The sequence below is a fragment of the Phyllostomus discolor genome, chromosome 3 (assembly GCF_004126475.2).
Source record: "Phyllostomus discolor isolate MPI-MPIP mPhyDis1 chromosome 3, mPhyDis1.pri.v3, whole genome shotgun sequence".
NCBI classification, from domain to species: Eukaryota; Metazoa; Chordata; class Mammalia; order Chiroptera; family Phyllostomidae; genus Phyllostomus; species Phyllostomus discolor.
In genome coordinates, this window is record NC_040905.2 from 205,302,379 (window position 1) to 205,590,736 (window position 288,358).

At 48.2% G+C, this 288,358-nt stretch overlaps 3 protein-coding genes and 1 long non-coding RNA gene across 14 annotated transcripts in view; 1 reads left to right on the top strand and 3 right to left on the bottom strand.

Annotated features, from left to right (window-relative positions):
- Nucleotides 1-299: 299 nt before the first annotated feature.
- On the bottom strand, nucleotides 300-127,513 carry LOC114492427 (spermatid perinuclear RNA binding protein). Of its 4 annotated transcripts, none has more exons than XM_028506722.2 (18): nucleotides 127,362-127,513; nucleotides 68,480-68,647; nucleotides 63,933-64,153; nucleotides 59,177-59,342; nucleotides 51,856-52,000; nucleotides 44,361-44,452; nucleotides 43,734-43,829; nucleotides 42,578-42,689; nucleotides 41,824-41,921; nucleotides 38,523-38,634; nucleotides 29,727-29,819; nucleotides 28,890-29,089; nucleotides 20,698-20,856; nucleotides 15,691-15,825; nucleotides 15,349-15,489; nucleotides 12,420-12,543; nucleotides 7,648-7,692; nucleotides 300-1,731 (listed from the first exon to the last, which is right to left on the bottom strand). In XM_028506722.2, the coding sequence occupies exons 2-18, from the start codon at nucleotides 68,480-68,482 to the stop codon at nucleotides 1,727-1,729; spliced, it is 1,947 nt and encodes a 648-aa protein (XP_028362523.1). In that variant the 5' UTR covers nucleotides 68,483-68,647; nucleotides 127,362-127,513; the 3' UTR covers nucleotides 300-1,726. The 4 variants fall into 4 exon arrangements, with proteins under 4 accessions (XP_028362523.1, XP_035878086.1, XP_035878084.1 ...); XM_036022191.1 differs by lacking the exon at nucleotides 300-1,731 and adding an exon at nucleotides 4,422-5,057; XM_036022192.1 differs by lacking the exon at nucleotides 300-1,731 and adding an exon at nucleotides 4,604-5,057 and having other exon boundaries at nucleotides 127,421-127,495.
- A 77,623-nt stretch (nucleotides 127,514-205,136) lies between these two features.
- On the top strand, nucleotides 205,137-226,803 carry CRB2 (crumbs cell polarity complex component 2). The gene is made up of 13 exons (XM_028517091.2): nucleotides 205,137-205,323; nucleotides 211,652-211,975; nucleotides 214,303-214,498; nucleotides 214,598-214,737; nucleotides 215,205-215,390; nucleotides 215,609-215,722; nucleotides 218,382-219,260; nucleotides 219,341-219,849; nucleotides 219,976-220,141; nucleotides 220,338-221,124; nucleotides 221,914-222,030; nucleotides 222,567-222,684; nucleotides 224,410-226,803. Exons 1-13 carry the CDS (start codon nucleotides 205,218-205,220, stop codon nucleotides 224,632-224,634), a joined length of 3,867 nt encoding a protein of 1,288 aa, XP_028372892.1. The 5' UTR covers nucleotides 205,137-205,217; the 3' UTR covers nucleotides 224,635-226,803.
- DENND1A (DENN domain containing 1A) overlaps nucleotides 226,721-288,358 on the bottom strand; it is a 490,983-nt gene continuing 429,345 nt past the window's right edge. For 5 of the 8 annotated variants that reach the window (XM_036022196.1, XM_028530073.2, XM_036022200.1 and 2 more), the window contains 9 exons: nucleotides 288,281-288,321; nucleotides 285,851-285,922; nucleotides 284,568-284,624; nucleotides 276,353-276,484; nucleotides 251,875-251,934; nucleotides 245,750-245,838; nucleotides 232,831-232,959; nucleotides 229,934-230,192; nucleotides 226,721-229,056 (listed from right to left, as the gene is read on the bottom strand). In XM_036022196.1, the coding sequence (XP_035878089.1) occupies nucleotides 227,887-229,056; nucleotides 229,934-230,192; nucleotides 232,831-232,959; nucleotides 245,750-245,838; nucleotides 251,875-251,934; nucleotides 276,353-276,484; nucleotides 284,568-284,624; nucleotides 285,851-285,922; nucleotides 288,281-288,321 (2,009 nt within the window). In that variant the 3' untranslated portion in view covers nucleotides 226,721-227,886. The remainder of the gene's footprint in view (nucleotides 229,057-229,933; nucleotides 230,193-232,830; nucleotides 232,960-245,749; nucleotides 245,839-251,874; nucleotides 251,935-276,352; nucleotides 276,485-284,567; nucleotides 284,625-285,850; nucleotides 285,923-288,280; nucleotides 288,322-288,358) is intronic. The other 3 variants (XM_036022195.1, XM_036022197.1, XM_036022199.1) reach the window with 3 other exon arrangements.
- On the bottom strand, nucleotides 264,556-270,101 carry LOC118499803. The gene is made up of 2 exons (XR_004902337.1): nucleotides 268,580-270,101; nucleotides 264,556-268,537 (listed from the first exon to the last, which is right to left on the bottom strand). It is a non-coding gene; the product is annotated as an uncharacterized LOC118499803 (long non-coding RNA).

Sequence of the window (288,358 nt, forward strand, 5' to 3'; positions counted from 1 at the left end):
TTCATTCCCCTAACTCACTACTGAAAATTTACCTCCACTGCAATTATTAATGAGACCTAGGAAACAGGGAAGTTATAATGAATGATTTATTAGAAGGGTAAACCCCCCTCATTTGTCATTAAAAAAATATGGTGAGTATTTGAATTAACCAGTTTGCTTTTTTCTGTCTTATAAAGCTGTTTCAGAAGGACTGGGGCATTCGTTGCTCATTTCATTCAGTTCACTTACACGTGGACAGAAGTCGATGAACATAAACCAGAGCTGGTTCTGAGCTGTCCAAACTGGCAGGGAAATATTTAAAGTGAGCGGCACATTTCCAAATGAGGCCCATTTCAGTGATGTCAGAGGGCCCGCATTTTAATGTACAGATAAACTATTAAATGAATGAATAACACATCTTTGATACTGCTAACGCATTATTTGCCCAATTCCACCAACAAGGAGACTCTCAGACGTCAAGTGCTCCCACCGGGCAGGCCTCTGTCTGACTGGTATTCAGAGAAGGACCCAGCGCGGCCTGGGCACTGGGCTGTCTGAGCAGAACTGCAATGTACCTGGGACTAGTCATCGAGGCCTCATACCACCTTTATGGATGCGAAAGCCACATTCAACGTACATAAAGATTCTGTATGGGAAAGAGTGTTGTTCCAGCAACCTTCAAGTTAGTGATAAAAAGAAAACTGCTACTTAGAGACAAATAGAAAACATAAAATTCATTTTAATCTCTCTATAAAATACAGCCTTAGCACAGAACATCTGACACATATGAAATGCATTTATGGGACGCGCTAAACGAAGCAAATCCTTATTAAAATATTTGGCCTAAACCTCACATCTTTTAAGTAAACTCCACGGTAGTGCAAAGGTGGGAAATAAGCATCTAGCTAGCTACCTAACTTAGAATAAGATAAGTGAGTTGCCTTAAGTCTATTTGGTCTCTGCAAACTAGGTATTAACCATTCTGAGTCTTGCCAAAGTTGGTTCTGCACACAGTCAGCTCACCTCAATCAATTATGTTCCCACAGTTACCTTAATGTTTTGGTTTTTTCATTTCTATTGCTTGTTTTTTTATGGCTTCTTGCTGCTGCTGTACTGGGGCATACAACACATATCAGAGATTTTCATTTCTCAGAGAAATTTCTCTCTGAGAAATTGGCACTTCGATCCTCAGCTTAATAGCTGCACACGAGTGGGTCCCACCAGCACGGTTACCAATCTTGCTGCTTGTGAAATTCCAGCATTTTGGCCAAAAGAGTGCCCTGACATTAAAATCTTCTTAGGTGAACTCTTTCCACCCTGAATTCTTTTATTTAACAGGTGTGTGTGTGTAATCAGGTATATGTCACATATGTTCTACACACACCCCCACACACTCAGCTCTGTAAAAGCGTCTCTCTTAAACAGAAGGTAATCACAAGGGTATTAAATGCTGAAAATAATTATTTGACATTTAGATCATACAAATTTCTAAAGGTAATGTGATGGCGTAACACCTAAGAGATCAAATACATCATATATGATTGTCATATATGCATGCATGCTGTGTTCATTGGTTTTCAATCACTTTTCTAGTGAATCAGAAAGTAAAAGGGCTTACCTTTGTACACTGAGAGCACAGCTTACAGTCACTATATCTCAGCCTATTTTATACAAGTGATATGGCTACGGAGGTCCGAGGAGAACGAGAATAAAGTGAGATAAACGTGCTGAAAACTGCTTAAAAGTATTAACCTGAAATACACAGAGGGTCCAACACCAGTTTTAAAAATACATTAACGAGGTATTCCCAGCTCTTCAATTAATAATGGTGACTGAATGATTCATGATTTCCAAACATCCACCCAGTTTTTTTAAAAAAGACAAGGTTAACACCAGCACAGCCCAGCAGTGTTTGGTTCCCGGCCAGCAACTGGAGAGGAGCGCTGCGGACGCCCTCGGGACCCTCGCCGCCCCTCGCCGTGCGCTGCATCGAGTCAGCATGAGGTATGTAGGGAAGCTACTCGACCGACCACCTTGCACAAGAGATGGGGTGCTCCCGGAGCCTGAAGGGACACAGGCTGCAGGCCACATCCCCGGCTGGGCGCCAACCCCCATGCAAAGAATATGGCTTCAAGGAGGACCCCTATCTCTGAGAAATTAAAATAGCACTAACTGACGCAGTCAGGAATGCAACAATCCAATTTACGTACTAAAAAAGTTTAAAAACTGTCAGAAGATAAAGCACAGCTCACACACTGACTCTGAGTTCTGCACTGGTCTGTAAAGTCCCTGACGAGAGACTGCACTAGGAGAGGTTGAGTACAGATATTGCTACGTTTCCAAAGGAAAAGTTTTAAAACAGACACCGTGGCTTTGAGTCAAGTATTGCTCTTCTTTAAAATGTTCGGTCACTGCTTTCCAAAAGGAGGTGTCAGAGTGGTGTATCTCAAAGCTGGAAAGCCTCAGGGGTCACATTGCTCTTAAGACCAAGACATAGAAATTGCCATTTCAAGCCAGACAACCTGATGGTTCTAGAAGTCAGAGAAGAGATCTTGAGGGCCCAAGTGAATAATAAATGGTGCGACGCTCAGAGGCTGGCAATAGGGGCTGTCAATGAAAAAACCACCTACAGTGGGGAAAAGAGCAGAGAAGCAAAGCTTGATGTTAATGTCACAGAATTTGGTGAAGCCAAGAGCTTCATTTATATTTCTCTGCTCTTTCGGCTGTAAGTGGAATTTTCATTACAAAATGGAGGGGTGGGAAGGGCACAGGAGGGGGAACACTTAATTCATTACAAAATGTAAACAGTTGAACTTGCAGTGGTTACCACTTCTAACAAAGGACTGACAGCTCAATTATTTTAAGTAAAGCAGAGAAATGTAAAAGTTTGCAGCAACTGGGCAGGTTTACAACATGGTTAGTAACTTCCAACAAACAACAAAATTAAAAAAAAAGGACTCGGTAGAACCGTCTGAAATGACTGCCATCATGTCGGAAAACAGCACAGCCCCTCTCACCGCTGCACGGGGTGAGCTATGAAGCTGAGTCGGCTACTTCCAAATAGTTTTCTAACGAGAATCTCCAGAGAGACTCCAACTTGGAATGCAAATTTGACGATCAATTTCAAATGACAATACAGCTATGGCTGCCAATTAATAGTATTCCAAAAACAAAGAGGACTATTGTAAATATTTAATTAATAAAAACTGGACACTACCAGCCATGCTTTTTCTTCTCAGTGATGGCTCTGTTTCATCCATGGGTCAGCAGAATGAATCAATGAAACACGTGGAAACTCCCAGCCGAAACAGGCCCCCCTGTTCACATCTCACCACTAATGCACAGGGTGCGGATGAAAAGGTCACAGCTATTTCTAGCGAGTGATGAGGTTTTATTAAAGTATCACCCACCACTAATAAAAACAAAAGGTCAAAGAGCAAAAGTAAAGAACCATTGTGTAATAAATATACATCTGAAAAAGGACACTACATTTGTTTTAAATTGCCCATTCCATTCTCATTTAGTGGTCCACAAGAAATCTGGCGCATAAATTTGCCATATTTTGTGAAGCCTATTTTCACTGATGGGCAGTGTTGTGCTCCAAAATACAGAATTTAAGAGTGAAGAGGAAAGCTAATTCTTACTAAAATCAGACATTTTTAAGACAGAGTAACTCATAAATATCAACATGGACATGGGACCACGCTGTGGCCGTCATGGGGGTGAGTACCTTAATGAAACCATTACCTTCTAGTGACATCATAGGCTTTCCAGACAAGGTGAGAATGCAAGTGCGAGACTTAGGTCTGCACCCTTCACAGAACAGCACGATGGTACCAACTGATCATTTGCCACCAGCTTACTCAAGTGTCTTCAAAATAAATGCTGACCCATGGCTGAAACCTGTCACTTTTCACAGCAGCACTCAACAAGAACTGGGACAATCGAAGAGCAAGTTTTTATGGGGACCCTGTTGCTGCTTTAGATTCTGATGTAATTGAAGAGGAAAAGAAGACCCTTCAATGAATCCCAGAAAAACTGCTAATCTTCTATCTGCATGAAAAAAGCCAGGGAGTGAACACAGTATCTTACAGAGTGAAGAAGGCCACAAGAACGAGAGGGTGATTGATTGGTTAATTTATTATTTTTTAAAACTTGGGAATTCGGGAACTAGAATAATCACACTCCTCCTTTCCATCTCCGGGTGGTGCCTCACTGGGACACGCAGCCCTCGCTCAGAGGGCGTGACCCCCGGCAGGAGGGGAGGCCCTTGCGCAGCGGGAGCAGGAAGGGCTCTAAGGAGGGAGACTGGCTCCCACTCGCCACCGCCTGGCTTTGTTGCAGCCGTGTGCTTGCAAGTGAATGGGTTTCTAGGGCTAAGTCATTGGTTTTCAGTTCCTTGTAATTTTATACCAAAACATATCAAAAATAATAAGCTAAAACAATATTCAAACCCATATTTTATTGGCTTTAATTACACACTTCAATATTTACAAAGTTAAAGTTAAATGAAAAGTCTCTATCGTATTAAAAAAAAATAACTACAGCCCGAATTAAAGTGCCCTGGGGCGAATGCGTGTCCATCAGCCAGGAATCAGTGACTGCGTCAGGAACCAGGCGGCACTCTGTGTCACAGCAAAGCAGTTTATTTGTGATCAGTGTTTGAGACTCTATACAGCCTTCACAAATTTAATTTTACATAATCTGATACTCCTCTTCAACTTTGAACTGCTAGACTTATTTCCCTACAACAGAAGGGCTGGTATAAGTTATTTTCCGGAAATGAGGTACCGTTTCACAGAACTAGTTTCTTTTTTTGTTTGTTTTCAAGTTTTAGAGAACTAAATTTGCATTTGTTAAAATCAAAAAGTAGGAAAGATGTTCTTTACAAATAATTTTGATCAAGTATGTGTTCGAAGAAAGCAGGATAAAAAGGCTTTTTCTCTAACATTCTGTATTGTACTGTACTGTTGTTCAATAGGAATGAGCTTCTGCCATTTGCTAAAAGAATGAGTAGTGGGGAACAGGATATGTTGGGAATTTCATAACGGGCAACAGAACCATTCTCTTGGGTAAACCTACAGAGAAAAGAAACGGAGAGGACTCCAAATGAGTTTGATAATCCAATAAAAATTTCAGGTAAAAAAAATCTTATAATAATTACCATTAACCTTTTCCAGATTAGTCAGTCAACATGCACCATTTTGGAAGAGGCCCACAACTCTCTCGCAGACCTCCAATTTTGAAATTGCTCTTAATATTTTGGTAGTATCTTCCACTCCAAATGAAGGCGCCACGTCACAGGAAGAATGACATTCAGAAAACGATTTTGTGTGAGCAAGCTGCCACGGACTCTCAAGATCAACAGCAATGCTGTTGATGGATATTCTAAAGTGACTCTGCAAATCAGACTGGCTCTCCATTTGGCAGATCACATTCTACAAGAGGACTAGGGATTGTAAAAATTCAAAGCACATCTTTCAGTGCCAGCCTGAGCTCCGCAGAAAGGCAGTTCCAGACAGAGCTGTGACCAGGTGCTTATCTGGTTAATGGCTATTGCCAATATTGGCGTGGCAAATCTGGAAAGATTAATAATCACTTTCTTAATTTTGTAATTAATGAGTTCTTGTGGCCTCACAAACTTCTGCATACTCAAGCATGGTTTGCAATCTGCTCCTGTTTCTACCCTGACCTACGGAGAAATCACAAAGCAGCAACAGCAGGTAGTCGAGCGCACCGGATGATCAGAGGGAAATCACCCCGCATGCAACAGCTTTACAAAGGCCAAAGACATATTTACCTTACAGCCAAAATAAAGCATCGTTTTAGTAGGTAGGCATCACAGTAACATTTAAAAACCAAATCTTTTATGTGAAAAATGGGGGCATCAAATTTCACCAGCTTTGGAAGTCAGTATATGGCACATGGAAGAGAGGGGCCCTCTGCAGTGGGGGCTCAGAGGCCGCAGGGTGGAAAGTCCAGTGTTAGAGAAAAGGGAGGGACAAGAGAGAAAAATTAAAAAGACTGAGGGGAAACATGAATGTAGCTTAGAGCCTAGATATGAAAGTGTTTTAAAGGGAAAAATAAAGCTCTAGCAAACCCATACTAAAGAACGTGAGACTGACTATGTCTGAGAGAAAGACACAGACTTAAGAACCTGCCCGAGGCGGCAGACGCTCAGGTGCTCACACAGGCGTGTTACGAGGAGCCGGGAGTCAACAACGTGCTCGGATACACTGACCAGACCTAATGCTCAGGAATGAGGCGGCAGTCAGGATACCCAGAAGCTGGCTGAATGGTAAAAGCAAATGGCCAAATCTAAAGGAGCCAGACAGTTTGAATGTAGAGGCAATTCTGGGTGACAGCATACTCTTGAATGAACCCCGCTTCCTAGTCACCCGTATCTGAGAACAAGGGGAATCAGGGGGACGCTGACCCAACCAGAATGTGCCAGAGGGGACATTCGGGTAAAGGACACAACTCCAGACTCTGTCTGCACTTTGCCTTAGAGAAAACTCACCCAAATATCTGACCCTTGCAGCTTCTCCACATCTTTCCAGGATATAAATTGTCTATCTTAATGGGAAAACTGGTCGAACTGTTCACGCCCTACTTATGTCTAGAGGCATGCAGCCAGGTGAAGTCTCAATTCAGCAGTGTCTAAGGACCCACAGTCTCCATCCACACAAAAATGGGACGCTGATGCATGGAGAGAAAGCACAATGAAAGGCCTGAGGCTCCTCGGAGGACTAGCCTCCCTGGTGGCCGTACACTCAGGGTCTCCCCTGTCTGGGCACACGCGTGTCCAGCCCGGCATTACACTGAGGCACGCACACTCACACACACTCGTCACATGCAAAAACACACACGTTCTCCCTTCTTCTCTCAGTGACAAACATCCTGCAGATGGCTGGTTCCAGAACATGTAGCACCTGAGTTAGGAGAAAGGTCTAAGCGAGCATATCACTGACTCCAAACCTATTGCCTCCATTGCCACATAAACCTCATTCAAAAGTTATCCAAAGGGCCACTGAGGTTCATTTCTGCATTTGCTTTTTTTTTTTTTTTTAATTTTTGGAGGAAGAAGAGACACGTCTGTGCTTTTCTAACGTGTACTGCTGACTTTCTGCAGTAAGCACTTAGGCGACACTGCTGGTGATACCCCTTATCGACTCTCCAGGGCCCGTTTACTCCACTTCTAAAGCAAAATTTCTGGAAAGGGATGATGGCTACAAATTTGCAGTGAACATTTTCTATCCCTAACTGAGATCACCCACAGCTCACACAGTTTCCAACCAGAAACTTAACTGTAGCTACATAACTGGCAGGCGGCCAAGCCAGAAACTGTGTATGGCCCTTCAGTAGCCTTTGAATGGAGTGTAAGTTGGCTGTAAGAAGAACTACTTAAGATACTTAATTTCAGTATGGTCAGAAACAGGCAATTAGAACAAGCAGTCCTTCAATCAGGCAAAGCGGAGAGAAGAGCAACTCCAACCAAACCAAGAACCACAAGGTTGTGGCATTTTCAAAGGGAATTTAAGTTGGGTCACTAGAATGAACAGGTCTGAGATCCTCCAATTCATTTAAAGAAACCCTAGATACAAACTGTGCTTGGGACTGCTGTGACAGAGTTGCTAATAGGAGAAACCAGTAAGACGGTGTACATACCATAGGCAGGGGCAGCTGTGCTGTAACCATATGGTGTTCCATAGCCTAGTGCAAAGAAGAAGAGAGCAGATCAGTCTACGACAATGAGCAGCTGGCACTGGCCCAATTCACAAGTAACACCAGGCCTGGCACCATGGGCCTGAGGACTTCTTCCAGATGCTGGAATGAGAACCATTCCCGGAATGGCTCTAACCTACCGATCCCTTCAGGCCTGCTAGAGTGAGGCCTTCTGCGCAGCCTCCAAGACTCCCCTGACCTACCAGAACATCCTGTCTCTGTCTCAACAGGCTTACCTCACTGCATGGTAACTATCGACTCCCGGTCTGTGTTTCCCATTGCCACCAGAGCAGCAGAGACACTTGCATCACCTGAATTCAGCAGAAGGCCTGGCAGATAGTAACCACTGGCGCAAAATATTTGTTGAGCAAAGGAATATTCAGAATGATGCAAATGACCCATTTCTCAAAGGCAGAAACCATAACTTCTCAAATCTCTTTTCAGAAAGCAGTGACAGAGCAGGCTGAAGTCTCAACTGCCACTGAAGAAGGCACAAGGATCAGGTTGTGGGCTTGGGGGCAAGGTCCGTGTCTTGTTGACACCTGAATTCCTGGCCTGAGCACAGGGTCTCTCAGGAAACACTGGTGAAACTGACATTAGTATCTGGGGCCTATGATGAAAAAGGCTCACATTGTAAATAAAAACAGACACAAAGAACACAGAAGGTTTGAACCAGTTAGTTCCGGCACAAGTTTCTCTTATGTCCTTAGACATATATAATTTCTGAGTTACCATTTTCTCATCTGCAGAATGGGAAACTCTCCAAGCAACTTGGTAGTGTTATAGGAATTAGAAATACTTTATTAATAGAAGCTACTGGATTGGCCAAACAGTTCCCTTATGCTTTTTCGGGACCAATGGCTCTAGTTGCGCTTAGTTGTCTTTAACTTCATTTGAAACAATTTTGTTAGATTGTATTGTGACAGCTATCATATCAGGGTGCATTTTTTGAAAAAAAAATCAAAATTGGTGAATTTTTGTGCAGCCATTTTAATATGGCAGATGAAAGAAAATATGGAACATCTTTGGCATATTATGCTTTATTATTTCAAGAAAGGTAAAAACACAACTGAAACGCAAAAAAAGATTTGTTCAGTGTATGAAGGTACTGTGACTGATCAAACATGTCAAAAGTGTTCACTAAGTTTATTGGTACTGTTGCTATTTTGACCAAATAATTCCTTGCTGTGGGCTGTCGTATGCATTGGAAGATGTTTAGCAGCACCCCTGGCCTCCACCCACTAGAAGCCAATAGCGGGTGAGAGCCGACATATTCAAAATATCCAAAGTAATAAAGTTATTGGTGAAAATGAAAAATGTGTCTTTTAGTTTACTAAAAAAATAAAATAACAGACTTCTTGGCCAACCAAAATCAGTATTTAATCTTTCAGAAAAACAACTTTAAAAATATAAATACTAAATCACTTGGGTAAATTTCTAGGAAAAAATTCAGTTCTAAAATAGAACAAGGATATGAAATCTATATGGGCCCCTTCAGACTGTACCCACATCAAAACAAGCTTTGTTACATTGCAACCCCTTTGTCTGTATCATTTCTCCTGCACTGATTTTTTTCCCCCTCCTCCTCTCACTGACCAACTGCAACTCATCATTTCTTTCAGTACTAAGTGTCGCCTCCTCTGTGAAGTCTCCCAAAAGCTTGCTGGTTCTTCCTCTGCCCACTCATGTTATAGCTCTCATCACATTGCACGCTGTTTACACAACTGTCTCTTCCAACCCACCTGACCCCAGGCATTCACTAGGGCAGATGCTAGGTCTTGGTCACCTATGAGTGCCCAGTTCCAAAACTCTTGTTAGAGACAAAACACTCAAATGACTAGTGAACTAATAAACTGCTTTTAGGGACCAACTGAAACACTTCTTGAGAGATAAAACTTTTTTCACTTTTTAGTCTATACTTAAAGTCATAAAAAACTGGGGATAGTACAACTTAGTCTCTCTCAATCTTATTCTTAGTCTTTGATTCTCAGGAATGTATCTCAAGAAGACATGATGCAGCTGAAATAGGCAGCAGGAACAGTGTCAGAGGCCAAAAGAGAAATTAAAGTTGAAAAAATAAGTTGTGCATCAACCCAGAAAAAGGTAACGGGCTGGCTACAGGCTCTTTACCAGAACCGCCTCAGAGATGAAACTAGATTACTCAGCAGCTGCAGAGCAGGCCACTGGGCTCTAACCCTGCCTTCACTTCTCAGCAGCAGGCTGACTTTGAACCGTACCTGTCACTTAACCTCTCTGAACCTCACTCTCTTCCACAGTAATTGAGTTGGCAGGGAAATGCGATTAAATAATATATGTAAAAAAATTAACTACAGTCCCTGCTACATGGAATAGACTCCACAAACGGCATATAACCTATTCATAATCTAAAACGGCCTCATCGGAATCTTCTCCAGGCTACAAAAGAACTTCATGTGCAAAGGCTTCCAGAGACAGGCCTTTCACGGAGGCCAGCGTGCAGCCGCAAGAGAGAAGCTAGCACAGAGCAGACAAGCCCAGCAGCGAGCAGACACTGGGTCCCTTCCACAGTCGCTGCCCCTAGACGGTGGCTGGCCACCACTCGGGCAGGACGTAAACGTTCCAAGATGAAGCAACCACAGACATGACCGGATGAAGCCCACGTAACCAGAGGCAAGAAAGCTCATCTCAGTAACTTGCCTGTTATTATTAAATGAAAGCTGCTTCCTTTAAATAATGCATTAATTAAAGCAAAACAATATTACAACTCAGTAAAAATAGTTGCACAGAAGAATGTCTTAATTTTGAACACAAACTGTATCAAACTATCTTTTCCCCCACCCGTAACACTCATCTCTCACTGTTCTTTGTCCCCTAAAATGGCACAGTCCCCCAATCAAATTCCTCTAGCTAAAAATCCTGGGAGATACCCTCGACACTTCACTCTTTTTCATGCTCCGTACTAAACCCATCGATTTGGCTTCCAAAGCACTCCTCCAATCTCCTCACTTCCCGCCACCCATCTACTTCCTTTTACCCAATGGGGCACTTCCACTGTTTCTTGCCTAGACTACTAGTTTACAAAACCTTCACTTGTCTTGTCACGCCCACTTCCGTTCCTACAATCTGTTCTTCACACTACAGAGCGATCTTGAAAAATAAAGTCAGATCTTGTCACTTCTCTCCTTAGAATCCTTCACAATAACCACTGAACTTAGGATTCTAAGACCAAAATCGAAACCACGGCCTCCAGGACTGGGACTGAGCATCCAGCTTTAACTCAGATCATTCCCTCCACCCCACCCCACCCCATCCCACCCCAGTGATTTGCACATTACATTCTGACCTTCTGAACATTCGGATGAGCCAGGTCCCTACCACCAGCACCACAGGTCTCTACACATGCTCCTCCCTCTGTGTTCAACTCTCTTCCACCCCCAGACTCTCCCCGCAGTTAACTCCAACTCAGTCTTAAAAGCTCAGTTCAAGCATTACTTCTTCAGGGAAACCTTTAGGGACCCAACAGACCAGATCAGGTTTCTCTGTTATAGCCTCTCCCAAGGTCACGTCCTTCTCCTTCATCGTAATCACCTCGGTCTACAGTGGTGATTATTGGATCAGTATGTCTCACCTTTAGAGCAAAATCCACGTCTGGTGTGTGCCAAAGTAGGCCCACAATATTTAAATAAATGAGTCTATTATTTGTATGAGCTATGCCCCTACTGGATCAAGTTCTAAAAGTGTAATTACAAAATCACATAGTCCAAAGAACGTCCCAAATAGTCGATTCAATTCTTCCTCTGGGAAAAACAAAACAAAACAAAACAAAAGCTACGTAACCTTTTTAAGAGTGTTACCTAAAAAAGTAACGACACTTTCACCTCCATCGACGACTACCAGCAGTGTGCTGGCACGGTAGAAGTTCTGTGCTCGCAGCACTGCGGGGACTGGACTGCAGCGAGCCGGCTGCGCACCCACTGCTACAACCACGTCAGGGTCGGAACAATGGGCAGAGAGGAGGCACCTTCCCCATCTCCCTCAGCCACGTGATGAAACGGAAAGGAGAGTCTTCAAAACTACAAACATCTATATTCAACTTTTTGCTTGGCCTTCTCTCCCTAAACCCGTAGTTTCCCCACCTTGAAAATGGAAACAATTTCTGTGAGGAAACACTGGGAAGATTACAACAATTCAGTGAACTCACTGATGTGGAAGAATCAGGTGCACAGTAAGCTCTGGATAAACAGGTTCCGCATTTTCTCTCTGTGCACTTCTCCAGTCTGTGACGGCTCCCAAACACGGGGTTAAGGGAACGCTGGTAAGGCCAGACGTCACCCCAACTAAGTCAACTCTCAGCAGCTCTCCCTCTGCCCTGCCACACCACAGCCTGCCCCCCGCGTCCCCATGAACGCACTCTGCGCCTCCACCCAGCCTCCTCCATTTGTGCGATACCTTTCCACCTCCTCATCGTCAAAACACGTCCCCTCAACCAAGAGTGACAACTGAGTGACAGATATTCCTCATCTGTCACTTCCCTCCAGGAAGCCTCTAGACACTAGGCAGATTCCATGGAAAACCTATGACATCCTGTAGATTCGCTTCGGTCCCTGGGCACACCTATCCTATACCCGTGTTATATTTCCAGAGATTGCGTGTGTGACCCTGGAAATTGAAGGAGGTGCTGTTCTTCACACTTTGGCCCAGAAAAGGAGGCAGATCTCTTACGCATTGTACTGTACCTGGAGCTATGTATCCAGGAGCAGCTGTGGCCCCAACAAAAGCTCCCCTTGTTAAAGTTCCTCTTCCTCTGCCCCGAACAGCTTGGACTGCTGCAGACACAGCTGTGTTCACAATACCCTTTGCCTGTTAAAAATAACACATTGTCGTTACTGAGAGAAATGAGAACGATCATCCTATTATTTCTGTAATGTACAACCTCTGTGAGGAACTTGAGCCTGTAGATGAGACAGCGAGAGTGTCTTCCATGACCTTAAACCTCCACTTCATCACCTGTAAAATGAACACGACACCTACCTCACAGAGCTGTTCTGCAGAATATGCTGAGCACATAGAAGTGTGCAAATAACTTTCTTTTTTAAATCCCCACCCAAGGACACGGTTATTGATTTTGGACAAGGAGAGAGGGAGGGTGACAGAGATGTCAGAAAGGAACATCGGTTGCCTCTCCTGTGCGCCCTGACTGGGGACCGAACCCACAACCCAGGTGTGTGCCCTGACTGGGAATCGAGCCTGCAGCCTTTCAGTTTGCAGGACAGAGCTCCAACCAACTGAGCCATACCAGCCAGCGTGCAAATAACTTCTTTCCCATTGAGGATTACTCAAAAAGTTCATTATCTACATACAAATTTCAGTATCAAATTACACTCTAAGTCAATTTAGGTCTGACTAAAGTAATTATAGACACTTGATATCCAGGTTCAAAATCTACTACATTCCCTGCCCACAGACAAAAAATGACGTAACAACAAACCACCCAGAACAGGCTGAGAACGTGAGTGGGTTTTTTATAAAAGGACTAAGACAAGAAGAACAAGGATGTGGGTGCCAGTTTCTGCTCACGGTCACTAAGACCCCAGGAAGGTTGTGTGGTCCCCCTGGGCCTGTTTCTTCTGGGTGTGTGTGTTGGCAATAAATAAACACCAACTCTCAAGTCACTTCCTGCTCAAAAGTGCCCCAGACTCTGGTAAAGTCCCCTGACCTCTCATTAACGGAGCCTCCCCAGTGACCGGAAAATGACAGCGATGCCCGCTGTGCTTTCCTTACTTCAGAGCACAGAGCACAGGTCAGAAAACAGATGTAAAACTCTGAAACATCAACCAAGTTAGTCAAGGAGTAACAGTCACAGGGCTGCTCAAACATCCATCTCCAAAACTAAAATTTTAAAATAAAGAATATCTATTTTAAATTAACTATTATACTTATTTTTAAATAAAAAGATGCAGCACAAACTCAAGCTAGAAACCACTAACACTGCCTACCATAACAAACAGGGAAGGGGCCGAGCCCCCAGGCTCACTGTGTGACCAAGTCAGCAGTGCCTCAGAGCACACGCACATTCACCTCCTGCGGCGACGCCACCGTCCTCTGCTTCTCCTGGTGGCCTTGACTGCGCATGTGACTGGGCAGAAGACAGTTCCAGGTGGAATGTATCTTGCACAGAGAACTGCCATTTTTCCTTTGGGCCGAAAAAAGTCCAACCCACACATCCAAAACAGACCGCTTCTTGGCTGTCAAGCACATTGAGTTTTATAGCTTCTAGTATGGAAAATTTCTAAAAATGAGTGAACTTCAAGCAGACACTTTCTTCTTAAGCTGTAACACAGCTTAAGTCAGAAGTAGGCAGCAACACTCTTGCAGTAACAGGGTGACTTCATACAGATCAAACTCATTCCCACTAGAACCAAACCTAACTCCCTGACAAGTCTCTGTACACAGGCTTTTTAAACACTAAAAAGAACTTACCCATTACAAGATGTGACCCATAGGGAAAACACACCAAAATAAATAAGGTAACAATTATGTCTTTCTAATAATTTAGAACATATCCTAGAAGATTTAGGAAAAGAAAATCAACTTTTGTCTCTACACATGTTCCTCTGCAATTTAAACACTTTATTTTTATTTCATCTCAGTAAGTTAGTTTTACTTGTTTATATTTTGAATCCTAAAATTTAAGCAGCGCTTATTCTAGTAAATAAAAGAAGTTGAATACAAAGCAAGTTTGTAACATGTCCTATAATAAGCAATAGTAGAATGTCCATGTATCTGGAAGAAGAACCCGGTTTTAAAGGGAACCCGCACCACTAATCAACTATGTTACTACATGCAGTATCTTAATTTCTTGGGGCCTTGTTCCCTCATCAATAAAATGAGATCAATTCTACCCTCCTATAATGGATTCAGCATATGTAAAAGAAATTGTTTCACACAAAATCTTAAATAATCTAAGCTTCCTTCATTTTTAATTGCTTCCTTTCTATTACATAATACATTCAGACATAATTATGCAAGCACTCTCCATGAAGAAGAGAATGCGCTTTTATTTACATATCTTTTATCCTCACAATCATGTACATGGTATACAGATATGTCCAGAAGACATTTTTTAATGCATAAAAATGTGGCTAGAAAAATCTGTTATCCCAAAGCATGGAATTTGGAGGTCATCTTTTCCAAATACCTTGCTACAGTCAAACATTCAGCAACACAGGGTCAAGTTCTGCTGTACCACTTCCAACAGAAAATCCAGACTAAATAGTGCAAAGTCAAACCTCAAAAGGAAATGGAAGAGGATCTGCAGACTCTGATGAAAGTGAGCCCAAGTCTTCTTGGCAGGTTCCCTAAACCAGATAAATGCTAACATCTCACTCAAGTCCAGATCCCCCAACACCCTACCTCATCAAGAGTGACCTGAAGCCCCCAAGCAATGCTAACAGTCTCTTTTTATTGTATCATTTCAATAGAACAACCACAGAACAGGGAACCGCTGACACATTTATATCACTGATGATCTAATCCAAATAAAAAGCTGCTAAATCCAAGAAAAGCAATAATTTGAGAGAAAGCTAAGTGGCACAAAACAGAAAAGGAAACAATTCTGGTAACATTTTTCAAAGGTATTACAAAGGTTTAATGCTCAACTCATACCTGAGGGATAATCTTCTTTTTCTTATTATTTGCTGCATTGGGTCCAGAAAACAGCTTCTCCAGGGCAGCTAATGCTGCACTTGCCTTTGCCACTTTCTTATTTGGACCTGCACCTCTGAATTTCTGTCCATCCACTTCTACCTAAAATCAAGAACAACACTCTGCAGTTACCCCACGCAATTCCTCTATGCAGCTTAATTCAAATGGATCGTAACACAGAAAGCACCAGAAGTCAAACAGCGCCGTGAGAAGTGCATCGGTCTATTCTGAGCTTACGTATGAGCTCAGGCTGCCCTGTGTCCTTGAGGACAAAGCAAGGCTGGCTCGCATCCAAGTACACACCTCCATCACGAAGCGTTTGTCGTGGCTCCCACCAGTCTCCGAGATGAGTTCGTACTTAAGACCTCTTCTTTTCTCATTGAGCTCCATTACAGGATTTTTGCCACTTGCTGTGAGGATAGGGCCCTGAGTTCTGACCTAAAAGAAGGTTCAGTCAAATAAGATTTCAGAGTATTAAATTTCTTATTAATACGATTATACTATGCCTCTGTTGAAAAAAGAGGCTCAAAAATTGTACTTTGAAGCATTTAGAGGCCAGGGTGCATGCTCACTCTCCACACACGAAACCTGTGGAAACTGCAAGGAGTAGGCTCCTGGCCAGGCTGCCTGTGAAGGGGGCCTGCCCCCAGAGAGGAGCAGCCAAGAGCAACGCTGCCTCGCCACCACAGGGCTGTCGGAGGTCTGATCTGGACAAAGTGGATGACACAGCTGAGACCCACATGACACCTGAGTGTTCACCATTTTTTCGTCGTCAGGGTTAGGAAAAACAATAACTCAATTTAGGAAGTGGGAAGAAAATGCCCCTTCACACCTCTCAGTCTCTCTAAAGACATTTAAGGGAACCTAAAGTAAAAACGGTGGGCTACAGACTACGGATCCTGAAATTTAAAAATAACAATAGAAGTAGTTGTTCCCTGTTCTCAAGGAGCCAGAGTGGGTGGGAGGGTCGGAAACAGCCACTGTGGAACAATGTGCACTACAGATCAGATGTAAGCTGTAGAAACACAACAGAAGGAATCACTTTCTTGGGCCATCAGGAGAGTTTTCCAGGAAGTGACAACACGAGTTCACCCATAAAAGGGAAGTGCCACACCGTCATAGGGAGGAAACAAAGGAGAAGGGAACTCTGGACAGAACAGATAGCAGGGTGAGGAGAGTAAGGAAGAGCCCCACTGGAAATGCCCTTGATGGAGCCAAATCATAGATAAAGGACTCTGCACCATGCACATGGGCTTTGACTTTACTGTGGACAGTGCGGAGCCACTGAGAAGACATTAACCTACAGGAGTTCATAATTAGATTCGTGCTGTAAAAATTACACTAAAAATAATAAAATCAAATACAATAATAAAATAATAAAAGAAAATTACTCTAAGAGTGGCAGAAAAAACTGACTTGCAGAAAAGTAAGAGTTGGAGGTAGAAAAGTAATTCATGTAAGAATATGAAAGCTCAAACAACTTCCGGCCACGATGGAGGCGTAGGTAGACACACTGTGCCTCCTTGCACAACCAAAGGAGGACAACAATCTAAAAACAAAAAACCAGAACTGCCAGAAAATCGAACTGCATGGAAGCCCGACAACCAATGAGTTAATAAAGAAACATTCATCCAGAACAATAGGAGGGGCTGAGATGGGCCACCAGGAGGAGAGGACTCACAGCAAGGTGGCACCTGGTGGACCCAGCAAGGCAGCAGATTGTGGAACAGGAGGTCCCAGATTCGAGTGTGGATAATCTGGGAGGAACAACTGAGGAGCGTGACTGAGTGTGCAACCCAGGGCTCCAGCACTGGGAAATAAAGCCTCAAACCTCTGATTGAAAACATCTGTGGGGGCTGAGGCAGCAGCAGCAGGAGAAACTCCCAGACTCACAGAAGAGTTAGTTGGAGAGACCCACAGGGTCCTAGAATGTACACAAACCCATGCACCCAAAAATCAGCACCAGAAAAGCCCAATTTGCCCATGGGTATCAGGGGAAGTGACTGAAATCCGGCAGAGAGCTCAGTAAGTGGCACTGCTCCCTTTCGGACCCCTCCCCACATACAGTATCCAACCCAGCAATGTGGGTTGCCCCGCCCTGGTGAACACCTAAGGCTCCACCCCTCACTATGTAAGAGGTGCATCGAGACAAAAAAAAAGTGCCCAAATGAAAGAACAGATCAAAGCTTCAGAAAAAAAATACAACTAAATGATAAAGAGATAGCCAACCTATCAGATGCATAGTGTTCAAAACACTGGTAATCAGGATGCTCACAGAAGTGGTTGAATTTGGTTGCAAATTAGATGAAAAAAATGAAGGCTATGCTAAGTGAAATAAAGGAAAATGTACAGGGAACCAACAGTGATGGGAAGGAAACTGGGATTCAAATCAATGGTGTGGACCAGAAGGAAGGAAGAAAAACATCCAACCAGAAAGAATGAAGAAACAAGAATTCAAAAAAATGAGGAGAGGCTTAGGAACCTCCAGGACATCTTGAAACGTTCCAACATCCGAATTATAGGGGTACCAGAGGGAGAAGAGGAAGAGCAACAAGTGGAAAAGTTATTTGAACAAACAATAAAGGAAATCCAGATTTCCCCAATCTGGCAAAGGAAAGAGACTTCCAGGAAGTCCAGAAAGCTCAGAGAGTCCCAAAGAAGTTGGACCCAAGAAGGAACACACCAAGGCACATCAGAATTACATTAACCAAGATTAAAAATAAGGAGAGAATCCTAGAAGCAGCAAGAGACAAGGAACAGTTACCTACAAAGGAGTTCCCACCAGACTGTCAGCTGATTTCTCAAAAGAGACCTTCCAGGGAAGAAGGGGCTGGAAAGAAGTATTCCAAGTCATGAAAGGCAAGGACCTACATCCAAGATTGCTCTACCCAGCAAAGCGTTCATTTAGAATGGAAGGGCAGATAAAGTGCTTCTCAGATAAGGTCAAGTTAAAGGAGTTCATCATCACCAAGCCCTTATTCTATGAAATGTTAAAGGGATTTATCTAAGAAAAAGAAGATAAAAAATATGAACAGTAAAATGACAGCAAACTCACAATCATTAACAACCACACTTAAAACAAAAACAAAAGTAAACTAAGCAAACAACTAGAACAGGAACAGAACCACAGAAATGGAGATCACATGGAGGGTTAGCAACAGGGGAGTGGGAGGGGGAGAGAGGGGGAAAAGGTACAGAGAATAAGTCGCATAGACAGTAGGGAGAAAACAGATAGGAGGAGGGTAAGAATAGTATAGGAAATGTAGAAGCCAAAGAACTTACATGTATAACCATGGACATGAACTAAAGGGGGAGAGTGTGGGTGGGGGGTGTGCAGGGTGGAGGGGAGTGAAGGAGGGAAAACGGGACAATTATAATAGCATAATCAATAAAATATATATTTTAAAAAAGAATATGGAGGCTCAAATGATGAGAGAAGTTAGCCCAAAAATAAACCACAAAAGCTACAACTATAATTTTGAGAAAGAAAAGACCCCAAAATTGAGTGCTTTTTGAGGTCAGAGATCATGCCTTTAATTCCACCACAGTAACTGCTCAAGAAATGCTGAAACAATGAATGCCCAAAGAATCACTGTATGTAAACCCAATGGACCACAAGCCTCTTAATGAATACTCTGTGTTGATTTGATAAGTGCGTGATGCTGTAGAAGTAAAACACTGGACTATTGTTAAAGACATATTTAATAAACATTTCTGAGTCTTCTGCAATAAATATCACTTCTTGAAGAGTTTTCATAATCTGTATTTTTAAAATTTCAAGGCAAATTTCCAATCTCCAGTTTTAAAAGATAAATATTTTAGGTCCATGGTAATCTCTCTCTGCTTTTCAAATCTGAAATCACTTTTATGAAAATGAGCCAAGACATAAAAATATTTGCCTTTCTGATCACTGCCACGTTACATGAAGAACAGGGATCTGTCCCCTCCCCGCCAATACTGCGTCACACCGAAACAAAGCACTGATGTGTTCACCACCAAAACGTCCACAGACTCATGGCTGCTGCTAGTGCAGCCCACACTGCTCTCCCTCCTAATTTCCTTTGAGATTTAACTGTCTGAGCCTCGTAAGTAATGGGCTCGTTCTCTTCTGAGTGTCAGTATTTCTAGCACTGCCAGCAAAACACCTTGCCCTGCCTGAGACGACCACCTGTGACTGACTGGTCCTCTGAAAAACCAGGTACGTCTCTGTCCTCCACACCACGCAAAGAGTCAGGCACGGTTTTTGCAAGTCTCAGGCCCCACCAGGACCCCCAAGCTGGCCCACCTGGCACGTCTAAACATTTTCTTTCACAACTCCTTTACACCTACAATGCCTCTGACCTAGAATGCCTTCTTTCCACCTCTTCCCTAAAAAATCTTACTCATCATCTAAAACCTAGCTCACATTTTACTTCCTTTGATTTGCATGTGTGTAAGTTTGACAATCACTTGCTCCTTGGAAATTTTACATTATACTCATTTTGCAATCAGAGAGCTTATCACACTACAGTATAATCAGTTACAAAATGTCCTTTGCCCTTCCAGCCTGGGGGCATCTTGGAGCTCTGGGGACACTTTCTGCAGCAGCTGGCAGTAAACAGGTACTAACGGGGGATTTATAAACTGACAAAATATATAGCCCTTAATAAACACTCATTCTTACAAATGACACATTTTTTAAAAATGTCAATGTAAGCCCCTGCTGTTACCTGAAAGCCAATTGTTCTTACATAGAATGCAACAAACAAAGGCCCCACGAGTTCCCAAACATTCTGTCACTGCTCAGTGCCCAGCCTGTGTCCCACCCTGCTGTCTCGGGCAACAAGCTCCCCATCAGGACCTCCCCAGAAGATGAGGGACGCCCAGGTCAAGCTACACCTTCCGCAGGGTCGGTCCACCTCAGTGAAGACCCACTCCCACCAGTTTAGCACAGACTCCAAATAATCCTGAATCTCTTCCACGAGATCTTTTGTTTTTTTGGTCTTCAGTTATTGTTAGTATACTTGTTAAATGCAGCAAAAGGGAAATGCTAGTTAAACATGTTGTGTAGTACATAGCACATTTACAGATATTTTTAGAAATGGAAAAAAAAACTAAGATGTAAAACTGCATAAAAATGACTGCCTTCGGAAAAAAAAAAAACCCACTTAACACAAAACAGCCTGGGTGGAAATAAACTAAAATATTAATAATGGCTGCCTCTGGAATATATATGTTTGAATACACTTTTGATTTTATTTGTATTTCTCCACATCTCTCAAATTCTCTACAATGGATATTGTTTTCTAAGGAAAAAGTACGTAAGTATACCTCTAAGGTACTGGAGGTTTCAGTTGTAGAATTTCCAGTATTATTGCTTGAGTTTGAAGACACGGTTTCATTTTTGCTTTCATTATCTGATTTTTCATCGGAACTCATACATTCAATGTCTGCATCAAAGCCTGTTGGGTATCCCATTGCCTGTAACACCTGTACAAGTGACATTAAGATTCAGTTGTATTAAAAAACCAAACACCACAGAGAAGAGATGAACTACTGAGAACAACAGTTTCAAATTCACAACATCTGAAGCCGTGAAACACCTTATAGGAAGAGAGGGATGGTACACAATCCTTGTTCTTACTGACCAGGGTATCCCCACTGAACAGCGATTTTTAAGCTTTGTCATCTCCTGGCACACATAGAGTAAATGCTAAAATTCTGTAGCACACCAAGAAATATATTTTTTTTGCCAATCTGACAAAACATAATAGGTATAATTTTGATTCATTCACAGCAGATGGCTATTGTTGTATTGGCTGTTGTCATTTTATTTGACAATCTAAGAGAAAAGAGGTCAGTGCCCCTGACTAAGTAGTCAGGAATTTCATGTTTTAAAAGTTCTGTGGCTCACCGGCTGAAAAATGCTGCCATAGAAAATGGGAAAAGCTCTCTCAGAGTAACTAAGTTTATATAAAGGATGATGGAAATGCAAACCCAAGGTTGCTCCTGGTTCATTTAACTTGGAGGTAAAAGGCAGAGAAAGTAAACAGCACAGCCAAGTTCAACCAATGGCGTGAGGGAAAAAGTAAAACAGTACATTGTAAACAAGTACCCTGGACTGGAAAGGAAAAGACAGGAGGGTCTAATCCTGTATTTCTCCACTGGTCCTCGATTTTCCAGTTTGCAAGAATGGACTTCTAGATTCTATGATTCAATCCATTAGGAGAAATTAGCACAGAAGGCAATCAAGAAGTTCTCTTTACCCTGGAACAAATCTGCTGGTCCACCACAAAACATCTAAAGCTTTCTACTACTGACCTCTTTGTTTTTAAGTTAAAGCACAACTGAGACCTGGAAGAGAAGATGCAGTCTCCAGGTGCACTCTCTATACCGAGTGCCCGGGAGCAGTTCCGGTTCTGTGTCTCCACCCCTGCCTCAGAGGGACCTCCACGGCTCTCTCCGGTGGTCGTTCTTCTTGCAGTTCCACTCAGTGCCCAGCCTTTTCAAAATATGCCTCTTTTAAAATAAGTTTTCAGAAATGTGTGTGTGTTTACACACAAGCAAGAGAATTTGTTCTCTGGCATTTTTATAAGTCTCTTTTAAACAGGTTGATACTGGACTGTCAGTAATCTAAAGGTTTATATCAGAAAATGTAGAGATAGGTTCCTAAAGGGTTCCTGTATTTGTTTTACTTTTCAACTGTTTTAAGTTGCTGGAATGTAAAAGCACATCATATTTCTTTACAATCCCAGCTATACCTAACAGGGGTCTCTCAAAAAACAACCCTGAAAACTGACACAGTGGTGTCCAATCTGTAGCCAGTGGGTCAAAATGTGGTCCAGGATGGCTGTGAATGCAGCCCAACACAAAATCATAAATTTATGTAAAACATTACGAGATTTTTTTGTGCTTGCATGTCACAATGTATTTAATGTGTGGCCCAAGACAACTCCTCTTCTTCCAGAGTGGCACAGAGATACAAAAAAGTTGGACACCCCTGGTAGAGAATGCCAGGGGTAGGGACTTGGGGAGGAGATTCTCCACAAAGGGACATGAGAAAACTCTTTGGGTGAGAGAAATATTTTATATATTGAGTGAGTTGGTGGTTACATGATTATAATCGTACAAAAACCATTTACCAGTTACATGTATAAGTTATATCTCAGTGAAGTTGGTTTTTATAAGGGAAAAAAAAAACACCTATTTTGATAATCACACAAATGACTAGCCAGGCAGGCCAGCCTTTATAAACAATGTCATCTTATCTAAATAAAATAGTTATTACTCTAAACAAAAAATAAGCACAAGTAGAACTCTGCACCAAGAGTACTTGAAATTAATTCATATGGAAAATGTGCCATTCTGTTGAACACTTCGAATCACAAATAAATTGCTTGTATTAAATGAGAATAAAGTCAGCTTCTAAAAGTAGTCAGGTAATACATCATTTGGTTTTATCCTTATTGATGTTTTAGAAAGAAAACACCTTTTCCAGTGAGTACTGCAAATATGCTTTCTGCGAAACCTCATCTCTGGGAGAATACTTATTAGTCTAACACCAGCTAACAAGCTGCAGGTCAAAAGCCGAGAGTCATAGGTAAATGTGATTTGTTAATTCCCAATTTAACACAGTTAAATTGTCACATAAATTACTTAATACCACTTCTATCTGCCCTTTTCTCAGATATCAACTTTCAAAAACATATGTTGGAAACTTTCTCAAATTCACCCAAAACCTGTAGTGTGGTATTTACTTGTTACTGTAGTAACTTATTTCAATACATTTGTAAATAATTTATATATGAAGGGGGACCCCCCAAAAACGGAATTATCTTCCAGAGGGCGGGCCCCTTGTAGTACAGGCTTCCCCGACTAGGTGAGTGTTCTAGGAACCCTCTGTATCAGTGCACCAGCTGGTGCTGTTCTGAGAGGCTGCATTCAGCTTCAGTGAATTTTTTTTTTAAGTCTTTTTTTTTTATTCCTGAATTTTTGTGACTTTTTTTTTTTTTTTTAGAGAGAGGGAAGGGAGGGAGATAGAGAGAGAGAGAGAGAGAGAGAAACATCGATGTGCGGTTGCTGGGGGTTATGGCCTGCAACCCAGGAATGTACCCTGGCTGGGAATCGAGCCTGGGATACTTTGGTTCCCAGCCTGTGCTCAATCCACTGAGCTATGCCAGCCAGGGCTGAATTTTTTTTGAAGACTCCATCAACACACTTGCCCCTTTCATGATGGGTGATTTAGGGGTACACCTGCCCACACTGCACTGAGTGTTCAGCAGTTTTTGACCAAACATGGCATGACCCCTGTGCCCCACACTCCCTAATTCTATCTCATCCCAAATGACTGTTTTTTTGTTTCCCCCATATGAAAAAAAATCCTCAAAGGAAAACGTTTTGTGGATGTGGAAGAGGTGAAACAAAAAACGGCAGAAGCACTAAAAGGCGTCAAAATCAATGAGCTCAAAAACTGCTTTGAGTGGTGGAAAAAGTCCCGATAGGTGTATTGCATCAAGTAAAAGAGGACTTTGAAGGGGACTGAAGTTTAAATATGTAACACAATTTTTTTTATAAATAATCCAGGGTTGTTTGGGGGGTTACCCTCATAGCTGATAATCTCAAGGGATACAGTATACTTGTAATGCAGCTCAACTGACAAAAATTTCAAATTCATTTTTTTTAAATATACTTTATTGATTATGCTATCACAGTTGTCCCATTTTCCCCTTCACTCCCCTCCACCCTGCACACCCCCACTCCCACCCACATTTTCCGCCTTTAGTTCATGTCCATGAGTCATACGTGTAAGTTCTTTAGCTTCTACATTTCCCATATTATTCTTACCCTCCCCTCTCTATTTTCTCCCTACCGTTTATGTGACTTATTCTCTATACCTTTTCCCCCTCTCTCCCCCTCCCACTCCCCTGTTGCTAACCCTCCATGTGATCTCCATTTCTGTGGTTCTGTTCCTGTTCTAGTTGTTTGCTTAGTTTCCTGTTTTTGTTTTAGGTGTGGTTGTTAATGATTGTGAGTTTGCTGTCATTTTACTGTTCATATTTTTATCTTCTTTTTCTTAGATAAATCCCTTTAACATTTCATAGAATAAGGGCTTGGTGATGATGAACTCCTTTAACTTGACCTTATCTGAGAAGCACTTTATCTGCCCTTCCATTCTAAATGAACACTTTGCTGGGTAGAGCAATCTTGGATGTAGGTCCTTACCTTTCATGACTTGGAATACTTCTTTCCAGCCCCTTCTTGCCTGTAAGGTCTCTTTTGAGAAATCAGCTGACAGTCTGGTTGGAACTCCTTTGTAGGTAACTGTCTCCTTTTCTCTTGCTGCTTCTAAGATTCTCTCTTTATTTTTAATCTTGGGTAATGTAATTCTGATGTGCCTTGGTGTGTTCCTTCTTGGGTCCAACTTCTTTGGGACTCTCTGAGCTTCCTGGACTTCCTGAAGTCTATTTCCTTTGCCAGACTGGGGAAGTTCTCCTTCATTATTTGTTCAAATAACTTTTCCACTTGTTGCTCTTCCTCTTCTCCTTCTGGTACCCCTATAATTCGGATGTTGGAACGTTTCAAGATGTCCTGGAGGTTCCTAAGCCTCTCCTCATTTTTTTGAATTCTTGTTTCTTCATTCTTTTCTGATTGGATGTTTCTTTCTTCCTTCTGGTCCACATCATTGATTTGAGTCCCAGTTTCCTTCCCATCACTATTGATTCCCTGTACATTTTCATTTATTTCACTTAGCATCACCTTCATTTTTTCATCTAATGTGTGACTAAATTCAACCACTTCTGTGAGCATCCTGATTACCAGTGTTTTGAACTGTGCATCTGATGGGTTGGCTCTCTCTTTGTCACTTAGTTGTATTTTCTCTGGAGTTTTGATCTGTTCTTTCATTTGGGCTTTTTTTTTTTTTTTCCTCTACATGCCTGTTACATAGTGAGGGGCGGAGCCTTAGGTATTCACTAGGGTGGGGCAACCCACCTTGCTGGGTTGTGATGCTGTATATGGGGGAGGGATCCAGAGGGAACAATGCCACTTACTGAGCTCTCTGCTGGATTTCAGTCACTTCCCCTGCTACCCACAAGCAAATTGGGCCCTTCTGGTGCTGATTTTTGGGTGGGTGGATGGGCTTGTGTACATTCTAGGACCCTGTGGGTCTCTCCCAACTAACTCTCCTGTGAAGCTGGGAGTTTCTCCTGCTGCTGCCTCAACCCCCACAGATGTTTTCAATCAGAGGTTTGAGGCTTTATTTCCAGTGCTGAGGCCCTGGGTTACGCACTCTGTTCTGCTCCCCAGGTGCTCCTCCTGCTTTATCTGAGCGAGAATGTGCGACTGCCTAGTCTACAATCTGCCCCCACCTCACCAGGTCTGCCCGCTGCTGCCTTGCGCGCCCCGCTCCACAATCTGCTGCCTCACTGGATCCACCAGCCGCCGCCTTGCCACGAGTCCTCTCTGCCCAGCTGCTTGTCTCCATCCCTCCTACTGGTCTGGATGAATGTCTTCTTTAACTCCTTGGTTGCTGGACTTACATACCATTTGATTTTCTGTCAGTTCTGTGTTTTTCTTTTTAAATTGTCCTTCTTTTGGTTGGGCAAGGAGGCACACTGTGTCTACCTATGCCTCCATCTTGGCTGGAAGTCCCGGTCATTTTCTATGAACACGTTCTAAGATTATTAACTACTATATGGTATAAAAGTAAAATTTTTAAAAAAGTAGAGTTTTCAGACCTGTGGAACCAAAGTTTGTTTGGAATGAAGATTAAGGCCCAAAACCTGCTATACCAAAGAAAAGTCAGTTTCAATGTCTAGCAAAACAAATTCAAAGGGGGTTGAGACTGAGAAAGATGACCCCCTCAAAGAACAGGGTCCAAGAATGAAAACACCTAAGAATACATTCTACCCCATGGCTCTCCACTCAAAACAAAGTCCCATTCATGACTCCTAACAGAAATTGAATGGCTTCCAAGGACCCCTCCAAGGAGCCTTCTCTCCTTGTCCTCTTCTAGCTGATCTTTTCCCCACAATGAATAAAATTCATTTCATGAAATATGGTTGATTTTGCCCCTAAAGGTGCTCTTTATGAAGGGCTCTAAGGAAAAAGAACTGGAAGAGGAAAGGGAAGACTGGCTACTTTAGGTTGCCTTTTGCTGAGCAGCCAGGCTCTTGTGGCAGAAGCCGATCTCTCTTCGTTTTGTTTTGATTCTGTGGTGTTATTTGTCTTAACAGATACAGACACCTACCAATCAACTGAGTAAGGAATGCAGGGACTTTTATCAACTGGGACCTACTTTCAAAGAAACATGTTGGATATGAAATTCTCTCAAACTTATATAGAACCTGTAATGTGGTAGAACCTTATGGATGGCAATTTGGAAATATATGCCTGACATTAATAGAAATCCCACTATATATTTAATGAATTAATGGATTATTAAAATCTGCTTTCTTCTTGACCTAGTAAGTCTAGAATATATTTAAGGAATAATCAGACCAGTTCAAAAAGATGTAAAGCAATCAACTGGAAGCATCTAAATCTGAAAGGATTAGTGACATTGTGATAGAAGGGTAATAATGATATATTAGGCCATTAGTAAAAAGGAGAAGAATTTTTGTGATAACTATAAAAAGCTTAATAATTTTTAGATGAACATAAAAAACACAACTGTATTTTAAGTATGTATTTTGTAGGTCCCGTCATTCCTTACCTGCAACCCTGGGGGCCAGATTGTTTTGAGAGTAACTTTTCAAAATTTAGAAAGCTACTACAATGTATTTACTACATATTTTCAGAATCTCCAGTGGTATCTCAGGTGCTACCCCATGTTTGGGCAAAGAAATATATAAAATATCCACAGTACTTAGAATACTAAAGACTAAAAATAGCCATATGTCAACATCAACAGTTCAGGTTTTCCCATCTAGTGAGCATGCATGAAACTTAGGAAAGTATTTTTCATTTTCAGTGCTTTTGGATTTTGAAATTTCAGGTTAAAAGTGGGAGGGGGGAGTACATACTAAAATGTTAATGCTTGTTATGGAAACAAACAGCATCTAAATTTTGTCACATTGCAAAATTTCCCACTCTACTAACCTGCCTGAACTTTACTGAATTGCAACTTGCTATGAAGCCACTATCTTATATTAAAGATTATTATAAAAACTCCACAAACTCTATCTCTGTATCACAGACACCTTTAAAGACTATCACTGCTATCCCTTTTTATGAAGACCTCCCCAAGGAGAATGACCACCTGACCTTCATACTGAAACAACTGTGACTCCCAACTGACTGTCCATTATGCCACAGACAGCGTGTTCGTATCTCACATGCGTTTTGTGTGAGATGCTAGAGAACTTAGGTCTGTATCTGTTACTTATCCGCAGCATCCATTATAGCTAAGTTATCAAACTGTATTTTTAGCCTTATTCCTGGATTCACTTTTCCCCCTCATTCTTGGTTTTCTTCTTCTGCTTCATAAGTTCATACTATTTCATCATATCTGAAATACCCCTTTTATAAACAAGACAGAACATTAAAAATATACTCTTATATTTTTAAAGGTTTGTTATTATTTTTCTGCATTGTTCTTATTATTACCTGGCATGTAATTTATTCATTTATGTTTACATATTTGTTGTCTGTCTCCCCATCCTATCACACTGGAATCCAAGCTCTAGGAGGGCAAAGACTTTGTTCACTGTTGTATCTTAAGATTCTAGAATGTTTGCATCTACACTAATAATATTTGCAAGATGGAATCATTGTGAAAACAGACCAATTATATCTTATGCCATGCTTTACATAACAGAATTGTTCTTAAGTGAAAATTGATCCTCATACTACATGATTTTTGAGATTTTCACATTTGTCAGCAAAAGGTCAAAGGTATCTTAGAGAGATTCTACTATTTAGGAATTTTCTACAAACCTACAAGAATGACTAAATGGTTCGGTCCTGGACCCTACTCCCTATGGAAATACTCTGAAATGCAGAAAAGGCACCACGCACAAAAATGATGATCAAAATTTACTTATGACAGAAAAAATCTGCAAAGAGCAAAATATGCAATGATGGAGAGATGTTTAAACATAACAGTACATCCATACCATGTTACTCATAGAATTATAATACTATTTATGAAGCATTTAATACATAGAGAAACACTCATGACATTTTAAATGAAGGACAGCAGAGGATAAAATTACATATACTCTATAAGCTCAACTTAAAAAAGAAACAAAACAAAAAACCCTATATGTGTGTGTGTGTGTGTGTGTGTGTACTAATCATCTGCCTCAGAGATATGCAGCTGACGTTTTTATCTCTTCATTTCTGAGTTTTCCAAATTTTGTATAATCAACATATATTTCACAGCCAAAATATTTTGTGGCCCAGAGACAACAAAACTACATTATTAAAGTCTTTAAGAATTCTGCTGATTTCCAGTAGGAAAATAACCTCCTTACTTACAACATAAAACAACAAAGCACTAGTAAGTAAAAGACATACAATACCTTCACTGCTACGTGAAGTTTTGCTGTTTTCTTGGATGGTCCTGAGGCTTCGTATGTTGTGCCATCCACATCTACAGACATTGTAAAGACAGGAGCATGGACGGGGCCAGACTGAGATAAGAGCTTGTACTGAAGCCCTGGCCTGATCTGATTTAGCCTCATTAGTGCATTCATAAGGTCTATTGCTTTACTATCCAGAACTGTTAAAGAAAGAAGAGATCAGAAATCAAAACATTTTGCTTTAATCTATGCATTTGTCGAGTTCTAATGACCACTATAAATTCATCAGATTTTTTAAAAGCAAGAATTTAAAAACACCTATAAAAATTAACTTCACTTCATAAATAGTTCTAAAATCACTTTTTAAATTATGATGCTAACATCACAGTAAAAGTAATATGCATTATTAAAGCTACACATTCATTTTAGTTTGCCAATATTAACATATCCTAAGCCAGCGATTTTCAACCAGTGTGCCAAAGTATTATTAAAACATGCAATACCTGACTATTTAGGCAGGTGCACTAACCTCTTAGATGGTCAAATTAAAAAAAAATGACAATAGCCAACACAGCAATAGCCGTCCAGTGTGAAAGAATCAAATTATACCTATTTTTCTGTCAGATCGGCATGAAATAAAAAAGGCTGAAAATCACTGTCCTAAGCAATGAAGCTTGGGAAGAAAAGAGGTTATGTTATTCAAACACTGATTTCTCAGTTAAGACCTATTCTAACTACCTCAATTCAAATCAATCAAATTCTTCACTCTGTAATTTTTATTTTCCTGAGACTAAATGTTTTCTAGTTAACATCTATAAGAATAAAGATTTTATATACTTTTCCTTAAATTTCGTTTCATCTTCTTATTTGGATCTTTATCATCCCCTAATCCATCTTCAAATGGCCTCTTCAGAGCTGAAGACCCAGCACCTAAAGAATTACAAGAGACTCATTAGCAGTCAAAACAATGATTTTACTTCTACCAAATGTACCCAATATGTTCAAGAAGGGAAACCCTAAGAATCACAAGGAACAGAGCACTCTCCACTGAACAATTAAATTACCATATTTATAATCTTGTAATAGCAAAAACTTCTGAAGTGAATCTTTATGAAACAATTTAATATTACTCATTTTTATAAATATTTATTTCTCCCATTCATTCACACAGCAAATACAAGTACCTATGCACATATTCACATCTGTATATGCATGAACAGAAAAAAGTCGGGAAAGATATCAAAATGTTGAAGGAAGCAATCTCTGGTACTAGAATTTATTTTTATGTCTTTTCAAATATTTCTATAATTTAATATTTTCTACTTGTATACATTTTTAAAGTTCACATATTCAATCTTAGGCCTTTGGAAATCTGATTATTTTTCACACTACAAATATTCTTCTGTCTGCCTATTTGAATCTTATTTAAAATTTTATTTACAGTTCATCTCTTCCATGAAGTTTTCTTCAACTTCTCTCTAATCTCAGCTTTCTAAATCAGTTTCTGTAGTATCAGAAATATAAAGTATCCTATGTGGTGGTATGTCATTGACTATTTCATACATAGAGGTCTTGTGCTTCCTCAGCACTCTATGAAGATCAAAAATATTCTGTCCCTGTCTTTTATCTTAAAAACTAATATAAGACTTGAACAGTATTAGAATCAAAAGAGAACCAACCATATAGGAAAACATGTTTGCAGGTACCTCGGACAAGGATCTAATCTCTAAAATACATATAAAGAAGTCACACAAGTCTACTCCAGGAAGACAAACAACCCAATTTAAAAATGGGCAAAGGACCTGAACAGACACTTCTGTAAGGAGGACATACAAAGAGGGCCCAGAGACATATGAATGGATGCTCAGCATCACTAGCCATCAGAGAGATGCACATTAAAACCACAGTGAGATACCACTTCGCACTGGTCAGAACGGCCATCATAAATGAACAAACAAGTATTGGAGAGGTTGTAGAGAAAAGGGAACCCTAGTGCACTGTTGGTGGGAATGCAGAGTGGTACAGCCACTGTGGAAAACAGTATGGAATTTCCTCAGAAAACTAAAAATGGAACTGCCTTTTGACCCAGCAAGACCACTGTTGGGATTATACCCTAAGGATCTTGAAACACCAATCCAAAAGAACCTATGCATCCCAATGTTCATAGCTGTACAATTCACAATAGCCAAGTGCTAGAAGCAACCTAAGTGCTCATCAGTAAATGAGTGGATAAAAAAAACTACAGTATGTTTACACAGTGGAACACTATGCAGCAGAAAGAAAGAAGGAGCTCCTACCCTTTCCAACAACATGGATGGAACTGGAAAGCATTATGCTAAGTGAAACAAGCCAGGTGGTAAAAGACAAATACCATATGATCTCACCTATAAATGAAACCTAATCAACAAAACAAGCAAGCAAGCAAAATACAACCAGAGACATTGAAATAAAGAACAATCTAACGGAGAGGAGGAGGGAGATGAATAATAGGGGATAATGGTGGGGGAGGAGGCCATCAAGGAACATGTATGAAGGACACATGGACAAAGCCAAAGGGGGTGGGTTTGAGGGCAGCAGGCAGGGACAGTGGGGCAGGGGGGTGTGGTGGGGTGAAAATGGAGACAAATGTTCTCCAACAACAATAAAAAAAATAGGTATTTTAATTAAAAAAAACTAATAGAAGACTTAGAAACAACATAATGGGTCTGAAACAAAACTAACTGATATTATGCAATTTCTTGGGTAAAGCAGCTATTCATACTGTTGTCAGGCATAAGCCTTTGCTGTCCAAGTTAAAGCCAATCAGAGAAAAGTTCATCAACCTGTCCAAGTATTTTAAAGAACTCTGTGCCTTCAACTTAAAAACTGGTTGTTGGGTTTTTCCTCAAGGAAAGTTATGTTCAAGAGATTCATGCCACAAGACTTCCAGATGCTCCTAGTGAAACCTTGTAATAATACCGACAATAACTACGGATTCTCTGATCATCAAGATTTATTGTCCCTTGAACATTTGACTTCAGCACTTGCTTGAGACAATGCTTATCACTCAGGTCAATAAATCTTGATGTTCTCTTCTACAGAAGGCACTATCTGTTTATATCTGCTTAGTATTGTATTTCACTCGCATTACATAAAACTGAGTGTGCCAGTCTCCCTGAATGCCATCTTTAAGAGATAAAAGTTCAAAGGGAACAAAGTATACTCAGTCATTCAATCACCCATTAAGTTACATTAAAAGCTGCTCCCTGATTGTGTGGAAATCACAAACTGGCTTAAAGGCACAGATCTATTCTCTAAATCCGCCAGGACAGAGTTCATGGATTAAGCTTCAGTCTCCCACCCAGCCATTGTAAAACAGCTGCAAAATCTGGAGGAGGGGAATGAGAAGTGATTATTTGAGAGGAAACAATTTTTTAAAATAATATGGGCGCTTACCATATGCCTGGCACTGTTCTTAACACCTTATATGTATTAACTTAATCATCACCCTTTGAAGCCTGTACTTTTATCATCCTCATTATAGTACCATTCATGAATTCATTCAGCAACAAATATTAATTGAGCATTTTCTATGTGCAGGATAATTTTAGGTGCTGGACAAAGAGAACAGATCAATGTTTCAAAGAGCTTATGCAAGGTGGCTGGAAACTATTACAACACGTCCCACAGTTCTGAATACAATGAAGAGAAATAAGAGGCTTAAGGGGAAGGAGGTGTTGCTATTTTATTTTTAGTGTTCATCAGAAAGGTCAAAAAGGTATTGCTGATCAGGTGACCTTTTGATGAAGACTTGAGAGAAAATAAGATTGAGCTATTCGCTATCTGAGGAATGAGCTCCAGGCAAAGATAACAGCCAAGTACAAGGGTCACAGACAGGAACTAGCTGGGAAATAGCACAAAGGCCTGTGTGATTGGAGTGACAGGAACCAGGAGGGGAGGGTAGCTAAAGAGGAGGAGAGGCAGTAGTTCTGAACCCCAGCTGCCACTAATTAATTCACTAGAGGAACTTTTACAAAATATCGAAGTTCCATTTCCAGTGTGACAAAATAAGTATATTGAAAAAGCCTTCCTGATGTGAGTAATGAGCAAAAATATAGAATAAATATATAGTCCTAGAAAAGAACGACTATAGAGTTAAGGTCTGAGAGATGAAAGAAACCCTGCTTTGCAGGCAACATTTCCTCTAGGGGCATCTTCCAATTCCAGAAACATCAGTAAGAAGGAGTACTTTTTAACAGGCACCAAGCTCTCACTCAAGGGGCCAGAAACTGAAGTTTGAGGACCACCAAAGAGCGGAGGCCTGATGAATCTGTCGCACTGTGCCTGGGCCTCCACAATGCCATACAATAGAAGTAAGATGAAGTAAGAATACACAGTCTGGATCTCCTAAGGACTGAAGCCCAGCTTCAGGTCACCTTAATCCCTGATGGCATTATAATGACCCAGGATTGCCAATTCCACTAGCCAGCTCCCAGAAACAAATATAAATCTGCCCAAGGGAAGGCATTACTACTTTAAGCTTTAAATTCTCTACACCTTTTGCATTTTAAGTCTCTAATATTCATAATAATCAGACATATAAGATATTATTATCAAAAATCAAGTGAAGGAGCAGACAACAGAAACAGAACCAAAAGAGATTCAGATGACGGAACTTTCAAAAACAAATTTTATTAAAAATAATAATTAGAATGCAAAAAAAAGTTAAAAAAACAAGAATTTCTGGATGAAAATCTGAACCTATAAAAGAAACAAAATTTTAGAAGTGAAAAATATAATATAAATTAAAACTAGCAGACCCGCAAGGGGAAAGAGACAATCCACTATAGAAGGAAATTGATATACCTCTTTTAGTAATTAAAAAAACAGTAAACAAATATATATATATAACAGGTATATATAAGATTTGAACAACACAATGAGCAAATGTAACCTGACATGTAAAGAACATTCTGACCACCAACTGTAGAATGTACATAATTTTCCAGACAGAATCACTTACAAAAACTAAGTACTGGGACATAAAACATGTCTCAAGAAATATCAGAGTAAAAATACACATCGAAAGACAGAAATCAAACAAAACATGTTCTTGGAGTAGAGAAGAGTAAGTGGGAACTCAAAAATAAAGATAACTAAAAAATCCTCACCTGTCTGGAAATTAAGCTATGACAACATTGAAATAGCTCCTGTGTCAAATAACTGATAATGAGGAAAAACAAAAACTGTTTTAACTAAGTAATGATAAAAATGCTAATGTTGAAAGAGTGTAAGACACGTAAGTCTGGGCTTAAAGGAAGACCTTGAGGTTAGAAAATTCAGTAACATATTCATCAATCTCAAAAAGTTAAAATAATAGCAAATGAAACCCAAAGAAGGTAATAAGGAGGAAAAAACAGAGGATAAGAGCAGAAGTCAATGAACAGATGCAAGCACATGCCAGAAGACAATCAACAAAGCCAAAGTAGGTTGATTTTTTTTTTTTAAAGACTAATAAAACCGATAAACCTCTAGTGAGAATGCTCAGGAAAAAAAGGAGGAGCAAAGTATAAAAGAGGACATCATTACAAATACTGCAGACAATAAAAAGATAAGAGGATCCATAAGTTTATGTATGTTTATAAAACTATCTTTAAGTTTTCATGAAATGGATAAATTCCTAGAAAAACACAATTTATCAAAATTTTCATAAGAGTATGCCTATTAAGTAAATTAGACCCATAATTTAAAACCTTTCCACAAAGCAAACCACGTGCTCAAATGTCTTCACTGATAAATTTTTCCAAACATTTAAGGAAGAAATAAGTAACATCAATTTTACACAAACTCTTACAAGGAACAAAAAAAGGGACACTTTCCAACTCACTTTACCAGGCCAACATAACCTTAGAGGCAAAACCTGACAAAACATTACACTAAAGAAAAATTGCTGGCCGATCTCACACACAAATATGTGTTTTTGTGAATTGCTTACAAAAGTCTATGCAAGGTTGTTCATGCCAGCTTTATTTGAGAGTCAAAAACTAGAAATAAACAAAATTCCCTATAAAGACATGCATGGTTAAATGAACTCTGGCTCATCCATGCCCTGTAACACTACTTAGCATAAAAAAGAACCAACTACTACTGACCCATGCAACAATGTGGACGGGCCACAGGGGAATTACACGGGGGATGGGAGGGAAGATCTCAAAAGATCACACCGTGTGTAACTCCTCAAAATGACGAAAGTCTATAAAGAGAGAAAAATCAGTGGTTTCCAGGGCTTAGGGGTGGTTAAGAGGCGAAAAGAGGGCACGACCATAAAGGGCAGCATGCGAAGATCTGACTGGTAACGGGACAGTTCCTGTTTGCGATGGTGGTTCACAAACTACACATGTAATAATGTTAAGAAACATATACACACACAAGGTACCAATGTCAAGTTCTTGCTTTTGATACTGTACTACAACATAAGATATAGCTATTCAGAGAAACTGACTGAAGGATGGATGGGGACTCTCTTCACTAATTAGGCAACTTCCTGTGAGTCTGTATTTTAAGACAAAATACAGTTAAGAAATAAGAAAAGAACTGCTGCTTGTTGAGGACAGACAACCAGGGCCAAGTTGGAAGTAGAAAGACCAGACAGAGAAGTTACTACAACAATCCAGGTGCGAGATGATGGCAGCTCAGGACAGGGTGTCCGCAGTAAAGAAGTTAAAAGAAATAGCTAAATTCTGGATACACTTTGAAAATAAAACAGGATTTGTTGATAATTTGGATATGGAGGAAGGAGACAGAAAATTCAAGGGTCAAAGTTTTTGCCTGAGTACACAGGGGGATGGAACCTCCAATGACTGGCATAGTGAACACCATGGAAAGAGTGGATCAGAGGTAGTGTAAGGACAGAAATTTGGATTTTAGACATCTTAAGTTTGAGATGGCTGTTAGATATCCATGTGGGGAACTGAGGAGGCATTTGGACAACTTGGTCTGAGGCCAAGGGCTGGCAGTCTGGAGGGGAAATATAAATATGGGAATCTTCAATAAACAGAAAGTATTTTAAGACAGAATGAGATCTCCTAAAGGGTTGATTTTTATATCATTAAATGATTAAAGAGGAGTGGTCTGAGGCCTGCACTTTAGGAGACTTTAGGACACTTTAATACTCAGAAGTCAGGAAGATGGGGAAGGGCAAAGACAGTTGAGGAAAGGACAGTAGGGCAAGAAGAACTAAGAGTCTGAACCTAGAAGTCAGATGAAAAGTAGTACTTTGTGTCAAAAAAGTGTCTTCCAACACCAAATGTTGTTGGGGATATATAGCAACAGAATCTTTTATACATTGCTGGTGGGTGTGTAAGTGATCACAGCAACACTGTGGGTGGTTGCCAAATAATGAGGAGAACCCAAATGTCCTTCAAAAGAAGAATGAATAAGTTATAGTATATTCATTATGGATACTATACAGCCATTAAAATGAACAAACTGTAGCAATATGCAGGAACGTGAGTGTATCCCAAACAATACTGGATAGAAAGAAGCCAGTCCCAAATGATTAAGCTAAGTACAATTCCTTTTCTATAAAATCCTTTTCTATAAAGTTGTAGGCAATATCAAATTAAATTGTTCAGGAAAGCATACACAGGTTAAGGAAATTATTATTAAAGAGTTCTCAGGGCCCTGGATGGTGTGGCTCAGTGGACTGAGCACGGGCTGTGAACTTAAAGGGTCAAGTTTGCAAGTGTTTTTAATTTTTTTTCACACTTCAGCACATACTAGTAACGTAAATATCTCCTGGACACATGTAACCTATGCTGTAATTTTTCTGACTAAGACCTCCATAAAAAAATATAAGCCACACAACAATAGATATACTTTTTACATCTAGTGAAAAAAAAAATACAAAACCAGAAGAGCTACTATGAATTCAGTGACTAGAACAAACTTTCCATTATTAATCTTAAGATTCTCTATACATTTGAATTTTTTATTCAACATTCATTCCACAGACAGTGCTTAATGTCAACTGGCCATGGGAATCCGTTTCAGAACTTCTTCACTGCTCTGTGAATACCCCCTTGAAGAAAATGGTGTTCATTCCACAAATATTTCTTGAGCACTGGCTTATAATAATGACCTGGAGGACTCCTTACCCCTAAGAAGTTTATAGTGTAATGCAGTGATTCTCAAACATTCTTTTCTTTTTTTTTAAGATTTTATTTATTTACTTTTAGAGAGAGGGGAAGGGAAGGAACATCAGTGTGTGGTTGCCTCTCACGTGCACCCTACTAGGACCTGGCCCATAATTCAGGCATGTGCCCTGGCTGGGAATTGAACCGGCAACCCTTTGATTCACAGAGGCACTCAATTCACTGAACCATACCAGCCAGGGCTGATTCTTAAACTTTTTAACTTCAGGACCATTTTACTCTCTTAAACACTGAGTTCCCAAAGAGCTTTATTTTGTGTATAATATCTATGAATAGTGAACATATTAGAAATTGAAGCAAAAAAATTTAATATAAGAATATACAAAAAAAATTTGCCACTACCCATCAGAGTGATGATGCCATCACATGTTAAATGCAGCCTCTCGAAAACTGTACACTCATGAAAGAAGGAGTGAAAAAGACCAAACAAATGACTCAGTATTACTATGAAACGGTTCTGATCTTGTGAACTGTGAAGTCTTCAGACCCACTGGCATGCTGTTGTCTAATAAATAGATTGGGCTAGTACACTTCTTTTATCATATAAAAGTTATTAGAGTATCAACTGTGGGAGGTGGGGTGGGTCCCAGATGAAGAGTAACTGGTGGTAAACATCCCACCTTCTAGTACAATACAAGATAAAGGCAGGTGGGAGGAGGTTTTTGTGGCCTGAAGAGGGTGAGTACATTCATGCTGGAGTCCACTGTATTCAAGGCAATGAGTCAAACATCTTAATCTGTCAACAGCCAATAAAGTGGGGGTAATTCTTATGACAGAGATAAATTAAGTACTCAAGGACTAAAGCTAGTGAATAGTGGAGCAGACAGGAACCCAGGTCATACTGACCCCAAAGCCTATGCTATGCTCCTTCTGCTGAAATATGAGTTCAAACAAACTAGCACAAAAGGAAAATAGTTCCAAATTTTCCAATATACTTTTCTCTTCCTTTATATTTCTGTTTTCTCTTTCTTGGTAACCCTTCTATGTAACACTTCCAAGCACAATGATAACATTTCCTCCCAGTTTATGGCTCATCTCTTCTCTTAGACCAGGGTTCTCAAAGTATGGTCCCTGCATCTATGCAACAGTGAAATCTGGCCAACACAGGCGAATGAATTCATCCCTAATAAGAATAAATAATAGCAAGTCATAGATGGGACAAAAAAGCAGAAAGCCAAGAGGTAAAGCAGTAAACTTCCTTATATGTGACTTCTATTAACAACTTTTTTAATTGGGGTATAACTGACAGACAATATTGTATTAAATTTAGGCATACAACATAATTCAGTATTTGTAAATACTGTGAAATGATCACCACAATAAGTGTAGTTAACATCAAATTAACAATTATTAAGTTCCCGCAGCTCTAACAAGAGATTCATTCCATGACCATCCTACATCATCATGTCCAACATCAATAAAAAAAAACTTTTACACTCACCTTCTTTATCAGTAACTGACCAGGAGTATTTCTGAAAAGGCTTGCTAGATGGAAGGGGGTCCATCTCCAGTACTTTATAAATTTGGCCAAAGGCTGACAGTCTTAGTGCATGCTGAAGAACAAAAGATTATATTTATTCAAATTTCAACAGCCATTTATAAAGCCCTTACAACATCTACGTAAAAAGACTATCCATTAAATGTTCATGTTATGATGGAAAAGTCCCTAACAACAGGCAAGAAAAAAGTATTTAAATGGAACAATTAAGAAAATAAAGTAACAATATCCCTCTAATACAGTGGTGTCCAACCTTTTGGCATTCTGGCTCACACTGGAAGAAGAGTTGTCTTGGGCCACACATTAAATACACAAACACTAAAAAAAAAACAACTGATGAGCAAAAAAGAAAAAAAACTGTGCATAATTTTCATATTTGCCATCACAGATAAGCAAAAAAAAAAAAAAAATCCTCACATAATAAACCTAATTATGCAGCAGTCCTCTCAATAATCTTTTAAAATTGTTGAGCAGGTCCCAAGTTTGTGATCACTAATACAGAAAATGTACATATCTAAGTAATAAAATGTCACTGATTTTTAAAATACTTTTTATTATAAAAGAAAAAGAGGGCAACATAAAACTAGTGGGATTGTATTTGAGAAACTAGTGCACCAATATCTCTTTTGACAGAAGTAGTTGCAATTCTCAGTGAATTCTCAAGGTACTCATCAGATATTTCAGTTATTTTACTCTTAATGTATTTTATTCTTGAAATTAATTGCTCACAAATGTAGGTGCTGCCGAACAGCAATGACAGGAATAAGGAGTGACTGTGAGGCAAGGGATATTTGTCTCTGGAAGACAGGACCTATAAAAGTCTAATAAAGAGAGATGATCAAATTTTAAGTTGAATGTCAGATTGCAGCTCTATACATTCCATTTGAAAACTAGCAGGTAACATATTTATGTCGACTGAAAATGGAGTCACAAATATAGCAAAATATTATTTTCCCAGAAATCTTAAAATCTGTTTTCAAATTCTTGTATCAAATTGAAAAGCAAGTCTGCATATTTTTTGCTGTTCACAGGACTGTGTTTAGCCAACATGTTGAAATGCATAAAATTGTTTGCCTTAATTTGAGCTTGCCATAATTTCAGTTTCATTTGGGGTGCTGCTATGGTTTGAAACATGATCATCGTAAGTTGGTTTTCACCTTAAAGATGCATTTTTACCTCATTTAAATGAGCAGTTAAATCCACTAAAAATGCTAAATCTGTAAGCCAGTTTTCATCATCAAGTTCTGGCAAAAATGTGTTTTTTGATACCATAAATGACTTGATAACACATCACAAATCATAAAATCTTTTTAACCTTTGGCCTTGACTTAGCCATCTTACTTCTGAAAAGTAAATGATGTTGCCATAGTCAGTGTCAGTACTTTTAAGGAATTCCTGGCATTGGCAATGATTCAGTCCCTTGGCTCTTATGAAATTCAGTCTTGATGATGAGTTGCATGATGTCATCCACTTTTAAAGTTTTTGTGCATAAATTTCCTTAATGTACTGTGCAATGATATTTCACCACACATGAGTTTTGGGCAGCAATTGCATCATCTCCTATTAGTTTTACAAGCCCTCTCTTTTCCCTACTATTTCCAGGTCACCATCAGTAACTATACCAGATATGTTGACAATGGACAAAGGAAATCACTTTAACATATTTTTTACTGCTTCATATAAAACTCCTGACTTAGTTGTGTTTTTTAATGGCACTAAAGGAGCCATTTCTTCAGTGACATTATGCTCTTCATCAATACCTCTAATAAAGATGGCAAGTTGAGAGCTGTACCTATAGCATCAGTGCTATCCTCCATCGCCAAAGCATAAAATTTAAAATTAGCAGCTTTATTCTCTAAACTTCTTTCAATAGATTTTCCAGTTTCTTCAATTTGCCTGGCTATAGTCTGGTGACACAAACTGATTTGAAAAATATCCCCCTTTTTACAGGGCAAATTACATCTGCTAAGCTGTAATTACATCTACACATTGCTTAATAAACCTTCCATCAGTGAATGGTTTTAATTTTTTTACTATTAAATATGCTTGCCCTGGCTGGTGTGGCTCAGTAGATTGAGTGCTGGCCTGCAAACCAAAGGGTCACTGGTTCAATTCCCAGTCAGGACACATGCCTGGGTTGTGGGCCAGGCCTCCAGTAGAGGGTGCACGAGAGGCAACCACACATTGATGTTTCTCTCCCTGTCTTTCTTCCTCCCTTCCCTTCTCTCTAAAAATAAATTAAAAAAAAAAAAATGCTACGACACAACTAGTTTTTACAATGGAATCTACCCAAGTTTAACTTCTGGAAAAAAAATTTTGTTGAGAAGAGACTTTGTTTCAGTTCTGCTATATTTTGTCCTTACAACACAATCCTTCATAGGTATTGAATGTGGCAGCATGTTTTTGCATAAAATGCCTTCTAAAATATAGTCTTTGAAAACTTGCACAAATTCCCTACAAATTAAGTAGAGTGCCTTACTATTTGTCTCGACAAAAAATTAGTCACCTGTCCACTTTTCATCAAACAATCTTCCTTCATCCATAATTTTTCTTTTGGGGGGTTCTTTTTTCTTTTGAGACATTGTAGAAGCCATGTTGGGATTTAAAAAATAACAATAGATAAAGGACTTTATTTACTTCTATTATGAAAATTAACTGACAGGAAGATAGAAAGCAAGGTTTGGGCCCATCCATAGCCCTCTCAGTTGCTGATATAAGGCAAGGTAGAAGGTCAGTCGTAAAGCATGGCAGGCAATGAGTGAGATGCTGCTGAGGTGTGGAAGTACCTTTAATAACCAAGTCAGAATGCTTACCTGACTTCTAAATAACATTAAATGCCTAACGTTGCAATGGCAGGTTGAAATATTATCGATAATCGCTGCCCCGCTACGTCACCACGAGCACATGTAATGTGTGATGGTGTCAAAGCCACTGTCTGCACTTAGAAGATAACACACTGGAAGCCGCACATCACCGTAAAATGGAAGGCACACGTGGGAACAAATAGCAAGAGCGTATGTACGTTTTTTTCATGACACTGAGACATGTAATCACCAAAAAAAAAAAAAACCAAAAAACAAAAAACAAAAAAAAGAAAAAAACCCCACCCTTCAAAATGTTTTAGGTAAATTTGTGATTTTGTGTTGGGCTGCATTTATAGCCTCTGTGGGCCATAAGCAGCCCACAAGCCAAGGGTTGGACACCCCTGCTCTAATAGATCACAGTGACATGCCTCATCCTCTACCTGGGCGCTGTGGGTAATATCTTCCTTTTGCTGGATGGTCATATAGCTCAGAGCATCTGTTGGGTCTCGCTCACATGGATCATGAAGACCAGGACCCCCTTTTGCAAAGGCAAAAGAAAAACACAAATGCCATTTAGAACTGAGTTTAAAAATTTAAAAAATCTAACATGAGAGAGAGGAAAGAAAGAACAAAGAGGGAAAAAACTGAGAAACTACATAGGCCTAATTAAATAGAGTAAAAAGAACAATCCTCATTTTCAATATGTTAGTACTTAAATGTTCTCATTTAACTGGAAGTCACTTCCATGTCTAAGGCCAAAATTGGGTCTTACTCTGAAAGTTTAGAAACAGCATGATAAATCATCCCAAATCTTTAAAGGGATTACATATGGAAAATAAGACCAAATTTAATTTTTCAAAATTAAACACCAGACTACAAATAGAGTGAATATTACATTTTAACCAAATATCTGCATTTTCAAATTCAGAGCTCTAGATAAAGCAAATTCATAAGCAGACATAATACCTTATTAGTACCACTTATGTTAGTATATATAAAATATAAATTACATTTACTGAAAGAGTTTTATAGCATTATTCCAACATTCAAACATCCTCTTTCCTAAAATTTTAAGCACAACAACTTGCACACATCACTTTCCTGTGCAAAGGACAAATTTAACACATATTTAGAAAAATAAACCAAAATGAGATTTTTTCTGATTCTTCTGCCTCCAGAGTTTGAAACCCTTACCAGGAAGTAGTATTCCAGATGCCAAACACTCCATTACTCGTCTCAAGGCCTCCCCAGCGCCCAAAGGTCTATTACAAGTACCTATAGACTTTTCACATATAAGCTCTAGTGGCTAGAAGATATTAAATTACAAATTAGTACATGCATCAAGTGTTAAAAGGATTCCAGTTAAAAGTGAGCTGACATTTCTATCTACAATGAAGGCCAAAAAGGTGAAAGTCAATTTATCATTTAAGGCTCAATTAACTGTTTCCTCTAATGATCAACTTTTACCCCAACTACTGTTTTAAAATCAACTATTTTTGACAAAATATATTCAGAGGACATTTTGTTACAAAACCCTTAAGAACCCTGAAAATGTCACTTAAGAAATTATGGTCATCTAACTGATATAACAAAGATATAACAAGCCTTCATATACACTAGTAATAGCTAATAACTAATCAATGTCCAAACCCAGCCCATCTACCGCCCACATGATGTAGGAAGCATGCACACAGCAGGAAGACTTCATTTCAGACAGCCTGCCCAAGCCCTAAAGACTGATATCATTTAAAAGTAATAACTGCTATATTAACTTAAAATTACCCTTTATAGCTTTGTTTGTTTTATAATGTTCTTAATTTTGGTCTTGAGTAGGTCAGGCACAATGATTTCCAAATTAAGTTTTGAAATACATATTTATAAGCTATGCCCATAGGTAAAATGTACTGTTCATCTGACTTTAATTCCTAACGAATTTATTTTTAAGTGTCTGTACTTAAAGAAAAAGAAAAAGAAGGTGTGGGAGCCTTATACCAACATATCATGTCATTTTTGTCTTCAATGGAAGCAGCATGGGAAGAGAAATGTGCCAGTCAGGGAGGCTTTCCTGGGCAGTAGTGACTAGTGCAGAGCAAAGTGCCGAAGACATTCACTTGTAATAGGTATAGAAATTTTTTGTAAGAAAAAAAAATATCTGAGCCTCTGTGAGATGTATTATAAGGTAAAAGGGACAAGTTATATGCATAAAAAAGAATTCATATAAAAAGATGCATAATTCTTCCAGAACAATAGGCCATGCACATCTCAGCTAACTCAGAATATAGCCACTTCACAGTTGTAATTTCTACAGTATAGCTTCAGAATTTGCTTTTAACTAAATTTAAGTACTTACCCATCCTTTCAATGGTGCCCATGTGGGGACTCTGTTGCACAAATCACGCAGAATGCGAAGGACAATTACACATGATTTTAATCCATTTGCCCTTGCCTACAACAAACAAAATGATTCCAGTATCCCTGTTGAAATCCATTCCGCCCTAAAGCAACTGATCATGGACAGGCTCTTTAGAGTAAATACTAATTAGCCAGTCATTCATCAGTTGTCAAAAAAATATTTTAATCAAGTTATTAGAAATCATAAAATTATAGTTAAGAAAGGCAGGTTTTAAAGTAAAGGAAGCATATGAATAAAATTGCTTTTAGAGCCTCATGGCAACCTCATTCCAGGCAACTATCTAACCTTAACATTTAACTTTTCTCATACATGTCTGCACTTTATAAGCCACCATTTGAAATTCAGAGTACTAGGCCAAAAAGGGTTACATGATAATTAAACATCAACTATAACAGAAGTTATACTGGGCATTTTGCCTAAATTAACTCATTTATTCCTTCATTGACCCTAAAGGTAGAGAGTACCCACATTTCATACTTTACACAGAAACCATTAAGTGGAAGGTCTTCCAAATGAAACCTATGCAAAGCTACAGTAACAGGAAGATAATAGCAAAGAGCTAACCTGAAACCATTTGGCATGCCGGAGAGATGCCAAGGCGTTCAGACACTTCTGCCTGTCCAGTAAGTCTGGAGGGTCCTTCATCGCAACCTTTTCTAATGGGGAAATGGAACAGAGAGAGAGAGAGTCATAAAATTTGACCAACGGGTTCCTGTCATATTACCAAGCAATAAAAATTTTAAAAGAGCAGCATTTGAGTGAACCAATAAAACTCCCAGAAGATTTCATGATCTGGTTTTGTTGTTTTTTAAACAAAACTACATGCACTGTGATTACTTAGGTAAGAAGTCCTTAGAGCCATCCCGAGCACGAGTCCCACAGGAGCCCGAAGGCAGTCCTCGCTCAGTGAACAAAGCAACGGCCACTGCTACGCACGACCTGGGATCTCATCAAGCATGTGCAGAACATCAGGGGCCACAAAACAGGCACACGGCGCTTTTTCCTTTGGCAGGATGCGAAGAGTAGAAAGCTGGGACCAATGCAATAGTAACTCTTCTTTATAGAAGGAATCTTAATCACTAATCAAGTCTTAAGGAAAACTGGGGCTGTTTTATGCAATTAATTTGAGATCTACTAAGATTATACTGCACATGGAAATTTTATTTTTTTACAACTAAATAAACTCATCCAACAAAATAACCATTAATAGAAACTTTACCCCACTGATGAAAACTGTTCAAGTGTCATCTTTGAGCTCCCTCATTATTTCTTTTCTAAACCACAATTACCAAACCTACAAAAGGGAAACACACTGAAGTACATTTTGAGTTTTATATTATATACCTTTTTTAAAGGCTGCAAAGAATATTACTTAATTACAGCTATTTGACTTGCTTAACATTTTAAAGATGAATTAGATGGCCCAAGATAGAAAAATCAAACATGTGATTATTGAAAAACATCCATAACTGAGAAAAATGTCACATGATACTAAATCCAAGTTTAGTAAGCCAAATATATTCCCTCTAAGCTATTACAAAGTGGGTTTTTCAACATTTTGAAGACTTGTTGCATTATTTAAATGCACAAGACATATACAAATGTTTCTTAGGGAGTACTTCTTTGTTTAATCCAACTAAGTCAGATTCACCATTCTCTTTTAAGAACTGTTAGAATCAGGAAAGCCCACCAACACTTCTCACTAGTATAATACTAATTCAGACTTGGCCGTATGTTTGTATGGCCAACTGATGCAATGTAAATATTTTAAAATAAGAGACAGATGATACTTTTTGGTTTCCTGATTTACTACAAGATTCTATTATGACAAATTTACTATATATTACACTTGGTAGCCTGCCATTAACTAAAACTGAAGGCATAATGCCCAACAGAGAACAAATCTATTAGAGGAAAAATTGGGGTTCTCTTTGTAGGCTGCAACACTCTAAAGGCTGAAATGCTACACACTTATTTTCTGACCAGGCAAGCTCTACACCAGACATTCGAATTGTTTCACATTAACCTCTGCCAAAAATTCCCAACACAGGGTCTCACTTCACTACCCCTTTTTACTGACAATATGGGAAGCCTCAAAAAGGATTAATGTGGGTTTTCTTGTAATCATAAAGAAATATACTATAGATATTCACTTCATAGGTGTTCTTGTTCCTGGATTTGCTCAATTCTGTCTTTATATGACAAAAAAACATACAACTCACTCACTTTAATGCTGTTATATCAGAATGTGTAACTGTGATCAATGCAAGCGCCTGTGTAAAGCTCACATAGCAGATCAAACTGCTATAAATTATTAGAATCTCTTAAAAGTTAGACATGACAAAGGTTGACTGACTACTAAGTGATGTAAATCCCAAGAAAAGGTATGAACTGTACTTCGTTTTCAAGATCTCAGTCTTTAAGTTAAGAATAAGGCAAGCTTACTTTCATTCTATCATCTTACCAAGTAATGTTGGGAAGGGGGGCAGTGGAAGAGAGGAGTGGACAGAAGTTTGAAGAGGAAAAGACAGGGCAAACCAAAATTCTCTTTGAGATTTCTGGTACTTTCGTCCAATGGTCAAAACTTACAACAATAACATCTTATGCTCACTGCAACACAGATATTTTTACAGGGGGACAATGACAAAAATATTCACATAAGTCCTTTCATCCCCAAAGTCAGATGATAACCACAAACTCTTATTTTAAAAACAACAAAGATATCAGCTTGCTACAGACAGTCAACATGTGGAGGCAGTAGCTTCTCCTAAAAACAGATGGGGGACAGGCAGCGAACAGGACCTGCACCAGATTCTCTATCATATATCACCATGTCTCTTCATGCTCTGACAGTCAAAAGCCAGAAGAGCCAAAATGTTTCCATAGTTACAAGATGGGACACAGTAGAGAAAATGTAATAATTCATTTTATCTTCCTCAAGGTTTCTTATTTTAAAACAATGTAAAAAAAGTTTCATATGGTACCATACAGTACTACTTTGTAAGTCCTGCTTCCCTATTTCCTTTATATATTAATAATACAGAGTTTTATATATTTTCTCTTCTTTTAAGATTTTGTTTATTTTAGACAGAGGAGGAGGGAGGAAGAGAGGGAGAGAAACATCAATGCATGCATGGTTGCCGCTTGCACACTCCCTAATGGGGACCTGACCTGGCCCGCAACCCAGGCATGTGCCCTGACTAGGAATCGAACCGGCGACCCTTTTGTTCACAGGTCAGCACTCAACCCACTGAGCTGCACCAGCCAGGGTCAGTTTCAAATATTTTCATTAAGAAAAATTACTCAATGTGGCAATCACAGAAATGCTGCTGTAAAAAACACTACTACTTCCCATAGCGGAACCTCAAGTTTAACATTTTTGTATGAACTTCAATGTAGGTGTTTCAATTTTGTGGGGAAGCAAAGCTTTTCTGATAAAAGGCATCTTGGAGTCTTTAAATTAGAAACAATGGAACTGTGGGACATTTCATTTTTTTCCTTCAGTGACCAGTAATTCAGGTAAGAAATAGTATAGGGGATGGGCTTGAGGAGTGACAAAAAAGCCAAAAAGCAAAGAAAAACAGGTTTTAAAAATTTATTTCTCAGTAACTGGCATCAGGGCATGAAGGTACATAAAACATTCTGAACAAGAGAAGCACTGGAAAACAAGCATATTATGCCTAACTTTATTTGGTCAGAGGTTAGATCAGTGACCAGAAACACACTGTACTACAGGAAATGGTCAGTTTCTCTCAATTTATTACATGAACGCTAACTGTCTTCCCATTAACAAAAACAGCCTGGACATGGGGCGGAGAAAAGCCAGAACATGACTATTAAACAGGAGTTATATGTCTGGAACCTGGGCTCTTCAAAGGTAAAATAATGAGCTGGGTTATCACGAAGGCCTCCTTGAAAATATGGATGAAACTGAGCTACTGAGTACATGCTGATAGAACTTTCTAATTAGCCTGAAGATATCCTAGCAGCCCCTTCTTTCAATTCCTTGAGGCTTTGTGGAGAGCAGACATTATTCTCCAAGCCACGGCGCATGCAAAACACCAGGCCACAATAATGTGTACAGGTAAATAATGCAGTACTAAAGTAGATCAGAAAGAGCTCTGTTCTCCTAACTTACAGCAGAAACGTCCCTCAGTACGACTTTTTTCAATGCCTCAGAGTAGAGAGTTGGCCACCGAAAAGATAATGACTAAAGGTTTTGCACTGGATAACACAGGTCTAGCAGCTGGGGAAGGCAGGAAATAAAGCCTGCAGCATTGTTATAATCCCAGTTGTGAGACTCCACCTAGCAGGACTCACACCAGCGAACTTCTGTCCAGATGCATCAGAAGTGTGCACTGGTACCGACACGTGAAAAGGGACTCTTGGGCAGTTTCTCTGGGAGCCCCCCAAGGTCTCCCCCAATACTCCCCCCTCCAAGGACAGAGGTTTGTCTTAGCCTCAGCCATGAGAGTGTCTGTAGTTTCCCTATCCACCTGGTTTCAAACTGCACTGTAAACATAACAAACGGATTTATCACCCTCACAGCAAACATACTTCTGGTTTAAAATCACGAGCACCAAAAGCAGCTAAGATTGTGTGATGCTCAGAAGAACCAAAGCAGCAAAGGCATTCCTAACACTCATCCTAGGCACTAATAGGAGAGTGGGCAGCACTCCGAACTTATAGGAGCTATAAGTGTACAATGTGATACATTCCTCATTCATAAAACAGGACAACTGCCTACCTCAGATGGCTGTCGTGAGGGTTAAAGTAAGTCATGTAGGAAAAACTGCTTATAAAATAGTAAGTTATTTTATACCTTAACAGAGCTTGAATTCTGCAATGTCTATTGTTAATGCTTCTTACATACTGGACAGTCCTATTTAATCAAACAATATGCTAGCTACAATTTTTTTTTATTGCCTACTATGTATTAGGTAGCATTCCAGGTGCTAGAGGAAAAGGATAAGGTAGGGAATGATACCTGCCCCCAATGAATCATAGGCTACATAAACCAGCCCATTATTAGCACTGCAGCAAGTATAGAATACTGATTCCAATACTGCACTTCATGGGGTTCTAGGTTCAGGTCTTCAAACCTATCATGCACACACTACTATCACTATGAGCTCAAGGAAGGGTGAGTAGGCGAGTTTGCACTGTAAATCTTTTTTGTAAGCTAATGCTATTTACTGAGCAACTAGTTTGTGCTGGGTATTGTAACAGGTCACGTTACATAAACTCATTTAATTTAACCTCAAACAACTTTCTCAAGTATTTATTACTCACATTTTTAAATGAAGAAATTGTCCAAAGTCACACAGTAATAGCAACTAATGGAATTAAGATTCATACACCTGACTGCCAGGCACTAAGGTCTGTGCTTTGTCCCCCATGCCTTCTTTAGCAGGAAGCATGTAATTATGGGGAAGCATTATTCTACAGGACCTTCAGGAAGAGGGTTAGGATATGGAAATACAACTGACAGCACAGCGGGGATCTTACCTGTGAAATACTAAACAATACCAAAGAGATTCACTGTGTACTTTGGCCCCTGAAAATGTAACTAGTCTGCAGAGGCAGCCCTGAGAAGAGTGTGATAACCTCACCTGTCCCCATCCTCCAGTTCTCTCTGCTTTCAACCACACTTTTTTGTCCCTTTTTCAATTTTTACCCAAATGTGTGGCAAGTGAAAATGGGCAAGAGAAGGATGTGACAGACATACATAAAACAGTCCATTTTGTGGGACGATAGAAGTTGAGATTCTACAGAAAAATACTGTGAAAAAAGTTACAATGTATTTTTTTAACTTTGAGAAAGAACATGAGTGGAGATTTTTTTAAGGGGATACCTCTCAGTCTTAAAAATTCCTGGGACCCTAATAATCTTGTGTTTTCACCTCATGTAGCTGAGAACTGCATCAAGAGGGGGAGATCTGTCTGGTGTGTGGAATCACGTCCCACAGAATTATACAGCCCAGGTCTCAAATGTTCAGTTACGCTGGATCCTCAAATTTGAGGAGTACACAAAACTGCTAGCACATATGAAAAAGCAAAACAAAACTGTTTTTGACAAAGCCCAAATTAGACAAAATGAGCAACTCAGAGGAGATAACAAGTAAGTCAAAAGCGCTGGGAGATTAAGGAAAACAGTAAAGCAAATCTTCAGGCCATTTGAGAGAATAAGAAGTAACGTGTATAGAAGAGTAGAGCCACGACGACTCTTGCACCTTGCCTATGCCACGCAACAACGGTGACACCAGCCAGTGAGATTCAGCTCATAAAGAGGTCTTTGGGAGCTTGAATAACTTGACCGCAAATTCCATCCTATAACTAAAACTGGTCTTCTAGTAAGGATGCAATACACTAAGAATCTGTTTTCAGTTTCTCTAAACCAAATTAAAGTAACAAAAGCACCAGACTAAACTTAAGGGTTATCACTGAAAACAATGACAAAATCCCATGTAAGTACACAAAACCCTAAGAAAAAAGAAGCCTGACATTCTCTTAATTCTTTCAAAGACATAATAGAAGGGATGCCTACAGCTACAAGCAAACATATAATTAATATAATCTTTGGCAATTTCTGCCTTTTTCTCATCTCTCTATACTCAAATAATTTTTAACAATACCTATAATTATAACTCTACTTAGAAATTGTTAGTTTTACACTAGGTGGGTCAAGTAGAACACAGCTTACCAGAATTAAAAGAATTATCTTGATACTTCAGAAATCATTTATAGTTCTACAGTTAATGATGAACTGAAAAGCTGTTAAAGAAATTAAGCCATTTAAGATCGGTTCTGCAGAGATGTTAGAGATACTATATACAGCAAATAAAAAATAAAAAAAACACACACGCATAAACCCAATTATAGACTGGATGCACTTTAATTTTAAACTATAACTCACAAGTGTATCTAGTTTATTTTCTTAAGTTTGGTACAGCTAACTTGAGTTGCCTCAAAAGCTTTTTTAAAAGGAGTCTATCACATGTCTGCCAAAACTCAAAGTTCTTACGTTACTGATAAATGTCTTTTTCTACCTTTAACATCAACTTGAAATAAATTAAGAAACTGACCAATACTTCTTACTGCACTGGTATTTCAGGTAGGGGAGTAAGCAGGACTTATTAAATGTCTAGTGATGAAAAGTAGCAACAGGGAGTCCCCAGCGGCCCAGAGAGACCACCCTGCCCCTAAAGTGTTGTGACAGAGAGGGGCCAGCTGGTCAACGGTCTGACACAGGAGAAGTATCACGTGGCAAGTCTCTAAGGACAGAGCTGAAAGGCAGAACAAGCTAACACGGGAGGATAAAAACCTCAGAAAAAGAAGCTCAGCTGCATCATTACTTCTCAAAACTGAATAGGTTTCCCACTCTACTTTTACAAGGATGGCACTGCCATACAGGAATTCTTTTTAACTTCAGAAGAAGTTAATTTAAGGCATGATTCCCACATATACCATATTCAAAATGTTAACAGGATCCCAAAACTCCTGGGAAAATAATTTACTAAGGATTATTTATTTTAAAAATTCAATCCCCCAATTTTGATCTCTTATACTATAAAACATATTTACACATGGGCAATTAAGTTAAGAATAAATCTTGTAATGTTATATATAGTTATGAGTCAAGAGTAATGTACAAATGAGTAATTTGAATACTAACTGAATAAATCTGAAAATACTGTTTTGGTCCACATTTAATCCTAAAATCACACCTAATAGCCAAACCATATAGAATAGGTTGAATGACACCAATAGCAATGCAACACTAGACAATGTAAGACAGAACACCAAAATAGTATAAAAGTTAGATGTTAAGCCCGACATAAGCACAGATTTTTAAATTAGCATATTTTATATCTCAAATATATATTTTTGTAAAATACTGGGAGAATCATTTAAAATGCTGTAGTAACTTTTAAAATACATTTGTAAATGGCATAAGATAAACAAAGACAGTTCCTTCTTAAGTCTATAAAGCACAGTTAACACAGCATTCGAGAGGTTCTCCAGGAACAAAAACAAAACAAATATTCACATGTATGTACCTCCATCCTTCTTCTCCAATTCATCCCTAATGAGAGGGGACGTGAGGATCACCTTCAAAGTCAGCGTGGGCTCCTTGGTGTTCCGGATTATAATGGATGCCTCATCCACACACTGTTCCACTTCATATTTCTCTTCTGTGAGTTTCTGGAAGTCACCAAGATTTCAAAGACACCCAGTTAATTAGATTAAAATTTCAAAAAGTGAATGATTTCCCCTTAGTTTTCAAGTGTTATAATTAGAAATGCTGTGCCAAGAGAGTAAATAAAGTAATTGCTAGTCCTTTAGAGATAACATTTCTTTCTCCTCCCAGCTTACCAGCAGACTCTTTCTCCATGCCTCAAAAAGCAACCCAATGTCAACTCTCTATACAATTATAAACAGTATTTAAATTCATTCTTTCTAATATTTGAAAGGAAAATACCAACAGCAGCATTATGTGATAAAAAGTAAATTATTATTTGTTAGATTATTACAGAGGACTATTGTAGAAAAATAAATGGCTGGGAATGCTCTTTTAATCGATATCTTTGTTGACAAGACAGCCTAAAAAGGAACTCCTACATACTAAGGACTTGTAAATTTAAGTTAAGTAGATTTTTACATAGTATTATGTAAATGTCTAAAGAGAATCAAGTTAGGAATGAATAAAAAAGAATCTCTGCATAGTCACTCACCAGCAACAATTAGTATAAACAAGTAACTTCACTTCTCTCACGTGGCCTCAGAGGTCATTACAGTAGGCCTGTCACTGTGGGACACATCATCTGACACCCACAGGGACATGTACATTGCTTCCACATACAACTATACACAATTTAAGGGCAAAACTAGAATACAGAGAAAAAGCACAAATCTGCTCACATTCATCCCGCCGGTAGTAGAGCATTAAAGATATCCATCAGAGAATGAACCAAGCTAATTTTTTTTATCCTGACCAGTGGATATGTTTATTGATTAGAGAGAGAAAGGAAGGGAAAGGGGAGAGGAACAGTGGGGAAGAGAGGGAGGAGAGAGGCGGGGAGAGAGAAAAAGAGAGAGGGAGATATCAATGTGAGAGAGAAATTATCAGCGGCCTCCTGTTCAAGCCCCAACCAGGGATCAAACCAACAACCTAGGTATGGTACCCGGATTGGGGATGGATCTTGCAACCTTTTGGTGTATAAGACAATGCTCCAACCAACTAACCACTTAGCCAGGGCACTAAATTTTTCAATTATGCATGCAGATCACCGTAAGACACATCCAAAATAATAAACTCTTTGGTAAGAGTTTTGAACTAAAATAATTATAAGTGATTTCTAGTTTTAATCATCTTTCTCCATCCTTGCTCAAGGGAGTTCTAAAATTGCCCTAGAAAAGAATACGTAGAGAAGGCTTGGTACAACCTCAATAAATTAAGGTACGTAGATAACTGAAAAGTTTTGCTGTGGTAGATACTCAAAAAAATTTTTTTCTTTTTTTTTTTTTTAATCCTCACCCAAGGATATTTTCACTAATTTTTAGAGAGAGAAGAAGGGGGAGAGAGAGAGAGAAAGAAAGAGAGCAACATCAATGTGAAAGAGAAATATATACCAGGTGCCTCCTGTACATGCCCCAGCTGGACTGAAACCTGCAGCCTAGGTATGTGCCCTGACCGGGAATTGAACCCACAACCTTTTGGTATACAGGATGACGTTTCAACCAAATAGCCACCTGGCCAGGGCCCAAAAAATAAAAGATTTTTAAACTTATAGGAAAATAAGATCATATCAGAGATTGGTTTTCCACACAAACAGCAAGAAAACAAGGGGGAAGCAGAGAGTAAAAGTAGAAAATCATCCTTAAAATAATTTTCTGGAAAGTGATTAGTAGTAGTAGTAGTAGTAATAATAATAATGTATGCATGTGCTTGTATGTATATACTTGAGCATATGTGTGTGTACATGTATACAATTTAATGAGATGGATCTACAGTTAGAGCCCCATTTTATCTGGGCACCTTTTCCCACCTCCCTATAGTAATGGATCTAACAATCATACAAAGCAGCTGGTTTCACTGTTGGTAACTTCATCCGCTATATTTAACTGAAGCGTTTCTCATCATTTCCCTTATTGATCTTACGAGTTCAGGCCTCTTTTACTTTCTCCAAGAAGCCCTTCAAAGACCTAACGCTATTTGTGTCTCCTTTAGTCTTCTCTTGCCTAAAAAGGCCCACTGTCTTTAAATTTGAACTGGCTTACACAGCCGGCACTCTCTCCTGCACGCCTCCCTTGAACACTTGTTAGCTCGACAACAGCATTTCAAAACTGTGGTGCCCAGAAATAAAGACCCTCACTGAGGAAGGGGGAAAAGTGCATAGTTCTCACAGTTGTGGTCTGCACAGAGAAAGCTCTGTTTATGAAGACTGAAGCTCCCGTAGCTTCAATACTGGAGAAACGTGACAGACTTCTCGAATAAGAATTTAGATCTATTATAGCACTGGTTGTCAACCCCTTTTCACTGACACATGAGGAATATGACCAGTCTCATGAGAAAGAAGACTCACTTTTTGAACTTCTGGTCAAGATGGAGGCATAGGTAAACATACCTCACCTCCTCACACAACTACAACAAAAATTACAACAATAGCCTTGGCTGATGTGGCTCAGTGGATTGATTGCCGGCCTGCGAACCAAAAGATTGTCGGTTTGACTCCCAGTCAGGGCACATGCCTGGGTTGGGGGCCAGGACCCTGGCTGGGGGCATGTGAGAGGCAACAGATCAATGTGCCTCTCACATGCTAATGTTTCTCTCCCTCTCTTTGTCCCTCCCCCCTCTCTAAAAGTAATATATAAAACCTTAAAAAAAAAACAAAAACTACAGTATACTACAAAACAAATATAATCCAGAACTGGCAGAAAACTGAGCTCTATAAAAGTCCGACAACCAAGGATTTAAAGAAGTCACATTCATCTAGACAGGTAGGAGGGGTGAGGTGCAGAGACACTCAGAGAGGCATGGTGACAGAAGTGGTACAGAGAGGTGTGGAGACATGCGGAGATGTGGTATGAGTGACCCCACATCTACCTGTGGTGGATAAAAATCGGGAGGGATACCTCAGGAATGAGGAAGCCCAGCCCCAGACTACACCACCCAGCTCAGGGTTCCAGTACCCATAACTTCTGATTGTAAAAACCAGTGGAGATTGGGGTGAGGGAAGAAACACCTCTTAAAGGGCCCACAACAGACTTAGGACTTACACAGACTCACCCTCTAGAGGACTTACACACCACCCTCTAGAATTCAGGACTAGGGCAACAGTTGGAAGGGCACAAGTGGAATACAGGGAGAAATTGAAGTGACTGCCAACAGGGCAAGTCCAGGAGGCAGCTTCCTCCCAGGCAAAATTCTAGAGGCCAGGCAGCCGCAATGTCCCCTCTCTGAGCTCTCCCCGACGCAGAGCCAGAGAGTGGTGACATGGGTTGCCCCGCCCTGGAGGTCACCTAAGGCTCTGCCCCATACAACTTACAGGTGTGCTTTTCTACAATAGGCCATGCTACTAAGACAGTGTGTCAAAGCAGCTCTACCTAATACAGAGAAACAAACACAGGAAGGCTGCCAAATTGAAGAGGCAAAGAAACAGGCCCAAATGAAAGAACAGAACAAAACTCCAGAAAAAGAACAAAATGAAATGGAGATAAGCAACCTATCAGATGCAAAGTTCTAAACTGGTTATCAGGATACTCAAGGAACTCATTGGGTACTTCAACAGCATAAACATGACCCAAGCAAAAGTGAAGGTTTACAGAACATGAAATAAAGAAAAATCTATAGGGAACCAACAGTAAAGGGGATGAAGTTGAGAATCAAATCAATGACCTGGAATATAAGAAAGCAAAAACCACCACACACAGAAAAACAAGAAAAAAAGAATTAAAAAAAATGAGGATAGGCCAAGAAGCCTCTGAGATATCTTCAAATGTACCAACATCTGAATAATAAGGGTGCCAGAAAGAGAAGAGGAAGAGCAAGAAATTGAAAACTTATTTGAACAAATAATGAAAGAAAACTTCCCTAATTTGATGAATGACATAGACATACAAGTTCAGGAAGCACAGACAGTCCCAAACAAGATGAACCCAAAAAGAACCAGACCAAGACATATCATAATTAAAATGGCAAAAGTTAAAGATAAAGACAATCTTGAAAGCAACAAGAGAAAAGCAGATAGTTACCTATAAAGGAGTTCCCGTAAGACTACTAGCTGATTTCTCAAAATAAACTGTGAGGCCAAGAAGGGGCTGGCAAGAAGTATTCAAAGTGATGAAAAGCAAGGGCCTACAACCCAGATTACTCTGTCCAGCAAAGATATCACTTAGAATTGAAGGGCAGATAAAGTGCTTCCCCAACAAGGTAAAACTAAAGGAGTGCATCAACACCAAGCCAGTATTGTATGGCATGCTAAAGGGAATTATATCAGAAAAAGATTAAAATTATGAACATTAAAGTGGCAAGAAATTCACAATTATCAATAGTTGAATCTAAAAAACAAAATAAGCAAACAAGCAGAAGAGGAACAGAATCATAGACATAGAGATAATTTGGAGGGTTATTAGTTGGGTTAGGGTTAGGGGGAGAATAGAGAAAAGGTGCAGGGATTAAGAAGTATAATCAGTAAGTACAAAATAGACAGAGGGGTGTTAAGAACAGTATAGGAAATGGAGTAGCCAAAGAACTTACATGCATGAACCATGGACATGAATTAAGGGTGGTGGGGATTGCTGGAGGGCATGGGGTACTGGGTGGAGAGGGAGGCAAATGGGGAAAAGTTGGGACAGCTGTAACAGTGTAATCAATAAATTTTTTTACATGAAAAAAAAAAAAAGAAATAAGACTCACTAAAGGGAACAGAAAGGGGGATAAGATGGTTGAAAAAGCCTCTAATATCCAATCACTTGATTACTACTTTATGATAAATTTAAGAGTAACAATGTTCACTTTACCAAAAGCAGAAATACAGATTAAATTTTTAAGCATTAAAAAAGACCATGGAAACAAGATGGATTTTATTAACATCCTACTAACAAAAAGTACAGTTAGCCAGAACCCATTACTGAGCTTTCTGTTTCCTAAAACTTTATTGTACTCCATGTGGCTTACTGCTTTCCCTCTTCTAAATGATCACAAAGGGCTTAAAAAAATTTTTTTTAAGAAATAAATTTAACCCTTGCCCTGGATGAGGGGCTTAGTTGGTTGAAGCATCATCCTGTACACCAAAAGGTTGTGAGTTTTGATTCCTGATCAGGGTACATCCCTAGGTTCCAGGTTCAATCCCTGGTCAGGGCATGTACTGTAGGCAACCAATCAATGCTTCTCTCTCACATGGATGTATCTCTCTCTTTCACTTCCCCCTCTCTTCCTCTCTCTCTCGAAACAATAAAACATTTCCTTGGGTGAGGATTAAGAATAAGTACACAAACAAATAAATAAATAATAAAAAAGAAATTTAACCTTAAGAAAGACCAGAAACATTTCTTCATCAGAATCAAAAATGGAAAAGCCAAATGTTGTCAGTCAATTAAAAAACAGTATCTTGGCTGGTGTGGCTCAGCAGATTGAGTGCCAGCCTATAAACCAAAAGGACACTGGTTCGATTCCCAGTCAGGGCACATGCCTGGGTTGTAAGCCAGGTCTCCAGCGGGGGTTTGGCAAGAGGCAACCAACTGATGTTTCACTCACATATCATGTTTCTCTCTCTCCCTTTTTCCCTCCCTTCCCCTTTCTCTAAAAATAAATACATTACCAAAATCTTTTAAAAACTGTATCTTAAGATCTAAGGCAGAATGATAAAATAATAGCTCCAAAAATTAATATAGGGGAGGGTGTCAACAAGTAACACAATTGGCCAGGTGGTTCAGTTAGTTGAACTGTCGTCCCATACACTGAAAGGTTGCAGGTTCAATCCCTGGTCAGGCAGCATACAGCAGGCAGCCAATCAACATTTCTCTCTCACCTCAGTGTTTCTTCCTCTTTCTCTCTCTCCCCCTCCCCCTTCATCCTATCTCTGTAAACCAATAAAAATATCCTCAAGTAAGGATTTTTTTTTAATGCTAGATTCAAAAAACAGAAAAGATGGTTCTGGCATTCAGGTCGTAAAAATGAAAGAAAATGACCCACTAACAAAGCTAATAAAAACAACTTCAAAATTTCTATTACTTGAAAAAAAAAGGAACTGTTTCATAAAATACAAATTAAAACACCAACTAAGAAAAGAGAACTTTCAACAACTCAGAGTTTGGACCTTGTGCACTGATATCTATTTACTTCACATGGACATAAGGACTAACTGATATAAATCATCGAAAAGCTACAATCCAATGCAATCACAGATAACACATTTGAAACTGAAAGATGATCTTGGCTTCCCAGTGTGTGATGTAACTGGTCCTCAGGGGAGGCTGGCAGAGCAGGCTGGCAGAGCCAGTCCTAGCGTTGCCTCCAGCCCTGAGGAGCTTTCAGCCTCTACCTGCATCCTTCGAGAACCATGCTAACATTAAAATTTTCTACATGTATCACATGGTGTGAAAAAGGTTTGAAAACAAGGAATTAACAGTGACTTTCTATTAACAGATGAATGGATGACTGTTAAATCAACTGAGTGTTCAATACTGAAAGTTATCTCCCTGACTGGTGTGGCTCAGTGGATTGGGCATCACCCTGCAAACTGAAAGGCTGCTGGTTTGATTCCTGGTCAGGGCACATGCCTAAGTTGTGGGCCAGGTCCCTGGTTGTGGGCATGTGGGCATGTGAGGCAACCAATCAAAGTTTCTCTCCCTCTCTTTCTCCCTCCCTTCCCCTCTTTCTAAAGGTAAGTAAATAAAATCTGAAAAAAAAATATTATCATCTATGAAAAAAAAAGTTATCATCTATGCAGATCTCCAATTGTCTAGGCTTTTTTTTCCCCTTGCCTTTGGTAAAACTGGTTTCCTTATATATCATTTTTCTTAAAGTCCCAGTAGGCTCTTTTCGATCTTTTAATTCTTTTCTGCATTACACCAACCCTTCCAAGAGTTTCACAATGCTGAGAGACCTGGTCCAGAAAACAACAAGACTCTCAACAAGATACATCTGGAAAATTTAAGACTGTACCTTAACAGCCATCTTAATTTTGATGAATGTATCCAGAGAACTAGTCACCAGGAAGTTGCTTTAAATGAGATGGAAGAGTCACTGGCCCAGAGCAGCCGTATTCCTTTTGTCTACACTCTTCACCAACCAATTTCTTGTTGTTGAATTCAAAATCACTACCTATTTTCACCTTTTTACAAATTCTCCTAGAGATGTAATTAAACTGTACTCACCTGAATCTGAATGGGAAGATTATCTTTGACTGTATTTAACAGGGTCTCTGTGGGTTTGTCTTTGCACATTAAAACCAGCTCCAAGTCCATATCATCTTTAATCAGCAAGCCCTTTGCAACCAGGCCAATCCTCATTACACCACACAACGTCCGACCACCTTGATCCCTAAAAATAAAAGTCTGAATGATTACTTTCACAACCCATTTCCCAAGAAACTTAACGTAACTTGGCTTCCTGGACATCCACGTGAATTGGTAAGGGGGTACATAAATCCAGATATACAAAGTTCCAGAAAATTAAGTCTCTGATTTGAAGCTCATAAAATATCTTCCCCAAGGAACCAATGGGGAACATACTGCTGACTACAAATTTAAATTTTTTTTTCATTATTATTCAGGAAAATCCAAAAATACTACATCTCCTTAAACACTGTTTCAAAAAACCTATTATCTTTTAATTGGTAACTAAAGGATCTATGAGAAACATGATCACACCACATCATGGTGGACTAAGAAAGCATCAGGCTGAAAATCCAAACGCCCTGGACTCAACTCCCAGTGATGCCTGCTGGGGCAGCACCCACAAGTGGCTGTCGGCTAGATGAGCCTTCGCTCGTCCCTTCTAGTTGAATCATTCTCTGAATACACAAAGGTTTATGGGGAAAGCAGAATAATGGGATAAAAAGCAACAAGACGAGGAAAGAACAGACTAAAGATAATCTGCCAGGAATACATTTCGAACCCAGCAGCAGCTAAAAGAAAAAACACTCAAGAACATCAAGTCATGAGTGGTGCAAAGAACAAGGATAGCATCTCTCCTTGATTTTAAGTTTCTACTGATTCACTTTCCATAATCACAGTGAAACCCTAACTACGCTGAGCAGTCAATCAACAAGTAAGCAAATGTCTGAGTATAGAAACCATGCTAAAAGAGATCCAACCACTCCTGCGTCCGAGGCTTACACTGTGGTTAAGTACAAAAGCAGTAACCTGTTTAAAAGGGGAAGAGGAAAGTAACATCTGAGAACAAACTGCATGCCACAATTCTCATTTCAACTTAAACAAGCCTTCACCTGAAAGACAAGAAGTGTGAATCTCAGAGAAGCCAATTAATTGTTTGGGCTCACACAGAGAGAGCAAAATGGTAAAGCCTGGATTCATACTCAAGTTGGTCTGACCACTGCACTCAGGTTCTTTACATTATTATGGTTGAGTCTCAGGTATAAGGAGGGAGAAGTCTAAATTAGAAAGGTCAAACGAAGCAACCTGAAAATCTGACTTCGCCTAGTCTTGACTCGGTTAGATAGAAAAAAGGTCATTCCAGCTGGAGGCAAAGAATCAGCCGAGTTGGGCGAAAGTCAGCAGAGTGAATAATGAACTAGAGGAAGGAGAGAAAACAAATTGTGGAAATGGAAACAAGGCAGTCAATTATAAACAACCCAGTCACTGGTTCAGAGCCTGGCATACCTTACAGATTTAATAAATAGTAAATTAATAAAAAAAGTTTAAAAATGGTAATAAAAGTATACAAAAAATAAAAAGTATTTTAAAGCAAGTGACCCAAACATAGGGAATTATTTAATATTAAGAACAGAGTCAGTCATTTTTAATTTTTTCCCTAGGTATCCCTGTCCTCTCATACTCTCATTCTCCCAAATCTAGTAACAGTTTATAAATTCCCCTCCATAACCACCTCTGAACCACTGCTTTCAAATCAGTTTCTTTTCAGCTGTTACAGTACCTCAATTAACGTCCTTTTATTGGTCTTATTGACTAACCTCTGCCATCTCCAACCTACTGTATACAGTGTCCTGCAACCAGGATGATCTTCCAGAAACAATGCACAAATGGCACCTTCCTTGTTACTTTCTTGGCGTCCCACTGAACACTTAGACATTTGGCATATAGAGAGGCAGTTTAAAAGACAGTGTGACTTCCCAGTTTGAATCCTGGCTCTGCTACTTACTGTTTAACACTGGACAAATTACCAATTCCTTGGCTTTTTGAGCCTGCTTTCCCATTTGTAAAAAAGAAATAATACCTTACACTCAGACTAGTACTGAGAATATAATTTAATTTAATGTAAGTAATGAGCCTGGCATATATTAATAGCTCAACAAATAGTATCTGTTAACCCTTCAACAGTCCCTATACTTTCTCACACCTAGATCTCTGCTGACATTTTTTTCTTCTACTTTTACCATCTGTGCCAAAGCCCTACCCATCCTCTAAATCAACTGCAAATGCTACCTCCTTCATAATGTTTTTTCTGATCTCCAAAACCAGCATATAATCTCTCCCCGCTGTGTACTTTTACATTTTAGTCACAGGAAATCGAAGCAAAGATGCTAAGAAACTGCATCTGGAATTGACAGACTTAAATACGAATCCTGGCTCCACTGCACACACTCATTAGGTGACCTGAAGCATGTTAAAGTTTGTTAATGATTCTACATCACTTTTTTTGTAAGCAAATCTGAAGCAGTGGAAATTTCATAGGTAAAATAGGGGCAGAGTAGGGGGGTAACAATAACAGGGACCAGTAGATTTATTGTATAGTAATGTGGAAAATAATTGGCACTCAATATATAGTAGCTATTATTAACTAGCCATTATTAGATCACTTATTCTGTATCATAATTATGATATACTTGACCTTCTCATGTAGAAGACAGCATGACTAAGCAGGGAAACTAAGTCCTAATTCAGTCCTGAAGTTGAATAATGAATTTGAATATAGAAGGTATTGTAAAGCAAGCAACCCAAACATAGGAAATAAAATTAAGAAGAGAGCCCCGGCTGGTGTAGCTCAGTGGATTGAGCTCCAGACTTTGAAGCAAAGGGTTGCTGGTTCAATTGCCAGTCAGGGCACATGCCTGGGTTGTGGGCCAGGTCCCCAGTGAGGGGTGCACGAGGGGCAACCACACATTGATGTTTCTCTCCCTGTCTATCTTCCTCCCCTCCCCTCTCTCTAAAAATATAATCTTAAAAAAAATCAATTAAGAAGAGAATCCTAGTATTCCTCATAATACAAATAGTGGAACCCTGTGCAACTCAACTTTTGAGTCAGATTGTAAAAAGGTAAAATAAAAGCTGCCTGACAATAGAAGGTTCTTAATAACCAGCTAGCCCTCACCCATCTTGCGCCCTCTGCAGTACTCAGCACATACCAGGAGCACAGTGTGTGTCTATCATCAAACACAGCTTTGTTCCTGGGCGATATGCCTGCCTCTAGCGTGTACAAAACAGGGGCACAGTCACTCCGCACAACTCGAGTTTCACCAGGTGGGAAGAAACACAGACAAGTGCTCTCAACCTGTGACTACTCCACAAAATAGAAAGACTTTACAGACAGCCAAGAGCATCCACACAGAAAACTATATTTAAAAATCCAAACGAACGTGTGGAGCACATTATCTTTTAAAAACCTTTAAAACAGGGACCTGATCCAGTTAGGCAAAAGTCTACTGGAGCACTTTCCAAAGGTCTCCTGAACCATGAGAACAAACAGAAGATGCATTAAAAAGGCATGAATTCCACTAAAAAAGGAAACAACTTAAAAATGGTAAAAATGGTAACCCTTATGTTATATATTTTACAATTTTGAGAAAGTTTTAAAAGGCAACATTCCAAAGTACAATGTAAATATGGAGTGTATGAAGATTTAATTTACGCAGAGATGGGAAATGCAGAACTAGATCATTAGATAATATTACTAAGTAACATGAACCCCATAATTTGACAGTGTCTTTTTTAAAGCCATAATATGTGAGAAAGACTGAATTACTGTCAAGAACCTTGAGGCTGACAAGACTACAACTAGATACAATGTATATATTACCTGTAAACCATTAACAAAGTCAAGGAATTAATGTTCTTCAACTAAAAACTGATACAGATTATCTTTCATCTGAAAATGAAAAGGTTACACTATCTTCCTGTGAAGAAATCAATTTGTCAATACTTTCCTATTATTATCGACTAACATACTGATTTAGAATTAAAGCTGGGAAAAAATTCTATAACCTCTAGTCTCAACTTACAAATATTAGCCAAAATACTGTTTTTAAGTCTATTAACACAGTGCAAATGAGCTTCACCTCTCTCAGTCAGTCATACACTCACTCCAGGCAGAACGACACCGCTCCAAACAGTAACTCAAAGCCCAGCCCAGCACGAAAAATCCCATCGTCAGACTCCAGTTATCATCAGCGTCTTCTCACTTGTCTCTTACTATTATCACAGCACTGAGAACACTCCACTCTGACTGTTGAAGGGTCTGGCTCCCAGCAGGCATTCTTGCATCTACAAATATCCACTGAGCATTTATTATCTTGAACACACTGTTGGGTCCTGGGAATCAATTTCCCTGTACTCTTTCTTCTGCACCAGGATTTTGAAAAACCTGACAAAAATAACATTTTATGATTTCCCCAAGCAACCAAAAACACTACGATTCATGTCCAAATTTAAGAGGGTGAAGCAAAACATGAGCAACATGACATATCACAACCTCCAAAAAGAGGAGATTTCAAAGGGCTTGGTGCACTCTCAGAAAGCATCCTGACAAGTCCTTCTTTTTCCGGTCTTATCATTATTCCTTTCAAATTCCAAACTCAAGAAAATTTGCACACTTACTTCCTTGTTTACATGAGAAAACCCAAAGAACACCATGTACCAACTGTAACCCGGGGGAGGGGACCTGGGCTTTTCTGGGTGCTGCAGGGAAGCGCCACAAAGGTCAGGCCACACTCACTTGGAATAGGTGTCTATGGCCTCATCCTTTTTCACTTCTGTCTCGCCCTCTGTTTTTGTTCCTTTATTTGTTTCATCCAGCCAATCTGAGACATGTTTAAGAGCACATTCAACAGTAGACACCATATTCTGAACAGCTTCAAGTTCCTCAGGAGATGGGTAGATTGTTGAATGTTTCACCATCACATGGCGATCATCATTGGCAAAAGATCTAATAGATCTCTGTCAGAAGGAGAAAGAAAATAATTACTTCAATTTAGAAAAGAAAGTTACCTGAGGTCAAGTCATAGCATTAATTGTCAAACCACTGTGAAACAGTGAATGCTGAAATAGTAAAACATTCCTCAGGAATAAGAAGTAAAACCTCATTCTACTTAACACACCAGAAAATTAGAGACTTTTTCATTCCTTTTCGGTAAGGTTCACCCAGGTAACACTCAGTATTATGTTGATGCTACCTTTTATCTGAACCTATGTGTTCTGAACACCACTTCAAAAAAAGCCACCCACATCACATATCATCTGCAAGAAACAGATCCTTCTGAGCTTTGAGAGAGTGTCTGGAAATGCGTGATGGTGACTCATGACACCCAGTCTCTCCTTGCCAAACTGCTGGAAATTGTACACCTTGAAAAATTCAGATTTCATAATACAGTCAAAACATAAAATATATTACATATAAACACAAGAAAAACTACAGACACATTAGGATACTGTTTATAATTCAATCTTTACAACTTTAGTGCAGGGCTTTAATTTTTAAAAAAGATTAATAGGGAACATTTCAAATTCCAGGACGAAGAAAATATATACAGGATGGGGCAAAAGCAGGTTTACAGTAGTTCATATGGAAAATAATATAATAATTAATAAACAATAATACACAAATAAATTCCAAATGTAATGCAAAAGAATCAACTTCCCAAACTAATTTACAAATGTACTGCATTCTCAATCAAAATACCCTCAGGACAGATTTATTTAATACTTGAAAACAATTTTAAAGCTCATTTGAGGGGAAAAAAATCAATAAGAAATACTCTACAAAGATGGATGGGTGGTGCCATTATGCTAAAACAAAATATCAAAAATTTAAAAAGCAATAATTAAAATGACATGCTGGCCCAGAAATCAGTGATGCAGATTAAAGCCTAAAAATAGAATGAACTTCATGAAAATATAATAGGATAGATCCTTCACACTCATGAGTCATACATCAAAAAACTTTGAAAATTTCCAAGTTTACAATTGCCATGAAGACAGGTGTACCATACAAAGCAAAATGAACAAGGACAGCTTGCTGCGCTTTCATAAAGCCAAAGTATTTTATTTAAAGGGTAGCTACAGTGTCTTTATTTGAAATTATACACACTAGCAAATGGTAAATATTTGTTTTAAAGTCTTTACCACAAAACAAAATATTCAAAATTTTATCAGTATTTTTTGTTTGGTTTTGTTTGAATATAAAAATTTTAAAAATCATATGAGGGAACTAAATGGTAATGGAAAAAATAAAAAATAAATTTAAAAAAGGGAAAGAAATTTAAAAAATCATAGTAATCTGAACACTAGTAAATTAATACCATAGTATAACTGTTCTCTATAAAATGAAGCAAACTACAACTTGAAAGGTAATAATAATCCTTTGAAACCCTGAATTATTATATAAAGGACTAAAAGCAATAAAAAAATCTTTCTCTTCTGTAGGTAAAAATTATCTGTGTAGATTTCTTTCTTACTCAAAGTCCACACCTAGTTTTCCAACTGGAGTCTTTTGCCACAGAGAAACAAACTTTAAAATTACTTCATGAGATTTACTCATATATCCCAAAATAAGTAAAAAGAAAAAAAAAGAGCCATATAATGAATTAGAGCTGCTAGGTTGTTCTAGGGACTATAACTTCATTGACCTGCTCTTAAGAGAAGAAATTTTACTAATATATTTTAGTTCTGGATGATAGATAGGAAAGAAAATGTTAACTTGAGACTTTCTCTGTCATTCAGTTTTATGGTGAGTTACTAAATTACTTCGTTAAATTACTCAGTCCCGCACACTGACCTCACCATAGTAAAATTACGAATTGCTCTGTAACACAAATCCTTGGTGTCTTTCTCACAAGTAACACCGGCTGCCAATGTTAAGTCCAAGAGTCAGCTGAATGTGACAGGACAAGCATCGTGAAGCAATGGTGAAAGGAAGAGGTAAATAAACAGTGTAACAGAAATTGGAGGATGATCTTATTTACCCAACTACGCTCCAAATAGATTTTTTAAGTAATAAAAAATTAAATTGTAAGAACGATGCAGAAACAGGAAGTTCTTATTCAAATTTGAGATCTAACAACAGGAGAAATTGAGAAAATCTACCAACCAATTAAATTACATAAAAACACAAAATTCCTACATCAGAAAATCTAAGTTAAATTTAAAATAAATAAACTAGAAAAGAAATTTCCATCAACTACAACCAATAATATATATAAAGCATTTCTTTAAACTAAGGAGATGAGGAATATAATAGATAAAGGAGCTGCAGTGTTGAATAATTCACGAGAGGAAACACAGGTCAGTGTCATTTTTTTAACATCTCACCATAAAACCAGTGACAGAGAAAATCCCAAATTAACACTTTTCCCCGTCATCCAGAAGTAAAATATTGGAATTTCTTCTCTAAAGAGCAATTCAACTAAGTATAAGTACTAAAACACTGTTTTGAAAAATCAAGTAACACTTAAAGAAACACCATCAGACTTACTAAACAATGTATTTACACATATTGATGGTTAATATTTTTTTTTGCTTTTTCTCACATTTATCTTTTTTAAGCCTTTTTTCCCCCACCTATACTAAAAGAGAAAATTCATACAACATCCTCCGGAAACAAAATACTAGGGGAAAAAATTCAGCACATTTTACCAGTTAAAAAACTAAGCACCAGAAGTTATGACCTCATCTGCCATTTCAAATTCAAAAGTATGAACCTTCCATAAAAAGCAAGATTTCCCCCAATACACTTAACACATGATCCTATTCCCTTAAAAGCATGTGGGAGTGTTAGCAGCCGCCATTGCTCTCTAATGCCAGTGCCTCCTCCAGCTCTCCAAGCTCCAGCCAAAGGTTGGAAGGGGACAAGAAAAGAGGTCTCTATAGCATGGGTCCTACAAAGTAGACTGCCTGCAAATTGACCGCTGGTAACACAAATGAAGCAACCGGCTACCAAAGCTGCTCACAAGAGTGCGCCCTCTACTGGAAGGGTGAAGAAACCTCATTGTTATAGGCCTGGTACTGTGGCACTTCCTGAAATTAGACATTATTAAACGCCCACTGTACTTCTGATTCGCAAACTTTCCTTCCGGCATCTGATCCAAGAAATTGCTCAGCACTTCAAATAGATCTGCGCTTCCAGAGTGCAACTACTGGTGCTTTGCAGGAGGCAAGTGAAGCCTACCCTGGCTGGCCTTTTGGAAAACAACAACCTTTGTGTTATCTATGCCAAACGTGTAACAAATGTGCCAAAAGACATCCAGCTAGCACACCGCATACAAAGAAAATATGCTTAAGAATCCACTACGATGGAAAACATTTCATTCTTTAAAAAAAAATCCTGTTATTGGTAGTTCTGTACATTATTTTTTTCCCCATGGGGTCAAAAGGTACTAAGTATATGACTGACTACAAGTGGAAACTAGGGGACAGAAATCAGGTATTTGTGGTGTTTCCATTTTCATTTGTGTGTGAATTGTTTTAATATAAATGTGGGACATAGGGCATTAATGCAAGTCAAGATGCTTCAGTAAATAAGTTTCAGCAGTTCAACTTTATAACAATATAAATAACCCTGTTAAATTTTTACGGACAAGGCCAGCATTTGGATTTTTTTAAAACAGGTAAACTTCTTACTGATAGCAACTAAATGGTGTTTGTAGCATTTTTATCATACAGTAGATTCTATCCATTCACTATACTTTTCTAACTGAGTAGTCCTACATGCAAGTACGTTTTTAATGTTGTCTGTCTTCTATGCTATCCCTGTAAGTTTGCTATTAAAATACATTAAAATAAAAAACAAAAAAAAAATAAAAGCATGTGGGGAAAGGTGGCTTTTCGAGTTAAATACATACTTCATAAATTCCTATACCATTCATATCACTAGTTAAAAAACTGGTTCAAAATTTTTGGGAAAAACTGAACTTCAGGTAGAAAGCCAGAGAAAATAACACAATTTCAAGTTCAAGGTCGCATTAGCCATTTGTATCAGTCTGTTAATGCCAGTTTTATTAGAAAATAGTATTTATGAGCAATCCCTCATTTGTAGTTAATAATGTATGGCCTGTAGGCTCATGGGGCTCCATCTTGTGGTTTAAAGGGCTCATAATAAATCTGAACTCATCTACTTTACCTAAACAGCAGCGTGCCTTTTTTATCTGAGGCATTAGAGCCAAAAATTAACACCCTTGTTACTCACTTGGCTTCACTGTTAACACGTCTAATTTTAAACTTTTGGAATCTTTTGTAACTTTATTAAAGTTAACATAAGCAATAACCTACCATGGTTTTCTATAGTGTTTTAGCTTCTTTTTCCGATCCTTTCCCCTCTTTCTTGTCGTCTTCACTAGACACTGTTTTGTGTGACAGTACTTCCTCATAAGCCTGAGTCCCCTGACAGCTCAGAGTCAATACAGCAAAGATGCCTGAAGACTGCTCTCTGGACTACACCTGCAAGAGAAAAAGAAAAACAACTTTTCAAAAATGCTTCATATCTGAATGTGGAATCTATAAACATGTTATTAACAAAAAAGAAACAATCTTTACAACGAAAAACTAACCCATTTCAAACAAAAAGCTAACACACTGTTTGAGGACCTGGGCCCAAGAAAGAGTCTAAGTGATACGGCCAGAAAAGTTAGCCTTCCTGGTAGCTGCTAGCCCCTGGCTGACTGACTCTCAATGAGATACTTTACAAACACAGTGTCACCACCTGAAAAAGTAATACTTCTATTGTTAGCAACCATTTTGTGATTAACCTTGAGATTTTTCTATTGGAAATTGGCATTAACCAAACCTATCCAAAAAGTAGATAGGACTCCTGAAAATGTACCACCAGCATTGACTATAACCATGGGGCTTTTCAATTTGATATCACCACCAGACAATACATGTTGGCACAATGTTTTTTCTTTGATCATTTTTAGGCCTAAAGTTCAGAATGCTTTTTTGGCTCTGTTCCCCTAACTCCCGAGAGATCCTACTTCTCCCTCAATTGATTATTTCCTGTTATGTCAAACTCCTGAATATCCACTAGGTCCTGACTTCATTACCCATGGATGACTCTGGCCAGGATCCCACGGTATGTTTTTGGTCAGAGGTCTGAGCACCCCTCTGTTCCACCTATATGAGATTTCACTCCAGATAAACATAAACTCTTCTGAGCATTGATGAAATCCTTACACATCTTTTTTTTTAAAAAAAAGGTGGTGGCCAAAATAGGATGCATGCTTTAACTACATGGCTATCAGAAGTAATTTACACACCACAGACTTCCAGCCAAGATGGAGGTGTAGGTAGACATACTGTGCCACCTTGCACAACCAAGAGGAGGACAACAACAATTTAAAAACAAAACAAAAAAACAACCAGAATTGACAGAAAATTGAACTATATCCAAGTCCAACAACCAAGGAATTAAAGAAGACATTCTTCCAGGCCAGTAAGAGGGCTGGAGTTGGGCAGCTTGCAGCAAAGCAGCAGCTGGGGGACCCAGCGAGGTGGCAGGTTGTGGAACCAGGTTGTCTGGGGAGCCAGACAGACCACACAACCCATGGTCACAGCACAGGGAAATAAAGCCTCAAACCACTGATTGAAAACACCTGTGGGGGTTGAGATGGCAGCAGAAGGAACACCCAGCCTCACAGGAGAGTCTGTTGGAGAGACCCACAGGGTCCTAGAATATACACAAGCCCACCCACCTGGGAATCAGCACCAGAAGGGCCCAGTTTGCTTGTGGGAAGTGGGGGAAGTGACTGAAATCTGGCAGAGAGTAGAGCAAATGCCATTGTTCCCTCTCAGACCCCTTCCCCATGAACAACGCCACAACCCAGTGATGTGGGTTACCCTGCCCTGGTGAATACCTAAGGCTCCGCCCCTCACTATGTAACAGGCATGTCAAGACAAAAAAATGGCCCAAAAGAAAGAACAGATCAAAGCTCCAGAAAAAATACACTAAGTGACAAAGAGAGCCAACCTATCAGATGCACAGTTCAAAACACTGGTAATCAGGATGCTCACAGAAGTGGTTGAATTTAGTCATAAATTAGATGAAAAAATGAAGGCTATGCTAAGTGAAATAAATGAAAATGTACAGGGAATCAATAGTGATGAGAAGGAAACTGGGACTCAAATCAATGATGTGGACCAGAAGAAAGAAAGAAACATCCAATCAGAAAAGAAGAAACAAGAATTCAAAAAAATGAGGAGAGGCTTAGGAACCTCCAGGACATCTTTAAACATTCCATCCGAATTATAGGGGTACCAGAAGGAGAAGAGAAAGAGCAATAAGTGGAAAAGTTATTTGAACAAATAATGAAGGAGAACTTCACCTATTTGGCAAAGGAAATAGACTTCCAGGAAGTCCAGGAAGCTCAGAGTCCCAAAGAAGTTGGACCCAAGGAGGAACACACCAAGACACATCATAATTACATTAACCAAGATTAAAAATAAGGAGAGAATCCTAGAAGCAGCAAGAGACAAGGAGGCAGTTACCTACAAAGGAGTTCCCACCAGACTGTCAGCTGATTTCTCAAAAGAGATCTTACAGGCAAGAAGGGGCTAGAAAGGATTCCAAGTCATGAAGGGCAAGGACCTATATCCAAGATTGCTCTATCCATCAAAGCTTTCATTTAGAATGGAAGGGCAGATAAAGTGCTTCCCAGATAAGGTCAAGTTAAAGGAGTTCATCATCACCAAGCCCTTATTATATGAAATATTAAAGGGACTTATCTAAGAAAAAGAAGATAAAAAATATGTACAGTAAAATGACAGTAAACTCACAATTATTAACAACCACACCTAAAACAAAAACAAAAACAAACTAAGCAAACAACTAGAACAGGAACAGGACCACAGAAATGGAGATCACATGGAGGGGTATCAACAGGGGAGTGGGGGGAAGGGAAAAAGGTACAGAGAATAAGTAGCATAGATGGTGGGTAGAAAACAGAGCAGGGAAGGGTAAGAATAGTATAGGAAATGTAGAGGCCAAAGAACTTATATGTATGACCCATGGACATGAACTAAAGGGGGGGAACGTGGGTGGGAGGCAGGGTGTGCAGGGTGAAGGGGGGAATGGGACAACTGTAATAGCATAGTAAATAAATTTTTTTAAATGGGGAAAAAAGAAGTAATTTACACACCACAGAACACACAAACTCACAAAGAACAGCTTTCTCTTCATTTCAGTGTCTTTTCTTTAAATTAAACTTCCTTTAAAAAAATTCCTCTTATTCTTTTTTGTTGCTGTTGTTTGTTTGTAATAGTTTCCTAATACTTTCCAATTAGTCCCTTAAAGGAAAAAAACACATCCTTTTTTTATTTTGGGGACCAGGAAAGTTACAGGTGTGACATTTAACTCTCCCAAATACTGCAAATGAAAAAGCAGACCCATGATTATAATCAAGTGATACTCATCTGTGACCTACATGCAAAACTCTTCACATCCTGTAACCAGCTCCCCTACTCTGGTTTACAAAATCCACCAGAAACAAGCTCCTAAAGCTTGACTAAAACAAACAGAGTGGGAACTGACTGTTAGTTCAGTTATGTAACTGAACTAACAAGTGGAACTTTGATTATGTGCACATATCACATCAAGGTAAAGCGGGAACGTGTACATGCTACAACTCGCAGGGTCCTTTTATACAACAAAGAAATTAAAACTTGACCCCATGGTATGAGACATCTCAGATTCTTTTGTCACTGAAGTTATACATTCTGTAGAAAGATTATAGCACACAATTTAGAGTCTGGCATTTTCCTTTCCCAACTCTACTCCATTCTAGGGGATTCAACCATTTAACACTTAGCTGTGAATCCAGCAACCAAAAAAGATTACTATGTGTTCAGGTGAGAACTGAAAACAAAGTCCACAAGCTTCACTCTGAAAAAAGGTAAAGGCAATATATCAACATACTAAGAAAGCAGACTAAAAGCAGAAAAAGCAGCAAGAATGTTAAAAAAGAGCTGATACAGTGGATAAAGTGCGGATGGCCAAATAAAAGTACAGCACTCTTTCGTCACTTAGCACCCCCTACACATGTAACCACCCTACACATGCACGAAGGATCTCCGGGAACTTCCAGGTGTCATAACACAGTACAGTAAGTAATTCATGATAAAAGCAATGTACCTCAGGATCATGCTCTGTTGGTACTGGAAAAGGAACTTTGGAATCATCTGGCCCAATTCCACCTACCCTTCAGTTTACAAATGAACTACAATCAGAAATATTAAGGTCACACAACTAATCAGGGACAAGGCCTGGTCCAGACCCAAATCATAACCCAATGCTTCTCTCAATTATATCAATCTAAGAAGAAAAGTTAAATTATATACAGTAGACTGTAATCAAAAAGGAAGAAACTCCAACACATTTTTAAAGTTACTTTATTATTGTTTAATTACAGTTGTCTGCATTTTCTCCCCACCACTCCCTGCCCACCCCAGCCAAACCCACCTCTCTCCCATGCTTCCACCCTCCCCCTTGGTTTTGTCCAACACATTTTTTAAAAGGTTTCTATTTTTAAAAATGGACAAAATTCTGACCTTCAAATTAAAAACCTCAGCTTTGCCACTTTATAGCTATTGTGACCTTGGAAAATTATGACTCAAATTCACTTAATTTACTTGGGTCTCAGTTTCCTTTATCTATTCCATTACTAATAGGCAACACTTATGGAATTCATATTCTATACCAGACACTGTTCTAAGAGCTTTTCATACATTGCCTCATTTAATCCTTAAAACAGTGTCAATGACTGTTTCTAACACATCAAGGAAATTGGGAGCTTAAAGAGGTTATATAATGTAATTAAACACACAAAGCAAAAGTATATAGTAGAACCTGGATTCAAACAGACAATCTCTTTTGATATTTTTGCTCTAAAGGCAGTCACACTTTAAAATATAGTTATGTAATTACAAAGGTTGTATAGCAACACATCCAGGCTTTGGAGTCAGACATGCCTAGATTCAAGCAGTCATGCCTCATTTTATTGCACTGTCCTTTATTGTTCTTCACAGATATTGCCTTTTTTACAAACTGAAGGCAAGACAATCGACAAGCCAGCTGCACTGCCCTGACAATACCACAGGCTCCGCCCCTTACAACTTAACAGGTGCACTGACACGGAGAGTCAAAGCAGCTCTACCTAAAACACAAAAACACAGGGAGGCTGCCAAAAAGATTACAACTTGCTTTACTGCAATATCCACTTTACTGCAGTGGTCTGGAACTGAATTTGCAGTATCTGAGGTATGCATGTACCAGCTTTGTTGCTCTACTTTTCAGAGCTGGAGTTTTCTCATCTCGCAATGAGATGAATAGTATTTACTTCAAACTAAATAAGACAGATTATAAAAATACCTAAAATTACCTGCCAAATACTATATATTCAATAAATGGTTGCAGGGGGAAGGAAAACCCTAGAATATCAAATAAAATTATTTGTTTATACATCTGAAACAAAACAGCGGAAAAACAGCTTAGAAAAATATTAGCTGTGCTCTACCTTTTAAGTAAGAACCAGTGGAGGTTGGGGTGGTGGAAGAAACTGCCAGTCTCACAGGAGAATCTGTTTAAAGGTCCCACAGGGTCACAAAACATACACAAGCCTACCCACTCTGGGAATCAGCACCAGGGCAGGGGTCAGAAGGACATCAGCGGCTTAGGGAAAGTAAAGTAGAGAATGTGAATGGAAACAGGTCCAGAGCCAAGCAAGCAGCATTGTTCCCTCTCTGGCCCCTCCCCCACATCAAGCACCACAAAGCAGCAAAGCCAGCTGCACTGTCCTGGCAATACCACAGGCTCCACCCCTTACAACTTAACAGGTGCACTGACATGGAGAGTCAAAGCAGCTCTACCTAAAAGACAAAAACACAGGGAGGCTGCCAAATTGAGGAGACAAAGAAATATGGCACAAAAGAAAAATAGACCAAAACTTCAGAAAAAGAACTAAGCAACACAGGGATAGCCAACCCATCAGATACAGAGTTCAAAACACTGGTGATAAGGATTCACAGAGAAATGAATGAGTATCACCACAAAATAAAGGAAGAAGTAAAGGCTATGCAAAGTGAAATAAAGAAAAATATACAAGGGACCAACAGTGAAGGGAAGGAAGCTGGGATTAAAATCAAGGATTTGGAACAAAAGGAAGAAATAAGCATTCAGTTGGAACAGAAAGAAGAAACAAGAATTAAAAAAAACAAGGAGAGGCTTAGGAATCTCTGGAACAACTTTAAACATTCCAACATCTGAATCATAGGGATGCCAGAAGGAGAAGAGGAGGAACAAGAAATTGAAAACTTATTTAAAGAAATAATAAAAGAAAACCTCCCTGATCCAGTGAAGGAAACAGACATACAAGTCCAGGAAGCTCAGAGAATCCCAAACAAGTTGGATCCAAAGAGGGCCACACCAAGATGCATCAAAATTAAAATGTCACAGGTTAAAGACAGAGAATCTTAAAAGCAGCAAGAGAAAAGGAGACAGTTAACCTACAAAGGAGTTCCCATTAGACTATTATTAGCTGATTTCTTAAAAAAAAAAAAAAAAAGCAAAAACAACCTTGTAGGCAAGAAGGGACTGACAAGAAGTATTTAGAGTGATGAAAAGCAAGGACCTATACCCAAGATTATTCTATCCAGCAAAGCTATGATTTAGAATAGAAGGGCAGAAAAAGTGCTTCCCAGACAAGGTAAAGCTAAAGGAGTTTATCATCACCAAGTCCTAAATAAGATGATCAAAACTGTGAACAGTAAAATGACAACAAACTCACAATCTAAAAAAAAAAAAAGCAAAAACAAACTAAGCAAATAACTAGAACAGGAACAGAATCACATAGAGGGGTATCAGCAGAGAGGGGGAAGGGGGAGAATGGAGGAAAAGGTACGGGAATAAGAAGTATAATTGGAATACAAAATAGACAGGGGGATGTGAAGAATAGTATAAAAATGGAGAATCCAAAGAACTCGTATGTACGACCCATGGACATGAACTAGGGGAGAGAACTGCTGGAGGGAAATAGGGCTAATGGGCAAAGGGGGTCAAAGAGGAAAAAAATGGGACAACTGTAAAAGCATAATCAATAAAATATAGTTAAAAATTTATGGGCAATGAAATGTCAATTTCATACAATATTCATGTAACAAAGTATCAATTTTTAAAATTTTTAACCATTTAAAAACATATTTTAGCCTACAGGTCATACAAAAACAGGCAGTAGGCCAAATATGGTCCATGGGTCATAGTTTGTCAACTCCTAATATACAAGGTCACTTTAAGGAATGTGGCTTTTACTTTGGGTGAGATGGGGAGCCCTTAGGGAATTTTAAGAAGAGAAATAACAAAATTTGACTCATTTTTTCAATGTCACTATGATTTCTATGTTGAAATACATAGCACAGAGGGCAAGGGTGGAAGGAAAGAGGCCACTTAGGAAGCTTAATGATTAGATTCTGGATATAGTCTGAAGGTTAAGATGACAGGACATCCTAGCAGAATGGCTGTGCAGTGTGCGTGAACTGAAGGCATCAGGAGTGACTTCAATGTCTGTGGCCCGAACAACTGAGTTAGGGAAGGTACAAGGAGAGCAGGTTTGGGGATTAAAATCAGGCATTCTACTTTGGACATGCTGAATTTGAGATATCAGATATCCAAGTAGGTAACTAGGTATGAACCCATAGTTTAAAAAGGATTAGGATAAAATCTGGCACTTTTCAGGCTACAGGCAGCATGTAAAGCCACAAGGTCACCAGAGAAGTAGGTATGCCAATGAATGGGAAAAGCCAGAAGAGGCACAACTACAGTCACAGAAGGAGTGGCCTGAGAGGAGGAGAAAAACTAAGACTGGGCTGTTGTGAAAGCCAGATAAAGAAAATTTATCAGGCAAACTCTTTGAATTAAAAACAGGAAAAGGGATACAGCATGAGAATGGAAATCCTGAGTTTCAGTCCTCATTTTACTAAGGATGTTTATGATTCAAAGATACCTATATTTGGAATTTTTGCATACTACCATGTAAAGTAGTTTTGCCAAGTTTTACCATTTACAGGAATCTATCCTCTGCTATACTACCCTATCCCCACTTCAGGCTATCTTTGGAGAAAACTCTACCTTGAGAATATGAGGTAAAAACCTTCAATGACTATTCATTACCTAAGCAAATAGCATCCCATTCATATTCAGTGCAGTACCCAAATTCCCCATAATACAAAACTAATGTAATTTTTTCCCCCTGGCAGTGGTGCTCTGACCACTGTAGTTACAGCCAAAATGGGAATAATGACTCTTCCCCAAACACTCTGCAATGTGCTAAGCTTCAAGTTCAATCTTTTCCTTACTAAACAGACTACCATGACTTGTCATTACTCTAGCCATTAGATGTCCATCACAAATCTCCCCCTCCTTGAAAGCTTTACCTAATACTCGACCACTTCCTAAGTGGTCTCTTAATAAAATTTCTTCCTTCTGATCCATCCAGCAGTTTCAAGTTCCTTTACAACATTTTTATTACTCGGTTTTATTTATTTGCATTATAAGCTCCTTATGAAATGACTTAACCTTTACCCCACAGCACCTTGTACAATGCCTCACACTCAAGAGAGGTTCAAAAAAATCTGAATTCAACTCTAGATTTATCTTTCCTTAGACAGTTCCATTAACTGTAGAAATCTAAAAAGGTTCATCTGAAAGGCCACCATCTTCTCCCATATATTTCCAGGGCAGTCATCATCACAGCTGACTTATAGGGAATTTCTGACTTTTCCTCCGTAAGTAAAAATTCCAGTGCCATCTATCTGACTCATTTCACCCATCTTGGATTAACCCCTCAAACCACCTCTCATTCCTTCAGGACTTTACTACTTATACTTTGCTCACTGACACATGTTCCCTCATTTCTGGCATTATCTTAGTAATTTCGGTAACCATATAGATGACCCTTATAAAATTCCTGTCTTTCCATTACTTATAGTCCTTTCTTACAACATTCTCATCTTGTTTCCTACCTTGGACGCCACTCCTTACCAGGGTTCATAACCTGTTAACCCTACCACCTTTCACAGTCTCTCACCCTTTACATGCCTTCACTCCTGTCCTTAACCAACTGAACTTACACAATTCATCATTTGTCATTCACACCAGCAACTGCCTTTGTTACCCTCTCCTGGAAAAACCCCAACCAACCCACACCAGTAACCGTGGACAATAGAATAGGTCTGGAAGGGATCACACAACTGAGCTGATGGTTTTCCTAAAGTCATAATCTAACAATCAATAGTTTTCAAACAGCAGTGGTACTGCAACCCTGGGGGATTTGAAAATGTGAGGTGGGGTTTTCTGGTTGTCACATGGTTGGTAATCCTGGCATTTGGTACTGCAGGATGCTGAAGATCCTACAGTGTCCAAGAAGCCCCATTAGTACATATATTATATATAACATATACACCCATTCACTTCCCCGCTTCCCTAATGATTATTTCACATCTCCTCCCATATCCTCACATTCCCCTTGTCATCCTTTCTATTTCAATCAAAACACCAACCTTCCTGCATCTTTTCCCATATATTCTACATTTCGTACATTTATTATGAATAAATTGTCCCAATTTCTGTCTAATCCAAATCTCTCGACTCAAACCCTACTAGATCCTCATCCCCTTTGCTGCTCCAGGATATCACTCCAGTAGTCACCTCCTCTCCTTTCCTGAGTAACTTTTCTTGACCTCCTGCCTCCCTACAGCCTGATTCTCTGTCCCTTTTACGAAGCACATAATTGAGTTAACACTTCTGTTTCCATTTCCTCCCTTCCCATTCTCTCATAAATTTACCGCAATAGGCCTCTCACCCCCAAAGATCCACTGAAACAACTCTTGTCAAGGTCCTCTAGACTTCTACGGTGTTCAATGCTGTGACCAGTTCTCAGTACTCATCTCAGGGCCTCTCAGCAACAAGTGACACAGTCAACTGCACTCTCTTTGAACACTTTACTTCCCTTGGCTTCCAGCCAGTACACCACTCTCTCAGATCTCCTCCTACTTCATAAATTACTCTGCCATCTCCTTCCTTTTTTTTTTTTTAACCTCCACAACCTATAAGTGCTGGAGTGCCTCAGGACTCAGCGCTCACGCTTAATCTCTTCACTGTCTCACTGAGTTTCATCCACATTGGTATCCTTGATATTTCTCAAACAATTCACTCATGCTCCCATCTCAGAGGCTTGCTAGTTTACCCCAGATATCCATATAACTTCTTCTCTTCCTCAGGTGTCTGCTCAAATGTCACCAAACCCTGAGCCCATCATCACTGATCACTTAAAATAGCAACCCCTCTTCCAGCACACCTCTGACCCTGTTCTAGTTCTCTCAATAGGATTTGGCATATCTTTGCTCATTCTTTGTTTTGTACACCTAGAATAATGCCTGGCACAAGAGAGAAACTCAAACAAAGTTTCTCATACAACATCACATTCAATACTTACAGCAGCCCTAAAAAGTAGTGAAAAAGAAGAATAAGTGGTATAAGGTTATTTTATAATCTTTTAAAATATGAAAGCACAAATATAACAAAGATGTTAAGTGATCTGTCCATGATCACACACAGGCAGAGCTATCCCTAGCACTGGGGTTGGGTCTCCAGCATCAGTTCTATTCATAATTTACATCACTGTCTTTACAATCAAGTCAAAGAGCAGATGTATATTTAATTTTGCACAGTGATCTTTAAAAGCTCAACTTGAGATCTAGTCCTTTAAATCACAACCAGACATGAAGTAGCACCTAAACTGTACATGCTTCAACAGTATTTATTTTCTTCTCACTAAGAAGCTGTGATGGAGGGATCAGACTATCTTTAGAATTTACAGATCTTGTGACAATTCTGATAAAAAGAAAACTGGGGTGATGTGCCAAGAAACAGTTAAGTATTCAAACTATTCTCTGTCCTTCTGTGCCAACTGAAGCACACTTAACACCAAAGGGTAAACCAGCACCTTGGTAAACAAGCTTCAAACCGTGTCTCTGGTTCTCAAGATTTTTTGTTGCCATTCTACAGAACAGAGCATGCAAAGAAACCGTATCTGGACACGATAGACTGGACATGATTATTTCTCTTATTTAGGTTTCCAAAACAACCTCAGAAGCTACAATCTAGTTAATAAACAAGCAGTATTGTTTAAAAAATCATCAATTTTAAAACAAAAAGTCATTTTGTTTCCACCTTGACAAAATGAACAAGCTCTTACTGCAAATAAAATGCATAAATTCACCAAGTATGTCAATACAGAATTTTTTTAATATGTAACAGTGCTAAAAATTAGGAACTATATTAGATCCTTCAGTAATATCATAATTTAATTTCCAGACTCTTGCCAACACTCATTCTCCTCTTTCTGGCATCCTCTGCCACAGTTGGAAACTGTGTATCTAGGTCAGAAAAGACAAGTACCTTTTCAGAACAGCTCAATATCTTTGGCACAAGTGTTGATATTACAATTCAACCCCTTCACAAACTCCTCTTAAAATATACCCTGATGTAAATTACAAGATTAGTACTACAGATATTTATGAAAAGTCACTGGAAAAAAATACTTAAATGTTAGATTTAGAAAAGTGATAGAAATAATGAACTTAAGAAAAATATGAGATAGGCAATACAATGTAATTAGTATAAGAGCAATGGATTTAGGGTCAGAAGATTTGCTTTCTAATTCCAGTTCCACAACTACTGAGCTGGCCAATTTTAAACAAATTTAAACTCTGAGCCTCTATTCCTTCATTTAAAAAAAAAAAAAAAAAAAAAAGGAACCCTGGCCTCTAAAGCAGCAAAATACTTAAGTTCTGGTTTTAGCCTTTGGGGATTAGCAAATTTTTCAATGTATAATAAATACTGACATTGGATAAGATACAAGAAACTTCCCTCATCAAAAAAGACTGTATGGTTTTCATTTAAAAGGAATGAGACATATTCTTACATGGAGTTATTCATGGGTTATAACCAAAGAGCTTCAAAGTGTTAGAGTGCTGGATAAAGTCACTGTCACTGCAGGTGGTAACACTGCCCAGAAACATTCTAATTTTGTCAACTAATACTTATGTTAGGGAAGATCTATGGCAAGCTTTATTTCTCCAATCTCTCTAATCTGGCAGAACTCAATCTCCAAACTGTCTTCCCTGTAGATTTTGTCAATATTTGATTATAGGCTTTGTTATGGGAAGGAAGGTCTAGAGTAGGCATTACTCTAGGGAGAAGTCAGAAAACATTTACTTAAAGGGCCAAATAGTAAATATTGTAGGCTTACAGGCCCTAAGTCTCTGTGGCAACTCCTGAACTTTGCCACTATAAGGTGAAAGCAGCCAGACAATGTGTAAATAAATGGGTGTGGATGTGTTTTAATAAAACTTTGAAGACATAGTTTGCCAATCCTTCAGTCTTTCTAGTGTTTCACCCAAATACCAGGGGTCTCTCAATTCTGTCTGGACCATAACTTTAATATCCACCAGCCATACAACCCCTAGTATCTCTGTTCATACCCAACCCAGGGACAGCCACTGTGGTAAACCCTCCAGTCCTTCTCATTCATTGACAGCCCAGCCCTGCACCTTGAATTCACAAGGGGCCCACAGGCAAACATTTGGAAACCCCTCCTACACAACTTCCTCTTCTCCAGTGTCCTGCCCAGAAGATTCTAGCCACTTTAGCTGTCCTGCATTCTGAGCTGGGCACAGTGAGGCCACCATGGCCTTGGATTCCTGATCAGGAAATTGTTCTCAGGCAAAAAGCAGGGGCAATCAAGGGGCTCATTTCATAAATTTCAAGATCACAGGCCTCTTGCCCAAAGTCTGAAAGAACTGCCTCATAACAAGGTTTGCTATGAAGAAGGCTAATCCAGACTAGCTGCTCCTTGATAACCAGGAGCAAATGCCGTAGTCAATAAACATTCCAGTTTCCACTGTGTATCAAGACTTCTTCTGAGGTACAGCTCAATCTGAAGCTATGGGGCAATCCAAAGGGCACTATGGTAAGAATGAGTAGCCATTCATCCATCCATCCAACTAATACTTACTAAGCATCTTAATGTACCAAGAGAGTCCTGATTTCTGTCTTTAAGCCTCGGTAATAGCACAGCCTAAAGTAGGACTATAATCTGCCCTGAGAATCACACAGGTTTCAGGTAAAAACTGAAGTTGAGAAAATGCACATAAAAACACTTGATAAAGCACTACACAAATCAAAGTTATTTTTGTGATAGCAACAATCACCCCTTATCAACAGCACGAGTTCTCTGTGTACACTTTCCCTAGAGCAGAAACAAGATGTGAAAGGATGGCTGTGAAAGAGCATGGTGCGTGTGAGTGCATGCACCCTGGAGAGTCAGGGAACTATCATGCAGGAGACCAGTGACCCTACTCAGGTACCTGAGGTGAAAGCACAAATGTGAATCCAGCTTTTAACAAAGGCTTGTTTTCTACTGGGGCTTGGAGGCTAATGAGTATACACATCAGTATATTCTAACATATGTCTCGTTCTGCTTTCATTTTCTTGAACCACCTTCTTCCTTCTGTTTTCCTATCACTGCAATTTCAAGCCTTTAAATAAATGTCAGCTGTAATGTTAACAGATACTGGCATATAAGAAAAAGAAAGGCAAATGGTTCCTTAAGACACAAATATTGACTATAAAATATATTTGAGTATATTAAAATCAAGAACTTTCAGTCTTCAAAAAAGACCCTAAAGAAAGTAAAAAATAAGTTATAAACTGAAAAGATTTTTGGAATACATACATCCAACAAAAATATCAAAAATATATAAGGATAACTTAAAATCCAAAAGGAAAGCACAAACCACCCAGGAGAAGAAAAAAGAAAAAGGAAAAAAGTGAATGAGCATTTCACAAGGAAAAGAAAGAACAAAAAGAATGTGAGGGAACATTAACATCAAACGTTATCAGAGAAATGTAGTAAATATGAAATATCATTCCGTATGCATTCAAGCTGAAAAAATGTAAAGTCTGGCAATACCAAGTATAGGAAAGATATGGAGTCACAAGGTCCGTTATAGATTAAAGGCAGGTAAAATGTTTGGTGTTAATTTCCACAATGTGAATAATCCCATCTATTACCCAGGGATTTTACTCTTACATATACACAAAGAGAAACATACACAGGTATAGGACATGCATTATTAGAACGTCCATAGCAAATCTGTTCCCAGTAGCAAAACCCTGGAAAACATGCAAAATGACCCTTCTCAAGAAAATGGATGAATAAACTACACTATATTAGTGGAATGGGTTATTAATCAGCAATGACATGCAACAACCTGGATAAATCTTAGCAATACAATGTTAAGTAAAAATACTAAGTCCCAAATGATTGCATACAGAATATCTTTTTTGTAAAACTAAAACTAAAAGCTATACGTTCTAAGAATCCATAAAGATATGATACTGCTATACAAAAACAGAAAGCAAGGGAATCATGAACACAGAATTCAGGCTGTGAGTTCTATACAGAAGACATGGAATAGGATGGTCAGAGAAACCTGTAAAATCAGATGCTGGTTACTAAGGATCTACCTGTTGTTCTAGTAGTGGGTTCACAGGGGCTTATAACATTTTAATCACATTTTATTTTAAAAATAAAATAAAAACAATCTATACCTGGATCAATGAGATAATGCTATGAAGAAATATTCTGGCGGATCCATTATATAAATCTGTGCACATTATATCCAATTTTTAAAAAAGCTTCTTAGCCTATGTTAAATTTTTTCCTAAACTGAGTTTTGGTCTTCTTGGGGTATATTTTTTTATGTTAAATCTACTCAACTATAAATAGTTGTTAAATTATTTTTTCCTAATGTGGATTGGTTAAAAACTATGAATTTCTGACACAGCATGCTAGAGTACAAGTCACATACTGTGATTTGACTCATGGAGTATTCGATACAACAGTATTCATGAAACTGCAATTTAATAAGTACTCTTCACTTGCTACATACTGGGAAGGGAACAAAAACTTCCATGTTCCATAGAAAATATGCTTCCATTTTACTAGATGACTCGTTCCACACCTAACCCCTAAAATAGATGCCAACTCAAAATCTTCTTACTCATAAGTGACACTTTGAAGTCAATCTCAGTATTTTTTCCCAACCTTCTGTTGAGAAAAAGAACAAGGATACTGAAAAAAATATTTTCTTAATGCAGATTTTCTTAGTAATTAGAAAAGTTAAAATTAGGGTTCTCATAACAACTAACTCAGTCAGTTAATAAAGAAATGCTTAAGATATATATATAACACTTCATGAAAAAATGAAGACTATAAAAATAATTTGTTGTACTCACTTTCTGTATTTTATAATTTCCATTTAATATGGTATTTACAAAGCTATTCTATTCACCTACCTTTAGCAGTTTACAAGGAAAACAGTAAAGTATAAATAAAACACTCATAGAGAATGATCTTTGTATGTAAAAAGGGTCTAAATTTCCAGTGGGAAACACACTTCAAACTTCAAAAGTAATGTACTTATTAGCTGGAAAGTTTTAAACTGTTCAACCATCTGGGTAATACAAACCCTCCCCCAAACTAACCCCCCCCCGCCAAAAAAAAAAGAAAAAACGGGAAAGCCCAAGCAACACAGTAATGTGAAAAATGGATTCAGTTATTTTGTGAAGTGTTATTATTTATCTACCCAACACTCCCAGATCTCCTGTTTCCCCAAAATAGAGCTCTCACATCACTATTCAGGGTATTACCTTCAAATAAGCAGGATAAGAACATTAAAGGCAATATAAAATAGGGATATTTCCTACCTTTATTATCACAATGCAGATAAGACACCAATTAGTGCTTAATACACATATCCCTATATTATACAAAGCAGTTCTAATAAAGCACTACATGAAGTACCATGTTTTTCAGACTATAAAACGCAACCCCCAATTTGGGGGAAATGGGGGTGCATCTTATAGTCCAAATGCAGCTTACCTGGCTCACTGTGGGGGGCAGCAGCAGAGGAGCGGGGTCACAGGTTATTAAATATTTTACCATTTTTTGCTTCAAAATTTTTTTTCCTATTTTCCTCCTCTAAAACCTAGGTGAGTCTTATGGTCCAGTGTGTCTTATAGTCCTAAAAACACAGTAAATTCAGCATCATAAACAATCCTGTAAGTCTCATCATTTGACAGATGAAAAAACAGACTCGTATTAAGCAACTCTTATAAGATCACACAACTAGTAAACAGCAGCAATTAAATGCAAACTCAGGTCTGCTGATGGACTTCTAGTCACAGAAAATTAAAGAAAAAAACAGAAGTCAGGAGACCAGGGCTATAATTATGTTGGAATGGCCACTAACAGCCATAAAGGCCTTTCGGCTGGCCCTGTGGATTCTACTTCCTGAAAAATAATGCCTCTCACTCGATGTGCTTCACAAGGCTAGTGTGAGGATCAACTAACAGTCATGGAAGTATTTTGAAAAGTACACTGTTATATAAACAGGGGAGAGATTACTCTTCCAACCTTCAACCAATTACAGTGAGTCCTGAACTCAAGAAACAGCAATCCAATACCATGAGCTTGTGACTGGTGTTTTTTCAGACTGCAACAAATTCTGCAATTCAAGAAGAATCCTGACTAAATCTCAATTATTCAGTGTGTGACTCATAAATGGAAAAATACAACCACTAGGTTCACTTATCAAAACTTGATAGTTTACAAGATAGAAGAGAGTAGACTAAATTCTCTATGCCTGAAAAGGCCTCTCCACCAACACCTATCAGTAACAGTGATGATGCCACAGTAATAATAGCAAGTGCTTGTTGTTATGCTAAGCACTCACAGATAAAGCATTTTACATGCATAAATTCATTTAATTCTCAAAAACCCTCTGTAGGGGATACAAGTATATCAATTCAACAGGAAACAACAGTCTAAAGGAGTGAAGGAGCGTATCTGAGATCAAGCGGCTAGTCAGTGGGCGAAGCCAGGATTCAAACCAGACAACCTGTCTACAGAGCTGGAGCTATTTGTGACTCGCTGCATAAATCCTCTGCCAAAAAGCCCACCCCTCTCAGTGCCTCTCAGGAAGCCCTCCTTCATCCCAACCCAAGTGTAAAACTCATTCTCCCTTCAAAGCACCATTTCCTTTCCTTTCCAGTGATATTGCTACCTACTTATCATATATAATAAATGAACAAACAAAATCTATTAACGTTACTAACCCTGGCATACGCAAACAAGAGCAAGCATGTAACTGATCTGAGTCTGGCTCCTTATCCCTGAGGAGCCACCTATTTCAACAACACTTGTTTTAAACTAAACAAGAATGTCTTTAAAGTGCTTAAAGAGACATTAGTTATTTGTACAAAACCACAGGGTAAGTGACAGAGTCAAGATATAAATTCATTTTTATGTTTAATAACCCTTGTTACTAAGCCAGCCACCTGATTCCAAAGCCTCTCAGATGTTAATTCTAAAGGTTGGAGGTGGGGTGGAGACCAGAACCATGCCAATCCCATTTGCTAACTCAGTTAATAAATATTTATTGTAACGAAATTTAAAAAAAATTCAATCAATACACTGTGGCTCATATTGTAAACTTTCATGAAAGAGAATGCCCTCCGCTTCCAAGTGAGATTCCACTGTTATCTTTCCAGGGCACGTTAGGTGTACTCCCCATTTCCAATAACAGTGAGAAAGAAAGGATTTTTGAAATCTGAGTTCCCACTGTTTTGCTGGAAATTAGACTCAGGCCTGCTTACTCAGTCACCTCTACTCTCAGAAATAAAATACTTAACTCCTGAAATAAAATTTTCAAACTACTCTCCTTAACTCCTTAAGCACTCCACCCGACCATGCACTCAGCTTGGACAACACCTCTACCTGACCTCTACACCTTCACAACCCTTTGCCCAGCTTGCACTGAATTAGCCCTCCCATACGCTCCCATCCCACTGCACTAGTTCTGCCTTACGTCTTCATCACTTGCCAGTCTGTAACCACATGCGTTTTGAAGGCAGATACTGTGTGTTATTCTCTGCTGTATTACTACTACATATCACAGTACCTGGATAGTTAGCACTCAAACATTGGTGAAATGAATAAACAAATGAATAGATGACTGGTGATCCAATAAGGACTCGGTGTTCTTACTTCTGGTGGGACATATGAGCAGCTCCTCATCATTCCCCAGAGCTGCAGCACAGCCAGACTGGTAACAGACAGTCTTGCCATAGAGCTGTCTCTCTACCAGGCTGTAGGCAAGAAGGTGCTATGATCACAGCTACTGTGCACCATTAATTACCGAAAAGCAAATTCAAGCTCATGAAAGTATGCTTCAACTGAGATGCTGTGCATCATTCATTCTAAAAATACTTTATTACCAGATAATTCACTTCAGGAAACTGCTCATATAAATAACAAACACTGCTGCCATATCACACACAATTACATGACCAATCTTGTAAAATGATCACCTTTGTAGATAAGCCTCCATTTTTGATCCTCCATGTTCCACAGAGTATACACCAGACACTTTAATCCTCCAAGTCAGGATTTACATCAGCCCTACAGACTCAATAGTGTATGATCAGTCTCCATCTTAAGGATGGAAAACTGAGACTCAGATGGTTAAGTAACTTGTCCAAAGACACCACAAAGGCATATCTATAATTTGAACCTCAGTCTGCTCGGTGCCAAAACCTGTGGATCACTACCCTAGAGAGCCTTCGAGTAAAAGGTAGGTGCCCAATGGGCTTGACAAGGTAGTGTCAACCAACTAAAATCGAGTTAAGGGGTCAGGAAGATATAATCATTCAATAACTTAAAACGTAAGGTTAGGCTTTTCATTTAGTATTATATACAGATATAAACTCAACACAAAAAATTAGAAGAGCTTCAAGAATCAAAACTGGCAATGAAAAAGTTATACAATCTTAAATAACACTGTCATGAGAAAACTTAAGTCACAGTCAGAAGTTGCCTTTTTTGAAACAGTTATTCAAAATGATGGAGGAGAAGCACACTCCATCTCCAGCATAATGACCATCTGTCAACAGGGTAGTTAAAGGTTAGGAAAGCAGACCAGAAATAAAGAAAGAGAAAAGTCTCATATTCCAAGAAAAGAGACCATATGCAAAGTTACTTCCTTGCCAATTTATAAGAAATGCAAAGAATATGGGAAAAAGGAAAAATGTACCAGTATTTACAGGAATTCTTTTTAAGAAAAAGTTGCCAATTAAAACAAAAAGGTTCAAGTCATTAGTAATTAGACTACTGTATATCTGAAATATAATTTATTAGATTGGCCAGAAAGGTTTAGTTTTTGTCTATACAAAGGCTCAGTACTGTTGTCTTTAACTTCATTTGAAACCATTTTGTTAGATTGTATTGTGACAGCTGTCATTTCAGCACATTTTTTAATTTATCAAAATTGGTGAATTTTTGTACAGCCATTTTAATATTAAAGATGTAAGAAGATACACAACATTGTCGGCATATTATGCTTTATTATTTCAAGAAGGGTAAAAATGCAACTGAAATGCAAAAAAAGATCTGTGCAATGTATGGAGGAGGTGCTGAGACTGATCAAATGTGTCAAAAGTGGTTTGCAAAGTTTCTTGGTACTACTGACATTCTGGCCAAATAATTCTTTGCTGTGGGGCTGTCGCATGCACTGAAAGATGTTAAGCAGCACCCCTGGCCTCCACCCATTAGAAGCCAAAAGCAGAAGATAGCTGACATCCTCAAAATATCCAAATCAATAAAGTGAGTGGTGAAAATTTTTAAAATGTGTCATTTATTTTATGGAAGAAAGGTAACAGACTTTTTGGCCAACCCAATTTGAAAAAAAAGGACGATGTGTTTAGTGCCTCTAGATTTACATGTGCACTGAAAGGCAACTTCACTAGTGAAATCATTCCAGTTAGAGCAAATCTAATGACTTTTAATAGTCACTAAAGTTAAACCTTGCTTAAAGTTACAATTAGCTACTTGTTAAGGTTACTGTCACTAAGGCATCTAATTTAATGCTATTTTAACTTTGAAAGAAATATACTTTGTGTCCATTCTTAAATTATTTTCCATTCACCTTTATGACAATATTTAAAGACAATGGTATTTTAATATTGCAAATCCACACTGTTTCCCTGATACATGTTTGCTTTTCAGCTTCTTAAAGATTAATGAGACTTCACTTAAATGCATTTCTACCTGTCAGTCCAAATACTTCAATGACTTCATACAATTTCCATTGGAATAAAATTTTAACAGAGAAGGCAGTTTTTTATTCTTTGTAACTATGGCAGAAGCTGAACTAGCATCCTTCAGTAATACACAATTTCCTAAAGAGACCAAATTAAATAGAGCCCAGAGGTAATGTTTCTAAATTCAAAAAAAAGCAACCAGCCAATTCCTACATCTTCCCTGTGGCACCTGTATAGCTAGCCTCCATCTATGACACACTTTTTCATCACAGATTAGTAACATCCTTCCCTCTTTTCTGACTACACATGCTTAACATAAAGTGTTTTCTTCACTATTATTTTTATTGATAAAATTAATTAACTCAGGAGTAGATAGGAATAATGTAATCAGAAAACTGAGGCAATGGAGAAATAACCTATGGGAATTATATAGCTATGCATACATTAATAGAACTTTAAAGATTTTACATCTCCTATACCTAGGTACAGAAGTATGAAAACATAATTTATAATATTTATCCTATACACATTCTATTGGTGATTGTGATTAGCCATGTGCTAGGCATTGGTTACAACATGCATAATCTCATTTAATAATAACAATCAAATGATACCTAACACATTATGCTTACTGTGTTCCAGGCACTGTTCTAAGTGCATTGCACGTATTAATTTATTTAATCCTCACAGCAACTCTGTAAGGTAAGTACTATTATTTCAAATTCACAACTAAAGCTTTGAAATGTTAGTTTACCCACAGTGTAAGTGAGGAAGCAATAGGGCTATAACTGAAATGTAGGTTGGAATATGAAGACAAACCAAGCTCTTACCCTCTTAAGTAGTACTTTCGACTTTCATTGTGTCACCCCACCCCAAACAACTCTCCCTGAGACCTGAGAGAGAGAGAACAGGAATGTATGGTTCCTACTGAGGCATCACCTCACATACAATCCCATCTTCAACATTTATAAACTTCAGCTAGAGCTAAATCAACCTTGTTGCCATCTCCCAAATCTATCATTCAGCACTTCCTGCTGTTTTCATATGACTTATCCTTGCCTAAAACAGCCTCTACAATCTCCACACTCAACAAATTTTGCTCAGGTTCAAAGTTTTACCTCCTTCACAGGACATTTTCTGATTCAGCCAATATCGAAATTCCCTTGTATAAACTCTTTCAGTAATTAGTGTAGTTATCACCATTTTAGCTAGTAATCACATACTGCCTCATACTGCCACATGAATATTTTGGCATGCTCTTCCCCAAACTATAAGTTGAAGGTCAGAATTATGTCTCAAAATCTGGTATCCACTTCAGTCCGTACCATAGTGTTATACATATAACAGGAGCTTGATAAATACTGTTGAACAGATGAATATATACTTTTTATTTAGTGAGAGGCAGTAAAGCAAAGAAAGTGTTTCAACAAAGTACAGGCATTGGTGTCTGACAAATCATAATTTTAGTCTTAATTGCTAAAAGGAATGTAAATGCTGTCATTTTGGAAAACAGTTTGATAGTCCTTCAAAATGTTAAAACACAAGCTTACCATAGGACTCCTAGGTATGCACCCAAGAGAACTGAGAACCTACATTCACACAAAAATCTGAACATGAATGTTCATAGCAGCATATTTCATAATAGCCAACAAGAGACAACCCAAATGTGCATCAGCTGATGGATAAACAAAATGTAGTACACGTCCATATAATGGAATATTATTCAGCCATTAAAAGGAATGAAGATATAACACATGCTACAACATGGATGAGCCTTAAAAAAATACTAAGTAGAAGAAGTCAGACACACATTGTATGACCCCGCTGATATAAACTGTTCAGAATAGGTAGGTCCATAGAGACAGAGACAAAATTAGTGGGGTTCCCAGGAACTGAAGTACGAAAGGAACAATGAGCAACTGCTAAGGGGGGTGAGGTTTCTGAAGGATGATGAGAAAGTGCTGGATTTAGACAGGGGTGATGGATGCACAACTTTGTAAATACACTAAAAATAACTGAATTGTACACTTACAATGGTGAATTTTACAGTATATGAATTATGTCTCAATAAAACATAATAGAGAATAGGAGAAAAGAAATTAGAACAGCTGAATATAGACAACTGTTTTCAGAAGTTTTACTACAAAAAAAGGCAAATAAACGGGACAGTACCTGGCAGTGAAAGTGGGGTCAAAAGAAAGTACCTTTAAGGTTGAAAAAATAATATGTTTATAGGCTGATGAATGATCCAGCAGACAACAAAATTGTGACACATAAAAACTGGAGTGGGGAAATTCCTGAAGCAACACCCTTCAGTAGTTGAGAGGGGATGGTATCCAGCACACAAGTAAAGGACTGTCTTGGATACAGACAGATTGCGCATCCATGATAACAGGAAGGCAGAATACATGGGTACAGAGTGCTTCAGTTTTCTTAGTGAAGGAGGAAGCAAGGTCATCAGCTGAATGGGAGACAAGGTGTTACCTGGGTTTAAAAAGAAAAAGGGAGTGTAAAAAAGAGCTGTCTGGGAGAGTGACAAAGAGTGAATGGATGAGGTACTATGACTGCCTGGCAGCATTAAGGACCCACTTGAGGTTCAAGGTCCTGAATTTAAAAATAAGATCAGTTACCATGGGTGTGGGAGTGTGTGTACACATGCACATGTGCTTACCTGCTATGTTCAGAGGCACAGGTACAAGTGTAGAGTAGGAGTCAGACTTAACCAGGGTTATAAGTTTTGTCAAGTGAATATAATAAAGAAGGGCATGGAAGTTGAGAGTATATGCAGATAAGTTTGCATAATGATGGACTATGGAATTTAAGCAGGATGAGAAAGAAAGTGAGAACATCGAGATAAAAGGCAATGAAAAAATGGGAGGACGGAGGGACCTCAGGTCCATGGTCTGACCGAGGACCACGGAAAACAAGATCTCTAGAGAAGGAGGGTCCAAGTAACCAGAAGCCAGTGTGTTGGAATCAGCTATGTATAAATCATCCCTAAATGTTCAAGCTCAAGAAATCATCCCAGTTCCTGAACAGCAAATGGATCCTTATTATTATCAAATAATTTTTGCATTCAGCTGTCATTTTTATGTCCTCCCCAACTCAAGTATCGGCAGCTCCCATGCATTGTTATCTATTTTACCTATTTAGTTAGAAACTTACATAAATTTCCTAATATACTCTTCAGCAATTTCCAGGTGCTAATAAATATTTATTGATATATATAGAACCCTGGTGAATGATAAAGTCATGCAATAAATAAATTTTCATTTATTGATGAATGATAAAGTAATGAAAACAGACAAGTTGTCCTTTCCCTGTCACATGCATCAGAAAAAATGTCTCACCATTCACAGCTGTCTGCCTTTCAAACTACAACACACACACACACACACACAATTAATTTACCAATCACTGTCCTTTGTATTTACTATTCAAAGACACTGCAGCTGGTGAGGCAATCTTCTATGTTTGGCTGCAAGGACTATACACTATTAGTAAATGAAATTAGAGGAGACACAGCCATTTCATCAGAAGAAAGCTTCTGTTTTTAAATTGTTTTAACAGTTTGTATCTTCCACACATTTTTCTTAAAAAACACATGTACATCATTATTTTAACAAAAAGCATACTTTTTAAAATTTCAGGTATTAATAGGGAGGAAACACAAGGCAGAAGAATTATGTCCCCCCAAAAAGATAAAACTATATTGAGTTCTAAAGCAAATACAAAATCCTCCGCAAAACCTACTCAGTTACTGAATATAGGTAATAACTGACCTCCCTATATAACCCAGTAGTTAGATCTCTGTGTTCAGGGACCTTTTCAAGCTAGATGCTATGCCCTGCACCCCCAGAAACCAATTTAATTGGCCTGGTGTGGGATCTAGGTTATCAGTATTTTTCATTTTATTTTTCAACATATTTTATTGATTATGCTATTATAGTTGTCCCATTTTTTCTCTTTATTCCCCTCAGCCCTGCACCCCCCTCCCACCATCATTCCCCCATCTTTAGTTCATGCCCATGGGTTGTACATATAAGTTCTGTGGCTTCTGCATTTCCCATACTATTCTTAACTTCCCCTTGTCTATTTTGTACCTATCATTTATGCTTCTTATTCCCTGTAACTTTTCCCCCATTCTCCCCTCTCCCCCTCCCCACTGATAACTCTCCATGTGATCTCTATTTCTGTGAATCTGTCCCTGTTCTAGTTGTTTCCTCAGTTCATTTTTGTTTTGGGGGGTTCGGTTGATGATAGCTGTGAGTTTATTGTCATTTTACTGTTCATATTTTTTTATCTTCTTTTTCTTAGGTAAGTCCCTTTTACATTTCATATAATAAGGGCTTGATGATGATGAACTCCTTTAATTTGACCTTATTCTGGGAAGCACTTTTTCTGCCCTTCCACTCTAAATGATAGCTTTGCTGGATAGAGTAATCTTGGATATAGATCCTTGCTTTTCATCACTTTGAAAACTTCTTTCCAGCCCCTTCTTGTTTGTAAGGTTTCTTTTGAGAAATCAGCTGATAGTGTTATGGAAACTCCTTTGTAGGTAACTCTCCTCTTTATTCTTGCTGCTTTTAAGATTCTCTATCTTGAACCTTTGACATTTTAATTATGATGTGTCTTGGTGTGGCCAACTTTGGGTTCAACTTGTTTGGGACTGTCTGAGCTTCCTGACTTGCATGTCTGTTTCCTTTGCAAGACTGGGGAGGTTTTCTTTCATCACTTCTTCAAATAAGTTTTCAATTTCTTGCTCTTCCTCTTTTCCTAGCACCCCTATGATTTGGATATTGGAACATTTAAAGTTTTCCTGGAGGTTCCTAAGCCTCTCATTTTTTTTAATTCTTGTTTCTTCATTCTGTTCTGGTGGAATGTTTCTTTCTTCCTTCTGCTCCAAATCATTGATTTGAGTCCTAGTTTCCTTCCCTTCATTGTTAGTTCCCTATGCATTTCCATTTTCCTTTATTTCACTTTTCATACCCTTCACTTTTTCCTCTATTTTGCAACCATACTCAACCATTTCTGAGAGTATCCTGATTACCAGTGTTTTGAACAGTGCATCTGACAGGCTGGCTATCTCTTCATTGCTTAGTTTTATTTTTTCCTGGAGCTTTGATCTGTTCTTTCATTAGGGCCATATTTTTGGTCTTGGCCCACCTGTTCCATAGTAAGGGGCAGAGCCTTAGGTAGTTGTCAGGGCTAGGCAGCCCACTTTGCTGTGCTGTGGCGCTATACGTGGGGGTGGGGTCCAAGAGGAAAGAATGACACTTGCTCAGCTCTCTGTTAGCTTTCAGTCACTTCCCCCACTTCCCACAAGCAAATTGGGCCCTTCTGGTGCTGATTCCCAGGTGGGTGGGTTTTTGTATGTTCCGAGATGCCCATGGGTCTCCAATGAGCTCTCCTATGAGGCTGGGAATTTTTTCCACTGCTGCAACCCCTACAGGTTTTCTCAGTCAGAGGTTTTGAGGCTTTATTTCCCCATGCTGGAACCCTGGGTTGTATGGTCTGTCTTGCTCCCCAGTTGCTCCTCCCAGTTTATCCACATGCAAATGTGGGACTGCCTCCTCTGCCAACCACCACCTCGCCTGGTCTGCCAGCTGCCGCAATACCGGGAGTCCTCTCCCCACTGCCTACCTATCTGGATGGATGTTTCTTCTTTAACTCCTTGGTTGTCAGACTTCCATAGAGTTCGATTTTCTGGCAGTTCTGGTTATTTTTTATTTTTAAACTTGTTGTTGTCCTTCTTTTGGTTGTGTGAAGAGGCAAAGTGTGTAGGTTATCAGTTTTTAAAACTCTCCAAGATTCTAATATCCAGCCACGCTTGGGAACTACAGCTCGAATCTAATCCCTTCCTCTGTATCAGCAGCCTATAAGTCCTTCCTGTACTTCAGATTTCATATCCAACTGCCTTCTACACATTTCTATTTGAAGGGTCACATGGACACCCCTAATGCAAATGTCTAATCCTCAAGTCAGGATTTTTCCCAAATACATTTTATTCTGTGCTTTTGTCCTTTAACATTTTAGATTGTGAAATATAACTTACATAGAAAAAATGCATAAAACATATAAGCACAATTTAACAGTTCTGAAAAAGTACCCTTGTAATTTACATATCAGGCAGATCAAGAAATATACCACTAATAGCACCTCATTCTTCTTTATTTCTTATCTTGGCTAGTATCCCAAGTCACCTAGTCACCCAGGTCAGAAGATCAGAGGGCTTCATCTTAAGATTTCTTCTCCCACTACAGCCAGTAAATCCCAAGCAGAGAAGATTTTACTGCCTAAACATCTTCCCTTTTCTTTTTTGCTACTATTTTCTTGGTCCAGGATCTCAAAAGGATGAAAATGCTTCCAGTTCATCCAATGAAACGATTTCTTAAAAACACAAATCTGATTGCCACCTACTTTTCCTGGCTCCCCATACCTTAGCAAGGTAAGGTTCTCTATGAACTGGCCCTGAGCTATCTAATATCTCTACCTCTCTCTCCTTCTCTCCCCCACCATGGCTCTCTCTCTTCCCTCTACAAAACTTGCTTCATTTCAAAAGTTATACTACAAATCTACTAATGTGCTTACAATTACCTAAAAACTCTATGCCATTTCCTATCTTTCTACTGATGCTCTTCTGTAAAGCATATCCTCCCTTACTCTGCTGTACTAATCTTTTAAAACCCAACTCAGCCATCAATTTCTCCAGGAAGCTGTGCCTGACCCCCACTTCATCCCTAAATAGTGATTCATTCTCCCTCTATGCTATTCCTATTCTTGTCTATAGAATTATTTTGCACACTTGTAGTTAGAAACATTTCTCAATGTCAGCCTCACTTACAATAGCCCCATACTTGTTCTGGTAACTGTGTCTTCTATCCCTCTTACTTTGCTCTATCACAAAAGTAGGTTTCCAACAGGAGATATGTACTTCAAACCCTGCCCTCAAGCATAGCTGGATCAGGGCTGGGCCAATCAGATTCTACCTCCCAGGAACTTGGAATCAAAATTAGAAACTTAGTGTCTGTGTGGCTACGAACTGTTAGCTTTAAAAGAAAAGCTGAGGGTGGGAGGTATATTCCACCATATGTACTACAGAAATGAGAAAGAAGATCCTCAAAGAGAAAAGAATGAACAGATGGGCAGAGTGAAAGAGGTAAGAGGAGACAGTCCTGTGGGCTTCCAGTTCCTGGTTCCAGTCCTTCCTAAAGCCCCTCTGAATCCCTGTCCTTAAGTTCTGAAAGAAACACCTGTATCTTTAGAGACTACTAGTTTCTATTATTTGCAACTTAAAGGTCCAAGTACAATACAGAATTTACCTTCTTACACATGTCTATTTATCCCATCAGCACCATAAAGGCAGAGCTGTGTCTTCATCTATCTGCCAGACTAGCACACACCCTGGAAAATGTCAAGTGCTCAATTGGTAACTGCCAACCATGTCACACTTTTTAAAAAGTGTAAACAAGTACTGAACTCTAGCTAATTATTTGCATGTCAAAGTGTTTAGGAGTAAACTGCAAGGATGTCTGCAACTTATTTTGAAATACATCAAAATTAAGATAGATTGATAGACAGATTGTGGGATGAATAGATGGACAGATATATGATAAAGCAAATAAAAGAAAATGTTAATGGTTTAGACTACTTGGAGAATGTGTTCACTATACAACCTTTTTGCATGTTTAAACTTGTTAATAATAAAATGCTTAGAGAACATAATAGCAATTGAACTTATATGGATAAAGTCCATATACAATATACTCAGTAACTGATTTTATTGCCCTTTGTCTTAAAATGGAAATTCAAAGGACTTTAATAGGAAGATAGGTACCAAGGTGATTTCCTTTCTCTGATTAGGTTTTCAAAGTGTATTTGTCTATCTTCCCAGTTCACAAGCTTGTTTCACAGTAACATCAGTGAGATACAATTAAAATGTAAAACTAAATACTTCCATTTCATGCCTCCTTTAAAGCTAGTTTTAGAAAGTGTATTACAGTTAGATGGAATAATTCAATACATGTTTTCTAATATCAAGACCATTCATCAGGACAAAAGAAAAAATGCTGGAACAGCTATATAGTTAACTTTCTCTTGACAAGTCAGAAAAACACATCAGGAGAAAAAGAATGAGGAGATGAGAATCACAGACTCAGACTGCTAAAACTGGTCAAAAGATTAAACTACAGATACTTATTTTTCAAAGAGAAAACTAGGAATCAAAAAGCTGAAGTATCTCGCTCAACGTCACCAAAACATATTAGCATGGCTCAGACACAAACCCTGGACTCATGACTAAAAGTGCCTGGTGCTCTTTCCATTCTCTTTGCAGTCTTAGATACCCCACACCCCAGTTACTTAAGAGCAATACTACATGAAGTGCCTCATCTCAGCCTATATATTTGTATTTGCCCAATGAACTTAATTTTGGGGGTACTAGGCATTCAGATTTTAAATACAAGTGAACACAAGAATCATATTAAGATCAGGGTTTAAATTATATACCTCACTGTAAATGAACTTCATTAAAATTGCCTGAAAGTGCTGTCCTATTGTTTTAGGCAAATAAAGAGGCACAAACAGAATTTTAGCAGGACACCTGTCTGCATTTCTTGTCTGTGGTAGAAGGGCAAACTTTTATAAATATTCTTCCAAAAAGTGAACAACTCAAAGCTGCAGAAGTAGAAGAATAAACACTTTTTTAAAAAATTCAGTCTATATTTGTCTATTATTTAATTCAAAGTGCATATGCTAAAATAATGGATTACAGAAAACATACATAACTGCATTTATTCTTACAAAAGCGTTCAAAGAATGCTAGTCTGTGTTTTATAAAGACCTCAATTAGGCTTTAGTAAATTTCTTATGTAGACACTGTATTTCTATTGATATCTTGTCAAGACAACAGAAAATCTAAGAAATAACTGGATCACTTAAGGCACAACTTCAGCAAAATACAATGTTATCTCAGAGAGCCATACAGAAGTCACAAACCAGATGCAATGGAATGGTATTTCTTTGAACTTTGTCCCTTTCATGGCAAAACTAAAGTTGTAAGGGATGATGGAAGGATAGTTTGCTACATGGAAAATAAATTTAAACCATGCTACTTCTATCTACTAAAATTCCACCATACCAAAGTCATCTCTTCTGAAATTTAAAAATGGAGTACTCAACAAGATAGTTTCGAGAAAAAAATAAATAAATAAGTCAACCAGAAGGAGTTTGCTGCTTTTGTTACATTAAAATGGAAATGTGCAGAAGTGTCCACTTTACTTTCTGATTAATAATCCATCTGTACAAATATTTAACATTCTGCCAGTCCACAGCTTCCAATCCTAAATAAGATTTACCACAAAATCTGCTGCTAAAAATGCACTTTCACCAAGAACATTGATGAAATACCCAAAATATTAAAGAATGGCACCTTACCTCCTAGTGTATGAGCAAGGGCCTGAGATCACTAAATGCCTATATAAAAGTGAGCCATGTATTGATGTGGACAACTGCTCTGGACTACTAAGCACTGTCTTTTGGGGTTTTAGCCAATATATTATAGGGCTCTAATTCAACAGCTAGGGTTACATAACTAATACAATGCCAACCCCTCACACAAGGTGATGACTGCAACTATAAAATCCCTAACAGGAACTTAATAAGCTTCCAATGCCCTCACACAAGGTAACACATAAAAGATAAAATAAAACTCACAATATGGCAGTTCCCCAGAAACATATTATCTGAGAAGACTGTAAAACAAAGTGGATAAGAGAATATGCCCTAAAATCAGACCACCAGGGTTCATATCCCTGCTCCATTACTTTCCAAGTGTGTAAACCTGAGATAGGAAATTAATCTGTCTCACATGTAAAGTGGGAATAAAAGCAGTACTTACCTCGTTGAGTTACTGTGACATTTAAATGGAAAAATTCCATGTTTTAAAGCTGCTTAGCAGAGTGCATGGCATAAGAATATTCAGGAATTGCTAACTTTTACTATTAAAATTATAAAATTCATCATAATACTGCATGATTTCACTGAGCTGGTCATGTGTCAATAAAGATGACTACTGCAATGCTTTGAACCACATTAACTAGTGGCGCAAAGTATTCTAGTAGAGGCAATTAAACCGGATTCCTTTAAAGGAAACTGAAAAGCATCTCATTTCCAGTAACCAAAAAAGACAGCTGCAGAAAAGAGGCATGACCTAAGGTCCAGCTATTTACAAACCATTACAGTGACCAAAAGAGAACAGTGCATTGTATTAAGACAACCCAATTCCAGCACAGGCTGTACAGGAACTCTGATGGCACTGTTTTCCAAAACAAAAGGTCATCCTCGCATCCCACATATGCACATGAATTCATAAACAGATGAAATTCAAGTAATCTAAAGATGTGACAGGAGACTAACGAAGGAAATTTCAGAAAATCACCCTGCCTTTCTAACAATAATTCTTACAGAATAAAATAGAGGGAGCCTTGTTATTTATACACATAAAAGAGGAAACCCATAATGGACATTAAACCTAGGTATATCATGAAAGCAATTTCGTATCTTAAAAAATAATCCAAAATTAAATTCTACACTGTAATGCCAAATGGAGAATAGGCACAATTTCAACATATTGTATAAGGAGGAAGGTAAATTCAATTATAACATTACAAGGTTCAGAATGAGAATCTTTAAGTGTTACTAATGATTTCCTCAGCAGGGGCAATAACATCTATGCTTTGCTACCCCTAAAAATACATACATAAAATAAATAAAAAAAATAGAAGTTCTCTCTGTATGGAATGCCTATCCTGCCTTCCCTGCCTATCCAAATCCTACCTCTTCTTCCTGGGGCACACTTAGTTTCACTGCCACAGTGGGGTCCACAAAGACACCTATCCTGACTTCTCTAGTTGTATCTATACTACAAATTTAAGCACTAGGGCACAGAATACTTTGCATTCATTTGAGTAGGGCCAATCACTGAGAGCAAAACTCCTAAAGGGCAGAGATTGTCACCTCCTTCTGCTTATTCTTATAGCTGAAGCACAGTAATAATCTAACAGGGATGCCCAATTTTTTGGCGTCTCTGGGCCACACTAGAAGAAGAGTTGTCTTGGGTCACACATTAAATACACAAATACTAATGAAAACTGAGGAGCAAAAAAAGGTTTTAAGTAAATTTATGATTTTGTGTTGGGCCGAACTCATAGCCATCTTGGGCCCCATGTGGCCCATGAGCCGTGCATTGGACACCCCTGAACCAAATGCCTCATGCTGAGCTAGGCACTACAGTAAGATTTTATGAAGCAAGTTCAAAAATGAGTATCTGTGAATCAGCCACCCAACAGGACTAGTACATTACCATTAGAGATAAAGCAACTCAGAGTCTTCAACTTCACAGCAGCCCTGAGAGGCAAGCTAAGTATGCCCCGGGGTGGATGCAGGCTCACAGGGACTCAACCAAGGTCACAAAGCTAGTGAGTGATAAAGCCCACATTCAAACCAGTCCTTCTGACTGAAAAGCCACTTTTCTTTCCACCACACCTTATTCTATTGCCTGGACTTATTCTTCTTCACCTCTGCCTACTCAAGTCCTACCTATTCTTCGAGCCCCACCCCTCCATGAAATCCTCTCCAACTACCATAGCTTACATTTTGTTATTCCTTCTTACTTCTCTTTTCACCAAAGTTCAATGAAAACAAGGTCTATATTTTGTTATACTTTTGTTGGCTTCCCTAATTTCAGCATTATGCTAGACCCAAAGTACTTACTCAATTACTCTATATATGGTGAATTTTCTTAACGAAATTATTACACTGTTACACATATACAAATTCTAAGTATGGTTTGCCCAACACACCACACAAAATCTAGGGGTACTGCATTTTCTTTAATATTATCAAGTTTATGAATTCAAGGGGGGCAAACTAAAAACAGGCACCGATGGCTAAACCTTCTTAAGTCTCTAGGGGCTCTGCCTCCACTTCTTCCAGACCTCATACAACTCCAGTGGTCCGAGGCTCTCTCCTAGGTCCCCTTGTTTTTCATCACACTTTCTTCTAAGTGGCCTATCCCAGTTCCATCACTCTAAATAACGTCTATATATAGCTCACCATATTATACCTACAATCCTGTCCTCTACCTGGAGTCGAGACTTGCCTATCCAATTATAACTGCCATCAATGAAAACAAAGTGATCAAAACACAACTATGAATTTTCCCCCCGAAACCTACTCTGCTCCCAAGTCTTACCCATCTCAATGAATACCAGTAACCATCCACCCAAGCTCTAAAAGGAAAAAAAAATCATCCCTGAAACAGACTGTTGACATATTCTATTAATTCTACCTCTCAAATATATCCTGAATCCTTTCCTAGCATTGTGTTTCGCCTGTACTGAAACAGCCTCCTAATGCATATTCCTGGCCAATACACACACTCCTTTCTCCATACAACTGAGTCATCATTTAAAGCATCAAACCTTTCATTCTCCTACTCAAAATCTTCCAATGGCTACTTACATCATCCTCAGAATAAAAACCATACTCCTCACCCTGGCTTATAAAGTCCCAGCTGATCTGGTTCTCGCTTACTCACCTAACTCATCTGTACACCCTCCTCTCTATCTATCTATCTATCTATCTATCTATCTATCTATCTCTGTATTTATCTGTCTGTTCCTCCCTCCCTCCCTCCCTTCCCTTCCCTTCCTCTCATTAAACTCTAGGCACTGGGTCCTCCTTTTCCTTCCTTCCACATGCCAACTGTGTCCCTGCGCTGTACCTCTGACTGGAACAGTCTTCTCCCTTTTCTTTCTGAGACTGACTCTTAACATTCAGATCTAACCACAAATGAGATCTCAATCAAGCAGCCTCTCCCTCACTCTCCTATTTTAATTCTCTGCACACCACTTAACTCATTTATTTGATTATTTATCTTCTCCCCACAGGAACATAAGGTCAATGAGAGTAAGGACATTGCCTGTTATTCACCAATGTATTCCAGTGACTAAAACAGTACCTGGCCCACAACAGATACTCATAAGGATATTAAGTGAATACATTTATGAATAAATGAACTGCTTCCATTTCCAGTGCTCTATTAATGGTGTTTTTTTTAGCACCAGAAAGGTGGGGGAGGGTAAGTTGACATTTTGCTAATTATAAACAAATGTCTCTCTCCAATTTAAGTACAATACTTTGACTATTTCCTCTATAAAACTACTACTCTCTAATTTCATTCCAAGCTATTAAAATACAATGGTAGAGATACACCATGGTAAAGCTGTCAATTCTCCCCAAATTGGTCTATAGATTTAATGAAATTCTTATAGGATCTAGAACTGCTAAAACAATTTTGAGAAAAGAAAAGGGAGGAAATCACTCCACCCAATTTAAAGACTTCCTATATAGCTACAGTCATCAAGACTGTGTGGTCTTGGCAGAAGGATAGACACACAGATCAATGGAATAGAAGAGAATCCAGAAACAGATCCATACAATACGCCCAACTGAGTTTTGACAAAGGTGCAAAAGCAATTCAATGGAGGAAGGATAGCCTTTTCAACAAATAATAATGGAGGAACTGAACATCCACAGGCCAAAAAAGACAGAACTTCAATCCAAACCTCATAGCTTATACAAAAAACTATTTCAAAAGGAACAAAGACTTAAATATAAAACTGTAAAAACTTTAAGGAAAAAAAATAAAAGAAAATCTTCAGGACACATAGGTTAAGTCTACAATTGTTACACGACACCAAAAATGAGATCCAGAAAAAGAACATCTAATAAACTGGACCTCATCAAAATTAAAAACTCCTTGCCCTGGCCAGTGTGGCTCAGTTGGTTGAAGTGTTATCCTGTAACCAGAAGGTTGCAGGTTCAATTCCTGGTGAGGGCACATACCTATGTTGCAGGTTCAATCCCTGGTCCAGGCGAGTACAGGATGCAACCAATCGATGTTTCTCTCTCTCCCTTCCTCTCTTTCTAAAAGCAATGAAAAAATGTCCTTGGGTGAGGATAAAAAAAAATTTTAAACTTTTCTATGAAAGACCCAGTTAAGAAGATAAAAAGGCAAGCTAAATACTAGAAGAAAGGTTTGCAAACCAAATATCCAACAAAGGACTTCTATCTAGAAAATAAAGTACTCTCAAACCTTAACAGTAAAAAAAGCAAACAATCCAATTAGAAAATGAGCAAAAGACATGAACAAATATTTCACTGAAAAGGACATATAGATGGCAAATAAGCACATGAAAAGACGTTCAATGTCATTAGCCATCATAGAAATACAAATTAAAACCACAATGAAATATCATTACACATTTATCTGAATAGCTAAAATAAAAAAAGAATCCATTGTTCATGGGAATGCAAAATATCGTAAGCTGCCCTGGTCAAGTGGCTTAGTTGGCTGGAGCACCAACCCCATACACCAAAAAGGGTGCAGGTTTGATCCCTGGTCAGGGCATGTATGGGAGGCAATGATCAATGTTTCTCTTTCACGTCAAAATGTGTGTGTGTGTCTGTCTGTCTCTCTCGCTCACTTTTTCCCTTTCTCTCTAAAATCATTAAATATACCCTCAGGTAAGAATTAAAAAAAAACACAAAACAGTACAAGCCACTTAGGAAAACCACTTGAGTTTCTCATTAAGCTAAGCATACAGCCCTGAGCAGTGTGTCTCCACTGGCTGGGTTATCACCCCACAAAGTGAAAGGTCACCAGTTCAATTCCTGGTCTGGGCACATGCCTGGGTTGCAGGTTCAGTCCCCAGTGGGGGTGTGTACGAGAGGCAAAGGATTGATGTTTCTCTCCCACATCAATGTTCCTCTCCCTCCCCGCCACCTTCTCTCTAAAAAATGTTAAAACTAAATAAATAAGATCAAATCACCTTTAAAAAAAAAAGCTAAGCATACAACACAGGAATCACGCTCCCAGGTATTTATCCAAACGAGTACAAAATTTATGTCCACACAAATACCTGTACACAAATGTTTATAGCAGTTTTACTCATAATTTCCAAAAACTTGAAGACACCAAGATGTCTTTCAATAGAATAAACTGGGATATTTCATATAGTGAAATATTATTCTGCAATTTAAAAATGCACTATCAGGGGACTTCCGGCAAGATGGAGGCATAGGTGGACGCACCATACCTCCACACACAACCAAGATTAGAATAACAACAATTTGGAGGCACAATTAACACCCAGAACTGACAGAAAATTTATCTGAATGGAAGTTGGACAGCCAAGAAGTTGAAATAGACCTATTCATCCAGACTGGTAGGAGGGGCGGAGACAAGCAGCTGGGCTCAGGTTGCGGCGCAGAGAGCAGAGAGAATTGGGAGCCTAAGGCAACCAGGTGCGCATAAGGCATCTGGGGCACACAAGATCGCAGCGGGTGGACCCTGAGCACGCAAGCGGCAGCTGGCGGACCCAGTGAGGAGGCGATCGTGGAGCAGGGCAGAGCTCACACCCAAGGATACCAGAGAAGGGACTGAGGTCCAACAGAGAACGAAGCTACCGCCATTGTTCCCTCTCGACCCCGCCCTCACATACAACGTCACAATCTAGCAACTGGGGTGCCCAGCCCTGGTGAACACCTAAGGCTCCACCCCTCATATGTAACAGGAGCGACCAGATCAAAAAAAAAAAAAAAAAAAAGGGAGATGGCTCAAACAGAAGAACAAATCAGTGCCCCAGAACTCATTCTTTTGAGCTACTAAGAGATAGCTAACCTATCAGATACAAAGTTCAAAACACTGGTAATCAGGAAGCTCACAGAATTGGTTGATTTGGGTCACAAATTAGATGAACAAATGCAGGTTATCATAAAAGAAATGAAGGATACACAGGAAACCAACAGTGATGGGAAGGAAACTGGGACCCAAAACAGTAGAGGGGACCAGAAGGAAGAAAGAAACAACCAAACAGGAAAGAATGGAGAAATAACAATTAAAAAAAAAAACGAGAAGCTTAGGAACCTCCAGGACATCTTTAAACGTTCCAACATCTGAATTATAGGGGTACCAGAAGGGGAAGAGGAAAAGCAACAGATTGAACACATATTTGAACATATTTCCCCATTCTGGCAAAGGAAATAGACTTCCAGGAAGTCCAGAAAGCTCAGAGAGTCCCAAAGAGGTTGGACCCAAGAAGAAACACACCAAGGCACATTATAATTACATTAGCCAAGGTAAAAATGAAGGAGAGAATCCTAGAAGCAGCAAGAGATAAGGGGACAGTAACCTACAAAGGAGTTCCCATCAGACTGTCAGCTGATTTCTCAAAAGAGACCTTACAGGCAAGAAGGGGCTGGAAAGAAGTACTCCAAGTCATGAAAGACAAGGACCTATATCCCAGACTACTCTATCTAGCAAAGCTTTCATTTAGAATGGAAGGGCAGATAAAGTGCTTCTCAGATAAGGTCAAGTTAAAGGGGTTCATCATCACCAAGCCCTTATTTTATTAAATGTTAAAGGGACTTATCTAAGAAAAGAAGATTAAAAAAAAACATGTATAGTAAAAGGACAGCAAACTCACAATTACTAACAACCACACCTAAAGCAAAACCAAAAGAAACTAAGCAAACAACTAGAACAGGAACACAACCACAGAAATGGAGATCACATGGAGGGTTAGCAACAGAGGAGTGGGAGGAAGAGAGAGGGGGAAAAGGTGCAGAGAATAAGTAGCATAGATTGTAGGTAGGAAATAGGGGGAGGGTAAGAATAGTATGAGAAATGTAGAAGCTGAAGAACTTACAAGTATGACACATGGACATGAACTAAAGTGGGGGGGAGTGGGTGGGAAAGGGTGTACAGGGTGGAGAGGAGTGAAGGGGGGAAATGGGACAACTGTAATAGCATAATCAATAAAAGATATTTTTAAAAATGCACTATCAAATCACCGAAAGACATGGAGGAACTTTAAATGCATATGACTAAGTAAAAGAGGCCAACCTGAAAAGGCTACATATGACATTCTGGAAAAAGCAAAACTGTAGAGACAGGAAGAAGATCCATGGTTGCAAGGGGTTAGAGGTTGGGGAAGGATAAACAGGTGGAGCCAGGAGATTTTTTAGGGCAGTAAAACTACTTTGTATACCATAATGGTGGGTAACATTCACACTTGTCAAAACCCATAGAATACACAATACAAAGAGTGACCCTATGTAAACTATGGACTTTAGCTAACAATAATGTATGAATATTGGTCTATCAATTTTAACAAATGTACCATACTAACAGAAGATGCTAATAAAAGGGGGAACCAGCAAAGGAGGAAGGTATATTTGGGAACGCTCAGTATTACCTGGTCAATTTTCTGTAAATTTAAAGTACTCTAAATAACACAGTCTATTAATTTCTCTTGAAAAACCAATGGCACCAAATGCTGGAGAAGATGTGGAGACACTAGACCAGTCATACGTGGCTAGGAGAAATGTAGAATGCTACAGCCTTTCTGAAAAAGTACGGTAAAGTCTTACAAAACTAAACATGCATTTACCACCCAACCCACCAGTTGCCCTCTTGAGCATTAATCCCAGAGAGATGAAAACTTATGATCACACAAAAGCCTACATATGAAAATGTTTACATCAGCTTTATTCTTACTAGCCAAAAACTGGAAACAACCCAAGTTTCCTTCAATAGGTAATAATTAAACAAATGGTGACATACCTACATACCATGGAATACTACCCAGCTATAAAAAAGAACGAACTATTGATACATGGAACAACTTAGATGAATCTCAATGGAATTATGCTGTGCAAAAAAGCCAGTGTTAAAAGTTTCCATACTGTATGATTCTATTATGTAACATCCTTGAAATGATAAAATTACACAGATAAATTATTACTGAAGTTGAGTGCAAGGTTCATTTAAATCTGTAAAACTTCTGTAAGTATAAAAATAAGAATTATAAAAATAAAGCTATTAAACTGGCTTTTCCAAAATCTCAAGCAAAAAGACTACCATACTCCATTTAAGATTTAACCTAAAATCAAAAGGGTTTTAAATAATCTCATGATTTACACAAACTTAACTACCTACACACAAACCACAAGAACAAGGTACAGAACATGAAGCATTTCAAATGAAGCGCTCTTTTCCACCTGCCTGTGAAACAGCCACAGTGGCAGCGTCACAAGAAACTGATTTAAAACTAAATGTCATGTGGGAACACTAAACACACCCAAACAAACCCACATACCACATAATTCAACATATCCGGGCAGCAGTGGTTAAGGAATGGAATAGCAGGGATACGGCAAGGATTTGGCAGACTGACTGATGTAGAAAGATTCCCATTTCCTGTGCCTTTAGCTGTTCCTATTAAATTACCAAAATAGTTTTTGGGTTTAGACTTGTTTGGAGTTTATTTAGGGGAGAGGTGGAGCATCATACTGTACAAATTATTAATTTAAAACAGAGTCTCAATCCAGGAAAATGAAGTAAAAAAAACAAGAACACTATAACATAACAGAATTCGACATCTGTATGTTACTTAAAACATTACAGTGATAAGGTCATTTTTAAATATGTGTAATCTTTTTACAAGTCAGAAGAACCACAAATTATGGAGCTACAAACCACCAGCTATTCAAAAGAAAATTGTAGCTTATAAAATACTGGCTGGCTGCCAGTACAAATGAATTTTTTCCTTAAACAAGCTTTGCAAGCCATAATACTCTTTCAAAAGACTATACCCATATTATTCAATCAAAGAGCAACATATTAGACAGTAAAGGTAAGTCAACTCTTGGCCTAAAAGCAGCTGTAAAAACCCACAAACTGTTCCTTACCAATATAGTAAAACATCACCTTGGGAGGAAAACCCTGGAAATTTTTAATTCATTACTATTTACCATAATTTCATCAAGGAATTAAGTATATTAAATGTTTCAATAATATTATTAAGCTTTGGAATCAAAACACCAATAAATATATTTAAAAGTGGAGAATAGCCCTGGCCAGGTGGCTCAGTTGCTTGGAACACCACAGCATACAACAAAAGGTTGTGAGTTCAATTTCCAGTCAGGGCACATACCTAGGTTGCAGGTTCAATTGCCAGTAAGGGCACATATGGAGGCAACCAATCAATGTTTCTCTCTCACATCAATGTGTGTGTGTGTGTGTGTGTGCGTGTGACTACCCTTTGTCCCCCCCTTCTCTCTCGAAAATCAATAAATATATCCTAGAGTTAGGATTGAAAAAAGGGGGAAGATAGCCACCACCAAATTCCCCCCTCAAACATACACACAAAAAGCTATCTTTGAAGAATTGTAGATCTTCAGGTCAAGATAGCAGCATAGACAGGCATCGCTCACCTCTTCACACAACCACATCAAAATCACAACTAAAATATGGAACAACTATCACTCAGAACCATCAGAAACAGGACTGAATGGAATCTGACAACTACAGAATTAAAGAAACCACATCCATCCAGACTGGTAGGAGGGTTGCAGGCACAGAACAGGCTAGTCCCACACCCACGTGTGGTGGATAAAAATTCAGGAGGGATATCTGGGGAGTGAGGAGACCCAGCCACACACCAGGCCCTCCAGCCCAGGGTTCCAATGCCAGGAAAAGAAGTTCTCATAACTTCTGGCTGCAAAAACCAGCTGGGATTGACTCGGTGGAAAAAACCTCTGGAGCCCCAAGCAGTTCCTCTTAACCCACAAACATACTCACTCCCAACTCAGACTCACTGCCTCTGAGTTCCAGGACCACGGTAGCAACTTGAAAGGTACCAGTGGCATACAAGGAGAAACTGCAGTGTCTAGTATCAAGGCGAACAGAGGCCATAGTCCCTATTCTAAGCCCTGCCCCCACAAAGCCACAGAGCAGGCAAGCTGATGCCATATCTGAGACTCCATCAACCTGGCTAACACTGCTTGACCCACCTTGGAGATCCCAGAGACTCTAACCCACCCAACTTAAGGGCCCACCCAAGCTGCTTTTCCATATGAATGGCTGGTCTTGGCTCAAGTTTCACAACTTCTTAATTCTTCTCAAAGAAGCAATAGCCAGCCGCAGTGAACCCCAGGCCCAGCACTAGCAGGATCCAGATTAGAATCACAGCTTAGCTTTGTCTGGGAATCTCTGAGCCCAGCACACAGCAGCCATCTCAGACAGCTTTATAGCTTGGGCAGGGTGGCCCTGGGAAAAAGCCAGATTAGGGGCTGATCCTGGCCTGCACCATCCAGAAAACCCCAGGGCCAGCTCACCCAGTGGACAGCTATAGCCCGCTCCGGAGCACCATCACCCTACCCCTGCACAGCTGATCCTCCATGGAGAGTGGAGGCTGGTAGTAAGTGGTCACAGCCAATCCTTGCAGCTGACTGGCCTGGGTAATTCTCTCCCACTGATCTGCCAACAACAACCAAGGCTCACCTATAGGAGAAGAGTGTACTCAGCCCACACAAACGGTGCACCTTGAGTACCAGCTTGGGTTATAGGGGACACTGTGCCACTGGACTCTACAGGACACCTACTACATTAGGCCATACTGTCAAGGCACAGAGTCTAAGCAGCTCTGCCTAATACATAGAAACAAACACAGGGAGGATGCCAAATTGAAGAGACAAACATGACCTAAATGAAAGAACAGATCAAAACTCCAGAAAAGGAGCTAATCAAAAGGGCAACAGGCAATCTATCAAATGCAGAGTTCAAAACACTCGTTATAAGGATGCTCAGGGACCTTAGTGAGGACCTCAGCAGCATAAAAAAGAAATAGTCAGAAACAAAGGATACACTAATTGAAATAAAGAACAATTTACAGACAAATGACAGTAGAGTGAAGACAAGAATCAAATCAATGATTTGGAACATAAGGAACCAAAAACCAACCAATCAGAACAAGAAAAAAATTTTTAAAAAATGAGGACAGTATAAGCACCCTCAAGGACAACTTCAAGAGGGTCAACATTCACATCATAAGGGTGCCAGAAGGAGAAAAAAAAAGAGCAAGAAATTGGAAATCTATTTGAAAAAATAATGAAAGAAAACTTCCCTAATTTGGTGAAGGAAATAGACATGCAAGGCCAAGAAGCACAAAGAGTCCCAAACAAGATGGATGCAAAGAGGCCCACCCCAAAATACATCATAATTAAAATGCCAAAGGTTAAAGATAAAGAGAAAATCTTAAAAACAGCAAGAAAAAAGAAGTTAGTTAACTACAGGGGAGTTCCCATAAGACTGTCAGCTGCTTTCTCAAAAGAAACTTTGCAGGCTAGAAAAGATTGGCAAGAAATAGTTAAAGTCATGAAAAGCAGGGACCTACAGCCAAAATTGCTCTACCCAGCAAAGCTATCCTTTAGAATTGAAGAGCAGATAAAGAGCTTCCCAGGCAAGAAAAAAAAACAAAAGGAGTTCATCATCACAGGACCAGTATTGTATGAAATGTTAAAGGTATTTATCTAGGAAAAAGATCATCAAAACTATGAACAATAAAATAGCAAAAAATACAAATCAATCAACAACTGAATCTAAAAAACTAAGCCAACAAGAAGAACAGACACAGAATCATGGATACAGACAGCGTTTTGATGTTTCCCAGATGGGAGGATGGTGTGGAGGAACAGGTGAAGAGGTGAGGGGATTAAGAAGTACAAATAGGTAGTTACAGAATAGCCATGGGGATATAATGTACAGTACAGGAAATGGAGTAGCCAAAGAACTTATACACATGACCCATGGACACGAACGATGGGAGTAGGGAACTGTCTGAGGAGTGGGGAGGTGCAGGGTGGAGGGGGGACAAAAGGGGAAACATCATGACAACTGTAAAAGCATAATTAATAAAATATAATTTAAAATAATGTGATTATTGATAAGTGAAATAAAGCAATTATTAACATTAAAATAAACTCATTCCACTCAGCACAGTTCAGCACGTTTGTTAAAAAGAACACTGTCATTAGTTATCTTTTCAGGAAATTGTTTTGCCTCTCCAGCCAGTCTACAAACTACTGAAGGGAAGGAATCTTTTTTCACATAGCATAGCTTTAGTAACACCTTAATACAATGTCTCATATATAACAAGCACTCAGATAGTCGATGACCAATTTTCAAAATTGGGCCATTTTATTCAAAGAATAAGATGGTTTTCTAAGACTTAGACTTATACAACAATCCATTCCATTATAATTTCCAGGTTATCCACTATTAAGGCTGCAGTTTGCAAACCTGGTCACTACCTTTAGTTTACCCATTTGTCTAACTCCACCATTCTTTAACAATGGCCCAGGGACTCCTAGAGATCTTTTTCACAGTAGTGCTAAGACATTATATGCCTTTTGAATTCTCATTCTCTCCTAAGTGTAGCATTTTCCAGGGGCTACATAATATGCAGATTACGTAATGAAATGTGTCACACTAGGAAGTTCAACATAATTCCATGCAACATCTTCCAAATGACAAGTGCATGATGTTATAATATCACGTGTGGATAAAAGATCCATACACACTGTAACAGACCAATGGACTGCAATGTAACAGAATAGGAAAACTTTACTGATCTAGTTTCAGATTCCATTAAGAAATTACCATTTGTTAAGTTTTGGTATAGTATCAAAGAACAATACCCAAAATTATATTAAAAAGCTATTAAAATACGCTTTTCCAACTTCAAATCTGTGTGAAGCTGAATTTTCTTCATTATACTTGGACCAGAAAACACCCCACAACAAACTGAACGCAAATTAGCTATCAGAAACTTAGCTGTCTTCTATTAAGCTACACACTGAGATTTGCAAACATGTAAAGCAATGCCCAATCTTTTCAATGTTTTCATTTTGGAAAATAGCTATTTTTCATGAAAAATTCATCACGGTTGGAGAGTGAGGAAAATGGGTAGATGCTGGTCAAGGGTACAAAGCTGTAGTTACATAAGATGAGTAAGTCTAAAGATCTATTGTAAAGCATGATGACTAATAATACTCTACTAGATACTAGAAATTTGTTTAAAATCTTAAATACATATTTATACGTGCATAAAATCTGTTAACATACAATAGTTTTTAAAATAAATTAATATATAGTTTTATCAGAAATAATTTCTAATATAAATATCAATAGATATAACTCACATAAATAAGAGATCTTTGGGGCCTTCAATAATTTTTAAGAGGGTACAGGAGTCCTGAGTTTAAAAGTTTGAGAACTGCTAGCCTAACCAAATGTAGGTTGACTTTGGTGTTCCACATACTAGGTCCATTTCACTTGGGGAAATCAGAGGTCTCCCAGGAAGGAACTGGGACAATGCTTACAACCTGGAGCAGTATTCACTAAGCTCTTGACGAGTGTTTTGCACTCATTTTGCAGTAAGTAGTCCTCCTATAACAAACAACTATACTTAGGTTTTCAGTGAGAGAATTTGGCAAAAAATCAACCATTCTCATTGATTCCCATTTCATAAAGAATAATCACTCAGCCACATGACCTGTTTTAAGTAATCAGGAAAAACAGCACAACATAACAGACAGCACTCGCTGAGCCCATGGCACATGTCAGGCACTGTGCTTTCCCACATCATCTCATAATCCTCAAGACCCTGGAAACAAAGCACAACAGCAAGAATGAGATTCAGATGTACTTGCTGAAGGTCACACAGTCAACGGTGGAATCAACACCGAAAACCAGAACTGTGTGACTCCACAGTCCAGTGCTCTCTCCATTCTACCAGGTGCCTTCACAGCACCAGACTAGAAACCAGACCTGACACTTATTCTGTGTCCTTGAGCAAGTCACAACTTCTCACAGCCGGTTTTCTCATCTATAAGATAGGTGGGGTTAGTGGAGCTGATATCCAAAGTCCTATCCATAGCTGATATTCTTGGATTATGATTCATCACAAGCTCAACCCCACTGTTTTAGAGTAAAAGGCCTATTGTATACTTTGCTGATCAAAACAAGTGATATAAGTAGTGAGGAACTAATGAGTAAAACCAACAGATTAGGATATAGTTTTTCATGCTTTAATATCAACAATCATAAGACATACTATAAACTATAATAAACAGGCATTGCATACCTCCTTCATACCAGGCAACCAGAGCTTCCTTCTTTAAAGTAAGCTTGGGCATTCAGCAAGCAGACCTCTCAGAAGGGGGTAAGAACCTGTTAGCAAGCAACACAGAAACACCTCACGAAAAGATTGCTAAGGGGAGCAAATGCCTCTTCATTAGCTTGTATAGGAAGCACCACCTATTCCTTGAGATAAATTATACAATAATCAATGGAGATATTTGCCAAGCACTTCTGAGAAAAGGAGGGTAAGCTGCAGGACACGGTGAAAACTGACACATGGCAACTCCAGCATGCACATGCACACACACACACACACACACACACACACACACAATCTAAGAAGAAATGTATTGACTGTAGGACAGTATACATTATAAAACAAGGTTTTACTGTATTTGCATTGTTGATATTTGTCTAGACTACCAAGATTTAGTCTTCCTACAACAGCTACAATTTGAACACAATTTATAATTGCACGTGCCAGACACTGTTCTGAGCCCTTTAAAGACATCACATTCTGCAGAGCTGTGAGGTACTACATTCACTTGAAAAGGTGAAGAAAGTCTTCCAGCTAGCAAGCGGCAGAGAACGGATCTACAACTACCTCACCAACACCAAAGCCTGTATTCTTCATGACACATTTCTGCTGATTCTAGAGAGAATGACACCCCATCTCTAGGTCAGAACAGAAAAATAATGGGTAATATTTGAGCCAAGTTACAAGGACATGTTTTAAATTTTAAATAAAAGTTTTTAAAAACTTAAAATCTACTTATAGAAATATGTACTATTTAGACATTAGCAAAAGTCACAAGGTCACTGTCAAAAATCTATTATTTCTTTGGGTAACTATCAATACACTTAAACTCTGAACATATGAGATGGCTGCTACTGCTACACAAAACCTGGAAAGATCTCTCTTGTTGAAAGTAGCCAGGAAGCTGTTCTTTATGTGACACCATCTTCTTACCCTAACCCCTGCACACTGAAACAAGTTACTCCAGTGTCTGTTACTGAGAAGATAACGTGGTGTCAGTCAAAGCAGAGTAGGAAAATCACAAGGTTTATGAGGTGACTTCTAGCCACTTTCCAAGAAATACTGAAAATTGGCCTACTAAAAGTTCTCTCAAACTTTGAAAAAGCTAAAATGAGCTTTGCTTTTTAATAGGGGCAAAGTGTAATTACAAAATCCTTGAATTTGAGTTCTTCTTCATTGGAAGTGAGCCACCACTTTTTAAAAGTATCTCAACATGGGAATTCAACAAGTTCCAGTACTGTTAAGACTAATCATTGACTACTCAATCAAATGAATGTATGATTTTAAAATCAAATCAATAACAATTCACTAAAAATAAATGGGAAGAAAAAACAGAACTTTTAAGAGCAAATCTCAGAAGCTACATTGCAATTCCTTCTGTTTGTAATTATGTCCATTAGAAACTTCCAAAGGTTATTTCCTATTTTAGCTTTTCCCCTACAGAATACAGATCATAACTGGTCAGGAGAGAGTGGCTAATACTACAGATACTATCAGCACCAACAAACTCAACTCCCCTTTCAGAGGTGTCCAACCTTGTGGCAGCTCTGAGCTGGTTGAGCCACATGCTAAATACATTGCAGTACGTCATCAAAAAAAAAATCTCATGTTTTAAGTAAATTTACAATTTTGTACTGGGCTGCGTTCACAGCCATCCTGGGCTGCATGTGGCTCATGTGTCACAGGTTGGACACCTCCATTGATTATAGCTAGGACAGTAGCTATACTAAGTCCTCAGATTTAATGAAGAGAACACCTAACTTTTGGAACCAACCAGACATGGATTCAAACCCCAGGTGCACAATTTACCAGTGAAGTGATTCTAGACTTACTGAACTAGGTTTAGCTTTATTATCTGAAATATAGTAGCCATTCTGAAAGGCTAGTATGAAGATTAGAGATAATTTGCATAATGCATGCCTGTTTTTAGTACTCTTAATCATTGTGTACCTGACACTTTCTTTTGTAATGTTGCCAGTGTTTATAAGTAACACATTTGCTACTAAATAATAATGAGGATTCTCTCTTCATCTCACTGGGAATCAGAGACAGGGGGCAGACCACTAGAGGTGACCTATAATACAAACCTGCTATCACTGACCTTGTCATAAAGATTCTTATTTTAATTGCTTAAAAATTCTTTCAAACTGCTTAATGGATCAGGGGCTTTAATTGCTCAACATTGTGAGTATATTAAAAATGTCACTAAATTGTTCAGTTTAAAGTGGTTAATCTAAAAAATCAATTTTCAGATGGAATGAGGGCCGTCGCAGGTATGGCTCAGTCTGTTGGAGTGTCTCCCACAGACTGAAAGGTCATGGGTTTAATTCCCAGACAAGGCACATATGCAGGTTGTGAGTTCAACGCTGGGTCAGGGTGCATGCAAGGCCGCCACCAATCAAGGTTTCTCTCTCTTTCTCTCTTCCCTCTCTTCCCTCCCCCACCCTCTTCTCTCTCTAAAAGCAATGGAGAGATGCTCTCGGGTGAGGATAAAAAAATAAAAATAAAAGAAGGAATGAGGAAAAAATATCCTAATTGTTTCTACTGAACATCATTTGGTGCCAGCAATGTGACCAGTCAAACTGAGTTTATTCAAAGTTTTCAAAGTTTTAAGAAAACAGCCTGACATGGTGGAAGGCATCCAAGCCTGGAGGTCAAGATACCCACATTTCACATCCCAACTCTGCCACTAGTTAGGTGTGTTATTTTGGATAAATCCCTCAACTACTCTAGGTATTCCTTAAACTCTACAACTATCAAAGACCAAAGCAGGGCCAAAAGATTCTGACAGGTTCCTCACAAGTTTAAGATGTTATACTTTATATTCTTTGCAAACTAATTTATGTGGCAATAAAACTGCATAGATTAAAAAACATTTTTTACTACAGTATATGCTAAAGCTGACAAACGAAACACCACCACACCTCCAGTGAGCTGAAAATAAAAGTTATCCTAAAATGGAAAATTTTCTTGTTTCAAGGTAACTGCTCCTACTGCTGTTTACTGGAAACAAAAAACAGACCCTATAATGTCAGTGCAAAAATCATTCACTGACATTATGAGCTAAGTACAAAGAAAAAGACTTTGTCAGAGATAACTAATGTGGTTAAGTTCAAGGTCACTATTCTAAACCAAGCTGGTGAGAACTATAAAATTTTAACTAATAAACTAAGTGTCTTTTTATTCAACTATTTAAAAAGCATTAAATGTAAAAATAAATATAATGCATCATTAGATAGCCTATACATAAAAATTACATACATTAATCAACATAATTTTGCAAATAATCTTTAGGTTAAAAACTTCTGCTACAAGGCACTAAACAGTATATATGAATCCAAAACAACCTTAATCTATTCTTGAATTTGTCTGGAATAGAAGGTAAATCCTCTGATATCTTCTGGCACTTTGTTTAGTGCAAGTTGTTAAATGTTTTGGCAACAAACACCTTAACTACCATTAATTAGGGTAGAAGGTTTGTCTTCCTCCAATGTGCCTCTAAGTCCTAAGGGGCAAAAGAAAGTATGGCATGATTACAGTGACCTCAACCGTGATGAAGGTGACTAGATGGGACTCTGATCTATCAGTTTCAAGAAATAAGACAGACGGTGCTTAGCTATCCATAGCCAATGGGCAGCTCAAAGGATAACACTTAAGTTGTATCAAGCTGCTGAGAACACATGAAGGGCTTTACAATGCAGAGCAATTTATCTAACAAATTTAGTAAAACAAGTGGAACCACTTACAAACCAAAAGAAAAGTTTGGATGCCTTATCGGAAGTTTCCCAAATCAACTGTCTAGATTCAGACCTCGTTAATAGAGTTGGCAATTAAGTCTCACTTCTTCTGAGAGTCAGCTGTATGAAGGCATGAAGCCACAGATGCTCAACCTTTCCAAAAAATTCCTGATTTTCTCTTCATTAGAACAAGCATCACCTGGATGTCACCACCACACTTGCAAACTCAGTATCAAAACTAAACTAAACTTGCTCTGACTGGGATAGGTCAGGTTGGCTGGGCATTGTCCCACAAAGCGAAAGGTTGTTGGTTCAATTCCCAAGTCAGGGCACAGGCCTAGGTTACAGGCCAGTCCCCAGTCAGGGCATGTGCAAGAAGCAACCAATCGATATTTCTCTCCCTCTCTTTCTCCCTTTCTCCCTCCCTTCCCCTCTCTCTGAGAATAAATAAATAAAATCTATTTATCTGCCTCTCAACCCCAATTCTCTTGGGTTCCCCAGGTGCCTGATGGACTAGGCTTGAAACCTAGTAGATTTGTTGCTCACAATAAGTTACCAAGTTTCATTAGTTCCAAGGTATCCTTTCTATACCCATTTCTACTACCTTTATCACTTTTTTCTCAAACTATTCAACATAATCAGTGTATTCATTTCAGCTTCTCTTTTTACACAAAGTTGTAGAATTCATAGATAGCCCTAATAATGTCATCCCTACACTTTTGCTCAAAAACCTTTCACAGAAGCCTCACTGTTGACAGACCCAAGTTTGAATTCCTCATTCTGACATTCAAGGCCCTCCATCAGTGGTTCCAACATTCCTCTGCAAACTTACACTCTACCAAGGCCGTTCACGTTCCCTTCCTTTAACTAAGTGAACCACTTGTTCTTTCCCACAGCAATCTTGAGCATTCTTACTTTGCTAAGGCATTTCTATCCCCTCCATATGGAGTTCTCTTCCCCATTTTCTCAGCGTCTAATCCCACTTATTCTCTCTGGCTCAGGACAGATATCACAATCCACATTCTCTCTGAAGTCTCTTCCTTAGTATCCTTACCTGGAAATAATTTCTTGCTCTTCTGACTTCCTAGACCATTTTATCTCTTAAGTACTTGCATACATAATTTATAAATATAAGTATATTTATATATACACATATGTATATAAGTACTTACATCTACTTATAAATATGTAAATATCTATGTGTATATATGTAGGTAAATATATTACCTACATATATATGTAAGTAGCTAAGAGATTTTATACACACACACAACACCCCAAAAGCTGGAACTATCTTCTGGAGGGTGGGCCCCTAGTAGACCAGGCTTCCCCCACTAGGTGAGTGTCCTAGGAATGCATTCCTATCAACGCACCAGCTGACGATGCTGTGAGAGGCTGCACTGGGCTTGAGTGAATTTTTCCGTAAGACTCTTTCTACGTGTTTGCCCATTTCATGACAGGTGATTTATGAGTGCACCGGCCCACACTGAGCTGAGCGTTCGGCAGGTTTTGACCAAAAACGGCATGACCCCTGTTCCCCCACCCTCCCTATTCACCAGATCACACTCAAGCAACTTTTGTTTCCCCAGATGAAAGGAGTCCTCAAAGGGAAACATTTTGCCACTGAGGTGAAACAAAAAAACAGAAGCACTAAAAGGCATCAAAATCAGTGAGTTCAAACAATGTTGTGAGCAGGGGAAAAACATCTCGATAGGTATATTGCAGCAAATGGAGAATACTTTGAAGGTGCCTGAAGTTTAAACATATAAGAATAAATGCACAATTTTTTTATAAATAACTTCCTTTTTTGGGGGGGAGGTATGTGTATGTGTACCTCCATCCATCACTTCCCGACAGACTGTAAGCTCTTAAAGGCCAGGGTCTATGTATACTTTATCTGTATCCTTCAATGAAGCATAGATTATGCACAGTACATAAGGACTCAAACTCATGGTGAAAAATTAATAATAAAGCCTATCAGAAGTCTTAAGAAAAGATACTCATGAAGGGAAACAGGAACAAATACACCACAGACTTAAAGGTGCATAGTATTCTCTATCAAAACACTACAGCTATTGCATCCTTTACAGAGCAACAGACTACAACTAACAAAAGAACAACTCATTCAACAAATATGCAAGTGCCTACTTAGTATCAGGCACAGAATACAAAACCAACATTAATCCTTGCCTTAATGGAGCTTATACTCTAGTAAGGGGAAAAAGGCACTACACAAAATAAAACAGCAAAATATAAGACAAATGGTTTAGACGGTATGGAGAAGAGGAGGGTGGAAAAGGGAGCCCGGGGAAGGGCCGACAAAGGAGGAGCTGCCCTTTCAATAAGGTGGTGGGGGAAGGCCTCCCTGGAAAGAGGAGATATGCGCAAAGATCTAAAGAAGATGGAGCCACACAGATCTGAGACACAGCATCCTCAGGCGGGGCAAAGAGCAAATGCAAGAGACTTGAGACAGGAATATGCCTGACATGTTAAGAAACAGCAAGGCGGCCACTGTGGCCAGAATGGACTAAGCGAAAAGCTAAGAATAATGAGGTCAGAGAGGGAAAAAAGGGACCCAAGCACGTTAGGACTTTGACAGACTTGGCCTTTTACTCTAAGCAAGATGAGGTATCATTGGAGAGTTCTGACCATGGGGACAAAAACCTGACTTACCTTTTTAAAGGACCACTCCTGCTATAGTACTCAGAACAGATTGTGATTCTGTTCACAAAAGCAAAAAAGGTTACTTTAATAACTCAGAAGAGCTCGTGGAAACTTAAATCACTAAAGGTGATAAAAAGTGATCAGAGTCTGGTTATATTTTGATGACAGAACTGGCAAGACGTCCTGATGGCTCAGATGTGGTGTGTGAAAGAGAGTCAGGCATGATTCCAAGTTCTGGATGAGCAAGTGGAAAGATGGAGGAAGATGCTATTTACTGTTTACTAAGATGTGGAAGACTACAAGACAGGCAGAGGGAAGATGGGGCAGGGTAAAGATCAGAAGTTTGGTTTGGGGAGAAGTTCAGTTTGAGATGCCAATAAAATATATAATCTGAATATACAGTAGGACATATGAGCCTGGAGTCTCAGAGATAAAAATTTGGGAGTCATCAGCACATACATGGTATTGAAATCTGTGAGATGAGACAGGACCACCGAGAGAATGAGAATGAAGAGCAGAGATCCCATGGGATGGTCCAGGATTAAAAGGGAGGAGTAATGAGGAAGAACCAAAGGAGACTGAGGAGAAGACAAGGAAGTAGGAGGAAAAGCAGCAGAGTGTGGTGTCCTAGAAACCACAGCAGGAAAGTATTTCAAGGAAGGAGGCATCCACTGCCACAGATGCTGTCAATAGGTCAAGTAAGAATTAAACTTTGTGGTTCTGATGAGAGCACTCTTCGTAGAGGGATGGGGTTGAAAGTCTCATTAGAATAGGTTCAGAAGAGAAAGGGAGAACTGAAGATGACTAGAAACAGCTTTTTCAAGAAGGTGAAAAACTGGATTGTAGCTGGAAAAGACGGTGTGGTCAAGAAAGGGTTTAAAAAAAAAAACCAGACTCATGCTGATTGAAATGGGACAGTAGACAGCAGCATAACGTTGCAGGACAAGGGGGAGAATGGATATGATTTTAACTGTTATATTGTAGAACTTAGAAATCAACTGGCCTAATGAAGAGAAATTTCACTAGGTTAGTGGGCAATGATTCCAGAGTAATGTTACTCTTTATGATACTAAAGAAGGGAGGAGGGCAGCCCATAGTTCTTATTCACATGCCTTAGAAGGCTCAGAAGACAGGCTGGGTCATTTACTGAGAATCTTCATGTTAAGCATTTTATATATTATTTCATTTAAGCTCAAAATAAATTCATAAGGTATCATCTTTATGTTACAGATAAGAAACCAGAAGCTCAGCAAGAGCCAGTAATTTGATTAAGACACAAACCTGATGAGTTGTAGAGCTGTTTCAAACACAGCTCCTCTGAGGATTAGAAAAATTGTTCATTGTCGGGGGGTAAAAGTTATTTTTTAGGTTCTTATCTGTTAGAAATACATATTGAAGTATTTATGGATGAAAGTATATGATGCCCAAGATTTGCTGTTAATATTCCAGCAAAGACAAAAAGTAACTGTAAGCAAGGAACAGATAAAATAGCCAAGTGCTGGTAACTGCTGTGGAGTTGACAGGTATGTGAAAGTTTACTGTACCATTTCTGTTTTAAGCACATTTGAAAATGCAATGATAAAAAATAAAAACCCAGGTCCTTATAAGTTCAATTACTTCAAAGCCTACACTTAATTTCTGCTCAATCCTCCCTTTAAAAAAAATGTTATGTGCTTCACAATTTACAATTTTCTTATCTTCTTTAATCCTCCCTATAACTCTGTATATTAGAGGTTTTATTCCAATTTTACACGAGGAAGGAGAGATCTACAACTAGTAAACAGTAGAATCAGAGCTCCAAGAAGCCAGGTCTTCTAGTGTCAAAACATTCTTCTACTACGCAATACAGAGACCAAGGTTACACAGGGTCATCTCTGGGCATACCTATAAAGAGACTCTTTCCTCAGAATTTTTGCTATTGAGTAACCCTAGGACCAAATTTCATAGGAAGGACAGGCTTTTTTCCAGTCTGTCTTTGAAATGACTTGTACGTACTCAATAGCTCAACTCAAAGAGGCAGGTTTCAAATGTGCCCAGCCATCAACCTACCTTGCCACATTCAGGGACTAACGAGTACTTGAGATACAACTTCTGAAGGGGTGTTCTGAAAGCCTGCATAACTCTGGTCTGGAGTCAAGTCTTTGTGCCTCCATTTCTCCAAATGTAAAACTCTGTTATCCCCCTACATTACATAGCTGTCATAGTGACTGAAGTTCCGGTATGTGAACCCTGAGCTGTAGCAATAAAGAACACTACTAAACAATAATATCGACTAATTTCAAAAGCCAATTTTGTCTAGTTCCACATTACCACAAAGCTGGCATATCAGAAAGCATGAGTTAATACTTTTAAAGATACCATGTTTTTAAAAGCCTCATCACTAATATGTTTGAAATTTGTTCTTCCATGCCAACCTTGACATTAAAAGCTTATTTACAGCTTACTCCAAAAACTGAAAATACGCGTACTAAGGGCTCCAGATGTTTATACTCGCCAGCTGCTAACCTACATTATCAAAGTTGCAACACCTTTCTCCCCTACTTCACCAGCTTTCCTTGACTAAAACTAAGTTGTCTAAAGTCACTTAATTAAGAGCTACCCAGTCAGTATCTAATACTTCCTTAAGTTAAAATGCTCTTTGCCTAAGCTGTACAAAAGCCTACGATTACTTGCAATGTTTGAGGAATTTCAGACTTACTTGGAATTAGAAACATCGTAAGAATGAACTGCCTCCATCTTAACTTTTTTAAAAACAAACCACTTCTTTATCAGATCACCTTTCCAGCTGTCTTAAAATGTACTGCTTTTCATTTAGGCTGACTGAACACAGGTGATCAAAGTTATAGACTTCATTTTCACATTAAGGGCCTATCTACCTACAGAATGATCTATTCTTCACTCAATATATATATATACACACATATATATTGAGCCCTACTAAGAAATCTTAGGTCTGGCACATAACACACCTTTAAGCCTAAAGTCAGTGCATGTTTGCTGGATGAAACTGGCAAAACAGGTTAAAAAGCATACTTTAAAACACTTTCTTTTATGTCAATAGCATTAATATGGTTAAATTCAATTCATAAACAAAATGTTGATCTGCTCAATAGCATATTGTGAAAAGCTCTGGCACCTGGAAAACTGCAAAGAACAGGAGATTCTGCAGGTGCAGTAAGAAACTACAGCTTACCCATGACCCAGAAACACCTCAGGATTTGTTACACAACCTGCTGCAGAATTCTCACTTTTCAAATGGAAATGAACCATGAAGTCACACAATGCAATCCTGTGACTTTATCACTGATATAATCACCTGTGCCCTTTTGAAGTGTGCTAAAGTTAACAAAAGCAGACGTTCCACATAGTGTTAGTTATGTCAGAAGTTAAGAGAATTTGAATATGAAATAACTAAAATTTAGGACTGCTTCATTCATCAGCAACACATATATATACTGTCTTTTGTGAAAACGACACCATACTTCTCAAAAATGAAACACGTGACCCTCAGGACAAGAAAAACTCAAACCAGGCACGAGAGTGACCAATGAGGTCATCTGGTCACCTCACTGTTCAACACAAGACCTAAAAGTTAAAGATCTGCAGAGCTTTCTGGCTCGAACACTTAAATATTTTTATTAAATAAATATTTTAACACCATTAATCGGGGCTCATTATTCCTTTCTGTTTTGATTGACACAAATTTAACTTACATCTCTCAATAAACAGTTTTACAAAATTAGACTGTATTACAAAGCCTCTCATAACTACCTGTCAGAAAGTTTTTCCACAGCTAAACAAATTTTCAAAACAATCCAGTTTTCCAATAAGCAGAATGAAAAGCAGAAGAGCAGGGAGATGGGTAATGGTGTCCACAACGTGTTCTGTAGGAGTACGTAGATCAGCTGGCACAGAAAAACTATCAGGGCAGTGTGTTACCAAGCTCAAGCAAAATAGTATCTAATAGAGCAACTAACTGTTTACATTTTTGCAGTATCTATCGTCACCAGCATCTGGAGGCTCTTTACAACTAATAAACCAAACAACAACATTTAAAAAACATTTAAAATTCATTCCCCCTTAAATAGAGCACAGCCTGTCAATGGGCTTGCAAATATCAAATAGATGAGTAATATTTAACAACTAAAACTTAACAAGGGAAAAAAGCATTCAATATATCTGAAGAAGGGGGCTTAATGTCACTAGAAGGGATAGCGGTTTTTCTGTTCTAGTCATTCAGAATTAATCACTTTTCTGCAAAATACACAGAAAAATATATCGTGTTTATTATGCCTGACTTAACAACTGAATTCACTAAGTGATAGAAATACTTTGTCTCTGGAAATTCAGGCTTAGAAATAATCTTGGGCTACAGCTAGAACCCAGAATGTCTGTCACAAGCTTCTGCTCTACACAAGAACTGAAAGACAACAGTCGGCTGCAGAAATGAGCAAGGAAAGGTAAGCAGACAGTAGAGGAAAGAATGAACAAACTTCAATTCACAGGCATCTCTGATAGTCACACAAGTTCCACCTCTATCCAAGTTCCTCGCTACAAATTAACCTATTTAATGTCAAAATCTGAAGTACTAATTATTTGACCAGGTTTAAAGGAAAAAAAGAGACTAAAGAAGTAACATCTCTTCTCCATTTTTACATAGTTCTAATCTACCTGAAAGACTTAAACTTGTTTTATATAAACCATCTCAGTTCTCATGGGAGGTAGATAGAGAGTCAGGTTTCTGGAGGAGAAACAAGCACAAAGGGATTAAGTATCTTGTCCAGCAAGCATCAGTGAAAATAAAACCAGACCCAATTATTTAGCCTACAAAATCTAAATAACCTTCTTTCCTTGGTTCATAAACTTAGCATAGTATTTTGAAGTGCCTACAACTATCTCAAACCACAGAACTTCACAGAACAATACATATGATCAGAACATTATGCCAGAATTGAGTATTCTGAGGAAGAAAGTATTGCTTGCCCGAAATCATTAAAATGAACACAATGAACTTAAAACACACAAGAGAAAACAAAAGCCACACTGGACAGAATTTTCAAAGGTCACTCTATTCATCTCATATCCAACTACTCAAATTCTCTGCCAGGGAGCCAAAGGGGTCAGACCAGACGTGCTACTTGTAATTATATTTGTTACATATGTCAAATCGCAAAATACTGCTAAGAGTTTCAGACGAGACTGGGCGCATTCAGGGTGGTATGGCCCTAGACTACTGCTAAGAGTTTCAGTCAAAGGCATATTATACCCTAAAAGCTTTTCCCTCCAAAAATGAAATCTTACAGCAGTGCCTTCACAGTATTGTTTTGCTGCCTTCATAATACACTTCAAATTTGCATTTCAAAAATTATTAGCTTCCAGTTTATTTTGTATTTATATTTTCAAATTACTTAAAATGTGCTATTCTGCTCAGCCCTCATTAGGTTTAGACAAGATTCCCACTTACACTCAAACTTATTATTTGAACATACTTATAATGGCTGCATTAAAATACTTCCTAAATTAACAAAAGAAAGCTAATCAACCCAGAAAGCTTTCCAATGCACCAAAGCAGACCTTTTATTTGAAACGTACTAGGTACCACATTACACTACTTGAAGTTATTTCTACAACATGATAATTTTTTTTGCAAAATCTGACAAGACTGAATTTTCAACTGTCAAAGGGGAAATCATTTTCCAAGATTCTAAAAACCCCTAGAATCAAAGTCTCAAAGCAGCTCCTTAATCCTTCCAAACCTCAAAGAATCTAACACAAGCCACACAACACTGATTGAGATCTGCATTGAAAAGTCTGTGCTCAAACCCTTAAGGGTTATTTCCTATGTGTTTGGCAAGCTGATGGCCCTATGTCGACACAACCCCAGATGAGTCTTTCCTCAATAAAGCTAACACTACACTCCCAACTCAAATCAAAATACCAGAAAATCCAAAAGCCTCCAACTAAATTTTACTTGAACTATTTGGGGAAAAAAGCTGACATCCCAAGATCAGCTATTCACATCCTGAAGGAAAGTTCCTGCCACTTCTGGGTGCTGGATGTGTTGATTACCGGTGTCTGCCTCTAGAACAGGACTCAGATATTACATCACGCAATGTCTGAAAACTGCCCTGTTACCCAAAAAGCACCAGGATATCTGAGACACTGCACCAAGGTATCCACCCTTCCTCCCTAATACACAGCCCCTGAATGTTCCTGATGTGACAGGGGCCCTGCTCTGTTGCAGTATCGTCACAAAACCACCTGCCCCACACCTGGGGCAATCCTATTTCCATTCACACTCAGCGTACTCCTGCTGACCCTGCCTGCCTCTTCTATCTGCTCACTCATCAAGCCAATGTGCTAGTACAATACCCCACCACCCACCTCCTCCAAACTCAGGAATGCGTCCTCAGCCCTCCCTTATCCCTTCCTCATCCACTGGGTCCTGGAAGGGAAACCAGGCTTCATGATCTCCCTGATCCCAGAAGCATGAACTTTCAGATACCGTACAAAAATTAATGTCCTCCGTATTCCATTACCGTCATTCCACGATCCACACTCTCCAGTTTCTCTAAACCTACAATTTAATCCCCTCCCTTCAGATTTTTTCCCAACTTCTGCACTCTGCCCTTTATTATACTTCCAGCAACCTGAATGTTGGCCTCTTTAATCTCCAAGTTTTCCAATCTCTCCCCCACTTCAGCACCCTGCTCCTTCCCCACTTTAAGCAACCTGTTTTCCTAATTCTCTTCACCTGCACAGTCATTGCTGCCCTTCACCTGGGGATCCTACTTCCCCCACCCCCACCCCCCTACTCAACAGACAACCTATCCCGCTCTAGCCACAGACGGACCCACACACCTCTCTACCTCGCCCCTCCCTTAGCCCCTTACAGGTACCATGCATTCCTCTACATCCTGTGCCCCCACGTATCTCGTCTCCCTCCCTCCCTTCCCTCCGCTCCTGCCGGCCCGCTCGCCTCTACCAGACAAAATCCCGCACCCCAAACCACCCCAAACCGGCGCTTCGCTCCCTCCGCATGCCGTCCTCCAGACCCGTGCACCTTCCCCCGCAACCTGCCCCACTGCCGCCCTCCGCCGATTTCCTTACACACACACCACCCCGCTCTCCCTCCCCAACTCCCCCCACGCCTCCCGCTCAGAAACTCTTCCTTCCACCTGTCCCCACGGCTCACCTGCCGCTCCAAGAACATCACCCCGGCCCCTCTGCCCTCCATCTCACGCACGCTCCACCTGCCCCCGCCGACGACCCCAACTCCAAAGTCCCCCTCTTCTGCTCCCGGGACCCCCCTCCACCCTCCCTCCAGCGAGGACATCCTCCACGTCAGCCGCTCGTCCTGCTGCTGCGTGCCAGCGTCCTCCTCACCTTCGGCCCACACGCCGTCCTCCCTCCGCCCCATCACCTGCCCCACCGTCCCCACTTCCCTCCCAAACTCCTCAAACTCCGGCCGCTCCCCGTCCCCGTCCCCTCCCAGCACCTCCCCAGACGGGCACCTGCCCCGTCCCCCCACGGGGTGCCCGGTCCGTCCCCGGCCGCCCAGCGCCCCGCCGCCCTCCGGGCTCCCCGCACGCCTCCCCCCGGGGCTGCCGAAGCCTCCGGGCCTACCTCGCACACGCCTCCTCCCCAGCGCCCTCGGCGGCCGCACCACCGCGGGGCGACCCCTCGCACCCGCCCTCCCTCCTCCCCTTCCCCGCTGCCCCGGCCCCTGCGCGGACCCCTCCTCGGCACTCCCCGCGCGCCCGCCCGCCCGCCCGCCCGGTGGGCTCCGCCGCACCTGCCCCCACCCCTGCCCTTCACGCGCAGCCCGGGGCCGGGACGTCCGCGTCTCCCACTCCCGGGGCCGCGAATCCCCAGCCTCCCCTCCGCGTCACGCCCGCCCGGCCCAGCCCGACCCCCGGGCGCGGCCCCCGCCCGCCGGGACGCCCTCCGTCCCTCGCGCACACGCCCGGCCCCGCGGGCGCCCCGGCCCGGCCGAAGGCCCTCGCGCTCGCGGGACGCCCCGCACCCCGCGTCCCCCGCAGCCCCGACCGCGCCCCCGTGCGCCCCCGCCCGCCGCGCCCCGGGCCCCGTCCCCAACGCCCTCCAGCACCTGCCCCGCGCTCGCTCTCTCGCCCAGGCCCCCGCGCCGGCGCCCCGCACGGTCCACACCCTCCCCTCGCGGGGGCCGGCGCCCCGTCCCCACGAAGGTGAGGGAGGCTGCCCGCTGCCCTTGTGCGAGGCGGCCGGGGCGCCGCGGCGGCGGCGGCGGCCACAATGCCGGAGCCCCGGGGGCCGGGATCGCTCGGCTCCCCGGCCGCCGCCGCCGCTGCTAAGGACGCACAACAAACAATGCGGGGCCCGGGCCGGCTCCGCCAACCGCCTCAACCGCCGCCTTAACCGCCGCCCGCCCGCCCGGGACGGCCCGCCGCGCAGGCGCCTGCCCCGCCGCCGCAGCCTACCCGCGCCGCCGCGCTCTGCCCGAGCCCGGTCCCCGCTCCCGCTCCGCCGCCGCCGCCACCTCGTCAGCCCGCGTCTCCAGCTCCTCAACCCAGCGGCGGCGGCTGCGGCGACTGCTGCCCTGGTGGCGCTCGCGGCTCCGGTCTCCTCTTCGGCGGCAGCGGCGGCGGGCACGTGACGCCGCCGAGCGCGCCCATTGGCCGGGCCGGGGGGCGGGCCCCGCGGCTGCTGGGGAACGGAAAGCCCGCCCCCTCGCTCGCCGCGCGCCCCCTCCACGCGCACTCTGCCGCACCTGAGAGCACCGGCCAGCGCCCGCTGCCACGGTGCCGCGCCGCCGCCTGCGCCAACTGCGCACCTGGGGACGCGCAGGGAGCACACGCTGATGGCGGCTGCATGCACCTGTGAGTGGACGCTTACGTAAACTGCGTCCCCGCCTTCCTCCCTGCGCCAGGCCCCCGCCCGCTGCAGCACCTGAGCCCCGCTGCGCTAGCGGCGTAGCTGCTGCGGAGCGGTGACGAGCTGCGCAGGGAAGCGAGCGAAAAGCACGGAAACTTCGTAACTTCTGAATCTGGGAGCGGCTCCCGGCCGCCGCGGCGAACCGGTTCCAAGTCCCTACTTCCCAGAGCGGGATGCCCCCCCAACCCCAGCGGCTATGCAAACGGAGCAGGTGCCACAGTGCCTCCCCAGGTGGAGGAGGGGAGGCCAATGGCTTTTGACTTGTTGAAAGGTTGGATCCCAGCCTCCGCCCCTCTTACACTTACCAGCTGTGTGACCTTGACCAATTACAGAACCACTCTGATCCTCAGTTTCTTCGTCGGGGAAACTGAGACAATGATCCCAGTTTAAGAGCTGTTGAAGAGACGACAATAGGTATGAATTCTCCTAGCGCACAGCAGCCGCTGAAAAGAAGTTGCAGCTTACTCAGTAACCACCTCTCCTTCCTTCCCGAACGGAGCCCCCACCCCCCACCCCGCATTGAGTTTGGGACCAGGGCCTCTCTGACCTCTTTATAGTTGGATCAGACTTTGGCTGATCACTACCAGGCGGTTCTGAGGAAGATAGGAAGACTCGCTCTTTATTTACAGAGTCACTAGCCAGCACATTCTTGGCACCTAACATTCTGCCAGTTCAGCCTTTACTGAGTACCTGCTGTATGCCAGGTGCTGTGCTGGGTGCTAGGATACAAGAGTGGTTGAGACAAGTCCTTGCCCTAAAGGAATTCCCAGCCTGGGGCAGAAATGACCTGACCACACAGTGTTGGGAGAGCTGGGGGTCGGGGAGGGATCTCCAAGAACAACCCACTCCAGGCCCCTTCCTCTCTTTCTAACACACCAGATTCAAATATTTTAACACCTCTGCTCCATTCACAGAATAGAGTGTAAACACCCTAACTCAACTTACAAAGCTTTGGTGATCTGGCCTTAAGTTTAAAGGTGCCCACCTTTCCCTTTGCCCCTCCTTCAGGCCATTTTAAACCCTGCAGCTGCACAGAACTTCAGAACTGTAGTTGCTGGAGTGCCCAGGTCTGTAACATTTCTGAGCCTTCTGAGCCTCCTGAGCCCCAAATCCCTTTCTACACCCTCTCCTCACCTCCCACCACCCACACTTTTAACACTCCTAAAAAAGTCCTTGGGGTTCTTATCAGTCAACTCGGAACATTCTCAGGAGCTCCTTGACTGCCTCAGACACCGTCTGAAAACTCCCTTTGCTTTGCACATAGCCCATTAAACCATGTGCTCTGTGGTGCAACATTGTAATTGTTCAGCTGTCTGTCTCCTCCCTGAACTGTAAGCACCTTGAGGACAGGGTCATCTCTCACCTGAGTGGGTTAGGGGGCACTACACAAGTACATGAGATGAGATCATTAAAGTTGGGCTTTGTAGAAAGAACATGAATCTGCCAGAGGGAGGAGAGACGCCATGGAGTAAAGGTCTGGGTCCGGTGCACACCAGCTGTGGGACCTCAGAAAATCAGTCTAGGTCACAGGTTCTTCATTCATCCAGTGGGACCATAACACTGCATACCTCATAGAATTGTTACAAGCATTCAATGAGACGATATATCTCAGGCACTCAAAATTATATAAAAAAAATTTAAACAGGAAGACTGCACAGCATTAAGCATTCAATGCTATCTCTTATTCCAATATCTTTGTTGAGTTTATAACTCTAAACATCCCTGACAAAAACATGGAAATGATACAAAAGTAAAAAAAAATTAGAATTTCAAGTGCCTCTCCCTTCCTACCCAACTCCCCACTCAACTCCCTCTACCCCTAATCCCACCTCTCAGAGCATCTACTGTTAAGCTTTTCATGTCCTACAATGTATGTCCAGAGAAAGAAGAAGGTTGAAGAAAATTAGTATTTATAATGGGTATGTAATTCTTGGATTCTGCATAGAAAAAGGTTAGAAAGGAGTAATACCAATTACTACTGTTATGCCTGGAAAGTAGAATTGGGTGTGGGATTGGAGACTTTAAATATTTCTGTTTTATCTTTATTAAGACTACCTAAATGACAAAGTCTGTCCAGAAAAAGTCCAAGCATTGTTTTTGTTTTTCAAAGATTTTATTTATTTATTTTTTAGAGAGGAGAAGGGAGGTAGAAAGTGGGAGAGAAATATCAAGAGGGAGAAAGGCAATGTGGTTGTTTCTTGCACACCCCCTACAGGGGACCTGGCCTGCAACCCAGGCACGTGCCATAGACTGGGAATTGAACCAGCGACCCTTTGATTCGCAAGCCAGCACTCAACCACTGAGCCACATCAGCCAGGGCAAAAGTCCAACCGTTGTTGATACAATGAGAACGGTTTTTGCAACATTGATATAACCTGGCAGCCAAGGGAAATGGACTGAAATGCGCATGCATGAACAATGACAACTTCACTGTACTAGGTAGTGGGGATGGTGGAGACTGTTAAGTGAGCATGCATACTGTGTGGCCATCGTATTCAAAATGACTGAGTACAGCAACAAATCTGCATAAAATTTTGTGTTAAGCTTAAACATTCCTCCACAGACACTATTTGGATGATTCAGAAGGCCACAGCTATGGGCAGCTGGTGATTGGCAGTTTCATCATGACAACGCGTCCACTCATGTATCATGTCTCGTGCAGAGTTTTTGGTGAAACACCAAATCACCCAGGTGACTCAGCCTCCCTACAGCCCAGATTTGGCACCCTGTGACTTCTGGCTTTTCCCAAAACTACAATCACCTTTGAAAGGGAAGAGATTTCAGACCATCAATAAGATTCAGAAAAATATGAAGAGGCAGCTGATGGTGACTCCAACAAAGAATTCTGCAGAGTGTTTTGAACATTGGAAGAGACTCTGGGAGAACTGTGTGAGGCCCCAAGTTGCCTACTTTGAAGCGGACTGAGGCATCATTGTCCTGTGTACAATGTTTCTTGTATCTTCTTCAATAAATGTCTCTATTTTTAATATTACATGGCTAGATATTTTCTGGACAGATCTCATTGTATAATACATCTTTAAAATTTTTATTGAGGTATATTTATATATCATAAAATTCACACATTTCAAGTGTACAAGTCAAAGACTTAGTAACTTGACCAAGTAAAACATCAATATAAATCAGTTTTAGACATTTTACAAATTCCCCATAAAATCCCCCGTATCTATTTATTGTTAATCCCCATTCTCATCCCCAGCCATAGGCAACCACTAATCTACCCTCTGTCTCTCTATTTTTGCTTTTACTGGATGTATGAAATACATTTTTTTTTAAAAAATCAAATAGATGTTTTAGGGAAAAAATAATAAAAGTATCACCTCCTAATCCCACCCAGCAATAGTATCACTGTTAATATTTGTATCTATTGTTGCCAACTTTTCCTATGCAGATATATAACTTTTACAAAATGAGATTATAGTACAACTTCAGTTTTGATTTTTTTTTCACTTACAGTATAATGTAAACACACCTCTTTATGTCACCTAATACTCTTCTGCATAATGTTGTATCTTAAGAATCATTTAATCAAGCCAATCCCTTTTGTTAAATATGTGGCTCTTTTCCAGTAGTTACACCACTATAAACAGGGACATTTACAGGGAAAGGTAACAGATCCCGTAAAGCTCTGGAGCTCAGTGAGTGTTGAAATCACACCTAAACTCAAACACTGGCACTTCCTGTTCCATCCATTCATTGCACAAACATTTACAGAGAGCCTACTATGTACTAGTCCCTAGGGATCCAAAGGCAAGCAAACAGCTATGCAGCCCTACCCTCGTGGGGTGAGAGGTCAGTGGGCGAGATGTACATTAATCAAATAACCTTGAATAGCCTACAGAAAAGGGAGCAGCCAACAGCAGGAAAGGCAGGGCTGTCAAAGGTTGTCTGAGGAGTCAGAGCATGTCCTCAGCCCAGGGCTGTGTGGTTCTCACAAAAGGCACCTGGTAATAGGAGGTGAACTGGCCCCACTGCATGAGGAGCACAGTCTTTCACGCCCTTAGCTCATTTGACCCTCCCATCTCCCCACTAAAGAGAAGAACACAAGGGGCATTAAGGCCCAGAGGAGGAGGAGAATTGCCCAAAGTCACCACGCCCAGAAAGGGCCTAGCTGATATTGAACTCTGATCTGACTCCATAGTCCAGGGTTCTTGGCCCCAAATGACACCTTTGAAGAACCACATTGAGACAGAGGCAGAAAACACATCGAGTTCCACAGTCCAATGCAGTAGACACCAGCCACATGTGGCTACTTACATTTAAATCAATTAAAATGAAATAAAATTTAAAATTCTGTTCCTCGGTTGCACCAGGCATGTTTTGAGTGTGCCGTAGCTACACGTGGCTAGTGACTACCATGGTGACTGAAACTGATATAAAACATTTCCATCATTGCAGAAAGTCCTATTGGTCAGTGTTGACCTAGGAAACCAATCACAATAATTAGTAATACTAATAATGATGATAACTTACTTGTATATTATTTTCCAAAGCACTTACCCTGGGAGGTAGAGAGTTCGATATGGTCTCCCTGTTTTTCATTTTCCCACTCCTCGGCCGACCATAGGCCAATTTTATAGAAAGAAGCTGAAGGCAGAAAGGTGGCCTAGGCCTGCTGTGGGGGGGCGGGGGGGACAGAGGGGATGTGACATCCCTCGACGTACTGCCGTCATGTTTCTACATCTCCCTGCGCCTCCAGCCATTCTCTCCAGTCCTCTCAACGAAGGCCAGGTCCTTCGACTGTGCCTAGACGCCCTCCTTTCCTGCCCTGTCAGGAACTCTGCTCCTAATCTGCCCCCTCTGGTATGCTCAGCCTCTCCTTCCCTGCTGGATTCTTTCCATTATTACCCAGACAGACTCTTCCATTTTTTAGGAAAAAACAAAGGGAGGGAGGGAGGGAAAGTGAGAGGGAGGGACGACAGCCAGGTAATCACCCACATCTTACCGTTTGAGAAGCACTGACTCAAAACCAACAGCTACAGATGCCGACTGGAGACACGAATACCACGGCAGAATTGCTGTTGCTGACACAATTTTGTGAAATGGTAAATAACTCTCGGTCGAGTCTGAATACAACAAGGTATAATCTTTATTCACTTTGCAAAGGATTGCCTCCCTGGAATATTAAAATCATGTTAGAACATACTTTGTCTTTATATCAAAAATGAATGCAGTGATCAGGCGCAGATAACTGTATGCAGGACTTTAACCTACATAAATGTTCAGTGTGACATTCGAAAGTTGTGCAATACTGTGCACACATTTCAAGGCCTCTAGCAGTCCTGGCTTTCCCCCAGTGTCATTATGACTACCCAGACTCCCTTGCAAGCGTCTAAAAGCCCCAGGTGAGAACTACAGCTCTGGACTCCCATTCAACAGCCTATTCACAGGCTCTATTTGGATGATTCACGTGCCTCTCCACTGTCCATTAACTGCCAGCTCTCTCTTCTAAACCCCAAACCTATTCTCCCTACTGTGTTCCCAGTTCAGTTCTCTTATTGAGGTTATGATAGCTACTAACTAATACTGCATGATCGGTAGTCTGAAGGTTTCACATGGGCAGAATATGTGTTTTTTGTTTTCTTTGGATCCCATAGATTGGTGCCAGGCATACAGTAGTCACTTAACAAATATTTATTGAATGAATACCCAGCAAATTTTCCCATTCCTCTTCCTGGGGTAACAAGTCTTAAAGCAATTTGGATAAAGAGGAAAGGACAAGAAGAACAGGGATTTCTGGTCAGGAATTCCCCAATTGCTACAGAATTTCTTCTAATATCTAGTTTCATTTTTTATTGATTTGAGAAAGAGAGAGAGGAAAGGGATCAGAGAGAGGGGAAAAAAACATTGATTTGTTGTTCCACTTATGCATTCATTGGTTGATTCTTCCTTTTTTAATATTTTATTTATTTATTTATTTATTTATAGAGAGGGGAAGGGTGGGAGAAAAAGAGGGAGAGAAACATTAATGTGTGGTTGCCTCTCGCGTGCCGCCTACTGGGGACCTGGCCCAAAACCCAGGCATGTGCCCTGACTAGGAATCGAACTGGAAACCCTTTGATTTGCAGGTCAGTGCCCAATCCACTGAGCCACACCAGCCAGGGCCATTGGTTGATTCTTGGATGTGCCCTGACCAGGGCTCTAACCTGCAACCTTGGAGTATCTGGACAATGTGCTCTAACCAACTGAGCCACCTGGCCAGGGCCCTTCTAATACCTAATTTCTATTGTCAAATATCAAATTTCTATTAGTCCAAATACAAAATAGCCCAGAGCTGCTGGTGAAACTGTCCCTCCGAAGTCTTTCCATCAGAGGAGCCTGAGAGAGTCTCCCTGGAGTTCTGGGGATGAGGCCCAGATTCATCATCCTCAAGCATAAAATTTCTTTTGAAGTCTCACAATTTATCTTTAAAATCCATGCAAATTTCACCATTTATTTCCATGCTTGTTTTAACATGAAAATAATGTTTTCAATTACTTCCCTTTATGAGAAAAATTTAAAGGCTATTTTTCTAACTCTTCTTGTAATAAATTCACCCTCCATGAAGAAACACCTTATCTATCCTGATTCTCCAAGTATTTTCTGGCACACCACCACCTAGACCTGGTGGTGGTGATACTGACAGACAACATTTATTAAGCACTTATTACAAGCACAGTATAGTATGCACTTAACATGCATTATGTCTTTAATCCTTGAAACGATCCCATGAAGCAAGTACAATTTTCACCTTCACTGATAGTTGAGGGGACTGAGGCTCTGGGAAGGTGAGTACATTGTACTACATTGTAGCGCTGGTAAGTTGAAGACCTGGGATTCAGCTCGGTGCTCTCAATCACTGTGCTGTCCACCCCAGTTTGAAAACCCAGCTTCTAGACTTCTAGAATAAGAAAGGTTTCAGACAGCAGGAAGGATTTCCAAAATCACCCAGGCCTAGTATTCTGCAACACAGGGAAAGTGCTGAGGTGTCTGGGTCTCTAGGTGGACATATTTTCAAGGCCTACAAGTTCTCTAAGAGTACCTTCTAAATGTGTGTCTTGGTTTCAGTTACAATCTACAAATAATAATAATAATAGAAGCATATTCTGGATCCCTGGGACAACCACCTTGCAAATGAATCCTGACACCTAAAATTTAGTTCTCGAGTTGGTACACAGTGATTGCCTAAGATGACGAGTTTCACCTTAAATGCAGACATCTTAGACTGGGCATCAAATTGTCAAGCCAGTGAGAAATTGTTTCCCCCCTGGCTGGCGTGGCTCAGTGGATTGAGCATGGGTTACAAACCAAAGTGTCGCAGGTTCCATTCCCAGCCAGGGTACATGCCTGGGTTGCAGGCCATGGCCCCCAGCAACCGCACATTGATGTTTCTCTCTCTCTCTCTCTATCTCCCTCCCTTCCCTCTCTAAAAATAAATAAATTTAAAAATCCAAAGAAAAAAAAAGAAATTGTTTCCCTTAACACAGTGATTCTGATCTAGAAGTACTTTTGCGCCCCACCCCCTACCCAGGGCATTCAGTGATGTCTGGAGGAACTTTTAGTTGCAACTGGCACCCAGCGGGTAAGGACCAGAGATGCTGCTGAACATCCTACAATACACAGGAGCCACACACTCCCCCATAACAAGGTATCCTCTGGCCCAACATGCCAGTAGTGCTGGGGTTGAGAAACCAAGCTTTAAAAGGACTTTCCCGTGGCCCTGGCTGGTGTGGCTCGGTGGACTGAGCGCCGGGCCTGCAAACCTATAGGTTGCTGGTTGGATTCCCAGTCAGGGCACATGTTTGGGTCGTGGGTCCCCAGCTGGGGGTGTGTGAGAGGCAACCAACTGACGTTTCTCTCTTTCTCCCTCCCTTCTCCTTTCTCTAAAAATAAATAATTAAAATCTTTAAAAAAAATTTTTTAAAATAGGGCTTCTTTGGGGAAGAAAGAGAAGAGTAGAGGGAAAGGATTAGAAATACAGCTTCTCTGAATGAGCCTGGTTAGAGAGCTGTGGCTTTGGCGTCACATGATCCATGTAAATATTTAAATCGTTAAATCACGTAAGTTTTAAAATAATCCCTAAAATGAAAAATAAGCGAAAGCATGAATATGAAGTTGACAACATGACCACACCGGAAAAAAAAAACGAATTAATCCAACTAACCTTAAAACAAAGTGTTTTGGACCACACATCTTCCCTGAGACGTATTCTAAGGAGGGGGAGGGGAGACAACAAGGAAATCTTCAACTTCTCTCAGCAGTCTTACTCTTAGTAATAACTTTAGTACTGCTTTTAAAAAACGCATATCATGGGATAAAACATTTTAGTAATTACACCAATGTTGTTAGGATCTAAGATTTTCAAGACAAAAGAGTTACAAGTATAATATCAAACATGTTAAGTAAAAAACAATTTTAAATCTGAGTTGTAACTATCAACATTGCTATTTAATTCTCTCCTAGAAATTTCATAAGAATGGGAGAGTTTCCTTTAAAAAAAAACAGAATTAAGCATTTATTCTGTTTTCCATTATGCACTATATTTCAGGGGACCCAACCGGCCCTAGAGGCTAAGGAAAAGTTTCTTACACAGTAGAATTTCAGCGAATAAGTCGGAAGGAATTTTAAAATTGGATCGGTACCATTTTGCAAACCCTAAGAATACACCTGATTTAGACAACAATCATCAATGCGTCGTAAAACCTTGGAATGAAGGATCGACAGGAAAGTTTTCAAGAAGAAATAAGGGTGTCATCCCTTAAACCCTCTGACAAATGTGAGCTTCACTGAGAGTGAGATGAACACACATTCTGTGTCTCCTGATCAAATGCATTCTAAAATACACTGCATCTCTGTCCCAGCCAGAAAGCTTTAGCCTGAATCCAGTGAATCCTTTAATGAAACAGCATCCGCAGTAAGTACAGGGCCCAGGCAGGGGTGTCCAACCCGTGGCCTGTGGGTTGCGTGCAGTCCAGGTGGCTATGAATGTGGCCCAACACAAAATTGTAAACTTACTTAAAACGTTATGAGATATTTTTTTTGTTTGTTTTCATTAGTGTTGGTAGATTTAATACGTGGCTCAAAACAACTCTTCTTCTTCCAGCGTAGCCCAGAGACGCCAAAAGGTTGGGCACCCCTGGCCCTGCAGCTACAAGTAAATGACACCATAAGGAAGCAATCAGCCAAATTTAGAATGCGGACTCTGCTAGGGACAACTGACCCAGTTACTTCAATAAGAAAAAGGAAAGTGGGATTACAGGAGAAGGGACTCTGCATTAAAAGTGACTTCAACATACTGCTAGTAGCAAGACATTTTTCAGGCAACCATGGAAATTTGGATCCGAACTACGTACTAGACACTATTACGGAATTATTGTCGGTGATGTTAGCTGTCCTGATGGTCTGGTAGTTATGTAATAAAATCCTCCTTTATAAAACCGCACACTGAAGTATTTGGGGCGGGGATGCAAGACAAAATACAAAGTCGCACAGGACATCCTTACACTAACAAGTCGCTTATTGTTATCAGATTTAACCGACTATCCCGTATTTTCATTTGCTGAGTCTGGTAACCCTCATTTAGGGATGGGATGATATGATGTCATAGTCAGTAACAACAAAAAGATGGGGCCATCAGTTAAAGCCTGGCAAGATGGAAATGACCGCTGAAACTGGATGAAGAGCATGAAGTTTCACTGTACTCACTGCACCTCTGGGTCTCTTTGGAAATTTTCACCATGACAGTTTTTAAAAGGAACTAGTATGCTACTCAGGTCTGAGAAGCAGTGATCTAGCCCAATTCCCTTATTCTCAGAAAAGTAAACTAAAGCCCAGAGAGGGCAAGCGACTTGCCTAAAGTCAGACAGTGACTCAGCGGCTGAGCTGGGACTCAGCTCCACGTCTCCTGACTCTCAGGGTCTAGGCTGTTCTCATTCCCACCGAGTGGACAGACAAAGGCCGTAACGGGCATTTCAGGTTGCAAGCCTGGGCGGTGTGAGCCCACTCTCCGAGCACCAGTGCTCAAGGAGCGGGGCAAGGTTGGGAGGAAGGAAATGAGTTGCATGACAGCAACGCGTCCAGCTGTAGCCCCTTTGGGACACATGCTTGAGCTGTATGTGGTCAGCTCTGGAGCCTCTCTGAGCTTTGTTTCATCTTCCAAAAGGAAAATAATAATACTTATCTCTAAGTTGTCATGAGCATTAAAACGAGAAATACCTAGCCCAGTGCCTGGCGTTAGCAAAGACTGATGACAATAGAGGATATTCTGGTTAGTTACTGACGTGTAACAAATCACCCTAAAACCTGCTGTCTTAAAACAATATATTGTTATCTCTCATGGGCATGGAGGCAGACTGGCTATAGGTGGGTGATTCTCCCTTGGGGTCTCTCACACAATGGCAGACAGATGTCTGCTGGGGCCGGGTCCACCTGAAGGCTCAGCAGGGCTGAACAGCCAAGATGGTGCACTCGCGCTGGCTGCTGGCTGGGAGCTCAGCTGAACGCCCACTGGACTCCATGGATGTGCCTCTTCACATGTCTTGGACTCCTCACAGCGATTGGGGTTTTTTTAATCCTCACCCGAGGATATGTTTATTGATTCGAGAGAGAGAGAGAAAAAGAGAAAGGTCAATGTGAGAGAGAAACATCTCTTGCTTGCCTCCCATACACGCCCCACCTGGGGATTGAACCTGCAACCTAAGTATGTGCCCGGACTGGGGATCAAACCCGCAAGCTTTTGGTATTTAGGACGATGCTCCAACTAACTGAGCCACACCAGCCAGGGCAGCAATCGCTTTTAAAGACTCTTAGAGACTACTCCTAGGACTGGCCCAGAGTCATTTCCCCTGTTTTCAGTTGGTCAAAGGCCTGACAAGATCCGAGGGGTGGGGGGTGGAGGTACAGACTCCATGGAGGAATGCTGTGCATGCTCAGGGATGGAAGGAATTGGTGGCCCATACAGGGAGGAGGTAAGCTACGTAGATGGGTACAGTGACACTTCCAAAGCATGAGAAAGTGCCTTTTCCCCTTGTTCATTACACCAGGGGTCCCCAACCCCCAGACCATGGACCGGTATCTGTCCATGGCCTGTTAGAAACTAGGCCACATAGCAGGAGGTAAGTGGCCGGCAGGCAAGCAAGTGAAGTTTCATCTGTATTTACAGCTGCTCCCCATCACTGCCATTACCACCTGAGCTCCACCTCCTGTCGGATCAGCAGCGGAGGCATTAGATTCTCACAGGGGCGGGAGCCCTACTGTGAACCGCGCATGCGAGGGATCTAGGCTGTGGGCTCCTTATGAGATTCCAATGCCTGACGATCTGAGGCGGAGCTGAGGCGGTGATGCCAGCACTGGGGAGCGGCTGCAAATACAGACGATCATTAGCAGAGAGGTTTGACCTCACCGAGACTGTAATAAATCAATTGCTTTGCAGACTCACATCAACAACCTATCAGTGAGTGGCAGGTAACAACTAAGCTACATCTGGTGGCAGACTTCATAGTGGCAAGTGAGTCAATGTACTTCAATTGTACAGCTGCCTCCGGTGGCAGGCTGACACTTGTTTTAGTTCCCATGTGGCCCGTCCATTATTTCATTTACCGCTTCCATCTGTGCCGCTTTCCCACACCACGCACTTGTCGCAGTCCCAGTTCTGGTAAGCCCACAAGCCAACCCTGGACAAAATAAGTAAAACACAAATGTTGCTGAAGAGCTTCTTTGAAAACGGAGAAAGACCCAATGATCACCCAGCAAAAGACTCTAAGATGGCCAACAAAAAGAAAGCTGCATTTAAAATTGCAAATTATGGGTTCATTGCAACAGGTGATTCACATTCCCCAAGCCCATTTTGTGTAATAAGTGGCGATCACCTATCCAACAAAGCCATGAAACCTTCCAAACTGCTTCACCACGTGGAGACCAAGCACACTGCATTAGAAGACAAGCCTTTGGAGTTTTTCAAAAGAAAAATAACATGAACACAAAGAACAGAAGCAATTATTGAAGGCCACCTCTTTATCAAATGTGTCTGCACTGAGAGCATCACTCTTAGTGGCTGACCACATGGATAAAGCTGAGAAGCCCTTTACTATTGGTGAAGAGTTGATCCTGCCTGCTGCTAAGGCCACTTGTCATAAACTTTTAGGAGAGGCTGCAGTTCAAAGGTGGCACGTTTCCAGCTAGCACCATAACTAGACAAGTTGATGAACTAGCAGAGGATACTGAGGCACAATTGTTAGAGGATGAATGAGTCACAGTGGTTAAGAGATGTTGACAACAAGGTAACAATGCTTGTTTTGTGCGATACATTTTTCAGGAGGAGGTGCATTAGGATACGTTATGTGCAATTTTGTTGCCAACCAACACCACAGCTGCAGAACTATTGGAGGCTTTCAATGATACATATCAGGAAAATTGAATTGGTCATTTTGTGTCAGTATATGCACAGATGGCACAGCTGCCATGATGGGCCGGCTTTCTGGTTCCATTACTTGGGTCAAAGAGGTTGCTTCTGAATATGAGTCCACGCAAGTGTCATCCATTGAGAATGCTAGCTAGCCAAGAAATGCACCTGAATTTAACAATGCTTTGGAGGATGTGATTACACTGGTCAGCCACACTAAAGTGCATGCCCTTAACTCACGTCTGTCTGCACAGCTGTGTGAGGAGATGGACGCAGAGCACACACGTCCTCTCTTACACACAGAAGTGGGACGGCGTTCTAAAGGTGGATCACTGGCCAGAGTTTCTGAGTTATGAGAGCCGCTCCAGAGATTTCTTTCCGAAGAGGAGTCACCGCTGGCAGCCCATTTCAGGAACATGGAATGGGTCACAAAACCTGCTCACTTGTGCGACGTATTCAACCTGCTCAGCAAACTCAGTCTGTCACTCCAGGGGAGAACAACAACTGTGCTCAGTCGGAAGATAAAGTGGCTGCATTCAAAGCCCAACTGGAATGATTGAGGACAGGGGGGACGAGTGAACATTGGGATTTTTGATGTTTCAAACATTAGCAGAGATTTTGAAGGAGACTGAGCCAGGGCCTTCTCTCTCCCAGCTGGGGTGTGGGCACCTACCTCAGGTTTCAGAAGAGTTTCAGCATTACTTCCCAAACACTGAAGACCCCCGAACTGGGAAGGAGTGGATCTGCGACCCGTTTGAGAACAAGCCAGGTGAATCAACCCTCTTTGCACTAGAAGAGGATCAACTGCTTGAGATCGCAAATGACAGTGGCCTTAGAAGTATGTTTGAGATGACCTCAAATCTCCATACGTTTTGGGTTAAAGTCAAGGTGGGATACCCCCAGACTGCTACCAACGCACCGAAAAGCCTGCTTCCATTTCCAGCATCCCATCTTTGTGAAGCAGGGTGACAGCAACCAAAGCAAGATCACAGAGTAGACTAGACATAAGGAACGCTGTCTCCCATCCCCCCCCCCCCCCAGATGGGACTGTCTAGTTGCAGGAAAACAAGCTCAGGGCTCCCCCTGATTCTGCGTTACGGTGAGTTGTATAATTATTTCCCTATAAAGTACACAATAAACGTAATGCACTGGAATCATCCCGAAACCATCCTCCCTCCGCTGACACCAGCCCGTGGAAAAACTGTCTTCCACAAAACCCGTCCCTGGGGCCAAAAAGGCAGGGACTGCTGCATGACACCATCAAAACCCTCTCAAATCCATCCGCTTTGCTCCATCCTTTCTACCACTTTCTCAGTCCACCTCTGAGTGAGAGGATAACGTTGCCTGCTCCCTGAGGGTTTTCCTGAAGACCAGATAGCCGAGATCAAACGTGCAGCTCCGAAAGGTGAAACTACTCACTGGCTCACTGAAACATTTAAAGAAGAGACTTGCCGAGTCCTCTGATTCTGCCACCGCTGGTCACTATGTTCCTTTCCAAAGCTCGCTTCTCAAAAACAGGTCACAGAAATCAGCCTTGCTGAGTCCCAGTGAGTCTGGACTTCTTTAAAAATAGCTTGTTCTTCAAGTGCAAAAAATAACATCTGAGACGTTTAAGTGTGAAACACACCTTTGTCATGACTCGGTACAGGCTGAACGGAAGTTTATTAAACTTTCCAAAAAGACACATTTCCTCTTGAACTTAGAAAGCCTGAGAGACGACAGCCTGGGAGTGGGGAGGGGGGAGGGGGAGAAGAGACGAGACAGGTGGAGCCGTGAGAAAAGCAGTGAAGGGACCTTTCTCATCTCTGCGGCTTTCTCGGCCCTCCTTTCCACCTTGACTGACCTTCCTCCCCCAGCCTGCCTGATACTCATCCTCCTTGAAGCCTAATTTAAATTTCACCTCCGTGGAGCCTCCTCTGACCCCTGCAGGCAGAGTTCCTCACACGCTCGTTGTTCTCAAAACACTTTGTACGTGTCTTTATTATTAGCACATTGTACTGAAGCTGTCAGTTTATACAGGTCCGTGTCCCTTCTCAGACTGCGAACTTCTCATCGGCAGGGGCACTGGATGAGTCATCTGTGAGGCCCTGGGCCTGGCACCGGGCCTGGCACCCGGCCTGGCACCGGCGGGGTGTTGGGAGAGGTTGCAGATAAAAGATGGTCTCACTGGGAGATGCTTTAAATCCTTTCATTCCTCGTTCTACTTTCCAAATGCCTCCTGACTCTTTCCACACTCCCCTCATGCCAAATCTTTCAATCTACCTGCGTCTGAGCCCATATGCTCTGCCTTCCCCCCGGATACAATGGAAGGACTGTCCCCGCTGCCACCTGAGGCCACCTGGCCCTGGGTCCACCAGATCACGTGTCCTTCGTTCCTGCAGTTGTCCCCCTTTCTCCCGCATCATTGATAATTTTACCTTCCTAGCGAATTATTTCCACAAACACTCTGCACTTCCTCTCAGCGGCACACACACACACACAGCGTCACTGTCCTGCGATCATCCTGCTCTCTCCAGCCCACTCCACTCTGCTCCATTCAGCCTCAAGACCACCGGTGACTTCCATGCTGCCAAACCCAAGTGATTAGTTCCTTCTCTGCCTCGGTTTACCTCACTGCTCAGCAGCGTTCAACACTACCGACCCCACTCTTCTGGAAACACTCTCTTCCTGGGTTTCTGGGATTCTACACCCCCTCCTCATCATTCTACCTCGCTGGTCCCTCCTCAGTCTCCTTGGCTGGACCTTCCCCCTCAAGCTACACCTGCAGGTTGGAGTACCCCAGGGCTCAGTCAGTCTTCCTCAGATCTCCTCACGATCCAAGTCCCAGACTGACCCGCCCAGTCTCAGGCTTTGCTATTGCCCTTGATGACCCCCAGATTTCTGTCTGCAACCCCAACCTGGACTCCAGACTCAATGGCCTACTGCCTACTCTGCAGCTGTACTTTGGAGGTCAAAGAGGCATCTGAATACAACATCCAAAACCAAACCTGTGATTTCCTTAATTCATCTATTCCTTCCTCAGGGCCCCCCATGTAGCCATAAAAATCACCACAATTCACCCAGTCACTCAAGCCAAACACTGTGGACTTCTTTATCTCCCTTCCCACACCAATATCCAATATGTTAGTAAATTCAGTTGGCTCTGCCTTCAAAATATACCTAGGATCTGATGTTTATTCACCACTTTTCCTGCTGTAACTATCGCCTAAGCAATGACCTCTCTCTGTCTCTCTCTTTTACTTTTAACAGTCTTTTGTATTGATTTCAGGTGTCCAGTAGGCCATGGCCTCTTAATTGGTCTCCAGTCTTTGGTTTTCCCATCTTTTTCAACCCAGTAGCTAGAACAAGTCTTTTGAAACAAAGGATTATGCTTGACCCTGCACACGATCTGCCTGCCAATGACTTCTCCCTTGACCCTTGGAGTAGAACCCCAACTCTTCCTCACGCTCTACAAAGTCTCACCCACTCTGACCCTGGCCTGCCTCTCCCACCTCATCCTGCTTCACTCCCTTCTTCACCCACGTGGCCCAGCCACACTAGACTCCCCGCTGCCTCCCACACAGGAAGCATGGTCCTGCCTCAGGGCCTTTGCACTTGCTGCTCCCCAGTCTCCAGCATCTGCATGGTTCACTTCCTTCCGGTTTCTGCTCAGGTGTTCCTTAAAGGGGCCAAAAGTAACCCACTCTAATCCTTTATTGCACTTTATGTTTCTTTAAATTTCACATTATATAGGATGTTGATTTGCATTTTATTGTATATTTCCCCACCCCTAGATTGTAAGCTCCACGAGAGCAGTAGCACTCTGCCACTGTCAGCTACAGCTTTACCCCCAAGGCCTAGACAAGCGCCTGGTGTACAGGTGTTCAATAAATTACTGAATAAATGGCTGCCTCACTGACTGACTGACTGACTGAATTCACTTCTGTCCACTGCCCCTGCCTTAGGCCAGGCTTCAGAATCTTCCATCTGTGTGGCAAAATATGGCCACAAACTTCTCCTATCAAGTGCAGACTCCTTTCAAATGTGACTTTGTCACGCCTCCCATCAAGAGGTGTGTCTATTGCCCCACCCCTTGAACTGTGCTGGCCTTGTGAGTTGCTTTGGCCAATGGAATGAGGAAAAGGTAACATAGATGGCTTCTGGGGCTAGGCCTTAAGAGATCTTGCAGTTTCTGCCTCTCCTCTCTCGCTAAGAAGAACTCTTCTAATGCTAAGCAGAAATCAAGAGTGCGAGACCACGTGGAGAGAAGTCCAGTTACTCCAGCTAGCCCAGCCCCCAGCCGGCCCTCCAGTTGAATGCAGCTGCATGAAGGACCACAGGCAAGACATGCATAAACACTGCCCAGCCAATCCACAGAATCATGGGAAATAATAAATCACGGCTTTAAGCCACTAGATTTGGGGGCTGTTTTGTTACACAGCAAGAGATAACCGGATACAGCTTGGATGGTTGCAGGAGCTTCCCCACGAGGCTCTCTTCCTCCCATCTTACAAACTCCAGTTCTCCTCCACAGGTCCCCAGAGTGGTCATTCCAACTTGAACTCGCACTGGAGGAACAATTTTGTTAAAAGTCTCCAGTAGCTCCCCATCTTACAGGATAACCATCCACGGTCCAGCCTCTGCAGACCTCTCCAACCTCACCTCCAAACACAGACGGCACCCTTCGCGGGCGAGGCCCCTGCTAGCAGGAGAGCTCTCAAGACTCTGCGCATCAGTAGGATGTGGGAAACTTCAAAAAATTCCAGTGCTCAGGCTCCTCCCCCAGAGACTCAGCTTTAATTGGTCTAAAATGGGACCCAGGCAGCGGTATTTTTTTTTTTTTTCCAAAAGCTCCCAGGGGGAAGATGCTAATGTGTAGTCAGGGCTGAGAACCACTGAACCAGAGGATCTAAAAGTGTTTTTTAAAATTGCTGATCTTGCCTTCAAGGAAATTCAAGAGCTTCAAGGAAAGATGAAATTATTCTCTGTGCCCTTTTAGCATTAAGTAAGCAATATTGTGTTCTAAGTTTTGGGAAACTGGTAACAGACTCTATGAGAACATTCTTTAATTATTTGAAACATTAAATTAAACAATGCTCTATTTTCTCCCCATCCTAAGACATACACTTCTCATATGGAAACATTTCTGAGATCAGGCTTCATGTCATTATTACATGCTTACATTTGATGTCATGTTATTTCATGAAAAGACAGCTACTAGAGTAAAGGTGTGTCTTACTGCTAGCGGCGATCACAGTCAAGGAAGCACCTTTCCAGGACACAGCATTGTCACGTGCAAAATGTCACAACCTCTTTGATCCCACCTGACTCACCAGCAACTGGGTAAGGTGGAATTCTGTAAATTTATTTTGTGTACAATAACTACCAGGATTTAGTGAGCATTTGCCTTGGCCAGACACTGTTCTAAACAGATTCATTACAAATACTCTCCCATTCAAGCCCCACCAACCTGAAATGCGACCACATGCTACACGCAGGGCAGCGGACAGCCAGAGGTGTTAAGTCGGTTGCCCATGGGCACGTAGCTGGGAGGCTTAGGCAATGTGACTCAGTCCATGGGGACTCTGAGCACGCCATGGGGGTTTCAGGAGATGGCCTCCCGGGCTCATTTCTCAGAATAACATGCAGATGTCTGAACGTGGCATTCAAGGCCTCTCACAATCCACCCCAAACCTGTATGTGAAGCCATGGAAAACCACAGAGCCCCCAGGCAGAGAGAACACTTGTCGGCTAAGGAGAATCCAAGTAACGAAGGGCCCACTGTGTGCCAGGTACTTGGCACAAGTCATCTCCGATCCTTCCAACAACCCACATGAGGGCATTTGCAGGGCATGTGGGTTGGTTTCGCTGCTGTGCCCCTCCCTCTTTCTTCTGGATTCTCCTTTGGGTATCACCTCCTCCCCATAGCTTGAGGTCTCAGTGAGGGGGTCAGTCAAGAAGCCCCACTGTCCCCTGGCCAAGGAGTAGGTGAATGACCCAAGCTGGACCCATCATACTCTCTGTAGATCTAAACCTTGAACAGAGCCAGGCACAGTCAGAAAAACTGGGTAGAGCTGAATCACCCCAGCGTCAAGACCCTGTCAATAATAATAATAATAACAACAACACTATTTATTGAGTTTAGAGTGGAAGGCACTGTGATAAGTGTTGTACAGGCATTAGTTTACCGAATCCTCAGGAGAGTTCTATAAAGTAGGGCCTAACACATGCTCTACCTTCTCTAGCTAGCAGATGAGCAAACCGAGGAGACAACTCAAGGCCACACAGCCCCTATGGGGGGAGCGAGCTTCAAACCCAGACAAGCCCGAGTCTGTGGCCATGCGCTTCACCAGCAACTCCACAGTCTCTCGATTATATGCTTCCTTCGGTTCTGTTCCCTGGACCTTTTCTTTCTGAGCCTGGTTCAATGTCCTTCCCCTAAGTCAGCCATCTACACAGCAGCCTTCTAATAAACTCCGTTTTTACTCATGAACCAGAGTGTTATCTGCTGCCTGGGACTAAGAAACCCTAGCTAATTAAAGGATCACTATTCCTCCTTATAGCTCAGGAGTTCAAAGCTCTGGGGAGGTTCGGGAACTAAAACCACCAGCTAGTACAGTAGTGATGAAAACAGTAATAGTAGCTAGCATGTATTTGAAATTATTTACCATTTAATGAGTGTTCACTACAATGCTGGCACTGTGCTAGGGAATTTACATAAATTATTTTGTTAAACCTCACAGCAATGCTACGAGATCAAGCTGTTTTTATTGAGATATAATTCACATGCCATGAAATTCATTCTTTCCAAGTGTACCATTCAGTGGTTTTTAGTATACTCACAAATCTGTGTACCCATCACCCCTATCTAATTCCAGAATATTTTTATCATCCCCAAAAGAAATCCCATACCCACTCAATCATTCTCCATTCTTTTAAGAGTCTTATTTCAGAGAGGAAAAGGGAGGGAGAAAGAGAGGAAGAGAAACATCAGTGTGTGGTTGCCTCTCGAGTGCCCCCTACTGGGGGCCTGCCCCACAACCCAGGCATGTGCCCTGACTGGGAATCAACCAGCCAGCCACCCTTTGGTTCACAGGCCAGCGCTCAGTCCAGAGCCACACCAGCCAGGGCTCATTCTCCATTCTTTCCTCTCGCAACCACTAAGCTACTCTCTGCCTCTGTGGATTTGCGTATCCTGGAGTGGCATTTGCCTATAAATTTGCCTGTTCCAGAAATGGAATCATAGAATATGTCACCTTTCATGACTGGCTTCTTTCATTTAGCATAACGTCTTCAAGGTCCATCCAGGTTGTGGCACGGGTCCGTACTTTACTCCCTTTGAGTGTGACATAAAAGTTCACGGTATAGATTTCGTTTATCCACTCATCAGCTGATGGAGCTCTGGGCTGTGCCCACTTCTTAGCTCTTGCAAATAATGCTACTATGAACATTTGTGTACACGTTTTTGTGTGGACACCTGTTTTTATTTCTCGTGAGTAAACATCTAGGAGTGGAACTACGGGGTCACATGGCAACTCTCAGTTTAACCTTTTGAGGACCTGGGGAGGCTCTTACTGTCCTTACACAAGAGGGAAAGAAACGGTGCTGGGGAGGGCAGGTTGCTCAGAGTCACACAGCTCGACATTGCCTCTGAGTCTGCTCCGGCACGGGGGTTGTCCCTGGGGAAAGCAACCTTTGTTCTAAAAACGGTGTGGGATTTTTCCAGAAACTTTGACACCAGAGGAACAGCACTTCAACTCTCAGTGAAACACATTTTTGTCATCATTGTGGTCATTGTCACCATCATCATCATCATCATCATCTGCTACCATTTGTTGAGTGTCTACTATGTCCCTTATAAACTATTTGCTTTAGACTTTAAAACAGGGAAGCCTAACAGGGGGTTGGGGGTCAGACATCACCTGGGTGTGTATCCTGCTCTGCCGTTTGGATAAGAAGCATAACGTCTCTGAGCCGCCCGGTGCTCTCATCTGTAAAATGGGGCCGGTAAGAGTAACTCTCTTTCAGAATGACTGGGAGGTTGTGTGAGTTAGCACAGTGCGAGAGCAAATGCCAGTTTTAATGAGAGCTTGTAAAAGCCCTCTAAAACCAATCTCCCACTCACACTGAGCAGACAAGAACATGGAGAAATCTGATGTAGCCTGTCGGGGTTCTCCGATAGGGGTAGCAAGGATAATGCTTTTTATTTCATCTCTGTCGTTTGTGTTATGGGTCCACGCCTTGCTCCTCCCACTCACTCCGTGGACCACTCTGATACCTGGGATTTCTCTACCCTTGCCCCTCCTTATAAAACCTCAGTAAGTGCTATCCTTTGAGGGCCCTGCAGATTCTCTGCTCACACCCCCGTTCCCTAACCTCAGACTGTGTTACCCAGGACATCTCCCCGAGAACTCTGGCTGCAGCTTCCACTTCTCAGGGCCCGGCTGCTGTGCATGCTCCAGGAAGACAGCCTGGTTCAGTGAAAAGTGTAGGCTTCGCAGTCCTGAGCTCCAATTCCAGCTCCATCACTAGGACACATGGCTTAGCTCCCCTGGTGCTCAATTTGTTACACTTTGAGGGATTGCTAAGATTCGAGAGTATATGTAAAGCATCTGGTCCAGGGGCCTGGTGCACCATGGGTGTTCAATAAAGGCTCACTGCCCTTCTCTAGCCCGCTTCCCTTCCCCTCTTGGGGTGGCAAGGAGAGGTGGAGGCTTCTGGAAGACAAAGCTCAAAGATGGAGTCCACAGGGCTGGAGAAACAGCTTGCAGCTGGAGTGAGCGCAGAGGAGGATTCCGGACTGGCAGAGATCAAAAGCTAAACTATGCAGATTATTCCTTTGTTCCTTGGAGTCTGCACTTGCCTGGGTACCTCCTGGGGTGTGAGGAGAGGCAGACTCACACCACATGCACACAGGTACACAAAAGCACCACGTGCAAACAGGCACATAAACTTAGGTGTACCTGAAATAAACCCTACCACCTCCCCAACACACACGTGACCACGGGCATGGATGTGTGCTCACAAGTGCGTGTGTCTATATTCCAAACACATACTCATGTATGTGCTCGGGCAGTCATTCCGAGGCTCATATGCCCCTGAACATGTGTTAATGCACAAGCACGCAGGTTTGTGCAAACGCATATGTTCCACCAGGCACACGCATGTTCACAGCCACAAATCCACATCGCCATGCACACAAATGCTTATCCATGTGTGCACCCTCTCTCTTCAAATCCCCAACTCTAAATAGAAGCAAAAGCTGCAACATATGTTCCTCCCTGTTGTTAGGAGAGAGGAGCTTTGCAAAGCTTTAGAAAGACAGCTTTGCAAACTAAAGTAGAGAGACTGGCAGGGGTGCCAAGCCCTGCAGGGAAGGCTGACGGGATGGGGCTTGTCCAGCTGCCAGGGTGAAAGGGGACAGGAGATAAGACGGGTCTCTTAAAGTTCAAGACCTGTGTCTCGAGGAGGTGCGCACTCTCTCTCTCTCTCTCTCTCTCTCTTTTTTCTAGCTTTGTTGAAGTATAATTAATCTGTGCCACACTGCACATATATTAAAAGTGTATAGAGTCTGGTGCATTTTTGACATATATTATACCTATAAACCACCATCACAATCAAGATAATAAACACAACCATCGTCTCCAAAAGTAGGAAGCGACTCTTAAGATGAAACACGAAGCAGAAGCTGGCCCGGTGATGGGGGAGTAAAAAGTGAGAGTGTCTCGGGGAGAAGGGACCCCTCCAGCTGAGGCTCTATGGAAAGAAAAAGCAAGTTTCAGCTGAGGCCCTGAAAGAATCTCTGAGCTGCTGCACAGCAGGGTTGGGGGCTGAGGGGGAACAAAATAAAAATAAAAACGATGCCAATCAGACAACCAGGAGCCCGCCCCTGTGGTCTAGGCCTCTCCCAGCCTCCCCCTCCTGCCCCAGGTTGAGCTGGTCCCAGAGATGAAGGCAAATGCAAGCATTTTTTTTTCCCCGTGGACCAAGAGAGCAAGCAGGCTGTCACCTGTGCTGGGGGCTGCCGTGGCCGGTGTCCAGAGGCTAACCCTGCAGAACCCACGGTCGTCGAATCACTCAGGGCTGAGCCCTCAGCCAGCCAGGCAACGGGTGGGTTTTTACATTGTTAATCTGTATTTTAAAAGCTATAAATATTATCAAAGTTGGTTTCAAAATTACTTTTTGAAGATGTTTAAAAATAGCGATAACCCCACCTACTCAAATTCCAAGATGTTCTAAATTGAAAGTACAGCAGCCAGAAAGAGGAAGAGACAGAAGGGTTACTCTGTGCATAGCCGGGGCCAGCTCTGACAAAGGACTGCTCACACTTCTGGATGGCTGTCAGAATGTAGGATTAATTTCCAAGTGGCTATTTCCGAGATCATCTAAAACAGGGAAGAGCCAGGCTCTACAGAACCCCAGGAGCCTGCGCTTTTTATTTACACGTGAACTTTCCAATCTGCTGCCCATAGCAAACCCACAGGGGTGGACACTTCCTTCTCCGGCTACAGATCAGACTGGGGGCGGGGGTGGGGGTGCGGTGAGTGATACACTATTCCTGAATGGACCCACCCTTGTGCTATGGGGTCCCCCCAACCCATACTAGGTTCTCCTTGCCCACCGCCAGGGAAGGACATCTCTCAATGCCAGAGACTGGTGAAAAGGAAAGGGATTATTTATTTAAAGAGTTACACAAACTTAAGAGTGACTTACTGTCTTTACCGAGATCCCAAAGTCCTTTAGAATACCCACAAACGCTCAGTTCTTCCTTCCCCCTCTGCCCAGTCCGGGGTACTGAATCTCAGAAAAAGAAATAGAAGTCCGTGGTTCTTCTCTACTCAAGCCTCATGGTCCCAAAAAGACACGTGGCCCCAAAAAGACGCAGCGTGGCTGCCACGCCTGGGTTTAAATCCTAGCGCCACTTCTGACTCCTCCCACAACTGGCCGCAGCTGCCTGCATTCCTGTATTTTCCATCTTTTCTGGGCTGCCATAGTAAGTCCAGGCAGGTGTGGCCCTGTGGTGTGGAGCCAATCATCTCCCAGCTCTTACGCAGGCTCTGTAACCAGGGGGAGCTGCCTCCCAGTTACATCATGGGTTGAAATCAGTCCCATCCCCCTGGCTCAGAGCCTGGCCACAGCTGTTTAACATATCTACCCAACCAGTTAAACGTTACAGATATGTTAAATGACCATTCTAGAGATTTTCTGCAAAACTGTTGCTATTCGAAAGAACTCTCAACAGCCCTGCTCCATGTGTCCCATCCCCCAGTTCAGACTTGTTGTGGGGGGGGGGGGCGTGAAGATATCATATATATATTATATTTTCTAATATTTCCTGAACACCCTGAGTTCTGGACCCCATTACAAACCCCTACTTGGGTCTCCCCCAGCTGCACCCTGTTACACTTGGACTCTGCACCTGTCCCACAACTAGCCCTGTTCCACCTTCTCCCATCTCTTTAGCAGTGCTTCACCACTTTCTCCCCCTGCTCGGTGTATAAAAATGCTTGTGAAACTCCAGGGCCATGGGCACGCTGTTTTTCCTACCCAGCCGTTATGCTGATGGTTTAGACTCCAAGCCCTGGGACCAGTCTTTTTATTTTATTTATTTATTTATTTTTGCCTAATAAACCCTTTCTTTTAACATTTTTTTTAAAAAAAGATTTTATTTACTTATTTTTAGAGAGAGGGAAAGGGAGGGAGAAAAACACGGACGTGAGAAACATCCATCCATTGCCTCTCACATGTTCCTCTCCACACGGGACCAACCCTTGACCCAGGCAGGTGCCCCGACTGGGAATCGAACCAGCGGCCTTGGCATTTCGGGATGACACCCGACCAATGGAACCATACCGCTCAGGGCATAAACCCCTTCTTTCAAAAATACTTTTAAACCATGGGAATTAAAATATTTTGTTGAACAGGTGTATATATTTTCCAGACCCTTTCTTTTTCTTTTCTTTTTTTAAAGTGTATTTTATTGATTATATAATACAGTTGTCCCATTTTTTTCTCCTCTTTATTCCCTTCCTTCCTGCACCCCCCTCCCACTGGCATTTCCCCCCTTTAGTTCATGTCCGTGGGTTGTACATATAAGTTCCTTGGCTTCTCCATTTCCCATACTATTCTTACCCTCCCCCTGTCTATTTTGTACCTACCATTTACGCTTCTTATTCCCTGTATCTTTTCCCCCATTCTCACCCCTCCTCCTCCCCACTGATAACCCTCCATGTGATCTCCATTTCTGTGATTCCGTTCCCGTTCTATTTGTTTGCTTAGGTTTTTTTTTTTAGGTTCAGTTAATAGTTGTGAGTTTGTTGTCATTTTATTGTTCATAGTTTTTGATCTTCATTTTTTTTAGATAAGTCCCTTTAATATTTCATAGAATAAGGGCTTGGTGATGAACTCCTTTAACTTGACCTTATCTGGGATATACTTTTTCTGCCCTTCCACTCTAAATAATAGCTTTGCTGGATAGAGCAATCTTGGGCGCAGGTCCTCAACTTTCATCACTTGGAATACTTCTTTCCAGTCCCTTCTTGCCTGCAAGGTCTCTTTTGAGAAATCAACTGATAGTCTAATGGAAACTCCTCTGTAGGTAACTGTCTCCATTGCCCCTCCCACCAGTCCAGATGAATGCTTCTTCTTCAGCCCCTTGGTTGTCAGACCTCCAAACAGTTTGACCCTCTCACAGTTCTGGTTGCTCTTTGTTTTCAAATCCATTGTTGTCTTCCTTTGGCATGTCAGGAGGCAAAGTGTATCTACCTACACTTCCATCTTGGCCAGAAGTCCCCAGACCCTTTCTATACCTAATTATTACATATATATTTGTAAAGGGGTCACATCATATTTTAAAATTTAACAATATACTATACACCTTTTCCCATCCATAAATATAGTTCTGTAACATTATTTGGAACAACTCTTTACTACTGTATTTTAAAAAGTACCGTGACAGGCTTTCTTGCTTACACACCTGTGCACAATCCCTTAATTACTTCCTTAATATAGTCAAGGAATGCAGTTATACATCTTTAAAAATCAACATTATTGACAAATTCCACATTTTAGCCTTGGCAGGGTAGCTCAGTTGGTGAGAGCATCATCCAATATGCCAAGGTTGTGGATTTGATTCCTGGTCGGGGCACAAACAAGAATCAACCAATGAATGCGTAAATAAGTGGAACAACAACAAAAGAAATTATTCATCTTAAGGACTTTGATATTGCCAAATTCCTCTTTGGAAAGGCTGAGCCGAACTACATTCAGAGCCCCAGTATGCGAGTGTTTCTTGTCGCCACACTGTTGCCAGTCCACGTTGTGCACCAGCAGGTTTTTCTGCTAAAAGTTAGCCAGTTAAACACAGGATCACAATGTGGCTTTAATTTGCATTTTTAAAAATTAGCAGGTTGAGGCCCTGGCTGACGTAGCTCAGTGGATTGAGCACGGGCTGCAAACCAAAGCATCGCAGGTTTGATTCCCAGTCAGGGCACATGCCTGGGTTGCAGGCCACAGCCCCCAGCAACTGCACACTGATGTTTCTCTCTCTTTCTCTCTCCCTTCCCTCTCTAAAAATAAATACATAAAATCTTTAGAAAAAATCAGCAGGTTGAGAATTTTTCATGTTTATTAGTCATTTGTATCAGTTCTACATTCATGGATTTCCTTTGCCCTTTTTTTAATGTAAAAAATGATTTCATTGCTTTTCTAATTATTAAAACACTACATTCTCATTGCAGAAAATAGAAAGGGACCAAAACCCTGAAGCTGCCTTTGGGATATTGATTTTAAGCTGGTTATTAAGAAACAAAAGACTGGGGAAGAACCTTTGCCCCTCCTTTCCTGCCTGAGACATTCAGAGGAAAGACCTGCTCTGGAGGGAACTCTTGGCCTTAGCATGACTTGAGTTGAGGACGGTGGCCGGGAGGGCTCCAGCCAGGGCCTGGGAGGCTGGATCACTCTCTGCGTCCCACCAAAGCAAGAATTTCCCTGCCCTGTGTGTTCTGCTCTTCCTCGTGACCTGGAAATTGCTCGTGCTCACTGTTGAAATCTAAGATCCCATTTCCCCCTTTTCTCTTCTGTCCAAAAAGACACATCTACCCGATTTTGCCTCACTGTCTTTGGGATTTTTGTGCTCATGTGAATTCCCGTGTGCACGTATGAAAATTTGATTTTCACCAGTTAAGCTGTCCCTGTTAATTTGACTATTAGCTCAGCTTAGGAAAATTTAGAAAGTAGGAGTAAAGTTGTATCCACGTGTTTCTCTTGCCACACTGTTGCCATAACAGTACGTTTGTTGCCACTAGCAGGGCTCTCTTTTAAAGGCGGTCAGTGAGAAGGTGGTATCACAAGGCTGCTTTAAATTGCTTTTTTAATAAGTAGCAAGGTTGGGCACTATTCCATGTTTATCAGGCATTTGTATGACTTCTACTTTCATGGATTTCCTTTTTATAGTTATTAAAACACTACATCCTCATTGCAGAAAATTTAGAAAATAATAACTGTAAAGAAGAAAAAATTAGTCAGATACCCACAGTTAATAATACTGTGTATTTTTCCCAGATAGAGAGGATTAGAGACAGAATACATAATTAGAAAAACAAAATAAAATTATACTCTCTATAGCTTTATATACTGCTTTTAAATGTACTACAGAGCAGTAATTCTCCTGCACTATTAGGTATATACTGTTCTTGCAAACATGATTTTAATGTGTGCAAAAAATATAGTTATACCATCATTGACTTAATAATTGCCTTGATTTAGCCATTTAGGTCCTTCCCATTCTTTGCTTTTATAAATCACAAAGTAACGGACACCTGACGCCTTCCTACCTGCTGTTTCCCATTCAAATGTGGGGCCTTTACCTACACGGCTCCCCTTCTTCGCCAGGGAAAGTCCTGCTGAGCCTTGGAAATCAAGCTTAACGGCCACTTTCCTGATTCCCCCCGAGAGAGAGGGCTTTGGTCCCACCCTGGTACCCCATAACACCACGTTCACACCTCCTCATCATTCTCTGCACGTGTTTCCAGCTCCTCCAAGACTCCGTGTCCTTAGGGGCAGGAACTTCATGCTCACAGGCACCTCCCAGGGCCCAGACTGTGTCTGACAGAGAGTCTGGGCTTCACAGGGGCTTGCTGTCGGAGGCCTGTGTCTCTCGGATGATTTAGTATTTGATTACAGAGTGCACGCTCTGACACAAAAGCTGTCATGGAAGACATACAAGTTAAAACACAAAACCTCATCCAGAAGTCTCCCAGGAACAGCTGGGTCAGAGCAGTTGGCTAGCTGCTAAGGTGTTTAATAAAACCCCAGTTAATTAACAAGAAGAAGATTCCTCTGTGGTTTGCTTCACAGCAGAGGACAGCAAGAAGCGAGGCTGGAGACAGATCCCGCCTTCGCTTCTGGTTCAGTTCCGAACGGTTAGAGTTAACAGGTAAGGGGGGCCAGGAGCTGCCTCTGACCCAGATCAGACTGCTGGAGGGCCGCCCTAATTCCCCTCAGTCTGGCATTCCCAGCCCTCCACACACTCCCCTTGTGATGCCGAGAGAATAAATTAACGAGTACAATCTCTTTGGAGAGCAATTTGACAGTATGACAATGTCTATAACCACTCTGACCTCGCATCCTGCTATGAGGAGCACGCACTATCGCAGCACCCGCTCAAGTGGGTGAGGGTATGCACCTGAGGACGAGCTGTTACTGCGTTCATTGTAGGGGAAAGAACAAGCCCATCGTGCTTCCTCCGGCCTTGAACCTGAGCAGACGTTCCCAAGAATAAGGCAGATCTGCATGTTGTGGGATGGCAGTGAATTCCTATGCGGGATTGATTACGTGTTGCACGACAACAACAAGGAATCATATATGAGGATGTCCACACAGACACACACAGACAGTTTGTAAAGGTGGGAGAAAACATCTCGCAGGAGACACACCTGCTCTCTGGGGAGAGAGCTGTGGCGACAGTGAAGCAGCACTTTTACTTTCTACCATCACAGACAGTGTGGGGGGGGGCGGGGCGGGTAGTTTCAGTTTCCACAAGAGTATACTAATTCTGCAGTTGAAGGGAAGACAAAGCCCTTCACAAAGCTGGCTTCCAGGGATCTCTTCAACCTTGGCTCCCAGGGCTTCCTCAGTCCAGGGATAATCATCGCGTTAGAATCATCACTAACTGATGCAAATCGAGATTTCTTTTGAAGCGGAGCATGCCCACGATGTGTTTCGCTCGTCGCAACTAACCCACGACAGACACCATTATTACCGCCTCCAATTCGCACCTCAGAAAACTTGGATTCACAAGTTCAGGTCTAGAATTGATCAAATGGACAAAGAAAAAAAAAATCCGTACCCACTGTTAGGAGAAAAGCCGGAAGACGGGCACCCTCCACTCCGCTCACGGGGAGGGGAAATTTGTGCACAGCTTCTGGGGAGCAATTTGACAATGCGTATTAAAATTCTTTAAAATCTGCATCCCTTTACCCTAGCAATTCCTTTTTCTAGAAATGTCTCCCAAGGACATAATTAAGAACCTGCACAGACTCTCAGACACAGGATGTTCATTTAAAAGATGCTTATGATATTGAAAAATTGGAAACCACTTAAATATCCAAGAATAGAAAATTACTTAAATAAATTATGTTCCATTCATATGAGAGAAAACTCTAAAGGCACTAAATAGTGGTGAGGTAGAATATCTAATGACAGGGAACACAGTTCATGATGCATTTTTAAAAGTAGGTCACAGGCTGCATGTATTGTATGAGTTCATTTCTGCTGCGGTGGAAGGAGGAGCAGGGAACACGGGCGATGTGTGTGCACAGTCGAAGGGCGAGGGACGGCGCACCGAACACTAGTGCTCAGTCCTCTGGGTGGCGAGACCACTGCAGATTTTTTTCATGGCTTTCCATTTTTTCCCCCTTTTTTCAAAGATATTGTATATATTTTATTTTTCACAGCTCTAGTATAAACATTTTTAAAATTTTATGTTATTCTTATTTATTCTATTACAGTTGTCCCAATCTTTCCCCTTTGCTCTCCTCCGGCCTGCCCCATCCCCCGCTCCCACAGTCTATCCGTACCGTGTCGTCCTTGTCCATGGGTCATTCACACATGTTCTTTGACTACTCCCTTCCCCTTCTTCCCACCCTGCCCCCTTTCCCCAGGCACCCGTCAGTCTGTTCCCTGTGTCCAGGTCCCTGGTTCCGTTTTGCTCCTTAGTTTATTTTGTTCGTTAGATGCCTCTTGTAGGTGAGGTCACATGGTCTTTGTCTTTCAAGACTGGCTTATTTCACTTCGCATAATGCTCTCCAGCTCCATCCATGCTGTTGCAAAGGGTAGAGATTCCTCCTTCTTTCTTTCTTTCTGCTGCATAGTATTCCACTGTGTAGATGAACCACAGTTTTTTAATCCACTCATCTACGGATGGGCGCTTAGGCTGCTTCTAACACATGGCTATTGTAAAGAGCGCTGCTATAGACATTGGGGTTTGAATTGGTGTTTCAGGATTCTTAGGGTATATTCCCATCAGTGGAATTGCTCGCTGGGTCATAAGGCAGTTCCATTTTGAATATTTTGAGGAAGTTCCATACTGTTTTCCACAGTGGCTGCAACAGACTGCAGTCCCACCAACAGTGCACTAGGGTTCCCTTTTCTCCATGTCCTCGCCAGCACTTGTTTTGTTGTTTTGTTTTTAGATAGAGAACAAGGGAGAGAGATACATCAATTGGTTACCTCTCCCATGCCCCCAGCTGAGGACCTGGCCCACAACCCAGGCATGTGCCCTGACGGGGAACTGAACCAGTGACTTTTTGGTTTAAAGGCCAGTGCTCAATCCACTGAGATACACCAGCCAGGGCTTCACTGCTTTCCTTTCTTAATTGTATTTTCACAATTCCCCCTTGCTAAATGTCTTACAACTAAAGTGTATCACAAAATTGTATTACATTTTTAAAAGGAGATTCAGCTCCTTGCTCTTACCCCTGAAGCAACCTTTGTGGTCCTGCCTTTGTGCCTTCTTCCCTCTGATCTCTCGCCTCTCTACTCCCTGCAAACCCTGCCCATTCTGCAAGACCAGCTCCTCTAGGAAGCCTGCCATGATCTCTGCTGGCTTCTGGGCTCCCTAGCTCACACTCAGCTTTCTCTCCCACTTGCAAGGGACATAAGCGTCATGTGATATTGCCAAAGCATGCTGGGATGCAACTCATCAGCCCAGAGAGCATAAGACACCTCCAAAGGGGCAGCTCAGTCCCTGATCCTTTAAAGAGATCTGGCTACTTCCACAGCAGATATTTGGGTGCCTAGGAGCCCAGCTGGCTTCAAAGCCCCCGCCTCTGGCTTGCACGGGAGGCTCTCCTCCTTATCCGGTCTCGCTCTGCTCTTCATGCTTGGCTCACTAATGCCTGGGCTTTGCCCCAAAGCTCCTGGTACCCTGTGGGCTTGCCTGGTTCTGCCCCTTTGGAGTTCACCTCCTGTTTGCATCTATGTCTGGGTAATAGGCAAGGCCACCTTCCTTCCAGTCTTCCAGCCCTTCACCAACAACCTGCACAGAGTCAGGGATGGTGACAACCACAGATCCCATGTAGCAAACATCCGTCAGGTGCTTCACACGCCAACTTCCTTTAATTTATGTAATAATAACCATACCTGTCCTTTGCTGAGTCCTTGCTCAACATTTGACAAACATCCCCCCATTCTCCAGAGTACGAAAGAGAGGCTCAGAGAGGTCAGGTGAGGGGCCCAAGGTCACAGGACTAGTAAGGACCAATCCTTGTCTGAGTACCAACTTCGCCCCCTTAACCAGGACCTGATGCTCACACCTAAGGGACAGGTATGAGAAATGAGGAAACCGAGTTTCAGCAAGGTCAAGTCGTGGTTCAAGGGCATTTCAGCAGAGCATCAGAGAGGGGCCCAGGAGCTCAGACATGGGCAGATGCTGGTCTGGACAAGGTGCTCGAGTGGGAGGGCTGCAAAGGGGGAGGGTCCGGCGCGGGTGAGGAATGGGGCTAGGGCCCCCAGGCAGAGATCCAGGGCTGGCTCCAATCCCGGCAGGTAGGGAAGCTTTCTAGGGCTCCCCTCCACCTCAGAAACACACCTACCTGTCTAGCACAGCACAGCCACTCCTAGGTCATACCTGCCACTGTTCCCCGTGGCCTTGGCCTCAGGAACTAGGTGGGGCTCTGTCTGTTGAGAGGAGTGGAGGTAGGGATCTTGGGGTCTTCTGGTGTCTCAGGGTGCTCAGATAAGCTAGGACAGTCACTGTTCACCTGCTAGACGGTGAGCTGTCATGAGCAGGGGCCACACCTCATTCCGTTTCCCACCAACCAGGGGCACAATAAATTCCAGGCAGTTGATCCTGGGGGCCTAAGGTGACATGGGCCTGGGCCCCAAAGTTCTTGGCTGTGGTCCTGGCTCTGCCATCATCTTCCCCTGAGACTCTGGGCACATCCCTTTCCCTTCTCGGGGCTGTGCAATGGTGGCATGCAGGAAAGTGTTTTGAGAATGAGAATCAAGAACAGCTGGTGTAGCCCCTCTGGAAACCAGTCTGGCAGTTCCTCAAAAAGTTAAACATAGAGTTACCATACAACCCAGCCATTGCACTCCTAGGTAGCTACCCAAGAGTGATGCAAACAGACGTCCATGCAAAAACCGGTGCACGGACGTTCACAGCAGCACTGCTCACAACAGCCCCAAAGTGGAAATAACCCAAACGTCCATCACCTGGCGAATGAACAAACAAACGATCCCCGCGACAGCAGAATATTATTCAACCCTAAAGAAGAACCGAGCACTGCTCGCGCGCGCTGCAGTGGGAATGAACCTTGGGAACATTGTGCTGAGCGAAAGAGGCCGGCACAAAAGGCCACAGAGACGTATGATTCGCTTTATAGGAATCGTTTAGAACAGGCAAGGCCACAGAGACAGAAAGGCGATCAGTGGTTCCCTGGGGCAGGAGAAGTCGGGAGAGTGTTTGCTAATGGGTGCAGGGTTTCTTTGGGGGTGAAGGTGATATTCTGGAAATAGTGGTGAGGGGTGCGCAACCATGTGAACACACTAAAACCAAGTGAACTGTACCCACTGCGAATTTTAAAAAGAAAACAGAATAGCTAGCATCTACTTGGTGCTTCCTTCCAGCTCCATGCTAAGCTCTTCCTGCGCATTCCCTTAATAACCTGTAAACAACCCAAAGAGGAAGAGCTCTCATTATCCCGACTCTGCGAACGAGGAGGCTGAGGCAGAGGAAGGTGTGAAGTCGCGCCTGAGGTGGCACAGCGACGGTGCTGTGCACCCACAAGGTCAGTGAGGCCTGCAAGCGCCTGCTCGGAGACCCCAGGGTATTCTGCACCCCCTTTCCGTGCGACCCGCCTCCCTGTCCATCTCCCCTGCTCGGCTTGGCCGTGGGGGCCGGGGAGCAGCTGTCTCGCCCACTGACTCCCAGCTCCAGGCCTGGCTCATATTATTGAATGGACAGAGAATTGTGCTATCTGTGCCCTCTCGGCTGGTTTGCAGAGAAATCGACTTTTCACAAAAGCGCAGCATCCGCTGTGGAACGTTAAGGCTGCCAGATGCCACTTCACACACCCTGAGGTTGCTGAATAGAAAGGCAAAAACCACCTCAAATCGAGACAAAATGCATTTGTGGTTTTGAAGGAAAGTCCTTAGAAGACAAAGTCTGTCTCCCAAGGCCAAGGTTGCTACAATTCGTTTACTTAAAGTAGAGAGAAGACAAGCGCTGCCCCATGAGTCTGGGTGGCTTGCCGGAAGCAGTGATTTTGCAGAGCATCCCCTGCTAACGGCAGGAGAGAGAGGGCAGGCGATGGCCGATGGCCGGAGCCAAAGCAAACACTCTGAAGGCAGCGATAATGGGGGAAGGCAGGAGGAATGGGAATAGGTTTGGAGGCCGAACAGGAAACAGGTCTGAAAGGAAGGGTGGGAAGGCAGGAAGCTCTCTGAGATTTTACAAAAAGGCCCTCCCCATCTGGAGGAGGAGCCCCACTGGCGCAGACGGGACTGAGCTGGAGCTGGAACCTCAGCTGGTGGGGGGGGGGGCCCTACCTACTCCAATGGTCTCCTCCTGGGCCTCTCCGTCTCCAGCCTCGCCCCCACCCCCTTGTCATCCTGCAATTGAGCCAAGGGATCCTTCTGACACACAGATGGCCCTACCCTCCTCTGCTCAAAAGCCTTCCTCGGCTCCCCACAGTTTAGAGAACCGTGAAGATGAGGCATGCCAGGCCTTGGCACCCACACGCCGACCCCAGCCCTCCGTGCCATGCCAGCCTTCACCCCTACCCCGCTCGGTGGCACCGCCCTGGGACCCGACGCACCGAACCACTTGTTCGCCCCCCTAAATGGACTCTGCCTTTTCCAGTGTTTGTATTTCCTCTTTTTCACAGATATGTCTTGCCTCCTCAAATAGTTCTTTGAGGGACTATTTTCTCCACTTCCTTGACTCTCCCTCTGTGTCCAGCCTCATGCAGCCAGTGGACCGAGGCCTTGGCGATTGCCAGAAGAACTCACTGAGTAGCCAGAACTGTGGGCAACAGAGGACTCCAGACAATTAACCTTTCTGGTCGGCTCTCGGGTAGCTTGATGTCTGCGGCTAGGAGGTGAGTACCAGCGAGCAGGTGCCACATCAAGCACCTGGGGCTCCATCCCTCTGGGACTTCTGGGAAACGGCATGAAACCCCACTTAGAGTTGTTCCGCCTGAGGGTCAAGGCCGCGGGGATATTTGCCTGCCCTCTCCCACTGGCCTCAGCAAGGGCGGGTCCTGAGGTGTTTAACCCCGGGCACCTATGGTGGGCTCCCAGCTGCGCTGAGAGGAGCCTGCAGCCCGACAGTCACTGCCACTTGGGACAGGACCCGGAGGACAGGCTCCCGATGAGTGGGAGGTGGTGGCGTGGGGCAGCGATAGGGGCTGCTCAGCTTGTCCTCCTTGTCTCCAAACGTGTGCCCCACTGTCCCAGCCTCTGTGTCTTTGCTTGTGCTGTTCCCACCCCCGACTGCCGTCTTCCAAGCCTCTTCTCCACCCGCAGGGACCCTCTACGACCCCTTCAGGGCCCAGCCACATGGTCTCTCTCCGTGAGGCTTTCCTGGCCCCACCCCAGAGGGGTCCATGCCTCTCCCCTCCAGTCTCCCACCTTCTCTTAGCTCTCTGTGCGGCCACTCCCACGCGCCCACCCTGTCATCGCCGTGTACAGTCACGGTCTGTGGTCTCGTGTGCCTGCCCCCTGGGCTGGGAGCTCCGTGAGGGCGGGTCTCCCTCCGGTTCATCTGAGTCCCCGGCACCCAGCAGGGAGAAGGTGTCCAGTGAGGGAGTGAGTGAGTGACGGACTGACTGAGCAACAATAACATCAAATATTTATTGAGCATTCACTACGTGCCAGACGCTGATCTAAACGCTTTACACACGATGACTTATTTAACCTGCACAGCGGCTGACGAGGGGGCGCGGCCATCACCGCCAGCCCACACTGGAGGCCTCCGCAGAGCGGGGGAGGCAGCTGCCCAAGGCCTGACAGAGCGGACCCCCCTGGGTCCCTGGAGAGCGCCACACCCCCCACGAGCAAAGTGAGAACGAGACTGTCAGCTGGCCCAGGGCGCCCCCAAAGCTGCCTCGGCCCAGAAAAAGGTCTGCTGGGAGGACGGCGAGAAAGCACAGTGAATGGGGCTGCAGAGAGGACTGCCCGCCCGAGAGCTGGGGAGCCCGGCCGGGTCTCGGATAAGTGAGCTCCGGAGGAGCTACGTGGGGGGTCCTGTGAGGGGCAGCCTGGGCCGGGCGCGCTGGCTGTCGGGTCACGTGACCACAGGGAGGCCAATCGACGTGCCGGACTCTCCCAGACACACCGCCCCTTGGGGGTTTCTGAGCTGTTTCTCAGCCATGATCCCTGGCGCTCCTGGCTTTGCCCCAACCCTGCGGACCTGGGAAGGTGTGACTTAGATGGGTCTGCCCAAGGTCACAGCCAGAGCTGGGTCTCTCAGGCGGTGCGAGGGATCCCGAACAGAGTGTCCGTCCCGGGGTCTCTTAGTTCTCAGTCAGTTGAGATGGACTCTGCTGGTCAGACCCGGCTTTCCTTGAGGGCTGGAGCAAGGAGCAGGGGAGAGGCAAAGCCAACATTCAGTCAGGCTCTCAGTGTGCCAGAAAATCCCATTTCCATCCTCATCCCAGCCCGATGAGAAAAAGGTCATTACGCCCATTCAGAGTTGAAGAAACTGAGGCCCAGAGAGGTTAAGCAACTCAGCCAAAGACACCCAGCAAGCAACGAGAGAGCTAGGATGGGCACCCGGTTTGATCAGGCCCCAAAGCAGAAGCTCCAGCAGGGAGACCGGAGAAGGGGGCCCTGGAGGGGTTGCCAAGTTGGACTCAGCAACTGCACTGCTCACCTACAATCTATTGATCTATGTGCAGCTCCGACCCAGAGATCCCTCACACTGCAGAACAGAAGACAGGCAGCCTGAGCGACCTGAAACTCAGTTCCCTCCACCATCGGCGTGAGGCGCCCAGCCAAGGTCATGAGTAAGGGGAGGACGCTCACTGCTCCTGTGGCCAGAGGCAGCTGAATGGACTGGCCATGGACGTAGCCTCTGTCTCTAAGAACAGTGCTTAGGGGATGCAAAGGCTCCTGCTGCTCCCCCTGGGGGTGAGGGATGGGCCGAGATGCCGAGATGCTTTTGTGAGCCCCCGATATCCTGCCTGTTCCATGACAGTGTATTTAGCCTCCGGGGAAAGAATTAGCTGGGATCCAACAGGAGCAAAAGCACAGATGCAGGGAAAAAAAAAACAACAAAATTCATCTCTTAAAATAGGAAGGCTCTGAGGTGCTTTGTGGAGATTGCACTGAGATAAACTCAGTGGTAAAAGAGACATCTGTTCAGAAAGGATGAAAGTTTCATGGGAATCACAGGGCAGGTTTGGGGAAGATGCTTTTCTAAGTAACCTGAGAGTGAGCCTGCAGTGACTGTGCAGGTTAACTTTTAAGGAGGGCTCTTGAAGTCTCCTTATTACAGCAGAAGTGCTTGGAGTCAATAGGGAAGTCACCATGTTGTTAACATAGCATGCACATAATGACCAAAGGTACTTAAAGACCGAAGGTTACAATTTTGTTTTGTGATTGCAGAGTTCTCCAACACACTCACTTCCGTTAGATCCTATGATCTGCATAGCCCTGATATGGCAGAAGAGTGGTCAGTATTATACGTTTTGTTTTTCTTTAAATAGTTTAAATTTTTTTTTATTGACTTAAGATAGAGAGAGACACATTGCTTTGTTGTTCTGTTACGGGAGAAATGTGGTTCTTCTTGCGGACGCGGTAAAGAATTACAGACCAGCAAGTCTATCAGCGTGTAAGCAGGGTTGATTTGTGACATGTTCTCATGGAAGAGAATGGGCCTCACTGAGGTGGGGGCACAAGGCAAGACCAGGAGTGACAAGAGCAAGGGTGGCAAGAGCCCCAGGTCCTTTGCTCTGAGTAGAGTTGGCAGATGGGGGTGAAGTTACATATTGATTGACAGGTAAAGGTGGTGCCAGCTTTCCCAGGGGGGATGTGACTACCCAAACCTAGGTATGTATGGGGGTCTGTTAGACTGAATCCTTATCTTGCTCCAGACCCCATTTGTTCATTTGTTTACTTGTTGTAAAACAGATACATGCCAGGAGGCAGTTAATTAAAGTTGAGGCAGTTACCCAAAGTTATTTATGGGCTCCTTTTGTAAGCATTAGGGACTCTTTCATAAACCAGATAGTGACCAGAGGTGGACAGTTAACCAAAGTTGTTTTATGGGCTTTTTCTTTGGGCACCTCTTCTTCCCCCTTCTAGACCTGGGGATGATACACAGTTTCAAAGACTTTCTATCCAAGATAGTGGAAACGATATGTAGAATTTCAAGGACTTCCCTCCTTTCATGTTAGCTATCCTGGTGTTTCTTGTGATGTTGGAACACCTGGCAATCTTACTGGACCAGGCTGAGGGCTGCTGAGTTAGTGGGTGAGACATGTCTCCCTCCTCCTCCATTCCTTGGTTTACTAACTCTCCTACCTAGGTGCTAAAGGGCATTTCCTGGCAACCAGGATGCTAGACTGGCCAGCAACAGCAGTGCAGAGCTCTTCCTATGCTATCTCCTGCCTCAGTTCCACTTATTTATGCATTGATTGGTTGATTCTTGTATGTTCCCTGACCAGGGATTGAACCTGCAACCTTGGAGTATCAGGACAATGTTCTAACCAAGTGAGTTACCAACCTGGGCTGAAAACAGCTTTTTAAAGGGTGTAACTCACATACCATACAGTTTGCCCATCTAAGTGTACAATCCATTGGTTGTCAGTATAGTCACAGAGTTGTGCAACCTTCAACACCATCTGCTTTCAGAACATTTTAAAAAATTAGCCCCGTACCCAGTAGCCATTCCAAATTCCTTCTTTTCCCAGCCCCTGGCAACCACTAATCTACTTTCTGTCTCTGCAGACTCACCTAGTCTAGACATTTCATATCAACCGAGTCATAAAATACATGGTATTATGGGTTCAATTGTGCCCCCTCGGAATTTATATGTTGGAGCCCTAACCCCCAAGCACCTCAGAATGTGGCCTGATTTGGAAATAGAGTCACTGCAGATGACCTCATGGGAAGGGGGGTGCTAATCCAATGCGACTGGTGTCCTTACAGAAAGAGGAAATGTGGACACACGGAGACTGCCATGTGAAGATGAAGGCAGAGACCGAGGTGATGCTGCCACGGGCCAAAGAACACCCGAGACGGCCGGCAGCCTCCAGACGCTGGGGGAGAGTCACGGAGCACATTCTCCGCCCCAACCCCCAGCAGCAAGCAACACTGCTGACCCCTGGATCCTGCACCTCCAGCCTCCAGAGGCTGGGAGACAATGCATTTCTGTCATGGAAGTCACCCAGTTTGCAGTGCGTTGCTGTGGCAGCTCTGGCCAACTAATACACACAGTCTTTTGTGACGGGCTTCTTTCTCTTAAGACGTTTTCAAGGTTCATCCATGTGGTAGCATGGCTCAGAGCTTCATTCCTTTTCATGGCCAAATAATATTCTATTGTATGGACAGACCGCGTTTCATTTATGCACGCATCAGCTGGTGGACATGTGGGTGCCATTTGCTATTAGGAAAAACGATGCTATGAACATTCTTGTACAAACTTTTACATGTATGTATGTTTTCATTTCTCTTGGGTATGTACCTCCATTTCTTCTTCACAAGTGTGGGAACTGAGGCCCCAAATACAACGTGATTTGCCTTAGGTTACCAGTTAGAATGGAGAAGAACTGTCCCACTAACCTAGACCTGTTTGCTTTCAAATTCAGAGGTTTTTCAACTCTACCTGGCTGCACACGCACACACTCGTGCCAATTCATTAACACACGTGCGCACGCCAGCACCCACATAATCAATACTTCTCTGAGCCCCCTGCTTTGCCCAGAGCGCAGAAGTTCCGCCAAAGCAATCACGCAGAAGTGACAGGATGCTGAGGGACAGAAAGGAGACTTCCAGAGAATAAATAAGTCAGGACATCGATTTGAATATTTCTGAGGGATAGAACGAAAACATTTAAAAGGGTATCAGGAGGTGAGTGGAGAACAAACGGCTGAAACTTAGCCCTCAGTCGTGCGCGCACAACCTTTATTGATCCCGACGCGATTTCTGGAAGCGAGAGCACTTTACCAGAAGAGCACTGTGCAAGTCGAGGGCGCTCCCGTGGAGAGAGCCGCAGAGGAACCCGTCTGGGGTGCTGCCGCAGCCGCCGCCCCGTCGCTGGCGGAGGGCAGGACAGCTTACATAAGCAGGGCTGCTGCCGATTGGGGCGGGTGCAGGGAGATTTGATTTCACTGTGTCTGTGAGTGAGCAGGATCAGAAGCTATTCTGAGCAGCCGCAAAGGAAAAGTGCCAGAAATCATAAATAAAGAAGTCGAGCGCGTCCAGTGGCCGTATCGAATGTGATATTCCTGAGGAATGTGTGAACATGGTGTCTTTCAAGCTGCTGATTCATGTATGTATGATATATATATATCATATGTAATACAACCTTAGTTCCCAGCAACAATAGTATTCACTACAGTTAAAACCTAACATAAGACAAAGTAATTTGGGACACAAAGAAAAAAGTAGCATCTTTATAGAAGGGTGAGACTCGGCCATTCATTGAACAAATATTTATTTTAGACACTCTCTGTGCTTAACCTCTCTCCACCCTGCTCCATTTTTTTCTTACTTTCTTATTGCTCCCTGGACACACATTATAAGTATACCATTTCCTTGCTTATTGCCTGTGATGGTTGGTCTTCTGTGTGAACTTGACTGGGCCTCAGGATGCCCAGACATCTGGCCGAACATTCTGGGCGTGTCTGGGAGAGTGTTTGGGACGAGGGTGACATTTGAACGGATACATGGAGTAAAGCAGATTGCCCTCCCTCATGGGCCTCATCCGATCAGTTAGAGATGCAGTAAGTGGAGCAAAAAGACGGAGGAAGACGGAACTTGGCCGTCCTGACTGTGGAGCCAGGCCGCTGTTTTTCCCCCTGCCCTCGGGCTGGAACGTACACCATTGGCTCCCGGTTCTCAGGCCTTAGGCCTCAGGTGAGAACTGTATCACTGACTTTCCTGGGACCTCGGCTTGCCAAATGCAGACCTCGGAACTTCTTAGCTTCCGCAACCGCATGAGCCAGCCCCTTATGATAAATCTAGATATAGATGTAGGTATATCCTACTGGTTCTGTTTTCCGGAGAACCTCAGTGCACGGCCCGCCTCCCCCACTGGAGTGTAAGCTGTCGCACTCACCTCACTCCCAGACGATGGCTCCAGCCTCCTGATTCATCTCCCTGGTTCTCCGGCCTCTCCCCTGTCCACTTTCCACAAACCGAGTTTGTCGTTCTCCTCATCGAAGTCTTCAAGGTTTCCTGTGGGACAGGGAGGGCCATGCAGTGAGAGGAGCCCGGGCTCCCTGTTCCTGAGCACCTGACATCAGGGAACCACAGATGGAGACACTTTCGGGCCCCCTCTGAGCCCCTCGTGTCTCAGGGCTGCTCACTCCCCTGACTTCGGCATTGCTTCCTGGGTGAGAGAGCCCCTGGCCGATTCTGACGCACCTGTCAGCCATGCTGGGTGGGCCGCTCTCCCCCTTTCTTCCTTGCCTCCCTCCAAGAAGGCAGTAGTCACATGGGCTCGGGCTCACCAACAGATCAGCCCTGTCCCCAGAGCCTGGCAGTGTGCTGAAGCGTGTACTCGGCTCCCTTGCTGGCCCTCTGGAAGTGCTTATAGACTGGTAGTACCGCCCTGGCCAGGAAGCTCAGTTGGTTAGAGCATCATTCTGATACGCCAAGGTTGTGGGTTGCATCTCCGGCCAGGGCACATAGAAGAATCAACCAATAAATGCATCAATAAATGGAACAATAAATTGATGTTTCTCTGTCTCTCTCTCTCAAAAAAAAAGGACTGGTAGCACCAATCTTTTAGAGGATGAGCAGGGAAAGAAGACCAGAGACAGGAGGTAGAACAGGCAGCAGCTTCACCCCTCAGCTCTGCAGGAAGGGAAGCAGCCACGGGTAAGGCTCTCAGGAGCCCACCAGGCAGCCTGCCATGCAGGGGGGAGCTCCAGCTCTCAACGCTCTACAAAACGGTGGCTAGCCACTAACCTTGTCCGGACACCACTTCCTCATCTCTGTGTTGATGAATGCGAGCTAGAAAGCTCCAAAGGCCTTTCAGTGAGGTCGAATTGGTGGAGGCTTGAGACTTTAGCAAAGCAAGGGCAGTGACGCCACTTCAAGGTCATGCAGGCAGCCTGGTAGAGGAGAAAGCATAACGTGCCTGCAGTTAGATGGTCCTGGCTCTGCATCCAGCTGCACCCCTCGCTGGACACAATGTCTCGGGCAAGTGCCTTAACTCCTCCAGTGTAATTTCCCTCATTTACAAATAAGGTTATTAATGCTTCTCTCACAGAGCTATTGGGAGGGTTGAAATAGATAAGAAAATATATGCACTGTTTCTAGATCACTCAACATATGTTGATTTAAAAAAAAATGTTCGTTCCCGTGCCCTGATTTTTGTTCTCTCTGTCTAGTGCCCGCATTTTAGGCGTTAGTCTAAATCACGTGCCCTTCTCCTCCGAGAAGCTGCAGCACCAGGGCTGAGCCACAGCAGCCATATTAACACTACAAAACACTCCCTGTTCCCTTGGCCATCGGTGATTGGCCCAGAGGTGGTTACCTGACCCAAACTGGGCCAATCAGATTGAATTTCGAATTGGGACAGAGACACCAGTCAGACTCTGCTGGGTGCTTGAGTCAGCAAGTTATGTGTTTGAGAGTCAAGTTTGCTTGAGAAAACAAAGAAAGAAAGGGAGGGAGAGGAGAAAGGAGAACGGGAGGGAGAGAGGGAGGGAGGGAAAAATGGGAGGAAAAAAAGGAAGAATTCCTTCATTATTGACTTAATTTGGTCACCTCTCCTGAGACATATATGCCCGAACTGTCCAGGCTGAAGGCAGGTGACATCCTGACTAATGTGCCCACATCACAGCCCTTGCCAGGGACCCCTGTGGGGGACAGAGGGTTCAGGGGCAGACACAAGGAAGGACCCTGCTGAGAGTGCTGCCACAGGCCAGGAATCACCCCTTCCTGTCAGGTCCGGCGTGATGAGCACAACTCTCAGGGGTCAGCTCCAGATCACCGCAATAAAGCAGGTATCACAATAAAGGGAGTCATAACCTTTTTGCTGGTGGAGGAGGGTCTTGCCTTCCATTTGTAAAAAATACTCAACACCTGTGAAGCACAGCCAGGCGAGGCGCGATAAAATGAGGTGTGCCTGTAGGTGGGGGCGGGGTGGGGCTGCAGTGAGGAATAGACTCAGGTGGCTCCTGTGGATGGTTCCTATTGAGGACACCGTGACAACAAGGAAGGCAGGAATCTCAGCCACGTGACTACGTTCTGTGGAGACCAGCATGGTGTCCAGGGCTGGCTAGTGTCCGGGCTATAGGGTGCCATCTGCCAAAGCTGCTCTGTTCCGGGGCCCCTCCACTGCGACCCTCCTGCTCCTTCCCTGCCAACCAAAGTCTCTCTCCTACCTTCCTCGCACCTCCTGGATGCTGCTGCCACTTCTCATTTATTCTTGGCTTCTGCTTACTGCCGATTCTCTGTGTCTCTTGGCTTCTGCCCTTGCAAAAGCAGAGCTCTGCCTCTCTCTGGAGGCTCGCTCTCAGACCCCGAGAGAGAAGCTGAGCTGGCTCAGTCTGTCACTGTCACCCGTGCTGGGTACCTGTGTCCTGCTGTGCCGCCTCCGAGGCCACAGGCCCACTGAGGGGGTGTCTACCTTTGTGCCGGGTGCACACCTTAATCCAGGAGGCAAGGGGTGGGCCATACCGGCAGCTTTACTCTGTGTAGAAGGAGATAATGCATCTTTCTCCAGATAGATGGGGAGAGAGCAAGTCAAAGGGGATTGTGGAGGTGGATATGCTTTGAAAAGTGTAATGGGTTCCGCTGGCACAAAATATTAATTATTGATAAGATTGACAAGGCCATTATGTCGCTATTTGTGGACATTTTGCTCCCTAGAACTTGTTGGCCAAGGGCAGTGGTTCCCGACAGCCATGGTCTTTGCTCCCCAACCCTCTCCAGAGAAGTTGCTGGGACACCCAGCCTCCTTCTGCTCCTTCCCATCAGTGCTCTTCTTCTGGAAACCTCCGTGCCTGCCTCACCATGGCTGCTCTGGGCACTCCGGGCTCCCCCACCGGCTCGCTGAGCTCCTTGAGGCTCCTGGAGGGCCCCCAGGGCCTCTCACTTTACAGCTACTTCCACGGGGAACTGAGCACATTCCACGGGGCTGAGGAACCAGCTTCCTCTTATTTTTATCTCTGCCCACAGGGAGTGGGGGGGAGGGGCAGTGCGGCCGTCCACAGCCCCCAAGCCCACATGCCCCAGAGAAGGCCTCTTCCTCATTCAAGATCCAAATTCCAGAGGGGGGACCGAGACCGATTCAGCTTGGGTCTGAGGTGCACACCAGCACAGCCAGCTGTAGCCAAGGGCCACACTGCTCAGACACGGCTGCCAGGAGCCCACCTCTGTGGACAGGGAGTGGGGAAGGCTGCAAGGGGTCACCGAGAGCCAAGCAGACACAGGTCCCCCAGGCCGAGGACACTGGCGCACGTCACAGTGCTGAACTCTGCCCCCAAGCCTCCCCCCACACGTGAGCCAGGGACCCAGGCTGGTGTCTGGTCACTGTGACGCCCTGCTTCCTTGTGGCATCTCCGGGCCACCTCAGGGCCTGGGAGACAGCTTTTCCTCACTCCCCTTTTTCATGCGAGCTTTTTCCTTTACTCCCCCAGTTCCTTCCACCTGTTTTGAAATCCAAGGGATGGGGGTTGGGAGGGGCCAACTGGTCAGCCATTGGTCCTGGTTTCCCAGAGTTCCCAGCTGACATGCGGCTTGGGCCCCTCATCTCCGACCTCCTGATGCATTCTTTTCTCTTTTCTTTTTTGTAATAATTTTAATGAGATATAATTCACATACCGTTAGAGTACAGTTCAATTTTTTTAGCATATTCCCAGTGACGGAAACATCACTAAGATTAATTTTCAACATCCTCCCACAAATTCCCCCATTAGCATCACTCCCTCCCCCTCCCCGCTCTAGCTATGGGCAGCTGCTAATCTCCTCTCTGTCTCTATGGGTTTGCCTGTGCTGGACACTTCGAGGAAATGGAATCACACAATATATTGTCTTTCGTGACTGGCTTCTTTCACTCACGAGGATTTTCAAGGTTCATCTGTGTGGCAGCAGGCATCAGTACGTTACTCCCGCTCACGGCGGAATGATACTCTGTTTATGTGGATGGACCCCATTTTTTTTTATCCAGTCATTGACTGATGCACATTTGGGTTGTTTCTACTTTTTGGCAATTATGAATAATGCTGCCATGAAGATTCATTTACTAGTTTTTTTTTCTTGAGTACATAGCTAGAAGTGGAAGTGTTAAGTCCCACACAGGCATACCTTGTTTTATCGCACTTCATACATGTTGCACTTTTTACAAATTGAAAGCAACGCCCTCTTCCAGCAAAAAAAAAAAAAAGATTCAACTCGCTTTATTGCAGTGCCCTGGAACCGAACCCGTGACATCTCTGAGGTTCAAGTTTCTGAGGACCTGCCAAGCTGTTTCCCAAGCAGCTGCACCATCTTACATTTCCCCCAGCCATGTGTGAGGGGTCCGAGTTTGCCACGTCCTCGCTAGCACCTGCAACTGTTTGTCTTCTTGATCACAGCCCTGGGAAGTTCCTGTTGCCCATCCTCGAAGGCCCCGCTCAGAGGCCACCTCTGCCATGACCCCTGACCTCCCTCCTTGAAATGCCCCACCTCCCCATTACGATTCCATGTGATGGCACATCTACGGCCCCAGTGATGCCACAGAAGGGCCGTGTGCTGGGGCCAGAGTTAGAACCAGATCCCCTCAGGCACGTGGTTTGATCTGAAAAAAGATGAAAGAGAGCCCAAGCGAAACCAGCCCTCCAGAAGCTGTTGCCACAGGTAGGAGTTTCCCTCAGGGCTGCTCCTCCAAGACAGGGAACTGGCCCTGAGCATGTTCAGGGCTTAGCTGGTTTGTAAAACAAAACTCACTTACTCCATGTTAGAGTTTTTCTTTTTTTTGCATATCTGGCATTCAACCCCATTGTTCTGAAAACAGCATTGTTTTTTTTGTTGCATTTTTTTTTTTTTCAAACTGGTCTTCACCCTTTCTGAGTCTATTTGGCTCAGGTGGGCCTGATCCCAAGCCTTAAATCCAGAGGAAATGTCCCACTGTTTAGCCAATCACAATGAAGTAGTTCAGGGTGGTCACGTGACCGGACCTGGGCCAATGATAATGAGTCCTGAAACCTTTTTAAAAAAAATTACAGTTTACATTTAATATTATTTTCTATTGTTAGCACAGGTAGCTAGATGAATAAATGCAGGGAGCAAAGGAAATCAGACATTATTAAGCATAATAAACTAGGGTGCGTAAGCCTGCCTAACTGGGAAGTTACAGCTTCACACACTCCAGGGAATAACAGCATTTCCCCGCCAAGAGGATGAACACCCCTCCCTTCCCCTGTGCCAGGAGCAGCCCACCCTCTGGACTGTCAGGCAGCAGAGAAAGATGAGCACATGGGCAGCAGGAACTAAAATGGAGACCACAGAGTCCTGTCGATCTGGCCCTGGAAAAGAATCAGATTGGATAAGAGATCCAGAACCCCAAAAGATCTAGGAAATACATTGGTTGAGGGGAGGATCCAGCACCAGCCCATGCAAACTTAGGCAGTTGATTGGTTAGTTTGAAGAAGTGCATGGTCCTTCCCAAACCCGAGATAATAATATAACCCTAATATAACCCAGCTTAACAAAGAAGCCCTCCCGCCCCACCCCCTATCTCTGTAACATGCATTTGTTTATTGGCCCTGTTTATTAGCACGTTCTCTCTTCACTGCAACCATGTGGGTGGGCCGAGCGCAGGCCTGGGCACGGCACCAGCCGGGAAAGGACTATGCTGGCCAGATGGGGACAGGCGTGCAGTAAGCTTCGGCATGGCACAGAACGTGTAGACCTTCATGTTGGGCTTGAAGAAGACAAGACTGGACTCTCTCCACGGCGGCACAGACGGAGACGGGACAATGGAAACCCAGAGGCAGGCCCTTGATTTGGCTTCTACAACGAATCTCACCACAAAGTCTCAACTTCCCATACATGGGTCCCCCGGAATGCTTTCCTCGAAATCCCATGAAAGAAACCCACTTCCACCGGCAAGAGGATTAGTTTCAGGTGTACAGAATAGTGGTTAGACAACCGTGTACTTCCCAAAGTGTTCCCCCGATACTCCCGGTACCCATACACAGTTATTACAGTATTACTGACTCCCGTTCCAACACTGTACTTTGCATCCCCGTGACTGTTCTGTAACTACTAATCGGTACTTCTCAGGCCCTGCTCCTTTTTCACCCAGTCCCCCAAGCCCCTGCCCCCTTGGGATCTGGTCTGGATGAGCCAGTGACTGGGCAGCAGCCCTGCTCTGCAGAGGCATACGAGGGAGCCGTGCAGAGAAAAGGCAGACACGGGGGACTGTACAGCCTCAGAGGCAGCCTTTGCATCCCTGTGATTTCCGGTTATACTTCCTGCAGTGGGTTCCGGGACGTCCCCCCTTGTTTTATAACAAGGCAGAATTCTCTCCTCCTCAGAATTCATTCCAGTTTACGTGACAGAAGCTCAAATCAAGTTAGCTTAAGCCAGAGGAGATGACTTTCTGGACTCACATAATTGGAAAACTCAATGGACAAATCCAGGTATGGTGTGATTTGGGGCCTCAGATGTCCTCACCAAGAAGCTGTCTTTTTCTTTGTGTTGGACTCATTCCTCGGTAGACTTTCCCATGAGGTGGAAAAGCTGGACCCGCCCCGCCCCCCGCAACTCCAGGATGTATGGCAATCCCCGAAAGGTAGCACCTCCCTCACAGTAGTTCAGTGAAGTCGGAAACACACTCATTAGGCCCAGGATCTGCAGCTGCCGGTCACTGCTGTTTACTTGTGGCCTGATGGGGCTGGGGTGGGAAGTGGCGAGAAAGAGGAAGAAGCACGTAACATTTGTTTCATGCTCACCAATGTGGGGTCCCACGTAGGCCTGTTCCCTGGTGACGAAGCATATTCACGACCTTGGGAACCTGTTCAGGGAGGGCAGATCCCTATTCCAAGGAGCTCCTTTCTGGGCCTGAGTCCTTCCTGGCTTGAATCTGTGACGATGGGCAGAGTTTGTGATCAGGCCCGAGCAAAGCTTGAATTCTTCTGCCTAGGACAGCAGGAAGGATTGGGTGGAGCAGAAGGTGAAGGTGGTGGCGATGGTGACGGCCAATGTTCTCAGTACTCCGCTAAGCGCTTCCCACGGGTTTGCTTTATGAGATGCTCACAACTAGTCCCATTCCACTTTTGTTATCCTCATTTGCAGACAAAACTGAGGTTCAGAGGGGCTAGGTAACTCTTCTAAGATCACACAGGGCATAAAAGGCAGAGCCAGGCTCATGGAGCCAGGCTGTCTGGGAGCAGAATTCCTGCATTTAACTACCGTACTATGTCACCTCTCAGGAAAGAAAGATGAAAAAGGGAGACGAGGTGAAAAGGGAGGGCAAGGCTGGGGAACTGTGTGTGGTTAGGGGGCCTGTGAAAACTCCCCAGGAGTGGGTGGACCAGGGCTGTCCAATGTCCACGTGAAGCTGGTTTAATTGTAGTACTGGAAGTCCTCACTCTGACTTCCATAAATCTCCCCCTGCTTGCCTTCTGCACAAATACCTCTGGCGGCGGGTGCTGGTGGAAAGCGCAGAAGGTGCCGGCTGCATTCCCCGCCTCAGGCGGAGCTGTGTAAAAACAACACCGCAGGCCTGGGTCAGCCGCCCAATCCAGATGCTCAACGAATTTAGCAGAAGTCGCACAGCTCCACTGCAGAGGGGAGTGTGAAAATGCAGACCATTCCAGAACTCTCCAAAGTATCTGGGATAGCTGTGCCTTTCCACAGGGTGTGAAACACGGACTTGAACTGGTATGTTTGGAATCATAAGGGACAGGAGGCGCCAGCTGACAAAGGGGTTACAGACAGGCAGCAAACTGAGGCTCAGAGAGGCCCCCACCCCTGAGAATATCAGCTCCCCTGTGTCCCCATGTCTCCAGGCTTGGGCTGGGGTTGAAAGATCAAGACTCCATGTCACGTACGGCCTGGGGTGGGCTGGTGACACATATGAGAAACAGACCAGACAGGGGCTGGGAGTCCGTGGGTCTTACTCTCTGACCCAGAGCATAAAACCCTCTTGTCCGAACTGGGCATGAGGACAGACACAGATGAACGTCTAAGGGGGAGTGGGCTGGCTTTGCTGCCTTAGGTGGGGAGGGTCCCAGGGCCTGGCCTGTGGCTACGTCTGCAGATGGGCCCCAACTGGCTCCCGCTACAAGGAGAGGAGAGGGGCAGAGAGCCAGGCAGAACTTGGCCAGGGACTCGGGAGAGGGAAGGAGCCCAGGCTGGTAAACTCTGATGAGGAGCCTGGAACTGCGGCCTGGAGCGGGAGGGCAGGGCTGGCTTGGGGGAGCTGCCTCTGAGTAGCAGCCAAAGCCGGGGGAGGGGGAGCACGAAGCAGGGAGGTGAACTTGTCCTGCTGCCCACCTGGGCCAACTCAAGGGCATTAGGGCTCCCAGAGCAGCTGAGAGATGCATCTTGTCGGCCTGGAGGATGGCCAGGCTCTGGCGGCTGCGGGGCTCTTAGGCGAGTTCCTGCCACTTTTCCTCCCTCTCTGAAATGGTGGCTTCTCCAAGGCTCTCCTGTCCTCACTGCCCCTTCTCGTCCCCTCTTGCTTTCGCTCCAAGGCTTGCAGTGCCTCTACCGTGGTACCTCCCAGATTTCTAGCTCCTGAGAGGACTCGCCCTCGTATCCATCACCCCCTGGAGTGCCACGGACCCCTCCACTCCAGAAGCCTGCATCTGCAGCCCTAAGCATGGGGTCTCCGTTCTTCACCATTCCTTTCCGAATCCCCTACCAGGAGAGGCCTAGGCCTCAGGGCTCAGGTCCCCGTGGGAACCATGTCTACCAGTGGGTGGATGCTGGGAAGAACTGGCCTCTCTTTGCCACCTCTCTGGGTCTCACGCGATGCTCTCTCCCTCCTCCATGGCGTCTGTACTCAGCTACCTTCTCACCCATGCGGCACAGGCAGTGGGTTGAGCGTGGGCCAGAGGCTTGCTTCTGCTGACTCCTGCCCCTCTGGAAGGTCATTCGCATGAACTTGCTGCTTCAGGCCTGTCCCACTCGTCTGCTTAAGGTGATGGGATTCTGAGATTTGGGTCTGGCCTTGGAGGGAGAGGCCTCCTTGGGCCTCAGACTGACCTAAGGAGGGCTTGGCACTGGGCTGGGGGCAGAGCCCACCCGACAACACAGTGACCCTGTACTTCACAGATGTGGGTCCCCCGGACCTTGCAGGGAGGGGTGAATGGAGAGAGACAGATGTGGAACTCCCTGGGTCCCTCTGCCTAATGCACCCGACACAGCCTTGTTGCCTCCTTATTTCCAACCGTCCTTCCCCTTCCAGTCCCGCCCCTTTCGGTGTTCCCTCTGCAAACAGCTTATTAAGGATGCTGGCTCATTGGATTGCAATTAGGGTGAAGTTTTATTTTTCTAACCATGGCTCCCCACTGTGAGCCCTTCTACCAGCTGGGAGCCACGCACCTCTGACAGTACCATCGCCTGTTTATACATTCGGACACTTTTGGTTATAAAAGCAATCTCCTTCTGGCTAAGAGCTGGTCATTTTAAAACTAAGCACAGATTTGACTTTGACTTTTCTTCTTCCACAAGATAAGCTCCACCAGGGGCTTGAAGTGTGAGTGTGTGGTGGGGTGGGTGCTGGGGAGGGTAGGATGGTCTCTCTGTCACACGCACACCCCCTTCTCTGGGTTTGTCAGCACAGGTAGTTAGATAGTTATTAATGAGAAAGGGTGCAAAGGGAATATGACATTGTTGCACCTAATGGGCTGGGAAGCACGAGCCTGCCTGCTTCACCAGGAGGCTACAGCTACAGCTTCACACACTCCAGGGGATCACAGCACTTCACACCAAGGATAACAACCCTTCCTTCCCTACTCCGGTATCAGATTGTTGGAGGGAGCAGGGGGAGGTGAGCCCACACACAGAAATCAAAATGGTGCAGGGGGAGGTACTTGACCACAGAGACCTGTCAATCTAACCTGGGGAAGAGATCAATTGGCTAGGGGGTAGACCCATCAGAAGCTCACAAAAGCTTGGGAAGTTGATTGGCTACTTTGAAAAAGCACCTGGTTTGTCCCAAGCCCAAGATAATATAACCCAGCTTGGCTAAGAAGCTCTCTCTTTCTCACTCTCAGGAACACGTGCTGGCCCCATTCATTTGCACATTCTCTCTGCTCTCTCCACAGTGATCACGTGGGTCTCACAGCCCTGCCGACTCCAAACACAGGCCCCGGCAGGAGCTGCGGTACAGCAGTGCAGCTGGGAACGGCACTGACCAGCCTGGAAGGGGCTGAGACCCCTTAGCAACTGCTGGGGCTCTGAAGACTAAGCTTTATTTTTTTTTTAAAGATTCTATTATTTACTTTTAGAGAGAGAGGACGGGAGGGAGAAAGAAAGGGAGAGAAACATGCAAGAAGTACATCGGTTGCCTCTCACCCACCGCCCCCCCCTCAACTGGGGACCTGGCCTGCAACCCAGGCACGTGCCCTGACTGGGAATTGAACTGGTGACCTTTCGGTTCACAGGCCGGAACTCAAACCACCACACCAGCCAGGGCAGGACCAAGTTCTAATATGAAACAGAAACTGTGGACACCGGCTGGCCTTTGCTTTGGCCTCGATGAAGACAAAGCTGGACTTTTTCCATGGCGGGGTGAACGGAGCGATGGGACACAGGGGCGGCCTTCTGTTCCCATCCGAATAAGCCTTACCACGCCACAGTCTCCTACGTGTGGGTCTGTGAACGCTTTTCTCGTAATCCTGTGAAAGGGCCCACTTCCGCTGGCAGCAAGTTCACTCCTAGGGCTGGGGTTGGGGTAGAAGAAAGAGGGAAACGGCTGTGGTCCTTGCTTTGTGAGTCACGGCTTTGGTGGGCTGAGCTCGAAGCCTGCAGGTCTGATGGTAGTGGGTGGAGGCCCTCCCCCCACTGACCAGAGACTCAGTCCCAGCACCCGCCCCAGGCACTGGCAGTCCCGCCCCAGGCAAAGCCGCACCTTCCACTTACCCCCCAGCCACAGCCTGCAGCCTCTGCCCCTCAGGACTCCCACAGCCACTGCTCCTCTAACCTCAGTGCCTCCAGGAGCCAGGACCAAAGGGCCTTCCTTCCCTGGGACTGTGCCACCAGGCCCCACTCTGGTGACCCTGGGCAGGTGGCAGCCCATGGCTGAGCAGACGTGCAACCAGAAAACGACAGGTCAGCCTCCCCTTCTTGCAGTTACCCCCAAATTCTCCTGGGCTCCCATTTCTCAGCTTTGGGGCGGGAACCACCGCAGGCCCCTCCCATCCTCTGCAGTGTCCTGTTTTGGGGTAGGGGGGAGCCATTTCTGTGAGTGTTTTCTTCAGGTTCTATCCTCTCCGTGTAAAAAAAACCCACCAAACCTGTCTGGCTTCCCTCCCCCTGGAGGCACAGAGTCTCAGTGGGCCTCTCCCGGTGACTCTGCCCTGTGTGATGACCTTCGGAACAAACATTCTTACCAGGACCTTCTACCACCTTATTCCATCTGTCTGGCCAACAGCATTTTCCCAGACTACGGGCCAGGAACCCCGAAATCCTAGCCGCCGGCCCCTTCCGCTCCCCCCCCTGCAGCTCAGTCTGGGCCCTGTCCTCACACCTGGACACCAGCGCCCACCTCACGGGTTTCTCTGCCCGACGTCCACCAATGACCTTCCTAAAACTCCCGAACGTTAGTTACCCTTAGTTTCTGCCCTCCCCCACCTCCTGTGACGGCTCCCTGTACCTGGAACACATCCCGACTGCCTACTGCTGTACTGCAGGCCTCTCTCAGTCTGGGCACCAGCCTCATTCCAGCCGAGCCCCTGGTGCTTAGCCCTGATGGCACACAGGTGTCATCTAGCGCACAGCGTGACAGCCGAGTGCTGCCCCCTGCACTGTGCCGAGGGCCCTGTGGTGGGGGATGTGGGGGGTCAGCGGGCAGGAGAGTGCTGCGGTCAGCCGGTGACGCCTGCCACGGCCCCAGGTTGCTGCCCCAGGTTTCTGGCACCCTGTTCTGGCTGTACCAAAGTGTCCACCTCTTCCCACCCCGAGTCCACTCTGGCCCCTCCTTCCACCTCTCTTCCACGGCCCACCGACCGGGTCATGGGCACCATAAACTCTCCCCTCGTCCCCAGACTTGCCACAGCCTCACCGGTGCGGCAAGACCGCCCGTCTTACCCGGCCAAGACGCCCTCCTTTGTCTTGTCTCTCGCTCCCCCATCCAGGGTGACCCTGCCCCTGAGCTTGCCGGGTGACGCTGTGGTCTCTGCATAATCATTAATAGCACCCTTTCACGTTCACACGTGCCCCAGTTCGCACCATGAATCACATGCGCTCCCCCAGACTGTGGCGCAGAAGACGCTGCAGGCACTTGCATAATTTTTAGGTCTGGGTTGCCAGCGCCCGGCCCGGTGTCTGGCACAGACAGGGATCTTGGGCTGGAATGGGACCGAACCGGTGGGAAGGAACAGAGGAAGCAGATGCAGGGGTGAGAGCGGCCGCCTGGCACTTGCCCGTGGAAAGGCCAGGCTTCCAACCAGCCCGCAGGCAGGTCCCAGCGAGAGGCGCCTGGAGAGAGACACCGCTGTGGCAGGCTGTAAAAATACTGACCGACCGCGGAAGGCCCGGATCCCGCTGGCTCGCGCACACGTGTCATCGGAAAGTGAGAGGTCTAAAAATACGGCCGACAGACCGAGAGGAAGTGGGCGCCGCGGAGCTAGCTGCCTTGCAGACCCAGAGGGGTCCTGCCAGGGGGCTGGAGCCGCGGCGTCTTGTGCTGGCGGTGCCTCCTGCTCAGAACGGTCCCTCTTCGCCGGGCTCTTCCCTCTCCAGCCCCTCTTCCAGAGGGACTTCTGGAAAACTGCCGCCCCTCCCCCCAACCTAGCCCTATGGTGCTTCCTGCTCCACTCGCTCCAGCCTCGCCTCCTCCGCAGCTCTGTCACTAGGTCGTTACTTACGCGATCACCCATCCCCCTCACCTTCACTGACTCCCTGCACCCCCTTTCATCACACAGGCTGCGAGCAGCGACCAGGAATCGGGCGCTGGGATTCAGACTCGGCCCCGCCCTTCACACCGGCTGGGGGACCTCGGGCGTGGTTTCCCACTTGTCTGCGCCTCGTCTGTAAAGTGGAGATGGTCGCTGCGGCGACGGCCTCGCTGGGTTGTGGTGAGGACAGTGCGCTCTGAAGCGGGTCGAGTGCTCAGGGCCTTCCCAGCGCATCCCAAGTTCCCTGATGGTTGTTGGGTCCAGGGCTGTGACTCCAGGGCAGGGCTGAGGTGACGTTCTGGCCTCGCCCTGCACCGGCCCAGCCGAGAGCCTGCCTTGTTCAATAAACGACGACAGGATGCACGAATTTTAACTTATGTGGTGCCCGGTTCTAAAGCAAACAAACAAACACACACACACACACACACACACACACACACACACACACACTTGAGGCCACACAATGATGGATGTCTTGAGAGCTCTGCAAATTTTAAAGCACACTTAAAATGCTCGTTCTCCCTCCTCCCGGAACTCCTGCTGGCTCTCTGCCTCCCAGAGTGTCTGTCTCCGGTTCTGAGAAAGGGCTGTCCCCCACACAGGGGAACTGAAATGTGCCTCAGGTAACTTCTGGCCACTGGCCCCAGTTCTGCCCTCGAGGCCCAGGAACCACTCCCCCCCCACCCCCAGAGACCTGAGGGTGAGGGAGCCGGCGAGTTCTGGCCCAGGTACAGGCTGCGGAGGAGGCGTGAGGGGCCGGGGCAGCCGCGTCGGCCCACGCAGGTGCCCTGGGCTGGCTGGCCCTCCCTGCCCAGGACTCAGAGGGAAAGTTGGAGGTGTGAGGACAACGGAGCCGTGTTTTAGTTAAACAGTCGCTCTTGGTGGAATCCCAGGAGCCTGAATAATTGACAGTGTGGTCAGCAGCTGACCGCTGACTTCCAAGCGTGGTGGAAATCGATCTGGTCAACAACATTTACTGCCCCGGCCCCTGGGAGGCCTGGGGGTCAGAGGTGAGAAACACTGCCCCATCCTTCGTGCTCCTCGGGCAGTGCACCCCAAGTCCGGCAGACTCACCTCTGGCCCCAGGCCTGCCGCTCTCCAAGCCTGTCTCCTCTCTCCCCGCGGGGCTAGGAACCCACCCGCACAGGCCGCTGGAGGGGGAGAGTGCCGGGTGGGTGCGTCTGTGTGGAGACCAGCAGTGGGCGGAGGGGAAGGTGAGGGGCCCAGTGCGGGGCATGCTGGAGTCGGAAGGGCCCGGGGCGCAGCTGGAGGGGAAGGACCACGCTGCAGGATGGCCCGGTCTGAGGCCGATGGCAGGTGGACAGTTAGGAGCCCCCCCCCCCCCCGCTCTAAGTGGTCCCTGAAGCCCCGGGCATGGCTCCAGGGCGAGTGGAGTGTGAGGGGAGGACCCCGCACAGGCACTGGGAGACCACTGATGTGTAAGGGTGCCAGGTGGGGAGGAACGGTGTGGGTCAGGGTCTGGCATGGAAAGGGAGGGTCGGGGCAGAAGAGGGTCTGTCTGTACGCTGGTCTGGCCACAGGGGCAGGCCGGGGCCCTGGCGGGGGGGAGGGGGGAGTTTCAGGAGAGTCGTTGGGTGGGGTGAAGAGGGAACTGGACTTTCCCATCAGCAAGGTCTCTACAAGCAGGGGCATGCGGGCAGCGTAGGGGCACCCCCGTATTCACCCCGGGGCATCACATGGATGACACCCCAGGCGGAGCTCTAGGATTTAGCCCTGGTTCAGCCAAGTACAATTGCATACCTACTATGTGCCGGGTTCTGCACAGCCCCAAGGATTCAGTGGGAACAAGACAGTGTTGAGTAGCCAAATTGCCTGGCATGGGGCAGGGCAGGATCACAGCTGGACCTTGGGCCAGGGTGCAGCCAGCTCCCTACTCCTCCCCTCCCCTCCGCTCCCCTCTCCTCCCCTCCCCTCTCTCCTTGTCTTTTCTCTTTCCCTCTTCTCCTCTGTCTGCCTCTGTCTCTCCCTTTGCAGCTTCCCTCTCCTACTCAAACGGGTTTCCCGTACTATGTGGAAAGTACAACTATCCTTACCTCCTCCAGAGTCCCCACCAGGGAGAGCGTTTGGTGTTCTCCCCCCACCCTCCCAGGTCCAGCTTGAAGAAAGCTGCAAGAACGTCCCCCTGGGCCTGCTTGGGTCAGGAGCCTGTCCTCTTTAACCAAGAGCTAAAGCTGAAGAGTGAGGTCCTATGGAAACATGGGAACGCTTGCTGGGACCGCCTGTCTCTGCAGAGGAGGGAGAGGGTCAGCCCCCAAAGAGGCAGGGATCTCTTTCCAAAGGAATGGTGTGGGGAGCATGAGTCGGGCCTCAAACCGGCAAGGGTCTCATAAGGTCAAGGACCCACATCATGGAGGAAAGGACCCGGGTACCCGCAGCCCAGAAGAGTGAAGAATCCCTTCCCTCCTCGCCTTTCGGTGCCCATGGTCCCTCCGGCAGCGAAGGAAGACAGCAGCCTCTTCTAAGAACAGCGGTTTAACTCTTATAAAATGAAGTGCACGGGGTCACAGAGAAAACCAGTCGTGCTGGCTCTGCCCACAGCGCTCCTGAGAACTCTGCACGCTGGAGGAGCCTGACGAGACAGGTCGGTTAGAGATTCGCTCAGAAATCTCCCGGAGGGGAGACATGGGAACCTGGGCCTTCCCCTTGAGGATGGAAGCTGGTAGAGCTTCCTGGAGTCGTCTGGGTGAAGCTGGCAGCAAAGCAAACCCTGGAGGCAGCGGTCGCTGGCCCAGGTGCGGCGCCAAGGCACTGGCAGGCAGGGATTGTGGCTGCCCCAGGGACAGACGGACTCGGATGAGCCCGAAGACGCCGCCCGGAGCGGCCTCAGGCGGTGCACACAACTGACAGGAACTGGAGGAACATGCTGGACTGGACGGGAAGGGCCCCCCGGGAGTGAAGGCCAGGTCGAGGCGTCACGTTGGAGGCTGCCACCTGCCGGCTGGCACCCCCGGCCACAGAGACTGTGTGTCTCGTGGCGTCACGAGGCGCCACGCTGCTGCAGCGGCTTTGCAAGGTCTGACGGACCCCGTGCCTCTGTGTCCCTCTCAGGAGTCAGAGTCCTGCGAAGACGTGTCCCACTGGCTGCTGCTGGGGCCACCCGCCCACGTCCTAGCTGCTGGGGGTGCAGAGCACGCCCCCCGTCGTCGGCGTCTGTGGTGGGAGGCTGGGCCGCTCCCCGTCTGGGGACTCCCCCTGCGTAGTTACTGGTTAACCAAAGCGGCAAACTCTGCTGCAGCTGGTGGGGGGGTGGGGGGGCGGTGCACGAGTGAGCTGAGAGGTGAGGTCCCACTCTCGCTCCAGGGCCATTCTCATGAGGCTGAGGCGTGTGGTTTGTGACGTGACATGGAGCCCGGAGGGGAGAGGCTCCCCCAGGAAGGAAATGCGCCCGGGCCTGGGGCCCAGAACGGGGCCTTTCAGGAAGCGAACCAGGCCTTCCAGTTTCTCCCCTGCAACCCCCGGGAAGCAGGGATTGCTGGCTCCTTTTGCACTCAGTTAGCAAGGACCCCCGGAGTCTTGGGCTCATCGTGGGGTGGGGTCTCTCTAAAGGGAAGCAGACAGACTTGGTCAGTGGGAGAGGGGCTCAAAAGCCACCCATATTCTGAACCTCCGGCTGGGGGCGAGAGCCACCCATGTCTCCTGCTGCCCCCTCCCCTCCCCTCCCCTCCCCTCCCCTCACTGGACTGGACCTGGCGAGGGCGGGTCTCCCATCTCCGTCATAGCGGTCCTGCAGCTTCTAGCCCAGGGGCAGGCGACGAGACTGGCCAGTAGTTCAGCAGTCTGCCTCTTCCCCCTCTGAGGCACACAGCCAGGCCACCTGCACCCCCAAGCCCTGCTGCAGTGAGGACAGAATGCAGCTCGACGTGGGCGGACGGAAGTGACGTGGGCCACGTCTGGGCCCGACCTACAAAGCCTTCATAAAAATCCACGTAAAAACCTGCAATGCTCTGAATTCTTCCCTATTCAGAGGAAAGCAGATGGCCATGAGGGTCTAGAGGACGGTGTGGCCACGAGGAGGAGGAGGAGGAGGAAGAGGAGGAGGGCGCCTGGGCCCCCAAGTCACCGCGTGGAAGCGCATCCACAGCCGGGAATGCCTGCGCGTGAGCCAGACAGACAGCTCCGCGGTGGCCCTGAGATCGGAGGCCTCTCTCCTGCAGCAGCCAGAGTCAGGAACACTCTCAGAGCGCGGCTGCTGAACCGCGCGGGGCTGCGATCCTGGACAAGGCCCCGCCCAGGCCCGGGCCTCCGACCCTCAATTACGTGGTAAGACCACGCCAGGCACGCACGGGCCCCTCCTGGGGGGGGGGGGGGAAGGGAGGGATGGGCCTGCACACACGCAGGTGCGCTCGCTCGCTTGCCCTCCTGCACTGGGGGCTGCTCCCTGAGGACAGGCCCCGGAATGCCGTCGGGGTGCTGTTCCTTCCCGGCCCCAAAGGAGGACAATGACGTCCCGGAACCCGGCTCCTAACAGATGTCCACATAACGAAAACACAGGCCAATAAAACGCGATGATCAACTCCAGCGATAAAAACGTGCTTGTTTATACGCAGTTTTACAGCCACCCGGATAATAAAAGGACCTGCATTCTGGCCGGATGCCTTTGTACGTCTGGGGGCAGCGCCGCCGCGCTCCCTTCCCAGCACGGACAGCGCTGCCGGGACCGGAAGTGGCCGCGACCACCTTATTACCTTGGGATCCTGGGGGGACGAAATGGCCATCTACCTTCGTCCTGGGCTCTCTCCACCTGCTCCGGGCGGCAGGGGAGGGCGTGGGCGGCGGGGAGGGAGGAGCAGTGGGTGTGGTTGGAGGCGATTTCTTCCCTGGCTCCTGGAGGGCCCCATCACCCTCCTTCCCTTTCCCATGGGGACAGCGGCTGCTGTGAGGCTGCAGCCCTGAATTGGGACTCGGTCTCACGGCCCGTGGGTGTGACAGTGGCTCACACTCGCGCACCAGGAGTTGCTCTAAATGCTCCACACACACGAACTCCTTGAAACCTCAGGACAACCTCTTCATTTTGGGGGGGAAGCATGTCACAAGTAGGGAAACTGAGACACAGAGAGAGTGAGAACTCGCCCCCCAGCCGGTGAGCAGGCAAGCTGACACCCTCACCCAGCCAGCTTCCGCTCCTGAGCTGCCCCCTCTAGGCTGGGAGAAAGAGTTTGATCTCACCCCCAAAGCCACCAGAACCAGAGGAAAGACTAAAGCAGGAGCTCTCCCCTGGGGGTGACACTACCCCCCCGGGAGAACCCCAGAGGACATTGGGCAATGTCTGAAGACATTCTGGTTGCCACAAGTGGGCAGGACATGCCACTTGCACCTACCAGGTAGAAGCCGAGGCTGCCACACACCCTACAGTGCACAAGACAGCACCCCCAGCCTTGTCCCCACCCCAGGAAGGAATTATCTGACCTAAAACATCCACAGCACCCAGGCTGAGAAACCCCGCTCTGCAGCCAGAAAGGCCTGCACCCTCTGCCACTTCCTAGCCGAGTGGCCCTGGGCAACTGAGGTCCCCCCTCTGAGCCTCGGTGTCTGCAGAAGGACACAGTGATGGCAGTGATGAGACGAAGCTGGACACATAGGAAGTGCTCCCGAAATACCACCGGCCACTGTTGTTGTCACCTCCTTCTCCGCCGCCCTTCCCCCACCTCTGGCCCTGCCGAGGCCCCGCCACACTTCCTGCCCAGAAACAGAACTGGGCCCTCTGCAGCAAGCAGAGCCCGGGAGAGCAAGAGTCCCTGCTTGCTCCCGGCCGTGCCGACGTCTTCAGCTCCTCTAATTACTTATTTAAAGGCTATCGATTCCCTGGCTGCCGCTGCTGGGAGGCCTCGCAGAATTGCATGTCTCGCAAATAGCAGAACCGCCTGGGCCTGGCGACTGGGGCTGCAGCCTGACATAACCAGGCAGGGGGTTATTTTCGCCCGGGATGCTTGTAAAATATTCATGTGCTGATTTAAATACCGGGGATATCAGAGCGAGAGAGGGCCGGAGAGATCAGATCAGCAGAGCCTGCCCTCGTCTAGAAGGAAGTGCAGCAGGACGAAGGGTGGAGGCGGCCCAGCAGCCATGCAGACGGGGCCCGTGCAGCTTCAAGACCAAGGCCAAGGCCTTGCGCTCCAGGCGTGACCTTGGGTGGGTTGCTCACTTGCCCAGGCCAGGCCTTTGGTGCCTTATCTGTAGTGAGAAAAATGCCAGGGTGTCGTAAGGCTGAAATGAAAAGGATATATATGAATAAACTTTGCACGTAGTAGGCCTGAAAAATTTAATTGTATCTGAAGCCTGAATTTCCTCCCACAGACATCCCCCACAGTTGTTAAAGCTACATGAGATGACAGAGGCGACTGCCTTACACCAGGCCAGACAGAGTGACGGCTTGTCAATGTAAAGCGTGTCCAGCTGGCATGCACTAGTGCTCGGGTGCTGTGCTAAGTCCCAGGTGCTGTGCTAAGTCCCAGGTGCTGCACTAAGTGTTCGCAGGTAATAGCTCCCTGAGTCTTCCAGCAACCACGGTGAAAGTTGTTGTTCTGAGTCACCATGGTGGGTGGGTCCCACCTAACTTTTCTGGAGGTGTGCATGGGCTGGGGGCGGCTCTGATCTGTAATGTTCACCCATATCCTTGGTGTACATATGCCACCATGGCCACTTTCAAACTACCAACGTGATGTCACTGAGCACAGAGACGTGCACACCCCTGGGTCTCTGTTTACAGGTGTGGGAGCTCAGAGAGAGGTTAGGTTGAGGGACTTGCCCCAGAGAACTGGCTGACCCAGGTCTGCCTGCCTCCAAAGCTCAGCCCTTAACCGCTTCTCGGGGTGGAGCTGAATGGGGTCACTGAGGTTCAGAGACAGGAGTGACTTCGCCGAGGTCACATGTATCCTCCCTTCCCACCCCAGGCTTGCTCAGGAAGACAGCAGGACCACATATGACAGAGTACCACGCCCAGGCCAGGCCCCGTGCCAGGCAGTCCAATACAACATGCTCTGGCTGATGGACCCTGACCTCCAGGGAGGCAGGAATTCAGGTCGCCCCTTAACAGAGGAGGAGGAAGAAACTAACACGCAGACGAGTGAAGTGACTTGCCCACGGCCAACGAGCGGGGACTCAGGAAAAATGGGATTCGAACCCAGGCCTCAGTGACCCCAGAGCCCATGTGCTTTTCTGTCCACCACCTGGCCAGGCCCTCACCTGGACCGCTAGCCCCCACCTGCTCCACAGTGGGAAGGGAGATGTGTGTGAAAACCCACAGGTATTCCTAGACCTATTCGTTTCAAAAACCCAGCCCCCTTCTCTGTCTCAGTGGTATATATTTTAATCAACCGGCATTTTTTTAAAAATCCATCATTGGGCCTCCCATCAGATCATGTGAATCAGAACCTCAGGGCGGGGAAGGGGTGGAGCCCAAGCGGCTGTGGTGTTTAAAGCTCTCCCGGGGGGCTCCGATGTGCCGCTCACCACCCCGGGAATCCCGGCCCTTTCCTTGTCACCCTTGCTGCCCCTCGGGCGAGCAGGTGCTGGTGGGGGAGCGCCCGAGCCTGAAGAAGGACCAACCGCCCAGGGCCGACGTGCACACGGCCCTGGAAGCAGCCAAGAATGTGTCGGTGTGCGGTTGCCCTGGGGCCCAACAGGTCAGCCTCGGCCTCCTCGTGAATTAGTCTCCTTGCCCAAGAACTGACCTCCAAGGGCTGAGGCCACCAGACAACCCCAGAGGCCAGCTTCTTTCCTCCCGCTGCCCAGTCATGTATTCATTCACTCGCTGCATGTCGAGGAGCTGCCCGCTGGCACCCCAACACTGGGCCGGGTGCTGGGGACGCAGCTGTGAGCAGGGGCACGGTCCCAGCTCTGATGGAGCCTGCACGCTAGGGGATGCCAGGAGAGGCGGCAAATGTGCATTCGCTGCTGCTGCTGCTGCTGCTGCTGGGAAGAGACTGGCTTTGTTCAGAGAAGTGAGTCACATGGCAGGAGGGAAACATCGATGTCTTGTTTCTGAGAAGGATGGACAGGTGGAGAGGAAGCAGGGCAGGAGGGAGAGCACCTGCGATGAGGTCAGAGGGCAGGAAGGCAGCATGGGCTCAGGGACTGACCCCGACGGCACCTGCTCAACCCCTTAGTGTGGCCGGAGTGGGGACCTCCTCTGTCTGTGGTGCGGAAGGCACGCTGCTCACGCCTGGTTGTTCGAGGGGCTCGAGGAGGAGCTGAGTTTCACGCTGGGGTCTACAGCAGGCAGCCCAGGGCCGAGCAGGAGAGGGTCTGTGAAAAGGGGCCTGTCAGCCGAAGGTCCGGGGCTGGAGGGCTCCGGCGGGACCCGCAGCGCCACGGGCCCCCGCTGCCGCCAGGTTCCACGGGGCGCAGGCTTCTGATCACGGAACTGCGACAGTGAGGAGGCAGGTGACAGACAAGCGTGTGGCGTCAGGGGGCACCATGGGGCTCCGCAACAGTCTGCGGAGGAAGAGGCCACAGCTCCCGTCGGTGGGGCACTTCTTATGTGCCAGACACTGGGCTGCACACGCCGTGCATGTCACGTCTCTGAGCGTCTTTGAATCCTCACCTATGGTTTGCCAGGCAGCAACGGCCACGCCCCTTTGACAGCCAAGGAGACAGGGGCTCAGAGCGGCGACGTGACTTCCCTAAAGACGAGCAGCCGTATGCTGCGGACCAGGATCTGGACCCAGGTCTGTGTATCTCAGAACCCCATGCTCATAACGCCCACCCCACGCATGCCGCCTCACCTACTGTCCCCTTATTTGAAGGGCGGCGGGCCTGTGGACAGGAGAAGGGACAGAATTTGCATGCATCCCAGGCCACCCGGCGACATGCACACAAGTGAGTGTTATCAGTCAGTCCGTGTTGTGGCTGAGGAGTTCCAGGCTCAGAGAAGGAGGGGAACCCAACTGAGGTCATAGAGGAGAAAGTAGCAGAGCTGGGATTGGAACCCGGGGACTTCCCTGCCTAGCACCTCCACACTGCCGCCACAGCTGTTTGAAGGCAGCGGCCTCCTCCTGCCCTCAGCTCGTGACCCCGTGTTACTCTGTCAACACTCAGGCAGCAGGCACTCCGCGTGCTGGGTCTCCGGAGCAGCCCCAGTGGGTCTGGGAGCAAGGCCATCATCCGGCAGCCCGGGAGCTCACCACCTCCCCAGCCCTGGGAGGGCGCCCACAGGGAGGCCAGGTTCACGGCCTCCGTGGTACGAAAAAGGACGAGGCACGAATGCAAGGAGGATGGGGCTGATTCCTGCTCCGCGCATCCCACTCCCTGTCCGGCTGACTCAGCAGCGCAGCCAGGCCTCCCTGGCCTCAGAGCAGACTCGCAGGAATCTGCAGATGCGCTGGAATTTCTCTGCACGGGCTGGCCGGGCGGCAGCGAGGACAGAGGAGCAACGGGCTGCAGCTCGGGGCCTCTGGTTCTAGTTCCCTTGTCTCCCGGCTCCCACCTTGCTCCCCGCCCACATCTTTGAAAGGCCCACTTGTCTCAGGCGAGCACGGCACTCGACAGTCTAGAAAGCCCTTGCGAAGAGCTCGACAGCCTCCCAAGCGGTTCGTGCTTCTGAAGTGCTTTTCGGATTATAAAAAGCTAATCTACAAAAGCCTCCTTAATGCGGCAACATTTACCAAATGCTCTGCAAGTCAGAACGCGTTTTACAGTTTGCAACGTCATTTGCAGCCGAAAAATGCTCGCCTCTCCGGAGAGGACTTCACAGTCAGCGCGCCCCGGTCACTCCCCTCGGCCCACGCGAACTGCAGGACGGCTCCGTGGTGAAGCTAACGCTCTCCGTCACCTGAACGGTGGGCACAGTGCACCTGGCACACTGAGGAAGGCTTCGTGGACGTTCACGCACAGCGTGGGCACAGCAACCCTATGAGGCTGGCATCGTCGTCCTCCCCACTCCCAGGTGAGGGCGTCGAGGCACAGCCGGGTCTGGGGTCTTGCCCCAGATCACGGGGCTGTTCAGTAGCAGAGCCCGGGCTTGAGGCACTGAGGTCCAGTAGGATGAAGGCAGGTTTTGTGCCCACTTTTCAGATGAGGAAAACAGAGGCCCAGCTCGCCCTGCCCACTGGGCCACCTCAGACTGGTCTTGGCACATCTCTGGGCCTTCCCTCCCTGCTCCGCAGAACCAGAGGGGGACGCCCTGCCCTGCTCACTCCCTGGCTCCGAACAAACACGAGGTGTGGGGGTGACAATGGTGGTGGGGAGGGCCAGGCCCGAGCACCCACCTGGGTGTTACTCCCTGTACCAAGGCCATTGTGTGGCAGGAGTCTGCCTCAGTTTCCCTCCTGGGCCCTGGCTCTGCTCTGGATGGAAGGTCACTTTGAGGCTCTCCCGAGAGAGAACTCCTGTCTCGCACACAGAAGGAGGGTGATGGGGGGAAGGGCTGGGGTGGGGCAGCAACTCCTCTGCGGGCCTGACTCAGGGAGGGGGCTGCAGAGATGAGGCTGGACTGCCCTTGAGAGATGCTAGTGAAAGCCAAGAAAAAAACCACACAGCCCAACCCCCCAATCCATGGTCCAGATGGGGAAGCTGAGGCCCAGGGAGGCAAAGGACTCACTTATGATCACATTGAGAACTGGCCCATGCTGGGAACCTGGCATTTGGTCTAATGGGGCCTCAGGCCGTTTGTTCATTCACCCACCCATTGAGCCAGTCAGTCAGCCAGTCACTCAACAAACATCCCCTGAGTATCTGTGACGTGCCACACCCCGGAGACAGTGGGCACAGCCACAGTCCCCACTCTCGTCAAGTTCACAGTCTAGAGCTGTGCCGAGCACCTGAAAGTTAGTGAGTCCAAACAAACCGAGGTGCAAGTATAAAAGACACATTGGGTTTTGGGGAAAGAGAGTTAAAAAAAACTCAGTAAGTTTTTATCCTGACTACATATACAAATAACATTTATGCATATTGAGTTAAATAAAACATTAACTTCGGCTGCTGCTTTTTTTTAAGTGGCTGGTAGAAAATGAAAGTTAAGAGTTACATAAGTGGCTCACACGCTTTGCTGGGCAGCGCCGGGCCAGTGGGGCCTGCAAGGGAGCAGCCCACCCCACCTTTGTGCCCCACGCCAGCCGGCCGGGCGACCAGGCCCAGACTGCTCACCCAGAGCCCACGTGGGACGGGAGGAGGGGCGGGGGGGGGGCCCACTCACTTCCCATTCTTCTCCTCCGCTCCTGGCCCTGTCGTCTTTCCTCCTCCGTTTGCCTTCCTTCTCCCAGCCCCCCTCCAGCCCCGCTTCACCCCCAGCCCCAGAGAGGAACCTTCCTCTGCAGCGGCACCTTCTCCCGCTCCCGGGCCCCCTGAGCAGCCAAGCACCTGGAGGCACCCACTCGGTGGCCACGCCGCCTGCACCCTTGCTGGCTCCATCCTCACCAGCTGCAGCCCGTCACACATAACGACCTGTGACCCGCGAGACTACAGTGGAGCCTCGGGCCCTGCGGGGAGAGCACAGGCGGCGCTACCCAGGGCAGGAGGCCAGGGAGGTAGCCCTGAGGCCCGGGGGACGTGGATGTAACGAGAGGGGAACAGCATGCCTGGTGGAGGGAACAGCGGAGAGCACAGCCCTGAGGAGGCCCTGAAAGGGGGTCTATGTGGCGTGGCTGTGGCTCAGACGGGGCGGTCTGTGGGAGCGGTGGCAGCGGACGGGCTCGTGAGTGGGCAGAAGCCAGGTCACAGGGCCCTGAAGGCCTCCCTCAGTTTGGTCTTCAGCCGGAGGGCACTGGGGAGCCACGGAAGGCTTGGCAGCAGGGGTGTGCCTGGAAGCCTGAAGTTCTCCCCGCCCCAAGCAAGGCCTGAGGGAGGCAGAGCCCCGAAACGGCTCTCCTGCCTGCAGACAGTGGGCGTGGCAGGGACCCCTGGGACCCCCGGTTGGCTGCCTCCCGCTGCGGGGGCCGCAGCCCGCCCTCGGCCTCTCCGTGCCTCAGCCTTCTTACCTGTGCACCGGGGTGAGGGCAGGGATTCTCGGAGGTTTTCGTGATACCGCTTCTAGAGCGGCTGGCACAGAGTAGGTCCACAAATGGTTGCCCCCTTCCCCTCTCCCGTCCCCGAGCGCCCCCCCCCCCCCAACAGCAGGCCCCCTCCGCTCGGGCGGCAGGAAGCAGGAGCAGGAAGCAGGATCGGAGGAACGGCTCCGCGCCCGCCAGATTATTTATAGCCGCGTTCTGTCAGCCGCTGTTGTTTTTCGGTTACATATATATTTTTACATTCTCCTCTGTCACACGCGGTTTCTCGGTGCGGTCGAGAAATGACGGGGGAGACGGAGGCAGAGGGGGGCGGGGGAGGAGGTGCAAACAGACGGCCCCGGGCAGCACCTGGGGCCGTGAGGGCCCAGCCTGAGTCGCCTCTCCCCAGCTCAGAAGCCACCCGTGGCTCCCCACCGCCCTCTGCCTGAGGTCCCGGCTCCAAGGCCCGCGCACTCCGCTGGGGTGTTTCGTGACACTTGCTCTCTCCGCTCCCTGCATCTCTGCACCGTGAGCGGGACCCGCTCGGCCACGCACCAGCGGTGAGACCCTGACAAACCCCTTGACGCTCCCGAGGCACCGTCCCCCTCCCGGGGAAATGGGGTCAGGGGTCACTCCTCGCAACCGGGCTGAGCTGCCGTGTGGATCACACGTAAACATGCCTGACCGTGAACAAACAGTAGCTGCTGTTCAATGGGCGCCCGCCTCGTGCCTCCGGGCCTTTGCACCGGCTGTTCCCTCTATCCGGACTCCTCCCCTCTGGCCGCTCCACTTGGGGAAGTCCTGCGGGCCCTCCTCTGCTGGGAGCCCCCTCGGCCTCCTGCAGCCCACCCTGTCTCGGAGGAGACTGAGAGTGCCTTTGCCCATATGCCTTCCCTAGAGACAGGTCCCACGCTCCTTGTTTATAAAAACAGCCCTCGCCCTCCCAGTGCAAAGCCCTTCCACCGGCCTGCTCTGTCCGCACTCTCCCCCTTGGGGGCGGGCGCCGGGTCTGAGTACAGATGGAAGTGGACTCGGAAACAGAAGCGACTCTCCAAGATCTCCTCCAACCAAGGACTTGGGACCCGAGGCCCCTGTGGCCATTGCGATGAGTAGTTGTGAGCATCCCTACTTCCCTGCCGGCACATGGTCTTCAAAGTTAATGGTTGGTCTGTGACTGGTGTGGCTCAGTGGGTTGGGCCTGGTCCCCCAAACTGAAAGGTCCCAGGTTCGATACCTGGTCAGGGCACATGCCTGGGTTGCAGGCCAGGACCCTGGGTGGGGGCGTGTGAGGGGCAAGGATCAATGTTTCTCTCCTACATCGATGTTTCTCTTTCTCCCTCCCTTCCCCTCTCTTTAAAAACAAATAAATAAAATCTTAAAAAAGGAAAGAATCAATGGTTGGTCCAAACAGCTCTTCCCCATGGGTCTCTTCTGCCAGTCTCGGAGCCCACGCAGGCCCACCTCTATGACCTCTGACCTTCTCCCCCCCATACCTGAGAGCCCACAGTTCCCCATTCCCTGACTACCATGGCCAGGGCTGGCTGCATACCCCAGTTCTGGCAGGCTGAGGAGGGGCGGGGCTGGGGCGAGGGCACTGTTGCTAGGCAACGGCCTGGCAAAGAATTCAAGATTCCCCAGGAGGAGGGAGAAGGGCCCTGTTCCTGGGAGCTGGAGGTGGAAGAGTGACAACAGCCTGCACCTTTCCTCCACTCCGCCGAGACCGACACCTCGCCTCTGCTCCCCGTGGTCCCTCTTCCAACACCTCACTTACCCACTCACCTGTCCTGCCATTCACCCATCCATCATGACTCACGCTCACCAACTACGGTAATTTATGCATCTGCCTGCTGCCCAGTGAATCACGGCTCCACCGCTTACTAGCCGCATGTCAGTTTTCCCACCTGTGAAATGGGTAATCACAGTACCTACATCTTAGGCTGGTGGCGATGTGGCACACGGCGGGCACTTTGAGTGGTTGCTCTTGGGGTGGTTACTTATTCCCATATTTTCTCAGCACCGATTCTGTGCTTCATGTTGTGCCCCAGTGAGAGAGAGACATAAACTCGTGGTTTGGTGGGAGACAGACGAGACCACAGGCGGAGCCAGCCTGGGCCTTCCCGTCCTGGGCCCAGATTTCCTCCCATTGTTTCCTGGGCACGAGGGCCGGGGGTCAGGAACACGGGCTGCGGCTGTAACCTGAGCCTGTCCTCACTAAGTCTGGATCTCGGTGATGGCGAGGGCAGCAGGCAGCACCTCTCCTGACTCCTGATACTTTGTAGCAATGTCACTGCTGGCAGTAGGGACCTCCCTGGACCCAGTGAGGCTGGAAGGAGATCACGGGTGACCCCCTCTGGGGCCACAGTCCACTTGCAGCAAGGGCAGCAGCCGCTGTTACCGGTGCATGGAGGTGGTCCGGGCCCCCAGGGTGCCCTGAAATTCCTGGAGCGGGGACCCAGTTTCTCCTTCCTCTTCCCCACTTGCCCCGCCCTCCTGGGCCTGCCTGCTGTTCCCCACCTCCACACAAAATGACCTCTCTTGTGTCTCCTGGAACTCTGCTACAGTTCCCAGAGGCCTCAGGCCCCAGCCGGGAGGGCTCACAAAGCAGATCAGGGTGCAGATTTTCCAAAGACCCCCCACCCTCCGCTTGCCTCCTGACTTACTTCCTGCCGCAGCCAAGTGTCAGGACGCCATTCGCTGGAGGGGCCGGGTGGGCTGGCTGCAGCCTCACCAAGCCAACTGGCTCAGCTGGGGCATTATTTCTGCTTTTCTCAGCTTCAATTCCCCCAGGGGCCGAGCCCATGGGACCAGCACAGCTGGTTTCCTGCCCACCAGCTCCCTGAGGCCCTGAGAACACTCCCAAGAGAGACCGTCCTTGCTACACCCACTCACAACAGCCTGGGTTGCTTCTTCCCAGCACTTAGCACAGTGGCGACACACTTGGGCTCTGTGGGCGTGTTTGTTTAGCATGCGGCTCCCCTACCCGCCTGCAGGAGCCGCAAGGGTAGGCTCTGCCCGCCCTTCCGCAGCCCTCGGCCCAGGCCCGGTCACAGAGGATGCTCACTGCATAGCTGCAGACCGTCGGGCACAGGGACGATGGAGAGACAGATGGACAGAAGAATCAAGTGTGAAGGAAGCAGGTGGGGAAAGTGGCCCCCTTGGCTGTTTGGGCCGCCCTAATAAAATGCCACAGACTGGCGGCACGTGAACGGCAGGAACTTCTCTCACCACTCTGGGGGGCTGGGAGTCCAGGTCGGGGGCTGGTGGGTTCAGTGTCTGCGTCTTGGTTCCCAGACCCGGGGACGGAAGGCGGGGGTCTCTCTCTGAGGGGCGGGGCCAATCCCATTCGCGAGGCTCCACCCTCAGGACTATCCCCTCCCAAAGGCCCCGCCTCCAAACACCCTCCCACTGAGGGCCGGGCTCCAGCACGTGAATCTGGGGGGACACACAGTCAGTCTGCTAACGCGGCCTTTGTTCTTCCACACGCAGGGGCGGCCAACGGCAGCCTTACGGTTGTAATACCGATAAATAACACAGAAAATACGAGCACGGAATAAACTCTGTTTCGCGTACTCACCACTGTCAACCTGCTGTAGCCCAGCCCCATGTGTAAGAGACCAAGGGAGGCAAAGCATCAGGAGTTCTCGCTCGGGGGGACCCCCAGCTCCGTGGGCGTGAGCAGGCGGGCCCCCGGCCCGGGCCTCAGTTCCCTTGAACGTGCCACGCCTAGGACAGCGGTGCCCCCTCCAGGGGATGGCCTCGGGGGGCCCTGAGATGACAGCGGGACGCGTGGGGGTGGACTGGCTCACACCTCCCCTGTGGAGTGGGTGATAAAAGGACCCACGGACCCACGGGGCTGCCGTGCGGGGACAGCAGGACCATGGAGGAGACTCCGGGGCTCGGTGCCCCGGACACACTGCCGCATGAGAAACGGCTGCTCTCCGGACGCATCGTCCTCGGTTCTCCGACAGAGGCCGCTCTGGGGCGCGAGGCCGCGGCTCTGGCTTCCCGTCCGACGGGGCTGCCAGTCAGGCGACCTCAGCCAGGTGGGGTGCGCTCCGGACCTGTCCTCAGGCTCAGCCAGGCTCCAGTCTGGTGCTGCCCCCCAGTTACCGTCCTGTCACTCTCTTAAGTGGTCCTCTGCCTCCCGTGGGGCACATGGGCTTCATGTGGAACCGGGATCCAGGCTCGGTGTGGGGCTGGGGTCGGGGCTCAGTATGGAAAGGGGATTGAGGGTCAGTCTCCGGTTGGACTCAGTGCTGAGCGCCGGAGAGACGGGGCTCTGTCTGCGGCGAATCCCTCTGCCTGGGCTCGTGGACAGCACCTCGGAGCTGCAGGACCGCACGCAGGTTCGCTGGGCTGTGCCCTTGGAGGACACACTTGCAAGGGAGCAGGGAGGCCGGACTGGGCAGAGGTGCAAGCTGACCTGCAGTGAGGCCGCCACAGAGGCGTCTGCGAGGATGCCTACAGCTGCCTGTGGTGGCCCCTCAGAGTCCAGCTCCTCACCGGTCGAGCACTGGCCACTGGTGGCCGCTGGCAGAGGCACAACCCCGCAGGCTGTCAGCAGTGGGGCTGCCCGCCGCTGGGATGGGGAGGGAGCACTCGGGACCCCGACAACCAGCCCCAGGGCTCTGACCTGGGCCAGGGGCTCAGCCAGCTACTGGGAGTAGAAGATGGGACGTGGAGACGGAAAATCCCCACAGGACAGCCTCTGTGTCCCCAGCCTGCAGCCTGGCTGGGCAGCACAGGCCTGGGCCCACGCAGGGAGGGAGGAGAGACAGTGCAAAGCGGGGCCCTCAGCCCCAGTGTGCAGGCCAGCCAGTCTGCCTCCCCCAGGGCCCCCCCCTCCCCCCGAGAGGGCAGACCACCTGCCTGAGGCCACACCGCTGCCGAGGGCAGAGCCAGGACTACACCCGGGACCGGCTGAGTCCAGGGCCGATGCTCCCTCGACAGCACTGGGCTGCGTGCTTGTTAGAAAGCAAGGGTGGGGGGTGGGAGGAGGAAAGGCCCTCCACTTGGTGCCGGTGCCGGTGCCGGGCAGGCTCCGCCGCCAGCTCTGGCCGCCTCGGGCCAGCCCACCAGGACCTGTGCCCAAGGGAGGGGCTGGCACCTCGTGGGCGGGTGGCCCTGCTCGGGTAATGAGGCCCAGCCGGCGGTTTGCAGGCCTTACAGTGTGAATAATTCATATGCAACCAAGTCTGGGAATCAGAAACCGTTACTGGATAATTTATTTAACAGGGGCCGCTGCTGGGGAGAGGGGAGGAGCACTTTGAACCGTGAAAGGGAGTGCGTGTCTCGTAAATGGACGGAGAGAGGCCTGCAGACCCAGGTTTCGGCTCCAGCTCTGCCTCCTCCCAGCGGCGGGACCTTGAATAAGTGGTCTCTGTGCCTCCGTTTCCTCGGCTCTAAAAACAACAGAGTTGTTGGAAGAATCGAATGACTCAGAATTTGGAGAGTGCTTAGAACCACGCCTGGCCCACAGCAGGGGCCCTGTACGTGTTAGTTGAGTGAATACACGAAAGCTCGCAAATACTAACAGGAACGGACTTAACCGAGCACCTCCTCTGGGGCGGGCCTCACTCCAGGAACTTAAACGTCGCTGTCCCACAGCTCTCATGTCAAGCGGGTGTTAGGCCTACATCACAGATGAGAAAGTTGGATGCTCAGAGAGGTTAAGTAACCTGCTCAGGCTCACACAGCGAGTCCTGGCAAAGCAGGGCTAAATAAAGCAGGGCTTTGGACCCAGCCAGGCCTCCCCGACTCCCGGGCCTGTGTGCGCGCCCACATCCCCTCACCAGGGGCCCAGAACACGGCAGGCGCCTCATAAACACCTGATTCTCATTCCACCAAAGAGACTTCCCTTTTTGCCCCATAATCAGGGGTGTCAGACTCCCTGTCGCCAGGGGCCACATCAGCCTTGCGGTGGCCTTCAAAGGGCCGAAGGTAATTTCAGGACTGCATTCATGGAACTTCTCCTTAACTAGGGGCAGGGAGCTCGGCGCTGCCGCAGGGCAGAAACTGGGTGCCGGGCCGGGTGAAACAAGGGGGAGGGCCGGGTTCCGCCTGGGGGCCTCGTGTTTGCCACCCGTGCCTTCAGTCCATCACTGAACTCAGTTTTGAAGACAAACACAACAGGAGGTCAGGGAGATCATGGTCCCTCTTCAGAGAAGGAGAGGGAGCTTCCAAGAAGGACGTGAACTTGATGTCACTCAGCTGCCGTCTCGCTGAGGCCTCACAGCCACTGTCACCCCACACTGCGCCCCGGGGGGCAGAGGCTAGGTCTGGGTTTTGCCTGATGCACAAAAGGTCCCCGTGAGCTATCAGAGGAAGGAAGGAACATGGAAGAAGGAAGGCAGGCAGGCAGGGAGGGAGGGAAGGAGGGAGGGAGGAGGAGGAGGGGAAAAGGGAAGGGTGCGGGGCAGCAGAGAGGAAGGGCACCTGACCCGCAGAGCAGGCGGACTGTCCCGTCCGCACACCGCCCCCGCCCGCACCCCTAGGATGGGCGCTGGAACAGCCTCTCACGCTCCTGCCGGCACGAGAAGGGCATGGGGCTGAGCCCCCCGCCCCTCTGAGCTGCAAGGGCCCTTGCTGGGAGCCAACCCTGGTTCCTCCCACAGGGTGCTGCGCCCTGGGTCTCCCAAGGAGGCAGTGGGGCAGCACTTGGCCCCCCTCAGGTCCCAAGGCCCTTGCAGGGGCGAGGCAGGGTCTCCTGGACATTTGTGCGACCTTGGCCTGGGCCTGAGCGATGTGGCTATTCAGCCCTGGGATTCGGAGAGATCCAATTTTCACGCATGTGTGTGAGCACCCGTGTATGTGAGTGTGTCTGTGTATGTATTTCAGTGCTCTGGGGGTGTCGCGTGGGTGTCTGTGTGCTTCCATCTGGGCACGTGTGTGTGTGTGTGTGTGTTAGCTAATCTGTGCGTCTGGGGAATCTTGTATGTACGCAGGTGTATGTGTATCTGAGTGTGGGAGTGCTTCCTGTGTGGTGTGTAGTGTGCTGTGTGTGCATGGTGTGCATGGTGTGCACAGCATGTGACGTGTGTGTTGCACCATGCGTGCAGGGGAACGGACAGAGGCCCAAGCTTGGGAGTCGGGAACCTGCTCCAGGTCCGACTTTGCTGTGTGGCTCTGGGTCAGTCCGCCCCACTGGAGCCTCGGTGTCCCCACGTGGCGTAACAACGGCTGTTTGAACGGGCACGAGATTCGAGATCCCCAGCTCAGCTGCGGAGGCGGCTGGCGGTTCTGTGGGCTTGTGTGTGTTGCAGGTCATCGAAACCCCGCAGATAATATGTGGGGCTTGATTTGCTCCCTCCACCAGATTTAAAAGGAAGTGGAGTTCTTGTCTCAGTGTCTGCATTCGCTGTTCATTTTTTGTTTTCACAGAAATTTAAAAGATGGTGCCACTTAGCCCCAAGTCCTTTTCCCAAGACTGTAGTTCCACCGCACCCCTCGCTGCAGCCGGAGCTCCCTCACCAGTGCCCAGCAGTCCGGCCCCTCCTCGAGCCACCCGCTGGCCTGCCAAGGAGGCTCCCTGTGCTGTCCCCTGGCCTCGGGCTCTCCAGCGGTGCCCCCTTCTCCCGGCTGCCTCAGGCCGCCCCAGCTCCCTGTGCTCTGGCCACACTCCTGAAGCGGCCAGCCTCTCCCGGCCTCCAGGCCTGTGGCCACCCCTCTGTCTGGAATGCTGTGTCCCCCACCTGGGGGCCCCAGGTGCCGTGGGGAGGTGGCTCAGGGGAGGCTGCCCCCACCTCAAGTTTTGTAGGAAAGGTGGCGGGACTAGAGATGTTGCTTGCACTCTTCCGGTTTGTTTGCTGGCCTCTGTGACTCGGGGAGCTCTGGTCCATTCCTGTCCCCTGCCGGGGCAGTGGTTCCGGCTGGGACACTGGTGTGACCCTGGGTGGGCTGCTCCCCTTCTCCACAGGGGGCGGGGCGAGACAGGACATGCTATCACTACTTTCATGCCTGCAGTCCCTGCCCCCACCTGCTCCCAGCTCAAGAAATGCTCCCCCTCCCCTCAACCTCCAAACCCAGTGGCTGGAGGATGAGGTGGCCCAAGATTGTGAGCCGCTGGACTTGGTCTGGGACCTGGCAGAGGCCTCAGAGCCTACATCTGAGCAGTGCGGTGGGTGGGTCCTATCCCCCTCCGGGATGGGGCGGAGACGGGCTGAGGGCAGGAGAAGGGAGCCTAGCCGGTCCTGGAGCTCCCTCTAGTGTCGTCCGAGGGGCTTGCAGCCTGTCCTTTAGTCTGGGGAGGGCTGGGTTTGTCCAGACTCCCATCCCTAAGCCACCTGGCCAGCTCCTGTCTCCATCCTCACCACTGGGGGTTCACCCAGCTGGGCTGTGGGGGTACGCTCTGGCTTTCTCCCTCTTTCTCAGCCCCTGCAGACACCAAGTTCTGTTGTTTCTGCCCCACAAATGCCCACCCCTGCTTTCCACCCTCCCCTGCCCTGACTCAGCCCTGTGACCTTCCCCTGGAGTCCTCCTGCCCCTGGCCTCCTGCAGTGCGCTCCCACACTCCTCCCTGAGGGAACCCCACCACATGCACACCTGACTGAGTCACCCCTGGCCCCCGCCCCTCCTCAGCGCCCTCCACGGCTCCCCAGGGCCTCCAGGACAGAGCCGTCTCCTCGGCACCTCACAAGCTGTCCTCTGCTGACAGTCTCACCTTTGGTCACAGCCGCTCCACATGTGGGCCGCAGGTAACGTTCCCCCGTCTGCAGTCGCCAAAGGGGTGATGCCCCCCTGACACCTGTCCCTGCCCTTGCGGGGTCTGCAGCCAGGCCGCCTCCTGCCTGCCTGCTGTCTATCTGGAAAACTCTTATTCATGCTCCAAGGCCCGGCCTCCTCTGGGAAACAGCAGTCTGGCAGCTGGCCCCTCTGTCCTTGGGGTCCCACCACCAGGCTCTGCACAAGCGCCTCCCTGCAAAGTCTGTGTGTCTGTCTTTCCACTAGACGTGAGCTTCCCGAGGGCCAGGGCTGAATGGCCCTCCTGTGTGTTAATCACCTGCTCTGTGCCCCGTCTGCGTGTGTAGGGGCTAGGGGAGCGGGTGGGGTGATGGTGTGGATTTGCTCTGTGGGGTGGGGAGGAGGCAAGGGGGCTCAACTGTGAGGATTCTGGGTATCAGGCTCAGGAATGTGGACGTGGCCCGAGGGTACCTGGGAGTTATCAGGCAGGTGAGATCATGTTGGATGCTTTCAGCTTTCATGGGGTGGGTGCCACCGGCCTTCAGTGGGTGGGGCCTGGGATGTGCAGGGCAGTCCCTGAGGTGCAAAGAATGCCACTTGACTTTGGAATGTCCTGCCAGACATTTGTGTTCGGGGGAAAAAAAAAGACCTGTCTGTGAGTGTCGGAGCAAGCTCCAGTCTTTCATACAAATACAGAGAGCATTTTTGCATGAGCGCTCTAAATTTCAACATACGCTGAATTTGCTAGCAATGCGATTTCCATGTAAAGTGAAGGAAGACTGCTCTTTCTCTTGTTCGGAAGCTTCCCCGGAGTTGTCACAATACTGGAAAATTATGTACTTAATGTCAGCCCCACCGCGGTGTTCGCGTCGCCGACTTGACACTCTCTGTATCCGTCCGCACGCGGCTGTCGTGCTCGGGGGCTGCCGCGGCGAGGCGCAAGCTTCCCGTTATTTTGTTATGTCTCCTGGTGGAGTCAATGAAAGTATTTACTCCTTGAGATACACATCGTCGTAAATTACTTTCCTTATTAGTTGAACCAAAAACTCACTTAGCTCTTCACGTGGGCCAGTCATTGCTGTAAACACTGCATGAATAATCATTACTCGTCCGGGCCTCACCACAACTCTATGCAGTAACGTGCTGCACAGAAAATAGCCCCCTCTGTACTGGGGAGCTGACTGAGACACAGACAGGTTAAGTGACTCACCCAAGGCCACACAGCTGTGAAGTGCAGAAGCCAGGATTTGAACCAGCGCCTGTGCACATTACCACTAGCGCATAATGGCTGGCTCTGATACTTCAGTCAGAGCACTGGCATGGGTTTCTTTGGGGAGTTATATGTGTACGTGTGCCACTTCGTTTGAGGGTGACAAAGGGGGGTGCAAGACATTTGTTGCCAAGGGAGAGTTGAACAGGGTTAAGACTCGCTGGTGAGGGGCTCACGAGAGAGCCTGGGCGTGGCTATGCTCACTGAAGGAGGGACACGTGAGAGGGGCAGGAGGCTGGGAACACACCACGAGACGCCCCAACATTTTAGACAAACAGAGAGCAAGGGACCGTTAGGAAGGCAGGAGGGAAACCAGGGGACAGAACCCTGGAGGGAGCGGGCCCCTGCGGGTAAGGCCTCTGGAGACCCGGGGAAGTCAGGGCTGCAGGTGGTTCCCACATGTGGCCACAAGGTGGCGCGTGGCGGCTGCCGGATAGGCTGGGGGGCGGGGCTTGGATAGGCTCGATTTGGCGCCCTTCTAATCTGGGGCGCATTGTAAAAGCTCCCACGTTTCTGTCTGCACACCCAGAGACTCAGGGGGCTGTGGGAGCCTTGCTATCCTCCTGCCCCACCCGCCCCACCCCAGGGGCTGCCTGGATCCCCTGGAAACCTCTGGAAAGCAGGATGAAGAGAACTTCGCTCTGTCACTTCAGATCACTCGCAGTTCCCCTTAGCCACAGGGAACGCGGTCCAAGACCCCGGGTGGACGCCTGCCGCTGCGGACGGTACCGGCCCTACAGACACTACGTTTTCTCCCGTACAGACACCCCCAGGACATTTAATTTTGAAACTAGGCGCCGTGAGAGATCAGCAACAACAACTACGAATAAAACAGATCAGAATATGCTGCAGTAAAACTTGTGTGCGAGTGGTGTCTCTTTCGCAACATCTTACAGTCCTGTACTCACCTTCCAGACGACGCGCGATGACTCGAGGCCTAAGCGCCCAGATGAAGTGACGTTCGCAGAACGGCATGCGCTTTGAAACGGAAGGACTCTGCATTTCTCCAATCTTCCACTTGATGTTTTCGGGCTGTGGCTGACCACCGGCAACTGAAGCTGTGAGAAACAAGCCCACACATAAGAAGGACCTTCCGTGGTGGGAACTGTTACCACTCCCATTTCACAGATGGGGAAACTGAGGCCCAGAGACGGCAGTCCCGTGCTGAGGCCGCTCCGCCATCATGGTGGAACCGGGCTCACACCCAGATCCACTGAGCTAAGAGGCCGGCGTGGCCCCCTGATGCCCACCATGCCCACTGCTCCCTCCCTGGATGCCCACGGGGATGTCCAGGGTACACCGCGGAGCCCCGCACGGGCCTGGGTGGCCTGAGTCTGTGGTCACTGCATTGGGCCCCACAGGGATGCACTGGCAGGGGCCAGCGGTGGGTCCAGCAAGTCCCTTCAGCATGGGACCCCCCTCCCCTGGAGCTGAGGGCACTGGGGAAACGGGCTGTTTTTTGAGGTTGTAGTGCCTTTGGCACGACCCGGATCCCCGGGCCCAGGCCCCCTGAAGAACGTGTCCTCTCCACCCAGGTAACACTGCCCTCCGCAGCCTGGAGCGAGCCTGTGGCAGGTGCAGCAGGAGAGTGTGAGGTTAGACGACAAGGAGGCCTTCCCGCCGGGGAGCAGGTCAGCGGGCCTAGTTAGCGCTGCCCTTCCCTGGGATGGGCTGCCTTGAACTACGGCCATGTGTCTGGGCTGCAAACGGCAGAGGAGAGCGAGGGCGAGGGGGAGAAGTGGCTGGTGGGGGGAGACGGGGGCCTTCTCCCGAGGGCCATGGTGGGAGAGGCTGTGCGTGCGGGGCCCAGAGGCCCAGAGGCATGGAGGAGGGAGGGCTGCCCGGAGCTGTGGATGACTGACTGCGGAGAGGGGAAGGGGGCGCCGGGCTGCAGGGTGGGGTCCCGTGTTCAGGTGGGAGCTAAGCGGGAAGAGCTGGGGCTTCTGAGCCAACCTCGGAGGTCTGGGAGGCTACTGGCCGCTCAGGCCTGGGTGGGGGGTGGCCCAGCAGGGTGGGATAGCTGAGGCCCTGGGAGTACCAGCCTCACTCGCCTGGTGAGAAGGCCCCAAGAACTGGTATTTCCCTGAGCAGGCTGCGACCGCACAGCTGGGAGGTGGGGGGACAAGGGGGTGGGGGTGTCGGGAGGGGCAGAGCGGTGGGCACTGAGGTGAGGTCAGACCCACAGGGGCCTTGGGGAGACTGGGAGGGTCAGACCCCTCCTCCAGAGCCCTCCTGGAGGTGGAGCAGGCTGGGAGGGCCGGGGTTGGGGGAGGAGGCGGGAGAGGAGGGAGGGAGGGGCCGGGCCTCTGTCCACGGCATTAGTGCTGGTTGGAGGGAGAGGGGGGTGCGCCGCCGGCCAGGCCGCCTGTTCCCACAGCAGCGGAGCGGAGCGTGCTGCCATGGCGCTGGCCGGGCCGGGGACCCAGGACCCCGGGCTCTCAGCCCCTCTCTTGCTGCTGCTGCTGCTGCTGCTGCTCGGGGCCCCTGCCCTCGCCCTCCTGGCCGGTGAGTTGGGGCGTGAGCCGTGGGGGGAGGCCTGGGGCAGGGCCTGTCTCCCACAGCAGACACCCCAGGCCCTGGGGCTCTCCCCGTGGGTGCTGGCCCCACGGTAGGGCTGGGGTGCTGGCCTGAGTCATGGGGTGGGGGGCGCGCGCCGCTGTGGGCCGTGGAACTTGTGTGGAGGTGAGTGTGTCCTGGACTCAAGGGCCGCTGCATGTCGGGGGCTTTGTGAGGGGCGTGTGGGCCGGCTGTGATCTGGGTGACGGGTGGCCTGCGTGTCCTGGGAGGGGTGCTGGGGCCGGGAATGGCTGGGCTGTGGGGCCTGTGTGAGGCCGTGGCGTGCAGGTGGGGTGCACTAAAGTTGTGAAGCGGGATGAGCTGTCCCGGGTGAGACCGCGTTGCTGCGTCGGAGGCTCCCTGCGTGTGGAGGGCGGTGTCCTGGCGTGAGCTGGGGGTGGGGGGCAAGTTGTCGGGTGGGCTGAGCTGTGTCACGGGAACCCCGGTGGGGGCAGCAGGCCCCCGGCCCAGTGGACTGGGCTGAAGGAGGGAAAGGCCCAGGGGAGCCGATGTCTGGCTGTATCCATCCCCCCACTTGTGGCCCAGCCCTGCCTGCCCTGGGGGGCTGCAGGTGCTCTGGGGGCCCCAGGGGCTGGCTGGGGCCTCGGGCCCCCTCCCGGGCATCCCCAAATGGAGCTGAAAGGGCTCCCCGAAGCCAGACCCCATTCGCCAAGCAGTTTTGCTTTTGTCCGAGTGGATTCACGTGTGTGTGCGCGCGGGCCTGGAATTCTTCCTGGGGGATCTGGGGGACGCTTTGTCTCGGTCACTATGGCTACTGGGGCCAGGCCTGGGAAGTCCCCCGCCCCCGCCGCCGCCGCTGCTGGAGGAGGGAACCGAGGCGGCGGGTGGCCTGGGCTCCACTGCGGCTGGGGGAGCCCCCACCTCCTCAGACTCCCGGGGTGGGGGGGTCAAGTCTTCCTACACCCCTTTCTCCGGCCTCTCATGGGATCTGGCTCACAAAGCCTTCGTCCCCCACTTGCCACAGGGCCCACGGGGAGGATGAGGACGCCGTTTTGCAGTGGAGGAAACCAAGGCTCAGGGAGGGCTGGGGGCTTGGGGGCAGGGCCCCCCTAGCAAATCTGGGGCCCGTGAGTGGAGCTGGAGCCTGCACTCTGCTCCGAGGGATGAGGAACCCCGGTCTTTGGGTCTGGTGCCCGTCCCCTGTGCTACCGTGTGCACACACGTGTGCGCACACACATGCACGCCTGCACACACCAATGACAGCTGTGCCCACACTCAAATCACAGCTGTGCACACACACCACACCTGCACACTGGCGTGGCACACGCAAGGGCACACACCAACACCTGAACCAGTGTCCACAGGCATGCACGCACACACGCACCTACAAGTGCCCGCACCACCAGTGTGCATTCCTCGACGCATGTGCATTCCCACGCAAATGCACGCTCACGGTGAACGCTGAGGCAGAGTGAGCACAGAGTGGGTCGATGCCACAGAAGCAAACGGACTCAGGCAGACACACTCACCCCACATGGCCCCACAGGGGTCTCCAAGGGCAGCCTCTCCCCTGTGGTTTCTACACAGAGGGGGGGACCCCCCTCCCCGGGGACCCCTGAACCAGGGCGGGGGCACTGCAGGCGTGAGGATTTCTGACACCAGTGCCCCAGGCCTGCCTGCCAGGAGGCATGGGGCCCGGGCAGCATCACTCGGAAAGCTCCACCCCGAGGGGCACAGGGGTTCTGCAGGCCAGGCCCCCCCACTCCCCGCCAGCCTCTCACCCGACCCTCCAGCCAGCCGGCTCTGCCACAAAGGCCCCGCTGGTTGCTAGGAGGGCACCAAGCATCCTGGAGTACAATGGCGCGTGCTGGGCTCTCAACCCCCTCCTGCGCCCCAAACACCAAGGCAGCCTGGCTGACAAAGGGGCAGCAGTCCCATCCGAGTCGGGCCCTCCCGCTTCCAGAGCTGGGCGGGGCCCTGCGGGACAGCCGTGTTCACCCCGCGGCCGAGGTGTGGTGACCAATAAACCAACGATGCTGTGGTCGGTGTGGTGCTGCTGGACCGACGGATGAGACGGAATCCTATTCTCGCCTCAGCCCTGCGGTGCCCGTGGTTCGCAGGGGTGGCCAGTGAGGCCCGGGAGCCTCGGTGCCTTGCCCAGAGCCGCAGAGCCAGGTGGCAGGGCCAGGATGTCACCTCGGACTGCAGTCCCAGCCAACGCAAAGTCACGTCTCTGTGCCCGTGTCCCAAGGGGCCACCGCGGCTAACCCCGAGGTCTGAGGGGGACAGGCCTGGCCCTCCCACTCAGGTCTGGTGGGGAACCCCTTTCAAAGGAAACCTGAGACAGAAGCCAGAAGCCCGGTCGCAGTTAAAATCGAAATAGTTGCCGGCGGCCTGTTGGGCAGCGGGGGCGGGGGGGGGGCCCCACCTGCTCCCTCGGACCCTCACTGCGGGGTGCCTCCCGGCCGCTGCTCTGGGACCGCGGTTTGGAAACGCTGGGGCGTCCTGTGCCAGGCACGGCGCAGGCCGAGGAGCCCTGGCAGTGACCGCCGTGGCCCCTGGTATCAAGGTTATGCCTTTTAACCTTGGGGTCAACACTGGTAGGAGTTTTCCAAACCTTCCCGCCGCCCGGCACTGGGACCCAGCCCCGCCCTGCGGCCTGCTGGCCTGCGTCACGAGCGTTTCCCTTCTCCCGGGGCTCCCACGTCCGCCAGGTCGCGGGTCGCTTCTTTCTAAAATGTTTTCTCCCTGTGACTCGTGGATGAAATGTTTTGTTTTAAAGGGGTAGCGCTGGTTCATACAATCCTACAGGTTCCAGGGTGCGGTTCCGATGCCCTGGCTGCACTCCGCACTGCGTGCCCACCACCCAGGTCACTGGGTCGGTTCCTAGAAATACCCTCTCACCTCGTCAAGGCCAGAGGCGCCCCCAACTCCCGGTCAGGAAACAGCGCTCCAGGCGCCGCGGCGCATCACAGGCCGGTTAGCGCCGCCCCGAAGAGGAGTTACCCAGCACGGATCGGGCGAGGCCCGGTGGGCCTGCTACCGCCGGATCCCAGGTGGACAGGGAGGATGGCCCGCTCTGCCAGGCAGGCGCCGGAGCAGGCCCTCGGAGCCCCTTCCAGGGCCCGAGTGTGGGGGGCGGGGCGGGACGCGGTGCCGTGAGAGCGCGGTGGGGGTTCCACCCGCACCGGAGACGTGTGGACCTCTCAGAGGTCTGCAGAGGGTCCATGAGCTTCTTAAGTGTTTTGAGGGATGATCCTGGGCAGGTTTGTGATCTCTGAATTAGAAACAGTTTACTTTAACAGCACCCATGTCTTCCGGTGTAACTCAGTGCAACAATGTAACAACAGACACGATGTGGGTAGGGCAGCCCGGGCACAGAGACACACTCAGGAAACGGCTGCTGGTGTTGAAAGCCTGTCCCGCCTCACAGGAGATTCCCCTCCGCTGCCGCTGCCGGGAGCAGCGGGTTCGGGGCCTTCTCTGGGCTGGGCGGCAGGTCCGAGGGGAGGGGCCATGTTAGTTAATCCCTCCCCCGCCAGGTCATCCCAGGCGGCCTGAGAGGTCATGAGGGATTTGTAAAGATAAGCACAGGCCCCTCGTCACCCTGGCAACAGGCCCCACCCCTCCAGCCTGGCCCCTGGGAGGGCCCTTCCACTGCCCTCACCTCTCCTCTCCTCAGGCTTGGGCTGGCCGGGCCTCCTGGGCTGGCTCCTGGGAGACACAAAACCCAAGGTCAGCAGTTCCCGAGCCTTGACGTACAAAGGAATCTCCAGGGAGTATGTTGCAAGGCAGATCCTCGGGCCCTGGGCCCAGTGGTCCTGAATCTCTCCGTCTGGAGCAGGGCCCAGGAATGGGTATTCTTAGTGCAGGCCGAGCGGGGCTGGGTCCTGGAAACCGACCGCAGGCTCTGCAGTAGGAGACCTGGGTTTGGCTCCCAGTCCCTCACGGGCTGGGGGCCTGGGCTTCACCCCGAGCCTCACCTTCCTCACCTGTGACCCAGACACAAGAGTACCCCCACCTCCTCAGGTAGATATGAGGGTTATATGAGATGACACATGCAGGCTTTTGGGGGCTCTTGCATGCCTCCCAGGACAGGCAGCACCCTCCTTCTCCTCCTGGCTCTGATGAGAACGCCTCCCTCCCAGGTGGCAGGACTCATCTCCTGGGGCTCTGTCACTTAGGGCCACAGCCCACCTGCACCCACCTTCCCCACCCCCACTGGTGCTGTACACCCAGCCTGGCCCTGTCGCTCTGAAATGGAGAGCTCTGAACCAGGGGCAAAGCTCCAGATTGGGGTGGGGTCCCTTGGGCCATGTGGATGAGGGGCCGCACCAGGTCGGGGTTAATTACAGGACCCAGCAGCCGGGCCCTTCCAGGGGGACTCTGATTCCCATGCTCCTCCTCCTGAGTTGGGCTGGGTCAAGGGGCCCGGGTTACAACGGCCAGAGTCCTCGCCGAGGGCCCACTGGGTGCCTGGGCTGCACTCAGGCCACCTCCGTGGCTCCTGACAACACCCCACGAGGTGGGCACCGTTTGCACCCCAAGCCGGGTCTGTCTGATGCCCAAACCTGTTCTTTATGTGAGGGAGCTCGATTCCCCCACCCCCACCAGACCCTCTCCCCACGCCAGGCACAGCATCCAGCCCTGGGGGGCCACAGCCACCGGGGTGGGGGAAAGAAAGAAGGGCTGCCCACCAGCCCTTCAGAGTGGCTCAGACCCTCCCCGCCCTTGCCCCTGTGAGCCCTGAGCTGCTTGGAGGAACCGTGGGCAGAGAGCGTCTGTGGACCCCATGGCCCTAGGTGGTCATCTGCTTCGACAGCATTTGAGATCCTCTGCTCCCCCCCCCCACCATGTGCCTGGCCCTGGGTGGGCACTGGACCCCCCAGTGTGGGTCTGGGCGTCAGCGAGCTGTGCTGAGCTGTACCAGGTGCTCCGGGGTGGGGTGGCAGCTGGGTTCTCCCTGAGTCCATGCATCGGTCAGTATTCCCAGCCCCCTGTCCCCATGGTGCCTGGCCCGGGCTGGGTGGGGTGGGGCCGGCCAGCGGACAGCCCTGCCTGGTGGAATGTGGATGACGCCTGAGAGGCGGCCAGGCCTTATCTGGGGGTCTTCACCAGGGTGGGGGAGGGGAGGTGCAGGGCCTGGTTAGTGTCTGGATGACAACTTGATGGGAGAAGGGGCACCTCTCAGAGCCCCAGGTGGGGGGGGGGTGCTCCTTCCTGTGGGCGGCTCCCCTCCCCCATCACGTACTGCGTCTCTACAAGTGAGCACTTGACTGCAGCACCTGAGGCTCTGAGTCCTAACCCATCCCACTAAGACGCTGGGGCCGCTAGCATCTCCTCTCTAGACTGGGGACCAGAGCTCCGCACGGGAGTGGCTGGCCCAAGGCCTGAGAGCTGGCAGCTGAGCCGGGCTCTAACCCAGGGCTGTTTCTCTCCAAAGCCCAAGTGCTTGCCCCGGAATTACACAGGCAGGCGGGGAGGCAAGGAGGGAGGGAGGCTGGCTCTCAACCTGGCTGGGCTTCCAGACCAGTGGGTGACCCTATAGTGGAGGGAGCTCAGCACGGTGCAAGGCAGCACGTGGCCAGGGCCAGGGGTTCAGTTTGCAGGTCTCAGTACCTGCCCTGGACCCTGTAACCCTGGCCAGGCTGGCTGCTCGTGCAGTGGCGGACGGGGCATGATGAGGGCCAGGGACCATGTGAGAAGCTCCCAGGGCGGCGGGGTGGGGAGAAGGGCCTTTGAAGTCCTTCATCTTCAATTTCACGCAGGGATGGAGTTACCAGACCCCCAGCAGGAGTGGGGGAGGGGGCAGCGGGAAGAGTCCCTCCTGGGCCTTCTGGGAGGGGGTGGGCCATAGGTGGGAGACCAAAGGAGACCCCCACCCCCGCCCCCAGTGGGACTGAAAGAAGTGGGCAGGCCTGGGAGGCTGTGCAGCACTGACTTGCTGTGTGGTCTCAGGCAGGAGCTCCCTTCCTTTCCTGGGCGTCCATCTGCCCTTTTGTAACGCGGGCTCGCCAGGGCCCAGCTCAGAGAGGTGCTGCAGGGATGCGATGAGCCTGGGGCGGCTCCATGATCTGGAGCAGGGGTCCTGGCGTCCCACCTCCCCTTTTTCTGCCATGGGGTGGTCCTGAAACGCCCCAGTTCCGCGTGTAGACGTGGGCAGCATGCTGGGCCGCGTCTGGTCGGCCCTGGCCCACCCTCCATCCTGCAGAGTGTGGGCAGACCCCTGCCTCCCTCTGGCTCTGGAGTCTGGGGATGGTGGGTGTGGGGAGGGGTGTCTGGCAGCCCCTGGCCACCCCGTCTCGTCTCTCTGCAGGAACGGTGACTGCGCAGACCCCGAGCGCCTGCGCCTCAGACCCGTGCGCTCCAGGGACCGAGTGCCAGGCCACAGGGAGTGGCGGCTACACCTGCCGGCCCGCGGAGCCCCAGGGCTGTGCCGCCCAGCCCTGCCACCATGGCGCTCTGTGTGTGCCCCAGGGTCCAGATCCCGGGGACTTCCGCTGCTACTGTGTGCCCGGCTTCCAGGGCCCACGCTGCGAGCTGGACATCGATGAGTGTGCGTCCCGGCCCTGCCACCACGGGGCCACTTGCCACAACCTGGCCGATCGCTACGAGTGCCACTGTCCCCTCGACTATGCAGGTAATGGCCCCGGCTATGCCCAGAGGTCTGTAATGTCGCTGCCGTCAGCAGCTCAGGGTGCAAAGTCATGAATTCAGCTTTGACTTTAGTATAGACACCCTGCCCCCCTTCTAGACACCCTGGCAATTCTCGGGTTCGGCTGCTCCAGGTCCTGCTACAGAGCTGACGCCTCTCGGGCTGACCGGGCAGCTCTGGATGGCAGTGTGAATGGGCAGCTGCTGGTACGGAGCCTGGCACGTAACACGCACTGGACGTGTGTCAGCTCAGTCCCTTCTAGAGTTCCGTACGTGCTGGGAGCGGTGACACCCCTCAGGCGGGACGGGAGTGCAGGTGTGCCTGGCTTGCGTGCACACCTAGACAGTGTTTCTCACGTCTACTCATGCCAGACCTGTGTCAGGCCGTGGTGAAGACACCATCGGCTCAGCGGATGATTTTAGAGTGCGAACACCCCAGGTACGGTTCGGGTTGTAATGGTGGTCTCATGTACACTGTAAGGCAGACGGCCCCCCACGGCCCCTGTGGTCTCCAGTGGGAAGTGGGCGACAATGTATATCCAAGGGCTGGCACTGAGGGAACCTAGTTCCCGCCTCCAGAGGTTGGCCCTGTCCCAGTCCCATCCGTGCCCCAAGGCCAAAGCCATCGGAGTGACTGCCGAGAAACCGGGAAGGAGGGCGCACTGGGGACAGGTCTGAAAGGTGGCCAGGTCTAGGGCAGCTGGGAGCCTGCATTACAGACACCTTGGCGTCAGACAGCTCTCTCTGAGGACAGAGGGCAGTGTGAGGTCACCTCAGAGCAAGGGGCACAGACTGGGGGGCAGGGCTCCAAGGCGCGTGCTTACGATGCAGAGGTAGGTCTCGGCACACAGATGAAAACGGGCTCTGGAAACGGGCTGCAAAATGTGTCTTTCTCATCATCTGAGGGCCTCCGTGTCTGGGTAGGCGAGTTGTGTGGTGTGAGTAAGGCCACGTAACGAGCCTGTGTGTCTGCCAGTGTTTGCGGGAGTCTGGGCTCCCGGAATGCCTCTGTGCTCACACACTGAGTGTGTGAGGGCCAGCAGGTGTGCGCGGGCGTGTGGTGCTCAGACGCTCTGGGGAATGCTTTCTGGGTGAGATGTGAGTGGGGGCAGTGTCGGTGTGACTCACTGCTCTGCCGCTCCTTCCGTTCCCAGCCAGGCGGGGGAGGCTGGGATTCCAGGCGGCCTGGGCCTGGCTCCCCCTGGCACAGAGGGTGGGAGTGGGGCCAGGGCAGGAGGAGTGCGGGGTCACGGGAAGGAGGGGCTGTGTGTTGTGCTCACTGAGCCGGGAAGCGGGTAAGGTTCCTGCTGGAGCCAGCTGGGCCCCTGGTCCCCATGACCGATCCCACGTAGGCGGCAGGGGCAGGGCCACTGGAGGCTACGGTGACACGTGGGCTCCACAATGAAGTGGGCAGTACATTTCCACACTGGGATGGACTCCACAGCCCCCGTCCCCGGAGAGCCGCCCAACCCTCTGGGTGTTGCCCAGGACTGAGAGGGTTCCTGGGACTCACACTTTCGGTTTTAAAAGCAAGAAATGCAGGGAAAACCAGGAGTTGCTTACCCTACTGCAGCACCTCCTGCCGACCTATGTCCCTCTCTGGGGTCCGTCCTCGTACCCTCTGCAAAGCCAGCGGAGTGGGCCTTTAAAAACGCAGATAGGACCATGTAACTCGGCTGCTCAACACTTTTAGGATAAGCCCAGGCCTGGCCACCCGCGCCTGGCGCACCTCCTGTACTCTCCCCTTAGCTCTCTGGCTTCCTGTGCCCTGCCCGGGGGACCCTGCCCGCCCCCGAGCCCCGAGCAGCTCTTAACCAACAAACAGTCTCTCTTGAACCCAACTGCTCAAACAGCCCCTATCCGTGTGGTTTAGAAAGCTCTCCCACTCCCCTGCCCACCCCTCCCCGGCCACCTCAGTCCCTCAAAGGGCTCTTTTTCCAAAGAGCTTTCCCTGACTCCCAGGGCCCCAGGCCAAGACCCTGGCTCTTGCTTTCACAGAATCCAGTACTTCCTCATTGTTGAGCTTATCAGAATTAAAAATCAGTCCTCATTCAGTTAACAGTGGACTTAAACCCCATCTCCCGGGTCAGATAACTGTGAGCTCAAGGGAGCTGGAGAGTCTGTCTGTCTTGTTTCTACCCTATTACCCCTGTTGGCGTGAGAAACACCGACTCGGGGTGAACGAACGAGGAGGTTCTCTCGGTGGCTCTCACCCTCCGCTCCGGGAACGAACTGGTCCAAGTAGGCCCCGCTCCGCCCCTTCCTCACTCCCTCTGGGGGACCTGCCTCTGTCCTTGTCTCCGGCCCCTGCAGGCGTGAACTGCGAGGTGGAGGTGGACGAGTGTGCCTCGGCGCCCTGTCTGCACGGGGGCTCGTGCCTGGACGGCGTGGGCTCCTACCGCTGCGTGTGCAGGCCGGGTTACGGGGGCGCCAGCTGCCAGCTGGACCTGGACGAGTGCCAGAGCCGGCCGTGCGAGCACGGGGGCGTGTGCCACGACCTGGTCAACGGGTGAGCGGGCGGCCCGGTGCGCGAAGGCGGGAAGGCCGCGCCGTGGGCTGGGGACGCGGTGGAGGCAGGGGGCTGCAGGCGAGTGCGTGCCCGCTCCAGGTTCCGGTGCGACTGCGCGGACACTGGCTACGAGGGCGTGCGCTGCGAGCAGGAGGTGCTGGAGTGCGCGTCGATGCCTTGCGCGCACAACGCGTCTTGTCTCGAGGGCCTCGGGAGCTTCCGCTGCCTCTGCTGGCCAGGTGCGTGAGCACGTGAGTGTACGCGCACGCGCGCGCGAGGACGCGTGCGCAGGCTGGAGGGCCGGCACGGCCGGGGGCGGGGGGGGGGGGGGCAGGAGCCGTGTGCACCAGTGCGCCTGTGCGGTCCGTGGACTGTTTCCAGATCTGAAAAATGGCGCTGATCATAGCGCCTGCCCCGGGGTTGCTGTGAGAGAGTGCAGGTGTAATGCCCACGGAGCCTTGGCATGTGGCCTGGCACGTGCAGTCTCTCGCTTCTGGTAATATTAGTAAGACGATGCTGAGCTGATTAAGGCTGCCAGGGTCACCCCTGCCCCACTCGAGGAGTCTCCCTCTCCTCTGGGATGCGGGAACACATTCTGAGCTATTGTCCGGACTTGGCCTTGGGCTGGCCTGGAGTCTGTGGGGCGGGGCGGGGGCGCTGCCTGAGGGCTCCATGTGACCTGATGTCCACGCGCATGTGCCCCCAGGCTACAGCGGCGACCAGTGCGAGGTGGACGAGGACGAGTGTGCGTCGGGCCCCTGCCAGCACGGGGGCCAGTGCCTGCCGCGCTCCGACCCGGCCCTCTACGGGGGTGCCCAGGCCGCCTTCCCCGGCACCTTCAGCTTCCGCCATGCTGCCGGCTTCCTGTGCCGCTGCCCTCCGGGCTTTGAGGGTGAGCTCCCCACCCCCTCCCAGGGCAGCAGGTCTGCCCGTGTCCAGAGGCACCGGTGCGGGGAGCGGGGGGGGGGGGGGGGGGGGGGGGGGGGGAATACTGGGCTAGGTTCAAGCCCCTCTCTTTGGGGCTCAGTCTCTCCAGCTATAAGACAGGCGCCTCCAGGTCCAGTGTGGCCCTGCGGGCACAGGTGGGAACCACAGCTGGGCCTCTTGCAGGGGACGACTGCGGCGCGGACGTGGACGAGTGTGCTTCAGGGCCGTGCCTCAGTGGGGGCCGCTGCCAGGACCTGCCCAACGGCTTTCAGTGTCACTGTCCAGATGGCTACACAGGTGCTGGGGCGGGGCGGGCCCTGGGGCAGAGCCGGTGGGTCTGGGGTGAGAAGGTTCCTCCCCTGACGTGTGGAGGCCGGACGGATGGGGTGTGAGGTTAGAGAGGAGGTGGGCACAGTGGCCCAGGTGAGAGCCAGGCTGGGACGGAGCTGGGCTTTGGAGGTGGGAGTGGAGGTAACCAGTCAGGCTGAGGAAGATTCAGGAGGGACACCGCACAGGTCCTGAGGGTTGTCCGGGTGTGAGTGGAAGGCGTCACAGGTGCCAGCTGAATTTCTGTCCTGGGAGATGTTGGGATCAGCCTTGTCCACACTGAGGCGGAGTGTCTGTGGAGCACCCCCCAGCAGGAGCCTGGGTGGGGGCTGCTGGACAGTCTGGGGCCCAGGGGTGTGGCCTGGGCTGGGGTCCAAGACTGGGTAGCCCAGGTCATCTGGGAGACAGTATGGTGTGATGGGCAAAGAGACCCCGACACCTGGCATCAGCAGGCTGGGCAGAGGCCTGGGGGCCCACAGGAAGGACAGAGGCACCTTGGCCAGGGCAGGGAAGGTAAAGTGGGGGACATTATGATGCCAGGGGGCAGCGTCTGCAGGAGGAGGAGCCTGACCTTTGGGGAGCTGGGGCCCATTAAGCAGGAGCTGTGGGGACAGAGAGCGTCTCCCTGCCTCGGGTGCAGTGGATGCACCGACACATAGACACCCTCCCACGCGGACACTGGTGAACCCAAGGCAATTCCCACTCACCGGGGCTCCCCAGTCCCCCTGGAATGCCTGTAACACTCCCCCACACCTCCCACATCCCTGCGTGAGCGCACTGCCCACTCAGCCGGTCAGGGCTCCTGGGCACAGGCTCCCCCACCCAGGGGGAGGGGTGGCGATCGCCACCATCCCCTCTACGCTTCGCCCACCCAAAGGCACTGGGACTCAGTGTCTCCACCCTTGGGTGGCCCCTCTCCTGCTCCTGTGGGCTGTGGTTCCCGAGTCCTGCCTTGTGCGTCGTGCCTGGCACATAGTGGGCCCACCAGACACTCCCTGTCTTTGAAGAGTGTTCCCTGTGCATTTTGTTGCCACCTCCCCACAGCCCCATGGAGGGGGGTTTTGATCCCCTTCTTACAGATGGGGCCACGGAGGCTTTAGAGAGGGGGGTCATCCCCTCGGATTCCCCGGCGTCAGAAGGAGCTGAGCTCAGCTGATGGCTGGCAGCGAGGTCAGAGACCAGGAGGGGGAACCCCGGCCATGGGCCTGGGCTCCTTGCCACTGTCCACCCCCATCCTCCCTCTGGGTTGAGCTTGGCATGGGGGAGGCCAGAGCCGGGCATTCCTGAGCCGGCCCTGAGGGAGGCGGCCAGCCTAGGCTGGGAGCTCAGCTCCCCAGCCGCCCCCCAGCTGCAGCGCCCGCCCGGCACTCTGAGACATCTGGGGACGTGCAATGGGGCTGCGGGCTCTGTGGACCTTCCTGGGGGGCCTGTGGCTCCTGGCAGGTATGGAGAATGGTGGCTTTGGGCAGGGGGAGGTGGAGCTCGCTGTCCTCGGAAGGAGACCGCGCTGTCTGTGGGCTGACTGGTGGCTTCTTTGGGCCCGAGTTCCTCCAGCTGGGATATAGGAACGGGGCTGGCCTTGGGGTTTTGTGGGGACTCTGGCGGAGCTGGGGTTGGGCTGTGAGCTCTGGACCCAGGCTGGGGCCAGAGCACCTGGCGGGGGAGCTCTTGGAGGAAGGGTGAGGCGGCCCCTTCGCAGCCTGTGTGGGGACCCTAGGGCCGAGGCACTGGGAGGTTAGAGGCTGGGGGCTGCCAGGAACGCCACAGGTGCATGTACCCACCTCCACCCGCTCCTCCCTGTCATCACTCTGCCCACAAAAGCCATACTGGGCCCCTGCTGGTGCCAGTGCCGTACTCAGGCTCCTGGGGGAGAGCTCAGCTGCGTAAACGGATACTTTTCACACAGGGTGCCGGGGCGCTGTGCCTGGAAGTGGGCAAGGAGATGGGAGTGACACAGTAGCTTGGGTCTGGGAGTCAGAGGCAGCCTCCTAGGGGATTGGCCCTTTGAGTTGGGGCTTTGTAGGATGAGTAGGAGTTTGAAAGGCAGGGTGGGGGAGGATGAGGCATTCTAAGCAGAGGGAACAGCATGAGCAAAGCCCCAGAGGCAGGGCTTTCCAGGAAAAGCTTGGAGGAACGGGCAGTTCAAGGTTTGCAGGGAGCAGGGTTGAGACCGGAGTGACTGGCAGCGCCCCGCCCATGGGGAACCCCGATGCCAGGGTGAGTGACCGGACCTTAAGCAGCAGAGGAGCCTGGCCGGGTGATCTTTACAAACAGATCTCTGGCTGCTTGCAGGGATGGATCGTGGGGGTGGGGGTTCTGGAGGCGGGCAGACTGGAGGAAGCCAGACTGTGGCCCAGAGAGAGGGTGAGGTGGGGGGGTGCAGTGGAAGAAAAGGCAGGTTGGAGAGGATTTAGGAGATTGAATTCACAGGGCATGGAGACTCGCCGGACGGAGCAGAGAGTGGGTTCCAGCCTCTGGGGACCTCGGGGACCATGAAAAATCTGTCGGGAATTGGGAATTGGTTTAGTTGGCAGGTACTGAGGTCCCGGCCCCAAGAGTCATGCAAGCCCTGGGCCGAGACTGTGGCTCCGGCCTTGGGTGCTGAGCCGCGGCCTGGTCTCTCCCGAAGGCCTGACGTGCCAGGAGGATGTGGACGAGTGCCTGTCAGAGCCCTGCCTCCACGGCGGGGCCTGCGAGGACCGCGTGGCCAGCTACGTCTGCCGCTGCCCCGAGGCCTGGGGCGGGCGTGACTGTTCTGTGCGGCTCACCGGCTGCCAGGGCCACACTTGTCCACCGGCTGCTACCTGCACCCCTACCTTCGAGTCTGGAGTCCACAGCCACGTCTGCCACTGCCCACCTGGCACCCACGGACCTTCATGTGGCCAGAACACCACCTTCTCCGTGGTGGCCGGGAACCCCGTGCGGGTACCAGTGCCAGCCGGCGTCCGCCTGGGTCTGGCACTGAGCTTTCGCACCACGCTGCCTGCTGGTTCCTTGGCCACTCGCACTGGCACGCAGGACAGCTCAAAGCTGGAGCTGGCACTGGCAGCGGCCACGCTTCAGGCCACACTCTGGAGCCACGATGATGCTGTGCTTGTCCTGAGGCTGCCAGACCTGCCCCTAAATGATGGCCAGTGGCACCGAGTGGAGGTGACACTTGGCCTGGGGATCCTGGAGCTGCGGCTCTGGCACCCGGGCTGTCCTGCCCAGCTCTGCGTGGCCTCCAGTTCTGTGGCCCCGGCTCCCGCCGCCTCCACTGCCACGCCGCCTGCCGGGTCGTGCTCTGTCCAGCTGGGGGGCGCGGCCTTTGCGGGCTGCCTCCAGGATGTGCGTGTGGACGGGCACCTCCTGCTGCCTGAAGGCCTTGGGGACGATGTCCTCCTGGGCTGCACGCGCCGTGAGCAGTGTCGGCCTCCACCCTGCGCCCACGGCGGGGCCTGTGTGGACCTGTGGACCCACTTTCACTGCGACTGCCCCCGGCCCTACAGTGGTTCCACGTGCGCTGACGGTGAGGAGCGAGCCAAGTGGGCCCCCGGGCCGCCTCCCCCGGCCCACAGGCCTCATGCCCGGCCCCTCCTCTCCCTGCAGAGGTTCCTGCTGCCACGTTTGGCCTGGGGGGCACCCTGAGCTCTGCGTCCTTCCTGGTCCACCCGCTGCCAGGCCCCAACCTCACTGTGTCCTTCCTCCTCCGCACTCGGGAGCCCACTGGCCTGCTGCTGCAGCTTGCCAACGACTCAGCAGCTACCCTGACCGTGTTCCTGAGCGAGGGCCAGGTCCGGGCCGAGGCGCTGGGCAGTCCCGCTCTGGTGCTTCCCGGGCCCTGGGACGACGGGCTCCGCCGCCTCGTGACGCTCAGCTTCGGGTCCGACCAGCTGCCGGGCTCGACGCAGCAGGTGCACGTAGGCGGGCGACTGCCCCCTGCCGATGCCCAGCCCTGGGGGGGGCCCTTCCGAGGCTGCCTCCAGGACCTGCGACTCAACGGCCTGCACCTCCCCTTCTTTCCACCGCCACTGGGGAACTCAAGCCAGCCCAGGGAGCTGGGCAGCAGGCAGTCCTGGAACCTCACCGTGGGCTGCGTCTCTGAGGACACGTGCAGTGTGAGTGCCCTGCGTCTCCGGGGCGTCCATAGCAGGTGCTCGCCTGAGAACCGCTGCTGCAGGGACGGCTGTGGTGGGTGGTGCCTCAGCAGGCCCCGGCCAACCCCTGTCCTGACTCTCCTGCAGCCTGACCCCTGTCTCAATGGTGGGACTTGCCTGGTCACCTGGAATGACTTCCACTGCACCTGCCCTGCCAACTTTACAGGGCCCACGTGTGCCCAGCAGCTGTGGTGTCCTGGCCAGCCCTGCGTCCCGCCTGCCACCTGCGAGGAGGTCCCTGATGGCTTTGTCTGTGAGTGTGTGCCCTGGGCAGCCCACATGCTGGATCCTGGACTGCAAGCTGGGTTAGATCCACCCCTAACCTCAAGGCTCAGAGAAGAGCAGGATGCCAACAGTTTCAGCCCAGGGTAGCGGGGCCACCGCACCCAGAGGGACAGGCTTTCTGGAGGAACAGAGCATTCATTCACCTGCGCTCCCTGTCCCCGCAGGTGTGGCAGAAGCCACGTTCCGAGAGGGCCCTCCAGTCGCATTCAACGGACACAATGCATCTTCGGAGCGAGAACTCAGTGGCCTCTCGCTAGCTTTCCGCACGCGCGATCCCGAGGCCGGGCTCCTGCGCGCCACCGTGGGCGCCCTCGCCGCCGTCTGGCTGGCCATAAGCAACGGCTCGCTGGTGGCTGGCGTGCGCAGCGGCCCCGGCCTGCCGAGTGCGGTGCTGCCTGCGCCCAGGCCGCACGTGGCCGACGGAGCTTGGCACCGCGTAAGCCTGGCCATGGAGCGCCCCGCAGCCCCTGCATCGCGCTGGCTGCTGTGGCTGGACGGCGCGGCGACGCCCCTGGTGCTGCACGGCCTGGCCGGCGACCTGTCCTTCCTGCGCGGCCCGGGCGCTGCGCGCGTCCTGCTGGCGGAGAACTTCACCGGCTGCCTGGGCCGCGTGGCGCTCGGAGGCCTCCCGCTGCCCCTGGCGAGCCCGCGCCCCGGAGCCGCCCCCGGGTCCCGAGGGCACTTCTCCGCCTGGCCCGGAGCGCCGGCCCCGCGCCTCGGCTGCCGCGGCGAGCCCGTGTGCGTCTCCTCGCCCTGCCTGCACGGCGGAGCCTGCCGCGACCTCTTCGACGCCTTCGCCTGCGCCTGCGGCCCGGGCTGGGAGGGCCCGCGCTGTGAGGCCCGCTCCGACCCGTGCCGCTCGGCTCCCTGTGTCCGCGGCCGCTGCCACGCGCACCCGGACGGCCACTTCGAGTGCCGCTGCCCGCCGGGCTTCGCGGGAGCGCGCTGCAGGTGCGGGGGCGGGTCGGTGGGTGACCGGAGCGGGCACACGTTTGCCGGTGAGAGGCCGGCGGGGAGCGGTGGACCAGGGTCGGGCAGAGGCCAGCCCCTTCCCCCCTCTGGGCCTGCGTGCCCTCACTGCGAACGGGAGCCACAGCCCCTAGACTTGCCAGATAAGATACAGGCCACCCAGATACATTCGGATTTCAGATAACAGCCTCTCGTCCGGGGGTGGGGGTGGGGGAACCCAGAGCTGGTCTTGGAAGGAAACCCTGGCTGAGGCTTTGCCGCCCAGCCGCCCCACTGGTGCTCACTCGCATCAGTCCTGCGGGGCGGGGCAGAGGGAGACAGTCCCCTGTTCGTTCCGGCGCTGACACCCACGCTCTCGGGAGCCAAGCTTATGGAAGGTTGTCGGCGGAGGGTGACTTCCCCATCTCTCCCCCACACCCTGCCCCCCAAATGTGAGGCCCAAGTTTCACGTTCAGGAATCTGCTTTTGTTCCAAAGAGAGCCCTTTTCCCACTGTGTCAGCTTCTCCAAGGACTGGACCACGGGACAGAGTCCCAGGCTGGGTGGAGAGGTCGCACACCTCCGGGTGGGGCTGGAGCGGCAGCACGGCCGCCCTGTGTCCCATCCCTCCCTCCTCAGACCCCGCTTCCATGACTGATATCCGGGACTGTAGGAGGTGGAGCCTGGATGCCACAGAGGACAACGCAGAGGCCCCGGTGGCCTGTGGTCTCGGGCGGAGGTGGGCAGGCCCTAGGTGTCCTGCCCCCAGCCCAGCTCCCTGCTTTCTCCGCAGGTGGCCTGTCGTGCCAGAGGGATGCAGCCCGAATGTCACCTGCCTCGACGGCAGCCCGTGTGAGGGTGGGCCCCGGGGTGTCAACTGCAGCTGCCAGGAGGGCTTCTCTGGCCAGAGGTGGGTTTGGGGGCTGGGGCGGGGCCTGGGAGAGCGTGGAGAGCTGGGCGGGGCAGGTGAAGTGGGGTACTCACCTTCTGAGCCCCCACCGTCTTCACGGTGCCAGACAGCCCACCCTGGTCACTTCCTGGGGCTTCCGCGACCACCCTCTGCTGTGCAGATGAGGGCAGGGAAGCAGTTGCCTGGAGGGGTTTCCCAGAGTGCCTTGCACAGGCACCTGCGCCAGGACCGACCCCCCGGGGAGGCTGTAGAGGTGCAGGTTCTGCGCCCCTCATGACGGGGAGTCAGCCCCCGGGCCTTTACACAGGCTCTCCTGTGCTTCCGGGGCAGTGAGAGTCATTCTCGTCACGAGTGCCGGGGCAAAGGTGGGTGGCAGGTGACAGAGATCACACTGAGCCTCGGCACCGGGCAGGGCCCCGCCAGGCGGTGACAGTGACGCCCGTGAAGGGGGTTTGAGGAGCTAAGCAAAGCTGCTGGGGGGACGGGCGTGGGAGGAAGCAGTTCCCCCCACCCCGCCCCTCTTCTCTGCCTCCCAGGTGTCAGATCTCCTGTGAAACCAGCCCCTGCTTGAACGGGGGCACCTGCCGGGCGGCGGGCGGCCTGTATGAATGCCTGTGCAGCCCGAGGTTCTCTGGCCAGTTCTGCGAAGTGGTGGTGAGTTGTGCCGGGGGTGGGGGGCGTGCTGCCCCTGTTCCTGGACCAGCGGGGGAGACTCAGGTCCCTTCCATGCCCCCCCCCATGCAGGAGGCATTGTCACTCTGGGGAGAGCTCGCTCCCCCCCCCCCCCCCCGCCACTCCTCTGGGGACTGGCGGTGAAACATTTGGGCTCTCCAAGTCCGACCTGGGGCAGGATTCAGGGCCCACGGGATCTTGGAATTCTGGGATTTGGGGAACACAAGAGCCTCTGAACTCCAGGGGTGTCCGGGCCAGGATTCCAGAGCAGAAAGGCTTGAGGGGCCTGGGGTTCGGAGCCCAGGGCTCGGCTGCTGTGCAGGCTGCTGCTGACCCCAGGGAGCTGAGAGAGTCCCACAGGCAGCTTGAGCTTGAACCTCTTCGCCGCCCCCTCCCCACCAGGGGCTGGGGTTGGCCCTGCAGTGAGCCCACCGTGGGCAGGGCAGGAGGGGCAGTGGGCAGGGCACCCTGGGCAGAGGCCTTGATCTCCACAGGCTTCTGGGAGCCTGGGTCATAAACCTGCAAATCCCCTCTGCTTCTGGGGACTGTTTCCTTTCAAGTGGGACTTTTACAGCCTCTGGCTCCCAGCCCGTCTTCCCAGAGCAGGGAGATAATGGCTTTACACCTCCCCCAGAAGCGCTGGGGGTGCAGGCTGGTGAGCACTCACTCAGGGCTGGAGGGGCTTTTATCTCCAGCCTTGGGACCCTTCTCCAGCCTGTGTGCTGGGGCCTGGGACCCAGGTCCCTGTGGGCTCAGAGGCCTCTCAGGACAGAGGGAGACCCGTGGCTCTGGAATCCTGTGATTCTGAGACTTCAGGATTGCAGCCTTGTAGAGTCTTTGATGGAGGCACCCTGGGAGTCAGAGAGGAGGGTGTCCCCGAAGCCTGGTCTGGCCCCCCTGGCCGGGGGCTGGGAAGGCCCTGCCGGATTCTGGGCGCATCACAGCCCGTCATTCTCTCTGGTTGCTGCCTGAGGTCCCTCCCTCCCGCTTTGGGGTTCAGCATGGTTGGTCCCCATAGACTCGTTGAAACACCAGGCCACCCTTCAGGGTGGAGAGAGGTCAAGTCCCCATGGCCTCAGATCGAGCAAGTTTGTTGCGGGGAGGAGGAAGCCAAACGGCCGGGCTGGGCACTGAGACTCGGCTTGGCCAGTGCCGGAAGGGCATGGACGGCAGGCTGAGGCCGAGGGACATGACGTGGTGTTGGGGGCAGACGGAGAGGTGCCAGTCCCGGTTTGCCACCCACTGGTCGCGCGTCTAGGGAATCTGGGCAAAGCCTGTCCTCTCACCTACTGCTTACCGAGTGCCTAATGCGCAGGCCCCGCTCCGGGCACTTGGAAAACACCAGTGGCCCGGACAGACTGACTCGGGGCTCCGGGAGGCCAGGGGGTGGCCTCCTGCCGCTTCCCTGTGCGGGGTGCGGTGTCTGCGGAGTCCCACGCCCTGTGCTCGGCTCAGACTATAGCTGCCAATCAGTGTCTTCTCCCCTTCTGGCCAGAGCCCCTTTGCCATGTAGGGCTCCCCTTGCAGCGGCTCTGACAGGCGGCTCCCTGGCACCTGCTTGCACACCCCGGGGCCGGGGCCCTCACTGTGTCCCAGGGACGCCTGTCACTACTCACTACTCTCCTTTTCTCTGAGAAGTCCCTGTGCTCTCTCCTCCCCTCCTCCCCCCACCCCCCACCTGAGGCCTCCTTGTCGCATGTCTTGCAGAAGGGCCTGCCGCTGCCGCTGCCGTTCCCGCTGCTGGAGGTGGTGGTGCCCGCGGCCTGCGCCTGCCTCCTGCTCCTCCTCCTGGGCCTCCTCTCAGGGATCCTGGCGGCCCGGAAGCGCCGCCAGTCAGAGGGCACCTACAGCCCGAGCCAGCAGGAGGTGGCCGGGGCCCGGCTGGAGATGGACAGTGTCCTCAAGGTGCCACCCGAGGAGAGACTCATCTAGGCCTCCCTGGCCACCAGCTCCAGCACCGTGAGGCCATGAACAGTTTCTGCCTGGATACCAGAGGCGGCCGCTTCCAGGAGCCAGCGGGGCAGTGGCCGCCCCTTCTAGGCCTGGGGGAGCTGCTGCAGGGCACGGGTACCTGCTGCAGGGCACGGGGTACCTGCTGGGGAAGTGTCCTCTTTGCTGGCAGCCCCTGCCTCTGTCCCTCTGTGGATGGAGGAAAAGGGGACCACTCAGGGCAGCAGAAGGGCCAGGCGAGGGGTTCGGCTGTGCAGGCAGGGCACACGTGCACAGGGTGCATGCGTGTGCGTGTGCATGTGCGCCTGGGGATTGGTGGTCTTCAGACACTGGTGTGAGTGTGTGGGGCTGGGCTCTCGGGCACGTTCACGTTTTCGCTGTGCACGTACGTGACTGTGTGATGGGTGCAGGCCATCCCACGGAGGGGACGGCTGGGCCGTGGGGACAACCTGCACAGCTCTGGGGCGGGGCAACCCAAGGCTGCACTCCTCCCGGGGTCCATGCCAGGGCCCCAGCTCCCAATCTCCTCCCACCTCTGGAGGCCACCCCTCCCTGGGTCAGAGGCAGTGGGGAGTAGGGGGGGCTGTAGCCAGGGGCCACGGGGACTCCTGGCTCCCAGAACAGGTGCTGCTTCGGGCAGAGTCGTCTCTGCCTTGAGCCAGAGCCAGGCCCCCTCGGGAACACAGACCAAGCCAGGGCAGAGCGGGGCACAGAGAGCAGAGCACAGGCTGCCCGGGGTGTGTGGGGGCCTGTCATCTGTAGGCAGAGCGGGGAAAGCGACCCCGTGCACCCCACAGGGCTGCTATGAGCATCAGCGGGGATGCGAACAGCGTCATAGACGCTGGCCCACTGGGAAGGGCTGTCCGGGCCACCCTTTTAGGAGTCAGGAGTTGAAGGAAAGATGGGGGATGCAGGTAGGGGCCTCCCTGGGGTGATGAGGATGAAGGAACGACCCCTCACCCACCCCACCCAGCCCTCCCACCTCTGGGTTCTCCAGCTCCTCTGGAGCCAGCACTTTCCTCTGAAGCCTCCACGGAGACGCTCCTTCGCCTGCAGGCAGTCCCCTCGGTGCACGCTTCAAGAGGATCCAGGGCGGCCTCCAGGAAGCCCTCAGCTGCAGGCTGAGAACGCTGGTGCCGCTGGGCGGGCTGCTCCTGCAGACACACACAGGCAGGAAGAACTTGCCGCTTGGCCTGCTTCCTCCTCCGTGGTGCCGTCACACTGGGACCTCTGATCCCTGAGGGTGCCCGCCTATGGGCTCGAACTTCCAGGTGTCCCCTGAACTTGTTCCTTCCTGGAGCCTGGGAGCCCTTGACGCCATTGGTGGCCGGTGACCTGCAGCCCTGCCCCATGGACCCAGCAGGCCTGTGAGCAGCCCACCCCGAGGCCTTGCTTAGGAGGGGAGGGGCTGAGTTGGCCTCGGAAGCCCCAGCGGGAACAGGCTTGAGTGGGGCGGGGGCAGACCTCCCCTCACGGCCCCCAGCCCTGGCCACTGCCTCTGCACAAAGGGGTGCTGAAGATGGCTGAGGCCTCCCTTGCCCCTGCTTCCTCAAGGACACAGGGATACCAGCCTTCTCCCCAAGAAGGTTTTATTGAACGCGCACACAAAATTCTTCCTCGGTCTGCAAGTTCGCCCTGGCATGCGGAGAGACAGCAGTGCCACCAGATGCTGCACAGCCAGAGATCACGGGGTGGGCCACTCCATCCCCAGCAGGGCTCGGGGCCTGCCCGGAGAGTGGGGCTGGGGTCTGTTTGGAAACACCTGAGGGCCCTGGAGGTCCTCACAGGCCCGGATGTGACACACCTCCCCTGTCCCCCCCCAGCAGCTGGAGAACACTCTCGGGCCACGCCCTGTCGGAGCAGACGTGGGGCCAGGCCTCCACCCGGGGTGTGGCCTCCAGCCCCTCAGTTACCAGGGTTCCATGGGGTCTGGGGACCTCCGGGGACCCCTTGCCCCTCCAGATACCTCTGCGACTGTCTGACTATCCACAAATAGGAAATGAGAAATAGGTCAAAATGCTCACAATTTCCTGCATGTCTCAGACGGTTGTTTTCTTAAATGGTTGGGTCACATTTCAACTTGGTTTATTGAAACTAGTCAATTTCAAGATTCATCAAATCAATAAAGCAAAAAGGAAAAGATAAAAGAAACAATAACAGAACATTTCAATTTAGCTTTGGTGATGTTGGCCTCAGGAATTTCTGTGCTGGCGAGAATCACGAGGGCCAGGGAGGGATCCTCCCAGCCCTCCTGCCTGGGGCTGCAGGAAGCCGCCTGCCCACCCCCGCACCCCCGGGCCTGGGGAAGGGGCTCGGCGCCCTGCTCCTTCCTGGCCTGGCCCGGGAAGCCGGGGGAGCCGGGATGGCTGCTCGGCCTGGCCCCAGCAGTCCCACCAGATGAGAGGCTGTGCTCCCTGTGGCAGAAACACAGCAGCAGGAGAACCTGCAGGGACCCAGGGAGAGCGCCAGACAGCAGTCTGATTCCAGCTTCCGCGCATTCACACGGACCCACGGCTCGTCTTTTGTCTGCAAACCAGAGTTGCTGGTGCTCTCAGCCCGCACACAGGGCTGGCTCGCGCTGGGGCTGGCTATCACGTGGGATCTCAAGGGTCCCTCGGTCCCCAAATCCCTACCAGGCCAGAAACGGCTGGAGTTTGGGGGTTGGGGTGAAGACTCACAAAAAATGAGTGTGCATATTGCTAGAGGGTGGAAATGCCCCGCCAGGTAGACCCTCCTTCTAACTCAAACCCTGCATGTTTCGTGCAGACAAGCTCACGCTGAGGGCACCACCGACACCCGTGCCTGTCGAGGTGGGGTGTCCAAGGCCGGGCCAGTCAGGACAGGACAGGGCTTGGGAGAAGGGGCCTTGGGGGGCTTTCCGGAGGGAAGGTGGGTAGGACTGGTTTGGGGAGACGCTTGGCCCAGCCGACCTCTTTAGTGCAAAACCCAACAGGGGTGCTGGGGAGGGTGGTGGTGGGTGGGGTGGGCGCCCGGGAGCTGGGTTGAGTCCCAGACCACAGCTGGTGCCTTTGCCCAGTGGCGAGACCTCAGAGGTGGGCGGTGTGGCAGGGAGGAGGGACGGCAGAGAGCGCCTGTCCCTTCCCACCAGCAGAGCCCGGGCAGAAACAGAGCAAGAGGAAGAGGAGGGCCGGCTGGCCCCAGAGCCCAGTGGTGTGGGTGCGCCACGTGGGCATGCCGCTCAGTCCCCGGCCGCCCCAGCCCTCGGTGCCCGGCTCACTCAAAGGTCTCCCACTGCTTCCTGAGCTGCTCCACTGAGCCTGGGGCCGGGGCCGGGACCGGGGCCGGGCTCACGTCTTGCTTGGTTTTCCGAAGCAAGTCTTCAAAGGGGTCTCTGGTCTCATGAGTAGCAGAGGGCTGCAGTGCTGGCTCCTGGCCCTGGGGATGTCTGGGAGGAAGGAGTGGGGCGTCCCCAGGCCTAAGGGCCAGCCCCTGCATGGCCTCAGCAGCCCTGGCACTTGAACGGACCAAGGGCAACGTTCGGATCCTTGAAGGGGCAACTGTTGGGGGGCCCAGTGGCTGCAGGGGGCTGGTGTGGGCCCCCATGGGCACCTGGCCAAAGAGATTGGGCATGGAGAGGGCAGACAGGCTGGGCTGGGACCTGTGTGGGACGCAGAAGCCAGAGCCGGACAGTAGGAGGCTGGGGGCAAAGGCTGGCCCCAGGGAAGCAGGCGGGGCCCCGAAAGGCTGGGCTGGTGTGGAGAGCAGAGACGCGGCAGGCAGTGCCGCTGGCACAGATGGGACAAAGGGGTTGAGTGATGGCTGCGGAAACGGAGTGGGGGTCCCCACGGGCGGGAAGCTGAACTGAGGCGTGAATGCGGGGGCCACGTTCGGGGCTGCAGGGCCTGGCGGAGCAGCGCTGCCCGGCCAGGCTGTGCTGAGGGGGTCCAGGAGGGCCAGCAGGGCATCACTGCCAGTGGCCGCGGCCCCTGGGGCCAGGCTGAGCGGCTGGAGCGGTTTGGCGGGGCCTTGCAGCGGGCCAGTGCGCCTCTCCTGCTCGGCCTGCAGCCAGTCTGAGGAGAAGTCACCAAGGGCGGCACTGGCAGCCAGGAGCTTGGCCTGGCGGGCGGTGGGAGGCGGGGGCACGATGCCCAGCTCCGGGGTCTTCCTGCCCTGGGGCCGGGGAATGGTGATGCTTCCCGGAGTCGGGGTGGGTGCCGCCTCCTTGTCGCTGAGGTTCAGGATGCTGTCCCAGTCCTGGGGCCTGTGGGGCAGGGCTAGGGAGTCCCCCAGCGAGGCCGAAGGCTTCTCAGGGGAGGTGGCCAGGGCCTTGCTGCAGATGGCCATGTCGTCCTGGCCCAGGCTCCAGAGCTTGTTGTACGGGTGAGCGAGCCTCCAGGCCCCCGGCATGCCGCGGCTCCTCTCACTCCGGCCCAGGTCCAGCCTCTGTGGGAGGGAGCGAGGGAGGCAGTGACCACAGGCCGGCCTGGGACAGCCTGGAAGGCTGCATGTCCCACCCCTCCGCCCCCCGGTGTACTGGGCAGGCACTGGGGTCAGCCCCCTGGGACTCGGAGCTGCTGGGGCTCAGAGAGCCCGGGGCTGCCTGGACCCCAAACCCAGGCTGCTCCGTGTGGCACACAGGGTTCCGGAGAGAGCCCCGCCCTTGTGTGCCAGGGCTGCCAAACCGCTGCAGGGAAATGACTCCGTCTGCTGGCCGGGCCCTCTCACCTTCCACAGCACATGGGCACGTCCTACCATGGGTGAGACCAGGGGGGCGAGTGAGGCTCAGGGCCCGGGCGAGGGTACCCTGGCGGGGGAGGAAATAGGACTGGGCTCAAGCTCCGTGGTCTGGGCCTCACCTCCCTCCTCTCGGGGGGCCCCCGTGTGTCAGTGGGTGCATGGGAGCTCCGTGAGCCACCCGGGGTGGGACGGACTGCGGGTCCCAGTGGAGCCCTGGGACTGCCTGCAGGAATTCAGAACCCAGGGATTCTGACTCTGAGTCTCTCCGAGGGGTCTTCCCGGGTGGGGATGCAGCACCCCCACTTCCCCCAGGGGCTCCTGGGAGAGTGGCCCGGAGCAGCAGTGCACCTCCACCTCTCTCCGATGCACAAATGGAAGGGAGGGCAGGTTTCCATCACGTCTAGAACCTTCTCCAGCAATCACCGGGAAGTTGGTCTGGCCCCTGGCCTGCCTGGCAGGGACTGCAGCCAGGCTGACCCTGAACATTGCGGAGGACCTGGGAAAAGTCACTGTCACGTGGGGGGACCTAGTCAGCTGTGACAGCCCCAGCCCCAGCAGGTGCCTGCCCCTGCCCCCGCCATACCTGATAGTCAAAGGTCCCCTGCTGTTCCCTCAGGTCTTTGGGGGTTCGAAGGTCCTCTAGGCTCTTGGCCTGGCTCAGGGGCTGCAGGGGCACCTCCATGTCCAGGCCGCTGAAGACGTCTTCCAGGAGGTCGATGCTGGCGGCCCGGTCGGGCGGAGCCGGGGCAGGGCCCACGGGCTCCCTCCCGCGCTGCTCTGGGCTCTCTGCCTCGTCGCCTTCTGCGCTGTCCGACTCCTTGAGCGTCCGATATGGCTGCGGCCTGGGAGGAGGCAGAGTAAGCTGGACCGCCCGCCCACAGCCTTTGTGGGACGAGCAAGCAGGCCCCACCCCTAACAACTCCCAGGTCTTGAGGACGGACATGCCCAGGAGCCTGGGGGACAGGGGAGTGTCTTGGGGTCTCCGAGCGCAGCAGCCTGGGCAATGCCACTGATAGACCGGGGCTAAATCTGGGTTCTGCCGGTCACTGTGGGACCCTGAGCAAGTCTCTGGCTCCTATTGGCACGGGGGGACCCACTTAGTCCGCCCCCCGACACCACAGGACCCCTCAGGTAACTGGCTGGTAGACTCACAAGCCATTCAGACAAGGCGTGAGGAAGGGGATACAAGTGGAAGGGGAACAGGCAGGCAGGCTCCTTCCTAGGCTGTGGCAGGCAGGCCTTGGGAATAGCTCTTGGGAACTGAGTTGGGGAGCTCCCCAGGGCAGCGGCCCAGCACACCCCAGGATCCTCAGGGGGAACCCTCTGGGCCTCAGCCTGTGCTGACCTTGGTTCCGGCTCTGGTGGTGCCATCTCCTGCTGTGAGACCTTGGGCAAGTCACTTAACCTCTCTGAGCCTCAGTGGCTCCCCATTCCGGAGTGCACCTCCCTTGTAGGTAGTGATGGGCACCAGGTGAGCGGTGCCCGGTACCAGCAGGCATGCAGAGGCTAACGGCTTTCTGTACACTCACGCACCAAAACCTGGACTTGGTGACAAAGCATTCGTTTTTCACAAGCCTGAGTCCCAGGGCACCACCGCACTCCTGGGGAGCAGCGCTGGGTAAACCCCGGCCTCCAGTGGGCCTGGGCCAGAGCAGTGTTCCACCTCTGCTAACCATGGGCTGGGGTGGGCTGGGACCGCCAGGTCTGGCAGAGCTGCCCAAGGCTCTGGGAAAGTGGGGGAAGGCTGCCACCTGGTGGTCCCCGAGGCTCACTTGCAGGAACCAGGCAGGAGACACAGACAGCGGAAGGAGAGGGCTCGGGGAACACCTAAGCCAGCACCCCATCAACCGGCAACATCTCGCTGAAGCCACACGAGCAACCCATGAAGCAGACTCTCATTCCTGCTTCATAGATGAGGAAACTGAGGCTCAGAGAGGCTAAGTAACTCACCTCGGTCACACAGCGCTTGGCAAGAGGCGGAAATGGAAGGCGAGCAGGGGAGACTTTAAAAGCCCCTCACTTCATAAACCCTCTGTGCAAGGAATCACAGCCCCTTTAGCCAAGTCTGAACACAGACAGGGAGACACAGAAGAGTCGGTGTGCTTCTCGCACTTAAGGAAATAGCGTCGGTGAAAAAGAGCCCGTTTCGTTTTGAGTTAAGAAGGGCCAGTCCTGTTGTAAACACGCATTTCAAAAGCGCATACTTTTCATAGGTCTTGACTAAAGGAGCGAGCACTACCCATTATTTAAACACTTAAGGCACCAATTAATTTAAAAAGAACGCGTGGCCTGCTGGGCTCTGGGGTAGGGGCGTCCCTGGAGAGCACCTGCCCCCTCTCCCTGCGCGGTGGTTCTGAGTTTGCACACGGCTGGGCATTTCTTATCCCAATGGTTCTATCTTTAATTCATAGTGGGAGTAATAGCTGATACATTAAACCTGTGGTATGATAGATACCACTGTCTAGGAAAAGGCTAATTTTTTAAAATGTTAAAGAAAAAAATCCCCCGTAAGAAAGAAAAGGCGGCATGCGGAGCTCGGGCAACTTGGGCTGAGCCTGCACTTTCAGAGTGAGGACACCAGGAGGGGTCACGTGCCCCGCCCCCCGTCACGAGGGAGGTGGTGTCAGAAAGGGCCAGAGCCCTCCCACCCGCCCCCGTCCCTCGGGGGTGGGGGCAGAGCAGGGACATGGAGGGCAAGAACCCCTCTTCTGTAAATGCTGCAACTGTTCACTCCCTGGGGGGTATGTGGGCCCCCAGGTGCTCAGCAAAGGGCAGCCCCTTCCCTTAAGGCTCCCATCAAACACCTTATTGCCCTTAACACACAGACAGGCACCGGGTCCCTTTGCTCAGTTCCAGGTACGGAAAACTTGTGGGGGGAGGGACAACGACTGTCAGAAAAGGGGAACTAGAAAAGCTTAATTTTGGGGGGGAGGTGGCTGGATTGTGGTGAACCTTTTTATTGCAATTCATAATTAGCATGAGGCTTGGGCTACAAATAATAATAAAATTATTTTAAAGTCACATCAGTAACAAATTTGGATACGCCAGCATTAATATGCATATTTCATAGTAATAAGTTTTTCTTGTTTTAAACTTAAAATCTGACCCTCCATCCCCATGGCTTTCCCAGATGTGCGGAGGTGAGGGACTCGGGCACCAGTGACCAGGCGATTGTGGTCACCCATTCCGCTAACAATCACGGGCATGCATGCGAGGAACTCCTCTGGCACCTTTGGAGTGCTGTCACTCTTGTCAGCTTGCTCCGCCGCCACAGCCCCGGGTGAGGGGGCGTTGGCAGAACAGACCCCTGGGAAGAGGCACACAGAGGCGGCGCCCTGCAAGCTGGCGCTGGGGCACTGGGAGGCAGCGGCTCCCGACACGCCCCCCAACACACAAGAGCAAGCAGCACCGGGGCCCCCTCCCAAGGCCCTGGGGAGTCACCAAGCTCAGCTCAGGGAAATGGAAGAAGGAAGGAGAGACCATTCAAAGGGAGCGGAGAAGAAAAAGCTTTCGGTGAAGCCAGAGCTCGGGCCCTCTTCCCGCTGGCATTCCTCGTCAGAGGAGTCTTCGGAGAGGAAGACCGCGTAGTGTCGCAGGGGCTTTACCAGGCTGGGGCGGAGGGAGACAGAGAGAAGAGAAGAGTTAGGAGGCGCCCCGGCGGCCAGCCCGCCCGCCCACGTGGTGGGGCGGGGAGCAGGCCCCAAGGCAAAGGAGCGCGTCCCACACGGAACCGAGGCTTAAGCACAGGATCCAGCCGTCTACGACCTGGCGATCCCACTTCCACTCGGATGACCCCAAGCGCAGCCAAGCATCGCACACGAAGTTGTCCGTCACTGCTGCGTTTAACATCAAAACACGGAACTACCCGAATGTCGGGCAAAAGGAAGCCGGCGAAGTGAAGGATGGACTGTTGGCTGACCACACTGTCCTTCCAGTAACTACCATGTTTACAAAGGAAAACCCAGAAGTCGGGGCGCGGAGTGGCGAGTACGGCGCGCTCTCTCTCCCCCACTGGAGGACCGCGCACGGACAAAAGGCTGGAAAGGTGTGTGTCTACCGGCGCCACGGCCAGCGGGGGCGTGGGCGATGTCCCTCCTGCCTCTTTCCCTTCTCTGTGTCTCCTACGTCTTCTTCAACGTGCGTATCTGTTTCAGTGATCGGGGGAAACTGAGCGGTCGAGGGGGCAAGCGAGCCACGGGGGCCAGCACTTGCGAGAGGGCCTTTCTGAGGAGCGGCCGTTCTCCGGCGTCTCCCTCAGATGCCTCTTCAGAGAGTGTTTTTCATCTGTGATGTGGAAATTAAATATTCATTGTTATAAAAAATGCATCTCGCTTGTCAGCCACCTGTGAGCTCTACCTCTATAAACATAAACACACACACAGCCTAGAGAAACTCCACGCTGGCTCCTATGAATTATACACCAACCGGGCCGGCGAGAGGCCTGTGCTTAGCAAGGGCAGCTGGACCAGGCAGATCTCGGTTCGAATCTCAGCCCTGCAGCCGATGCCCGGGTACCTGGCTGGGAGCTGGCTGCCCCCACTGCTGCCCTGCACAGCAGGTGGACACGTGCCGAGGATCCCTGGGGCTGGTGGTGAAGTTTGGGGAGAGGGTGGGTAGGTGACACGGGGGTGCCCGAGGGGAGCTCTCTCCTATCCCCCACCTCCAGCCACAGCAGTCTCCTTTCTTTGCTTTATATGATGCAATTCTGTTCAGGGTTTTTTCCCCCCCAGGAAAAAGCAGCTGTCTAAACAACACGCCCAGGAACCCCGCCTGGAGGATAAGTGAGGAACAGCGGCTGCCCCCAGGGGAACGGGAGAGCGGGGTGTGACCAGTCTCAGCCATGATCTGCCGTCATGGGTGCTAGGCCAGCTCTCACCCAAGAACATGCTGTCTTTTCCAAAGCAGCACCAGAGCAGGCTCCCCGGGCTGCAGAGCGCCCCAGCACTTTCACCCCTGAACCCCCGAGTTTCCTCGCACCCTCCCTGGAAGTTAGCCAAGCCGAGCTTTCCCTCCCACTGAAGTGGCAGTTGAGCAAGGCACAGAGAGAGAACGCCACTTGCCCAGGTCACTCCCAGGGAGGTGGTGGATCACAGAGTTCCTTTTCTCCTCCAGGTCGCCCGGGTGGGGCCTTTTCCTCTGGACTCAGGAGGGCAGGGAGCCTTCATCTGCAGAAATGTGCCTCGGCCACCCTCAGGACAAGGCTGCCTGGCTCCCCCACTTCCACCAGGACATAAAACAAGGCGCAGAGTGGAAGAGCCACTCCCCACACAGTTGCCGGAATCCTGTTCTGAGTCACAAACCCGACCTTGTCCCTCTCCTGCTTAACACCTGTGAACCTGCTGCTCTGCATCGTACTTTCTTGGCAACCGATTGCGTGGCGAGTAAACCCACTGAGCAAAGCATTAGGAGTAATAACGCCCCCACGTTTGCGGATGACGGACTGGGTGGGCAGGGGTGAGGGCTGCAGAGCAGCAGCGCGGAGTCCGAGCTCCAGGCAGGGCAGACACCGCGCTGGCCTCGCCCCCCACGCCACCTGCCTGGTGTCTGCCTGGCGCTCTGACTGCTCTTCGGTCTGGAAGGCTCGGCCCAGATGGCGCCCTTAGAAAGCCTTCCCGGAGCTCCCAGCTGGAGCTTTCTCCCTGGACGGTCAGCTTCCCCTCGTGCTCCGCCACTTCGCTGTTGCCACCTGACCTCCTGCAGCTGTTTCCGAGCTGAGCTCGCGGGCAGGGCCTGGGCACAGCATCAGCACAGTGAGCGTGTGCTGACCGGACGGACAGAAGCCGGCCTGCCAGGGGGACAAGGCACTGCCCCATTTCACTGTCTTCCTGGAACCCCAGCACAGCAGGCGCCCCTTTCGCCAGCTTGTGGCTGCTGTGTACCAGTGTCCCTTGTCTGCCCTGGCTGGGTGGCTCAGTCGGTTGGAGCGTCATCCACGTGCCAGCTGGTTGCCGTTTGATCCCTGGCTGGGGAGTGGACGGGAGACAGCCAAGTGCCGTTTCTCTCTGCCCCCTCTCTAAAATCAATAAACATATCTTCCTTTGAGATGCTGACACTCGTAAAATAAGACTGAATTTGGGGGTGTGGGGCAGGAGGGAGTCTCAGAAAAACATCTCACATAACATCCACAGGTAGGCGCTGCGTCAGGGTTTCACACTGTATTTCTATCCTTCCCAACAGCCTGGCAGGAAGGTCTCAATACACCGACTTTATAGAGGATGAGACTGTCCCTGGCCCAACCCAGAGGCACTTCCGGGGGGCTTGCTGTGAGCACACCCAGTGCCAGCTGAGCACTGGGAGCCACTGGCGAAGGGGAGAGATGTGCCAAGTGACCCAGCCGGGAAGAGACGAGCAGCGACCCCAGCCAGCCCAGGGCCCTCGCTTTCCTGTTGCCCAGGCTGGTGGTGGACGAGTGTGAGGGGGATGTGCACCCTTGCCTGGGGCAAGCCGAAGGAGGCTCTTGGGAGGCCCTCAGAGCCATCGTGGGTGCCTTCCCAACACTCATCCCAGTACGGCGCCCTCCCCTGGCTGTGACAAGAAAGCAGAGGTCACAGGTTTGTGTGAGAGCCAAGAGCCTTTGTGCTGGACTGGGCCTGGACTTCATCAGCTCACGACACTGCGAAACCCCAGCGCCTCCCCACACTGGCAGTCACAGAGTGGGCTGGGGCTGTGGGGGGCGGGGAGCCCTGCTGTCCGGCGTATTCTCCAGTCGGCTCTCCTGGCCAGGCCAGGCTCGCTGGGCAGTGGCTTCAACCAGCGGCCCTGGGGGGAGGGGTCTCCCGTCTACCTCTCGATGGACAGAGCATCGGGACGAGAACTTTGCTGTGTGGTCTGGTCAGATGAGAGCGTTCTGAGGTCCAGGCTCCGGGGCTCCGGGCCACACAGATGGCGCTGAGGACACTGGTGGTGCTTACACGCGTGGAGCTACATGCTGCTGGGACAGCCTCCCATGGACTCCTACTGCCTCTCCCTTCTGCAGACACAGAGGCCAAGGTGCAGCGAGAGGGCGTCCCCTGCCCAGTGTCACCCAGCAGCCAGAGAAGACCCGGGAATCCGCATTCCCCTGACTCTAAACCCCTTTGTGATCCTGCCTCTTCAGTGTTGCGGACCTGAAACAGTGGAATAAGGGGTAGGGTCCTTCCCTTTCCGCTTCAATAAAAGGTGGGATTTCAAAATAAACCTATTTAAATTCAGCTGCTCGTGTTCTCCCCTGAAACAGACAGTCAGATATTTGTCAGAGATAAAGGATGAACCGTCGAAAACGTCCAGGTTTAAATTTTTTATTAGCTTAAGGCAGAATATGAAAAAAAAAAAAAAGCGCCTCTTCCCTCATTAACCCAATTCAGCTACTACCCTGCAGTCTGCCACCCACCACTCGCCTGGATTTTATTCCACACAAATTGCTGTCTGCGAGGAGGCAGGTCGTGGCGAACCCGGTTACCCGGCGAGGGCTGCCGGGGTCTGGCGAGAAAGAAAGGCCCGCTGTCCGTCACCGCTGAGGCCCCGCCGTCCCCCACGGCCGCTCCCGCCCCGGCCCACCTCGTCTCGGCGCGCGGTCCCATGCAGATGACTCCCCGAACCCCCTTCTAATGTTTGGTTTAACGTGTCGCCGGTTAGCGCGCGCGTGTGACAGTGGTGACAGGCGCGGCTGTTCCTTTTTAAATACCATGTCAGAGACACGGCGTCAGGAAGCAGGGACGTGCTCTGTGGCTCTCTGCCGTGCCGGGATCGCACGGGCTTATTTTTTAATGAGGAAGATCTGCATCTCGAGAGTTTTTTTCATGTGTCACATCGCGTGGACAAATCAGCAGCACATCACGCTGGCCCAAAATGAAATGCTGACAAATGTAGATATTTCAAATTTAATTGACATTTAAATGTACTTGAGATAAAGAAGGGGAAAAAATCAGCCAGGACTTGGTCTCGGAGGTAACGAAGGGAGCTGGTGATCATTTTCTGAAGGATCGGTTCTCTCCAGCACAAAGGATCTTCACTTTGTACATGTCGTGGCCACTCTGGTGACCCCTGACCACGTCGCTTCTCTGGGGTTGATGATCCGGGACGAGGCCAGGTCCCACCCCCCAGTGGATGAGAGTCCGTCCAGCCAGCTTTCCACCACCTGCTAATGGCTCAGCCAAATGACCTCGGAAAAGTCATCTATTTTCTGTGAACCCCAATTTCTCATCTGTAAAATGGGAAATGTACAGCCCCCCGATGGTCTCATCATAGAAGCTGAACACACTCATTTGTACAGGGCTTTGCAGAACGCCCAGTGTCTAGTGGACACGGACACCGTACTGCGGCATGGACACAGGCTAACAAGTACGTAAGAGCTCTGAAGCAAGCCCGAGGGTCTCTGGGGGAAACCAGCGCGGTGCAGGACCCACGGAGGACGCTCCGGAACTGCACTGCACCTGTTCCTCCCGTGGCCCAGGGTAAGGGTGATGGCCGTTCTCAGGGAGGAAGAGCTGGGACAGATGTGCTGGATGCAGGGCCTTGCACTCAGTTCTCTGTGAACGCCTACTTGGGAACGATAATGTGAGAATCACTGCTGACATGAGTCGTGATCGCCAATGAGAGGGTGTCTTCCTGTCAGAAGAACTGGTCTAAGTGAGAGACTAGGTCCTTCCACCCTCACTGGGGCTCTGCTCTGCCAGAGGGCAGTGGCTGGAATGTACCTGGGAGGTGACGTGGGGCGGGGCTTTTAATTGTGAGCACGGCAGAGTCTGCACGATGGCCCAGAGGTGTCTCTGTGGAGAAGCGGGCACAGGGAGTTCAGGGTCGGGGGGTGGGATTGGATGGGACCAGGTGGTGCAGGGCCTTGAACCTGCATGAGGACCCGGCCACGTGCAAGATTAGGGGTGATGTGAGGGCTGGGCAGGCAGCAGAGGGGCCTTCCTGGCTGGGCCCCGATCTCCTCTCCCTTGGGTTAGCAGTGCCCTTTACCTTTATGACCTTCATTCATCCATCCCCTTCATTATTCATCAACCTGTATGTTCACTCGTTCCTTCTTTTGACAAAATCACTAGTGTCAATTTCACATGTCCACGCCCATGGCCCAGATGCCCTGAGAAGTCCTCCCCAGGCCAACAGTGGACACCCACAGAGGCGGAGAGGCCCAAGCACAGGGCGTGGGCTTTGCCCCACTTTCCCACACTTGAGGCTCTTCAGTGGAGGGAAGATGGGATGGAGACACCTCGGGGCACTTTCCCTACCTGGAAAAAACTATGAAGGACAACTCTCCCTCACTCTGCAGACGGCCCCTGCCTGCCCCCTGTCTGCTGAGAGCCGAGTCTTCTCTGGCAGCAGTGGTGGGGGTGGGGGTGGGGTGGGGCGGGGCGTCAGGTGAGAAAGCAGTGGCCTTGGAGGTGGGACCCCACTGAGCCAGGTGCATGTCCTAGACCCAGGCCCTTCCACTTGGGCGTTAGTATCTTGGTTCCCTTACGGCTGAATGGGGGACAAGGCCTTCACTGTGAAGACTTTTGGGGAGCAGGGGAGATTACGCAGAACGACACAGTGTGCAAGCGCTGGGCTTGAAACAGGCATTTGAGAAAAGGTGACGTGGTGTTTCGGATAATCAGTAACGTCTGGAGGATGGAGCACTTTTTCCTGGGGCATCCTGAGGGCTCCGTTTTTCAGCCGGAACAAACTCCCCCGATTGTGACAGCTCCTGGGAAAGGTCCTTCCCTGCACACCCCTGGGGCTGCTTGGTAGCTCCTGCCTTTCCAGTCCGGGCTCAGCCTCCATGTCTGGCTTGTGGCTCGGCTTTGTCCCCAGGGCCCAGACCTGCTGTGGCAGGGCGAGGAGGTGCCTCTGGCCTTGCTAATTGGGTCTGTGGCCTTCTGCCTGGTGTTTGGACTCCTGGACACTCAGAGAGTGGGCCCTGGCAGCCTGCCAGGGGGTAGTACCCAGGCAGCCACCCCTGCCCCTGGGGCCCAGGACCCGGCTGGCATCTTGAAGATTTGCTCCTGGGGCTGATGGCAGTTTCTGGCTTTTAGAGGGCCAGCGCAGAGGAGGTACTGGCAGCTTCATATTCACACCTGGCACACAGTAGGTGCTCTTCGGACATATGTGGTTGTTAACTGATACCCCTCCCCCACCTCCAGGGTAAGCTCCAACCTGTCTTCAGTGGCTCCTTTGTTCATTCGCTCAGTAAACACCCCCGAGCAGAGGTCTGGGCTAGGCTCTGGCAGGGGAGCTGAAGGACACACGGCTCTGCACGTAAGGTGAAAACTATCACCGTAGGTCCGTGCTACATCAGGGGGAGCCCAGGGAATTGTGGGCGTGGGGAGGGCGAGGAGTCTGGGGAATTAAGGCTGCAGCAGTGGCTGTGGATGGCAGGAGGGGACACTGGCTAACTTAGGATGCTAGTGTGGCTTCTGGGGGCAGGTGCCCCAGTTGTGTTCCTTGGGATGTTTAAAAACAGAGGGCAGCCCTGGCTGGGGTGGCTCAGTGGACTGAGTGCCTGTCTGTGAATCAAAGGGTCTCTGGTTCGATTCCCAATCAGGGTACATGCCTCCCCATTACGGTTGTGGGCTAGGTCCACATTAGGGGACATACAAGAGGCAACCACACATTGATGTTTCTCTCCCTCTCTTTCTCTCTCCCTTCTTCTCTCTAAAAATTAAATCACACACACTCACACACACAAACAGAAGGCAAGGAGACTTGCCCAGGGTCTGGCAGATGCCAATGCCCCCTCGTGCACCTGGGCCTCCACCTGAGCAGAGCTCACTGACCATACCCCAAGCCCAACTGGGGGTCAGGCAGGCCGATGTGATCCGCCGCTGAGGCTGCGCTGAGCCCAGGTCTCGAGGAGACTGGGGCGGAACAACATATATCACCCCCTCCTTGTCCAGAGCATCGGTGCAACTGGCCCGAGCAGATACAACTGCCAAGTGTTCTGAGACCTGGTGGTCCTTGGGCAGAGCACTCACTCAATGCTTCTGGCAGCTCTTCTGATCTTATTTCAATCTTCTGGGGCTTTGGGTGCTGGGGTCACACACTGCAATCCAGATGACCAGACTCCCCAGTTCCCAAGCAGCGTGGGCTGGCCCTTTGGTGGACAGACTGTCTGCCCAGCCTGCACAACCTACAGAATTTCTCCTTGGCCAGAAGGATTTCTAAGCCCAGGTACATGTTCCCCGGGGTTCCCCAGGTCCAGATTCCCAGGGATCCCACAGTTCAGGTGGGAGCATAAAGTGGTACAAATCTCTTGCAAAGTTATTTAAAAATACGGAGCAGAAATCTGCCTCTACTACTGGTTTAGGGTACAGACCCTGGCGTTAGACATAATATTTAAAGCTCGGCTTTGCCGCTGGTTCGTAGTGTTACCAAGGGCAGTGACAACCTCTCAGGTCTCAGTTGCTCCTACAAAACAGAGCTAATGATACCTATCCCCGTGAGATTTCTCACGGGAATTCAACGAAACGGTGGACGTAACGTGCTTACACAGTCCTCGGTTAACGGTAGCTGTTAATCATTCCTTTTTCCCCTCTTTTACAGATTTTATCCATTTTTAGAGAGAGGCAGGGGAAGGGAGGGAGAAAGAAAGGGTGAGAAATATCTCACCGGTTGCCTCCCACACGCTGCCAACTGCGGACCTGGCCTGCAACCCAGGCATGTGCCCGGATCAGGAATTGAACCAGCGACCTTTTGCTTTGCAGGCTGGCTCTCAATCCACTGAGTCACACCAGCCAGGGCCATTTTGTTTCTTATAATGATATAAAGTGGGAAAATGGGTCACTCTGGCATTTTTTGTGTTAGGGAAAACGGGAATAATCTGCAGACTCAGTGTGAGGGGCGTGGTGATGCGCGCACACGTGTGGGATCTTCCTCAGTCACCAACGCTGGTGCTCCGAGGACACGGGCCGGTCCACAGGACGGGTCTGCGCTCCGGTGCAGGAGGAAGACTGCCGGAGAAAACTGCAGGAAAGCTAATAAATAGCTAAAGTAGCGGGGTTCAGAATGAAATCGTCTCTTCCTTAACTTTCAGATCGTCTATAAGGCTACTGGGTCGTTTTTACGAACAAACAAAATTATTTGAAAAGAGCAGATTTTGTGTGGATCTGGCCCGAGAGGCAAGTAGGGCAATGGCCTGTGGGCCTCTGGTGGCTGGATCTGGGCTGTTCTTACTCAGTACAATGAAACTTCAAACAGCCCGCCTGCAGCCAGTCACGACTTGTGTGACTGGGACAAAGGCGTGTGGCTGAAAGTGCTCAGGCCCTGCAGCTGGTCCTCTGGAACTGGGTGCCTCTCCGTCCCATGGATGCAGACCACAAGCTCCTTAACCCTGAAGACTCAGGAGACAGCCTGACCCTTCTGGGTGGTTGTGAAGATTTAATACGGTGCAGCCTGCATGTTACTATCGCCTTCTGTTCCTTCAGCAAGACGGTGAGGGCTGCTGCCCTGTCCCCTACCACAGTGAATGAAGGACAGAGGCCCTGCCGAGAGAGGCACCTGGGGACCGGCAGGTCACTCCCTGCATCTGGCATCTGTGTGTGGTCCTTAGGGGTGGCCGAACTGAGTGCAGCATGCCTTTCGGAGCCTTCTACCAGCTCCTTCTGAGCTTCCGTTCTACGGGAAGTCCCCGTACCTGACGAGCCAAAGAGAGTGAGCTGGGGTCTGGCAGCCACGCACACTGTGGCCGAAACCCCCAAGGCCCGTGTCTATCAGGTGGGGAGCCACGAACCGCGTGGTGTCCCCTGTGGCCACCACTGTCCTCGCCGCTCCGAGCAGCACAGCCATAACTAGGTGTGTAACAAAAAGCCTGCATGGCGCAGAAGAAAGGGTGAGGCCTTGTCCTCAGAAAGCTGATCCCACCATTTCCTAGCCCTGAGACCTTGGGCAAGTTACTGAAAGTCTCTCTCTGAGCCTCAGTTTCCCTATGTGTTACAGGGGAAAGCCACCCACACCCTCTACAATATTAAGTGCTGTCCCGTAAACGTCACCTCTCTTTCCCTCTCCAGGGAGAAACACTCAAGCACCAGTGAACGCTGGTTCTTTGGCAGGAAGCCGACTGAGCAGCTCCTGTTCCCACCTCCAGGGCACCAGAGTGGAAGGGTGGCATCGGGACAAGTCACCTGAGGATCTGGAGCTGTCCAGGCAAAGCCATACTGACAAGGACCCCCACGGGCAGCGAAGTATAACTGGGAGAAGGACAGCAAGCAGCGTCGGGCACCCTGGCCCCGCCACTTTCGCACTGGATGACCCTGGGGCCCGGGTCAGACACGTTTCCGAGCCCGAGTTCCACTCGCGGGAGGAGAAAGGAGCACCAGCCTCAGAGGGCCCAGAACACGAGAGGTGCTGACTGTACTTGCTGCCAGCTGGCCTCTGACCCCCAGCCCATGCTGCCTGATCCCTCCTAACACCAGCTTCTCCCCAGGGGGTGCTCCGGGCCCTCTACCAGCCCTGTGCTGAATAATAATGGAAGCAGCTAACAGTTCTTGAGGAGAAATCGTCACTGAATATTAATTAGCCAGTGTTAACTGAAAAACAGAGGGGATGCTTTTGCCAGAAATCTTTCCAAAATGTTCTTCTAATTGCCATCAAATGGTTTTAAGGGGTTAAGACACCTACTGTCTTGATTCAGGAAGAAAATCTGACATAGGAGAAAATTTCATTTTGGGAAAATTCAAGTCTATGAGAGTCAGCACAGGGACTCCCTTTAAAAGCTTCTTTTCAAAACCCCATGTGGCTCACATCTAGGAGCTACGAATGGGTTCAGAGAGGACCGATGGACATCGTCTGGGGGGAAGAAACGGACTACAGTGGATAGACTGGCCAGAGCGCTGGCGGCCGACGCTCGTGGGCCGCTCGCGGGCCTCGATGAACTCCAGGCGCTGAGCAGCCTGCCGCCGCGGCTGCAGAGGCCGTCGTCTTCTCCACCGGCTCCCTCTCGCTGTCCGCCGAGGCGGTTGTTTCATGGGCTCCCCGGAAGGGAGGGCTGGGGCAAGAAGTCGGGAGGACCGAGTCCCTTCCTCCACTTCAAAGACCCTGCATCTCTCTCTGTCACCCAAATCCTCTACGTTTCTGATGCACTTAGATATTCCCAGTGGAGGCGACAATCTGTGGTTCAAGGACGTCCGGGCTGGATCAGAGGGCCCGGCGCCGATCGTGGGCCCAGAAGGAAGCGCCCGCAGCAGAGGCCCACGGGGATCCGGCTCCTGCCCGCCAGCTTGCCTTCCTGTGTCTCCCAGCACGACGCCGACAGACAGGGGGAGATGGCTTCTTTCCTCCCCAGAACAATATTTTATGAGGAGTCTGTTTTACTAAAATATTTTCCGCTGGATGCTTCCTGTGTTTCGGAACTTGGTACTGCCAGCTGGAGCCGATGACAGCTGCGACAAACACGCCCGAGTGCGGTTGTGACGTGGCGTGCGGGAGTGGAGGAGCGCAGCATGGCGGGGGACGGCGCAGGCAGAGGCGCAGGAGAACGCCCGGGTTGGACCAGAAACGTCACTGGCACGGTGGGAGGGCAGCCCCACCCCCGCCACGAGAGAAATGTGAGCAGCAAGTCTTGGAATGATGTCCTCCTGACCTGTGACGCATGGTCCCAGAGAACCCACCATTCGTCTTCCGTCACTGCCCGAGTGCCAGCCCCCCAAAGCCCCTGTGCTCCCAGCGGCTCATCTCGACCCCACGCATTTCCTAACGGAAACCTAGAACGAGGCGCACTGTGAAAGCAACGAACAGTGATGCCCATGCACTTCCGGTCACAACCAGGAAGACGGCGTTACCAGACACTGGCTCTCAGGCACGCTCTGGAGGCCTCCCCTGTCACCAGGCTGGCAGAGCGAAAACAAACACGACTGGGAAGCCCAGCCTCTCACTGGGACCCTGGCCCAGGGTTAGACGGGGGACGCGCGTCCGCAGAATGCGCAGTGGTGTCGGTCTGGGGTTCTTCTGTGCGGCGCAGGGGTCGTCTGTCTGGGTTTGCCCTGCAATGTCTGCAGGCCCGTGGCCCTGTACTGCAGTGGGTGGCTCAAAGGTTTAGCCCAGATTTAAAGTGGTGGCTTTAAAGGAAAGTGACGGATTTCATCCCCCTAAGGAGAAATCTTTAGGGCCGGAGGAACTCTGAAGCCATGCAGCATTTCCTCCACAAGGGGGCAATCACAATCCATGCCTGTCAGGGCCAGGGACCTGTTCCGCAATATTCCTACCATCCTATTATCAGAGCAAAAGTTAAACTTACACTCAACTCCAGGAGTCCCCTCTTCCAGAGTGCATAGCCAAGCATCTCCCAAGACAGACAGACAGACGGACGGACAGACAGACGGACACACGCACGGTCTCCTACAGCTTTCTGGGCCAGGTGCGGGGGCTGCCTGGGTAGGCTGGTTTCCATATGCCCCGACAGTGTCAAGCAACACGGCACCGTGAACCAGAGAACCCGGGGGCGCTGGGGCCCACCGTGTCCTGGGTCAGGCCACAGTGCGCCATTTCAGAACCATGTCTTCCCTCGGCGCCTTTTCTGGCAGGGCCCGCGGTCTCCCTGAACTGCTTTCCCTGAGAACCCTTCTGAGGGTGCCCCCTCTTCACCCAAGGGACTTCAGGGTCCTTGAGGCAATGTTTTCAGTTTCCCAAAGTAACCCGCCTGATATTGACTCAAGTACTTTTTCGAGGAATCACAGAAAGCCAGGGTGTGTCTGAGCAGAGCCCAAGGGCTGCGCGCCTAGGGGACAAAGGGAAGCAGTGCAGCCCTCTGATGGAAGAGGTGGTCCCTTCTGGGTGGGGGCCCCCGCAGCTTTAAGCTTCGCCCCATCCAGGCAGCTCTCGGGCCGCTGCTCCCGTACCTGCCTCAGCAGTCGCCTCATCTACCCAACATGCACCCGGCACGTGACCCTCAGGTGAGTCCTGTGCTAGGTGTAAACCCCGGTGCCTGGCCAGGGACCTCTGGGCTAGGGGAGGTAGAAAAGCAAAGCCAAAGTCATGTCAATGCTACGGCACAGGGGAGTGGAGCGGGGGTGGGGCAGTGGATGGGACAGCCCTGTGGATAAATCTGAGCTCCAGAGGCCTCAAGCACCCCGGGGCCAGGAGGGTGGAGGCCCTCGTTAAGTCACCTCCTTGACCAGGTCCCTAACTCTCCCCCTGACCTTACATCTCAGCATCAGAAAAGGCCTGGAACCTTCTTCTGAGCCTGCCTGGGTACGTTTTGGGCATCGGCGCTCCAACTGCAGCCCAGGTGGCTGGCTCTCTGGCCTCTGGGGCCCCCCACTGGTGTGACACCCACCAGCAGAAGCGGACACTGAAGATCCAGCCCTGCTCCTGACCGGCCCCTTTGTGAGGCACCCGTGCCGGGCTCCAGGGAAGACTTTCCCCGGCCGGGCTGCAGCGTGGGCCCCACGAGGTGCTGGCCCACGGGTCCAGCAGACAGAGGGGAGGGGGGCCGTGGGGTACTCACTGCTCAGGGCTCGGCACAGACGTCCTCCGGCCTTCCACCGAGATGTTGCTCTTCGGTCTCCTGACGACATGTGGACGGGGAGCGCGCACCTGGAATGGGCACAGGGGAGAGTCCCCAGGAAGGAGTGAGTTGGAAAAGCCATACAGGAACTTTCTAAAGTTTCAGAGAAGTGGCCCCAAAATGAATGTGGGGGAATCGGCACTGTACGGGCTATCAAGGTTCTGTTTATCTGGAAACACTGCTGTTGAATGTGCAGCTGACACGTGAACTGGAACGTGGCCCCTCAAACGGGAGTAGGTTTTCTGAAAGGCGTGGTTTCCTCACCCGCAGAGAGCGGGGGGCAGCTCCCCTGTCTCCCTGCAGGGCTGTCGTGAAGGTTCGGAGAGGTTCTGTCCCCACGGGACCCGGACCAAGGAGGCCCTCCTAGTGCTCATTGCCACTCGCCTTCCTCTAGAACCAGGGACCGGTTTGGTGGCACAGAAAAGGTTTCACGCAGGCTTTGTTTGTAGGGTTCACGTGCTTATTTCATTCTTTTTACCACTGAATTACAAGATGCTTCTTTTCCCCTCTAAATGGGAGGGAGGGGAAGAAAGCAAACAGCACCGGAGAGTGGCATAAACGTCACCTTCACTCCCCAGGGCATCCTGTGTGGCCCCCAGCAGGGCCCGGCCTGGACTCCGCACACACCTTCGTAGCCTACAGCTGGGCTTCAGTGGCAAGATGGGTTTGGGGTTCTGTTTTTGCCCTGACCCAACACCCCTGAAAGCCAAGGCGAAGGCTCATAGAAAAGACACCCTCTCCCCAGCGGAGCTCATGATGGGAGTCAGGCTGAGAATTTCTAGACGCCCCTTGAAGGATACTCATTTGGTGTAATCAACGTTACACGGCTTTAAATTTGGCACCATCATCTCCAAACATTTCCAGTGCCGGAGGGGACCGGGAGAGAGCTAAGCTAAGACAGGCTACCTGTGGGTTTCACTGCCGATAAAAATACCGAGTATCCAGTGCGGGGGGCTTGCTCTCTCTCTGCAGCTGAGGGACCAAGCGGGAAATGCCATCATGGCTGAGGTTCTCGGACAGGACAGGGAAGGGGACATGCAAACTCCGTTTCCTACCTGCCCTCTTCTCTGAATGCCACCCCCACGTGATCTGTGGGCAACACAGCACAACGGCTTAGGCACGCAGGTCACAGAAGTTGGCTGCATAAAAGACGAGTCTTTATAGAGTCTAACCAGGCCTCCCAGTTTCTGCACCTCTGATCTAACCAAAGTTTTTCCCGTGGATTGGCCAGTCTGATCTCAGCCTCCTCTGGCAACTGAGAGATGTGGCAAAAAACAAAACGGAACAAAAAAACCCCGAATGCATCCCGCCAAACTTGCTATCTTCTTCTGTGGAGCTACTGTGAAGCTCCACTGACTTTTATTAGGCACACAGTGGGGCTCCATAAATGCTCCCCTTGCTTCTCTGGGGGCTTGTCAATAACAAAAGGAAGCCGGGGTGGGGCGACTCTGACTTTGGAGACTTGATTTGTGATGGCCTTACCCTGGCCTAGCTCCCTGCTCAGTGTCTGGTATTCGAGTGGTCACTCAGCAAGATTTTTAGAAGCAAATGAGCACTGCTGCCTGGAACCCAGGCAATGCATAATAGTGTTGCTGTTATTACCATTGTTATTAGCGCAGCGCCCTGCAGCAGACACCCAGCCACCATTTGCTGGGTACACGAGTGGATATGCCCCCACCCATTCTAACAGTGCACTGCTTTTCTGGACTAGAGCCAGAGGCAGCTAGTAAACAGGGATCACCTGGCTGGAACGCTCCCCAGACTTCTCTCCACAAAGGCGGGGTACTGTTGGGGCGAGGGAGTGACTCTGCCCTGCCCCCGGGGGTGCTGGGGTGGGGGATTCAGGAGAGGGCAGACATCAAGGCCTGTCAGCCTGTCCTTGCACATGGCCGCTCCTTGCTACAATAAAGGAGGGTTAGGAATGTGAACTTGTGGCTGAAATGGAGGGATTAAGTTTGTGGCAACCTCAACTGAACTTGCAACGTGGTGAAACATGGGGAAAAAGAACAACAGAGCTAATTAGACGAGCTGAGCTGTCAGAGTGCCGCTGAATGGCTCAGCGCCAACAAACAAAAGGAATGGGCTGGCAATCAGCAGGATCGATGGAGAAGACTGCTTCATTAGGGATGATAAAACAGACAGAGCAGGAGAGGGGGTGGCGAGGAGGGGAGCACGGAGGCAGGGGGGGCAGGGGAGGGAGAGAAAGGCACCACAGGCCCGGGGACAGTCAGTCACCCACACCGGTACAGTCACACCCAGAGCTACACATACCTGATTGGCGTGGACAAAGCCAGAGACAAAATTATACTTGCAGACAACCACCCAGAGACGTGCAGAGACCTCGAGATGCCAACATGTACACAGTCTCACAAATACATACTCAAGAGGCACACACACGAGGCAAAGACACACGCACCAATCTCTCTCTCTCTCTCTCTCATACACACACACACACACACATGGCCTCAGAACTACAGTTAGAGCCACACCAAGGCAGACACACAGATACAAAATGGTTTAATTAAGCCCGAATCACAAGATGATGCAGACAACGGGCCTGTCATATTTCAGCGATCACATCCGTCTTTCTGGGGTGCTTAGGAAAGGCGGGGGCTGGGGCCGAGGGAAGAAACCACATGCACAACAGTGCCTGCCTGGCCCCGCCAGTGTTAGGATCCCAGCAGCGCCAGGGGAGAAAATGCTAAACAGGGATTTTGAGCTCTGTTCAAGGGGACTTGAGGGGAAAGTTGGGAAACCAGCCAATTCCCCACCGGATTTAAAACCTGAGAAATCTAAGTCGGCAGGGTTAAATGTGTATTGAATACAAAAGCACTGAGTACATTTGATTTTGATGGTGAGCAAGAAATAATAAATACAGAGCTTATAAAGCACTTCACATGCAACCGACCACAGCCTGCCTCTCCCCCGCACGCCCCAGCCCACTCCCCTTGGTCCACCAGACACTGGCAAGGCTTTCTTCTGCTCTCGCCTTTTTCTATTTTTAAAAAGAAAATCTAAGCCCTCTAGTAACATCTGAACTCCAGCCACAGGTGCCAGGCTACAAAGCCCCTTCCAGAAAGGCTGAGTGGCTAGCCTCTGGGCTCCTGCCAGCCTGGGCCGAGGGCTACACTCCTGCCCAGGAGGCTTGCAGATGGGTGACCCAGCAAAGCCCAGCTGGGGCCAGTGACTTGTGACACAGGAGCTTGTTGGATTGCCCTCTCTGAGGCCCTCAGGGGCTCTGTACCCCACGCCTTCCGGGTCTGCCCCCAGTATGCAGTGGTGTCCACTGGACGTGTTTGCGTGACTGCATTCGGAGTAAACAGACCCTGGGGCACTGGGGACCACAGCTTCCAGAAAGCACAAACCTTCCAGGATTCCCAAATTAGTCCCACAGTGACCCTGCTTGGCAGAAGGTGTCCAGTTGGCAGAAGTTGAGTGTATGTGCCCACTTCATGCCAGGGACTGTGCCAGGCACCATCTGCATACGACTTCATCACCTTCACCAGGCAGTTGTTGTTCAGCCCATTTTCCAGATGATGAAACTAAGGCTCAGAGAAGATCAGCACCTTGCCCAAGTCACAGCCAGGTAGTGGCCCAGCTGCGACTCAAACCAGGGCAGGCCTTTCTGACTTCCATGCCCACGAGAACTGGTTCTGCCAGCATCCTGCCTCTTGAGTGCACTGTAACCCAAGGCAACTAGTCACCTCCCGCCCCGGCACAGCGGCAGGCTTTTCCCTCTCGAGGCCGTGCTTGCATGCCTACCCCCTCAGTGCTAGAGGACGTGGTCCCCTCCGTGCCCCCACGCTGCACAAGTCCCCGCACTGGCAAGGCAGCAGAGCCCACGGGCACTGTCTCCAGTACCTGAGGTTACCAAGGAGGGCAACCCTGACCTGTTGCTGCTGTGTGCTGCTTTCTAGGAGTCCCTGCCTGCCTCGGGTCCCGGTCTCTCCCGGGAATTCTGAGCGCTGCCCACCTGGTGACCGTGGCTTAAGGAGAGGCTGCTCGGTGAGGCGCGAGGAGAGGCAGCGCACAGACTGGCCTGGGCTCAAAGGCCAGCTGGCTTGGGCTCCTACCGTCTCTGGGGGCTCAGCTGCAAGTGGGGAAACAGCATCTGCCTACTATGGGCTGGTGGAAAAACAAACAATTATGCGAGTGCCTAGCACAGTCCCAGGCACGTAAAAAACGCTCAACGAATGTTAATACTCTTCACTTCTGCATCCCTGCCAGGGCCTGACACTGCCTTAAAGATTCCACAGATGCCCAGCTGGACAATGGTTATTTTTCCCTCAATGGAAGCTCTGCTCTGTTCTTTATACGAGGGTGAACTCCATGGAAATGGAGATGGGGGCTATGCTGGAAAGACCGTGGCTTCTAGGGTCTGTGACGCCTATCTGTAGTCAGGGGACGTGGGCAAGGTCACCAAGCACCAGTTTTCTCTTCTTCAACCTGGGGGGAGACAGTGCCTGTGTCAGAGCGACTGTAAGGTCCAACTAGACGATGATGTGCCTAAGCATGATGTGCTGACTAGGAAAACCCTAGGCAAGTGGTGGTTATTAAGAAACCACATCCTTCCTTAGAGGCTGTAAGATTTAAGGGCCTGTTAGGAAGATTAAGAACTGCTACTGTGTGCCAGGCACTGTGCTAGGAGCTTTACAACGTCATCCACAAAACCCTCTGCGAGTGGGGTATGTTACAGAGAGACAGTGAGGCTCAGAGCACTTCAGCACCTGCCCCTCGTCATGCAGCTTCGGCACTCAAGTCCAGCTCTGTCTACGCCCCAAGTCTATGTTGCAGACGACTGTACGAAACTGTCACTGAACCACACAAGGCCTGGCCCAGAAGGGGCTGCCTGTCCCCCAAACTGGTCTCTTTGAGCTGCTTGTGCCTTCCTCCCAATGACAGCGAGTGGAAATACCCCGGCCCCTTGACAGCCGTGCCAACCACCATCTGGGTGGGCGACGGGACAGGCCCATCCTGACTACTGCAGGTGAAGGCGTCCGAATGCCCCAGCCTCCACCCTGGCCCTCTATCTCCCACACACGGTAGGGAACGGAAGGAAGAAAACACCCTGGAACTTTCCTACATCCACCCAGAGAGCAGCCAGCCAGCCAATGCTGGGTGTGTGCTCCAAAGATTAAAAACAGACAGCTCAGCCTGGCCACCTGCACCCCACGGCCTCCACGCTTGCCACAAGACGGATTTGGACACGTGCACTGGAGGGGGGCTGCGACACCCACTGGTGGGAAACCCTGATCACAACCAGGTGGCAACCTGACCCCTTTGCTTGGCTGCAGCAGTGGCTGCCGTGAACAACGGACTCTTCTCTTGGTACACGGCCCTCATCGAATGGTCCTGGCAAGTTCCCTGCTTGAGAGGAACCTGCTAAAGTGATTATGCCTTGGCACGGCCAAAGTCTGAGCTTATAAGGCAAATGACTTCACTGAGGCTGAATTTGGGACCCACACACTATTTTTCCACAGCATTTCTCTGAAAAACACAGATGGGTCTCCTTCTTTTGCCTAACCCCTTGCCAGGTGTTGGTGGGTTTGCCGCACGTCATCACGTGGGGAACTGAGCGCCAGGTGAGGCCCGCCAGAGGAGGAGCACCTGTCCCCACCTGTGCCGCGCCACGTTCTTGGGGTGGAGCCTCGGCCCCTGGGAGGGAAGTCGAGGGAATTGCCAAACCCCGATCTGGTGGAACTGAGACCGCCGCCGCTGGACTTTGTGAGAAGAGGCGGTTGGGGCAAGGCTTGGAAGCTCATGGGCTAAAACCACGGCTCAGCCTAAGAGGTCTGCTCCAGTGCAGCACGCACGGCAAACACACAACACGACCCCCGCAACCTCCAGCTCTGACCTGCAAGTCCCTGAACTGCTTCACCAAAAGGAGAGAGAAGCCCAGAAAATGCAAGTTCGGGTTCATGCCACGCAGACAGGGAAGCTGGAAACCCCAAACCCCAGTTTTCTTTTGCAAGGCAGCTGAATTCAAACTCCAGAGGAGGTTTAGTCAGGCGGGGACAGCGGCCCAGGCAATGTTAGGAGGGAGGGCAGAACCACTGGCTACTCACGGGCCTCGAGCGCTGTATCTTGGGAGGCGGCGGGCGAGTAGGACGGGAGAGTCTTTGTGGCTGTATCAAAGCGAAACTTAAAACATCAGTACACATGGAGATGGTTTGATGCATTTGCACACACCATTTGCACACACAGCTCAAGAGTAAGCACCCAGTCCCCAAGCCATAGCCCGAGGTCTGCCCTGGACGCCACCTGCTCCCCACCCTTGTATCAGCCGGCAAGGTCTCTGGGCACATTCCATCCCTGAGACCCTCCCTTCTGCTAATTTCTTCTTTCTAGCCTCGCCCTTGCCTGGGTTGTCTCCGGCCATTCTCCACACAGGCCAAGGGGGATCTTCTGAAGTGCAATATGACCACGTCACACCCCAGCGTGGAGACCTCTGCCGCATGCCCCACCCTGCCTGCCCCCTGTCCTCAGGTGACGGCGCAACAAAGCTCTTGGCTAGCATGCCAAATTGGCTTCTGCGGTGGCGCACGCAGACCCTTCCCACCCATGCTTACCTGCGCAGACCCCTACAGACTCTGGGTTCTCATGCCTTGTTCCCTGCCTGCCCTCTGGGTGAGGGAGATGACCTGCCTGGCCCTGATCTGCCTGGCAGACACTCGCTTGTCTTTTAAGACTGCGCCCGGGTCAGGTGCTCCCTGCTACATGGGACTTACCACGAACAGGCAGTATCTGCCCCATGTCCCATTATCTTTCCTTTAAAGAAATCTTATTGTTCATTGAGGTGACACTGATGAATAGAGTAAAATTATAGAGGTTTCAAAGTACACATCTGTTAATACATCATCGGTACACACAGCATTGTGTGTTCACTATCCAAAGTCCAGTCTCCTTCCGTCACCACGTATTTGACCCCACTACTCTTCAAATGTTCAAGTCCTTGTGCCTAGGCAAAAAATAGGTGGTCAATGGATGTCTGATGAACAAATGACATTTGTACAAAATGCTCGGCTTTTGAAATCAGGATCTGAATAAAAAACAATAGAGCACAGACTTCTTGGCTCTACTCTCAAGCCCTTTATCTTGAGTTCAGCTTTGTCCTTTCGACAGCCTGCCCCTCTGACGCCCTGACCAGGGTGGGAGATGGGTAGGCAGAATCAGGAGAAGAAAAGCCCCCAGGATGGAGACCTGGGCCCTCAGCAGATCCTGCGGGGGCCTCCACTGGCTTCCTGCCCACTCAACCACATGGTTTAGGAAAGGACATCATTATTCGACAAAGTCTAGGCACGCAGTGCCCGCTTCAGGGGCCGGTGGCCACATGTGGCGAGTCGGAACTAAGACATGCTGTAAGGTCAAAACACACTGGATTTCAGAGGGTTGGTTTGAAAAAAGAATGCAGAATATTGCAGCAACTTTTAGTAATGGTTACGTGTTGACATGCAAGTATTTTGGATATTTGGGTTAAATACATTAGAATTCTACAAGTGACTCGCACGAGTGGCTCTGTGACACTTCACTGGGACGGTGCTTTAGAGCTTCGGCTGTTTGGAGGGACCTTGCAGATTGCAAACCTGCCTCACCCCTCACTCTCTAAGCCTGGCTCCTGGAGGGGAGGGGCTGTGTCTCCAGGGCCCAGGATCCCTGCACGGGCCTATCAGAGGGGCCTGAGGGGAACTGAGAGCTCATCTGGATAGAACGAGAGGGTGGCTTCCCAGATGCTGTGCATCAGTGGGAACGTGGGCCAGCCCATGCTCGATGAGCCTTCTTCAGTTGGAGGCCGTCCGGGGTGCAGCACGCCACCCGCTGAGCCTCCCAACTCACACAGCTCATCAGGGCAAAAGCAGAGGGCGGGGAATGGGAGCCGCCCTCCACAGGTGCACAGGCCACTGCCCTTCGCCACACAGCTCGCTCTCACACACAGTTCCCTCCCCATCTGCTACCCTGCGCTCGGCCCTCTACTTCTCCAGCCCTGTGACCCTCATCACCTATGACCTGGACACGTCCCTTCTCGCTGGCAGGGGTGGCAGTGTGATAGAGTGCTCAGGAGGCAGCCTCTGCAGGCACACAGTCTCAGACTGAACTGCGGCCCCCTACTTGCCCTCCGGGTTCCTCTGGGACAGTGGGTTTAACCATCCCAGCCTCATCGGCACCCGTAGGTAACGGCACTCCCCACCCGAGGGGGCTGTGGGGAAGACTCAGTGAGATGATGCTCACCACGGTCTCTCACAACGCTGCCAAGAGACATCAGCAACAATCACATGAGCAGGTTTCCCTGCCTCCCAATCCATCTTCCACACTTGTTCCATAGCGGACTTAAACAAAACAGCACACACCCTATCGTGTCACTTGCCATCTTAAATCATCTCGGTGGAAGGCTGGCGTCTCCCGAGGTGTATTCTGAGAATCACCATTCGGGGGATGCACTGTATGAAGGGAGGAAAGGAGGTTTCCAGCCAGACGAGTCTGGGAAACGCTGGCACTGTCTTGTTCCTCTTGGAGACTCACGACGACTGTTGGCACCACAAAGGGAGTCGTTGCAACAAAAAATCCACCCTGAACAGGCAAAACCCTATTAACTCCTTTTTTCTTTTTCTTTCTTTCCTTAGAGTCTCGATCTAAACCCTGAAGCTCAGTGTTACTCTTTGCCTTTTTAAGCACGTGCAGCAAAAATTCAGCCCTCTTTTTGGGCCCCTGACCCCGTGTCCTGCCCCACTCTTTGGCCTGGGCACACCTACTGGCTCCACCATGTAGCGATGGAGTGGGACACACAGCTTCCGTACAGTGACATCCTTTGGTGCCCGGTGAGTTTCTGGATACACAAACCCTTGACGGCCCAAGCAGCTTCACAAGTGTTCTTAAAGTGGACAAGAAGATTTGAACCCCTTGGTTTGCATGATTTTACGGGGTTTCTGGGTCAAATGAATAGTGACTGTTTTCAGAGGTCACCTCAGGCTGCTTTTGGGAAGAGATTGCTGCTTTTTTTCTTAGAAGTTCTGTTTCCCTAATTTATTTAAACACAGATTCGCTTTCCCTGTAACACCTGTTAATAACCCCTTGGAAAATGCCACGTACAGTGTTCAAAACCCCCAGATTCTGGGCCCACCCACAAACCTCTGCAGTCTCATCTCCAGCACAGCCTTCCCGCCGCCGTGGCTCCCACGGCCCGCTGGCCCTACTCACCCACGAGCGCTCCCAGAGTGCCTCGTGCATTCTTGTGCTACCATGCTGGTCCCTTTGCCTGGAACACCCGCCCATTTCCTTTCGTCTCATCCTTGGTGCTTATTTGGCCTTGGCTGCCTCAAGCACTGCCTCCCCCAGGAGGCCTTCCCTGTCCTTTTCTGCACGGTGTGGGTCACGTGCACACCTCCGTCCTGCCCAGGTGTATTCAGAGGGCACTGGTTGTAACTACTGGCTCACTAGTCTTATTTCTCTATTTTTCCTTGGGTCTGGTATAACACTAGGTACATAATAGGTGCTCAGCAAATGATCTTTGGCTGAAACTTCCTGGCACAGAGAGAAATTCAACAAATGTTAGTTCTCCAGATCCCGTAATCAGCTAATCTTCCTTTGATTGTCATCAGGGAGTGCTGACTCTTTGGCAATTGAGTTTATAAATGGCAGGAGGGAAGCATCCCCTTGAACACACCCAACCCAGAAGCCAGCAGGGTACACCCGAGGGATTTAAAGACACCAGGGAAGGGTAATATGGCACAAAAGTCCCCAGCGTGACCATGAGGGCCCCACTGCTGTGTGGTTGCCCCTCCTTCCTGGAGGAGGAGCCGCCACGCCACCCTTCCCAAGACAGAGGGGTGGGACGATGGTGCTCTTCCCACTGCTGGATGGGGAGGTGGCTAAATCGGAAGAGCCCTAAAGCAGAAGCAGAGAACAGAGAGGCTGGGGCACTCTGGCACAGAAATCATGTTTACGCAACCCTCAGTGCCCTCGCTGGGTCGAAATGGCTGCACTGACTACTGCTTTTTAAGTGGGCTCAGAAACGCTGGGCCCTGGGCAATCTGTCGCTGAGAAGAGTTCCATCGTATGAGTTATCCGGCCCTTCCTGGGCTGGGCCGTGGTGGGGCTGGGGCTTCCGCGACTGGCACAATCAGCTGCCTTCCGGAAGGTCACGTTTAGTCGGAGAGGAACGATTGATTCCTCCCGTGCACTTTTAAGGAACAACTATTTGGGCCAAGGCACGGGGACTCAGGAGAGGACACATCCTTTATCCTTAAGGAATGTATGGCCTAATGGAATCGAACCTGCATCACAGGAAAATAGCTCCTGTAGAGTACAACAAGTATTTGGGCTAAAACACAGGAAATAAACTTTGGGTTGGAAAGGCATGGATGGGTTCACGTCTCAGCTCTGTCGTTTTCTAGCTGAGTTCAATACTGGTTCTGCCACTTGGGTGAGTTATTTGACCTAAGTCTTAGTTGATTCTTATGTAAAACAGAAATAACTCCTGAGCCACAAGCCCTGGCATGAGGGTGCTCACGGGAGTGCAGGACAGCTGTGTGGAGCTCTGGCCCAGCATCCTGATGGGGAAATGACACCATCCAACGCTCTGTCCTCCCATTGCACCCACAGGTCTTCCCAGGAAAGCCCTGTGGACATGAGGGCCTTGGTTTTCCAAGGGAGTGCACTGTGAGTCAAGCACTACTGAAGGAGACTGGATTTTAATAGTAATCTCTTCTATTTATATGATGTGTTTCCCTTTCAAAGCGTTTCTACTTCTCCTCTTTCCTTTGAGCCTCATATCCCCCGGTGAAGCAAGTCAGAGAATGATTATTCCCCTGCTATAGAGACAGGGAACAGGAGGTGGAGGGACTATCCGAGGTCACAGAGCTAGTAGCAGGAACTGAAATAAGCAGGAATTCGCAGGCATCGTGCTCTGCTTGTCAACCCTGATTTCCAAAGTCATCTGGCATCCTTTCTGACATGGCTTTTCTGGTCCTTGTCCTTTCTGAAGTTAGCCTCTGTTGTGAGAGAAAAGGCTGGCAAGAGAGAATGATGGCCATCCTCCCCTTCCTTATTTGAGCATCCCTTTCTGGTGCTTTCCAGAGGCATGTGATTCCTGTAACGAACGGTGCGGTATGCTCCACACAGGCACGGGGCACACCCATGAACCGCCCTCACAGGGGCCCCACTCTGACGGAGGGGGCAGAGGGTCGCTGGGTCTGTGGAGGTACAAAGGGGGGTCTCCTACCAGATGGGGTGGTAGGGAATTCAGGCGCCCGGCGCAGGGAAACCACTGTGGTCGGACAAGACCAGAGTGAGGGTGAATCTGAAGACAGGGAGGACCTCAGAGTGGCTGGCGGGGGGCACACAATACAGGGTCTGAGCTGTCTAAGAAGTGTGGGCACAGGCAGGAGAGACTGCCACGTCCCTGGGAAAAAAGATGGGTGGGCGTCTAAGGATAGAGCAACCCTCCAGCCACAGAGGCCTGCCCAGGACTCCACATTCTCAACCCCCCACCCCCGGCCAAGAAAGAGACTGCCGGAGGACGTGGACACGAGGTAAGCCTGAAAGTGTGATTGACACGGATGTCCCAGGGAAGGGAGGAACCCTACGGCCTCTGCCTGGCCCTTGGCATTTTTATCTGTCAGCCGCACAGGCCAGGTGAGTATGCTCATTGGATATGAAACCCACATTTATGAGGACAGCATCTGATTTGCAGTTAATTTGTTGATGCAGCAAAACACATCGTTTCCAAAAGGTCAGGAGGGGAAGTCCTGTTGGAATATCAACTTAATTACCTGGGCGGCATGGACGAGCGGGTGCCCCGCACAGGGCTGCTGGGCGGGGAGTGCTCGGCTGCCAGGAGCTGACTTGGGGCAGAGCGCAGCGTGTGCAGGGGGTGGGGCACCCTACACAGTGGGCGGAGCCTTGTCCCTGGTGCCTAACCAGCAATCTTGCTAGCCCAGGGAATCCTCATGCAGGAATGAGGGTCACCACCCCGTTTCACAGATGAGGGAAGGCAAAGACTTCCCCCGAATCACACTGAGCAGCGGATGACAGGCCTTCAGAAGGGGGTCAAGGAGTTCATCTCGAGGTAACTGCAGGCGAGGCAGGGGTCCTGTGATGCATGTGGAAAGGGGCTGGCTGTTTAAGATCCAATGTGGGGATTCACTCGGTCCCCACAGAGGTCACAACTTGGACTATCCCTTCCACATCCTTCGAGATCAGAAGCAGCATCCCTGTGTCACTGCTGGGAAAGCAGGCTTGAGTGGGCTGGGGGCTGAGGGGAGGACAGGTACTACCTACCACCACACAAGTGGAAGGTCCAGGTGAGGGGGGTGACAGCCCAGACCCCAGCCAGGGACGTGGTACAGGGAAGGAGGTAGAACACAGACACCTGAGGCCACAGGGACCCACCAGTTCCACTGAAGGCCCAGCATTGTGCATACAAAGCTTGGGGTGGGGAGGCGGCTGAGGTCCCTGCAGCTTCCCCTTCTGAGGGATGGAAAAGGTGGGGTGTGCTCGAGGGAGGCTGGAGGCATGAGACAGCTGGCCTCGGGGCTGGCCCCCAAGGGGACCTCGGATCCTTTGTGTCTGAACAGTGCTGGGAATTGCCCCCTTCCCATCAGACTCCTGTCTAGCTCACACAGAGGAGGCCCTGCAACCATGGTGGGGGGAAGGGGCTGGATAGCTGCTGGGGATTTCTCTGTCCTGGGGACGGGCCCCAACCAGATACACTGTCAGGAATGAAGAGGGTAAAAGAGAAAATTCACAATTAAACTCTGTCACTGTTTAACGAGGAAAGAGTTCACCTGGTTAATTTTCCTGGCTAGTAGCCACATCAATGCTCTGACCTGGGCATGAAACAGCCCCGGCTGGGAGAAGAAGACAAAGCTTTCTGTGGTTTCACAAAGGGCCTCTGGGCCGGGAGCAAGGCTCCTCTAACTCCTCGGGACTGGAAAGCTGCTATTATGCAAGGTATGGAAATAAAAGAGGGCTTCTTTTGATATGCCTCCAAAAAGGAGTGCATTGAAGCCATATTTGTGTGGAGTGTCTCCTTTGAAATGCCCAACTAGCTCTCTCAGGCACAGCTCTCGCCTGTCCCGACTCCTGTCATTATCTCCAATCCTCTCCGTCCACCTTCAGCAGAGCCGATCCTGCTTGTTGGGGAGGATCAAATGCTTGCCTCTGCTTCCAAGTTTTGGCAAGGACTGCTGGGGAGCGGTGGGCGCTGGTGTCCCACGGTACTTGCTCTGTGCCAACAGCATGGGAGGGCCCTGGGTCCCCAGAGGGGCCCCGAAGCATCTGCAGAGGTAACTCGAAGCTCCAGGCTATTATCTGGAGGGATGCTCTTTGCACGACGCTGCACAGGATGGACTCGCACACAATGGCCGAGGAAGAAGTCTCCATCCTGCCCACGTGGGGTGAGAAGGGGATGCTTCCTCAGAGGAAAGGAGGCTGGAAGGGGCCCTTGTCTTGGAGCACCCTCGACGGGCTGGGTGTTACTCAGAACATCCCATTCAGTCCTCAAACGCTGGAGAGAGGCTCTATCATGGCCCGAGTTCTACAGATGGGGAGAGAGCAGCCTCTCGCCCAGATTTGTACGGCGCGGTGAGGAAGCCAGAGGGGGTGGCCTTCTGTCTACAGTTGTTACAGTCCAAGGGAAGGGGTCCACGTGCCCTGCAACTTGCTGTCCCGAGGCACCGTCTGAGAGGGGGTGCTCAGGGCCGAGGTGGCCCTTGGGCCTGTAAGCCAGCGTCTTTGGAGAGGGCAGGGGCGTGCTTAGGATTCTGTTGTGCCCACAAGTCACCTCGAGAGGCCATTCTCTCAGGCCGGGCCCGGCACTTTCTCTGCAGTGAGTGCTGAGCTGAAGGAGGCGCAGGCTGGGCCTGAAGAGCAGCGCGTTCCTCCCCGATGTTGACAGGAGTAGTATTTTGTAGTGGTGCTGGTTAATTTGTAGTGGCATTTGTGGTTTGAAGCCTTGTCAAGATCCCTGATTACTTCCCGTGCAAGGAGCTCGGCTGACGGGGAAGTTCACATGCTGAACAAAAGCAGCGAGGCAGCTGTGAGGGAAGGCTGCAGGGGGCTGGGTGACCCCAGCCGCTTGGGGGACAGAGGCGGGGGAGGGAGGAGGGCCAGCAGTGGAGTGGGGGAGGGAAGTCTTTTGTTTTTAGTCAGGTGCAGCTGCTGGGTCTGAATAGGTGGCATCCCATTGGTGGCCCGAGGTCGGGCACCAGATGCGGCTGGTGGCCGGACAGGGGCAGGGAGCTTTGCTGACGCATGCCATTCTCTGCCCAGGCAAGAAAGGAGGAGGGTGTGTGCTGCTGCTACCTACACTAGGGTGGTCATCTGGGATGCCATCAAAGGTGCCTGGGTGACATTCCCAGGAGGTGGGGGGTATGAGAAGGGGCTTCCAGATGTTGGGAGAGATGATCTCCCTCTGATACCAGCAGGGGCTACTGTTTTCTGGCACTTACTATGAACCAGGCCCTGTGCTGGGAACAAGACAGGCCAGGTCTCTCGTGATCTCAAAAACCCAGCAGAGAAGGTACAATCCCCATTTGGCAGGTGAAAAACTGAGGCCGACTTGCCCAGGCCTCGCAGCTCACAGGTGGCCGAGCCTGGATCCAAGCCCAGGGATGGCTGACCCCGAAGAAGCCCACACTTGTTCCATCAGCACACAAACCGCAGACCCGATATGCAAACAGCAGGAGGAAGATGCTAAAACCTATCGCTTCGAGACTGAGGGTGCTCCCTCTTCCTGGGGAGTTCCCTGACATCCTCTGAACCTTCCGTCCATTCTGACCACACAGAAAGGTTTCCCTTTGCAGCTGCCTGCACTCCAGCAGGCCATATCCTGACTCGGTGAGGGTTTGCTTAGTGCATTTAAGGGCCAGGGCCAGCTCAGCAAAACCAAGGCTAATTTATCATCTCTGGAATGATGTCCACCCTAACCGTTACAGCACCAGGAAATTAAAGTAAGGATCTTCCCCTGACTTTGCAGTTGTGCAGACAGGATCGCACGGCCACCTCTGGAAAGGGAGTCCAGGGATCACGACAGCCTTCGCACTGTTCTCTCTGCCACCAGGGTCCCCGGGGCCACCTGTATCCTGAGGCGCTGACCATGGCCCTGCAGACAGTCCTCAGCAGGCAGGCCACTTAAGGTTAGCATCTGCCCCACCAGACCCACGTCCCACCCTACCACAAGCAGCTGCTTCATTCTGGCCCCCCCAGTACCCTGCCCTGCCCCTCAAGTACCACTGCCCTTCACAATACACGTGCTTGTCCTGGGCGCCCTCCCTGCACTTGCCTGCTGGTGGACCCTGCTCAGCCCTCAAACCTCTGTCCCTTCCCTGGACACCAGTCCCTCTCTTCCTGGCTTGACGGAGCCGGGCTTCGTTCTGTCTCTCCCCTAATAGTATGGGCTCCTTGATGGTGGTGCTGTGTCTACTTCACATCTGGACCTTTGGCTCTGAGCACGAGACCAGCACTTGGTAAGTGCAAAGTAAATGCTGGCCCGAGACTGTGGAACTAACATCAAATTACCAGTAGGGCCATCGCCCAGCATTTGGCTGATCCAGGCCAACTCGTCATTGTCCCTGTCACTCGAGTCGCTCTGTCCACGAGGATGGCAACTTTTGTGGCATGCTTTGATCAGGAAAAGCCTCCAACCTAGGGGTGTTCTGGTCTAACAGGCTGAGCCCCAGGGCTATCCCAAAGAGCAAGAGACTTTTTGAGTGGAATGCAAAAGTGGGAAGCAATAGGAAGCTTAGATGTGAAATATCCCAAAATTTCCCCAGTGTGTCTGTTAAAGAAAGAGAGTCAGCTTCACTAGACAGAGGGTTTTTTTTTTCTTCTCTTGGAACAAATGGATGGAGAACCTGGTTTTAAAATTCCTGGACCCTGGAATACATTTCTATCTGTGTCAAAGTCTACCCTCCGCCGCCTCAGCAGAGTTTAAAATCCTAGCTAATAGGTTAACAACTGTTTTTCTTCAGCTTCAAATGAAGAATATCAGAAGGTTGGGGGAATATGCAGCTCTCCAATTTGTACGGACTGCACACAGCTCCCTGCAATGTGTGTTTGACAGGACTGACATTTTGTACCGCTGTGAGATGGGAAAACGTGTGACATTTTTATTCATGGTGGCGTACGCCCTTGTAATGATCAGCTCTGGTCGATGTGCTTACCGCAGCAGCCCCGGAGCCCTCGGAGAACAAACAGGAACCCAAGGTGCCAGCAGTTCGACTGCCTTATTAAACACCGCCAGGATCCTAACGAAGACCAACTGCTGGAAAATCTCACTGTCAAATCCTCAAGGACATTGTCAGTGCACAGCTAACTGCATATATTTTTCATTTAAAATACTGAAATCCAGCATTGTGCCATTACAACAGAGGGGAGGGGCGCCCACTCCAGCGGCCATTCTGTCAGCTGCCTCTTCAGAGCTCCAGATGTTAGAGCCAGATGCCCAGTGGGGTTCAGAGCTCAGAAAGGGGCGGCGGAGACAGGAACCGACTCTCTGAAAATGCAGCCCTGCCTTCAGGGTGAAAGGCTGAAAGTTACAGGGCTCTGGTAAGAGTCACTTGGAAAGTCAACCCACTGGTTCCCTGCTGAAGCCAAAGCAAATCTGCATAATTAGAAAGCCGGCCCCACCCTCCAGCCAGCCATCTTCCTGCGGGTACAACCTATTGCATCCTGCAACTTGGTGCTCATCAGCCTTCTGCTTGGCGGCAGACCTTAAGACATCTGTAGGAACACACGGCCACAGTGAGTTCCACACCTTGGCAGAAACGCTGCGTGTCAGGGTGCCCACCTGCAATCTCACCACTTGCCTCAACTCAAAGGCCTCAAGGTCAGTGGGCAGGAGGACCCCCTTCCCTTCAGCGGTCATATCTAATGCTGATGCACACAGATGGATGGAAGCCAATCACTTGGCAGGTCCTGGGAGCTTTTGGTGGTTGCTACACCAGGTGATTTGGTTACAGCTGCATATACTAACATACTAATATATTTATCTTATAAATATGTATTTATACAGAGCCTCTATTTCCATACTCTAGCCCTTGTGCACCAAGACACACTCTGCTATTTATTTATGGGGTCCTTGGTACAACAGGCCGAGCTAGCGACGCCTGTGTGTGGTTCTTGCAGGCTTGCAACAAACCTCTAAGTGGATGGCTAAACAACTGGATGTTCTCCATCCATCACGGGCAGAGGCTTGCATTTCAACGGGCTGCCCGTAAACCTGGTTTTGCATAATACTGTATATCATCCTCCGCAGAACTGACCTGGGAGGCTGTGCTGCTGGCAACCTGGAGACGGGGAGCCGTAACATTCCACACCCTGGGATGGGGGTGAGGAGCGGAATAAGTTTTGGGTTCCCTGGTTATAGAACCCAGAGAGAGTACAAAAAGGAGGGAGGCTGGCCGACAGCCCTGGGGCGAAAGCCGGAGTGAGGGTCGAGGTCGCTGTACCCAATGTCCTTGGAGCTGGCCATTCTGTCCCTCAGCAGAGCCCTTCCCCCGAGCTGCAGAGGGAGGTGGCCACCCGCCCTGTGCACGTGAGCAGACACTCCCTTTGTCGCACACCTGAGTGGCACCTCAGATCTCATTAGAGCGTGCTGGCTTGGGGAAGAGACACACGGCCCGTGTCCAGCCTCCTGCCGTCCACAGTGAACGTCCACAGCTCCCACAGATGGCGTCCAGCGCCTCACCGAGTTCTGTCTGTTGGTCTCCTGGATCTCTCTCCAGTTTCCCCTCATCTCCACCCCCATCAGTGCGTCTGAGGTCAGGCTCTCGCTAGTTCCTGCCTGAACTTCAGCTGCGTCGTTATGGGTCTTCCTGCCTCACCCGGCGGGGCCCCCGGAGGAGGTGATCCCAATGCCATTCCCTTGAGAATCCTCCCTCACTGGCTCTTCGACACCTGTAAGATGCTTCCAGCTCTCCCAAGGCCTCGCCATTGCCCACCTCCACAGTTCAGCTCCTGGACCTTACCAGCCGCCTCCTGGCTTCTTGCTTCTCTACTCCAGCCTGAAGAGACAGACTGTCCTATCCTTCACACATCCTTCTCTTTACCTGGAATGCCCCGCTCCTCTGGCTCCGCCTGACAGACAACGCATCCATCTGAGATCCGGATCTCAGACCCTCTGAGAAGCCTGCCCTGGCTCCCCCAGACACCCTTAAGCCTCCTCCAGCCAGTATATTTATGTCCATTCACCTTTCTCTTTCCATATGACTGGTTAACTGTCTCTCCCAGACAACGAGTGCCACGATGGCAGGACCACATCTCGCTCCTGTGACCCTGGGGTCTTGGTCAGGGCCTGGTACCTGGCATGCCTCATTATACGTTGAGTAAGTGAAAGAAGGAATTAACGAGGGCATAAAAGAATAACTCGGAGTTTCTGCCTGGCTGAAAACTCCAAGACTTCAGGATTTTTAATCACCAAGATAGCACAGCAGGGGAAGAAGAATTCTTAGCTGGTCTCATGGTTTGGGCAAGGGAAGGTGTTTGGTAGACAGCCCTGGGGCAAAGGCTTCCTTCTCCCCCTCCTGGTCCCTGTGGAGAACAGTCCCTCGCTCGGCACCCCGGGAGAGTCACTGTCCCCTGACCTTGTGCTGACTGCTACATTCCGCCTGGTCTCTCAGGGCACCGCCTCCCCTAGGCTGGACCTGCTGCCCCTTTGGAAGTATCCGCTGTCATCCTCTCCAGGAAGGGCGGACAGGCATCTACCTAGAAGGTGTTTGGGACTGGGCATCCCTGGGAGGGCCAGGAGGTGGCTGTCACCAAGGAGTCATGTGGCTGATGGGCAGCAGCATCATAGAAACTTGGTTTAAAGTGCTCGCAGGCAATGTGAATCCCCATCACACTCTGCATTTTAAGTGGGATATAATCAACAATCCCTTAGGGTCTCTTTTACATATATTCTCTTTTCGGACTTTGATTACATTGAAAAATTCTTTACAGTATAAACAGAATGGGATACAGTGTTCCAGAAGACATGGCACTAAGCAGGCTGACAGTGAAACTACCCGGGGAAAACAATGACCTGGGTTAGGGCCACGCTCGGCGCAATCTCAGATCAAGCCTCAGGAGGCTGGCAGGCAGCCCTCGCTGCCAGGGGCTGCTGTCACCGCCCAGCTCTCCCAGGGAAGGGGAGCTGGGGGTCAGGTAGAAGCAGCTAGGGCTTTGAATCTGAATCCATCTTACCAGCGGGAAGGAGGGTTTAGGGGAAGGCCCTGCACTCTACAGAGAAGCGGGGCAGTCAGAGTCCCAGCTGCATCAGTCTGGGGAAGATAATGTGAGAGAATGCAAACCCTACTGCCCAGCACCCAGCAGGCATTCAGAAGGGCAGCATGGATGTTGCTGTCGCCCCCGGTCCCCGTCCTGTATTAAGAAATTCCAGGCTCTGCTAGGTTTATTCTGGGGAGAGAGCAAAGTCCCAAATCCAGGCAGAAACCACGAGCCTTAGCCAGAGGTGAGGCAGAAGCAAAACAAAGTGACCTTGGCCTCCACAGCCTTCCTAAGCCACACTGCTGGATTCGAAGCAGGCCCCCGCACACTGGCAGCCCCAACCAGATGCCTCAGGAACCAGGTAGAGCTGATGAACAGGGCTTGATGAGAGAGGTGGAGTGAGGGGAGAGCCCAGGCTCTGGCATCAGACAGACATGGTTTGAAATTCTTGCTCTGCCACTTACTGTGTGACCCTGAGCATGTTGCTTAACCTCTCTGAGCATTAGCTTTCTGGAATATACTAACTGCATTGATTGTACAGGGTTGTGGAGAAGATTAAGTGAGATAATACTTATGGAGGGGCCTGGCTAACACACAGTAGGTCCACATATAGGAAACCAACCCAATCCATCTCACCTGTCCTTATCCTGTCATCTCTCGGTCCTTGCCATCCCTTCTCCTGGGCATGGCCAGGTTAGCAATTTACCTAACGCACAGAAGGGCTCAGGGATTGGCGGGGCACACTGTGACAGACAGCTCCTGGCGCAGCAGTTCTGTGGCCACGGCTCAGGACTTCCTGCATAGCCACCGACACCAACCTGACTCTCCCAGAGGACCTTGCCTGCGGGATATCATTTATGTTCAATACTTTGCTTTATTTCCCCTTCTCTACTGTGATAAACTCGCCACCTTTGGCACAGAGAATTCTAATCTGGGAAAATGCCTCTTCTGGTCTCGTTGAATCAGATTTCCTGCTCCTGTCCTGCGGGGCTCACTAGCTCCCTGGCAGGGAGCTGGGTTCCGAGCCGCTGCAGCACAGACCTTAAAAGGAAGGCTGTTTTTAGGGCCCGGTCAGTCCTCCGGCAAAGAGACCCCGAGTCACACTGCTGAATGCAGATGGGCTCAGGGACACAGGAGGCCTGTCACTCACGCACAGCGCCGCAGACACAGGTTCTAAAACGAGCGCAGCCCTGCAGAGCACAGCTGTCCTCTGTGGGTCTCTCCTGCTCTGTGACCTCATGGCTGCTCCCGGCACAAGAAGTGTGCAGAGCTGCCCTCACCCCGTCCCACAATTCACCCTTTTGTGCGTTCACCCCCTCATCACTCAGTTGTCCCCAGATTCTCAATGGCCAACTCAACTGTGCCGGGCCCTATGAAGGTGCTGAGGTGACAGGCTGACACTCTCCCTGTCAGTGACGGTGGGTCAGGCACAGGGACAGCGCTGGTCTGGAGCAGGGAGGGCTTGTGGGGGGACAGAAACTTGAGGCGGGCCCTGGGAGGTCGAGGGGCTTGTCAGGTGGAACACAAGAGCAAGGACGTTCCTGGCTGTGGAGACACCAGGAGCCAATTGGTGTCCAGGTTCTGTCCACGCTCAGCGCGCGACTGGCCTGGAGCAGGAGCCCAGGAAGGGCAGTGACATTGTGTTAGGGACTGGAGAAGAGGAAGGGACCTTGCCCACAGTGGGGCACTTAGCAGTCTTGCAAGATGAGAAGAACTGCCCAGAAGTGGAGGATGGCAGGCACCTCCAGCCCAGAGGACCCAGCTGTGGGCAAGGGGGTGGGGGGGTGGGGTTTGGCAAGACCCTGAAGGCTGGCTAAGTTCTCCTGACCATCAGGTGGGTCCATGACCAGGGGAGGGAATCCTGGAGAGGGACCCACATTCTGGAGGGCTGAAGGGCCCGCCTATCTCAGTTCTTGCTGGTGTTTTTTGATGTCCCCTGTGCCTCACAGACCAGGGGAGGAGAGAGACACGTGACCCAGGAGGAATCTCATCGATGCACTTGGTGGGACTGGGGCAGGTTTGGGGAAGACCAAGGACAGAAGAAGACACTGGAAAGACGGGAGGTCATGAAACAGGATGGGTGAAGAGCAGATTCTGGAAGTTGCCAGAACGAAGGCGGTGCTTAGAAAGCACAGGTGAAGCTGAGCTCCCCACAGAGCGGAGTGCAGGGGAGCAGGTCAGATCCTGGAGGCACCCTGCCTAAGGGAAGGAGGGCCAAGCCCAGCTGCCAGCTCAAAGCCCAGCTCACCTCCAGCTCTGCTGGACTCCACACTCCACCCCTCTGCCAGGCTCCAGCTGGACAGCTCCATTTCTGTTCCTCTGTGCATTTTAGTGGGGCCTTTCTGGAAACTACACCTTGGGCCGAAGGAGTGATTTAAAAGGCAAGCATTCTGCAACCAGTGGAGAAAGCAGTGGGGATTGTGGGGGCCAGGTACAGGGAATTCTGGGGCTTTAACAAGAAGCCAGCTGCCTCCCCATCCTAGAACAGGCTAGAACTGCACCTGTGTTTGGTCCCTCAGGCTCAGAACCTTCAGCAGGTATCAGAGGCACGGCCTGAAGAGGGCTGCTCCCACCATCCTAGGAACATGAGCTCTCTGCCTAGTCCTCGAAGCTGGTAGGAGTGAGGGTGTCACTTAAACATTGCATTTACCCTGCACTGATCTCCAGCAAGGTGGCAGTGATGAGGTGCTGGGCACCTTCCGGGCAAGCCGGTGGGGAGTTACCCCAAGGACCAAACTGGGGGTGGAGTTTATAACAAAAAGGGGGCTTTGAGATGCCCACCCATGGCATGATCACTCAGCATAGATCTGGGCCTTTCAAAACCATCAGATAAATTCCCTCTGCCAGGATTAAGTTAAACCACCACGGTGGGTCTGTGGGCTCCCTTAAGTCAGGGACCATGTCACTGTCACCCCTGTTTTCACAGGCATGGTTCAGAGTAGGTTCTAGTGATTGCTGAATAAGTGACCTAGGTTCTAGGCTCTTTTTCCACTCCTGGGCCCTGGATTGTGGCTGACTTGCCATATTTCATTCCCAGAAGCTGTCATAGGCAACTGTGCCTATCACCCTAACCTGTGACCCCTGGCCCTGACCACTCTGCCATTGCTCTTCTGTCCCCTCTCTATCTGGTGTCCTGGCTGACTTCTGACCTTGATTCCCAGCCATGCATACTCTCTTGGTTCAAGATTCCCACAGCTCTAGGTGTGAAACTGTTTCTGCCATCAGCCCAGAGGACAAGAGGCTGGGACGTCTCCTCTTTGGCCCTCGTGCACCTGTGTCAGTTGGATCTGTCTGCCCTTTTTTTGGCAACAGCTCCCTGATTTCCTTTCCAGGAACTCCCCTCCCTTCACCTCTCAGGTGTGTTTCGGCGGCGGGGGTGGGGGGGCTACCCACAGCACATGGAAGACTCTGGGCCACGATGTTGGGTTCTGATGTAGGTGTATGATCAGAGTTGGTTCAATGAGTGAATCCCATGCCTTGTGTGTGGGTCACTAGCAAGTGACACTCACTTTCCTGCTGGTTTTACACCTGGGAGGATGTGGTCTGAAGCTGCTGCCGTCACCTTGCCACCAGGAAGGGAAAGCCTTCCTGAGAATGGCACCAGTAGAGGCGGCAAAGCCAAGAAATATAGCAGCAAGACTGGGCCTGACTGACATGATTTGATACCTAGATCAAGCCATATACAAAGCTAGTATGAGCCAACGATTTCCAACAATTTCTCTATTTGGTACTATGTCTCTTGCAACCCAAGTAACCTAACTGATAGAGATCCCCAGGATAGGCCCTGCTGCTGGTCTTTGGAGCAGGACTGGCTCCAGACACCCCAATACTGACTCCTACCTGTGCTGGGTTTTTACCTTGCAGCCTACTCCCTCACACACACGCGGGAAGCACCCAACATGCCTTGGTGCCCAGTGGTGGGCTTGGTGCAGCATCTACACCAGGTGCAGGGTGCCAGCTCCTTGTCTTTGCGACAGCTGAGGCCCAGAAACAGTAAGGAAGGCCCCAGATCTGGAAGAAAGCAGGGATAAGGCCTTAACTGCAGCCCAGCGTCCTGGGATCCTGGGCCGTCCGCCCAGGCTGCTGCCCTGGCCCCAGCACTACAAAACCAGCAGGGAACTGCCATGATATCGGTGCAGGGCCGGGACATGAACCCGAGCTCTAGTAATAAACAACATGGCTTTGAATCCTGACTGCTGCTTCTGAGCCAGAAACCCTGGCTAAGTCTCCATCCTCTCTGAGCCTGTCTCCTCCCCTGCAAGAGGAGCTAATACCTGAAGCCCAGGAGGGTGGCTGAAAGGATTAAGTGGGCTAACCTGCGGGACTTGCCTAGCGTGATTCCTGGAACTGGGACACAGACCCATTTCTCCAGGTCTCCGTGCTGTATCTGGCGCTTGGAGAGCAACTCATCCCTCCCATGCTCTCAGACCATCCGGATGCCCAGCACAGAACAGATGCTCCAACTGTTGTTAAAACTGCTGAGACCCAGAAGGAGGGAGTGGCTCTTGGCTCCTGGTCCTTCTGCAGCCATGCTTAACTCGTGCTGCGTGGAGATACGGTGGTATAGCTCTGAAAGCACACTGCTGTCTCGAACCTGGATTTTCACCTGGCTGCTGACATTTCTCAGCCCTCCCACGGCACATCAGAAGATCCGCCCTCAGTGCTGAGCTCCCTGTGATGAGAGGAACACAGTATCCCTGCTTATCTGCGGGGCACACATTCCAGGATGCCCTGTGGATGCCTGAAACCGCAGACATTACCGATCCCTGTGTATACTGTGGTTTTCCTGCGTAGGCGTATGGTAAAGTTGAATTTATAAATTAGGCACAATAAGAGATGAACAACTAATAATAAAACAGAACAATTATAACAATATACATATTAGAAGTTATGTGACTTGGGGGCCATTATTAAGGAAAATAAGGATTACTTGAACACAAACATGGTGACACTGTGACAGTCTGTCTACTAGCTCAGATGGCTGCTCAGTGACCCAGGGGCCCCGCAGTGCACACGGTGTGGGTGCACTGGACAGGGGGGTGACGCGCTTCCCAGGCAGAATGGTGTGTGAGTCCACCATGCTACTCACAATGGGATGTGTGCACCTCCTAGCAATAAAGATACACCCCCAACAACCATGGTGTTGGCAATACTTCCATCATACCACCTCCATCCCAGTCTGTCTTCAGATCTTCCAATTAGCCCAAGAATGTCCTTAAAACTTAAAAAAATTCCAAATTGTTTTCATACTCTGCATTGGTCATGTGGCGCACTGGTGGTCTCTCTTACAGTTCAAGGTCCTTGCTTTATTTGACGTAATTCAGGGGATGCCAGGCCTCTCCTTCCCTCGACTGCTCCCTCCCCAGCCCCCTTCTCCCCTGGGTAACCCATCCCCAGAGCACGGGGGCGGGAGGGGGCACCCAGTCCTCTCTGATCCTTTCCCCACCCCTTCTTCCCTGGGGCATACATGTCTAGACCTTAGGAGCTCATAAAAACACAAAATAAAATGAGACAGGATCTAAATTCCTGTAATACAGAGCCATTTGGAAACAAAACCCTCATTTATGGAAAGAGATTTGGAAGTAGTTTTTGGCCACTAATGGAATATTCATTCTTCAAACGAACAGAATTAAAAGCCTAGCAACTAAAATAAAACCCCCAAAACTGCTGATCACACAGCAAGTACTTAAACAATAATCAATCATTAATCAATTTAAAAATCCACATCAGTGCATAAAACCCCGGATGTTTACTGACTGCCAGGCGCTGCGGAGAACTTTTCAGAGGCTCCTGCTCTCACGGGGGATGACAAGCACGAGCGTAGTAATGACGAGGCTGTGGGAGACGTGCTGTGCGTGCCCAGAGGCGGCACGCAGCCCCGCGCAGGGGAGTCAGCGAGAGTCACAACACAAACGGGCTGCCCTGAGTGGGGACGGGCAGACAGTGAAGGGCCTCGTGGGCCCCCAAGGGTGAGGATGGAATCTCTGGGGGAGGCTAGGAGCAGGGAGGTGACACGGCCATTCCTGCATACTACAGGCAGACCCCACAAGGCCATGTGAGGGGTGCAGTGGGGGTGAGCTTGGAGGTCAGTTAGGAGACTGCAAAACAGCCCAGGTGAGTGAGAATGCAGCCTGAACCAAAGCTGTGATAAAGGTGATGGAGAGGACAGGTGAGTAGTGTCCAGGGGGCAGAAGGGAGTGACTTTGAGCTGTGGGGGAGGGGAGCAGACCCAGGCTTCAGGATGGAGCTCCCTGGGGCAGGAGAAAGAGGAGGGCGAGTTTGGTGAGGAGCGCACATTCAGACTGCAAGCCTGTGGTCTGAGGCATCCGAGGTGTTTGGGAGGCAATGGCTGAATTGAAGGGAACCACGTGTGACTTCCAAGTTCAGTGGGGCAGCAGGGATTTCTCAGGGCACTCAGAGCCTTCTCAGCATTCACTGGCTGGCCAGCTTTTCCAGCCCAATTCGAGGCTGGCACTGCCTGACCTGGCTCATGCTCGCCAGGACTCTCCAGGTGCACAGACAAGTGGGACACCGCGTTCCAGGAGCTGCTACTAGCGGAGTCTCCAAACCACTGAGTCCCCGGTCTCTGGTACTGCTTGGTTTAGGCTTTGGTTTGACTAGCTTTTCAAACTTGACCTTAAAGAGGTTTAGAAACCTTTGCTCAACTAGGAGAACAGAGGAACCCACTTTTCAGAATCTGTCACATTAGAAGGCAGGTAACTACTCTGTCTGCAGGATCGGTCGACTGTGGGAAACACATCCAAAGGGCTCTTGGGGTGGGTCTGCCATGATGCTCTCAAGGGAGCCCCCTCCTTCCACTTGCTGGAAGGCCCAGCCCCTGGCTGAGGCCCACAGCCAGTCTAGTTCCCACAGCTGAGGAGCAGAGGTGCTGTTGGCTGTGAAGTGTGGACTAGCTACTAACTCAAGCCAATGTCTGCCGAGCCTGCTTCCTTACCCGCTGATGGCGAAGAGTCAACGCAATGAGCAGAGACGTGAAAGCACCTAGTGGTCCCTCCATCTTACTCAATGTAGGGAGCAGAGCAGCTTCCAGTGGGGCGCCCAGGCCCTGTTGGGGGGGGGGGGGGGGGACGGACACTGCTTCCTTGTCCCTTCCACAGCCACAGAAAGCGGGGACTGTCCACTTCCCACCCCAGAAGAGGAAAGCCTGGGAAATCCTTGGCTTCTCTCTGTGCCCTCTCGCTCACTCCTGCCCAGAGGAGTCCTTCCTTGGAGAACGTTCTTGGGTCAACGTAAGCCTGCTCTAGTGTGCTGTGGGAGGTCACTGAGAGGACGTGCCAGTGGACCTGAGAGCTGGATGTGGGACATCGGGAGCTCCTCAAGTCCCCACCCCGACCCCCATCCTTGGAATGTGCGCTCTCCCTGCCATTCCCGTAGTGGGAGCCATTTTCAAGGACGTGGCCTTAGGAGACCATCTGGGTGGTATATGTGACCAAATCCCGTTAGGGCCTCTACATAAACTTTTAAGATTCCAGTGGCAAGTGCGGAGACCTATTTGTCTTGTGGATGCCCAAGATGGGCCTCGTAAGTAGTTCCCTTGCTCGCTAACCCCGCCACCCATCAGTCTGGAGAGGCCTCCTCTCTCTTCGCTCACTCCCTGCCCTCTGCTACGAGGCCAGTGTGCGAACCTGGTGTGCGCCCTTCCGGCTCCGCCTGGGCGCTGCCTGCAACCGCCCCCTTCTCCTGGCGGAGGGAGTAGCTCAGTCTTCTCAGTTCTGAGGGGAAGTCTGAGCAAGCCCGCTTGGTCTCATGTCTAAACAGTACCCCCTTTCAGGAAAGAAGCTGGTGTTTTTATCTTGTTTGACTCTCTCCTATGCCTTATTTCGTGAGTCTGTACTTGAGAGGTGGAAAAATGAGTTATTCAAAGCCTCTCTAAACCTAACCATTTTCCAAGGTAGGAGTAAGCATTCTCGAGTTACTTGAGATTTTAAGCTCTGTATAGAAAGCAGGCACGATAAGGGTTCAGAGGCTAACGAAAATCCATCTGTTCTGCTCTTGTTTAGAACTATCAACGTGGTTCCTCGCCAGCTGAGTAGCATTATGAACGTCCACTTTAGAAAACAAATGTGTTGTTCAGTTTGTTGACCAAATACCTTTTTAAGCGCAGGGTCCAACTTGGGTCCTGGGCCCTGGGGGTGAGGAGGTTGCCTCTGAGGGGCCCTCGGAGTGCCCTGTGGTCACCTGTCCCACTCTGGGTCGAGACTGTCCATTTGTTGGTCTGTCTCCCTCTTAGTGCCACACAAGGACCTTTTTTTTTTTAACTATATGGTTGGTCTCCATACACTGATGAGGAGATGCTGAATTAAATGGAGGAAGGTTCTAGCTTCAAGGGAGGAGGCTCTGGGGAGGCTGAGAAAGGTGAGCGAGCACCTCCTCTCCCCGGCAGAGGCTCCCCTCTCACTGCCCCACCCCCTGGAGCTGCTGTCTGAGGACTCCCTGCCACATGTCCCCACGGAGCACCCCTGGCTGGCTGCGTGGGTGCTGGCTCTGTGAGGCGGAGGGACTGACGTGACAATCTCAACAGTCTCCGTCCCCGAGGACAGCAAAGTGTCCTTAAAGAATTAAACCCACAGGAAGGCAAACTCAAGGCAGCGCTCTCTGAGGTCAGCGTGCATGGGCTGGCCGGTGCCAATGGTTTTGCTGGGACACGTCAGCTTTGCCAGACACAGCAAAGAGCTGCGGTCTCTGCTTGGTGCGGAGCCACAGTCAGACTGTCCCGTTTCTGTGGTGGTGACGCGGCCCTGGACGGGTCCCTTCAGGTCCCTGAGCTCTAACTCTGTGACCATAAAGTGCGGCAAAGGATCCCTTCCTCAAAGGGCGGTGGCAGAGATAACACACGTTTCCAGAAGGAGAATGTACGCCGTTGGGGCTACATGAGTGGTTTCGCTGATACATGGGTGGGCACTTACACACGTTTTTTTGGATATGTCTTAGAAAAAACTTGGATTGGTATATCACCCCTATGATTCTGCCAATGTCACTGCTTAAGATGAGGCTAGAGTTGGTACAGACGTAGGTCTCAGTCTGTTTAAAGGAAAATGTCTAATCAAAAAGTAGCACGGGTAGTAGAAGAGTGTGACAAAATTTCTGAAATGGAACTCAGAAGACTGTTCTTTGAGAAGAGTGTGATGTCCCTAACACTCACGCCTGCCAGCAGCAGGTGCTCTTGAGACGCGCCTGTTCCGGCCCAGAGCCGGCCAGCCGGCGCCTGGGGAAGGGCTGAAGGACGACCGAGCTGGGGGCAGCGCTGGAGAGAGGGAAAAGAAAGGGCCTGCGGTTGCCGGCCCATCCCCCAGCAGCTAATCCGTCAGCTAATGAAGAAGCGGCCGGCACCAGCGAGCTAGCTGGCAGTTCACTTACAGCAAACTGATTAGGAATGTTCAACCAACAGCAGACTGTAGACCTTTCCAGAGAAAATAAATAGAGTGTAGACTGTATGCAAATGTGTTTGTCACTTTGACAGCACGTCTCAATTAAGGCATCTCGCGGCTGTGGGTAGGCTCTGCGGCTGCAGCTGTAAGGGAAAGCCCGCTGCATGGCTGATACTCGGGGCTTGACCTTAATCCGCATGCATGCATTAAAAACCCTGCCTTCCTGTACACTTGCATAATGCTGGCAGCCACGTGAGGGAAGTGACAAACGGGAAAAAAAGCCACTTTCATCCTCTCCAGTTTACAGACCTGTGAAGGCACAGACAGCTCTTATTTCAACAGAGTTTGGGGTGGCTTTTTTAATTGTTTATCCCCCACCCGCACACACACACACTCTTATTCTGCATTTAGCTGGGAATGACATGAAAGCATCTCTACTTCTTGCTGAAATGGAAAGAAGGTCTTTCTCCATTTCAAATAGGGCCTCCTTTTTTGTGTTTCGAAAATGGAATGTTTAACACCATGAAGTCCCTCTCCCCCGCCCCCTCTTTCTCTGTAATGGGCTCCAAACTCCAGCGAGGGGCTCTTTTCATGGGAAGGTTCGTGTGTGCAGGAATGAGGACAAAGGAAGGCAGGAAGCTGGCGCTGGAGCGCCGTGCTGGCGACCACGGGGGCTGGGCTTTCAGCAAACCCAGCCGGGGAACTGGGGCACAGGTTTCCCCAACAGGGCCTGGGCCCTGAGGAGGCAGCTCCTGGGGGTGCAAACACCAGTGCGATTTGAGGATAATCATTAAGCAAATGAGCACTGCCCCGTGGATGCTTCTTTCTTATGCTCTATTTCAATTTTTATGACATCCCTTTTAAGTGTAAAATCAGGAAAGGGGAGAAAAAACCTCTCCAAGTTTAAGATGTATGAATGTATAATCTACAAATATTGATTACAGAGGAAGATTCTTGTGTTTTAACAAACTCACACCTTATAATCATAACCCACAGCAACGATTTCATTAGTTCATTTCGAAACAGCTCTATGCCTGGTACATAGTGGGCACTTGATAAATGTGTTAAAAACGAAATTTGTAAATGTATGCTTCTGGTCCCTTTATGTGAAAAAATAGTAATCATATTTAAAATAAAATCATAAAGACTATTTTAATCACGCTTCATCTAATACATGGCTAAAGGATCAGGTGATTTCAGAATAAATAAGCTGGCGGGTTCTTACTACAGTCAGACCTTGCTAATGCCATTTCTTATGAACCAAGAAATCACGACTTTTGCGAATCAAGAGAGTCAATTCAAGAGAAGTAGGGGGGCGAATACAATCGTTTTCAATCGAAAATGTAATCATCCATAAGAAATGGGTAAAAAAATTTCAGTTTCTATACAGATTACAATGTTTTACTTAAGAGAAAAAAAGTCAAACAAACAGACAATTTTTCAAACGCTCAGGTCGTCGAAATAGTTGGTTAAAGAATCGGATCTCTAGAACCGCAGTGTGGGTGTTTACTCTGAGAAGCACGACTCCCGATATTGATTTTCAGGAAGTACATTAATAAAGAACTCCTAATTGATTTTTTTTAAGACTTCGCTTGTTGCCTTTTATTTGAAGGTGCAAAGAAGGGTCTGGGATGCTAAAGTGTTCTAATGAGATGCTTAGCTAACAGAGGCACCTTAAACAGAGTGCCTTGGGGTGGGGGAGGCAGCAGCTGCATTTAATGACTTCATTCAAGAATTCAGCTAGTTTATGACCAGGGCCATGCTGTCTGCTTATAATTTTTGAAAATTCACATTCAGAACATGTTTGCACCAAGTAAACATTCGAAGATGTGCAAACTCCATGGAGTTCTTTTGCCAAAGAGAGCTGAAATGGAAAAAGCCACGGCTTCATGTGCCACAACTTCTGCTGAAAAGCAAACCAACCCCAGACCAGTTAAAGGGCCAGGCTACATACCTGTCCGAAGTGGACTGTGATTGGCCTTCGGTCTTCCCGGAGCTTAGGGTCCTTGGCCTCCACCAGTGGGGACGGCGCAGTCTTTGGTAGCTGCTCTTCAAAGGTGGGGGCACAGCCATTCTCTGCGATGTCCTGCAGGGAAAAGCCAGCCAGGGGTTGGTGTCAGGGTCTTGGCACCTGCCGTGAGCAAAGGTGCTCCCTCCAACCCCAGGGCTAAGCACCAGGCCTCGGAACTCCCTCTGGGACATTCACAGCCTATTCTCCTGCTAGAGATGAAGGGGCTGGAAGGATAATGTGGCTGTTTGACCCATAAGGACTAGAGAAACCTAAACCATACACATTAAATTACAAAGACAACATAATAATTTACAATACTGGGGGGGAAAAACCTTTCATCCTTCTACTTTACAGGGCTATTTTCATTTTTATATATTCACTTGGCCACATGCAGACACTTAAAAATTACTTGCAATCACAGCTCGTGCATAATTTTACATTCTATTTTTTCCTACTGTATTATAAGCATCTCCATGGTGTTGCATAGTCATTACAATGATAATTTTAATGGATGCATAATATTTCATTAAATGGCTATACAGTAATTTAATAAACCATTCTACTACCATCAAGCATTTAGGAGGTTACTTTTACCCCTAACCACCACAGTCGTAAACACCACAATTTTTCTTTCTTTTGAATTATTTCTTTAATGGAAATCCTTAGGAATAAAATTACTAGGTCAAAAGATATAAGCATTTTTAAGGCTTTTTATTCACTCTACCAATTTGCTTTCCAATTTACACCACCGGCAGCACTGGATGCGTTAAGAGTTTCGCGGTACTCGTTAGCCTTATCGTTTAAAAAATGTATCGCTAATTTAAGAGGTGAAAAATGAGACCTCATTGTTGTTTTAATTTGCATTACTGTGATTATTTGAGACTGTGGCCATCCCTCCCACACGTGCTTACCGGGGATGGTGCTGCTTTAGAAAACAGTGTGTTCCTGCCCCATTTCTCAGCCCTAACCTTTCTGGCAGAGAGTGAAGAGACTGAAGTCTCAGGATTCTATGACTTGGAGAAAATTTAGAGTACTGAGGTAATATTTTTAAATTCAGAAATTCACATTTAATTTGTGCTTCCGATGAATGGAGTAAAATTCTAAGGAAAGGAAAAGCCCCAGTGTGCAAAAGGCAGGTCACGGCCTCTTGGGCCAGGGCTGGCAGCTGACCAGACACGGCTCTCCGGGGTGTGTGGGCGGTACCCACTTTTGCTATGAGGACTGCATGCTTTATTCAAGTCCCGAAACTGCTTCAACCCTCATTGAAGCACGGCAGAGACTAAATATACAGGTGAGATGCACTGAAAACATTCTTTTTTCTCCCAGTAAAAATAACTCATAGAAATAGTAAATATAATTTGCAATTCTTCTAATTGCAAAAATATACATTTTGATTAACAAAACACACAGCCTTAGCACTCATTAAATTCTGCATATAAGGACTTAACCATTGGGTTACTCTTAACTTCTCAGCCAAATAGAGAATGGTGGCACGTGGTGGGAAATGGTCCCTTACTGAATAATAACGCATTAGGGATGAAACATACATATGTAACATCGGTGAACTTCAGTCTCCACATCTGTAAAATGGGGATATGGTAGCTGCAAGGTATAAAGGGTCATGTAACATAAAAGTGCCTAGAGCATTAATAATGGTCTGTGTGTGGTACTCAATAACGTCAGGAATTTCTGTGTGTGTGTACCCTAAGTCAACCCTGCACACCCAGCTGCAGACTCTGTACTGCTTGGTACCAACGCAGGGGGAGGAGGACCTCTTGGTTTTGCAGGCAGGGCTTACACCCAGTGGCCCACAAGTCTCCGCCTGGCTGAGGCTCAGTGATGAGAGAGGTTGCCGACTGCCAATTGGAAATGGCTCTTTTGGAAAGGGGCTGCCCTAAGGGGCTCAGGTCAAGTAGAACAAAGAGGGGGAGGAGTTCTTTCTGTGCCAGAAAGTAACAAAGGGTTAAAGGGGCATTTTGGATCCAGTGGGTTTACTTAGACAGACATAAGAGGTTGAATAAAGCCAGCCAGTAAAAAAACAAACAAACTACTTTTGTACAGGAAAAAAGTGTGTGTGAATGACGGGCTGAAAAAAAAAAGAAAGAAACGGAGCAGTAAGGCAACAGGGTAAGACAATACTGATGATGATAAAAACTAGACGATAACTATTTTAAAAAAGGTGTGTGGTAGTTTTGGGGAAATGTCTTAGTTTAAGCTTACAGGTAAAAACACCATCTCCTAGTTTTGTTTTTCACCACCTAGCAGCTGTCTGATCTTTGCAATTCACTCAACCTCTCTGCAACCTATTTCTTATTTTGACAATGGGGAGACCACCTCCTGCTTGGGAAACTTCAAAGCCACTGGGACAATGGATTAAATGAGATGAGATGTGAGGAAGCTTTGAAAAATGTTACAATACTGTGCCAACTGAACGTTAGATCCTTATTCCTGCAAAATGGGAAGCACACCATCTAAAAAGAGCTGCCCTGTGGTGAGCGCCTCCTACTGGCAGGCGCTGCCCAGCCCCTTGACCTTCACTATCACACTTAGTTTCCACAAAAACCAAGAGGTAATAGGAATATCATGCTTTTATAGGTGGGGACACAGGGCTCAGAGAGGGCGACTTCCCCAAGGCTACACAGCTAGAAAGTGGAAGAACCTAGAGCTATGTGATTTCTGGCATTTAAACCCCGTCAACCCTAACAATAGCACAACAGAAGGTTTTCTGAGTTCAGGAGGCGCTCAGCAGGTCAGCAGCTGTGATCTTGTCAGAAGCCCCGTTTCTGACACGAGCTCGTGCTGCCACGCCTCACGGGGTCTGGGCACACACTTATCTTCTTATCCCTGTAGACTGTGAACTCCTTGGGGTTCGGGTTCTCTGCCCCAGGGCCTTGAACACAGTACCTGCTCTCCATAAATCTGTGTAAAGTTGAGTCGCACATTCGGAAGGCAAATGTGTCCAATATACAAATGTGCTTGTGTGTCAAAAAAGTAGTGCAGCACATTAATTTCATTTAGTTAGAAGACTCAGAGGTGCGAAAGGCTTCTTGCAAAGCCCCAAGGCTAGATCCCCGTCAATTTATTCACTTCTGCACTATTTCTTCTACCTGGGGAAGGACAACTGCCTCCTCCCTGGAGAGCTGAGTGTGGGAGGAGCCCCAGCCAAGAGAGGAAGAGGGCCACTGCATGGCCTTTACTGTGTCTGTTAGCAGAGGTCTTACACGGAGCAGGCACCCAGTAACAGCAAGTCTTGGGACCCACGAGGAAAGAAACTGGCCTGAGAGCTCCCTGGGAGGCTGCCAGTACAGGGTATGGGGAAAAGGCAGCAATACAAATAAAAACTCTCGTGGGAATACAAATTTGCAATTTGTATCAAAACCTTCAGAGGGGCATGTCGTTTGGCCCATCAATTTCATTTCCAGAAATTTATCCTGATGAAATAACTCCTGCAAGGTTTTATCTAATGAAGATGTTTGCCTAGAAAAAAAATTGGAACTTAATTGTCTAACAATGGGATTGATTAAGTAAGGTATCTGTGTCTCTCAGGTAAAATTTTATGTCCTTATTGAAACAGTGACATGTGGAAGAAAGTGGTCTGGGAAATGTTTAGCATATAGTAAGTGAAAAATGCAGGTTACAAAATGAGATCATTTTCTTTTTGTTTGTCTAATTTGTTGCATTTTCTCTTCAATGAACATATTTTTGTTCACAAATGGAAAAAAAATACTGACAATCACAATGTCTTTTAGAAAAGGAAAACCAAGAAGTTGACAGGAGGGATAAATCTGTTCCTTCCGAGGGTCACACAGAAGGACGACACTGGACAGAGCTGCAGGTCAGAGGCCACCACTGGGTGGCACATCTCTTCCCAGGGGCCCTGTGGCTCTGTTCAGAGCACTGGGCTCCTACAAGTTCCCATCTCTTGGTAAAGCAAAGGGGTCAGAAGATAACTCGGTTCCTATCCCTTCCCTAAGAATTTGCTGGATCAAGAATTTTGCCTGAGGTCTAATCTCTACCTGTTTGTGGAGAAGGCAGGGACGGTATCTGAGGAGTCCTTGGAGAGAGCCCCGGGAGACGCCAGGGGGCAGGAACCCGGAGGAGGAAGGGGGCTCTCAGTGGCCCTGGGTAGGAGCGGGTGGGGGCTGGACATGGAAAAAGCCGAGGATACGACTTCATGAGGCAGAGATGTGAGTAGAGTGTTCCCAGCCCAGAGGAGCTAGAAGGCACAGCCAGGTTAAGGAGGGGTGGATGACAGCTGGCCATGCCGAGGAGGAAGGTGAGACAGGTTTTAACCAGGGGAGTGACTCGGCCAGAGCTGTGTTCTAGAAAGACTTGTCTGGTGGCTGTGTGGGTGGCCAAAAGGGAGGCGGTCCCGTGCCCACCATGTTCTCGGAGTGCGCACATGGGGTGTGGGCACACTGGCTGCTTGGGGTGTGGGACATGAGAAAATGGACAGGATGGAAGCTCTGATTTACTGAGTGGCTACTAAGTGTTGCTGTTTAAACCCACTACTTCTTTTAATCCTTAGAACAATCCCGTAAAAATCTCTATTTCTCCTAGTTTATGGATGAGAAGAACTAGGTTCAGAGAGGTCAAGTAACTTACTCAAGGTCACACAGTCTCTTATACAACAGGCACGGACGCCGGCTCGTCTGCCTCAGAAGCCCAGACAGCACACCACAGTGTTGGGGGTTTAAAGAGCCCCACGGGCGTGGGGCAGAGGCCCTACCATCCCTGACTCAGATTGCTGGTTTCCGTTTCCAGATTCAGGCAGTGCCCTTCTTTTCCAGTCTGCTTCACACCTCAGCGAATGCAAATTAAAACATGAATACTGATATCAGAGTAGGACCCAAAGTTGGAATTTCTGTGACTGAGTCTGCAGCGTATCTTCCGTGCCTGGAGACCGGGAGCTGACAGCTGTGTGGCGAGGTGTGAAAACGTCTGCTCGACAGGAGTCTACCTCGACGTCCCCGCCCCACACAGGCGTACTCACTGCCTTCGGCACGCTAGGGGACACCTGGCCAGGGACGCTGACCCGACAATGAATTTGCTCCTTCTAGTCACAGAAACCAAGTCAACAAGCTCGATGAATCTTTTAACCATCAACGATTTAGAAATTTTAAAAGGGGCTGTGAAATTGGGCCCATTCGATGAGGTCATTTTGACACTTAAGAAGAAAGATAATTTTTCAGGGATTCCCCAATAGGCCAAGAGAAAAAAAAAGACACCCTTAAGTGAGTATCTTCATGCTCCCTGGAGGTGAGGAGGAGCGTATGTGCAGTCACCGCATTTAAAACAGGGCATTCCGCGGCCGGCCTTTCAGGGTGCTGCGGCTGGGCAGCCTGCCGACAGTCCCCACCCGCCAGGCGCCGTCCTCCGCAGGCCGGTCCGGCGGCAGATGCTAGGAGGGCAGCGCTCTGCGCTCCCGTTACAAAGCAATGCCACGGCAGCATCTTGGCCGTTTCTCTTCTTCCTGATTTTGAGCAAGTCAGACTTCAAAGGCGGCCAAGCTGTAGAGGAACTTGACCACCTTGCTCCATTTATCCAGAGAAATATGTTACCCATCCTTCTTTTTTGTTGTTGGGCTGAAGCAGAGCCGGTGTGGAATAAAGCCGCACTATAGTATCATGACAATTATTTGCCAGTGGTCACATGGGTACCCTAAAGCCCCTGCTTCAGATGCTTTGCAAATCGGCAGCACAAATGAACAAGGGTGGAGAAGGGGCCCTGCTCAGTCATATTAGAGATGGACCCTCCACACACCATGGTGACCTCCCTACAGGTCGGCCCCACATTTTCTATTTGCAATTCAAACCCAAGGCGAGGGCACAGAGGGCAAGACTGTGTTCTTGATTATATCTGTGAGGTCACCATTGCTATGCAGCTACAGGAGGCCAGGCGGCAACCCAGTACATTTGAAAATTGGATCTTTGTTGGGAACTGCCTCAATTTCATGGCAGAAACGAAACTCGAGATGTCTGCATTAGATGTATCGGGGAAGCCACATAGATATGTTGCCATATAAAGGGGAGGGGGGAGAAGAGGGGGATGAGAAAGCCAAGGAAATATTTCCGACTGCAGTGAGAGAGGTCAGATGAAGCCAAATCCTACATTAGCTCAAGAAAGGAAGCTGGCAGCTCTGCAGAAGACCACGTCCTGCCTGCGCCGAGCGACGCCGGAGTCCTGACTACGGAAGAGCCCGTCTGAGCACAACTGCGAAGTATCAGGTCTGGAGAGATCCGTAAGACCGAAGGGGGGAAGTGAAAATTGAAAAGGGTGCACTAATGGATCTGTCAACAGCCCGATGGTGACAAGCCACGTTTCTATAAAATGCCTTCACCATTTGTGTCACCTGAAATGCACTGACACTCTCTATAGAACATTATCTCCTGAAGTTATTCTCGAAAAGACTGGCAGGGGGAAGGGGAGAAGGGGAGGAAAGGAAATCTGCTTCAGACACTATCAAGGGAAGAAAGGGCAGGGAGGTGGCATGGAAGGAGAGAGATCTGGATCGCTTAAATGAACATTTGAACAGCAATATCAAAAACCCTGAGCATAATCAATTATTTGCAGAAATGTTACATTATCACAAAAAGGGGATTTTCTTAAAGCTCACACCTATGAGAGGGAGGCAATGGCCTGCGGAGAGCAGGTCTGGCCAGTGAGGCTCATCTGTCCTCCGCTGGAGGAGGGACCCCTTTCTTTGCTCACTTCCAATGATGGGATCTGGTCACTAGGAGGGAAATCTGGCGAGAGAACTCTCCCCTCTCCGCCACTCCATTTTATACCTGCGATCCAATTCAGTTCCATGTGACTGGGGTAGGAGATAAAAAGGTGTATTTAGGTACTTAAGGATTCCAACTGCCAGTCTCCAGCAGGGTACAGTGGACCGCAGTTAAGGTCTCTCTCGATTTACATTACAAGGTTTTTATTTCAGGACTTGAATTTAGCTGCTAAAAATTCCCTCTCAGCTGAAACGAAGAAATTAAATGCTTAGTCAGAGCAAATTATTTTGCAATTAAAAGAAAGGAATCAATTCCTTTGACCATTTCAAGTTAATTAGAGGTCTTTTCTGACTTCGTGAAATTAAAAGACTGCTTTCAATTTTTAAAAAAACTGCCAACATAGACCAGGGTTCTTATTAGAGTGGCACATTTGTGGTGAGTGGGATAATGAAGGAAATGATTCCAAACATCCTTCAGCAAACAGAACGCTTGTTTCGGGAAGGCAGTACGAAACACTGCAGTGAGCAGAGCCGAGATGCGGACGTGGATGGATCTGGAATGTAATCCTGGCTGGGCCGGGGTCAGACAGTGTAACCCATGGGCAGAGGACTTCACCTTTGAACCGTGGTCTCCCTACACACGAAATGGGAATAATACCTTGCAGGGTGATTCTAAGGGTTAAATATGAAAGCTCCTAGCCTGGACCATCCTGAGTGCTTATTGAAGGGTGGCAGCAATAGCAACAATGACGGCATTTGTATGAAAATGCCCCTTCCGTTGTATTAACCTCCCTGAACAAGGCTAGAGAATCAGGTAGCAGGACTTAGTATGTAGCCTCTATGATTCTGTACAATTTTAGTGCTGGCCCAAGAAGACAGTCAGAGCCTCTCCCTGCCCCGAAAGTGTCTCAGACATGAACTGCAGGCCCCTCAGGTTCAAAGCCACCACTGTGGGGAGAGCCTGCGTGTCCTTCTGAAACCCACCCTCTGCGCCCTGTGTCTGTGCACTGTGCATACCGGAGCCACGGCAGTCGCTTCTCTGGAGTTGCTCCAGGTCCTGGTTACGACCAGACCCAGGCCGGCTGTAGGAGGGAGTGGTGCTGAGATGGGGAGACCGAACCGATTTCTACAGACCTGGGGGCACCCTGGGACTGGTGGGAAGGGCAAGGGACAGATGGACAATAGTAACTCTGGACTTGCTTGCCTTTGTGGGTTTAAGCCAGAGTCTTAATGTTACTTGAAGACAGTTTTTTTTTTTTTTGTCTGGGAGTATTTATAACGGTGCGAAAACTCCCGGACAGCTGGCAATGCATTTTGAAGGGCGCTAACCGCGCTGTATCAACCACCCGCCATTGATCGCATCGCGCTTTCATGGCCCATGGCCGCGCGCTCCAGACACGGCACTTATACATTTTGAATAAGAACTTCAAGTACCTTTTGCTTCAAGCGGTTTTTCACCTCTTTTATTCCCATTTTTGCATGATCTTTTGCCTGCATGAAAAATTAATTTAAGTTAAGATTCCTGTTCTGTTTCCAGCAGGGACTGTGCTTGATTTCAGTCTGTGGTGAATCACCTTCTCTGATTACTATAAAAAAAAAAGGAAAAATGGGATCATCAAGTCGAAAACATAATGGCTCTGAAAACAAATACAATGTTAAAAGGTTAAAAAAAATCCCTTAAAGAGGCTACAGAGATTTTTTTTTCTGCATTTTGATGGCACAGGTTCCTACCCACCCCCGAACCCCCGCTTTCCGAAGCCCTTCCACTCTCTATAATTATTTATCTCAGCAGCCTGGTGACAGCAGCCAGTAAGAGTCAGCAGCAGCTTTTCGGGGTGCAAGATTCAGGATGTCTATCACATGTCACCAGGGCAGGGCCTCAGGGCCAATTTCCTAGTCAGGCTGAATGGCTGGACACATCACTGGGTTTCTCTAGCGCCATTTCTCAAATCTCATTTTGACAGACACCCTGGCTTTTATTCTCCATCATTTTAGACCCGTGTGGTTCTGCTGGCAGCCACCTAACCCATTAAAGCAACTACAATTTAAGCAAAGAAATAACTAATAACATTAAAAATGGAAATAAAACAAAACCACCCAGTTAAGTGGCTCAGAGTGAAATCAGCAGGCAAGAGAAACCACGAGAAACAAACACGTGAGACTTGTGAGAGGTGGAGCATCGGGAACTGACGGCTCTCCCACTTTTACTCTGCTGCACGCGTGAGTTTCACACAAAACGCGTTTTCCTGGAAGGGCAGTGATGAGAGAGGGTGAAGAATTTGGAATAAAAATTAGGGGTATCTCCCACCATAAACACTCCTCAGTAACCTGCAAGGGAGCTGCTTTATTTTGACATTGTAACGGGGACACACAGGAAAGGCTGGCTACAACACCCGAGAGACTATGCCTCCAGGTCTCAGAGGCGTGGGCACAGGGCAGCTGGCGCCTTAGCCGCCCAGCCTGCATTCGAAAAGTGAAAACCAGTAGCCTCCCATTTCTCTCTCGTGGCAACTGTAGGCAGAAACCCTTTGAGCTGAAAACATCACTGACCTGGTCATAAGATATCAACGCTGGACTAGGGCACGGGCACCGAGGGCCTTGGGAAACAGCACAGCAGCCCGTGAGTCGCCTCTGTGTGCCGGACCAGGACTATCTGAGAGTCTCGGCGTGCTACAGAACAGAGCTGTTTGGGTCCTGAGACCAAGACCAGTACTTACAAACTTATAGACGGTCTTCATGGCCGGGTTTGCTTTCGTCTTCACAGTATTCAGAATGGCTCCACTTCCTTTCTATAATAAAAACGTCAATTAGCAATTTGGACTGAAGATATAGTAGGCCAACACCAACAAAGACCTCGTCTCTTTAATCAAGTTAAGCAACACTTCAAGAGTGTGTAATTTAATTAGAGAAATAGGCCTGGATGGTAACTGGTCCCAGGCAATTAGTGATGGCCACGGCAGAATCACTGTGGGTGCAGGGGGCAGGCTGGCTGGAGACGGGGATGGTGATAATGAGCTGAGGGGGACCGCAGGCTCAGTACTTTGCTTGGCACCTGTCCACTGGCCGGAAGGAAAGCTCATCACAGGCTCTCTGAGGCAAAGGTTTCCCCACAATAATCTTTGACTTCTTGAGATAGTCTAGTGGCCGTGGACAGCATTAAGATACATTTCACAACAATGGACTCTATGGCTAATACCAAACGGGGGCCTGATAAACCAGGATTGTCTGGCTACTCTGGAAATAGGCTACCCTCAGCCACGTACCTTCCTCTGCTCACCCTGTGTTATTTTCTAATCACACTGGTAGGCTGCCTTCCTTAACATCTATATCTTGAGAAAGGAAAAGAATGAATAGCCATAAATGTTAATCATGGCTTTAGTACAAATCCAACATGCTGATTTCTTGGTTCCGTTTCTTTAGGAGAGAGAGGAGGGGAAGAGGAGGAGGAGGGGAGGGAAAGCTTTCCCAGCACACACAGGAGGCAATGAATGGGTGTGAGGCACACAGGCCCAGGTACTGTGAGGGCTCAGCGAGGGGATACCCCACACCAGGCTCTGCGAGTACTAAGCACAGGACAGCTGGTCTCTGCCTTCAAAGACCTCAGTGAGGGGGGGCACACCAGGGTACCTACAACCTAAGGCGATGAGAGAGGTACTAGCTGGGTGCACAGGAGTGTGGAGGAGGCTCATCATTTGGAAGATCGAAGACAGCTTTAGAGGGTGAAACATTTGGCCTGGTCCACGAAGGATGAGCAGGAGTTCATGTGGGGGACAGGAAGGATAAGAACACGCTCAGGATAGGAAACAGCACAGCAGAAGCGCAGAAGCGCAGAAGCTGAAAGCCACGGTGCATCTGTGAGTACCGAGCAGTCAGAGGGGCATGGGAGGGGTGGCAAGCGGGGCCGAGGCCAGACGGGGTCGGCTCACGGAGGGCCAGGGTGAGGAGCCTACACTCGAGGATTTTTAATCAAGCGGATCACATAATCAGATCTGTAGTGCTTTCGAAAGACAATTCCAACTGATTTGAGCAGAGAGAGAGACTGGGTCCAGTGGATATATGAAAGAATGAGATATAATAATGTAGTTATTGGGATTAACTTCTAGTAAAACTTTTGGTGACTGTCCATATTAGAAATCTTGAGTTTTAATTAAAAACATTACAGCTTAACCTAGAAAGCATTCTATGTTGCAGGACAATATGAAATTTTCACCTCCTCATTTATTCCGTGCTGCTTTCCAGAATTACTCAGTATTCAATTTCAATGGTCCTTTGGAATAGTAAACTCTCTTTATCAATCAATCAACAAGTCCTTATTGCTTGTCTATGATTTGCCAAGTGCCCTGTTTGGCCATACCAGGAGAACAAAAGAAGCCTTTCACCGAGGAATTGCTTTCTCTTGGCCAACTGCAGCCACTTCCAAGGGACCCCGCCTTGGCAGCAGCGCGCTTGGCCCGCAGCAGGGGGAGAACACTCATCACATTATGCTGCAGTTGCCTGTTTACGTGCCTGCCTCCCGAACAAGCTGGGGGGCTCCCCAGGAGCAGGCCCTGTGTCTGTGCCCCACTGTCCCCCGGCTCCGGTACGGCGCCAGGCACACACGCCTTCAGTGCCCACTCACTGATAAAGCTGTGTGAGAGAGAAGGGTAAGAATCTGAACTCTTTCGTGGCTCCTGGAGCCCTGAGCACCTGGCTTCTAACACAACGAGAGACTGTTCACAACAACGGTGAGGGGAGGGAAACGTCTCCCGGTGACGAGTCCTCCGTCGTCCCGGGAGCCTTGGCTGTGAAAAACACTGCAGAGCAGCAAGAGGGACATATTTTTGGTTTTCCCATGAAAATTTCCCAATTGCACTGGCCCTGGAAACAGACACGCAGAAATGTTCTAAGATGATGACACCCATCTGACACGCCTTGGCCACTGTCCTGGGATGAGGAAGCTTCTCCTGGCGCTCCTCACCCTCGCTGAGAGACGGCTTTGGACAGTCTCACCCTGCCAGTCTCCACCTGGCTTTACAAACAAAAGCTGTCTTCAGCTGACAGAAAGGAGTGCCCCAGGCTGGATGACAGCCCTGTGGGTGGCCGGGAAACGCAGGGCTGCCAGGAGGCTCAGGAGGGGCCCAGGTGGCTCGGAGAGGGTGCACACTTACCCGGACTGTGGAGAGCCACTGGTGGTACAGTTTGTCGCTGCCTGGGGGGAAAGGAGGCAGAGAAGCTGTCATTCAAAG

Bases quoted from the DNA above. Each gene is read 5' to 3' on its own strand.
- LOC114492427 (XM_036022193.1), bottom strand. The intron at 43,830-44,360 runs GTTAGCTCTTTG...TGTTTGTTGTAG, and splicing joins GGCATGCCAAATGGTTTCAG to GCAAGGGCAAATGGATTAAA. The intron at 7,693-12,419 runs GTACAGTACAAT...TCTTTGCACTAG, and splicing joins TCCTGGATACATAGCTCCAG to GCTATGGAACACCATATGGT.
- CRB2 (XM_028517091.2), top strand. From the start codon at position 205,218: ATGGCGCTGGCCGGGCCGGGGACCCAGGACCCCGGGCTCTCAGCCCCT. The intron at 205,324-211,651 runs GTGAGTTGGGGC...GTCTCTCTGCAG, and splicing joins TGCCCTCGCCCTCCTGGCCG to GAACGGTGACTGCGCAGACC. The intron at 211,976-214,302 runs GTAATGGCCCCG...CGGCCCCTGCAG, and splicing joins CTGTCCCCTCGACTATGCAG to GCGTGAACTGCGAGGTGGAG.